We start from the raw sequence: 287,075 nt of genomic DNA, 5'->3' as shown, positions 1-287,075 counted from the left end.
AGACTCACAACTACTGCTTAAACAGCATGTGGAAACTGTGGCTGGGGGGATCTATGCCAAGGTTCAGATGGACCAGGGTGCTCTGTTGATCACAATTGGTATCTTAGTCACCACATGACTGGATTACTGTAACACACTGTACATGGGGCTGTCTTTGGAGACGACTTGTAAACTATAGCTGGTCCAGAACACAACAGTGAGAGTGCTGATGAGTTAATCCTACCAATGCAGAGTAATACCATTGCTAAAAATGCTTACCAGTAGATTTCCACATCCAAATCAAACTGATGGTTATTATTTATGGTGTAGCACTGGGCTATATCAGGCATCACCTTACCTGAGTTGAATCTACCCATGCAGTAATAAAATCTCAAGATGGTTGCTTCAAGCCCCCCTCCACATGAGGTTAGAGGGACATGGATGAAAAATCAGGCCTTTTCAGTAGTGGACCCATGTTGACTTTTCTGATACCCTCACCCGCCCTCCCCCCCCAGTAGATTCCCCTGTTACAATGGCAGCCTTTTTCAACCTGATGCTTTCCATATACCTAAAGGCTATAACTCTCTGCATTAGGGAAACATCCTCAAATACATTAAAGATTGCCCCATTTTTCCATTCTCTGTTTTATCCCATAGATTTCCTATGTAGATACAGTGAAATGACAGCTGTAAATATTTACAACAGGTCACTACAATTTTAAATAATTCAAATGGAATTGGGACTGTCATGAATAAAAAAGCGATGCTTTTATTAAAGTCAATTATTAATAGAAATTAAAGTCAACATTTAATATTAATTCCTTTATTACACATACTTTACTATTTATTTTTATTATGATTCTTTTGTTATTAAACAAAATGGAACAGTTTTTGTTTTCACATGAATTAAATAATGAGAATTCCACTAAGCTTCTCTGTGTAATTTACAGTATTAATTCTGTTTTCAGCTCTCAGGTGCATCTATTATTGTTAGTGTTTAAAATAGCTAGTAAATACACACACACACACACACACACACAACAACTTTTTTTTAGCTTTTATCATGGGTAAACATTTTTTTACAAAAATGCCCAATTGCACAGATGCTCTACTCTCCAATTTAGACATTTGGATGGTGCTTCGCCCGAGATCCTGCTTTAAGCTTTCTTTTGGCAGATTTTACAATAATTCTTGCCAGCCAGTAAGAGTTTTTGCCGTTGCAAGAATATGACAGGAAGAAGCAGCAGCATGATAGATCTGTCAACAGGAAATCAAACTTTATACCGTAGTTATTGGGAAAGAATTAAGTCACATGCTTGCGTGGGTTTTTAACGGTTTTATTTCCATCCTTATAAGGGAATGTCATATTCATACCCAAAGTTACTTTTTGGTATGGTATCATGTATCACCCATAGATTAGAGAGCTGACATTCTAAATTGAAATCTTCTTTTATATAATAGCAAATCATAGGATCACTGGTAGAATTTCCTGAAAGCTGTTATTGGAAGACAATGTAACATGTTATTGAAAAAAAAAAAAATTCCCATCTATAGCTCACATATTAAACCCTATGTTTTTTAATTCAGGGAAAGTAAAAATCTGAGATGATGAGTATTACATCAAAACATTTTAAAATATATGGTTAGACTGAATCACGGATTTCCAATCATTATTTTGATATAACCACACTAGAATTAACATTTCACTTGATAATCCATTCCTTGCTTCTAAACAGATGGATATCTCTCTGAAAAACTGTTAGCATCCATTCTGATATTAGGAGCAGGTTTAAGGTTCACAGCTTAGTGGACCATCGAGTGCTACATTTCACCTGAAGTAGCTGATATTTCCAAAAATGAATGGTGTAAATCCTAAGTGCAGATCCTTCTTAACCAAGCTGCCTCCAGCCACAGTAGCACTACTATCAATATCAATGCATATCATCAAAAATTATTCTACAGGGCTGCAGAAACATCCCAGAACTGTGAGAGCATCCCAGGGTTTCTGCTCATTCGATGCCGAGAAGAGGTAACACTAAAAAGTGGGTAAACGAAGGTACAGATTTGCATAAATTTACATGTGGTACTTTTATGTATACATATACATTTTGAGCAATTGTCCTCATTTCTGTTGACACACACAGATCTTTTGCATAATGGGAAAGACCATTTGCTAAAATTAAGGGGCAATGCTGAAGCCCTCGTTCATCCTGTCTTCTCATTGTTCTTTCATCTTTAAACTAGACTTTTGAACAGCCCTTCAGATAGACCATATTTCATGCTATAGAACAAGCATGATAGTTATATAAATGTATTCGAAATATATATATATACATATATATATATATATATATATATATATATATATACACTTGCGTCATGTTTGTCCTAGAAAATTATATATAGAATTGTAACTGTTTATTGTTGTAACGACATATTATATTGTTATACTGTGGTACTCTTTTCACTTATTTCTTTTTTAAATACCTGTTATGTATTTTTATTTGACAATGTATGTATTTTTGTGTTTTGTCCCCTTTTTTTCTTTTTGTGTTATTTTAGAAGCAATAAAAAACATAAATAAAAAAAATGACGTAGAACACATGGGCAGCCCAATTTGAAACCTTTTCCTTATCTATCAGTATTATGGCCTTTGGGCCTCCCTCCTGCTCAGCTGCCAGCCATCCTGCCAAGCCCTCAGGCAACCTTCGTTTCTGCTCTGAGCGCTTCTTGGGTGAGAAATGGCACCTTGTAAGCTGCAAATCTTGCACTCTTAAAGGAGACAAAGAGTTTAAGTAGTTTTTTCTCATCCAAACTCGTGATTGCTCCCATTGTTGGCCTAATTTCTAAGGCTGCTTTCATTATCATGTTTGTTACTTGGTTTTATTTTTTATTTGTTCCACTGTTTTTACACTTTAGGGTGTTTATTTTTATTATTTAATGCATTCTTGTTTAATTATATATTTAATTAATAATCGTGTCCAATTCTCAGAGATTCTATGGACCGGTTCTCTGTACATTTTCTGATCTTGTACAGTTTCTTTTAGTTGTTTTATGCTCTGGCTGGTGTCAGCTTTGATGGTGTCCAGCCACCGTGTTTTTTTGGAGGCCTCGCTTCCTTTTACTGCTAACCATTCCGAACATAACTGCCTTTTCCAGTGAGTTTGATCGCATGACATGGGTGAAATAAGTAAGGAGGAATTTTGTGATTTGCCCTCCAGCAATATGTCTGGTTTTATATGCTCCAGTACTTTCTTATTTGTCACCTTTACTGACCAAGGAATGTGCAGGAACCTTCCCCCACACCACAGCTCAAGCAAGCTGATTTTTTCTTGTCTATTTTTTTCATGGTCCAACTTTTGCAACCATAGATAGCTGTGGGAAACATGATTAATGATTATTAATTGAATATTAATTGGCTGAAATTACTTAATTATTAATTATTATGTAATATTTCATTATTTATTTTATTGTATTTCTTTTTATTGATGGAGAGGATATGCTCAAAGATAGAGCAGGTACATATACACATCTATACAGTTTGCAATGTTCCAGATTATTACAGACTCTCAGAGTTGATCCCACATCAGTTCATCATCCTTTTCTCTCTGCTGTCTATCTTTCTCTGGTATAGTGAAAGATGGTTCCCTGTAGAGCAGAAAAAAATAATTATTTTTCTTTCTCCATGCTTCTTGTTCATTCTAGTACCAAATTAGAGTGATTATACTTTCTATTGGGCACTTGGGAACAGCCTGGGAATTCTGCTGCATTGCTGGCAGAGGTTATTTCAGATTTGGGGCTGGGGACTCCTAGAATTTTAATTGGGATTGCTTGACTGGGCTGCTTAGGACTTTATGGTCACCATGGCAACTGATGGCCTGTCTTAATTTGTTACTGGCCATTGCACACCACACCCTGGATTTCTTTTGGTTTTGGTTTCTACTGCGCAAAAGGATGGTAGTCTGAGAGTGGAGATTTTATACCATTACTATAAAAAGCGATTTGTTCTCCTGTCACGGTCAGACCATTTCTATGGAGTATTGGACTTGCAACTATTCTCTGTGAGAGTGGGCGACCAATTTAAATAGTCTGCCCATGGAGTCTGATGGATTCCAATGGATTTTCCAACTAGCATAAGGGTCATTCCTGTCAATCATTTGCCTGTGCTGTGGAATAGAGGATGATCAGAGTAGTTGACATCCTCTTCTGAGGGTCACAGCCTGTTAATGCCCTTGGTGCACATCTCAGCTGAGGGCTACAGTGCAAGTTGAGAGACATGAAAATGGAGGAGGAACAAAACACATCTCAAATTGATCAAATACTAGCAGTACCTTATTAGTGAGTCTAATTTATGTTGGTCATGGAGGCAGAAAAGCAGTTTTCCTCCTCTACCATTGGGTCTTCTCAATATCATCTGACAGAACTTCAGTCAAACATGTCATGACTTAGACTCAATAGTTTCAGCAATTCAATTAATAGAAGTATCCAGAGCTTTGTCTAATCTGGTCAGCTTTCTTTTTATGAGTTTCAGGTTTTTAAGGCCTGATGATGCAGACAAGGTACATGGATGAGTTTGGCCAACCACATGCTTGTTTGATCCTTGCCCCATAGGTGTCTGCAGGAAGGGTGCCAGGGGAGCAAGTGATGAAATGTGAAACGTGATGTCATGACACAAAACCATGACTTACTGTGATAGTATGTGGGAATGACCTTGGGAGACAGGAAGAAGACCCGCAGCCTAGACAATGGTCAGATAAGAGGCAACTCAGTTCACAGGTGGGGGAAAAGCATGGGAAATGTTTCAAAAGAGACCCTCCCTCCTAGTTTTCCAGAGACTAAAAAGAGAGGAGGGGAGAAGTACTTTCAGTCTTGCAAGATTCTGTTTAACGTAACCCTACGATAAAGATAGTACTGATGCTCCTGGTTGTGCTTCATGTCTGGACTATCTCAAAGGGCTAATATTCACATACTTGTGTCAGATGTTGAGATGCAAGTACATAAGGACAAATTTTACATGAAGTCATCATCTAGTGTTCATTACTATTTTGATGTAATCTGTTTGCCCCAGAGCTCTATACCTTGCCCTTCATATCTTGTTATATCTAGTAGGAATGGAGTCCTCAGCTGGGTTCAACACATGTATAAATCCCTCCCTACACATTTATTTATTTGTACATGATTTTATAGATGGCTCACTTCTGGAGATTCAAAGCAGCTTAAAATTAGATAAAAGAAACAATAAAAACATAACATAATAATTCAACCTAACTAATCCTATGGAAAAGTTAGAGACAGCATGGGGGCAGGCCAGCTCTTGGCAGGAGAGACAGTCCTGTAGGCCCCTAGGTCCAAACCACACACTAGATATTTTATTGGCAACTGACCAAGCAGTAAAAACAGGGCTTTAATGTTTGAAGGAGCTTGCTTTTTGCCATTGTTAGCAAGGATAGGTATGTGGGAGATAGATGGAGGACCAAGATAAAAATCCTATTTCTTCCTTGTGCATATTTATGCTGGTCTCCAGCCACAAGAAGAACGATTTTATAACAACATCGATTGAAAGTTTGCAAATAATACTAGAGATAACATGCAAAATTAAACAATTCACCCTAGTGACTTCTCCAGCTCTCATTCCCATGCTTTTGAAAGATGAATGCCCATAGTTTGTGTTATGCTGCCACCTGGCAGCACCATAGGGGGGAAAAACCTGTTGTATCTACTGTCTAAAGAAATGGATGTGAAGGGGTTTATAATCAGATCCTTTGCTTAAAAACCATAAACAGCAATTCGATTTTCAACATGAGCAACAGTGGTAATGGAACCTTATTCCCTCAAGCCATTTTCCCAAAGCTGTTATTAGATCCACTAGAGAAAAGACACAGATATGATATTGTTGCTTGGATAGTATTTCCTAAAGCAGGTTTGGACTGAAAGCATGTAAGAAAGAATAACAATCCAGTGCTTCTACTCTGATCAAAATGCAGCTCATTTACATTTTTGAAATTTAAAACAAGTCACTCTTCACATTAGGGTGTTTACAATGTCCAGTTTGGGGATTTGAAAACAAAACACAGTTATATTTATCTAATAGGAGAGAATATGTGTAGCTCAGGGTTGAACTGTGGAGTCCTTATCCTTGAGTGATCAGGCACTTTTTGATAGTTGCACCAGTATCCATTTTGTTGGAAGATGTTGTATAGGCAGTCTGTTTCTTTTTTCTGGTGTTCTGGATTGCTTCAGTGTGTTTGTACTTGTCCGAATATTTGTACTCATCTGAATATCATCTCACTCATCCCACTACAGCAGAACCAACACAAGCTATCAAAAGAATAACACTGCCATACATCAAAAACATCTCAGAAACAACCAACAGACTATTACAACTACACAGCATCTCCGTAGCACACAAACCAACTAAAGCCCTCCAAAACATCTTAAGTAAATCAAAGACCCAGTAGCCCAAGAAGAAAAAGCAGGCGTCATATACAACACGCAGTGTAAGGACTGTAACAGCCACTATGTAGGACAGACAGGCAGAAGACTAGCAGAGTGCATCCATGAACACCAACTAGCAGTCAGAAGACATGATGAAAACTCCTTAATCTCACAACACATGGACAGGGTCAACCATTTTTCAAACGGGAAACTGAGCATCCTAGACCAAGCTAAATCCAAAAATGCTAGGGAATTCCTGAAAGCTTGGCATTCATACAAATCAGCCATCAATAGACACACAGAGATAAACCACATTTACATACCATTCAGAAGAGACGATAAAAAAGCTAAGAAGGAAACAAAAAGATCAGAACACATCCTCTCCACCAACCAACACCCAGATAAGCAGAGATTAATACCAGACAAACAATCAAGCAGAAAACAATTCCCTAATCACAGAACCTACCAAGGAGAAAACCACACTTCCACCAAACTGGCAGGGCAAGCTACTGTATATAAACAGGGAACAAACCCCACACTCACTCTCACTGATGATCTTACTGTGAGATTTGCCCCGTTCGACAGAGAAACTCTCGTGACACGTGTGGTTCACAAAGAAGGTTTACTCATGCGTAACGTAGTAGTCACAAGCAAAGCCAGGACTGGCTTGGTACAATTGCATCACTTGTTATATTCCCCCCTTCCCGCGCTTTTTCCCGCCTCGTGATCGCGTTGCGGCTGTGGGCAATTAGGCCCCCCAATGTCCCCCCTGATCGTTCATGATGGCAGGGTCGGTCAGAGTCCATTGTCCTTGATTGCCAGTCCCCCTCCGGCTGGGTTGGCCCCTCCCTGCTACGTGCAGACCCGCGGGTTCTGTGCTGCGTTGCGATCTTGTTTCGCTGCCCTGCGGCCCCGTTCCTTGCTTGCTCGCGCCGTTATCAGTTTCGTAATTAAATGCTTCCGCTGCGGTTTTCCTGTTTAGCTGGCCGCAGGTGGCTCGTTAATTAGCGGCGCTTTCGGTTCCTCTTTTCCCCGCTAGCTACCGCCGGTGGATTCCGCGTGGTCTGGTTGCGAGCTTCCCTGCAGCCCCGTGCTTCCCTGAAACCTCGTGCTGACCGAACCTGACATGCCGCCCCCCTGACGACAACTCCCCCCCTCGGTCCTATTTCGGCTTCCCGGGGTATTTACTGTAAAAGTCCCGCACTAGGTCCGGCGCCCTTATGTGGGCTTTACTCACCCATTCGCTGTGGGACTTGGGGAAATGTTTCCATTGCACTAGGAGCTGGGTCTGCCCCTTGTGCCTCCGGGCGTCCAGTATCCGGTTGATTTCGAAATGCTGCTCCCCCCCGACCATGATGGGTGGTGGTGCTCCCTCCGCCTTGTGCCAGGCGTTCCCCGGCTGGTGCAACTTTAGCAGGCTGCAATGGAACACCGGGTGGATCTTCCCGAGGCTTTTCGGGAGCGTCAGCCTGACGGTCACCGGATTGATGATCTCCGAAATGGGGAACGGCCCCACAAACCTCGGGCTGAGTTTTTTCGATGCCTGGTGCGTCTTTAGGTTTTTGGTTGACAGATACACCTGGTCCCCCACTTTCCACTTTTCCTCGGGGAGCCTCTTGCGGTCCGCGTGCTTCTTGTAGTCGGCTTTGGCTCTTTGCAATGCCGCGTGCGCCGCTCGCCGGGTCTCGTCGATTTGGGCGAACCAGGCGTCCAGGGAGTTGATCTGGGATTCCGGCTGAGGCAGCTCCGGCATGGGGACGAATTCTCTCCCGGTGGCTACTTTGAACGGAGAGAACCCGGTGCTCTTGTGGACGGCGTTGTTGTATGCCACCTCCGCGAATGGTAGTAGCTCCGCCCAATCGTCCTGTTGGTGCCCCACGTAGCAGCGCAGGTACTGTTCGAGCCCCCGTTCAGGCGTTCCGTGGCTCCGTCCGTCTGCGGGTGCGCCGCGGAGGATAGGGCTTGTTTCGTCCCCACCCGCTTCAGGAACTCCCGCCAGAACCGCGCGATGAAGTTGCCGCCCCGATCGCTGACGATACGTCGAGGTGCGCCGTGGAGTCGGTAGACATGTTGCACGAACAGTTTCGCCAGCCCCTCGGCCGTGGGGACTCGCCGGCACGCTACAAAGTGCGCTTGTTTGGAGAATAAGTCCGTGACCACCCAAATGGCGGTCTTCCCCTTACTCTCCGGGAGCTCCACTATGAAGTCCATGGCGACCTCTTGCCAAGGGCCGTCGGGTTCCGCTACCGGCTGGAGTAGGCCTCTAGGTTTGCCTTTGGCTCCTTTCGCCGTTGCGCACACCGGGCAACCCCCCGAGTACGCCTCCACGTCCTTCCGGAGCGTGGGCCACCAAAACTGCCGCCGGATTAAGTGGAGCGTCTTTACGAAGCCGTAATGCCCCGCGCTCCGGCTGTCGTGGGCTCTCTCCATGACCTCCCGTCGGCAACCCTCGGGCACGTACAGCTTTCCTTCGTGCCACCACAACCCCTCTCGGCCGGTTAGCGCCTCTCGGTTCTGCTTGAGCCAACCGTCCCGCTCCGCTGCCTCCGCGAACCCTTGCCTTACTTCAGACGCCGCGTCCCGTCGCTCCCCCTTGGTCTGGCTTCGGGTCACCGCCTTTGCAGCCAGCCTGCTGGCGGGGATGACGGAGTCCACGATCTCCTCCCGTAGGCTGGCGTGTTGGGGCATGCGAGACAGTCCATCCGCTAAGAAGTTGCGCTTCCCGGGGATGTGTTTCAGTGTGAACCTGAACCTCCCGAAGTATTGGGACCACCGTGCCTGTTTGGGGGATAGCTTACGCGGGGTCTTCAGGGCCTCGAGGTTCTTATGGTCCGTCCACACCTCGAACGGTTCAGTTGCCCTCCAGTAGATGCCTCCACGTGGCCAGCGCCCACTTGACCGCGTACGCCTCTTTCTCCCACACCATCCACCTCCTCTCCGTCTCGGTGAATTTGCGGGAGGCGTAGGCGCACGGGTGGATGGCCCTCCGGGCTGGGTTGGAGCAGGACTGCTCCCGTTGCCACGTCTGATGCATCCACTTGGATTATAAACCGCCGGTCTGGGTCGGGATGGCGCAGGATCGGCTCCGCGGTGAACCGCTGTTTTAGTTCCTCAAACGCCCCCTGGCATTCTGCAGTCCACGCGAGTGCCATGCTGGGCTTGGGGGTTTCCCAGTGCCCTTGGTTTTTAGCAGGTCGGTTAGGGGAAGGGCGATTTGGGCGAAGTTCGGGATGAACTGACGATAGAAGTTCGCAAACCCTAGGAAGCTTTGGAGTTGCCTCCGGGTTCGCGGCGCTTCCCAGCCCAGGACATCCCTTACTTTCGCCGGGTCCATCTCAATTCCCCGGCTGGATATTCGGTAGCCGAGGTAGTCTAGTTGCTCTCGATGGAACTCGCATTTTGAGAGCTTTGCGTACAGCTGTGCCTTCAGTAGTCTCTGGAGCACCGTGCGCACCAGGCTCACGTGCTCCGCCAGGGTCTCGGTGTAGATGAGGATGTCGTCCAGGTAGACCAGGACGCCCGGTAGAGTAGGTCGTGCAGCACCTCATTAATTAGCTGCATAAATACCCCCGGGGCCCCTTTTAATCCGAACGGCATCACGGAAAACTGGTAGCTTCCGAGCGGGGTGTTGAACGCCGTCTTCCACTCATCTTTTGCGCGGATCCTAACTCTGAAGTAGGCTTCGCGCAAGTCCAGTTTTGTGAACACCCTCCCCTTCGACAGATGCGACATCAAGTCCTTCATCAGGGAGGGGGTATTTGTACTCCGTGCTGATTGCGTTCAGCCCCGGTAGTCTACGCACATACGGAGCGAGCCGTCCTTCTTCTCCCGGAATAACACCGGGGCCGCTAATGGTGACTTCGCGGGTTGGATGAATCCCCGTGCTAGGTTCTTGTCTATGAACTCGCGCAGGGCTCCCATCTCCTCCTCGACAGGGAGTACATTTTTGGCTTAGGCAGGGTCGCTCCTGGCTCTAGCTCGATGGCGCAATCACTGGGCCGGTGTGGTGGGAGCTGGTCAGACTCCTTCTCCCCGAACGCTGCCGCCAGGTCTCGATACTGCCTCGGGATTCCGCCGCCCGTCGGGGGTTCCCCGGGCCCGGCCCCTCGCTTTGCGGTTGCCTCGCCAGTCGCCGCTGCCTCCCCTCGCCTCGGGATCGTGGCGGGTCTCCGGGGTCCCGGCGCTGCTGCTGCTGCTGCTGCTGCTGCTGTCGCCGCCCGGGTCTCGGGCCCCATCTGCTCTCGTCCCGTCTCCCGGTGTCCCGGACCCTCCGCTTGTCCGCCGGTGGTTGCGGCTGCCTCCGTCTCCACGGCTCGGTCCCCTCTGCTCTCGCCCTCTCCGGCCTGTCGACCCCGAACCGCACTGCCTCCGCCGTCCAGTCGACTCGTGGGTTCCGCCGCCGCAGCCACGCCAAGCCGAGTACCACCGCGTAGTCGGCCACCGGGACCACCACGAACCTCAGTTCTTCCCGGTGACTCCCGATCGTCATCTGGACCGTCTCGGTGTAATACTGAGCTGGCCCCCTGCCAGCGTGCCATCTAACTGGCTGAATGAAATGGGCTCCCGGAGGCGCCTCAGCTGTAGCCCGAGCCCCGAGACCACCGCTGGGTGCATCAAGCAGTGGGTGCAGCCCGAGTCCAGTAGCGCCCGTAGCTGCGCCTCCTCCGGATCTCACCCCCGGACGTGTATCCTCACCCGGAACGGTGGGCAGTCCTCGTCTCCTATTGGGTCCGCGCGCCTCGACTCCCCTGCTCGCACTGGGACGCCGTTCAGTGCGAGCGCGCCTCGTTTCCCGCCGGCTCCGAGTCCTCTCCGGAGGATGCTGTCTCCGGGGTCGACCACCCCCGCGTCCTTTCTCGGTCACCGCCGCCACTGCCCCCTTTCCGCGGTCGGTCACCGGTCCTTTTCCGTTCGCACGCGGGGGTTTGACTTCGGGCCGTGGTGGGGCGCCTTCCCGCTCCGTCGGGCACTGCGCCGCTCGGTGGCCTCGGCCTCCGCACCGGAAACACAGATTCGGGGCTCTGGTCGCCTCTCGCCTCCCGGTGGACTGCCGTCGACCGCTCCGTCTCTCCTCGGGGGTCCTCTCCCTCGGCCGGTCCCTCGTCTGGTCCCGTCGTCTTGTGCTCTGTTGGATCTGCCGCCACGCCGATTCCGCCGTTCCGGCCAGCCAGATCCAATCCTTCACTGTGGCCGGGTCGTCCCGCCCCAGTGCCCGTTCCAGGATCTCTGGGTTGAGTCCCCTCTTAAAATACTTCACCTTCAGGGACTCCGGCCAGTCCGCGAGCTTCTCGGCCAACCTCCGGAACTCCAGGGCATATTCCGATACCGATTTGCCCCGCTGCCTGAACTGTAGGATGTCGTCCTCCGCCCGCTTGGCGCTCAATGTGTCCTCGAATCTGTCCCGGAGCGCCTGCATGAAGTCCGGGAAACTCCGTAGCTCCGCCGCGTTGGCATCGTACAGCCCGATCACCCAGCTGGCGGCTTGGCCATCTAGCAGCTCGGCCACGTAGGATACCCTGTCCTCGTCTCTAGCGAATAGGTGACCACCCCTCTGCATGAACCCCCTGACGTGCGTCAGAAAGTGCGGCAGCTGTTCGGGGTCCCCTGAGAACTTCCCAGTGATACCTCGAAGTCTCAGGGCGTCTGCCGCCCGTTGGTCCTCCGACCGGGGCGCCGTGGGTGGTGCCGGCGGGGGTGTCGGACCGCCCCTGTCGCTCGCCTCCTCGTTTACCGCCGGTGGCCCCACCCTCTGCAGTAGGGTCTGGAGCATCGCCTCCACGGCGTCTAGGCGTCGCTCGACTCTCTCCTCCAGTCGGGCGAATTTCTCGCTCCACTCTCGGTTCCGGAACCCCGAACCCCGGTTCATCGTAACGCCCGAATCGTCTGGTCCTTGATTCACGCCCATCGACCACCGCTCGGATGGAGTGCGCCCGGCCCTGGCCGCTGCCCCGTCGCTCCCGGGCGGCTCCGACCGCCCTTCCGCGAGCCTGGATCCCTCGCGCTCCAGCTGACCCACGGATTCCTCGTCGCTGGTCATGCCTGTATTGAGAAAGAAAACGCTCCTCGGTGGTACCGGGTAGCGCTGACGGTGAGTCCTGGCTTTATGTGAGATTTGCCCCGTTCGACAGAGAAACTCTCGTGACACGTGTGGTTCACAAAGAAGGTTTACTCATGCGTAACGTAGTAGTCACAAGCAAAGCCAGGACTGGCTTGGTACAATTGCATCACTTGTTATATTCCCCCCTTCCCGCGCTTTTTCCCGCCTCGTGATCGCGTTGCGGCTGTGGGCAATTAGGCCACCCAATGTCCCCCCTGATCGTTCATGATGGCAGGGTCGGTCAGAGTCCATTGTCCTTGATTGCCAGTCCCCCTCCGGCTGGGTTGGCCCCTCCCTGCTACGTGCAGACCCGCGGGTTCTGTGCTGCGTTGCGATCTTGTTTCGCTGCCCTGCGGCCCCGTTCCTTGCTTGCTCGCGCCGTTATCAGTTTCGTAATTAAATGCTTCCGCTGCGGTTTTCCTGTTTAGCTGGCCGCAGGTGGCTCGTTAATTAGCGGCGCTTTCGGTTCCTCTTTTCCCCGCTAGCTACCGCCGGTGGATTCCGCGTGGTCTGGTTGCGAGCTTCCCTGCAGCCCCGTGCTTCCCTGAAACCTCGTGCTGACCGAACCTGACACTTACCTAGTTAGGTAATGAAACGTCTGCAAGCAAGTAACAAGCTCAGAGAGCATCAAGGACTCCACAGTTATATTTATCTTTTGACATGTATACCAGCCTTATTAAGGAAGGAAGAATCACATGCATTGTACAACATATGAAAAGAATTGAGACACTTTAGTCAAGAGCTATTTGTTAAACTTCACTGATTATGTATCAGAGGAAAATGTCTTTGTTATAAGGCTCAGTGCTGGATTATTCTGCAACAATAGCATCAACACAAATAATTAAATGCTAACCTCCTGCTCACATTGGGATTCATCTCCATTGCCAACAACGAAAGCTGTCACCAATTATTGTGTTTTCCACCATTCTTGATAAAATGAAACAGAAGAGGGATAGAATGATAGGGTGCATTTGGGACAGAGTTAGGCTATAAACAGCACCTTCAAGGTCATTTACAGTCCAAAGGTAATTCTGCCACCCAGCAGCTTGAGTTCAGTGCTGTGAGCAGTTTGCCAGAGAGCTGACAGATAATCTCTTAATGCTGAGATCAGCCACCAAAATCTCAGTATGTGAGGCACAGTCTCAATCTTCAGATGCAGCAATAATTAGAAAGTCTCATGTTCTGATTGCATCTCAGGCATGCCAGTAAAAATGAAATACTCAGTTGCTATATTGTTGTTTATTTTGTCAATTAAATGGCCAATATATATATTTTCAGAAAGGTACCTATGTTGGTGTGCATATGTGTATGTGTATATCTGTGTGTGTCTACACATAGATACATATATATTTTCTTTATTCATTCCCAGCTGTAGCCTTTCTACAGTCAGATCCAGTTTGGAAAAGAAAATCCCCCAACTTCTGAGCAACAGAGGGTGTAAGAAGATGTAATGGGACAGAGAAACACACACATGTCAGGAATTTGTCTCTTTGGATCCCAAAAAGAGCAACATTAACAACAACAACAACAACAACAACAACAACAACAACAACAACAACAACAAAAGTTTCTAGAACATTTGGCTAAAGAGGGGAAAAAAGTACCTAATTACTCTTCTCTAAACCTTGCTTCAATAACAATATTTGGAGAAAGGGCACTAATTAGTTGAAAATTTGGCTTCAAAATTGGATACCTTCTGTTTGAGCAAGCACTAATTGAAACTATTTAGCATCCAGCCTTCCTTTCTGATGTATTAATAACCCAAATTCCTAACTGACTTTCACCACCTAGGAAATTCAAGTGCTTCATTTGCAATGGGCACCTCATGTATTATCCATCACCTATTTTCTGTTTACTGATAGGGCCAATCCAACCAGGGAGGACAAAACTACTTCTGAACTTCATCAAGTTTAATTGCAACTTTCAAATCAGGTTGAGTCACATTACATGGCTGCACATTGGAAATAATTTGGCATACAATCATTTATAGCTTTAAATTCAGATAACTGTATTTGTAGTTGAAATAATTTATTGTATTTGTAGGGTTTATAGGCCACTTTAATCAGCTAACTCAGAGTGGAGTACTCCCCAATATGTAATTTGGGTTTAAAAACAAATGCAGATCAATTTAAAAGGGAAATCATGATAATGGATACAATTTAAATAGATGCAGCTCTAATAGCGGAAAGGCTATTAGAGGCATTGTATGTGCAAATTGAGCCATTTGACTATCGATAGGTTTCTTTTTTGACCCCTGCTCTTCCTTCTCTCCCTTTGGGGAGGGTGGTCAAAAAGGTCAAGCTGATAACCATCACCACTTGATTGGAACTCTGCTCTTTTTAACATTTGTTGTGTGTGTAAAGCACTTTTAAAAAGTGGCATCTTGACTTTTTTATCACCCATGGATACCTCTGCTTCTTTTCATCCTTATCTTTAAATTAGATTTGGATTACAAAAAGGGAGCCCTGAAATAGCCCCCTTTACCAAGGAGGACACAAGGATTTTCTAAAACTGACAATAGCTGTTTTCTATTCCATGTTAATCATGCAGCGCAACCATTTTTGAATTGCAAAAATCTAGACACCCACTAAAGAGCAACAGAAAACCCTAACTTTTTGCTTCTGCTATTGGTTATTTGGATTTGGCAGTCCAGATATGGCAACCATGAGTCATGGTTTGTTGAATAAGCCACAATGACTCATTTCACATATCTTAGTGAATCATAAACTATGGTTTACAGATTACTGTGGTTAAACAAACTTAACTTAATAGGACATAATACTGTTTAGTTTTAAGGATGTGTAACATGATGGAGCAGGACAGTTTTGGAAGTTAGTCATCAATGGCACTGATTCTTCAGCACCACATATCTTACTGAGCACAAGGCATAGTGGGGTATAGGTAGAGGGTTAAGGATTGACTCTGTGTTCTCTCTTTGCCCATCATTCCACCTGCTCTTTGCTTATGAGATTGCTAATTCCTTCTGCTTTTATTCCTAGGCACACATAATCTTTTGTCTTTCTGACTACTAGGATGTAGCTAGCAATTGTTCTATCCCTGTAATGTATTTCCTTCAAATATTTCCTTTCTATTACAGTTATAAAACATGCTAATCACTGCTCAGGTCAGACTCCCATTCTCAGGGATGCTCAGATACCCCAAATGCTTCCACCCAAAACAGGAAAGGGGCCTCTGTTCACCATTAGAAAATCTTTTTACCACTTAAGTATTAGTGGTTTGAAGCTTAAACTCTTACCTAAAGCAAGTCAAATCCACAACAATCTGTGCTGAGACACCTGGAATTTGGGGGGATTGTAATTCAGCCAATTTGCCAGCAGAGCATTGCACTGATCCATTTTTAGCAGAAATAAAAGCACACCTCATCATTTTAACCATTGACTGGGGCTGAAACAAAAGCCAAAGGAACAACACAGAGTAAGTGTCTGTCTTTCTGGCATTAAGCAGTGGCATAAATTAAGAATCCAGTAATTGGCAAAGACCATGACGGGATTATGAGAGTGAACATGGAATTACAATGGTTTTATCTGGAATCTGTTTCTATATAGCTTAAAGTATTGCTACATTAACTGTGAAACCACAGCAGAAAAAAAATTGACAATGAATTATTTGACAAACTTAGCTTGTTTTTCCTTGCTAAGTATCTACAACAAGAATGCCACCTTTTCAAATCTGCTGTTTAAATTATCAGTTTCCTAATGCCTGATACTCTACAGATCAGATATTATTTACTATTTGTATACAGGAAACTGTTGTTATTGCATGAGTTGTACATATGAGTCACTGAGGAGGTATCTGAATTAAAGACCAATTAAAATAATACTGCAATTGTTTAAACCAAACATGTCTTTCCTCATGACTGCATGGCAAATACCAGAGAAAGGTATAGTTACTTTAAATAGTTACAGGCAGGTGCTATGTTAATGCCCCTGTGTGCTCCAAAGCATGCATTTGAAACTGAAGATTGCACAGCACTAGTAAAGACATTTTATGTATGAACAATGAAATATAGTGAAGTATTAAGGTTTAATTAAAAAATTCGTTTTCTAAGGTATAAAAGTGTCCTTGTTTTTGCTCTGGTAGCATATTTTTTTAGATTTTTTTTTTATCATGCCTTTATTATTTTTATAAATAACTCAAGGTGGCGAACTTACCTAAAACTCCTTCCTCATCCTATTTTCCCCACAACAAGCTTGTGAGGTGAGTTGGACTGAGAGTGAGTGACTGGCCCAAAGTCACCCAGCCGGCTTTCATGCCTAACGCGAGACTAGAACTCACATTGCTACTGAGATCCTATGAACTGACCAATGTCAATGTAAGAGCCTATTGGACAGTGTTGGTGACATCGCTGATTGTAAGATAGGCTGGACTGTGTACATCCATCGTTTGTTTGATTATGTGCTAATAGCGGCCACATAGATAGATTTCCTTCCTGCCAAACTGTCCATAATCTGTTTTTGCAGGTCTTCCAATCCAGTGCACCCATCACCACTATAAAATGAGTCCATCCACCTTGCTGCTAGTCATCTTCTTCTCTTTCCTTCCACCTTTCTCAGCATTAGGGCCTTCTCTAGAAAGCTAGGTTTTCACATAATCATCCAAAGGAGGATAATTTGGGCCTGGTCATTTGGCCTAAAGTGAGAACTCTGGATTGGATGATCAGCCCTAATTTGATTTAGCTTTGGTTTATAATGCTAAAGAAACCCAGATACTGTGGATTGTAAATCATGATTTATGGCTTAGATGGTGTTTGAATATTGCCAGCATGAAGTATAAACTCAGTTTCAGTCTTTTTTGCTCCTTTGATAATATATGCCTACTTGTGAATTTTCAAGTTTTTCCCCCCTCTGCATGGAAAATTGTTTCCTTACATGGCCATCTGCAGGGGCAGTAAAAGGGGCAAATGATGACATGTGATCAATGAGATCATCATGCAAATGCTATAGTTGACATACTTACATCAGACATCATGATACAAGTAATTAATTGCAGTGTTTGCCCAATGATATCATCCTACATGCATTGCTACTTTGTGGCCATCACAGTTTATTACGGCTGCTGATAATCCCTTGCTTCTGAGTTTCAAAAGGACATGGGGTCACTGTCACTGTTCCTCAGAAATAATAATCCTAAAATATTTTGAGTGGCAATATGCACAATTATAAAAGATAAAATCACACAACATAAGGAAAGAGCAGAAGATATTTCAGGATTTGAAACTGTGGAAACAAAGCCATTCTAGATTCTACTGGAGAAAAAGGGAAATGTCTGACAATTTAAGGTGAGTGGCCTGTTGGGTGTGGATAGCTATATATAGTATCTATTTTATATAAAGTTCAAGAAATTTCTTTGGAAAAAGTGGATCAATATTTACATAAACAGAATTCACTGAAGATTACAGAGAATCAGAAACAAATTATGAATGGACCTATAAGAAGAAGGGAAATTTGTGAAGCTATTACAAAGACTGAAAAAAGGAAAGGCACCTGGTGCAGATGGCCTGCTGGCCTCTTATTATAAATGTTTTGAGGATGAACAACAAACAATGAATATTATTTTACAGAATTGAAAGATTCCTGATAAATGGAAAGAGGCCAATATAGCATTCATATCTAAAGAGGCCCAAGACCTGACTTTAACAAGAAATTATTGACCAATATCTTTATTGAATAATGACTACAGGTTGTTTACAATGATTTTGGCCGAAAGGTTGAAAATAATTTTACAGGACTTTATTCATAAAGATCAGTGTGGGTTTTCACTTAAAAGACAATTATGAGATAACCTAAGAAATGTTATTCTGGAGTATTTGGAGCAGCATAATGAAAAGTAAGCTGCACTGATCTTAGGTGCAGGGACCTGGACTTTCTTTTTTAGACTTCTAGAAGATATGAACTTTGGAGATAATTTATTAAATGAGTAAGATCAATTTATACCTCACAGAAAGCACAAATAATTGTTAATGGAAAATTAACAAAAACTCGTGAGATTCAAAAAGGGACAAGACAAGGGTGCCCACTGTTTCCACTTTTGTTCATTTTAGTTCTTAAGGTACTGAACAGACATAAGACAAGATGACAGAATCATGGGAGTAAAGATTAAAAAAGAAAGTTATAATTTGCTGATGACCTGGTGTTAGTTTTGGAAGATCCCTTAGAGGGAGTAGAAACATTAATGGGAAAATTGAAGGAGTTTGGTATGCTAGCAGGTTTTAAGATTAATAATCAGAAGACAAAGGAGTTAACAAAAAGTTGGAAAATAGAAGATCAATTGGAACTGATGGAGAAAACTGGTTTTAAGATTGAGGAAAAAGTAAAATACTTGGGTATTACTATGACAAATATGAATTATATGTTATTTCAAAATAGTGATGTTAAGACATGGAACGAAATTAAGAAGGACATATTAAGATGGAGGAAATTAAAATTGTCACTGTTGGGGAGAATTTCTGTGATAAAATGAATGTTTTACCTAGAATGATGTTTTTGTTTCAGACAATGCCTGCTTTGACAACTGATGTACCATTCAAACAATAGCAAAAAGATATATCTAAATTTGTATGGCAAGAGAAAAAAACATGAGTTAAAAACAAGTGTTACAAGATGCAAAGGAAAGAGAAGGATTGGGTTTACCGGATCTGAAATTGTATTTTGCAGCTTGTTGTTTGGATCGGATGAAATAATGGGTGTTGCTGAGAAACAAAAGACTTTTAGAGTTAGAAGATCAGGACCCGAGGTTTGGATGGCATGGATATTTATGGTACGATAAAGCTAATGTGAATTTTAAAAACCACTTTGATAGACGTGCCATACTGAGAATGTAGAATAGATATAAACCCAAGCTGTGCCCAAAAACACCTCTGTGGATCTCAGCACAAGAAGTACTTTATAGAAGAGAAACAAACATTCTTTACAAATGGTTAACTTACCAGGAATTATTGGAGAAACACCAAGGGGAAAATACAATTAAATCAAGAGAACAACTAATGGCAGAAAGATATAGTTATCAAAAATTTTCCCATTTACAACTGTCAGAAAGATTTAAAATGGATAAAAAAGACTAATGGTATGTAGCAAAGAAAGACAGGATTTGAAGTACAATTGTGTACAGGTGATGAACATGTAATTGCTAAAATGTATAAACTTTTGTTGAAATTTTAAATGGAAGAACAGGTTAAAGAATGTATGATAAAGTGGGCTAAGAATTTTGGTTATAATATACAGGTGGATCACTGGGAAACTATCTGGTCAAAAAGGTTGAAATTTACATTATGTTATGATCTTAAAGAGAATGATTATAAAATGATGTATCCTTGGCATGTGACACCAGAGAAATTATCTAGAATGTATAAAGGCATTCCAAATGCATGTTGGAAATGTGAACAACAAGAAGGGACATTCTATCATGCTTGGTAGACATGTAAAAAAACTTTAAAAAATGGATTCAGATATACACATTGATACAGAGGGTTTTGAAGATTAATATTCAGTTGAAGCCAGAACTTTCCTTTTAGGACTGATGGATACACAGTTAGAAAAGAGTCATGGAAGATTATTTCAATATATGATTATGTGGCGAGACTATTATATGCACAAAGATGAAAATATTTGGCACTACCCACCATGCAGGAATGGTTGGTGAAATTGTCAGAACTTGCTGAGATGGCCAAATCATCACTTTTTCATTAGAGAAAGGTCATTATTGACATTCATCAATGACTGGAAACCCCTTATGGACTTTTTGCATTAAAAAAAAATGATTCTGTGACTTATGGATTGGATGATTAGAAATAATAGGTTATAGAAAGAAGGGACATGTGATGTAATCTTAGAGAGAGAGATTTTATTATAATTGTGTGTATAGCTGCTGAGAGGAAGATTGGAAGCCATTTCTTTATATTTCTTTTCATGTTTTCTGTTCTTTTATTTTCTTTCTTTTTTCTCTCTTTTTTTTTTGGCTCTTTTTTCTTTTCTTTTTTTGTCTTTTACATTTACTTTTTTTTAAATGTAATTCTTATTATATATGTAAAATCTTTTAATAAAAAATATTTCTTTTAAAAAAAGTTGTAAATGAGGCTTTAAAAAGGGCCATGAGCAAAAAAGCTTGAGAACCCATGGTATAGATGGTATCCACACATATTGGAGTCATCAGTCACCTGAACAGTTCTAGCTCTTATTCAGTGAATTTGCTCCTGACTTCCTCGCTTCCTTTATTTCTTTATTATATTGATGTATATAGTCATCCATCTCATAACGTTTCATATGCAGAATGCATCCATAGATGTCCATCACAATTGACAATGATGTCAAAATATGACACACGCATCATGATATCACCGAAATGATTCCATTATGTATTTGCATTATAACATCTGATGTAAATATATAAGTTGCATCATTTGTGCAATGATGTCATGATACACATGACAACTAGTGCGAAATGCAGCGGCACAGGCAGTTATATGTGCCCCTAGGGTGGTACACATTACACCTCTGCTTCGCAAGCTACACTGGTTGCCAGTTTGCTTTCAGATCCAATTCAAGGTGCTGGTTTTGACCTTTAAAGCCCTTCATGGCATGGGTTACCGGGTTACCTGAGGGACCGCCTCTCCCCAATTACATCTCCCCATCCCATCTGATCTGGCAGAGAAGGCATACTGTGGATCCTATCTGCTAGAGAATTACATTTGGCAGATCCCAGGAGGTGGGCCTTCTCTGCTGTGGCACCCGCCTTGTGGAATCTTATCCCCCTGGAAGTGAGATTAGCTCATCCCTCTTAACATTCCATAAGTCCCTCAAGATCTGGTTATGTGATCAGGCCTGGGGCTCCCAGGGGACTGGGGAGATTTTACGATGCTCCCTTATTAATTTTATCTCCTCCTATTTTGTGTGTTTTTACAGTTTTTTATATGTAGTTGTTTTTATGTTTTTTTTTTAATTGTTGTACGCCACCCAGAGTCACCTTGTGTGAGATGTGCGGCTATATAAATATGATGAATGAATGAATGAATGAATGAATGAATGAATGAATGAATGAATGAATGAATGAATGCCCCTCTTTGGCCCTAGTGTGGGTGCCTGTGACTGGATCTTTAATGTTTTATGTCATCCTTCATACATATCTAATCTACCCAAGTTTTGGGTGCATGCATATGCAGGCTGTGTTTAAGCAGTCTTGAAAATAAGGAAATCAGGTCTAGCAGATGTGAAACCAAGCAGTCCTCTCCATGCATTCATTCCTACCCAAATAATCTGAGTGTTATTCAAGATTTTACTTAGATATGATAAAGCAAGCAGTGTTATGGGTTGCTAATAATAACCATTAAATCTTCTTACACATTGCTGAAAATAAATTTTCAGAACCTGAAAACTGTACTACTTAATCCAAAAAAGGGTGATTTTAAAGCAAGCCCTTTCCTTAATAAGTTCCACTGCTGACATTAAGAAAAGGGTCTTCTCCTAAACTATGCAGGAAATTCCTCTTCCTTGCTTTTATACGATTCATTGTATATATTATTGATTCCCTTTCTTCAACCATTTTGAGGACCTGAATCTAAAAATTATAATATAAAAGAACCAGTAAAGGGTACAAATTTTGAAATAAACATGCAGTTCACTTGAATCTACTTCTTTTATAGCTATTATTTCACTTCTTCTCATCTTTTAAATGCAATTCTTTTGTGATGGTGTATACACCTGCATTGCTGATCAGTTTCCACAGCGCTGCAAAATGATAACAGAATGGTGTGATGTGCTACATCCCCCCACACAAAAGGATTAGCTGCCATAACACTTTTGATTGAGCAATTAGATGTTCTCCATTAATGATAAATCTAAAGGAGGAATCTCACTGTTAATTTCTTCTCTATGATTCTATAGCTATTATAATTTTTTCACTGCAGAGAAAACATAAAATAAAATATATGGATTCTCAATTGCAATTCATCCTTCAAAATATTTGTCAGATGTGGGTATTAGAGGTAATGTTCATGACTGTATAAAATGATTGAGAAAATGTTCCTCCAATCAGTTGAATCAGATGGCTGTTGTGATGCAGCCACTAAGAACCTAATGGCAGATTGAACAAAATGACAGTGAGCTTTTGTAGCGCACACTAAAGTTGTTTATTTTGGCATAATATTTCAATTAAAGCAGTGTTGCCTCTAACAGAAAGGAAGACAGAATTCTTCTAAACAGGTTAATGTGTCCCTGTTGTAACAGTCAAGAAACTTAACAAGCTAACTGTTGAAAGGCTGGGTCATTTTATTTTTTACCAAGGCTGAGAGGTAAGTCTTGAAACTATGAAGGGCTTTAGAAAATCCACACACACAAAAAAAAGATTATTTATGCTTAATTGATTGCTGAACTGTCAGTGGTAATATTTATATATTGGACCATAAACACTAAATGAGATCTACATGCACAGAAATATGCAAGTGACCATATTAGCACAACTTCAGTTCACATCCTTCCCCCTCCTGGCCAGAAAATGTTTACAGAAAAATGGGCACCATGTCTTAAACTCAACGGTATTTTCAACTTTTTCAAAGGTCTTCAACAGCTTTAAAAGCTACTGAAAATTTAGGAGGCAAAACTTTTCCTATTACCTCACCCATAAATGCCATTTTTCCACAGCAAACACCTTTTAAAGTCACCAGGAGATCTAACAGAAATAGATTTTCCGCCTCATTAATGGAAGGCAATAACTGGCATAGGCATTCATGGGATGGAGGGCATGTGATAAAAACATGCATTGTGACAATGCTAACTCTGTCTCTTATATACTTCCATTTGACATTGTGTCAGCCCTTTGAGGTAAGTAGGCCAGGTCAGGAAAAGACACCACAAGAAATATTAAAATGTTGCTTTGTAGGCTATAATAACAGAATCATGAAAGCCTGACAGCATTTCTTCTTCTTTCCATCTTACATCAAACAGAGTGAGGGTGGGTAATCTTAAGTTTCTTTCTCATGCTTTCTTGTTTTTATGGACTGAACTCATGTTTTACTAATGGTCACCACTCACCTTCTCCAAGGTCATCTCTGTGGTCCTCCACAGAAAGTAATACAAGTACAAACTGGTAGAGCTTGCATCATGTCATCACAATGAACATTTTGCCATTTTGACATCATTGTGACTAACTGTGGACATCTCTGCTAATTGGAGTCAGTCTGACTGACCCTTATTTTCACAGATGCAGATACTGAAGCCTATTAAGTTTGGATTTATGCAGATGTGCTCCACGATGCATAAGTCCAAACTTAATAGGCTTCTGTATATAGATTAGGATGGAGGATGTAGTCTTTAAATCTCCACTCAATTCACTGAATGTATAAGGTCAATTTTAAAAGGACGGTGGGCAGCCACACTTGCTCATAACCCCATTTATAGCCTCCCAGAACCCTGAATGAAATTAGCTTTGGGGGGATATCTAAAATGTTTTAGCATATGGATATCTTTCATATGTGATACAATGCTTATATATCTAGGTTACAGATATACAGTAGAGTTTATGTAATATGTTGCTTCACTGCTTCAAGAAGTATGCACAGATGGCTCTGATTATTTGCAGGGGGTTCCATTCCAATATAAAACCACAGGTAACCAAACCAGAAATAAAGAGATCTTGAGTATATGGGAATTGGAGGGTTTGGTTCCAGAGCCCTGGTCATGTATTCTTCCCATGAGCATCTCTTTTCTCTTCCTTGCATAGGAACATGCCTGTACTTGCTCCTCCTTTTCCTCACTTGGTCGCTGGGTCAGCCCAGTTGTAAGGCTCCGCAGCTGGCCTTCTTTGGAGTGATGTGCTTGGCCAGTGAGACAGGGATTGTCTCATTCATGCCACATGGCTCAGGCTGGATACTCTGCTCTGCATGGCTCTTTTATGGTATCTCTGGAGGGACCTTTCTATCATACCACTGGATGCTAACACTGCCCATAGACTGTTCCCAGAAATTGGAGTGAGCTGGGAGAAATCAGAGCAGTTATGATCTGGGAGGTGACTGAGAGGTCCTGTTGCATGCTAGTCCTTCTCAAAGACTGTTCGCAGCCATCACTCAACTGCAATGATCAGAGCAAGCCACAAGTGATCTGTGGGCAGCATTGGCATCCAGTAGTAGGATTAAGAGGCCTTCCAAATAAGATTGTGAGAGAGCCAGGCAGAGAAGAAAAGCCAGTGTGAACCAGTAGAACAAGTCACAGCAAGCGAGTTAGTCACTGTGAGAAAGCCATGTAGAGCCACCATGCTGGGCCAGTGAGATCGCCCACAACCAAGTAAGGAGAAGGAGATGCAGCTACAGGGATATTATGCAGATGATCTCTTTAAAATCTTTATAGATATATGGAAGTCTGGTCCCTATTTATCAACCACAAATATACAAAGCCATAGATAACAAGACCATAAATAATGATGGACAGCGTCCTGCACAGAATTCCAATTTTGCAACTTTGAAAAAATAAAGGCCAATGTAGGCTTTGTTTAACATCCAAAAGAATCATTCAGTATGTAAGAGATTAGTGCTTTCAGATGATTAACGTTTTAAAATTTATATCTAAAATCAGTAAATCATTCCGGCGGCTTTTCATTACCCCCTTCCTTGTGAAATATAATAGCAGTGAACAAGCAACACATACATCATACTTTAATACTCCATCCTGTAGGGTCCCTGACTTGCAAAACTACAGCAGTGGTTTATTCTCAATGAGGTTCTGACTCTGTAAAGAACTAGGAGATTTATTTTCCAAAAACAAAAGTGATTTTGGATCAGTATATGTAAGACATACAAAATTACAATTGGAGATGGCAAAGACATATGCTCAATTTCTTCTTCCTATTCTTTTATCAGGCAGCTCAGAATAATTAGAGTAATGAGGTTTTTCTTACATTTTGTTCAAATAATGTATGATTCTGTTCAATTCTTCAGGCTAAAAACAACAATAAAATAATCTCAAACTCTTTCCTAATATGCTACGCCACTATTTTCTTTAAAAAATGTACACAGATTGGAAAACGAAAGCTGTTATTTTTAATATTCACCTGAGTCTATAACAAAACTAACAGCCCTATCTGTCATTAAAGGTATCAGAATCTTATCATAATACAATGTTCAGCTCAATGTTGTACTGTAAGATTATTCTGCTACTTTTAACTACACTTACTATTATAATATTATACATATCAAAACAACATTTGAATTTTATAAAATTTCTGAAAAAAGCTGAAACACCTCGTACATTTTGGAAGTCTAGGAACGAACCTTTCTATAGCCCAAGTATAGATGATTCTTATAACAACGTGTCTTTTATTTTTAGGAAATTGGCTGAAGGTGGTTTGAGTCACAGAGGTCCAAACTATCTGGTGATTATTCATCAGTGCATTTCAGAGGTGAAAAATAAATCTTTGCTTTGAGATTTGAAATTTGTTTTGAGGTTATAAGAACATAGCTACATTGGTTGAGAAGTGCAGAAACAACGTTTTTGTTGATACAAATCAGCTCATTAATAGAGTTGGCAGTGGTAACTCTATATTACAATAAACAAATGTGGTCAGTCCTCAAATCATGAAAACCTAAAACAAGAGGATCATATTAATTCCTTAGAGTAAGGTCATGGGATGGTACTACATGGACAATTCTTGAAAGAATCTTAAATTAGCTTAAGACTGTGTTTGTCTAGTATGATCTGCTATAAGGTTCACTTAGGGAGCATGTGCACAGCATTATCTTTCCTACCATATGTGGTTATTTCCGGCTTGCTGTGTAATTCAAACCCTAAATGGCTGCCATCTTGAATTGTCCTAATTCAGGTGCTGTTTTTGGATAAGACTGTTGCAGAACTGAAGACAACCACTAGATAGCAACAAAGAAATAACAGAAAACTCCAAACCTTTGTGGCTAGCTAGTAGTCATCCAGATTTCTGCAATACAAATATGGTAACCCTACCTTATGTTTGCTGGAAGTTGAAACTGAGGTAAGAATTCACATGATGACAGCCCTTTAGGATTCAAGCAACACAATTAATCTGAAGTCTCAAACTGAAGTGACATATGCAACAGAGGGGTAAAATAATGCTATGCAATAGTTGAGTTTTATGGTAAAGAATGTCGTGCAAGAATGGGTCTTCCCCTAAGAAAGTTACAGGCTAAAGTCTCCTCAGGTGGCCTAGTTGCCTTGATTAATTTCAGAAGTTAAGCAAGTTCTTGGATGGTGGGTCACCTGGGAATTTCAGGGTTGTCGGCTACACTAGGGAACCAAAAGAAAAACTTACTGGAAGAAGGCAATGGCAAATCACTAATTTAAGAGGACCCAAAAACCTGCACATATTACACTCACCAAGAGTTGAGCTCCACTCAAGTTTCTTGAAATTTTACATACCAAAAGGGGAAGGAGATGGAAGGAGAGATTCAAGATTAAATGGAAATCCCTGAATCCTCAAAAGTTTGCAAGCATAGAGTGGCATCACAAACTGATAAACATAGAGCAATTTGACACACAGAGAAACTTATTTCTTGCAATTATATTGTGCAAGGAATCATAAAATTATGCAAATTATACACATAATAATATATTGATTTGAACATCCACACTGACCAATACATACCATTATGCACACCATTGTATATTGATTTAAACACCCACCCACCCACACCCACCCACCCATACACACACACAGAGAATCAGCATTAATAATGCTCCACGTTGGATTGTTCTTGATCTCTCATCAGACATCAGGTTTTCACAATGGGACCCAATTACCCAAGTTTACTTGTTGTTAAGCTTGAGTAATGTGTCAACAAGTTCAAGCAATGACAATATATCAAGAGCTACTGTATGTGTAATAATTTTTTGGCCATTTTAGAGTCCCTTTCCTGCCAGGACATAATGTGAATAATTTTCTACAGGAATATAAGAATAGTATCTTTTGTCTGAGAGCCATGGATAAAGAAATTCAATTTCAAACAATGCTAAAGCTATGCAATTGCAACTGTGGACAAAATGCTTGGCACTTTGAAAACACATCAGTCTTGCCTGGGAGGCATGTATCTGCAATACAGTGAAAAAGTTAATATCTCACTGATAGAGAAGTCATGGTTTGGCAACTGTATATCAGTAGGTGCACTATATTATGTTTAGATACTGTTAAAAGTCCCCTGGAGCTTTGGGATAATATTGAGTGAAGTCCCCAATATGTGAATTGTAGTTTTCAATTCTGTATGCCATTTTATTGCTTCATTTGTTTTAATTTTGTACTAATTATTTTGTGTTTTTTTCCCTTTTGCGTGCCATCCAGAGTCACATAGTTTGAATTGGGCAGCCATATAAATGCATAAATAAATAGATAAATCTTAATGTCAACCAGCTATCACATCTGAATCTTCCAGGTAGTTATCCAACAGAATTACATAATATTATATCACTCACAGATGTGGTGTGCTGGCTAAGATATAAGGGAAAAATGTATATTAAAATATCATACAGGTCTTTGATAACAGAATAAAGTCAGTGCTGATAGCTGAAGTCAGTAATATTTATGCAGCACATACATTTAAGAACAAATAACAAAATCCTTATTTCTGGAATTTACATTTCTTAGTATTTAAGAATGAAGTAATACACAAATAGTCTTATATCTAAGATGAAGAAAAGACATAGCCTGAATTCTAACAGATGATTGACTTCTAAAAATATTATGAACTTGACATTAGTTAGTACAACTATGAGAAGGAACCATATAGTACAATAAAGAAATGCCTTTCTTTCCTACTGAAACTCATTCACTTAAAATCCCCATTTTGATCTAATTCAGAATTGCCTATAATTCTTATTAAATTACATTACAGAAGCCTGAATGACATTTATGTGAATGCATTACATGTGTTTAATATTTTTATAGAAGACCTGGAAAGTCATGAGAAGATTTTTTTGGTTCTGAATCAGGGCAGAAGGACTCTATATATCTGATCGTTGGCCATTAGGACTGTACAAAACAAGTGCTTTGCAAAACATGTTGGCACCTCTCCCTGAAATGGTTAGCAGTTGTGGAAAGGTTCATTCAGCAGCTCTGAAGGCTTTTCCTGGCTGGTTGTGCATTTTTGTACATGTTCAAGTACCACTTCTACTGGGACAGACAGCAAATTGAACTGGCTGTATATAGGCATCCACAGGGGAGCAAGGGAGGGAGAACCAACTACAGATTGCAACCCCCACAATTTGCATTCATGGATCACATATCAAGATGCAAATACATTAGGGTAAGTTTTGCACCACAACATCACTGCACATATGTTGTAATTCTGAGATAATCTTGTTTGATGGAGAAACTCATATGGCTGTGCATGCATTCATGCATATGTGCAGATCGGTGGAGAATGCAGCTGCACTAACCCTTCTGGAAGTCATAGTTTCCATACCAAACCACTTTGTGATGCGCCCATTTTAAATGCTTTGTACAGTCCTTTTGGTTGAATCCAAGAACATTTGAGCCTTCACCACTTCTGAAAATAGATCAACTACCTGGTGGAAGAAGGAAGCAGAAGAGCAGGTTTTCAGAACAAATAATTTCTCATTAGAGCAAATGCATTTTGAGCGAACAACTCTCTAAGACTTAAAAGGAGGTAGATCTTACTAAAGGCAGAGGGGCTTACATTTGATAAACATGCTTGGGATTGCACTGACAATCACTGACACTTAGAGATCAAACATTTTCTAAATAAAACCTTCAGAATAAATTACAAATGAGAAATTATATTGAAAACAGACTAATTCACATTCTTTCTCTTTTCTACCATATGACTTGTCATTACATTTCTCACAAAACTAAAAAGAGAACTGTGTGGATATTTATTTTATTCTCCTGGATATAACATAAAGCTGATTATCACTGCTCCAAACTTAATGTCATATGAAAGTAAGACCTATTTTTAGTAAGTAGCATTATCTGAAATGGCTTCTGTTTTAAATTGCATAAGTGTTCTATTTGCTACTGCTTTGAAGCTAATTCATATGATCATTTCTACTGGATGGCAATGGTGGGAAAATCACAAGATTCAACCAGAGTGGTGTCAAGTTTTTTTCACTGTTCTAGTCATCCAGAATATCTAGAGTTCCATTCTTCTGAACCAGTGAGACACACCAAGGTAAGAGCTGGCAAGCTAATATAACTCATACAACTATTTAGCATGTTGACATTTTAAACGAAACATGGTTTCATTTCACAGAGTCACCCTTTCCATTAAAATCTCAGTATTCCCAAAGACCTTGGACATAATTATATTAGGTTGTTAGGATTTATTTATTTCCATGGTGGTTGTTAGTTTTGGCGAAGGGGAAGATGCCCAGGTACTCTTTTTTATTTTCCTTATTATATTGTTGTAAATCTTAATATATTATATTATTTCAATACAATGATAATTTCACAGTATTAATTAAAATTGTTGACATTCTATTGTTCAGATAAGTTAGAGTATTAGAAATAAAGAAAGCAGAAATATTCTATCAGTATTAATTACAATTTAGGATATCGATATTACAAGCATAAAATGATTTGACTTTTTCATATGAAATTGAACATAACATAGCAAAAAAGAAACTGCTGCAGATTATATCAAAGAATTTGTACAATAAAGGTTTCAATTTGAGCTAGTTACTGGGTATTGAAGTCTCCATTGAATTACATATAGACATAGATGATATAGATAATGATATATAGATATAAATAATAAAAGAAAAAAGAAAAGTAAAACCAATTTAACAAGAATTAAAACACCAAAAAATAATTTAAAAAAGGAAAAAGAAAAAGAAATATTGGGTTTCTAACTTCCCTCTTTTTGTACATCTGCTAATTTACCATATTGTAGACACTGAAGCCCCCTTAGAAGCCAGATTATAAGTGATTATATTTGCCATGCTGCCTGCTATATTGTATGTATGGGAACCATTCTTGCTTGATGCACAGGTACTCCTGAAAGTGAATACCAAAAGGGCTTTTGGGCCCATCCTGAAGAGTTCTTATGTGTTAAGAAAATGCAGGTAGATGAGACAGACATTACTGACTGTGTACCTGTGGTGGGAGGGTTGTATACTGTATATTGGAACTGGTTAGCCACAGCTTTGGTTTTGTTATTCTGATGATATCATGAAGCCTAATCAAGAGCAGATCCACCAACCTCTACATAAAAAGTCAGAACAGGGACGCCAGCAAACAAAACAGTCACTGAATTCTTCTCTCTTACATCTGACAGTTCTATTCACTGCTTTTCCTGTGTATAGGAACTGCATTGCTCTGGTACCCAAGATAAAAGTCTTCCCATTACAAGTTAAAAGGAGGTATTTGGCAGGAATGAAGAATAGCAATATATCAGTTCTTTGTCATTGCATTCATTATGCAAAAAGAAAAATATTCATTACAGCTCCTTTACTCTTTCTACAAGTTTTTTCCCCAGTTTTTTAAAGGCTTAGAAGAAAAACCTGAAAGGAAAAACATTTCTTTCCTGAATTTTTCCATTTTTGTCCTGAAACTTTCCAGATTTTTTCTGTCCTTTCCATTTTGAACCAACCTTTCCAAGAGATGCTACATCAGAACAATAAAAGTTGCCGTATACTAAGTTGGCTTTTTTTTTTCACTCACTTCATTTTTATGTACTAACCTGTAAATCTTTCCCAATCAGATGGTATTTTCCTTATCTCTTATATGACAGTTTTGGGTTTGTTTGTTTGTTTGTTTTTTGTATCTGCTGATGGCTGCTTTTGAATTTTAAAGTAAGCGTCTCTGGATATTTCTATTGACAAGCCGTCCTGGGCAGAGCTGACGTTTGAATGGAATGCACGTGTATTTAGCTTCTTCCATGACTCCAAGGAATACCAAATTGGACAAATATAACATTCAAGCCCCCCTTTCTGATTTGCTCTAATCATTTTTCCAAAAACATTATTTCTCAAAAATCAATGCTCTGAACAACAGGAATTAGACTTATCTGAGTTAAAACCCAGCCCATATTTGTATCATAGTAATGATCATTGGAATGTGATTCATTTGCAAACCACAGATAAACCAAGCTGCTTCCACAAATTTGCAAAGTCACATATATTGTCAAATTCATGTTTTGCTAAGTGCACTTTCACAAAATATACTACAGAAGGAGGTACACATTAAAGATGGAATGAAAGCACAATTCATTATAATCAATATACGCAGATTGTATATTTGACTTTCCAAAGGTTTTCAAAAAGGCTCTTGAGCAATGTGCCAGTCCGGAATAAGGGAGATCTCATTATGGACTAAAAAAATGGGTTACTGATTAAAGGACAGAATAGAGCCCAAACTGGAGATCATTGTCCTTTTTGACTGAAGATCATTATCCTTTTCCAACCAAGTCAAAAGGGTAATTGAAAAAAGATTGCATAACTAAGGATCAGTTATAAGAGAATAAATTTAAGTAAACTCATTGCATTTTGTTTCTTTTGAGGCTGATCAAGGACCCTTTATTGTACAAGACAATTTTCAATAAATTCTGCTATAATGCCAGCTGATAAGAGAACATATAAAGTCTTATTTAAATTATCAGCATTCAAATACTGATAGAGTCTTGCGTGGTTTTGTACAATAACCAGCAGAACCTTTTTTTATTTTTCAAATATTGGTGATGAACTGAAACTCTGGAGGTGCAATTTTAATATATTTGGAGGAAGTAGGTTTAGTGACTGTTGCCATAAACTAATATGACTTAATTTAACAAGGCAGTGTTAAGAATTTTTCAGGGAATGTATTTCTTCTTTTGGATGTGCATATACTTGACGCACAACTTTCTTCAAGCTTCATAAAGCAAGCAGATAAAAACCACAGTAAATTTTTTTATTTAATTTAAGTCAGTTGATTTTAAATGGGATCTGTCTAGCCCTAGTAGTTTCAGGCAATTCTCTGAATACTCAGAATGCAGAATCTTAAACTTTCTGGCCTGTACATGGGGTATCTTTTCCCAGGACTTGACCTATTGCTCCAAAATACAATATAACTACTTTAGCAACACTGATGTCCTTCAGATCTTTGGGATTATAGCTTCCAGAATTCCTAGCCTGTGAGAATTCACAAGGAAAGAGGAAACTTCAGCCAGAAGTAGAATTGTACCATACTTTATTCTCTGACCTGTTTCTTCTATGCATCTCTGAAGTGCTGTTATAAATAGTAGCATGTACTATTGTTCACTGTTTTACTGTGAAACATGAGAATTCTGTCTAAATCTTATTTTACAAAATATGAACTTATGCTCTGATACTTCTTTTAGAAAAAATATGTATTTTTGGTTGCGTGGAACCATGGTTGTTTGGTTCCATGGTTGTATGGAACTTACCAAAATGGATCAATCTCATTCTGTTCATTGCAACTAGTTACTAATTTATTTTGAAGGAATTGAATCAAATTGCTGTTCACAGGACTTCTCTTCATGAATACTATTGTTGTCCCTATGAAATACATGTCATTTATCAATCACCATTGCATCAATTATCTTGTTTGAAGAACCTAAAAAAACTTAACCTCAGCTACAATTATTTCCCATCTTTCAGCAGAAGTCCTCATTAATTTCTTACTTCTAAAAAAAATATACCTGTTAGCAACACTGTTTCTTATATGTAAGATATAAATAAAGGTTTCACTTTATATGTGCCCTATAACTTTGTAAGCAAAATAGAGTAGTGTTGGAATACTTTACATGGTACTACTCATTCATATTCTGTGGCTGTTTAATTCATATAAATCTATCTTAAACAGGATAAATGAAGCAGAAGGATGGAAAGCTGATTATGTTGTTGAGTGCAGATATAGAGAAAACCTCTTAGGTTAGGATTTGCTTGCCATATGCCCTACATCGCTGATTGACATAATCATTTCATGAAAGTTACTTTAGAAAATAATAATAATAATAATAATAATTATTATTATTATTATTATTATTATTATTATTGCCATCAAGTCAGCTTTTGACTCCCGGTGATTGCCTGGACAAGTCCCTGCAGTTTTCTTGGCAAGATTTTTAGAAGTGATTTGCCATTGCCTCCTTCCTAGGGCTGAGAGAGAGTGATTGGCCCAAGGTCACCCAGCTGGTTTTGTGTCTATGGTGCAACTAGAACTCCTGGTCTCCAGCCTTAACCATTACACCAAAATGGCTCTTTGAACATTTCTTTGCACCAAGAAATTCTTCACACCAAGAAATACTTTTTAAAAAATTAAAGCATATAATAATAGCCTTCCAGAAGGTATTAAGTAATTCCACTTTCTTTCCATTCCTTAATATCATTTTCCCACCTTCCCAGACCAACAGCCTCCTTGACTCCTAGTTTACTTTATATATACTCCCCACTTCTTATATTATCGACTTCTGTTCTTGAAGCAAGGAGAAGGAATTTGGGGCTAAGTTACTCTCTGTCTTCGCTGTCTATTGTAAACAGGAAATAGCAGAGTGGTATTTAAAATAAGTATTTCAAGAATAAATAAGATTGTAAAGCACTGAGCATGTGAACATCATCATACCCATTTAAAAAAAAGAGTGTGCTATTATAACTGCCAAAAGTAGGGTATATAAAATCCAAAAGTTTTGAGAATGTTTGCTACAGTTGTTAAATATCTTGATGTACTAAGACTACCTTTAAAACCGTGCATCTTCTAATGTTCTAATTACATTTACATGGGAAGAAATCAACCGAATTTCTAAGTAAACACAGCCGCAGCTGCCTTGCACGGTACCTGAACTGTGTTCCTTGTTTTATGAAACATCTTTCCCATTCTTTATATGCTATTGAAACACTGAAATAAAATAAGCAATGAAAGCTATACATTTTAAACAGCCGCTCTTTGAAAGACGCCAGGTAACTCTTTTGACTGGTCGTAATACTAAAAAAAAAAAAAAAAGGATCAATCTTTAAAAAGAGGTGGTTTCTGCCTCTTTCGTTTTGAACTTCAACGCCTGGCACTTTACAGTACAAATGAAATGTATGGACTGCTTTGGCTTCAAGGGAAAGTGAAATCCGTCTCGCCCGGAGAAAAACGCTCAGGAGAGGAGCAGCGGCATACACAAAGCCTGTCAGCTTCCCGCGTTCACCTAACGCGCCCTCGACTGAAAGACCAGAAACAGATGCCCATTTCCCATCTGCGGTGTTAGCCCGCCCTCCTCCATTGGTTTAACAGGCGTCTCGTGCTGTTGTTCTATTGGTTTCCCCACCAAGCCGGCGGACTATTGAGGCTTCGGATTGGCCAGGCGTCCTGTCGCTTTCCTCTCTCTGAAGCTGCCGCACAGCGCCCGGTGAATGAGCTTAAGAAAGCGAGGGCGACTGGAAGCTCGGGGGGGGGGGGGGGCGGTTCGAAATGCGAGGAAGTGTCAGGGGAGCGGCGGCGGGGGATATGCGATAGGAGAAGGCAGCTGCAGGAATAGCCCCTAGAGCGGCACCTTTCTGAGCCTGGATCACCGCCAAGAGCAGAGCCCCGGAGGACGGTCACTTCTTGTAAGGTAAATAGCATGCGTTGAATTGTCTCTCGCCTGGTAAGTCTGTCAAGTTCTCTGCAGAATCTGCAGAAAGTAAGAATATTGGCTCTTCTTGGACTGTCATAAATACTATACTCAAATAAGAATATTCCTTAGAGGAAAATAAACTTCTGTCCTCTTCCCTGCTCTTTGGCATCATCGACCTTTTCTTTTTATCCGGCGCTTGCGAAAGAGATGAAATTTTGCTTCTTGCAAGCATCTTTTCCTCCCCCTCCCTCCACAACTTTGCAGCTTCAGGAGCTGCTTTTACTAATGCAAGGTGGGATTTAAGGTCTGGACTTCTAGTTAAAGTTAAAACAGGGGACTCTTCCTACTTGCAGGCTGGCATAACGTGAGCCCCTAAATGCAGAGGATATAAATTGCTGCGGATATTCCTCAGAACCGCTTTGAAAAACTGCCGCATCTCTTCCGGATCTTGGTGTGCTGTTGGCTGGAAAGCGAAGATCCTGTTTATAGGCAAGCTTTGCGTGTCCCTGAAATAAATTGAGTAATCCAAATGGAGTAACTTCTGTGTCTTCTATCTTTTATATGGTAATACCGCATTGGAATACTTTGCACCAAGAAAAAGCATAGAAATACTTTCAATAAATACAAATCTGGAATAGTCTTTTTTTTATGCATTCAGGAAAAATAATACATTGAAGTGTAATCCTATGGGATTGTTCTTGCTGCTGGCCTAACCAGCTTCAAAGGATCTGCTAAACTTGGTGCTATAAATTGATTTGGATTTTAATTCATATGAACCCCAGTTAGCATGGCCAGTAGCAAGAGATTAGGGCAGTGTTTCTCAACCTTGGCAACTTTAAGATGTGTGGACTTCGATTCCCAGGATTCCCCAGCCAGCCATGGCTGGCTGGGGAATCCTGGGAATTGAAGTCCACACATCTTAAAGTTGCTAAGGTTGAGAAACACTGAACTATGGGAACTACAGGCCAAATAATTGGAGGCAGCCGGGTTGCCTGTGTCTATTGGAAGCACATAATAAAGTTTAGTACAATCTGATGTTTTCCATGTGCATTTGGGTGCAAAATCCATCACTTCCACACGACAGAGTCCCTGCAGGCTAGGTCCTGCTGGAAATTCTAGGTCAAGCATTTGGTCTTGGGAAGAGCATCAGTTTAGGAATCAGAAATGTTTGTACAATGCTGATGGTGGTTATCTGAACAAGTTGGTAATAGGCAGCTCTCTTTGCTGCTTTCTGGCAGTAGTCTGGATTTTTGCAGCTCAAATATGGTAGGCTTAGGGAATGTTGATTACATTAACACCCATATTAGAAACAAATAGTTTTATTGTTATTATCAATATTATGGTTGGTTGTACAGTCAGCCAGATGTTTAGACTGGATTTGGCATTTTTATCCACCAATTGAGTCCTTCCCAAGGACCTAGGATAGGCAGATATTGTTGTTTGATGGTGTTAAAGGTGTAGTCGCAGGATGTAAGCTGTTCCAAGTAAAGCTGTCTTTTGCAATTGACTGATGGTGATTTTGTCAATGCCAATGGTCTTCAAGTGGTGTTCCAGATATTTTGGGATTGCACTCAAGGCACCTATTGCTACTGGTACTATCTTTGCTTTCTTTTGCCAAAGTCATTCTACTTCTGTTTGCAGGTCTTTGTATTTTGTAATTTTCTCCAGTTCTTTCTGTTCTATTCTGCTGTCTCCAGGTATTGCAGTTTCCACTATCCAGATTTGTTTGTCTTTCTTATCAATAGTTGTTAAGTCTGGGGTGTTGTGTGGCAGGTGCTTGTCTGCTTGACTTCTAAAGTCCCAGAGCACTTTAACTTCTTCAACTTTAGAAACTAAAGTTCTCTGAGACTTTAGAATTATTATTATTATTATTACTACTACTTAAAAAGCAGTTTTGAAATTGAAAATTAAAGGGAAAAGGGAGCAAGCTTAACTTTTTCTTAATCTGAAGCTTCTTTTCTGTTTCCCAAAGAACTTTAATGACAAGCAAAGGCACACTGAATAAAAGCAGTGAGGGAGGTGATTAAGTGGAGAAACGTTATTATGGACAAAAGTTAAACAGAAATCTCATTCATGCTTCTCTGTCCAGGGTTGCTTTTCTTAGTGTCCTTGAAAAACAATAACAGTTCTAATTAGGCTGCCCTATCTGGGCTGCTAGAATTTGGACAAGCGCTATTTTTTTCTTGTTCACTTCACTGCCATCAAGTGCTCATTCAGATTTTTACAGCCCAGACCTCATAGCCCAATCTTATTTGTCACCACATTCTGACTGGAATTTTAAGTTATTTGAACAACATGGTGTGTACTATTGTGACATGGTGTTTTCATTCCTGACATTTGCACATGCTGCCACCAACTTTATGATGGGCTATTGATTTTAGTTCAACACAACTCCAGTGAAACTACCTCATTTTTTATGTGATCCCTCTACAGCCTGATATCCACACATAACAATTGCATTTGTACAGAATGTTCTTGTATAATGAGTTCATAGTCCCATATGGCTGCTTTGCTGTACTCAAATTATGAAAATGTATGACTTGGAAACAAATTTGCATGATTTATTTTTCATGTCAACAAAAAAGGTTACTTAACTTAGCAATCATCTTTTTTTTCTTCTGGAAAATTCTTGATCATTTTGTAGCCTTATAATAAATATGCTTCCTTAGGGCTAATGATGCATTTTTCAGTAAGATTTATTTCTCAGAGAACATATAGAGGAGTGCAAACATAGCTTTCGAATAATCTTATTTCATACCCTTCAAATCTATACAATTAGTGCCAGATTTAAATCTATCTTTGTATGCAAGCAGGTATAGTTCTGCAGTGCAAAATGATACATGGGCATTCATGGCTAAAAGTTTTGGATAGTGCTGCTATCATTTGCATATTAGGTTGTTTGAATTTATATTTATTTATTCATTAAAATGTTATATACATTTTCTATATTATTCAGTTAAATATATGTTTCCTTAGGAAGTACATGAATTTCCAAACTTTGTTTGAATGAAATGTTTAAGTATCTGCCACTCCATTACCACCAGTTAGATACAGAAGCAGCAGACATTCATTTCTAAAAATGGGGTTTCAAACTTGCAACCTATGGGCTGCATGCGGTCCTCCAAGTATCTTCTGCAACACACAGTCTTTTGTAGGATCCTGTCCAAGAAGGGAAGCTTACTGAGCACCATGTAGATGCCCAGGCTGGGATACAGGAAGTGCTCCTGGAAGAGGAGTAGTGATGGCAGATTGGCAGTTCACTTTGATCCAATCTGGCAGGTCTCTTGGCAGTAGTGGGATCTACAATAGTTAGCTGGCTGGCAGTCCAAGACTTCTCACAATGAGAAGTGCCACCAATTGGGAACCCCTACCCATTCTCACATATCATGGTGGATGCCGCTATTGAGGCAATATTGGACTCAGGTAACAAAATCATTCTGCTGGACAAAGAAAAAGCTGTGCCAGGCCAGGAAAGAAAGTGCCAGCCCTTCGAGGAAGTCCAGACAAGAAGCACAAACCATTTTGTGCTTCTACCTTTATTGTACACTACCTTTATTGTAAGATTACAGTAACAGAATATTGCAAGTCTGAAAGCATTTTCCCTCCCCCGTCTTTACATTTCAGAGAACTAGGGAGAGTCTCTTCAGAGATATTTCCCACACCCATTTTCCTTCGGTAGTCTGAGATACCTTTTGAATGATGGTTGCCTAAGCTGTGGCTCTTCCTCCTGTCTCCCAAGTTTATTCTTACAGCCTGTTACAGAAAGAGAGACAACAGTGGACAAGAAAAAGGCTGGAGGAAAATATATGTCTCTGCTCAGCAAGAAGAAAAAGGAAAGGAAGATTTGGGCAGCTCTTAGTTGGATGCGGTCCAAGATTATTTCATCCAGATATAGTGTTGATATTACATTATCAGTTCAATAATAAAACCAAATATTGGTGTCCTGGTTAATGAAAAACACTAGCCAAAGTGAAATAGCTGTTTCATACATCTGTTTTGCAAATTTAATAAATTTACGTTTAAGGACATATATCCTTTAGTTTTTACTCACCAGGACTGTTATATTAATGTATGAAAAAGCTTCAGTGTTGCCACCCTGGGGCCAATCCCCAGTCCTCACGTACACTCTGGTCAAGTTGAGTTTGAGTCCCTGTTCTGAAAGTCCCTCTATGCCTCAGAAAAGAACCATCTTTCCTCCTTTCACTAAGCACCAAATTACACATGATATGGTAGAGTTCATAACTGGATTTCCCAGCTTTTACTTAAAAATAGCCAAGGTTCTGAAAAGTGATAGAAAAGGAAGATTAATCCTTCCCATAACCATTTCCCCAGTCTAAAACTCCACTGCTCAGGCCTGTTTATTTCAGATAAGACCCACTAAAGTCAGTGTAATTTCTATTTGAATAGACACAGGCACTGATGTCTACATGTGCTATAATCCTGCAACAAGAAAAAGGTACATACTGTACATTTTTTCCATTGTTAATAGCAGTCTGAAGGGGGCAGAATTTTGGCTAGAGGAAGACAGAAATAGAAATACAGAGAAATAGAAATATCTTAATATCACTGCTCTAGACGAAGGCTGAATCTTCCCTTGGCTGCTGAAAGAATTAAGCCAGAGAATGAGGTGGAACTGGATACTGGATTGAGAGAAAAGGCAGATACTGAGTATTAAAAATAACTGCAACACTCCATAGGTCTGAATTTTGCAGTGTATGCGTGTTTGTGCAGCCCGAAAGGAAGGGGCTAGGACTGTGCTTTAACTGGAACATCCAGAATCTTCTGGTGAGGATCATTAAATCCTTTCATGAACAATTAGGTTGCTTTGGGTGGCAAACTCTTCTCCGAACTAGTGCTACTTAAAATACTTGTGGGGAAATTTACATATATAGTGCATATAAACAATTGCTGTATTGGCCAGGGACCAGTCTACTTGTCTGAGGCCACTAGATCTTAGATGCTCTGAAGAATTAGCAGTATGGGAAATGAGCATTGCTGCTATTCCTATTCTGCCAGAATAATGCAAGAATGTAAGTTCTTATATATCAGTCTGCCCCAACTTGGTGCCTTTACATTCTGCTTCAGGGCTTTCCCATTTTCATAACTACTGTGGGAAAGAGGATGTTGCATGCTATGGGCCATTGATTCAATCCAACAGGATTCTGTTTGTGTTCTTAGGACAATACCAAGCACTGAACAAGGGATCTTTACTAAGCCACTAACTATAGTCTGTCCTCCTCATCTCTCGGCACAATGAATTTTTATATTATATCCCAAACTTTGTAATTGGCAGAAATTGCAGAGTTTATGATTTGATAAGAATTAAACAAGCAGTTGTAGAAACCTACCTGTATTGCTGTGTAAATCTTTTGAAGGAGGTACTTCAAAACACACAGGAGTTTGCATAAAGTAGTTATTCTGAATCACTAAAGCAGCCATGTCATTTTCCAGGAACATATGGCTGCTTTTATAGCTGCTTCTAGATGTCTCAGCATGAATGTGCATGGATAGCCATGTCACATTATTTTTTTCCTAGCAAAGCTAAGTGGTTATGTATGTGTACATACTGTACAGTGGGGCAAAACAGTATTTAATCAGCCACCAATTGTGCAAGTTCTCCCACTTAAAAAGATGAGAGAGGCCTGTAATTTTCATCATAGGTATACCTCAACTATGAGAGACAAAATGGGAAAAGAAATCCAGAAAATCACATTGTCTGATTTTTAAAGAATTTATTTGCAAATCATGGTGGAAAATAAGTATTTGGTCAATATCAAAAGTTCATCTCAATACTTTGTTATATATCCTTTGTTGGCAATGACAGAGGTCAAACGTTTTCTGTAAGTCTTCACAAGGTTTTCACACACTGTTGCTGGTATTTTGGCCCATTCCTCCATGCAGAACTCCTCTAGAGCAGTGATGTTTTGGGGCTGTTGCTGGGCAACACGGACTTTCAATCCCTCCAAAGGTTTTCCATGGGGTTGAGATCTGGAGACTGGCTAGGCCATTCCAGGACCTTGAAATGCTTCTTACGAAGCCACTCCTTCGTTGCCCGGGCGGTGTGTTTGGGATCATTGTCATGCTGAAAGACCCAGCCACGTTTCATCTTCAATGCCCTTGCTGATGGAAGGAGGTGTTCACTCAAAATCTCACGATACATGGCCCCATTCATTCTTTCCTTTACATGGATCAGTCGTCCTGGTCCCTTTGCAGAAAAACAGCCCCAAAGCATGATGTTTCCACCCCCATGCTTCACAGTAGGCATGGTGTTCTTTGGATGCAACTCAGCATTCTCTCTCCTCCAAACACGACGAGTTGAGTTTAGACCAAAACGTTCTACTTTGGTTTCATCTGACCATATGACATTCTCCCAATCCTCTTCTGGATCATCCAAATGCTCTCTAGCAAACTTCAGACGGGGCCAGACATGTACTGGCTTAAGCAGGCTGAAAGACTGGTAGAGTATGACTAGATATAAAATAGGTTTTATGTGGGTAATTACTTGGGTTAAAATACAATCAGTAATATAGCTAGTCTGTGCCAAACCTCTACACCCTCTAGCTATTTTCTTTCGTCTCTAATTACTTTTTATGTTGGCTTTTGATTTGAACTTAATCTTTTCCTTGCTTCTGGGCCAGTACAGTACTATGAAACAGGTAATTCTGAGCTTTTTGTTTGTTAGAACCATTTTTCACATTCTGCTTAAGTAGCGCAGATGCTATGCAATACACTAATAAAGGATGTATTTTATGGGGAGGAGAAAGTGCTTAAGCTACCTATTTTTATTTATTTATTATTAATTAATTTATTAATCCAATTATATTGTTGCTCATCTATCCAAAGAAACCATCTGAACTTCACTGCCCACTGAAATCACAGTTGGTGGAGGCTAGAGCTGTAAGTTCTGCAGACCTGTTTCACATATACGGAATCATCTTTGCTGGGAGAGGGGATTGTTTTCACCTTAGTGAGTTGTATGAATCCAACCTCTGTGATTCATTCTTTAGCATGCAAACCCAGCCCATTGTGGTTTATTCAACAAACTATGGTCAGAGTAAGAATGTTCTCAAGTCTAGCTCACCTCCTGTGACTGCATCCATACAGTTTCTTGGTAGCGTTATGGATCATCTTTTGTTTTTTGTTTTTAACTTCTCTGTCCAGTCAAGAGCTCTGAAATTTCATACTAAATACAGCCAACCCTGCTTAGCCTCCAAGATTAACCACATTCAGCTAAGATTCTGCTACCTGGTGAGGCATAGTTAATAATCTGTGATTACATTTAAAAATTATATTTCTTAGCTGTTAATGATACAAAATAGATTTCCCTACAGTGCCCATTTTCTTGCATTAAACTGACATTGCCATAGATGCTGTCAACCACTGAGAACAAGCCAGTAAGTTGTGCAGGAATTAGTAGTTTTTAATTTGCATGCATAAGGTCAGTTTTGATCTGTACTATACTAAGGGCTTTCTTTTTTCTTTAGACAGTTATTATTTACTAAATAAAGCTATGATTTGTTATAACTCCCTGCATTCTTTTGTCCATGGAGAGACAAAAGAGTAGATAAGAATAAGGCAAGTAACATTTAACAGAAGAGGAAGAATAGAAGTTTGAGCATAGTTTTTTTTCCCAATCCTTTTTAAAAAATTGCCCATCTACTCAATGGCTGGTTGAGGCAATTTACTATAAAATTATGAAAAGAACAAAATGTAACCATTTCAAGAAATCGAAAAAAGCCTGATAAATTCTGTTACAACAAAATGAAGCATCTTCTTAAATCAAAGAATAGGACTAATCACTGAATGAAAAAAAAAAAAAACTTTTCCAACCCTTGCAATCATTTAGTGTTCGTCCAGATTTTTGTAGCCCCGATCCAAACATCTGGACACCCTAATCATAGTTATGGACATAAATAAATTGGAAGAATGTTATGCTGCTCTAAAAGTGTTACTTAAAAGACAGGCATCAGGCCCCAAATGCCCTCTGGAAGAGTGCCATCTTCAAGTGTTTCTGGAACGCAACTAAAGTCAGGGCTAGTCTAACTTCCAGTGGGAGGCCATTCCAAAGAGCTGGCATTGCTACAGAAAAGCAACACCTCTGTGCCTCAGCTCCCCATACCTCCTAAAAGTGTGAAACTACCGGCTGCTTTACCTGGCAAGATTGAATAGGTTGGGGTGGGAAAACAGTCCTGAAGGTAGCTTGGTGCTAAGCCATAAAGTGCTTTATAGTTTAACAACAACATTTTAAATTACACCTAGAAGCCTGTAGGAAGCCTGTGGGTTTGTAGTAGTCTAGAAAGTTAACAAAAATCCCAGAAGAACAAATAGAAACCTCTTCTGAACTGTTGTCAGGAAAACCAAATGGTTGTATCTGTGCAGTCTCCGGAAGTCAGGGTTGATGGGATTTAACAGCCATCGCAAGACACCAAATATTGCCTTCTATTTCATCTGCAGTTAGGTTGTGGGGAGCTTGGTATATTTTTTTCCCCATGTATCTTGCTTGCTCAACTATAAATAGCTTTTTAGAAAAAAGAGATCCATGTAGCTCCCACCTGGATGATGTTTGGGAAGTCTCACCTCTCCTAGGCCTTGGAGTAGGGCGTTTGTGGAGCCCTATCTGTGGTATAGTTGTTGTTGTTGTTTTGGTGTATGGGATATGGTTGTCTGGACTCTTCAGATTCTCTCTTTATTATTTTTCTGTTTTTTAAATAGTAAGCTGCTCAGAGTCGTTCTGGAGTCAGGCAGGCTCTAAATCTAGATTATGATGATGATAATTGAAACTACAGTTCAACATACTGGACATTCATCAGTGCATCCTCTTGAAAGGCAGTGACAAATCTTATCTGATAGAGTTTGAATGTCAAAAGTGTGGAGTGTGTCTGTCTGAAAAAACCTGATACACAAGATGTAGTTCTAGAGGTACAGTCTCCTTCATTTTCATTTTAGTTTCTTCTACAAAAATAATTGCCTCTCAATTCTTCTGTGATGGAAATAGTCTGAACAGTTCACTGAACGACATATATAGTGTTCCCAAACTGAAGTTCTAACATCTAATACATATCTGTTGGAGAAATTAAATTAAAAGAAGGCATAATATGATTACTCCGTCTATTGCTTTTGCTTCTGCCATGCTATTAGCACACACCCTTACATCAGATCCTGTTATTTTAACTAGATAAGAAAACAAGCAGACAATAAAAGCTATGGTTGAACTTTTAGGCAGAAATGAGCTACTTCTTTATAAAATAAAATAAAAAATCAAAGCATTTTTACTCATGCCACTTCATATTTATTTTTTTAAAAAAATTGTTTGCTGTATTTTGTTTCTGGGATACAAGGACCAGAGTCTCCCCAGTAACACTTAAGATAGTCACCGTGGTGATTCTGAATGGAACTGTAGAGAGAAAGTTGTACAAATTGTTGAGTTCAGCATAATTTAACTAAGAGAAAAGTGGTTTGCTCTTCAGAAACTAGATTGCACACCTGTATTAGGCACAATAGCCACGATGCTTAGGGCCTACAACATTTTAAATTAAAAAAGAAAAGAAAAGTCACAGTAAAATCAACATTTGCATATCCTGTCCTAAAATTAAATATATTTAAGATATTATTTCTCTCTCTCTCTCTCTCTCTCTCTCTCTCTCTCTCTCTGTGTGTGTGTGTGTGTGTGTGTGTGTAGACTTATTTCCTGTGATGTATTGAATAATGTAGGTCCAGGGAAAACCTTATAACCCTCAGCATCCAGATTATCACTACAGCGGCAGCCTTCAAAGGTAATTGTGTCTAGGGCCTCCAAGAGTCTTAACGCACCCCTGGTAGATTGTTTATAGTAGATTTCTGTGAGATGAGATGTATCTAAATTGTTTAATGAAAAGTTAAATTTGGAATCCTTACAAATTATGTACAGCAAGCTGCCTAGAATGCTCATTAAGCCATAACAAAAACTACAGTAACATTTTTATTGCAAGTATGAATGTAGTGTGGAAAGGGAAATCACATTGCATTTCACGTGAATATATCTGAAAAAGAAGGTCTGCTAAATGTTTGTTCAACAATAATCCATGCTTTCATTAATGTTTAATTTAAAGTAAGGTTCGCACAGCCAAGTTACAGTAGGAATACAATAATAATTAAAATTCATTACAGATTTAAACATTGCAATTTATTAAAATGTTTGGGTTAAACAAATTGTTTTACTTGATTCTGAAAGAGAGTCAGTATAGTATCAGGTTATCACAAGGACATTTTGTAACCAGGTTACAACTGCTAAGGATATCATTTTCTCTGTTGCTGAATTATGGAGAAGGATCTTGGTAGAAGATCTTAAAGTACAAACAGATTAATATGAAATGAATTGTTCCTTCAAGTCTCTCACTTCCAGGATGTTTTGAGGGTTAAAGATATAAGTACCTTGAATTTGATCCAAAAGTGAACTGACAAAAATGAAGACTTTGATATAAACCCAGCATACCAAGTCAAAGTTTTGATGGTCAGTTTCTGTACCCACTAAGAATTTTGAGCAATTTTCAATGGCAGTCCAATGTCTAAGCATTATAGTACTTCAACTAGATTACAGTGGTACCTCGGGTTACGAACGCCTCTGCTTACGAACTTTTCGGGTTGCGACCAGCTCCAGCTGCAAAAATTTACCTCAGTTTGCGAACTCTGCCTCGGGGTATGAACCAGATCCGCGGCCATTTTCCGCCATGACACATGGTCCGCGGCCATTTTCCGCCCGTGCCACGTGGTCCGCGGCCATTTTTCCGCCTGTGCCACGTGGTCCGCGGCCATTTTCCGCCCGTGCCACATGGTCCGCGGCCATTTTTCCGCCCGTGCCACGTGGTCCGCGGCCATTTTTCCGCCCTGCCGCGTGGTCCGCGGCCGTTTTTCTGCCCTTGACGCGTGGTACGCAGACGCCGGAATGGATTAACAGTAATCACATTGGACCTTATGGGAAAATTTGCTTCGGGTTGCGAACAAATCAGGTTGCGACCAGAGTCACGGAACAGATTAAATTCGTAACCTGAGGTACCACTGTACTAATGTTGTTATATTTAATTTGGATGTTGCTAACTATTTTTAACAGCTAGGTGACCTTGAGAAATACAGTAGCATAAGTAAGAAATAAACAAATTAGGGTGCTCCTGTGATATAATATTCATGTCCTGATACATTATAGCATGCTGCAGAGATTAAAAAATATAGACAATAATGTAAAGTTCTTAGTTCAAAACTTAGTTCCGCTATGAACTCACTTTTATTTTTTTACAGTCTCCTTTCTTTTTTCTTTCTGCAGGAAACATCACCATGGAAGATTAGTCAGATGCCTCCTTTCTTTCTTTGCATCACATGGTGTGTCATGCAAAATTAGAAATGTTGACCTCATAACTTTAATGCATGAATAATTAGGTAAGCATAATGGAAGGCACTCATACGATCCTCCAGTTGCATAGACCCATTATGGAACTTTGCTATATCAGTTTCTACCTTCCAGAGGGAAAAGTCACAGGATTCACATACAAGGGCTGTGTAACTCTTGACAAATCCAGTAAATGTTTTCATAACTGCTGTCAAGTGAAAGAAGGCTTAGAAGTGGTTGGATCACAAGGGCAAAGCTGTGAAAATATTGGAGAAATCTTCTTTAAACAAACTACTACTAAGACTATTCTGACTGAGTTGTATAAATTAAATGCTGCAAAAGAAAGAATCTTGGCAACTCTGCTTAGTTCAAGCCACATACTAGGAGTTAAAATGGGAAACCAGGATGGAAAACTACAAGAAGTTTCAGAAATCTTGAGATATAAAGAGGACAGGCTGGATTTCAAGGATCAACCAGAGTCTCTTTCTGGATCCACAGAGAAGTCTTTTCTGAAAAACAAAAAAATGAGGAAATCTAGCAAACGGAGAGCGAGCATTGAAGGCTTCATAAACAAGAATATAAAAAGAAAGATATCTGCAACTTTGGAGCCTCCAGCATTACACTACAAGGAAGCTTTATCGGAAAATGGCAGATATCATGCTGATAACTCCTCCAGATTTTTCACATGTTCTAATCAGAGGAAGGTGGAATACAAAGATGAATTATCAGATGCGAATAAACCTCCAGAACCATCAAGAAGAAAGCAGTATTTACTTGAGGACAGTCAGATATTGGAATCTGATTCAGATCTCTCTGTTTCTTTCTCTGAATATGACAATATTGTTTTTGGACCCTGTTTTGCACATTCCAGCCATACACTGTTGGATGAGGTAGAGGATACCTTTAAAGTGGTTCAGCAGAGCAGCCTTTTGCTGAATTCTTTCCAAGAAAATTTAGCACCTGAAGTATCTGAAGTGGGGTGTGATTATAGCCATATCACAGAGACTTGCAAAGGTGCATCTGAAATTGGAGGGCTGTCAAAAAGACAAGACATGAAAGATTATCTGCCAAAAGGTGTAAGTCATTCTGCAGGATTTGGTCAGATGCCTTATGCTACTAGTAAGGAGAGCAAAGTATCAACTGGTTCAGTTGCTACCAGTGAGAAAGGTCACAATGGAGTTATTCAGCAATCTAAAGCAGAACAAGATCATTCTGTTGAGGAAACATATAGCCTAGTGAGAGCAGTCAACAAAACCTTGCAGAAAGTTATACAGATTGACAGATTAGATGAAACTGCAGAATGGAAGACGTTACAGTGTGCTACAAGCCCGTCCAGTTTCTTACATGAAAAAAGAGAAAAAAGAGCTGAAGTACCCCAGAAGAAGAAGAAGAATCACTTGACTTTACACTTGCAGACACAACCTAATATTTGTCAGCCAAGAAGCAACAATAAGCAGGAGAAAAAAACACCCTCTCCTTCTTTAGTAGCCATTAGCAACATTTTTAACCATTCATATCCTCCATCCAATACACATAAACAAAGGTCTCCTCTGCCTTCTCCATTATGCTCAAGTCCACCGAGCCTCAAGCTACAGCACCGAATACTTCCACTGACTGCCCTTGATCTTGAAAAAGAATCCATTGGCCATTGTACTTCAAGACGTTCTTCCTCAAATCTGCCACCGTGTGATGACTTGGAAACACAGATGCATCTCAAGTTTTCTGAATTTGGATATCCCAGCCTTTCTACAAGACAACAAGGACTATGTCAAGGTATCAGTAAGGACCACTCTGAAAGAAGCAGCCCTCAGGAAAAAATCAGCGTTCAGTCTCAGCATCAACTGCTTTCAGGTTAGTCCAATTTTATTATAGCTATAATGCCAAGATGAAGTTTCATTTTTAGCATATCCCCTAGATTATTTAGGAAAGCTTTATCAGAGACTGGCAATTAAAAAAAATGTTTCCTTGATGTTTAATTTTCTAACTATAGTGTAAGTGATATTCAACTTATTTAAACTGTTGCAGTTTCTGTTGTCCTTACTCTGTGAAATTTTCATTTGGATATTTCGGCTGCCGTTTTATTTATTTATTTATTTTGCATCCAGAACTTCTCTTCAGATATTGGGATGATGTTGTTGGGCATATATTTTCTCCTCTTTACCAAGCAAGGAAGAACTGAACTTTGAAAATGTTTTTAGGAGAAATGAATCCTACTCCCTAGCTAAAAGATTTCAAACCGCAAGGCAAGAATAATTCGCTCATCAGATGCTTACCTGAATAATGTCTGTCACTTTCATTATTTCAGCCAATTCTGAGCTCTGCTTAAAATCAGTGCTGCTGATCAAGTATTGGAATGATTGGGCAGAAGTAGATGACAGTAGTTGTGTAAATAAAAGTTTTGTTATCCAGCACTAGCAGTTTGGATTGTTTGTACATCATCCTTTTTCAAGTTGGCAAGATCCAGATATGTCGCTACTATATGTTGGTTGGGAGTTCTCAGACCTTTATTTCGTTAGCCATTCATTTCCTGTTTGTTGCACTAGAAATTGTAAGTAATTATCTGAGCCTTCTGATTTAAAATGAGTATGGGTATGTATGCATTTCAGGGTAAGTTCCATTCTACTCAGTGAGGCAGGGACATGCAAAAAGGAGAGAGTTTTGATCTTGCAGATATTGACACACACATACACAAACACACAGGGTGGACGCTACTGAATAAGAGGGTTTGGCAGAAGTGTGATTAGTTGGTTGGTATTGGGCTCTGTAGGCCACTGTCAAAATCAATCTCTTTATAAGAGATTGTCTTGGGTCTTTTCTTGAGTATCAGATGGCTGGCTTCCTCATTTTGCTCTTGAAGTATGCTCTCTTTTTTTCTTTTGTCACCTTGCTTTTATATAAACTATAATCAACATATCATACAAAACCATAAAATAATGTAAACAATTACTGTAATAGCTAAGATTGGTAGGGCCATATAGGTATTGCTGCCTGTCAGCCAGCTGCTGCTTCTTTTTGCTGCCCTGTTTGGTGTCTTGTACAACTGCCTGCTTGTTTCTGTTCCCATTTAACCACTACTCCTTGTTGGGTGGGCTTTATGGCTTTGCTTTGAGCCTCTTCTTCTATCCCCTGCCCTCATTGCTGTCATCTGAGTTTTGGGGGGGTTTAATGCCTGTACCTCAGTGCTGATAACTGTTACATGTGGCTTATGGTCACTCACTCATGCACTCACAGCCCATCGAGATATGTGGATCTTGCAGCCCCCCCCCACTTCCTTTCTATCTGGGTTTTCCAGATAGGTGTGGCTAGAACATACATGTTACTGGTCAACAGCCAGGAAATAATTAAGAATACACACAAATCACTTTCAACTGAATAGTGAGGCACATCAGGTTCTGATGCAATACACAGAGACCCAATGAATTCCAAGTGGCAGCAAAGCTTTACTGGTGACAATGTACATTTGCTCTCTCTCTCCCTCTGTCACACACAGTCATCCCCACCTACCCACCTCCTTCTCAACTAGGTTACCAGGCCCCAGCTAAAGGAACAGAAGCCATCAAGTCTGGATCCAGGACCACTCAAGGACAGGGTGGGCTGCAGGACTCCTTTTATCCCCAGAAGTCCTTGCTTTGTTGATTTACAAGTCTGGTAGCTGTTGATGGGATGGGGGGGGGGCGGGTTCTGTGTGCTCAGCCCAATCTCCTTTGTCTGCTTCAGATGACATTTCTCCTTTGGTTGCTTAAACAACTTGTTTCCTTCTTATCTACCTCCTCAAAGAGATCTTTTTGACAAAATTCTTGGCTTTTCTCCTGTCTGCTTTAGGTTAAATCTTTAGGTTATGTTAGCTTCAGCCTAGTCTCACATAACCATGTATAAAAGTTCAACGTCTGACCTCTAAAATATTCCCTACTTTTATAGTTTTATTAATTAAATGGATGTTGCCTATGTCCTACAGAAGAATCTTTCATAAAATACTGGAAATGACTTTTATGGGAAAAGGGGCTATTTGAATTAGTGTGGAGGGAATATTGCTCTGCTGCTGAAGCCGTGCTGCGTTGCCTGCCACTCTGTCTTGGTCCAGCTAACGTTTCACCCCCCTCGCTGTTGCTGGCAGGAGAAATTGGATCTTTGATCTCGAAAGAAACAAGCTTAATCAGATGAAATCAGTCAGAAAGTCTTGTGATAAGCTCTTACTCTTGGCATAATGAGTTTATAAAACAAAAACGACCTTTTACTGGCTTCATGGAAAGCAGACAGCTGATATGCTGTTGGTTGATGTGTTCTGATCAAATCCTGTGAGACAGTTTTAGTTTTCCAACAAGATATCCTTAAGCAACAGTTGGCATTTTTTTCCCTATATAAAAATGCCCTTCTGATAAAAGCCAATCGTTGAAGGATAACAAAGGGAATGAAACTGGAGTGAAACCCAAACCAACAATTTTTCACATAATCTTTCAGAATTCTGAGGTACTAAAGGAGTTTACAGATGTCCTTTTTCCAGTGCAACCTTTAAATATATGAAGAATTTGTAAGCTATGCTGGAGGATTAGATATATTAATCAAAAAAGAGAATGGTCATATAACTAATAAAATAGACAATTAAATTCAAAATTCACCTAAACTAATTCTAAATTAATGATGATACTATCTTAATTATAATAATAAAGTATCAAACTAATAGGCTACATTTCTGATACATTCTAAAACAAGATGAAAGGCGGTGAAAGGAGTTTTCGCTTATTAAAAAATAGTAATTAGTCCCCTTTCTAAACTTTAAGGAAGCTTAAACACATAAAACACATGGAAAAGACTAAAAAGAAGATCTTAAAAAACAACAACATTTAACAAATATTTTCTTGAATACCCCAAAAGTTAAAATAAGCCTTTGGTAGGCAGTGATGGTCTGATACAGTACAGTCCCCAATTTAAGAATGAGTTCCGTTCCCATGGTCTGTCCTTAACTCAAATTTGTATGTAAACTGGAACACTATTACTGTATAATACTATATAAGTAGTGTTGTGTAATGAACATGAACCATTGTGTATTTAACTCAAATCATTGTGTATTTAACTCAACTTTTGCTACAGTGGGCTCTGTTCTTAACTATGGGTCATCTGTAATCCAGGCGTTCTTAACCCGGAGTCTATCTGGTAGTTTAAGATCAGCAACATTTATGCTGGGTGTCTTAATTGTTCATCAGACTCAAGAGCCAAATGCCCTTTTCTCATATAAGGGGAAAGAATCCATGAGGCTTCAAATCAAGTGAAGGAGAAAAACTAGAAAAACATCATGGGAACTTGAACATTCTGCTTTTAGGCCAGTAGCCATAGAAGTTTCAGAAGACAGAAGTGGATTCCGATATAATCCACTGGTGTTCATGAGGCTCCCTGTTCCACCTGACTGTTTTTTTACCTTGCATTGCTACCCCAAACCATAATACAAGCAAACATGCTGCAAAACAAAGTACTAACTCCTAGCATATTATGAATTTACAAGAATGCCTTTTGGGCCCATGGTGGTGTTAGAGAGCTAGGAGATTATGTCACTTACTCCACGTTTTGTGGCTGGGTGTGTCTACTGTGACAACTGTAGTGTGAACAGGCTAATCTATGGCTATTCCACATGCTGTCAAAAGTTCTAAAAGGCCATTGGAAAATTGGTGTTTTTTGTCTTTCCCTCTGTTTCGTTTATTAGAAACCTATCAAGTGTCTTTCTTTGGCTCTTCAATATGTTTTGCTTTTTAGACAGGCCGCTAGCCTAGCAGCCAATGGTCATTAGAACATTTTCAGTTTGGGCAGAGTTTTTATTCTAATTCAGTGTTTCTCAACCTCGGCAACTTTAAGATGTGTGGACTTCAACTCCCAGAAGTCTGGCTGGGGAATTCTGGGAGTTGGTCTACACATCTTAAAGTTGCTGAGGTTGAGAAACACTGGTCTAATGTGAGAAGTGTTTTTTATTAGTTTGTGTAATTTTATGTTCATATTTCATTTCATTTAATATTCAGTATTTTAAAATAGCTGTTTTCTGTTGTTTGCTTGTTTGAGCAGGTTTTTGGTGGTGCTAGTCTGCTTCTTGCTTTTCATGGTGAATTACTTAAGTAGTGCCGATGATTTGTTTTGTCCAGGTGTCCACCCTTCAAAGAAGGGAAACTCCACAATTACCACTGGGATTCTCCTTCATTTTTGCAGGGTATAATAACAAAATATTGAAAGCCTGACAGAGTTTCTCTCTCCTCACTCTTATACCAAAAAGAATCAAGGCAGGTCAGTTTTGAATTTCCTTCTCACTCTGATGTTTATGTAACCATTCTTCCATTCCTTCTTCAAGGTAGAGACTACTTTTTTAATTTAATAATAATTGGTACTTGGTTTCCAGTGACAATATGTTCAGTTCCCTTATAGGATATATACACAGGAGCCATGGCTTTTGCAGGAGGGGCCAAAACAGACAAGATGGCAGACACAGCATCACCATTTAAGCCCCACCCTTTTTGTATGTGCTTTGACATTACAGGCACATACAAAAGGGATGGGGCTTAGATGGTGATGCTGTGTCTGCCATCTTGTCTGTTTTGACTCCTTTCCCTACCACTTCCAAGGAGCAAAATCAGAAACCACCCACCATTGTCACTGGTTTTAAAAACAGTTGCAAAAAAGGATGCCTATAAATTAAAATGTCACAATAAAACAGTGAGTGCATGGAAGAAGAGAAGCAGATGTCCAGTGCTGCAGAACAAAGGGAATATGTTGGGAATGGTTTCATACATCTGCATTTATTTAAAATTAAATTCAAACATTTGTTTAAATATTTTGACAACGTTTAGGAAGTCTTCTGTGCAAAATTTCAGAGTGAAGTAGATACTTCTGTGCATACTTCTCTGCTATTCATTAAAACACCTGACCCTTTTTTCAGCTTCCTTATTAAAGTTAAGGGGGCTCTTAAAGGATCTTTTTTTTCAGGCTCATGGACACTCCTGAAATAGGAGAGAGGTGTTGGGCGAGGTGCTCAAGCTAGGTCAGAAGCCTTTTTTTCAAGCTCTAATGTGAATCAGTTTTGCATTAGTGCATTAAAATTATGTATTATTGTGCAGTGTACATTTTTCATTTTCAAAGCCTTCCACTCTAGGAAAAGGAACAAGTTAGGCATTGTGTATTAATTACATAAGCATTATCAGGCTCCTCGATGATTCCTTAGACTCCATCTGTATTGAAGAACCTGAAATATACGTGTTTGCAAGTGTTGTCCAAAAACAGTTTGTGCCATCAGGATTCTTCAGTTTCACCAAAAGACATTTTCTGACCATGTCCATGCCCTGAAGTCAGTGGACCACGATGTGTGGATACCCTTGGGAGTAAAGTCTTTGAAAATAAAGAAAAGGGCTTCTAGCAGATGTGCATAACATCACATTTTTCAATGCTTAGATCAGTCTTTCTCAATCTCATACTGTATAGCCCTGTCCAGATATATTGGAATTATAGATGCACAATTAGCCAGCACAGACAGTTCAGATGATTTTCAAATTAAAATTAATTATCAAATTCTTTTTGTAGTGCTCTTCTTTGATGTCAGTTTAGTTTAGATTACTTTTCAGAATGTATTAATAAAATCAGGCATAAATAAACCTTGGTATTCTAGTGAGCTTCTGAGATTGTTAGAGTTCCATGCTTAGTATATGTACTGTGCTGACAGATGTAATATTGGTACATACAGTAGGATTAAATGGAATTCCGCTTATATCTTTGTATCATATCAGTGAAAGGTTTACCATGATGAATGTTTGGTTTTTTTAGTCCTTGAACTTCCAGAGGTGATTGCTATGCTTCTCTGAGTGTGATAATATAATTGATAGCACATGGGAATCTTGAACTAAATGACAAAACTATTTTAAGAAATCTGAACAGGCTGATTTGGTGGAAGGTTAATTTAAAATGTAGAAGGTGTTTTGCTGATGACTACAATTGTGGATAAATATGAAATGTTGTTGTTCTTCAAAGTTCTGGAGAAGCCAGTTGGACCAGCAAACCCTGACCCTTTCTCCATGGAGGCAGTGACCAATGGCAGTCCCTCTAAAGCTCCACAACAATGGAGCTAAGTGTGAAGGACCCTGTAAGGCACAGGGTTTCCCCATTCCAAAGCTTCCCTCTTTATCTCATCCCATCTGTTAGGATGAGGACAGTGACTGTTAGGATTTTCTCATGGGAAGGTTTATCTCGCTATCTGCAAAACAATGTTTGTTATGGCTAAGCAAAGCGTGTGGATTAGTTTAGTGTTTTAGTTTGCACGTATACTGCTATTTACTGCCACCTATTAGCGTGTGTATGCTAGTTACCCAGTGGGGGGGGGTACATACTGGCAATATAATGGGAGGATTATATGCCCAGCCTCTCAGTAGAGTTTTAGCCACCATGTAGTCAGTTTGTATGGGTTATGTAATTGTAACTAATAACCAAGTAGTGTACCTCTTCTCTGAGAGTTTTTGGCTAGAGACTTTGTTAAGCTTGTGTTGTTGATGTCTTGGATGCTAAAATACATGAGAAGACGTGTTTTTTCCTATATCTTGTATGAAACTTGTATTTTATGGAGTTTTGCATTTTTTATCAATAAACACCAGATAGTATATACAGTATTTTCTGGCTGGATTTCTTTGGAGAACAAGATATGGACATTGCATTTTGTAAATCTCTCATGCTGATGTGTATTTTTCCTGGGCAATTTTCATGGAAGTATTGCTGCACTCTGCACAACAGGAGTATTGTTGCACTCTGCTCAACAGCGACATCCAAGGAGGCAAGAGGCCCTCAGAGTGATGTAAGCAATTGTGCAGCATCCTGATGCAAGCTTGCCTCTTTTCTACATGCATGGTGGTGTTGCCTGCACCCAAAAAAGGGCAGAGCTTTGGGAGTGATGCTGCAACTCTGCTTTTATCATTCTTGGGTGCCACTGGATGAGAATACTTTGTGTGGACAATCCAGTCCTTTGGTGAGAATTTCATATATCCCTAATGTAAAACTTACAGTTCCCCCTCCCTAAGGGGGAGGGGAGGGGCTTTCTTAATCATTATTTCCAAGCTCTGAACTCTTTGTCAACTTACCTAGTTCCAATTTTGATGATTTTCTGATGACAGATCAAGACCATTTTATTTAAACAGGCCTTTCACCCACAAACATATTCATAAATACTCTGTAATTGCAGTAACCTCTTTATTTATATTGATTTTTTATTATATTGTTGTTAGCTGCTTTGAGCACTATTATGTGAAAGGATGATAAACATTCTTATTACTACTACTGTTGCTACTATGAATAACATAATGAATGAAACAATGTGTTCCATGTTCAGTGTGTTCATTAATAACAATGGGTTTTCTCCTCACCAAAATGCCAAAACGTGGTCTGAAACATATATGAGGGAAGGAAGGAATTCCATCAGCAAAATAACTTAACTGGATTCTACCTTCTATTGCTACCATGTAGTGGAAGATTCAAATACCACTTTCCTCGTGGCACGTGAACACATGAGCGTTCACAGTTCCTTCTTTTATGTTTTTGGTCTTGTGTTGTAATATAAACAGAAGTTTCATATGCGTGGTGGTTCTGCAGCATATCCTAACACAAGGAGAGTTTTGCTTTTCTTTCATTGTCTAGCTTCCACTTTAAAAATCTGAGGAGTAGCAGCATAGGTTTGGGGTTTTGTTTTTATTTTTTGGCGCCTTCAAATCACTGTTGACTCCTGTCAACTGCCCGGACTAGTCCCTGCACTTTTCTTGGCATGGTTTCAGAAGTGGTTTGCCCTTCTTGCCTGCTTCCTAGGGCTGAGAGAGAGTGACTGGCCCAGGGTCACCCAGCTGGCTTCATGCCTAAGGCAGGACTAGAACTCATGGTCTTCTGGTTTCTAGCAGTGCCTTAACCACTACACTAAACTGGCTATCATAGCATAAATACATTGTATTAAAACATGTTCATGTTTGGGTGTGTTTTATTTATTTACTAACTTATTTAGGATTGAATATGAAATCCTAGGGATGTAGGATAAGCTGAAAAAAGAATACCAGAAGAAGACAATAGCAAACTATTATGTATAGTTGCCAAGAAGACTACATTTATCTGTCCATTAAGTAAAAGGGATTTATTTTATTTTATTTTATATTTTATTTTATTTTATTATTTTACAGTGACCATACTTATTTAACACAGAGAGGGAAAACTTCTTACTGATATTAAAGACAACATATATTATGTGTAGTACAATGAAGAGAATGAAATAAAGGAGTCTATTGAAACTAGAATAATGTAAAGGAACATCAGAAGCTAGCATAAGGACTCAGATTATTGTTTTATCTACTCAGCACTGTTTGCAGTAAATTAGGCAACCTTTACTCGTCAGTCCTGTTTTGTTTTTTACGTAAAGGCCCATTGCTCCCTGGCTTCATGGCCAATGATACATTATGTAAGAGTACTCCAGTAATTTGCGTCTCATTCCATCTATAGCTAGCCTTGTACTGGCCTCGGATTCACAGAACCTTTTCTGAGTATGGCAATACAGAGAAGGGAAATGGCTCGGTTTACTCTGTGTGACTTAGTTTGGATCCTGCCACATCCTACACTCGAGGCATATTGAGATCTGATTCTTCTCTCAATTCATTTTTTTATGAATCTAAGCTTGTTGTTACTATTGCAGTTTTGAAAGCAGATGATGAAACAGAAAGAAATCTCCCCCCCACACACACACACATTTGGGCTTGGCAATATGGCCTCAGTAAGCGGATACCAAGAGCACCGAGGAGCATAGCAATTTATTTACTTAATAGACTTTTATCATGCCTTTGTTTTTGGTCAACTCAAGGCAGTGTACATGCCTAATGCTCCTACCTCTTATTTTCCCCACAACTACAAACCTGTATGATGGCTTGGGCTGAGAGTGACTGACCCAAAAGTCACCAAGCCGGCTTCCATGCCTGAAGGACTAGAACTCTCAGTGTCCTGATTTTTAGATTAGTACCTTAGCTACTACTCCAAACTTGCTGCTTGAGAGAGAGAGAGAGAGAGAGAGAAAGAGAGAGAGAGAGAGATGATGCTGATGACGATGACATCGACAATGGTGGTGGTGGTGATGATCACTTCAGTGATGCACAGCTTCTGCAAATCCAATTTTAGTCATGGATATCTTATGAAAACCCACTCGTAGTGATGCACAGCTTATAAAAACCCACTTTTACTCAGGCACAGCTTATGAAATATGGATATAAATATGGATATGAATTAATAATGTAAACTATGGGCTAAAAAAATAAAGAAACAAAAGTAAACAATTTTGCAAGATCTACTACTATTGATGATTAGAGGTGTGAAAGGAAAGAAAAAAATGTTCCCCCTCCACTTCCTCCCGGTGTTTTGCCTTATTGTCGTTTCCTTTCATTTTATTATATTAAATAAATAATCATAACTTTAGTTGCTTGGAGGCAGTTAGGATGAGTCAGATTGCAAAACAGGACACTCTGAAAGATATAATAGAATGTTCAGTATTCAGCCCCCTCCATTCTTCTTAAAAGCTCCAGGTTCAGGGTGTTTGGAATAAATTCTGAGATATTAATGAAATCAACATGAAAGAAATTAAAATTTGAGAAACTTGGATGCTTTCTCTCTCTGTGTATCTCTCTCTCACACATACGTACATACAGAAATACATAACATGTTTGCTTAGAAGATTGCTGTAAATCTTTTTTTAAACAAATATTCAAATGAGAGTACTTCTTGACTATCACTGTAATAACAAACTTGAACATTTGAATAAAAAATCTCTGTGAATATTTTGGATGATAACTATTGTTAATGTGTTATTTGGTCACATATTTGGCAGTTGTCTAATTCTGCATCTCCATTATTCACTTTGATCAAGGAAATGTAACCTGTATACACAGAAGGAAGCATACAACATGTGATTTAAAAAAAATCAAATTCTATAGCCATTGAATGCTTTGAACATATTCTTTGTAAAGATAAATTATTTATATAAATTTAAAGAACAGTACTGTATATGTAATTCCAAAATATATATCCAATTACAAAATTACAAAATTTATAGGATATTGCAGTACAATAAGAAGGTGTGAGAAACTGGATAATAGTAGGATAAAAAATAAAAATGATCAGACTATCAGATTTAAGGATTTTTTTTGTATATAATTTTTATTAAGAATTTTGATTATAATAGTAAAAACTAATACAAACTAAACTTAGACGAGAATAGAAAGAGTAAAAAATGCAAGGAAAAAGAGAAAAAGAGACAGAAGAGAAACATAAGAATATAATAAAGAGAAAAGAAATATATAAAGAATTTACTTCCAGCCATCACAAGTATAAACAAATTTACTGACTCTTTGCTCCCTCTAAAGTTACAAACAATTATCTTTTCATCCCATATCCCATCTCTTATCTATAAACAAATTCATAAAACATCATCTTTTCAGTCCTGGTGTCTGCAGAAATTCCATAAAGGGTTGCCAGAAGTAACAACGTATCTCGTTTTAACTTTGATCGAATAAACCAACTTTATATTCTTTCCTTTTACTTCTGACAGTCTTAATCTTTAGTTCATTCAAATATTGTCGCAGGATTTTATTTCTCTTCATATCTTCTTTGTCCCATCACACAGATTTCTGCAAGGCTTTAATAAGCCTCTTTTATAAATCCAATAGGAAAAAATTATCCAGGTCACTCTCTTGGTTTGTCATTTGTATTTTCCTTTTGAATTTTAAAACATCAGCCAGTTTCTTTTGTAGATCCAGTGAAATATCCTTTTCCAAGTCATTCTCTTGGCCTGTCAGTTGTAAATCCACTTTCGATACCATCTCTATCTTATCGGATAAATTTTGTTTTACATCTGCCATTTCTTCAATAACATCTTGTGGATATAGTCTATCTATAGAAGCAGACATCATTACTGATATTGTGGCTACTAACTTCTGAGTCCATTCTTCAAAAATCTCCTTCAATATTTTCATTGTTATAACGCTTGGCATCATTTTGTAGGGTTGGGTTTTTTTCCTCTACCAAGAATCTTTAGTCCCCTCTAGTGTCCAATTTTTAAAATTATGAAGTTACTTATCTCTGTTATGTCTTGCAAAAACCAGAACAGGATCTATTTCCCACAAGAAGCTGTTTGTTCTTTATAATTAATTCCAAATTTTTATTGTAAAAGTTCCAATATTCCAAGTTTATCTGGAACTCTTAGTCCATTTATAACTTTCTAAGATCAAAATCTTATTTAGCTTTTTGCTGTTTATCTCAGATTCTTTAAAATCTTAAGCTTATAATTAAAATTTTATTTCATTCAGGATTGAAGGCAAACTCACCCAGCATTTTCAAAATTGTCATTCCGAAGGTCTCTAATAGCTTAGAAGTAGTTAATGAACAATTTCTGAAAATGACGAGCAAGTGATGTTAGTGAACTAATGCGGTTGCAAGCAAAATAGCTGTTCTCATCTCCTAGTGCTCAAACCCATGGGAGACCACTGTCCTGCAGTCTCCTTGTGATGAGCAACCACCTGAAGCACATTTGGATGATCTCCCATCCTTTCCTTTCCTGGAAAGGTTCTGAAGAGCCGGTCTACCCACCAGCTCTTCATCCTTTGCCGCAGTCATTGCCTTTTTTTCTCACAGACACGTCTTCAATCCATCATTGAGGAATCTTTCAAAATCTATCTTAGCTGTTTACAAGGAATAGCTCATGATACATTATTTTTATGCTGCCTGTATCTTCTTTAAACAGTGCATGGATTTAACATGTCTATTTATAGACTATTTATAGACTACTGACTATATTTCTAGTAACAACCTTCTGTAGGATCTCTGTACTGTTGTCAATACCAGAAAAACATGTTTTCCTTTTCCTTTCAGTTTCTAGAAAGATATTCTGGTGAATATTTTCAGCAATAATCTAGCTATTTTATGTATGCAGAATCAAGTGAGCAGCAGAATCACAGATGTTCATCTTTCATTCTGAATATACAAGAAAACTTAGTTTGCTTCCTGTAGCATCATACATGCCTTAAACTGCCAATGGTAGGTTGTCAGGAAGATGCAACAAAACCTGCCCCTTTGGTTTCAAGAGGGATTGGAAACATATGTTGAATTGCAGCACTTATTTTTGCCAGAACTTCGGTTGCTTTTAATGCTTGTGTATGATGCATAACATTTAACAGTGTTAAGTTGTTTTGATCACATTTTTCTATTTAAGCAGAAATCTTTCACAAAATGCACTCTGCCTAATCCTCCTCCTCCTTTTGTCAAATTCACAGAATCCACACAACCCTTATCTTGATAGATTTTGCCATTGTAAACCATGACATTATGGTTTCTTTTTATGTTGCTGTTGCCTTTTATGAATGACATTGTTGCACCCTTCAAGCTCTAGAGGGCACCAGATCTTTTTTTAATTCTAAGGAGTGCAAGCTATCTCAGCTTCTTTTCTTTCATTTTAATGACTCTTATTTATAGAAGAGGAAAAAAAACAGCATTAGAAACTCTTAGACAAGTTATTCTAGCAGGGCTGAAGCATATTTCTTTGTAAGTGCAACCTTTGGTATATCTGGTAAAAGTCTCCCTTGCTTTCTAGCAAGAAGCTATTTTGTAGAGGATATGGAAATAGAATTAGGCAGGAGCACCTATGTCTGTCCTTCCTTAAATTGCAGCAAAATACATTTAAAGTTATTTAAAAACATGCAGAAGTCCTGCTGGATCAGACCAAAGGTCCATCTAGTTTAGCATCCTGCTTCCTATAATGGCCAACCAGATGCCCATGGGAAGTCTACAAGCAGGACCTTGGGACCTTATTACAGGCTGGTGGTTCATCCATGTGTTTAAATCAGTGCATGCTGCCCTTAAGACACATGTCATAGATGATGCTATGTACTGACTGAATTCAAGGGCTGATTCAAGTGAAATTTGTCCTTTGGTAGCCACATGATCTGCTCACCTGGGCAGATCATGTGATGCTTACCTATACTGAAGCATCACAATGGACCAGTGGAAAATGATGGATTCCATAAGCAAAAGGCCCGATTGAACAGGCTTTGGAAACAGCCTGGCAACTTACCGGAGCTGTGTTCTCATTAATGCTCAATTGGGATTTTTAACATGGTCTATTGAACAAGCCACCATATCTGGATTGGATATCATGCTAAGCCAAAAACCAACCAACCACACTGTGGCATAACATTATGTACATAATGATTATACTTGGTGTAGTATTAAATTATATGTTAATTATTCAAGAGTAACTTGTGTAACACTTGTAATAAACTATAGGCTAACCCTTACATTTACAATCATTGTTTTTTCTTAATTTTTGTACAAAAGGCCTTCACTGTGGTCACATTCTCTCTACTATATTATTTAAAATCTACCACATGAAGTATTGAAGCAGGATAAAGTTCTGAGGAATAGCACTTGTAAAGCTGTTGTATTTGTTATTGTATCAAAAATCTTTGAAACAGGAGCAAATTATATAATCAAATAAATAACTAACTTTTCTGGTTCTGTCAGATTCATTTGTTTATGCTGCATGTCAGTAACATCTTTGCAGTAACTCTCTGATTCTATTCTTACCACTGGTTGTTGACATTCTGAAGAACTGTCCTACACGCATGTGTGTTTCAAGATACTTGTGCCGATTGTTAGATGTGGTATACAAAATTCTTAACAACAAAACAAATTTTACACCAAAATTCTATACATCTTCACTGTAAAAACTCTAGATCAGTGTTGTCCAAACTTGGCCATTTTAAGATGAGTGGACTTCAACTCCCAGAATTCCCCAGCCAGCATGGCTGGCTGGGGAATTCTGGGAGTTGAAATCCATTCATCTTAAAGTGGCTAAGTTTGGACAACACTGCTCTAGATAGTAGATCTGTTAATTTTGACCAGTTGTACAGCAAAGATGGTGGTTCAGAAATTAAACACTGTATTGTATTTCTGTTGGCTAAATAAACACATAATCTATTTATGAAAGTAGCCTATATGGCATGAGAGGAAGGAGAATTTCATGTCCTCTGGATCTACCTTAACCTAAACATATTATCAGAACTTCTAACAGGTAAGCTAACTTATACACACAGATTCATTCAAAAGTCCTGTTGATTGTGAAGTAGCCAAAATACATTACCTGATGTTTGTAAATGCTGCATGTACTATTTAGATCAAAGGCAATCAACCTAATTCTTTCCTGATGTTTCAGGTCACAGCTGCCCAATCCCTTGCCAATCCCAAGATTGATCAGAGTTGGTCTGAAATGTCTGGTATCAGGTTGCTCACTTCATATTTAGATTATAATTTAACATATTTACTTAAATATTTTCATATTAACATAACTTATTTTAAAATTTCACAATACTCACTATGTTTTCTAAATAGAACAAATTTCAACCAAGTAATTTTAGCAGAATTCTGGTAAAGCAAATGAATTTTGTAAAAAATCATCAGGAAGGAATGACGTGATTAGTCAATATTATTTCAGTACTACATGCATAAAAATGCAAAGATCTTTCATTCCTTGCTAGATAATAGAGCAGAAATTTTGATTCGCCAGAGGCTTCTTCTCTTTTTCGTGCCTTTGAGTTATTGTTGACTCCTGGCAATTTCCTGGACTAGTCCCTACTCTTGGCATGATTTCAGAGGTGGCTTGCTCTTGCCGGCTTCCTAGAAGCATTGCCTGCTTCCGGCTGAGAGGGTATGACCGGCCCAAGGTCACCGGGTAGGCTTTGTGCCTAAGGCAGGACTAGAACTCACAGTCTCCTGGATTCTAGCCCAGTGCCTTAGCCACTATATTATTCGGTGGCGTACAAATGGAGTGAATGGATGAAACACACATGTCAAGGCTGACGTGCATAATAATGAAAATGCCTTTGAAATCAGAGGCCATGCTAAGGATATGATAGGAAGCTTCTGGGTCAAAGCTGCAAATCTTTATCAAGCTAATGTACCATTTCATCATCCTTACATCATTCTGTCATTAGGCTTCAGCTTATCAGTCAAAATGTCAAATAGAAAAAGTGAATTGTGTTAATTTTCAATATTACAGTAAACTAAAGGTGTAAAATTCAAAGTCATTTTTCCATTGAATTACATTAATAAAGTAGTGTGAAGGCCTGAATCGAAAGTTTGAATCTAGTCTTTGAAGTGTGTGTTGGTGATCATGCAAGCTGGGAATTGGGAGGTGAGGGATAATCATATACATTTAAAGGGCATGCAGTTGGCAAAGGCTGCCCATATGTCATAGTACCTATGAATAGTTAAGGAAAGTCCATTCCATGAAGTATTAAGATTTCCCAATAATGTGTATAAGTAAGTATAAAAACAACTTCTGGTTGTCATGTTGCCCTCTTTCACAATAAAAAACCTAGAGGGGTAGCATCAGTGAGCTCTTAATATACCAGTCCCTAGTTGTCTAAGCAAAAGAAGTATACACACAGACAACTTCAGAGGTGGAACCCAGAATAACCTGAGTTACAGCTCTCGGGGATAAGTGTCCATTGCTCATAGACATCAGTAGGCAGAACCAGGGAATGATGTTGGCTGGTAGCAGGGATACATTTGGAACTCTTTTCAGTGTAGGGTCCCTGTTATGGATGAAATGCTATTATATTGCCTCATTCTTGTGTGATGCAAAAAAGAAACTTAGAATGCAGATCAGGTCAGATCTGTTTCTCAACAGCATACAGATAAATGTGTGATCACTATCCCAAGGAATGAAAATTCTGCTTTGCATTCTGCACATGGAGAGAAACTTAAGTATGGTAGACCCTGCACTTCCTATACTTGGTGGCTTGGCTGCTTGAAGAGACAAAGTGGGTTTTGAGGCATTTCTTCAGAGACATCCCTCTGCTTGAAAGATCTCTGCTTCCTATCCATGTCTACAGTGTTTTTTAATTCTTTACTGTGTGTTCATGGAATGAAATCAAGTCATGGCTGAATCTACTCTGTGTGTTCAGGATGTCCACATTTGTAAATGGGGAAGATTTTTTTTCCCCTAAATGAAATAGCAGCGGTGCTTCTGAAGACTGTCGAGAAAAAGTAAATTCTAAAAATGTCTATGTTGACACAACAGCTATATCCTAATGCCCCAAAGTTTAACATTTTTACAGTTGGAGATAATTCTCTTTCTTCTTCGTATTTGTTAAAACCATGTAGGTTTTCCAGTAGAAACTGCTTGGAAGAAAAACTCAGAACAGGCAGTTAAGACACCTGTCGTGAATATTGATGACGATGACTGGGTTTTAGGTTGCAGGTTGAGGCAGTCTGATCCTTCTGTCTATTTCACTGAGCCAGAAAGAGTGGACAGAAATCTACTACATCTTGAACTAAATGTGAGTACCTTTATCGAATACTTTATTGCTGTTGTTTATTTAGACTGATGTCAGTCTGTTTACTAGATTGATTCTCCATACAAGTTTTTATAATCTCCCTGTAAGCAGTGTTGCGGCCTCAGAAATTCCTGGGCCGTTCATTTGATCCTAGGCAGTTAAGCATGTAAATACTCTAAAACTATGAAACTACCTTCTTACAATCATACATCAAATTTCATTTAATAATCATTAGATATGAAAAGCTGAACAACATAGAACTTCATTAAATAGCTCCCCTTCTGTTGCTGACAATTTGGAATAAATCAGATTTCTGCATACAAAAGTAAATTACCATTTTTACACCATTGATATACTTGATCAAAGTAATATTCAATCAAGTCTAATATCAGATCAAAATTCCATGAATATTTTGGGATTTTTCTTCCTGTTCCTCCCCTCCACCCCCTGCCTTAAAATTTGCTCCATGTGAAGTAGTTTTTTGAGGGTACAAGAGAAGTGCTACATGGAGATGCTCCTTCCTCCATTCCATAAAGGGAGAGTGTGTAAGGATACACTATATATTCTATATATGTTTTTCATCTTCCATTTGTAGATTTTTTTTAATGCTATTATGGGTTGATTGTGCTGAAAATCAGTAACTGCTGATTGAAAATATTTTTATTATTATTATTTCCCTTTCCTGCTATAGGAAAGGCAAATAATACTGCTATTAGCAGTAGCAGCTAAATCTATACCTCTAACTACATAAAATGCTGAACTGCCCAACTCTATAACCATGGAGCCTTGATAAGTTCTTATTAGTGGTGGAGAAGAATTTGGCAGAGTTATTTTTAGGGAGAAGGGAGCACATGCTCCTTTTCAGAACTTCCTTCCAATTTAGCTGAAAGAAACCCATAAAGTTAATATTATATAAAAGTAGTGAACAGCAGTTCTTCTCCCACTGGAATAACAACCAGGAGAAGGAGGCAAGAGACAACAGAGAGAAGGTGGTATGGGGAAAGGGCATACCTTTCTTTACCTATGTAATACATTGGATGTGATCTAAATATTGTTGATTACACTTTTAATAAATAAAAGCAAATATCCAGACAATATAGCAAACTGAAATAGCAGGATACCTCAGAAATACTTCAAACACATTTTTCAAATAACTGTTTTTACATGATTTCTGTATTTACTCACATCTCAACCGACTTCACTTTTTAAAATAAGAGTGCACTTACGTTGGCAAAACTTCAAAAAAGCAGGACTGGGGGGTTTCCTGTCTCTTCATTATAGCAGGGGAAACTTTCCTGTTTTAAGAATCTCCTGGGTATTTATTTATTTACTCTGTAATTTGATATCCTGTTTTTCTGTCAGTTGGGCATTCAGAGGGGCTACAAATATAAAATAAATATCAATTAACCACACATACCCCCCAACACTGATTGTTATTAATACTATTTCTTAAAAGCTCTGGCTGAAGAAGAAAGTTATTTCTTTTCTTGAAAGGAATAAGGAGCTTAAATATAGCTCCTTAGCTCATGCAGGAGACAGGGGTCATTACATCATAAAATTTGGTAAGAGCTCTGCTGCCAATCCTAATGCTTGAACAGGTCTATACCAAGATAGGCATGCTCTCAGATCCACATAAAAATTAGGGGCATTTATTTAGCTCAGTGTTTCTCAACCTCAGCAACTTTAATATGTGTGGACCTCAACTCCCAGAATTCCCCCAGCCAGCATGCTGGCTGGGCGAATTCTGGGAATTGAAGTCCACACATATTAAAGTTGCTGAGGTTGAGAAACACTGATTTAGCTGACCTTTAAAAGCTAAACAGGGTGAAATCTGATTAATACTTGAATGGAAGGCTGCCAGGCTTGAAAGCTAGGTTGGAAAGACAAAAACATCCTGTAAAAAAGCAATGGCAAACCACTTTTGTACTATTGCCAAGAAAATGACATGTCCCCATAGACACCAGGAATTTTACTCAAGGAGATTTTTTTTCTTACTCCTGGCTCATCAGTTGTCTTTCCCATTTACTGGGTAAGATGAACAGATAAGGCTGAAAGAAAAAGAACAAATGTTAGGATGTAAAAGGAGATTACAATTTTGTTAAAAGCCTTCTTGGACAATATGAGCTGCCAAGCCTGGAATGAGTTTTGAATAATAGCTAAATTCATGAGTCTATGCAGTTGTCAAAACCGTATGCCACAGCAGATTAGTTATTATTTATTTAATTATTATTTATTATTTAGGCCGTATTTTCATGAGAGGGACTGCATAAATTCATTTATCGGTTTACAGGGTGTGGTACTGCAAAGGTTGAGAACTACAGAGAGAGAGAGAGAGAGAGAGAGAGAAAGAAAGAAAGAAACTGGTGAAGTCCCTTCAGAATGCTTCCTAACTAGCCTAGCTTGCATTTATTTTTCTTCAAGGAAGGTGTTCACATTTTGAAGCAAACAACTGGGCTGCAACAACTGCCTTTATTTTCTAAGAACATTACTTCTTAGACATCAAGGTGATGTCTGTACTTTGCCTTATGGCATGTCAAGCTCCTGTTTAATACTTTATTTACGTTTATTTAACACATTCATTTATTTTCAATCTAAATCCTAAATTCAGTTTCAATAACTAAATCAAGGTGGATACCAAAGGAGGTGTTCACGAATATATACATTTGCATGTAAAAGTTCAGGCATCGCTGGTCAAATGGTAGGTTTGAATGAATCCATGAGTGAACTGAAGCTGAAACTCCCTCTACATGGTGCAGGGTTCAACACAAGATCTTTCTGCACATTTGAATGTATATTTACTATTTTATGAGCAGTTGTGTACAAGTTCAACAAACAATTTGACTTAACTTTTGCATGCAGCTATAAATGCCCAAGAGCTCCAGGTTGCTTGTTACTCTCATTTAAGGCCATCAATATGCTTTGCTTCCAAACAAGCTCTCAATAGTATGAGTTTGTTGTAAGAGGAAGGAGAGCTTTTAACTGATCATTAAGTTGTTTGAGTCCTTCTGAATACCGGAAGCATTTAACCATAACTGTATTACAGTAATGTCCTAGGCTTTGATGTGTGAAGCATGTTCAGAGATGATAACTGATAATGAGGTTGTTCCATTGGAATCATAATTCCTATAGGCAATACAGTGGCAATTACAGTATACTTTGTAAGATAATATTGTGTATGAAGGAAACAATTTGCCATTGATACCATCTTTTTCTTAAGTCTATGCCAATCCCCCTGCTGTTTTTCAAATTGAGTTTGTTGAAATCTATATTTTAGTTATACGATAGCATGAGGAAAGTGTGGCAGTGGCAGTTACATTTGAGGGAGACAAAACCTTAGAATATACTTTTACAGTGCTAGAATGCAATTGAGAATGATATATTTATTATTTTTACTCACCCTAATTTCTTTAATTTAGCCTTGTGATGGAACTTTGGACTTAAAAAAAATTCTTTCAGATGTCAGAGTCGAAATGTTTAAAGATTTATATGGCACTTCTAGTCTTTAAATTTTTTATTTATTTATCAATCAGTCAACAGTGGACATTGCTTGCATTTAACAAGTAAATATAAATGTAAAAGCTGAATATATGAAAAGAACTGTGACCTATTTAGCCAAAGCAAATAAAGTCTCATTACCCTGTTTGCAAATACTCCATTTAAGATATTACATCACTGATGTTAAATTTCAAAGCATAATAATTAACTATAATTATATATATTTTGAATAATATGATGTTCATCATGGTGAGTAGGCCATGACTCCACTCAAAAAAGGCAGTACAGAACTGCAAAGTACAGGGATTGCAGTTCAAAGAGCATAATGCCAGGAAAAAATGAGATCTGTATTAAAAAACAATTGGCATTTTGGAAGACAGATGCTTAAACTTTAGGGGCCACATCTTTTAGAACTTCTTTAAGATAGTTTCCTTGGCTGCAATGTAGCAACTATCTAGTAGTTAAACTATCTAATGATAAACATTACTGCAAGCCAATCTGGATACTCACTAATGTTCAGTTCATAAAGAAGCATTCATGTTCATGAGCCAGCACACCTGTACTCCAATGTTAATATTCCCATGATGCCATTGATTCCAAAAGGTTTCCCTGCCTTCCCAGAAACTGAGGAATTTCCACTATTCAGATTAATGGCACGCTGCAGGAGTGATACCACTGTCAATCAGACAGTTTAGTTCTCCAACAACTATATACGCTTGTGGAATTATGCACAAGTCTTCATCTATCAGTAGAAATAGTAATAGCATTTAAAAAAAAAAGAATTGTTTCAATTAAAACATAAACTGCTTTTGTTGTACCTCAGATGTGCATTCCCCAAACCAAAATGTAACACATGTACATCCAAGTCTTAAAATGTAACTGCTTTAGCTTCTTCATAATGCTGTAAGCCTATCAGGAATCCAGTGCCTAAATTATAGTCCCCTAACAGCTGCTGTTAGGAGACTGTGATTGAAGACAGCTTTGGTGAACCAAACTGAGCCTCTCTGTGTTACAACTATTTGGGGAGGTGAGGAGGGAATAGGGAATGGCCTTGAAGGACAGGAGGTAAAGCCATTACGAAGTCAGGCCAAGAAATTAATTTGAGAAAATGTCTCAGACATGCCCTTCCCTAGCTGACACAAAGATAAAGGGAAGGAGGGAAGCACATTCAGACTTGCAAGATCCTTTTACTATATAGCCATTATAATAAAAGTAGTCTTCACCTTTATGGCATTGGTTTCTTAGCCTGGTCTACCTTGTAGGGTTGATAAGGAGGCTTGCTGTCTATCTACAGAGTTGGCGGTTTCTCTTTTCATGTAAGGAAACTCTGCCCCCCTCCTCATCTAGTACCATTCTCAAGGGTACACTAGGCCCCATGAACAGATACCGAAGAGGGAAGGAGTGAAGAAAAGTTAGTATTCCAGCTAATGGAATAGGCAAGACAGAAAAAATGATATTTTAAAAACCTGTTGAATCCCCAGGGTTTTTGCAGCCATCAAAAGCTCTGCATGAAGTTCCTCAAGCCCTTCCCCAAGTAGCCATGTTACTAATTTCTAATGTGATAGATTGTATGGATTATTATATTAAAGAATCATATTAGCTGCATTTAATTACTCTAATTTTATTTCCATTTAAATTAAACTTTTCTTTTTGTTCTGACCCTGTCTGATTTTTGAAGTGTGGCCCATGCCATTCAACTCAACAGCCAAGTCTGCCTTCAGCCTGGAAATAATTGCACACCCCCAATGTAAATCAACTAATAAATTTATATTGTAGAAAAGAAATTTGTGATAACATTAAACAACTAACTAGAAAACTGCTCCTTGACCCACTTTACACTGTGATGCCTTCTTGATAACTAATATTTTTATACACAACAGCTCGGTTTAGGTTTGGTGTTACGCTGTTTGATCTTTGTGATTTTAGTTGCAACAGACCAACAACCATACCTGTATGGAATTTGTTGAAAGAAAGTATGGATACTTTCATAAAATGAGAAAATAAGATCAATCACAAGCCCTAAACTGTAAAGGTATTCAGAAATTAAGTGGTTGTGTGTGTACAGTATGTGTGCAGACCAGTATAAACATTTGTATAGTGAAAAGATAGACAGCGGAAATACGTATTTCCATATGTCCTGTTCTTGCAGAGTTAATGAGTATATTCTGGGTTGTGGCTGTTTACTTTGCCCTCCCATGTAGCTTCTAATCCATGGGTGTGGTGAAACTGCCTGATAAATACCTGTTTATGGTCCACAGAAATAGCAGTGCAGAGTTTGAAACACAGTAATATGACACCAGTCCTCTTGGATGGTGTTCACTCACTGCAAGCTACATTCCAGACCAAACCTGCACCAAAGCGGAAGAGTGTTTTCTTTTTCTTATTATTATTCAGCTTCAAGGGCAGAACAGTCAGTTAACTTGCACTCTTCAGCATTTGGAATTCTCCAGAAGAGAAGGCATGTTTTAGCAAAGAACTTGAAATAAATTCCCATCCATCAGGATTTTCCACATTTCTGACACATAACCTCTTTGAAGATTCTGCTAAAACAGCTTTTGACCACAGTGGGGATCTTTCAGAAGTTTTCTGCTGACAAATTTTTGTGACTCCTGAGCCGGCATAAGGAAATAGCAAACTGCAAGTACCAGCTGTTCAGTACTAACTTATTGTTGTTTTAATTCTATTTTCTAGTAAGTAAAAAGCTTTGGAATACACCGAACAGTAGGAATTAATGCAAGTGTTCATCTTGTTTTTCAGCTGATTAGTTGGCAGCAGGTTTGCCTTGACAAAAAAGGGCCTTTGTGTAAAAAAGTAAACCGTGTTGCTGCTGAGAAAATGTGGTATGCAACATGAGTGAAATCTTCCTATTTCTTCTGTACTAAAGTTCTAAACTTCGGCAGGAATTTGCATTTCATACTACTGTATTGTAGGAAAGAAAACAGTGTATAATTTGGAGAAACAGCTTCCCTCCATGATGATTTAATTTACTAGACTGAATGAAAAACATTTCTTGGAAGTAATTATATAGAAATAAATAGTTCTTGTTCCAGGAATATATGTGTGTTGTGATTTGCCCAACATGGAAAAAAATCAAGGTTCTGATTGCAGTGAGCTCTCTAATCCAGGGAGGGCAAAGGAGACTGAAGCAGGCAATAATTTCTTAACTAAATTTTCCATGAAAGCCCTCTTTGGATTTACAGATAAATTAGAACCAGGAACTTCAAAAGAGCAAGTAGTTTTAAAAGGGTTTCAAAAGGTCAACGGAGATATTGATAGCCATGTGGACAATGAGGATGAGAAGAGCAGGGTAAATGAAGATGGTGACCCAGATACAGTTCAACTGCTTCCAGAAATGGCACAAGGGGAAGGTAGTGCTCAGGCTATTCCAGAAGCTGATACAAGGGGCATATTTGTTTTTGAGGCAGTCTCAGAAATGGATGACTGGGCTCCAAATAACCCTGCAGAAGCCATTACTGGTGACTCAAGTGTGTGCAGAATTTATGCTGAAAACTTTGTTGACTCTGAAGACAATGGCAGCATACATAATAACTCTGTAGACAACACCCTTATCCCAAATGATCATCAGGCTGATGTTTATGGCACAGTAGACTTGGAAATACAGCAATTGGAGCAGAAGGGGCCATCCTTCTCCAATTCCTATTCTAGCCACTCTCCTTTGTCTGAATTCAGCAAACAAGATCATAAGGATCCCATTCTTGTTCAGGATACTTTGACTCACACAGCAAGTGACACAGACAATGAGGCTACAGATCTAAAAAGGCATGAAAATATAACAAACAACCCTGTGTTAAATTGCGCTGTATCATTGGAGGATAATGATGAAAATGAAGAAAAAGAAGACACGGAACTATATACAGAAATGCATGGTATGACAGCAGGGGATAACACAGAGCCAATTCTACCAAGTTGCAAATGGCCTTCTGATACAATACCCGAAATGTATTCAGATTCAGAGACTAGAACACTAAGCAAGGAGAATATTAGTTCACTTGCTACCGCAAAGGATGTTCAGGAACCTGGAGAAGAGCAGGGACCTCTCCCAGGTAACTGCAGCACTGATTCTCCTGCAAAACCAGCCTTTCAGCTCCCAGCTTTCTTTAGTGGATTACGTGTTCGAAAGAAAGGCTTGTCTGCAGATCTGGAGGAAACAGTCACCGAAATCAAGCAGAAAGACAGTGATCTGGCTATGCTTAAACTAAGACAGCCTGTTAAGAAGTCAAATCTTGCACCTGATCTGACAAGCAAGAAGAAAATGTCAGAGCCTAAAAGTTCTCCTACCTTTCTAGAACAACTGTCTCAGTTCTTAGGGCCTAAAGCTGAGGAGAAAGCTATGGATGAGGCAGTACCAGAATCTGGGGATGTCCAAGAAAGGAAATCTTCTGTGGGAATGGATCCATATGAAGAAATGAAACCAAGTCCTGCAGAATCTGCCCTGGATGCATTTAAAGCTTTATTTACACGTCCTCCTAAAAAAGAGACAACTGCTGACACTTCAGAGTTAGAAGCAATAAAACGCAAAATGAGACATGAAAAGGAATCATTGATGGCAATATTTGAGAGGTCTAAATCAAAATCTGGTGATGGAGCAACAGAAACAAAACCAGTAGGTTGATTGATTCTCTTGTATGCTACGTCTAGAATATAGTTACAAAGACCTGGAGTTTTTAATACTAATTAGGTTTCTTGAGTCGTATGAATTAAAATAATGATAGTAACTTCTGATGTAGAAAAAATATCCACAATGGTATCACCAAACTGACATTGCCCTCCCCCATTTTATTTTACAGTTCTCAGCACAATATTAGACTCTTTTGATGAAAGTTGTGCATAAAAACAGTGTTGTGTAAAATAGCAGTGAACATTACTACAAATATAGGTTATCATGATATGTTAGGCAAAATCTTATGTGCATAAATTGTCAGATTATATTCCGTTTAAAAAAAAGAGAGACAGAAATGGTAATTGAGAAATTTATTTACCTATAATTTATAGATTTATGGCTTACCCAGTATTTGGACTTTTTCTAAAATGCAAGTCAACAATTATTCATATTGGTGGGTAAATATTCAATGTAAAAACATTTAAGAATAATGTATTTATAGTTAACACATTAATATTCTGTTCTTGTCCAAGAGGGTCATGATGTATATTTACTTTTATCTTCAAAATAAACCTGTGGGGTAGTTTAAGTTGATAATTATTACCCTACTCAAATTCACACAGTGAGTATTAAAAACTGTTACTGGCCCTTCACTGTAGTTTGACACTGACAATTTAATTGAATGCCATTATGCATTAGTCTATCATTTTCTACAGTTGGTAGTCCCATGTTTGAAATAAGGAAATAAATACATACAGGGAAAACATGCTTTCAGGGACCATTGTTACTGTGATAGTTTCTATAAAAAGGAAAAAACAGAAAATCATTGTGATCCACTAAGGGAAAAAAATAACAATGGGATTAAATTCCACCAGAACCAACTAAAAAGTCCCAAAATATGTGCAAGCTTTCTTCTTGCAAGTTCCTCTTCTTCAAGATGAGAGTTATGCAAAATGAAAAGAGGGAAAGAAGAAAATATGTATCTACAATAGTTGATGAAGTTTTATATTGTATATTGTAATACAATTTTTGTCTTATTTTATTTTATCAGACTGATGTAATTCCTTCAGAACAGGATGACAAGACACCAGGAAGACTCCAGACTGTCTGGCCACCACCCAAAGCAAAGGATGAAGAAGAGAAAGTAGGCTTAAAATATACAGAAGCAGGTAATTGAAAGCAGTGATATATATACATAGGATTAGTACTGATACATTACTAATAATACATAAGTGTCTTACATGGACACTTACACAATATTTATTCTTGAAAACGAAAGTTATGTCATTTCTGGTGCTGTAATTAGTTTTCAGTGGCTGGCATAGGTAAATGGTTTTGAGGCAAGGTAGCTCTGTTCATTATTACAGTGCTTATCCCATGATAAATTATCCCATGATAAAAGGACGCGGTGGCGCAAGGGCTTAATGACGCCGGAGTTGCCGGACAGAAATGATTGGCTCTCCAGCGGTTCGAGCCCAGCTCTGCGGGACAGGGTGAGCTCCTGTCCCTTGTCCTAGCTCCTTGCTCACCCAGCAATTTGAAAGCTATTCCATCTGCGAGTAGATAAATGGGTACTCCCGTTTAGATGGGAGGAACCAGCGGTGCTGCACAGGGGAGCAAAATACCGGTGCTGGCCGAACTCCAAATGCAGCTGGCATGAGCGGCAAGCGGCAAGGAAGATCTACGGAGGAGGACAAGCCCGGATGACCCCCTAGCGACCCCTGCCGGTCACACAGCGTAATTAATTGTATAATTGTATGATATGTACTTTGTGAGCCGCCCAGAGTTCCCCATTGGGGGGAGATGGGTGGACAATAAATCGAATGTAATAATAATAATAATAATAATAATAATAATTATTATTATTATTATTATTATTATTATTATTTATTTGACTTGTCCCCGCCCATCTCCCCACAACGGGGGACTCTGGGCGGCTTACAACAAACTAAAATCGGCAATACATAATTAAAAGATTATAAAACCAAAGTACAAAGAGAAAGATAAAAAGACTAAAAAATCCAAGAGGCTGATAGAGGCCACACCAGGCTGCTAAGGGACCAGCCAACCCCATTTTTGATATCCTCCCTCCCCGCCCCAGGCCAGATGGCAGAGCCAGGTCTTCAAATCCCTCCAAAAGGCGTGGAGTGAGGGGGCCTGTCTCACCCCCGGGGGCAAGATGTTCCAAAGGGCAGGGGCTACAGCAGAGAAGGCCCGCCTTCTGGACCCCGCTAATCGAAGTTATTTTACTGCGGGGATCCGGAGCATGCCGTCTCTGTGAGATTGGGTGCCTCTTTCAAATAAGTTTATAATCAATAAATATAGTTACAGCTATATCAATTCATTGAGAAATTCTCTACAGTCTATTTTTAAAATATTAAAATAATGTTTTAAATACAGTTAGATTTTAGTTCAGGAAATATGTTTAAAAACTTCGGTTTTGCAAGATTGTGGATGAAGAAATGCAACTGAAAGAACTTCATAAAGTCCTTTACTATGCAGAAGAAGTCAGATAGGCAATCAAACTGCCCTGTTCTGTTTTCTTATTAGAGAATTATTTTTAAAAGTGCAAGAGTTGGTCATTTATGAAGTAATACAGCTCAAGAAATAGTACATCTGTAATATCTTTATTATGGTCATTGACCAGTGTTTTATACATTTTTTGTACGAATTACAAGGCTCAGATTAAAGTACTTTAATATTTGCTAGAAAATTAATAGAAGTAAACAAAATGGTTCAAACTGCTAAACACCATAAATACAAAAGGCAAATTCTAAGAAAAAATCTAAATAGTGAAAACTAATTGACTAAATTATAAAATTACTTTGTGAATAAAATACTAAAATGTTAACATACTAAGTTACTAGACTACTAGGTGAGTGTCTCTGTATTTGTATACGTATCTGTATGTGTGTGTTCTCTGTGTATATAAAACTTTATAATGGTCAGTGACAAGTGAGACATAATGGAAGAGATAAAAACATAAAACAAAATAGACAGCATTAAAATGCATATTTCTAAGGTCCTAAAATTAGGAGATAATAGCTTTGTGATATGTCACATATATATAAGAATTTGTGAGCAATAATTCTTAAATGCAATACATGTGAGGGTAAGAGGATGCTTTTCAAGCAAATATTTTTTCAAACAATAAACCAAACTTTAAGAAACCTGCTGGTACCCACTGAGAATCCCAGAAGGAATCCAAAGCGTCCTGGGAAACAGCTTTGATTTTTTTTTCTTCATAACTGTTGGATTGAGCTAGGGAAAAGAAACTCTCTCAACAGTGTAGCGCTCAATTGGTGAAAGGCATTAATTGTATAGAAAGTGCTCTAAATGGCACTCTTTGCTGCACACTTAACAAAGAGAAGAGAGTTTAGGGTGCATTGGGTTTCACAAGAAGATTCTCACCTAGTTTGAGAAATTCCAGGATTACAGTCACACTTAAATGAGAAACAAAGTAGTAATTTTATTTATGATGTCTTAATCCACTGATCTTAAGGGGAAGACCCAGTACCCTGATGTGGGCTGCTCTGGGTAAACACATCCACTGCAGACTACTTGGATAAGTCCCAGTGTCCCATATACTTGAGTTGACCTTTATTGGTTGATCTTACTACCCATGCTTCTTGACCCTAATCCATGCTTCTTGCTTACAATGACTATCTACAAGACATTATTACCTATCTAACACATACAGATTCTGTGATGGCCATTCATTGTTTTGAGCCTGAAATGTTCCTAACTTGCTTCCAGTTATCCTGGAATCAGCCATTCCCCCTCCCAATGATGGGATTTAGGATGACTTCCAGGTGAATTTTTAATCCTAAATGACACAATCAAATCATTAGCTGATTTTTGTGCTATAATAACTTCTGGAGAATTCTCCCAGACTGTAGCTGACACAGAAGATTCTACTTACATAACTGTATAAGCATTGAGCTGAATCCAGCTCCCTTTCTGAAAATAGGATCATTTCCTGAGTTGACATCTGCTCGGAATATTCTCACCAGTAAAAAAAGAGGCAACCATTAATACCTTCCTTCAATTGTATCCATAGCACCATCTCCCACTATTTCACATAGTCATGGAAATCTTTAGAGCAGATTATGGGAGGATGAGGAGGCATACAGGGGAAAGGAATATCAATGAAATTGTTGCCCCCTCCATTCTGCTATTGGACCTCATCCTTTGAATCCTGTGGACATCCACTCAGGCAGATTTTGAATCTAATCTGATCTTTGATTTATGGGAACAAATCCACAACTATGTGCTTTACTTTTTATATATTTGTATATTTGAGAAAAATACATTGAATTATTGGAATTTTTTAAAAGTCTATTTTCAGTTTTCAAATAAAACTTTTTTCATGTTTTATTATACTGACATTGTAAAAAGTGTATCAGCAGGCAGTGGCATCTCGGACACATTGGGTTCAGAAGCTAACAGGGCTGGTCCTGATTAGTACCTCCTTGGATGAAAGAAGCCACCAAAGAATTCTAAGGCTATAGGCCAGACTGAGAAGTTGAAAAACATCTCAGAAAAAGACAGTGCCAGTCCAATCTGTCCTGGGCCAAGAAAATTGCATAGACGTGTTCTTGTGTTTACCAAGAGTCAGGCTTGATTGAACTGCATCTTTGCCTTTTTACTGTAAAAAGCTATGTGATGATTCAGTGGAATTTTAGAAAACTGAAATTTAATCAGATTGTGGGCACAATTTTATTAGCTGACATTACCTGCTGTTGCTGTGCAATAATTATTATATCAAATATACTTTGCACAGACCTAAGCTTCAACAGTTGCATGATTATTCACCATGCAATTGAATGAAATGGAAATTTAACTCAAAAAAAGTAGGAGATAAATATTATATTCAGTAGCAGTTGGTAGAAGTTACTGCCATCTGTACAGGCTATGAATCTTATTTTTATGTCATATATATGACTTTTGAATCCTTTCCTAGTTTTTCTATAATTGCCTGTGAAGCCTACTTTTTTTCTTTCTTTTTTTGGGGATCATTTGTCTATTTGATATAATCACTCAAGATCTAACCACTAGTTCTGGTTTTTTTTAGTTTAATTATGTAATTAATTAATCAAATCTTTATTATGGTCATAGACCAGAATAAGGAGGGTGGGGTACAGTCATTAAAAAAGAATAGGAGTAAAAAATAAAAATCTAAAAAGATTATAAAAAGCCAGAAGATATGAAAGATATATGAAATAAAAACAGAAAGTATATATAAAAAACAAGAATCTAAAAAAATCTAAAAGAAGGGGTAGGAGTATTAGATGGGTGTAGGGAAGCATAAATGTTAGTATGTGGAAGACCATATTAACTTACAGAGTGCTCTAATATGGCAAACTAGGTACACATTAAATCTAGTTTATAGCACAGGTCATCATCATTTTAAGGGAAAAACACACATACCTTATCAAACGTGTCTTTCCTCACTATAAAATGTAAAAGGGCATAAGGGCTGAGCATTTATCAGATTAACTGCTCTAAATCAGTACTCTCTGTTCATACATTTGTATTCTCTAGGTGGAAGTATTTATGTACCACCTCAAATAGCTTTTTCTGCTTAAGGAAAGACAAAATTGTGGCCTTAAAATGTATATATAAAAATGGTACACAGCCCCCCAAAAATGGTAACATATAAGGGTTGTTCATTATGTTAGTTGTCAATATATAAATATTGCATTTCATATTATGACCAATGATTGTGGCTCTGACAATGAATTGTGCTGAAAACGATACTATAAATTTTATTTCTACTGAAATATTATTGTATCTAATTATTTATTAAAATAGTATTCTTCCCACTATGAGCAGTGGCAGTAATTTGAATTTTTTTTCTGATATAAGTAATAAAAAAAGAGAACTTTGACTAGCTGACAGTGTTGGAAATAATCACAATAAGACAGAATTTATTTCATGTTCTACATTTTAAATAGCATTTTCTAGTAAGTTTATATGTTTCATTTCCATTTCATTGCCTTTTAAAGTTATTTAATCCTGCAGCAAAGTCATGCTGTTTCTATGGCACCTCAATTTCCATGGCAACAGGCTTTGAAGCTATAAATACTATTTTTAATTTAGTGTGAGAAAGAGAAGGTTGTAAATGAAAACAAAACCAAAGTACCTTAAACGAATACTGAAAATAAAAGTATTTGTCACTGGAAAGTGGATTTCAGTTGTACTATAAACTGTGTTAGAGTATCTAACAATGTATTTTAATTAAAATAAGCTGTTTTGAGATCAAGTGATACATGATCTGGCATTTTGAATGCAGGATTTCAAGTCATAAAATCATGAATGCATCCCTTCTTTTCATGACAAATGAAAGATTTTGAAAAATCGCCCACTGCTTTGTTAATTTGCAGATTTTGGTACAGCCCAGAGTAAAATTGTACCCTCTTCATTCTTTTCTAATATTTGAGGAAATGATGTTTCAACTGGGAAAAACAAAACCCTTCTTAAAGAGAATTCAGTCAGATGCTGCTGTTAATTTAACCATTTTTTTTCTCCTCAATCTGGCACCCTTAGGGACTATTGGATAACAAATCGCAATCAAGCTAGCCAATGGATGCATTGGCTAGGGGATATGGAAGCTGTATTCCAACATGTTGGTGGGTGCCATTTTGGGAAACACCTAATTGCAAAATAGTAGCCAATTAACTGACTATTTGTTTTATAATGTTAAGTTAAATTTACACTGTTTACTTTGGAGAAAGTAGATTTCTCTCAAAAAAAGAATGTCATTAAATCTAATTTATTTAAAATGTATCTGAGCAATCATATCCATATATCTATATCTATCTATCAACACCTACATTGTAACAAATATTAAATTCATGGAATCTTAAAAGGCCTTTTTTTTACTGGAGAGGCCACTCAAGTGATAGACAAAAGCATATGAACCCCTTATGATACAGTTCTCTTGGCCCAGTTGTCCCCTTCTGAATAAGGTTTCACATTTTTTTTAAGACCATTATTTCATCATATTGTTTGTCCTATAGCATGCTTATGGCAGATTGATGTTCTAGAAAAATAGTTAAGGGATTTTACTATTTTTATGAGTAATCTAGGAGAGGTGATAGGATTTCGGTAATGACATTTTATTTGTATCCAGCTTAAACCTTTGTGAATATTCCATGAGAAAATCGAGAATTAATTTAGATGATGTCATGAACTGAAATAGCAATAGCAGTATATCAGAACTAGTAATCTACTGTTTGTACTTAACCTCCTATCTGAATGGCAAATCACTGCTGTGTGTTGCTTTCTAAATTGTATTTGTAGAACCCATATGGACAAGTATGTTCTACTTTGGGTGCAGTGGTCAGTAATGGTTTGGACTAAATATAAAATAACCAAGTGAATCTAATTAAAAGAATGAAAGAGACATGAGTGGCCATAGCACATTCCTATTATCCAAATGATGTTTGTATCTGAACTGACTTGTTAGCAGAGAACTATGTTGTATGACACAAAGTAAACATTCCATTACTATCATTCATGTGTTTGAAATGGGCAAATGGGAGTGTGAAATCTACCAAAGGCATGTCTATTTAACCTTCTTCAATGTTTGCCAGTTGGGTGGTAATTATTTGCTGGACATTTGGTCCTACAGCAGAATAATTATTAGTTTTATCAAGTGATCTGGCAGTTGATTAATTTTTCTATAAGTTGAGAGACAGCAAGTTATTTACCAAAATAGAAAGAGGGACTCTAGGCCTAGTATTGTTGTCTCCATGATGAATGTGTAGGCAGGAGACTGTGTGTGCATTTATGGGCAGGGGAGTAAATGCTTCATGCATATTAGATGAACTGTAGGTGTAGCTGTGGTTGAGCAGACATTTAAAGATGAATTAGGTAGAAATTCAGGGGAAAGTTTATTTTGACCGATTTGCATTTATGTAAAATTATCTTTCTGTATTTTTTGATGGGAAGCTCAGTATCTGTAGGAATAACATGTTCCCTGAATTGTTTTTGTAATCTTGTAAGTTTTTTCATGGCAGATATTAAATTCAAATAGCAAAGTGCCAAAACTTACCAAACGCTGAACAAATTTCCACAATCTCCAATACTAGAAATCATTGAATTATGCACAACTGCCAGCAATTGCATCTTAATTGTTCTCTGTATATGTTATGAATCTTGTTTTGCTTTTGTTGTACTGGCTTGTTGAGACATTGGTCTACAGGGATTTTGAATTTTAAAAAATTCCATCATCTGGCTATTTCTGTTCCTGACTGTTATTAATACTGTATACTAATAGTGTATGTAGAGCTGTCCATGAAAACAGATTAGAAACTTTAGAGCAGTGTTTCTCAACTTCAGCAACTTTAAGATGAATGGATTTCAACTCCCCAAATTCCCCAGCTGGCTAGGGAATTTGGGGAGTTGAAATCCATGCACCTTAAATTTGCCGAAGTTGAGAAACATTGCTTTAGACTGCTGAAAGTCAGAGTTCCATTGCTATCTGCAAGTAGTTGCTTGAAACCTATTAATTTGATTGAACCTATCCCAATTCAGTGGCTGTTGTTGGTTTTTAGAATGTTTATATGGAATTAATACAGAATACCTAGGGTTGTTTGGGCTTGGAAGGTAAGTAAGGTCAGCTCTGGTTAGTACTTGGATGGGAAACCATGAGCTGTAGTCTAGACTAGGAAGTTGTAAACTCATCCCAGAAAAAGGCAATAGAAAACACTTTCTGTGTTGTTGCCAAGACAACTGTATGGATGTCTTTGACTCAAAGGAGACCTTGTCTTAAGTAAAAGAGGCCAGATAACTGGACCTCATGGAAGGGTAAATTCCACTACCACCATGAAAGGATAGGGACTTATATCTTTCTATTGCCAAAGAAATATCTTCGCTGTAGATCTTAAGATACTTTCAGAGACCCACAGAGATTCTTGGAAATGTATTTCAGGACTACATTTCGAATCAACTTCCCATATACTGAGAAATATGTAATAATCATAGGACTCTACTATATGTTCATGAGTTATTTAATCCACATAAATTAATATTTTCTAGTCTACAGAAGCTGTGGCTTTCAAGATCCAGCCAGAATTTATTCTTCAGTCCTTCTATCTGAGAATCTCATACTGCAGATTAGAGGGATTGAACCTGGGACCTTTTTTGTATGCAAAGCTGGCATGTAACTGTGGAACAAACCTAGGATACAACTGTGGTCTGAATTTCATTAGTATATCACAACATTGAAATTATGAGTTCTACTTTTGCAAAAATCTGTTTCCGGTGCAGTTGGATGCATTTCCAATGGAAACCTATTCAACTGCTATCTTGTTGCCCTGGACCCACCATGATAATCAGAAGACTTATTTTTCAATCTCCTTTTCCTTGACTTGACTTCATGAAGCCCTAATGTGGCAGTGCTTTTACTGCCTTTTATTGACCTATTTGCTGCATTACAATTATTTGATACTGGGATGCATAGTTTTGGCAGAGTAAGATACAATCATTCTACCAACATTTCTTAAAATGTTCAAGTGTGTGCAAATAGTCTACCTGTCATTCATCCATATTCTGTGTATATATTGAGGCCTCTATTCTGGAAATGATACTGAATTTGCCATGAGAACTTTTTTTGCTCATACTCACTAGTTCTAAAAATGATCACGGATAGTACAGATCACAGATTAATCTAACATTAATGCTAGGAATGCTAATTCCAGTACAGTTGGAAGCATTTTTAATGTAAGGCTACCCATTGCCTGGATTAAATGATAAATCAAAATATTCTACTTATAGTATCTGTATGTTTTGTTGTTTGTAGTTGTTTCCAACTCTTTAAACATATGTTCACCTGAATTATTGGTCAGTAATTACTGCTTTGAGTTCTTGTAATATGATGCTTGTGTCATCAGTGATAGTATCTAGCCACCTTCTCTTCTGTCAGCCTTTTTTATTGTCTTCATACTTACAAATGATTTATTCAAATTTATTTAAAGTATTCCTAAATGTATCTTTTCTGTGCATGTATCCTGGCTTTCACTTACACCTTTTGCATTTGTTAGAAGGGAAAAAAACAACTTGTTTCAAAACACTGGACATTGTACCATGTACAGTTTACCTTTGTTGATGCACCTTTGTTGATTTGCAAAACAAAACTTTATCAAAGTTTTAATACAAATGATTTGCTTCAGTGTTTTTGACCATGCAGCTAGGTTGTAACAATTGAAGCATAAACTACTGACATCTAGTGGCTACATCAGAAACTTGCAGAATTATATTGAAGATGTATCTAACATTTTCAATATGTGAAAATAAAACTGAAATGGGAAGAGACTTTTAAACTTTGTCCTTGCCATCTCTTTTTCTGTTAAAAATTGTCTTTCCATTTGATCTTTCCACCACAAAGAGAAATATATAATGCCTGCTTGCTTTCTCTTAAGAAAAAGTAAGGAGAAATAAAGAACTGATAGTGATTTTGCATGGAGAAAGGGATAGCAGAGGAAAAAAAATATTATGACGATCTCCTCAAGCTTTATTACTCCCACTTTCAGTGTCTCATGGCACCTTTCCAGTTGAAGATTTTAAATTTAATTATGAAAAGTAGATACCAGCATTAAGTAAACACCCTGTCCACCAGTCCTCTGTGACGCCTTTTGAACCTTTACAATATGTAGAGATTGTAGGATTGCTTGGAGTGATTGAGGAAGTGAAATAATACCTTAATTTAATGGGGAAAGAGAAAGAAAGATTTGAATTGCTTAATGGGATGTCCTCAGTTGTAAGTTAGAACACAAACATTTCTACCCTGAATTTCTCTCCCTCCACTACTGTTCTCTCAAATCCTCTTTCTTCCGTTCCGGGTGCTTCTTTTTTGTGAACAGTTGATTGAGGCACTAAAGTTTATTGAATAACCCAAGATTGTAGCTGAAAGTTGTATAACTGTTACTGTTGGTAGAATAAGGTGCAGTTTCAGTCCATACCAGCATAATTCCAAGACTTGTTTTCAGTGGTAGAGCTCTTGTAAGATGAATGTACAAAGTTATGGGTTGGGGGGCAGACCCAAGATGGCGAAGTGAAAGCAGCTAACTATCGGAGTGCTCCGGCAAATTTTATTTTTATTTTATATTATCTAACTAAATTCTTTTTTAAGTACCTGACCTTGCACACAGCTGCATACGACCACCCTTCAAACATAACTGGGTGAGAATTGTCTATAACTTACTGCCAAGAGAAGATAATAGCATGGGGAAGAGGAAGAAACGACAAAGAATGAATTCCGGCATGCAGGCACTGACAAAACCATCCAAGCAACAAAAAATAGACTGTCTTATAGAACTTAAAAGGAAAGTGGCCGAAGATGAGAATGTAAGTAATGACAACACTAGTATTAGTGCTGCAGATAAGCCAAGCCTTGGGCATATTTCAAATAGATACGATGTGCTGAACTGGGATTCAAAAGATGAAAGTGATTTGGACTACCCCATTCATAATAGTGGAGAATTGAACTCTGTGGGAGTTTTAGACGTAACAGCCTCCTCCTCTAAAGCAGCTGTACGTTCAGTTGCAGCACACACTACAAATGCTACAAGAAAAAACTGGCAGGAAGAGGGTTCTAAAAATGAAAATGAGACCACAGAATTTGTGTCCAGGCAAAGCTCACTGAGAAATACGCGTACTGTATTTCTAATCTTTGACTCTCTAGCTGAAGTAAAAGTGAAAGTGGATTCTTTGAAGGAGTCATTTGATGTATTTATCCAGGCTTTTCATAACAAATTAACCCAGTTTACTGATGCAGAAAGTTTTGGGCCCAGAAAGGCTCAATCCTTTGTAGCCCAAAATAAAGACCCCATAGATGATCTGATTGAGGAAAGAGATCAAACCCTACAAAAATATGCCTCTCAACGGCTCAGTCATGGAAGAGCCGAAAGTCAAAATCATAACAAACGTATGCTGCAAACAAATCAGTTTTACCTGAAAATTACCCTTAATAGACTTAACAGCGGATGGTGGGGTACAAAGAAAGCCATATGTTACTCCTTAAGTCAACTATTATGATGCTATCATTATGCAATTGACTTACATTCAGTGGAGTGGCTTCCTAGTTAGATGGGCTTCAAGAGAATCCTGCTGACATTTAAGCAATCTGTAATACCAAGCATGCTTTTTAAGATGAAATTTATGCTGTCCTCCTTTCTAATATTCCCAAGACGTGTATTCGGTGAAACACAGATCTCCCCACTTATTGAGTTATCACATCAAGGTGCTGTTAGCACTTTAAATGAGAAACAAGGAATGGATGCTACTGCTGCCAGCTGTATAGTTAGCAAATCAGCCTTGGCCTTGGGAGAAGCTAACATAGATAAGCAACCACAGGCAGAAAGAGGGCAGGTTACAATGGATCCCTTAGAGGCAGAAATAATTGACATCTTTGGAGCCATGCCAGGAAGCGAACAGGAGGATTTACTGAAGAAATTAGAGGACTTTAAGCAAACTTTAACTACAGTGTATGAGACTGTGGCCCCTCTAACTGATCTGATCTCTGTGCCCCCTGCAGAAGGATGCAAAAGCAGTATAAATGAGAGCTTGCCTTCAACATGTCCTGGAGACAGCCAATTGTACAAACAGTCTGCGTCACAGAAGATTTGATCATACCACCAGGAGAGGCAAACCTAGCCCCGCAGACCACAGATTCTGCAGCTTACCACCCACAGGATTTTATCACAGCCATATCAATGGACACGCAAATATCTGATTGTTCTTGTGCAACACCTGACAGTGCAGAAGGGAGATGTACTCCACCCAGTGTGTCCCAGGTAGAACTCACAGCAACATCCCTGTCTGGTCAAGCCAAATGATATTCAAATAATACTACTCCCTTGTTTGTTATTTCCTGGAATATTGCAGGGTGGAAGTCCAGGAGGAGAGATCCTTCATTTCTTGCATATATTTCTAACTATGACATAGTTTTTTTCCAGGAAACATGGCATGCGGGTGATTTACTAGTAGATGGGTTTAAGACATCTGCACTGGAAGCTGTGCCTGGTGCAGGGCATGGGAGGCTTTGTGGGGGATTAGGCATTTTAACATCTACTTCATTGCAGGCTCAAGTAACTAGTTTACAACCATTAGATCAGTATGCAATGGCTGTTTTGCTTCAATTTAGTAGCAGCCAACTTCTTTTGGTTAACGTTTATATTCCACCCCTGCGTATACGATCAGAGATTAAATATGTTTGGGACAAAATAGATATTTATGTTGAAGATCTAAGGACTGTATTTCCTACAGCTCATTTGATATTGGCTGGTGATTTTAATGCTAGAATTGGAGCAAATGACAAATCACTTTTTGCTAAATTTCATTGCCAGCCTTTGCCTGCTGTAATAACTCCCCCCATCCTATGTCGCCAGTCTAAGGACGTCTTTAGTGTCTATAGAAGGCTCTGTCTCGTACAAACCTTTACGAAACTGAATTTGGTCATTTTAAATGGGTCTACTACGGATGATTACCCAGCTGAGTATACTGAGTACTGGGCAGGTACTTAGCAATCCCTGCTAGATTATGCAGAGATTTCACAGAGCTTGATTCCCTATATATCTAAGTTTGCAATTGTTAGCTGACCAGAAAGTGACCATTTTCCTGTCACATTGTGTTTAAAAATCTTTGATAGGTTGTTTTTACCTACTTGCCACATTACAGCAGTGGCTGATTATCTTTGCCCCATTTGTGCTAAATGGACTTCTCAACAAGCAGTAAAAATCACTAACTTTATCAGAGGGGAACCAGCAAATTCACTCTGCTCAGCAATAGTGGATGGCAAGATAGATAATACCTTACTGGCCAACTTTAACAGTCTAGCTAGATCATTCCTGTCTCTGCTAACTGCCCCACAACCAGTTGCAACAAGGCTTGACCTAAGGTCACGGCATGCTTGGTTTGACCATGAATGTCGTGAAGCCTGGGATTCTTTAAATCATCATTTCAAGCTATATAAAGAGATACCTGGCTCCTGTACAGTCTCTGAGCTAGTGAAACTGAAAAAACAGTACAAACAGTTAACCTGTCAAAAAAAAGGGGAAGCCATATGGACATCCTGGCAACGCTTGATAGAGGCTGCCAGTGCAAAAAATCCAGCCATCTTTTGGAGAATGGTAGCCCCATCCTTTTCTAATAATACTTATAGTTCCTTGCCACATATGCCAGCCAATATATGGGAACAATATTTTGTTACCCTATATAGTCAAGCAGAAAATTCCTCGGCAGATTTAGAGTTGGATGTGTCCTCTCTCCCCTATTGGCCCTCGGTCTCACACACGGAGATCAGAAATATAATCAAACAATTTAAACCAGGGAAAGCCCCAGGAGCAGATTTCATTACAATTGAAGTAATAAAAAATAACCTGGATTGGTGGATTCCTGTGTTAGCTTCACTTTTCACAGCAATAGATCGTCTGGCTGTGATACCAGAGGACTGGGGTCTGGCTGTTATAATACCAATATACAAGAAGGGTAAAAGGGATGATCCAGCCAACTATCGTCCAATCAGTTTGTTAAGCCAGATTAGTAAAATGTATGCCAAACACCTACAGGAGAAATTACTAGATTGGCTTGAATCTGAAAATATTATAAAGGATGAACAGGCTGGGTTTAGAACAGGATGATCAACATTAGATCATGCCTTGGTCCTGCAACATTTAGTTGAGAAGTACACTCATAAATCACGACAATTTCTTTACACAGCATTTATTGATTTTAGGTCAGCTTTTGATACTGTTTCTAGAACTAAACTGTGGCTTAAATTAAAAAATTCCACAATAGATAAATGCCTATTACTGCTGCTTATTTAAATCCATGAGAATACCAGATTGAAGATTAGGTGCAGCACTCAAGGCCATGGCACAAAAGAATTACCTGTAAAGAGGGGAGTTAGACAGGGATGTGTACTGGCCCCAGTTTTATTTAATTATTATATAAACTCATTAGTGTCTTATTTAAGTAATTCTACGTTTCACCCCCCTAAATTAGCCCAAAGACATATTCACTTATTATTGTATGCTGATGATGCAGTAATTCTATCATTAACCTCTATTGGCCTTAAGAGAGCTTTGAATTCACTTATAGATTACTGTATCGAGGAGGAATTAATAATAAGTTATACTAAGACTAAGATTCTTTTTCTAAACACCCCAAACAAAGAAGTTGGAATTTAGGCGGCCAGTCCATTGAGCAGGTTAAAATCTTTAAATATCTAGGGATAGTTTTTCAAGCCTCAGGAAATAGAAATGCCCATTTGGACTGTGTAACACCTAATGCATAGAGGTCTGCCTTAGCCATCCTAACCTATTACTTTTCCCGAGGAGCGCAGTTTATTCCTGCTGCAATTAAGTTGTTCGCAGCTAAAGCTTGAGCACAACTGTTATATGGGGCCCAATTCGGACCATACAACAACATGATTACCTTGGAAAGAGTTCAAACAAAATTTCTAAGAAATATCTTCCAGGTACCCAGCTGTGTCCCAAATACAGTACTCCGACGGAAGCAGGAGTCAGCACACTTGAAACCAATCTTTGGATTAACATCTTTACCTACTGGCTAAAATTACACCATAACCCCAGTGGACTGACCCATCTAATACTGCCAGATAACTTTGAGACGACCTGGAAAACAGCTATCCAAAAGAAACTGTCTCTATGGTTTTTCCAACGATGCCATTCTGACTTTAGAGTTTGATCAAGCCAGGTCACTATTAAGGCAAAGGATCTTAGATATAGAAGGCCAAGCAGAAACTGCTGTTTTTACCCATAATATAATTGCAAACAACCAAATTCTAGTGAACAAACCAGTTTCATACTTGTACCATATTACAGTTCCAAAATTCAGGAGAGCCTTATCCTTAGCCCGATTTAATGTTCTCCCTACAGCCATTCTAGAAGGAACATACAGGAAAATCCCTTATGATATTCGATACTGCCCCTGTGGCACAGGTGCCATTGAAAGCACAGTCCATGTTCTCTTGTATTGTCAGTTTTATAGGGACATCCACTTTCAGCTGATTACCCCTCTTTTATTTAAATTCCCCAGGCATTCCGATAATTTTTATTTGCACTATTTGCTAAATAATCAAGATAAATCTATTTCCTTAAAAGTTGCAAAATTTTGCTACATAATGTGTAAGCTTCGCCCGCAAATAGTTGCTAATACTTATTGATGAAAGGGGTAATACTGTTGTCTGTTTTATTGTATGTATTTTATTGGTCAATGACTGAAATAAATATGATGATGATGATGGAAGTTATGGGCCTGTTTTTCTCACTTGCAGATGACAGTCAAAGTGGTGGGAAAAATCAAGAGACCCCATTAAATCAAAAGTTTTCCTTACCATGTTTCTCATTAGATCTGTAAGAATGGCAATGTAACCGAGGCAGAATAGTGTTTGGTGACTTTCTGGTACCCAATATTTACTATATAGGAAATTTTCTCATTGCTTCAGAATGTTTTGTAGCAAAATCTCGTGGAAGATACAGATACTGGAAAATAGGCGGAATTGCGGGCATGGGAAAAGGAAAACATTTGTACCTTTGTGAGTAAGCATCATTACGAAAAAACTAAGCACAGTTACATTTGTGAAGGTGCTTCGGTTGTTGTTTGCCCATTGTCGATGAACACATCAATGCCATTAGTCACGTTAAAACTAAATGTGGTATGTCCAAAGATGACTGATTAGGCCAATTTAGGTCCGGAGTGTCCTGGCACATGTTGGGCAAACATGTGTAGACACTGCAGTTGTTGCACTGATGGCTCTAGACCTGCATAGCTCACACTTATGTTGTGCCTCTGCAGTGCACCTTACTTCATAAGCTTGACAGTCCTTATGGATGAGGCCATGCCAGGAAGATCAATTTTGTGCCAGCTTTTCCCAGGTGGTTGTGTCTGTCAAACAACTTCAGAGAGGCCTTTAATGTATCTTTGTAATGTCTTTTCTGCCCTCCATGCAAGCATTTTCCAGAGAGTTCCCTAAAAAGGAGCTGCTTGACTATGCACTCATCTGGCATATGGATGATGTGACCTGCCTACTGGGTCTGTGCTCTCGTCAGCAGTGTGTGGACTGATGGTAGATTTGCTCTAGAGAGAACTTCAGTGTCTGGTACTTTATCTAGCCATCTGATGCCTAATATTCTGCAAAAACAAGTCAAGTGGAAATGGTTGAGCTGTATTGCATGCCTTTGATACACAGTCCACATTTCACGGGTGTACAGAAGGGTAGTGAGTGCAACAGCTCTATAGACCTTCAGTTTTGTTGCTGGACTAATTCCTTGACATTCCCACACAGTGGAGCACAGTCTACCAAAAGCAGAACTTGTATCTGTTATTCTGCAGTTAATTTCTGTATCAGTGGTCACTACTCGGGAGAGGATGCTGCCAAGGTAGCTGAACTGGTCCACTGCCTGTAGTTTCTGCCTTTTGATTGTGATTTTGGGTTCTGTGTACAGTGCATGAGGAGCAGGCTGATGCATGGCCAGCATTCTGAATATTGGTAGTGAGTCCAAAGTTATCATGAACCGTAGAGAATTTGTACACACTGACTTGCATCTCTGGCTCTGAGCCAGCATTCAGGGTGCAGTCATTGGCAAATAGGAAGTGTCTAAGAACAGTTTCCTTCACTTTAGTAATAGCTCGAAGTCTTCTTAAGTTGAAGAGCTTCCCATCCACTCTGTACTTGAGGCTGATTCCAGTATCACTGTCCTGAAAGCCATCATTCAGCATGGCAGTAAACATCATGTTGAACAGTGTGGGTGCAAGCACACAGCCCTGTTTAACACCATTGGTGACTGGGAATGCCTTAGAGGATTCTCTGCCATCCAGCACTCTGGCCATCATGCCATCATGGAATTGGCATACCATCTAAATGAATTTGGCAGGGCAGCTGAACTTTGACATGATCTCCGCAGGCCTTGTCAGCTTTTGTGAGATCAACAAAGGTTGTATAGAGTTCACAATTCTGCTCCTGACTTCTTCTGAAGTTGGCACATGGCAAAAATCATGTTAATGTTGCTTGCATGGAGGGCAGAAGAAACATTACAAAGATACATTAAAGGCCTCTCTGAAGTTGCTTGACATAGACACAACCACCTGGGAAAAGCTGACACAAAATCGCTCTACCTGGCATGGCCTCATCCATAAGGACTGTCAAGCTTATGAAGTAAGGTACACTGCAGAGGCACAACATAAGTGTGAGCTATGCAAGTCTAGAGCCATCAGTGCAACAACTGCAGTGTCTACACATGTTTGCTCAACATGTGCCAGGACATTCTGTGCCCAAATTGGCGTAAACAGTCATCTTCGGACATCCCACATTTAGTTTTAATGTGACTAATGGTGTTGAGGTCTTCATTGACGACAGTGGACAAACAACAGAGGTACCTTCACAAATGTAACTGTGCTTAGATTTCTCTTAATGATGCTTATTCACAAAGGTACAAAAGTCCTCTTTCTCCCATGCTCACAATTCCACCTATTTTCCACCTCTAAATACACACTCATACCCTAGATGGGATGAAGGGGAAAAAAGTTGTGTATATGATTGTATTATTCATGATATTTGCACTATAATATTCTTGCAAGGAAGTAGCATTCATAATGACATTCCACCTTTCCTCAAGTCCTATGATGTAGATTAGGCAGAGCATGTAAATGGATCAAATTCACTAAGACAGGTCTGTGATTTAGTAAGAATTTGAATCCAGATCTCTTTAGACAGGTCAACAATGGAGTCACTAGGTCTGTACAATTTTAGAGCTTCCTGTTGTATTGCTATAAATATTTGCTATAAATGTTTGCCTCAGGTAGTTAGTGAGGTCCAGTTGGTTATTTTATTTTTAAGGTTTTACTGTTGGCTGCTGTTTCTTTTGTATTCTATTTTTTGTTTTAAATATTGTTGTGAATTTTACATTTTGTTCGCCACCCAGGGTCACTTTGGCGAGAGGTGCAGCTATATAAATAGAAATAAAATAGAGAGAGAGAGAGAGAGATATCTCTTCAGGTCTTTTTTCCTCCCCAGATACACTATTTTACTTAGAAACTGTGGTAAGACAGAATAACTGTGGTAAATGGAAACATTTTATAAAAGGGTAGCACTGTACCTTTGAAACAAAGACATATTGAGAAATGTTCTCAGTCTCTCTCTGTTCACCCCCTACTTACAAGTGTTGCATCGGCTGCCACTGATGTCAATGTTTAAAAGACTCTGCTTCTTCAAGGCCCAGCAGCTGCAGACTTCTTTCAATGCTAAACTCAGAGCATTGCGAGCTGTAGTTATTAGTACCTTGCTACAAGACACAATGACCTCTCAATGCTTTCTGCACTGATGACTTTATGGCTGCTGGGCTTTCTCCAAAATTAGCAGCTTCCAATGCTGGTAAGTGAGGAGGAAGCCAACAGGTGGGTGGAGGAGCAGGTTTTACCTCCTTAGTCTAGCAGCCTCAGCTGTACTGAGATCATGGGAGGGTGTGTGCTTGCATGTTCACAGGTAAATAGGTTGAAAATGCCTCTGTAGAGCCGCTGATGCATCTTTCCACACTAGTATGGTGTGTTGGCTAGGGTGCTGGACTAGTACTAAGGAGATCCAGGTTCAATTTCACCCTCAGTCATGAAGACTCACTGGGTGACTTATGGGCAGTCATTCTCTCTCAGTCCAACCTCTCTCACAAAGTTGTTATGGTAGGAAGGAGCACTATGTATCCTGCCTTGAGCTCCTGAAGGAAATATGAGATATAATTCTAAGAAGCAAACAAATACTGGCATGTCCCAAAAGATTGCTTTCCCATGTTCTAGAGAGTCATTTCCTTTGTTTTAACAGCTGTGTGGTATAGAGGGAGCTGCTCTGCTAGCCCTACCCTCTACCTTGTGAAGTTTGTAGGGAGGTGGAGGAAGAAGTCTGCTTTATATGCTTCCCATGAAGTGGAAGTCTTACTGTGTGGAGGTGGTCAAGATGATAGAAAGACTGACAATCAAATCCCATTTTCCCTCTTCATACAGCTATGAATCATGAAGCACAACAGTAACCATGCTGGCAAAATCCAAAATCCAGAGAATAAGATCTTAATTAAGTCAGTCAAGATTGAATGATAACTACAAACTTTTGAAGATCTATAAGATATACCACACTATAAAACTGTAGTTCTCATTTCCAGAACTGCTGCAGAACAACTTTTTCAGTACCGTAACCTTCACATCTCTTTCCAGAATCCTTGCAGCCAATTCTTGTCTTGTGTTCTGTTAATCTAATTTACAAGGTGTTCCCTGTTTTGAAGGATTTCTCTAGAATTCTTCAAGCCTGCTTTACATGTAATCATCCTGAGTAATATTCTTATCAAAGGCAAATATATTTTAAACCTGCAGTTTCTTGTTTATCATCTGAGCTTAGCTGTTATTTAATGTGCAACAAATACTGTGCTTCTGCTGTCCTTTCTAAAAACAAATACGTACTCTGCATCTTAAGTCATATGAAAAGGTAATTTTGTCCCATAACACTGTTTGACTTATAAAGCGTTCTCTTGGATATTTACATGTGTATGCACCTTTCAACAGAATTACCAGCAATAAAATCAGCTTCAATTGTAACTCACCTAGTTAAACTAACTCATGAGTGTGGCAGATGATTGGCATAATGGCATTTGGAGACCTATCATCACAAGTAGCTTCAGCTCTTTAATCCCTCCCCCATCCAAGCATCTTCTGGAGTAATCATTTGTACATCGGGGCCTTCCCCAGCAAGTTTCCTACTGGGCATGGGCAACAGCAGCTCAATCAGTGCTTTGCTATTTTAATTGCCCATAAAGCACTTAATGCAGCATTCTTCTAGGACATCTTCCCAGCCCAGTAAACATATAAGGGACCTAGAACTAATACAGTCAGCATGTTTTGTTATGATCAGATCTTCAGCAGTTGTCCAAGAATATCAAATACTGGTAGAGTCTTCAATCCAACACTCATAGTAGCAATTGGGGGTTCCTTGTGTTTCCTGCTTTTTATCTTATGCTTCAGCTTTCTGTGCTGGTCTGTTAGATTGAAGTAGAAGCACTTTGTATAAGAGAATGACTAATGGCTTCAATTTAATTATTATAAAAATATATTAAGGATATTTTTTTTCTTTTACTTTTGCTCTTAAGGAGACACAACTGGGTTGATAGAAGGTATAATCCATTAGTATTGTCTGGGTCAAGTTGATGTTTCTGTATTACATAAAGGCAGTGTCTGTCTGATGTGAGGGCCATGTCTATGTATTGCATAAAAGCCATATAGATCTAGGACAATAATAGGCCTGCTAGGTAAGAAAATTGTGCCCAAATTATTATTTTTAATTAAAATAAACTAACAAAATGCATGGGTGAGAGGGTGTACCTGTGATAACAATGAGATGTAACATTAAAATTAAGAGATGTCAAATCAAATAAAAAGAAAAAAATATTCCATATATTTATCTTAAACTAAAGACAAAATTGCTTTAAAATTTTCTTCCTTGCCCTTTTCTGAAAAAAGCAAAACAAAAACAAAACCTAAGTGAAATGAAATGAAATGAAAAGAAACTATGGATATCAGCAATCGACTGCTGCAACAGGTATAGAATGATCTTTCCACTCTTGGATATAATTATTTTGGCTGCTCACCCAATAGGCAGAGTAGTTTAACATGAGAACAATTCATAACGGAGAAAGAGAAGAAAAGAAATTCCAGGGTAATATTTAGCATATGATCAGATGGTGCCTTTTTGTTTTGTTTTGGGAGGGTTGTTTGTTTGCAGAGCTCAGGATGCCTTGGTTTTCATTTTTTTTTTCAGTGCCTCTTTCTGCAAATTGTGTTCATACTGTATACTGTGGAAGTACCACAACAATCTTATTCCTTGTATAAAATGAGTCAAGAAAAATGAAGCATGTTGTCTTTCCTTGGCATAGCGTATATCACGGATCTTGTTACGTGCATATATGTATATTTTAATATATACAATAGCTGTTCTTAGCATTTTCTTGCCTACTTCTTCATGTTCTCTCTTTGCTGTCTCACTTCCTTGTTGCCTTGCATCCTGTATTATCTCTTTAATAAGAATCAGTAAAATCAGGGAGTTTTAGCTACCCTTAAAAAGTTATTTCCCTTAATTGTGGCTGGTGTTCCTTATGGTGCTGGCCCTATAATCTCATAATCCTCTGTTTCGCAACAATGTCACTTGCTTCGGGTTCAGAGGCTGTAGATCAGAGATTGAAGCTGCAGAGTCAAAAGATGTTGTGGGAACTGGTTCTGCTTCAACCTACATTGTCTGACTGGAACTCTCAGTCAGACAGCTATTTTGGCTGCTTTTTCTCATCCCTTGACATCTTCCCTCCTCAGAGGAGGAGGAAGAGGAGGAAGAACCCAGGACAGACATTACAGGATCTGTGGTACATCCATGGACTAGCTAAAAGGGTTAGGCTGACTCTATTCTGCCACCCCTCTGATTCAAAGCTGGATGAATTCATAGTTGCCAATTATACCTTTTTTTTTTTTTTCAGCAGAAGCCTTAGGTAACTCTACAATAATGTTTAGGGAACTAAATTGACTTTCTCAGTAATTCACTGAAGGAAATGATGACAAGGGGAGGAGGAAATCAGTAAAAATCTGTCATTTCCACAGTCATATCTACTTCTGGATCACAGTTCTATTTATAAATGCAGATAGCCCTCCATTCATGAAAAAGCACCTCAAGATCCAGCCTCTTATATACAGTAATAAACATGATTTTCAAGAAAGGAAGATGTTTGATTTCACTTTTATATGACTAGGTCCTATTAATCTTGTAGTAATATATTCCTCATCTGGATGTAGGCCAGTTAGGGGGGAAAAAGTGGCTCTAGGTCAACATGGCACTGACTATCTTTATGACAATATGTACAAACTTTGTTTGGGAAGGAAGAACACACCTTTTTTAAATAAGGCTGAGGAGGAAATGACAATATTTATTAGTACTTGAGATCACAAAAAGCGTTTTGTTTAACATCTATATGTATCTTTTAAAGAATAAGTAAAACTTCTTAGTCTTTTTTTTAGAGAAAATGAGGTAATAGATTATTTTGTCTAATTCTGTGATCCCTTGTTTGATGTGGGAAGACTAGTGGTATACACAACTTTACCTTATTTAATGGAATTTGTTTATTTCCTAATGATTATTGCTGTGGCCAACATTTTCAGCAATCTGTCCACTATGACCCCAATATAATTTACTGGATAGCAACCAATTTAGTGAAGTTAGTAGCTACAATTTTTGACAGGCTATTTTTAGGGTGTTTCTGACTTACTGAAATGAGAAAGCGAGACTCTCCTATATACCTTTCAAGGTTATGACAGAATATCTCAGATGGTCACCAAGAGACAATTCCATGTGAAAAAGAATTCTTTCATAAGTATATTTAGATTATGATATGTATATATAGATTAACTGTCACTTCTTTTTTTCCTGTTTCTTCCACCACCCTCATATTATCTGAAGTTTTTCTTTTGATAACGAATTTGTCTGATTCCTCTACTGCACTTCCTTTATCTAAAATAGATTACAAATTATAGGGTGTGTGTATATCAATATGCGTTCCATTCCATATTCCCTTTTCCTATTTTAGAAACCATTGTTTTGTTTTATTTTGTTTGTACAATACCCAGCATAATAGGAGGCAGTTCACAAATATTAGTAATAATAGCAAATAGAATGCTGCTTACATTATAGATATTCAATAACGCCTTCTCTCTTACTGTGTTTCATCTCTAATACATTTTCTAGATTATTTTTTAAAATTTCCAGTTCAAGAAGTGGGTGAGCTCTAAAGAATCTGATGGCCACACACTGACCGCAACATTAATCTGCACATACACAACAGTCCACACTTTGTGCTGACTGGCACTAGGCTAACAGTGTTGTGGGAGGTCTGTGAACATCATAGATGGAGTCAGTCAGTGCCTGTCTGCTTTCTCAATGCATTGTATTTGGAGTACCTTTTCTAAGCATCTTTATAGGTGTCCCAGTTAGCCAACACATAGAGATATTACTCCGTTAAGTTCTCCTGATGATGAGTGCTATTCATTCAGTCACCAAGCTAATGGGAAATAGTTGTTAATTGTTAACCCTTGTATTCATTTTTTTCTTACTTTCTAGACATAGTAACTTATGGAGAAGATGAAAATGTTTATATTAGCCTAGAAGCCATTAATACAAAATGAAAAGCAAAATAATTTATTGTAGCAAACTGTAAACATTTATTAGTGGGTTGTGCTTCAAGATATTTGACAGTTTCCTCTTTATACTAAGTTTACTACACTGTAGCCAGGAAAAAGCCATATGATATCAGATAGGATAGTTCCTTTGATATTTGCACTGGCATATCAGTAACTTTTGTAAGATTGGTCTGACATATTTCATTTTTTTGTAGAATACCATGCTGCGATTTTGCAGTTAAAGAGGGAACATAAGGATGAAATTGAGAAACTGAAAGTAAGTATCTTTGGCCATTTAATTCTATAAAAATATATTCTCTCCCACTGGCAAAATGTTACATAAACTTGTTGAATGTTCTTATCATGCATCTTCTGTAGTCAAAATATTTTTTATTTTCAAATGCTGTCAGATTTTTAAACATTCTGAAATAACACTTCCTTAGAGACATAGTAGACCTCTGTGACTGCTAAGCTCTGTTAACTGTTAGAGATACCACAAAATAATATAAATCAATCTTGTCCTTTATTCATGCTCAACTAACTTCTCACTTCAATTATCTTAATGGAACAATCACTGTATGTAAGAACATGAATTTTAGGTTAATATGTTTGGGTTTCTTTGGTTCAATTGCAATTGCAATTGGCTTTTGAGGAACAAGGGATTAAAGATTATTATGTAAGAGTCATCTTTTTCTGTGGCGTGTGGTCTTATTCAATAGTTATATTTAGTTGAACTGATTTGTGTAGTGCTTCAGAAACCCATGCATGTTTAACCTGAAAAGACAAGGCAACAGAATAAATAATTGTGATCCCCACAGAAAGTAATACTTGTATTATCCTATTTTTCTGTATTAGTAAATGTTCCTAATGTGAGAGTAGGTTAAATGAAAAACAGAGGAATATGCTATCATGTGATGTGTTTATATCCAGGGCATCTGATGTGTACATATGCTTTTTTACAGTCTTTGTTCACAAAATCCATTTACTGACTGTAGTTAAATATTTTCACCGAACTATACTGGAAAAGTAGCATCTATTACAGCTATTTGACACCTGATTATAAGTCCAAAATCAACAGTATCAATTTTGCTGTAAGACCAAAACCACCTGGGTCTATGCTATTTCATCCCATTAATTGAAAGAAAGGACAATACATTTCTCATTTTCTGGATAATGCAAATTTGGGAAGGTCAAGTCTTTCATCCGCTGGGACATTTAAAGCAAAATGGTTAGGACCTGATGGTTCTCCAGATGGTGTTGGATAACTCCTCATCATTCCTAACCATTGACTGTGTTGGCTGCATCTGATGGAAGATTAGTCCAACAACATCTGGAGGACTATGGGGTTCCTTGTCTATTATATTTAAATTCCCCACTAGAGGTCAGTTAAGCATCTCTTTATTTTCCTGGTAGAGAAAAAAATTGTTATAAGGTTAGTTGCTTCCTGCTCTCTCCTACCTTAGAGATAAATGACATTTGGTAGAATATTTTTTACATGGAACTTAGCAGTGGTTGTCTTATCCTGTGTCGAGGCACATGGATATATATTTTGCACTAATGGGATGTAATGATGCATCCTATTGAAGCAAATGTAGGAGATGATATCAGTGTGGAAAATTCAGAACCTAAACACAAATACTCAAATGAATTTACTTTATTAAATATGAATAACTAATTGCAAAGCACAGCTCAGTGTTAATTATCACAGTGACTTCTGCAGAAGAAAGTTGAAAGGAAATAAACTTTCTATAGAATGAACAATTGGATAAAGAATTAGAGTGCACTTTCCATTACATTTATACTAATTTAATTATTTCCTTTGTTAATTAAACAAATGAAAAATTAGCAATTTCTGGAACATGTCAGGAAGTGAGATCTTCATAGGATTACCTATGGACTGTTTTTATAGTAGATGCCTTTTGATTTTAACATTAATGAGTTAATACTAATTAACCCTTAATTAAATTAATATAATAGATTAATAAATACTGATTTATTATAAGTGGTCTTCAAACTGAACAATAAGGTAAGTTAGGATCCTAAAATTCAAGGCAAGAACTCTGAATAGATTTTGTTAATAACAAGAGAATGCTGTTGTTAATATCCACAAACATTGAACAATTGGAAATAATAAACCTTGCTGCATAAAGTTAGGACGAAGTACTGAGTTTACAGTATCTGGCCAGGAAATTGTCCTTGGACTAATAACAAGAGGCACAGTGAAGTGGCAAACTATTAAAAAATTCCAAAGAATATTGTGGCACCTTAAAATCTCTACCAGATTTGTTATGAAATATACTTTCATGGATGTCCTTCTGAAAACCTGTACAACTGATTTGAAATTCAGTACTATAAAGCATACGTGTGTAGTTTTGCTTTCAAGTATACATGTGTAGGATTGGGTTGCAAAAATCTGAAGGATTAGTTTGTAGATTTCAAGCTTCTCTATACAAGAAGTTACAATATGACTTTTTTGGAATCTCTAATTTTTCAGCAGTTATTGTTCTTATAAATGTGGAATAAAAATTCAGGTATGGAATCGTTATTTTTCCATTTAAAAAAAATTATCAGCCCTTTATCGAAGAAATTTTTAAAAGGGGAAGATTAAAAGAAAAAAAGACTTGTAAACTTGTATTTAGTGTGCCGTAATGGGGAAAGTGACCATATGTAATGAATGGGGTTACTTAGGATATGGCAGTCTGATCCAAAAAACATTTATTGAAAATAACGTTCACTTGTGTACAGAGATGTTTCCTACTGAATGAAATAATTTACACTTCATAGAATATCTCTATTCAGATTTTTTAAAATGCTAATCACCTACCTTGTAAAGACTAAATCATTACTAAACAATGTGCATGAAATACCAGTAACTACTACTAAAACCAAGAGATTCATTCTTCTATATGAAAAAAAAAACATAAATTATCGAGACCTTTTTTCTTAGAATAAAACTTAAAATGTGCAAGGATTAAGACATTTTGAGTTCAGTGGAACTTATTTCTGAGTAAACATGTTTCAGATGCTAAATTTGTTTAGGCTTTTGCTGAAAGCCGTTAAAGCTTCTGATTTCCCCAGTAGGCATGCATAACATTTCAGGGTTAGTGTGTTTTATGGCTGTATGTTACCAGTTTCGTATTTGGTTTTGACATGAAGTGAGTAGATACAGAAGGAACTTTTCTCTTAGGACTGAATTGCACTAAATTTCAGGAATGTTCAAGAAGTATTACAGAAAACTGTAAAGCTGTTGCATGTTCTTTCTTGATTTTTTTTTTTAAAGTCAACTGGAAGCAAGTTGAAGCAAGCTGATACCAGACAGTTAAATAGAAATTCTGCTTTCTGGGTGAATAAAACTGTTTCCTGGTACTGACTATGTTTTATAACCTTCCTATATATAGTAACCCTTACAAAAGCTGCGCGGTGTACTAGTTTCACCGGGAGCACAATTATGACATTATTTTCACTGTCATTGTCCAGTTTTAGCGCAGAGTGCTTATTTAAATATATGTCCAGCTGGAATTAAATAAAACCTAAATCCAAATAAACTGCAAAATTTGTTTACTTTAAACTGTGAGGTTCCCAAGCAAACATTTGCATATCTTCACAATGGCAGGTGATTTTGAGTTTTTCTCATCCTTGACTTTTGTGTCTCCCAGATTTCTAACAGCTAGCTGAAGTTCATGTTTTGCTTGATTAGCATTGTTTTACTCTAGAGCAGTGTTGTCCAAACTTGGCCACTTTAAGATGAGTGGACTTCAACTCATGGCTGGCTGGGGAATTCTGGGAGTTGAAGTCCACTCATCTTAAAGTGGCCAGGTTTGGACAACACTGCTCTAGATGAACCAAATCTGGACTGTCAAAACTGAGGTGATTGTGAGATGGCAGCACACTTTTGCTGCTACCATTTTTACGGCTCAGATCTGGTCACCCGGCATACTCATTTGTTTATTTACTTAGCAAAACACAATCTTGTTAGGCACTGATAGGAGAGAGTTAGGATGAGGCACAAGCTACTTCTACCTGCTAAAGCAATGTATTGCTGGCACAGCAAGCTATCAGTAGAACAGTGATCTGCCATCGTTAGGGCTAAAAATGGGGAGAAGAAAAGCTACGTCAAAGAAAGAGTTGAGTCACACCATCTTCCAGACGGACTAGGGGCCTGTTAGGGTGATAGTACTGTACAAAGTTAGTTCAGGCTAAGAGTCCCTCGCTAATTTCTAACATCTTGAATTCATTGGGAGCTCTAAAAATACCATCTCCCTCTATCTGTGCTGATAGGATTTAGATTTAGCAAAGATACAGCCAGCATTATCTCAGTCAGATGGGCCATTTTGGTTAACTACTTCTGCATGTAGATGTCCCATATATGTTTTCTGGTCAACTCACAAAAGCATTATATATAAAATTATATAATATAACACACTATCCTGAACAATGTAGACTATAAAATATACATTACTGGCTTGGCACTGTAATGCCAGAAAATAATATTATGCAAACTTCTCTGGGGAAAATATTTCATTATCATGGTGCCACTATCTGCTTCAACAAATATGCCTTGGGGTCAGTGAAGAAGACCTTAAGTTTTTTCATTAATGGATTTAGTATATATGACCATGAAAATAAAATGCTAGTACTGTGCATATCTTCCAAACCAGTTCTGTGCAATCACATAGTCCCTTTTATTAGGCCAAGCAAAATGTTACAAAATAGCATGTAAGTTTACAAGTTCTCAGGTATGTTTCTTCAGTCCAGGTGATAAACATAGCAAATATGGAATAGCTAAGATACTGCACAGAACCCTCAAACTCCCAGGCCTCTGGTAGAGGACCTGAGATTGAGGAAGACACATACCACCCATAGGGGTGAGAGCGGATTTTTTTTTTTAAATGAATGAAAGTCATAGACAAGTTGCATGCAAAATGAAATGCATGAGAGATAACCTGAATTGAATAAAAGTTCAGACTTTCTCGCTTGGAAGGTAGGGTAATAATTTAACAAAAACATGACAGAATGGAATAAATGAACAAATGCAACTAATGGTGGGTCATGTCCATTGGGGCTGGTAGAGTAAAGAAAAGAGTAGCCAATTGTATCAGAAAGATTTTGTTTTCTTCCTATCTCTTTTTTGGCAATGATGTTAAAAGTACTTGGATACTGCAAGTATCACCTAATTGAACTTAAATATAATTTTCTACTGTGATTTAGTTTGATTTACCTTGGTTCAGTAGGCTCATGAATCTGATTCCCAGAATGGTGAGAAAAGCATAGTTTCCCTACCATTGCTCTCAGACACCACAATTATGTCACTGTTCCAAGATGAGACAAGCACAGGATTAGGGATTGACACTGATGGGAAAGAGTGTAGACATATATTTGAAAAAGTTGTAGAAGGTCAGATGTACTTTTAAAACATGACTTTACTGGACTACAGGTTATTGATTGAATGGCTTGTCATCATCATAGCAATCACGTTGGCACTGGCATTACAGCTTATGTGTTTTGAAAGAGGAAAGAGGAGGAGGGCAGGAGAGACAGAGAAAGGGCCACCATGGAAAGAAAAGAAGGAAAATGACTGAAATGAAAAGAGAACAACAATTTTATCCTATGCCGATTCAAGAAAACTTTAGTAGGAACTGTATTCTTCAGTTGTCAGTACACAGTCTACATTCTTATGTAAGAATTCATTTCTTTTTCCAGGAGAACTTCTATTCTTAATTGTGTTGAATTATATTAATGATACTAAAGTCACAAATAACAATGTGTTCATTTTCCTTGGAAATATATATATACATTTCAATATATTAAAAATATATATTCAAGGATATTAGATACACTATTGGTTGTGTGTCTAATTATTGAGAGAGGTTTGAAGAGAAAAATGTCTAGGAAAAAGATGACTGGAAATAGATGCCTAGATATTTAAATGCCTTTATATGGTAGTTGTCAGTTTTCCAACTATGGGGTGGCTGGCATGCAGCCTAGTAAATATAACAACTTTGGCTTTTGTGTGGTTGATTTCCAGCACTTTAGATCAACAGTAAGATGGTAGCACCTGGAGATTGTGTTCCAGTCCCACTTAGTATAGAGACAGAATAACAGCACCATTGCCATATAAGAGAATGAAACTGGTTTGCAAGGCAGAGGAGGGACTGACATTCCTATAAGCTGGGTTTTACTTTGGAGACAGCGACTATCACTTCTCACTCCACATTTATTTGGAATCAATATTTGCTGTTTATAACAGCAACTGTAGAAAATGCTTACTTTTCTGGCTTGTGTAAAAGGCAGGAGCATTCTCAGAACTTGTTCTGGGTTTTACTTGGCAGAGTATGAGGAAGTGTAGAAATGCCAAGCCAGAATCCTGTTAGACTGTGTGTTCTGGGCTTTGCTGTCTGCTTTGCTTGGCCAAGCTAGCTTCTTGCTCGTACAGCTGCTGGATGGTAGAGGCAGAGCAAGAACAATTTCTGACAGCAATTCAGCAAGCCATGAGACTTGCACATTCAAAGCTGGAGCCCTGTCAGAACTCTGGGCTTAATGAGGACATGTTCTGACAGCAATCCTGCTTTCTTTGCACCCCCATCCCAAAATAATTCAGTCATGCTTCCTATTTTCCCATAATACCCTGGTGAGTCATGATCCACAGTTTGAAAACCCCTGGCTTAAAGTATGATGTCCCATTAAGTTTTACATGGAAGGATATTGAATCCCACCTTGGCTATTTATCAGTTGTTTACCAGGAGGTAAAATGGTTTGATGCCGCAATATTAGTAGAATCCAAATTATTTCTAATAGCTCAACTTCATTGGTTGTTGGTGAGCTGCCCAGAGTCCTTGAGAGTCGGGCAGTGTATATGTTTAATAAGTAATAATAATAATTTGCAATCTGACCATTTTTACTATTCTATCAAATGGCTAGAGGAGACAAAGCATCACTTTTGCTTAATTGCTTCCCCAATGTACACATGCTGCTCCCAGGTTTCGTTTTTGGTCACTCACTCACACACTCACAGCCTGTTGAGGCACGTGGATCTTGTCAGCCCCCCTTGCTTTCTACCTGGGTTTTCCAGATAGGTGTGGCTTGAGCAGACAAGACACACAGCCCTGGTCAACAGCTGGGAAATAATCAGGAACACACACACAAATCACTTCCAACCGAACACTGAGGCACAAGAGGTTTTTTGTAATGCACGGAGACCCAGTGAATTTAAAGTAACAGCAAAACTTTACTGGTTGCAAGGTACGTTTGCTCTTTCTCACACACACACACATACACACATGCTCATCCACACTTACCCACATCCTTCCCAACTAGGCTGCCAGGCACTAGCTAGAGGGAGGGAAGCCACCAAGTCTGGATCCAAAGACGACTCAGACGACTCCCAGTGGGCAGGCTTTGGGACCCCTTTTATCTCCAAAAGTCCTTGCTTTGTTGATTCACAAGTCTGGCACCTGTGATGGGATTGGGGTAGGGGTTTCCAGGTGCTCAGGCCCAACTTCTTTTGTCTGGTTCAGGTCACGTTTTTCCTTTGTTTCCTTAACGACTTGCTTCCTTCTTATCTACCTTCCCGATGGACTCTCACAGGCAAGATCCCTAACTTTTTGTCCTCTCTGCTTACGTACCTGCTTCATCTTTAGGTTATGGCAGCTTCAGCCTAGTCTCACACCAACCAGAAGAAATTTTAAAGGTTTTCCCATCCCTGTCTTGATAATCCTTTCTGCATCAGGACCTTTATTTTTGCATCCCATTAATGTTTGACAGACCTACATGAATAACAATAATATCATACTTAATATTTGCTTAATTGTCTCTGGATTTAATAAGAACACAATGCATGTATACATAAAGGTGCCTTACCCTGAATCAGACCTTCCATATGCAATGATTTTCAGGTCCGTGAAAAGCTGTTTTGTGCAGAAGCCCAGAATAAATGATTTATTGTAATATATTCTGTGCATCTCTAAAATCTATAAGGAATGATGGGGAAAATCCTTTAGAAAATATTTAATTGTCAGCTGCAATTGTCATGTATTGACTATAGTGCTTTAATAATATTCCTCATTGGATGTAAACTGGTGTACTATGCATAATGTATTCAATTTCTTAGTATATTTGATATGCTTGAAATAAATTTCAGTACAATTTTCATCATTACCAAAGGAGGAAGCTGAGCTGCTTGGGTGACTGCAGATTTATGATACTTACTTGTCATAGAAAGCGTATATTCAACATCTTGATACTATTACGAACTTAGGCAGTTTGACTATTGGCTTTTCTTCCAGTTCATGTCTGACTAAGTGGAAGCAATGTTACATGCTCCAAGATGTAGAGGATGGTCTTTGGAAGGTTTACATGATTCTCTACTTTCTTTGATGTTCAGAGGAAATTATTTCTTATAACTTTTGAAATAGTCCCAGGATTCCCTCCTACCTTCTCACTGCAGGGAAGAATGTCTGATGTAGGACATACTGAGTTTATTTCAATGCCTCTTTTTTTCTTCTTATGAAGTAGTAAACAATTTTTGTTTTGGCATCAGGGAGAGAAAAAAACATGCAAATTAGAAAAGTCATTATTTTTTCCCTACAGTCAGAAGGCAGCACATGGGACTGTTTTGTACCAAGGTTATAATATGCAGACATTTTATCCCGGAATAACTAGAATATGAATAAACTCCCACATATTTAGAGCAAAAAGCTCAATAATTCACATGCAGCCTAGGTGCTTGTGAGGGAAAGCTGTGAAATTAATAGGAGGCCTTTTACGTTTTCCCTGGGAAAATGTTTTGCTGTAAACACAACTTTCTGCATAGTGTCAGGGCCAAGAATTTGGAGAGGCCATCATCATCACTATCAACACAGTCCTTGCTTCCTAAATGTTAATTCTGTTGTCTATCTTAACCACTGTTATTATTTGATATTTAAAAATGCTTCACGCTGCATAAAAAACAAACATTTGTAAAAAGAAAATAATGATACAGGGAAAAAAGCAGTATTAAAATATCTAATTTGATTAGTATAACAGTAACCATCATGTTTATAATAAAAAAAAATTCTGTCACTTAGTTGGCAATAATGCTAATTCTCCATTTCTCCTACTCTGCAAGACTCTGTGTTTTAGCGTTCAGTTAATTTTCTCCAATATTTTTATACGTATGATTTCAGATTACACAGAGAATTGGCAAGCGCTTCTCTTTCGACTTTTCTCTAGAAAGCTGTCTGACCCCTAATTACAAAACAAACAAAACATCACTTATTTTTTACAAAACAAACCAGTACAAACCAGCAGACCCTGAGACAGGATTAGAAACTCCATTCAGAACTGTCAGAAGAGTTAATTTTAAGGCTCGAAATATGGAGTTGACTAAAAAAGTTTGATTGATGGCACAGTTACAGATCTCAAACCTCTTACGCCTACGATAAGTATCTGAGAGGGTACTTTTGACTGAGTTTGCCCAGTTGTTTGAACGCTACCTGCAGTAGTAGGCAGGAAGCCTGTTCTTTTAAGAATAGAACCCAGGGTAGTAATAGGAAAATGAACAGATAGGTGGAGGGTGGAGAAAATACGATATGTTCAAGTTAGCATGCCTTCCTGATCCTCTTGGGCTTTGTCACTCCCTGTAGCTGATAATGCTGAGGTGCAAACCTTTATATATAAACTCATATGTAAAGGCTAGCATGGACATATTGTTTATAGGTAGTCCTTGTTTAGCAACCGCAATTGGGACCAGCAACTCAATTGTTAAGTGAAGTGGTCGCTAAGTGAAACCACAACTGTATTTACAATCTTACTTCAGCTTTTCTTTGCTTTACAGACCTGCAAAAGTGGTAAATACAAGAACTGGTCACAAAGTTATTTTTTCATCACCATCGTAACTGCAAACAGTTGCTAAATGAGTCGTTCACTAAATAAGCACTACCTGTTTTCAGTGCTTCCATTTTACCAGGAAGGAGAAACATGTAGTTGTTCAGATGTTCTTGAAATCAAGTACCTGTCAGTAGTGAAAGAGGATGGAAGTTGCAGCAACTGTAGTACCTATCTCTGCATGATCTGTGTTGATAAATCTGTACACAACTTCTTGGTGTTCAAGAAAAGAGTTAGGCAGTGACTCAAAAAGGCAAGACATAAGGAATCTTATGTGACTGTTGATAATAAAATACAAAATAGATGTGTCTTATTTAAATTGCATTTACTTAATATTGGCTTTATTTGAAACCAAACTGGACAACTTTCATTCAGAATTGACCTTCCCTTGCAATGGAATGGCTTGATATCCTTGTTCTCTGAGCTCATATATGTTTGGTCAACTAAACATTGACTTAAAATAAGATGATCAAAAACATTTTGCACTGCCACTTGCTGAAATACCATTTTTTCATATGACAGGTTAATCTGAGTCACAGAAAATCATAATGTAGTTTAATGTGCAAAAATATGGATGAAAATAGGTGGTGGACTCATGGTTGCCTTACAGATATGGCATCTCCACAAGTCTGGCATCAGCCACACTAATAAAATCCAATTCTGTTTTATAGCCTTGAATTTATGTGACTATAAAAGATCAAAGGATTTATGTCTCGCTGGACTAGGAGGTGTATAGTTCATGGCAAAAAAAAAAAAATCATCAAAAAGAACATTTAATTGTGAGGACTTTCATTTTAATCAGCTACAGCAATAAAGCAGTGGCTAGGTGTCCAAAAACATTCTCCAAGATCAGAGACAATCCATCCCATATACTCACTGTTCTTATTAGATCCATACAATGCCTCTTGCTTTACCATACTGTTGATCCTTCTCCTTCTGCAAATTGTTCGGTCATTAGTGTTTTCTCTCTTTGTTTTAAACACAAAATATGTCAGGACTTAGTAAGATTAATGATACAAAAAGCTTGCTCATTCAAGTGCTACAATTTTCTGAGAATACAAAGCTTTATGTAACTGTATCTCACTGAATAACAGAAGAAAAGCCGAGCATTCTAATTATCATTGTTCGTCTCCCCAGTGAAAAGCTTAACCTGTTAGGGAACTGTGTCTTGTGCATTGGAATGGCTTATATAAAATAGCCACAAAGAATGATTGAGTATCTGAAGAAAATCCCTGAAATTATCCTCTATTTCAGCATTGGTGGTATTTTTTATTTTTCTTTCTTTCTGCAATTTCTTACGTAGCAGGCAGGAGAATTAAAAGCATGGAAATAGCCAAGACTGTGGCCAATTATAGATCTAGACCTATGGCTAACAGAATTGGTAGAAAGGAATGAAGGCATATCCTATATAGGTTTCTTCTTAGAATTTAGATGTTACATTCTGCATATGAATCTCTCAGACCTTGGCAGACTCAGAAGAAATAGGTTTTCCAGCAACTATATTATTCCTCATAGGCTGAAGTCTCCTACCATTACTACAACTAATAATAACTTTGGGTGGCCAAAGTACAAGAAGGAGAGAGAGAGAGAGATTATTGATTGATTAGTCTTACGACCATATCAAATAAAATAAAATAAAGGTAAAATACAGTGTCTATTTCCAGGATAAATAGGTAAAAGAAAATACAGTAATAAAAGACATATATACTAAATAATCAACATTCAGATAAATATATTACATGGTACCCCAATCTGTTCAATATAACAGGTTCTTAACTGAACTGCCTTGTCTATAAATTATACAGTTAGCATTTCAAGGTTGAAGGGATGGGGCAGATGTTCGGATTATTCTAGCATTTTTTTCCCACTAGTAATAAAGATTTCCTAGACATCATCACACACACGCACACACACAAAGTCTTTCCAACGTGGACACATACATAAAAGGCTTGGACATTCTTCATCAATGGGCATCCGTCAACCCTCAAAAATAATTAAAAATAAATGTATAAATGCCAAGATGTCACGAGATTTTGGAACACATGCTCAATATTATATTGGGGAAGAATCTAAAACTTTGAAAGTTTTGAGTTGTATAATTGCTGAAATCTTGCATCATCTTGTAAGATTGGGGGCACTTTTCCTTCCTTCCTTCCTTCCTTCCTTCCTTCCTTCCTTCCTTCCTTCCTTCCTTCCTTCCTTCCTTCCTTCCTTCCTTCCTTCCTTCGGTATGCACTATATTATGTGAAGCATGAAAATGTTACTAACCACTGCTTTAATCCCCAAAATATTTCCAAAATGTTTGTTCTAGACCGTGTATGCTGGTCTCAGGCAGCCTGAGATAGTCAAAGGAGTTGACTATCAAAACTAGTTTGCCCACTTACTGCTTTCCCATACTCCCACCAAGCCAGCTTAAGTTTGGTGCTGCTTTTTAAATGGTGATGTCAGATTTAGAACATTACTATTACTGATGTTGTGAATGTACGCTAGATTTTTCAAAGACAGAACAGCTCCCAAGACAACTCTGCCTGTACAAAGGCATTATGACCAGGGATTCCTTCTGACCAGAACTTTTACATGGTTGCTGTAACCAGGATCTCTCAGTTTTGAACAACCTTGATGCAGGAGCTGTGTTAGTGGGTGGTTCCTTCCACCAATAAATGGACTAACAGAATGAAAGTACTAAGTAACATGAAAAGCTGGCACTCAGTTGTTCGCAAGAAAAAGGGCAGAACTGGAAGTGCACAATAATCTAACTAACATAGCATGGCATCTTATTTATCATAGACTCACAAGACAAAGAGTAATTAGTGCAGGTTAGCTTCCCCAAGCCTGCTGCCTTCCAGATACGTTGGACAAACTTTCTTATCCAGTATGTTCTTTGGCTATCAGGAGAATGTAAGCAGTTTAAGTCTGACACACCTGGAGAACAGTAGCTTGGGAAAGACCACTGTAAGCATCCTAAACTTTGTGCACAATAAATGAGGCAAAGGTTCACAATGGTTATACATTGACTTTTCAATATTCCTTCACAGTCTGAGTTTGAACTCAAAGTCTTTCATATTCGAGGAGAACATGCTTTATCAGTAACAAAGCTTGAGGAAGACATTCTGTATTTAAAAAATGAACTGGAAAATAAGTTATACAAGCAAAACGAAGAAGCAAAGGATGCCTGTGTATCCACTGAAGATGACAACCCACCAAAGTCATATAGAAATGTATGCATCCAGACAGATAGAGAAACCTTTATAAAGCCAAATGGAGATGAAACCCGGACACCCAAAAATAATCAAATAATTCCTAAGAAACTTTCTATACCTTATTTGAATAATAGTGTTTTGGCTTCAGCTGATCGGAAGGAAATATGCAGTTCTGGCCAGACTTCAGGGAATGTTTTTTCAAAGTTGGATCAAACATTGGCACCTCCTCCTCCACCACCTCCTCTTCCTCTCTCACTATCTGATTCAATCCCACCACCACCACCGTTGCTGCCAAGCTGGAGATCTGCCCATCCACCACCTCCACCACCACCACCACCACTTCCTGCAGCTTTTGGGGTTCATCAGCCATCTCTGCCTCCCCCACCAGGGCCACCTCCAACAGGAACGGGACCTCCTCCACCACCACCGCCACTGCCACTTGGCTCTAATATTTCTTCAATAAGTCAAGGTCCTCGAAAACCTGCAGTTGAACCCTCTTGTCCCATGAAGCCACTCTACTGGAACAGAATCCAAATAGCAGATAGCAGGTATAGTTATGTCTTCTTGTTTATACATAGAATATGGCATGGGGATATTGCATATCCATATACATGCGTAGGTGTATACGGGCGTGCAATTAACTAAACAAGTTACTTTAAGAGAAGTTTGAAATGCAAAGTAATTTGTTTAGGCTGCTTCATTATTATGAAATATTGTCCCCCATTAAGTCCTATGTTGTTTCATAGCATTCTTGTTCAGATCTGCACTTGGGGCTTATACAAAAATCTCATTTGACATGAAGTATTCCTAGTATGACTTGTGATATGTTTGCCTGTGAGGGCCCCAGACAAAAGGGGGAGGGTTGGGACATTGGTATTCTTGCAGCTTGCAGTAATATTGCTCAGAATTTTTTACTTCTTTGCTGCTCTGTTAAATGCATGTTAACTATTGAAAAGAGCAAAGCATTAATAGCAATGGAAAGATTATACACTGTAGCCAACTTTTCTGTGAAATCTGACACCTTTGGAATGGCAATTAACATCCCTAAAAGTAAATTGCTGAACCATGTCTTCCTTATCTGCCCTTGGTTCTCACTCCTACACTTTCTTTCTTCTTTCTTAAAATTTAAAAAAATACTTTGGATATGGTGGAATGATAAAACTCTTTCCCATTTCCCTGCTAATTAGTCTTAGTTGCAATATCACAGAGTTGCAATATCCATGCCATATAGCACCAGCCTGTGTATGACTGCTTGGAAGTAAATACTGTTGAGTGTGTAGAAACCTTCCCATTCTGTAGGTATATATATGATTGCAAGTTTAATTATTTGGCAACTCACTTTATTGTCATAGAAATATGTTTGTCAGTAATATCTCATCAGTCCATTTGCCACATTGGGTTTCCCTTTGCCTTTCCTTCTTTTTCTTTCTCTTCTTCTCATACTCTTTAATTCATACAATGAAAAAACTCTGGATTATGAATCCTCAGAGATCAGATAAGTAACAAGGTACAGATAAATGATTCTGAGGCAGTTCATTTGTTATTCGTGGATAGTTTTGTGCCAAGTAAAGAGACAGTTGTCTTTATGAATTTCAACTCTTGTCTATTAAAGAAAAACCCTTTTCCTAAGATACCCCTAACAAAATTAAAAGCTCGTATATTTAATGGATTCTTTCCTAGATTTTTCCATAGCTTCCATGCTCAAAATGAATTACCTTTTTTCTTTCTACCTTCCGTTAAGTCAGGCTTTCATTTTTAATATGAAACTTTTAAAAGTTTCTTACGTTGATGGTCAGTCATCAGTTTTCATCATATATCATCATATATCAGTTTTCATCTACCATATAGTGCTGGTAGATGTAGTTTGTATTTACAGTTTGAATTTACTCTTTACAAATACAGTTTGTATTTGCTCTTGAAAGCTTTCTTCAGTCTAAGAATTCTTACATCAGAAGAAAGGAATAATTTTTGATGTCTTTAAGACTTGCCTTTCTGATTATAGCTGAAGAGCTTTCTCTGTCATGTTTCTCTTTGCTGGAATGATAAACACTGTACCTCAGCAAATTTTAGCTCAGTTCTGTACATAAAATCTTGGTCTGATTAATCAGCATGTGTCCATGGGTTCCCTCCTAATTTCTTCTCTTCCCTCTTTCCTTTACATATCCTGCCCTCCTCGGACACTCCTAGGACCTTACTCCTAGGACACTTCTGCTAAACCACAGTTTCCCATTACATTCATATTGGAAATTGGTGTTTAATTGCCACTTACAAACCAAATTATGAAACCTAGATCAGTAATTATGTCTGAATCAGATTTTTTGTCCTTGAATAATGAGGGAGAGAGAAATAAAATGTATTTTTCCAACTAAGTTGTATCTGATTGTTAAGAAACTTAAAAATTCCATCCATGAGTCATCAGTGCAGCCCCAACAGATCAAAACATCAGTCTGTGTTGAACTGAATAACAATTTTAACCATAACATTTAGAATGTTTTCATCACCCACATTTTATTCTAAGGTTTGCTATATTGCAGAACAAACTCTGACATTCTCATATATTGTTTATTGTGGATTTCTTAATTTGATAGAATGTCTTTCAATAGCTTGACCATATCATGCGTGAAAGAAGACTGGAAACTATATTACATGAAAGGTACTGTATAAGTAGAATGTTGTATGAGTGACACCTGCTGGAGGAAAAATGTCAGTTGCTACCACCAAGGAAGAGACACTTTTTTCTTCAAAGAAAAGCAGTCTGCCTTTAATAAGTGCTGTGGTACACATTTATTCCTGAAAATATTAAATAAAGGCTGTTTTAAGTTATAGATTTCAGCAGTCAGCAATAGTTTTTGTGAATCAAATATTACAAAAGGAATGTGGACAATACTAGAGTATTCAGTGAAATAGTACTTGCCTTCTGCTGATAAGGCCTTCTTCATTTTGTCTGCATTCATAGACAGCAGTACTGAGCTATCTTGGGGATTTAGAGGATGCAAATATTGGATGGTTTCAAACATTGTAATAGGTTGCTAAATCATGCTTTGGTTTAATCACAATTGGTTGAACAAGACATAGTGGTCTGGTACAAATTATACTGCTTCAGTGCATGTATCACACCAAGCTTAGCATGATATGTGAACCCAGCTATAATAATAAAACATTTTGAAGAGTTGCATTTCTACTCAAAGATTTCCTAAAAGGAAAAGTAGCACACAGAGGAGACAGAGGAGTAGATGCAGGTAGGTGTAGGTGCCAAAAGAATAATAACCTTTATTTATAAGCATAGTGCATTTGAGTGGGCTATAGAATAAACATCAACTGGAGTCAACTGAGCAGAAAAAACAAAGCCTCGGTCTGTTTTTCATTACTCATACGTGTTTAACTGCAGCATTGTACACCATTTTCATACAAATGTGTCCCCAAAATCACCAATATTCCTTAAAGACTATCCTTTGCAAAAACAAGAAATGCTTATACTTCTCTATCCAAAATATTTGCAGGTTCAGTTGCAAGAAGAAGAAGAGGGATAATTATGTGCATTTCATCAAATTTTGCAAAGTAATAAAAAGTTAGAGGTGAACCTTTTAAATAGAACATGAAACAGTACTGTTGTCTTAAATTTGCCATCTTCTACTCAGCAAGGGTTCCTATGCCTGAATATTGCATATGGATGGATGGATGGATGGATGGACGGACGGACATACACATACATTATAGCCAATTGTTAATTTTCCAATATAAATTACTGAGAAGATATGCAAAGCCTTGGGTTTTTCTGAAATGAAGCTCTGTTTCACATTTTAGATATGGTTTCTGAATAAAATCTTGCTTTCACAGTCCACCAGCCAAAAAAGAAAATCTTGTTGCTGAGAAAATACTTTCAAAAGATATTTGTTATCTATACAAATGAGATAACTGCTGGGCATTATGCAGTTCTCAGTATGGAACATTTCTTTCAAAAGTGATCTAATCCAACTGCATAACATAAATCTGTAATTTTAAAGAGACAATTTATAAATGTTTCTTTTTTTTTCTTTTTCCTATTTTAGCCAAAAATCAATGCCAACTCTTTGGGAGTCATTAGAAGAACCCAACCTTTGTGATACAAATGAATTTGAATACTTATTCTCAAAAGAAACAGCTCAGGCAAAGAAAAAGGCACTAGCAGAGTCTTATGAAAAGAAAACAAAAGCCAAAAAGGTATTTTTACTTTCCAACTACTGTATTAACAAAAAAAACCCTCTATTTTTATTGAGCGTTTTAAAATTATTTTCATTTTAGAATACTACAACAGTACTTAAATCAAAAAAAGTCTATGGGCGAGGGTTATAAACATTGGACCAAAGTAATCTGTTTCTGATTTGCCAAGAATTTTTATGAAGGCCAGCACCTGGGATTAATTTTTTTCAAACTTGTTTCAGGCTGCTAATTAGCCCTTTAAAAATAGTACTAAGAGCACCTCCATCAAAAAAAAGAACATAACTGTTAGTACCACACCCTTTCATTTTACATAATTGTAACCTAAGATTAAATCTTCGTCAGTGCACATGCCATGCTATTTTGGCATTGCCCCCAACTAAAATATGACCCAGCTTTTACTTTTAATACAAATCAAGCAACAGGAATTTGGAGTAATTTTAAAAATCCACGGTCTTTCATATTTTAGTCTTTTGTGGATACCAAATGTGGAATTTTTCACTTTGAAAGGAAACAGCATTAGATAGAATGATTCTGTATTTTGCACAGAAATCTTATTATTGCAATATATTGGTATTATGCTACCTTTCCTACAGTAAAAACTGGGTTCACACATATGGTTTACTTAACTGTAAAATGGGATATATTCAGACAATTCACTAAGCCATAAACTACAGTGGGACCAGCCACATGTATGGTTTTTGATATTAATCTATAAGGCCCTAAACAACTTGTGATCAGAATACATGATTGAATGCCTTTTCACACATAGATCTGTGGATATTCCTTGGTTAAAGGTGGCCTTTCAGTTCTGAAGCCATTCTGTGAACTACCCTCCCTCTGAAACAAATCATGTACCTGTCTTATTTCAACTGAGGTGCATTCTGAAAACATTTTTATTTGCCTTATCATCTCAGAATGATCCTGTTTCCCTGCCCATGGCCACTTGTTTATGTATTTTTAATTTGTACTAAATTGTTTGATATGTGATGGTGATGGTGATGATGAAGATAACGTGAAGTCATGCAACTGAAAAGCATGTAGCTATAAATACATCATGTATTAGGGAGCTACAGACAGTCAAGATGTATTAGATTTTTTATTTTTTTATTATTTTATTTTATGTTTTGGTGCCTCTGAGTCAGTCTTGACCCCTGGCAACTGCCTGGACTAGTCCCTGCAGTTTTCTTGGCATGATTTCGGAACTGGTTTGCCATTGCCTCCTTCCTAGGGCTGAGAGAGAGTGACTGGCCCAAGGTCACCCAGCTGGCTTTGTGCCTAAGGCAGGACTAGAACTCATGGTCTCCTGGTTTCTAGCCTGATGCCTTAACCACTACACCAAACTCCCTCTCTAGATGTATTCTAGTGGTGTCTTAAGAAAGCATATCTGTTATTCACCTTCTGCTGTGAGTATACATGTGGTCAGTATGATTATTACCTGAAATGTGGAGTGAAAATTGTCAAAGACATAGTTTAGATAATATTATTTGAAATTTAAATAACTCAGTATTACTGAGGTTTATTATTCGCCATATGCCAGTTTCTAACATTACCAAACTGAGGCAATTATATTTTCCTTGTACAAAGAAAAGGGATAAATGTCAAGCAATTTGTGTTATCTGCATGATCTAAATAAGGCTCCATCCATCATTTTTGGCTTTTTAGCGCAACGATTATCACATCAACGACAGAAGATAATGGGTTTTCTGTCTCTAACTGGCTTCATATAATTAGTAACACATGTTCTCATTTACAATGAGTGTCAATGTTTTGAGTGAGGAACATTTTTATATTTAAAAAAAGTATATCTGTCATCAGATCTGTTGCTTAGTTCATAATTATGAAAGAATATAAACTACTATTCTGTGGTGTTTGTAAATATGGTTTAAGAATTCTGCTTCAGCGTTTTATAGCATCCTCTAGCCATCATTACCAGAACTTGACCAGTGTATCCCTTTTGTGAGTTTCAGTAGCTTTTAAAGTTTCGGATTATTGCCAGATGTCACAGAATTTTTAAAACAGTATTTATTTATTCAAGCATTTTCTAAACTCCCTGTTCCTTAATATATTCTTAAAAGGTATTATCTATGTGCAATTTGTTACAGGTCAATTCTTGCATTCTGTACACTTGCAACAAGTTTGTTTTCAGATGAGAAGGGATCTTGAGATATAGACTATGTGCCTTTAATACTCTTATATCCCTGCTAACTGCATTATGCAGTTGTAGCCCAGATAAATCATTCTTCTCCCTGCTAACAACCTCTGTTATGAAGTTCTTTTTAGTTGTTGATTTGTTTGCACATCAATACCCAACTGTGTTAGCATTGCAAGAATTCTTTATTTTGGTTCTAACAGGCTACTCGTTCTGAGCTTCTTTTGACAAATAGCCATAAAATAAAGATACCTGGATTGTTTTTCCCTTTGATTCCACTCTGTTTCAGATGGTATAAACTACTACAATAGATAGTTTATAATTCTGACCATATGCATTTCTTCCCTTAAAGGGCTATAAATACAACACATTTTGTTCTGAAATCAACCTCTATTATTTCAAAATTATGTTAACAGTAATGGTTATTTGCAGTTTAAAATAGGATATATGGGGAAAGGCTCTGTGAGCTCATTCTGATCACACCTTTGGAGCATACCTACAATTTGGAGAGGCATCACAGTGGAGGTACATTCGGGAAAGATATTACTTCAAAGTAGGCGTGCCTAATGAGGTTTATGACAGCCTATGAATTTTCCTTTAAAAAGGTCAGTCTAGAGGTCAGTAAGTGCTATACAAATTGCACTCTACTTTAGGCTATAATTACCTCAATTAGATGTTAATTTGTTGTCAAGTTCATTGAATAACATGTATAACTTCAGAAATGTGTATGACAGAACTTTCCATTTAAAAATATTTCCTCCATGGCAGCTTTTCTTAATAAGAAAACAGACAATCCATAAATTATTCTCAGTTATTCATTTATTCTCAGAGTACTGTATTTTTACTGCAAATGTTAAAAATAAAACTATGTTTCAGCCAAACTTAGGCAGATCCAAATTCTACTAATTTCAGTGAAATGACTGAGTACATGGTTTAATGGTCTACCAGTGGCAGTTAAAAGTCCTTTGATTTCTCTAGGTAACAAGCATAAATAGGTGGCATTATTAAAATATCTTGAAAATCATTCATGTTAGATTAGGATTGTATCTCTCCTAAATGGTGCAGAATTAATTTCACATAAAAATTTTTTTAAAATTATTGGCTATGTTATTCTTTAAAAAAAAATCTTGAAAAGAGGAATCAAAAGAAGTTGTGGTAATTGGCATTTAATTACCAATTAATATAGAAAGCTATGAATATAATGTTCATTTTTATATTACTCAGACATGATCATGTATTTTTATTTCCAGATTATCAAATTGTTGGATGGGAAGAGATCTCAGACTGTAGGAATTTTGATATCTAGTTTACATCTGGAGTTGAAGGACATAGAACAAGGTAAGTGTTGCTTTTATCTCAATGAGAATGGTATGCATGAACATTTTTTTTTGAGTTTATCTCCCTTTAATAATTTGATTCAGTATATGCATGTATAAATGTTGTATCACACATTACATCTCTGTTGAACTTTTATTTCATTTTTTCAGTTATTAATAGCTGTTCTATATGTACCTTCTCACTTCCATAAAAAGATCCCCGCTGGTCTACACCAAGAGCACATCTTGTCTAGCATCCTTTCTTCCAGTGACTAGCCAATACGCTTTGAAGAAACTGAGATCATAAGAATTATTATCTTCTGCCACTGTTTTTCCCATATAAATGCAACTGAGATTCAGAAATTCTTGGTTCTACTTGGAGATGTCTCCAGGGATTGAAACTAGATCTTTTCTGTACAGAGTTTGTGTTTTAACATGTATTCTGCTCTCAAAACGCTCTGGCTTAGTGATAAGAAAAATAAATAAATGTTTAGTACCTGAAGGTATTATGTGAAACTAACCTTTAGGGATAACTAAAGTTTGCTCTGGAAGCCTAACACATCTGCCAGGGTCCATGAAAAACCTAAAAGGAAAAGGAGTTCTTAAAGTTAGTGTATGTTTTCTGTTCTGAGATTTTCTATCCTAGCCATCTATAAGCCAGTAACTGACATATTCCACAATTTTTATATAGTGGAGCTATGGCAGTATATGTTGCTCCATACATCTGGCAGACAGATGTTTAAGTTTGTATTTGATTACCAGCCAACAAATTGAAGACTGCCACATTTGTGAAAAAAATCAACCACAGATGTTTCTTAGGAGAGAGTGGCATTTGCTGTTAATAGAAAAAGGTAGATCAGTGCTATCTGTCGTGTCTAATAGGAAATATTAAAAAAGGAAAGTATCCAGTAATTTTATAGTTTGATTTGACCTCTGCATCATAGAAAAATAAAAATAGTTCTAGGCCAAGTTAACATAGAGGTTATGTCTCATAAAGTGAAATAGGTAATTTAAGTTAACATATCATACCTCTGTAGCTGGTTCACTCCCAGAACACTGTCTTCTCAGCACCCCTGTTAACTAGAAACAAAGTGATTCTCCTTTACTATTATTTCCCTGTTGACAAGAAATCACCTTGTAATTCTTCTTGTTTCAAAGTAACTTACATTTATATGAAATTTTAGAAAGCTGTTTAACAATATTTGGACATTTTTAAGAAGTGTTCATTCCAAGAGATTTGCCAGAATCCTTTTATTGTTACTCCTGTTCTGGATCAGCAGAGATTAAGTTATGGGGATTTCCCCCCGCTCTTCCACAATATAAACTTTAACAGATTTGTTACTCATTTCTGAACAGTTGAGGTACATTGATGAAGAATCACTTGCTGGCTGGGGAATTCTGGGAGCCAAAGTCCACACCTTGAAGTTGCCAAGTTTCAAAAACACTGCTCTAGAGATATTAAATGAGCTGAGCCCAGGCTTTTATTGGGCAGTTACTCTGCCACTAGTGAGGCATTTTACAAAAGGATCTTCCACTAATATCTTCCCATCACTTATGCCAATGTTGTCCAAACTTGGCCACTTTAAGATGAGTGAACTTCAACTCCCAGAATTCCCTAGCCAGCCATGCTGGCTGGGGAATTCTGGGAGTTGAAGTCCACTCATCTTAAAGTGGCCAACACTGCTCTAAAGTAATCAGTGGAAAAGTTACACAGGTAGAAGTCTACTTATGTTGAATATAGTCTGGTCACCTTAAGAATTTGGTATATGATAATATAAATAATTCAAGAAGCTCTTTCATGGAGAGACACACAAGGTTGTATTTCTAATCTGCCTTCAGAATGATTGGCACAATTATCTCTGGGAATATAAAAAGCAGCCTTATATGGAGCCTCGTTAGTGGCAATTCATTTTAAAATTAGCAGCTCTTCCAGAAACTGCATGGTCTCAAGTGAAGAACTATCACAACCCTGCTCCCTGAAGTTCATTAACTGGAGATGTAGGCAGAGGAATCAATTAGGACTATCTCTCACACAATGTTGAACCAACTTAAGAGCTCTGCAAATAATAATAAATAGATTTTAACATTGAATTTAAACATGTATTCTTTAATTCCCTAGTAATCTACTTAGCAGTTTCTGGAACACTTTAAGAGATGCATGTTGATGCAAACAATTTTTTTGTTGTCAAATATAATTCATCCATCCATTTTCAGGTCAAAATATTAGAGTGCCAGTGGTGGAAATCATAGAGTGACTAAGCAGAGCTCAAAGAGCATTAAAAAGCACATTTGGCTTTAAGGGAGAAGGAGAGGTATCTTTTTCTACCTCTGTTATGTCTACTGAAAATTGCCCGAAGAAGCTGTTCCAGGTGGCGCAGCCTAAAAAGTCGTGAAAAGCCTTCTTGAGACTTCGGTGGCAAACTGTAAAGGTGTTATATATAAAGGAGGTTTTTTTTATCAAACAGTTGCTCATATCTGCTGTCTGATTGATGATTCCATTATTGGTGATAGGGAAGGTGCCAGTACACCTGCTTTTCAAGTTTTATTGGATCAATTTAGTTCTGTACACCTTGAGGATTTCAACAGAGTGCTTGAATAACAGCCCCTAAACAGCAATGCACCAAGGAAGTAATATTCACATAGAGTCTCATTGATCAGGTTTAATGCCACGGGGAAAAAAGTGGGGAGGGGATGAATTAAAATACAAAATCTTGGAAACTAAGTAACACTCCAGCCCTCACTTATTAGTTATAGATTAAGGTGGGTCTCTGTGAGCTGTTTGAACTTTTCTCCCATACTCTAACTGAAGGACTAAGGACTTTTTTAAGAGATAAAACACTGATATGTTTTAAACTACTCCCTTTCTCAGACTCTGGGAGTTCTCTTACAGGCTACTACTTATAAAACCCATTGGCTGCTACTGCTTGGAACGGATCTGTTGGTGGAAGTTTTATGTTTGATTATTAATGTCTCTCTCAGCTGGGGTGGCACCATCTGCCTTGAGGCAGGGATGTCCCCCTGTTGAAAAAAAAATCTGTAAGTTCTTTCCCTTCTTAACAATTATAAGCCCATTGAAATTTACTATTTCTAGCCAGAATGGTTGAGTGGTGGTGTCAGGTAGTTGTCCCTTAGCCTCTTTACAATAGTTTTCTTTCTAGAACTTGGAAATCTGGACCCAACTTAGATATGTTGAAAACCAAGCAACTACAGAAAGATGAAGAACCATTCCTGACTAGTGAGGAATCTGGTGATACTTATATGGGTTTCATAAGATTGAAATCCTAAACTTCGTCCTAACTGTCTTTTTGTAAAAAAAAAAAAAAAAAAAGTTTTTGTCAACTTTTCCCATGCTAACCTTGCACATGTCCCTTGTTTAGAAAATGATGTATTCCATTCCCAGGTTCCTTGTTTCTTGACTTTCCAACTCCAACTCTCATGGGTGGTGGCTGAACAACTCTAGGTCTAGGAGCTCTTTTGGTCCAGACTCAGACTGGGCACACCATGGAAATTGGTTGGTTGCCCTAACCAAACTGACCTGAATACTGAAAGACAATGTAAGATCAAAAAGCACCCACAAACTACATACTTGCTCCTTTAGGGAGAGTAAATAATCCTGTTTAGTGAAGATAAAGTCTCAAGCACCAGCTTCCTTGTTTTGTTCGGATTCCGTTTTTACTTCCTATACCTCATCCAGTTGCAATCTAGCCCAAGCAGGAGCTCATCAGGGAGCCTGACATTAGATAAAGGAGGAAAGGAGAAGGTGACGTGAGTGTCATCTGCATATAAATTGTACCCAGCTCTACACTCCTAGATGATCACCTCTGAGGGTTTCATATAAATGTTTAAAAGCTTGGGAGATAATACGAAGCTTTTAGCACCCTACAGTTCAAATGTTGCAGGTAGTGTGATAATCGACCAGGACTACCATCTAGAGAAGTGTTGTCCAACCTTGGCCACTTTAAGACAGGTGGACTTCAACTCCCAGAATTCTGGGAGTTGAAGTCCACTCATCTTAAAGTGGCCAAGGTTGGACAACACTGATCTAGACCCTGCACTTAAGCATCATGTTTCCAACCCACCACTCCCTAACATGGTCCATAAGGATACCATGGTCATTGTTACCAAAAGCTGCCAAAAATTGAAAGACGTTTCTTTTACGTGTTTTGCCCATTCAGAATTCACTATTTAACAGTAGAGTTTGTCCTATCAATCTTGTGAGAGTTTGGGCAGGATGTCTTAATTGGTGATATTGTTTCCTCTTTGACTGTCATTCTGTTATCTGGTGCTGGTTCCTGCTTATCTGGGTTTGATTAATAATAGCTTTGTTAAAATTACCAATTAGTTTACTGACTATATCAATTCTTGGAAGCTGCTGATATCCAAATGTTTTGGCAAAGATTTTTCTGACCTGATTCTGGCTCTGGCATGATGTAAACTGGGTACCAGTTTGCGGAACATGTTGTAGACAACCACATATTTTTAATGATATTTATTTATAGCTTTTAAAACTACAGAAGCCTAAACCTTATTTCCTTTTGAATGAATTCATAGTAAGCTTTAAATCTTGTCCAGTCATTTTTTCTTCATATTGTTTGTGTAGGGTTTGGAAGAAAATAGTGAAAGTTTGGAGTTAAAATGCCCTTCTATTAGTAGACTCAGAGGAAACACTGAGTAAAAGTGTATTCAATTCACTTTGCCTTCTTGTGTAATACAGCTGGCTAGTACTTTTATGTCTGCTTTTGAATCCATGATTCTGATCTGTTTTTTGTCCATGCTGACGGTTATTATGTCCTAATGGACTGCACTAATTATCCTTATGTATATAAATTCTTTGAGTTGTGAGCAGACACCATAGAGCCACATAAAAATGTTTGCCCCGATTTCTCTACAGACAAGAAGTTCAGAAACCAGACTGTGATGACTCTGTCTGAATAACAGAGTTTTAGAGGTAGAGGAACCCAATAAAATTACCGGCTTCTCACAGCATGTGTCTATTTCCTTTTGTGAGGTCTAGCTGACATATTCAAACCAAGCTGCCAATGTAAGAAGAGCAGCTCACCAAGATTAAATGCAAAATAAGATTTCAATAGTTATTTCAGGATTTAACTTCTAAACATGTCCAGTCAAACTGGAAAAAAAATCTGCTTTGGTAAATACTGGTATGAAGTTAATTAAAACTTAAGTTTACTTAACTAGGAAATCTTTCTGTCAATATAGTAATTTTATGTTTGCCAAGATAGTTTTACATCATTTTGTTATTAAAAGGAAGAGCAATTAAAAAATTGTTCCAATCCAAGCACAATTAAATTAGCCTTCAGCAAGAGATGCTATTGTATTGATTCTGCCTGAAGAAGTGACAACCACTGATGCTTCAAGCTGTTCTTGAAACTACCAGAATGAACTTCTGGTCAGTACAATAGTGCATGCAATCAGTCTGCAGGTAATATGGATAACTTAATTAATTTGTTCTACAGAAAAGAATATGGCTGAATAAGGATTAACCCATTACCTGATATAAATGCATGTAATTTCATAATGTTCATATATTAAATGTAAACATTATGATCTATTCCAATGCAGTTTACTTCTGGTGAAAGCAGACATAATCTGTACAGCTCTGGGGAGGAGCAAAATAGCTGGTTGACATATGGATGATATACAGCAGGGTTCCTCAACCTCAGCAACTTTAAGACGGGTGGACTTCAACTCCCAGAATTCTGGGAGTTGAAGTCCACCTGTCTTAAAGTTGCCAAGGTTGAGGAACCCTGATATACAGGAAGTACCAAAAGTCAGACCCCATAAACAATTTATTATATAAATTACATTAAATTACATTTGAGTTGGTTGCCATTTTCTTCTAAACACTGCCTTACTTATTTGATGCTGGATCTTTGAACATTCCTTAGTACAGTAATGTTTTCTCTGAAAAAATAATTAATAAACCTATTATGGGGCCAAATATTTGGTACACCCTGTTTTAAGCAGATAATGGTTGCATGCAATTCCTCCTTTGAAAGTCCCTGTGAAGAGATACTGTTGCTCAAACAATCATTGAAATAGCTAATCACTCTGTTACCCTTCATTTTATAAACCTTAGCAGTTTTTTAAAAAAAAAAAACAACTATCTACGTTATGCTCACAAAAATGTCTCTTTCTGGAACTGCACTTACTTTTTAATAACCTGTCAAAGATGTTAGCTTCTTTTAGGAAATCGTGGACTGGTTCAGGAGCTCATTCTCCTACCCTTCTCCCAAGCAGCCTATGTAGTTTGTCTCCCTGAAAAAGCTCAGTCAAGGTCAAAGTGATCTTCTTGACAGGTGGCCTAAGAAGTTGGGAATTGCAGGGGAAATCACTTGATGTTCTCAAAGGAAGGGTCTCTTGCTTCCCCCTCAACCCAATATCACATTTAGAACGGGGAGGGAGGATTGGGGAACCCCATGGACTGGCAAGTAGGAAAAGGATAAGAAAATTGTTATACTCATACCATTCCAGATGTATAAATTGGAATCCAGTTCAAATGTTAGACAAATACTATGTCCATTTGTGTGAAGTGTACTAGATAAACATGTCAACATGTTAGCACCAAATATTTAGATTTATTTAAAATAAGTATCTCTCATCTTTCCAATGATACAAAACCCAAGGAAGCCTATATTAAAAGTAAATTTACACACAAACTGATAAAGATATAAAATGTTCACATACTCATATTAGGTATATGTTTGTGCAAGAATTTCCCTTAAGCTGATCAGTATGAAGGTAGTTTCTTCTGTGAATAAAAATGTAGGATTAGATGCATTCTCTTGGTTGAAGGAAATGGGACATTTGATCAGATAGCATGATTTGTTTGCCTTGGAACTTCTATGCATTTGAAAGAATTATACTTTTTCATTTATACAAATTAACAGTTTATTAATAATTTTAAATACCTTTTTTTGCCACTCATATTTATTTCATCTCGATGATCTTTGCTTTGAAACTGAATCAGAAGCACAACTGATAGGCAAAATGTTAATGTATTCTAAAAGCCTTTGGATGTTTTAATAGAATTAATTAATTTGGTCCAGAGAAAATTTATTAGCCTGCTGGTTAATTAGTTTTGAAATGTAAAATTATGGGGTTAGAGGTGGGAAGGAAGAAAACTTATTACTTTTGAAAAATTTAAGATGTGTGTCTTGCTGTTTTCAAGCAGTACGGGCAAAAAAACTAAGCATGAGTTTTTAAATCTTAAACTGATATTTGTTATTTCTTCTTAATTAATAAGGAAATCTGCACAAATTAAACAATACCTTATACCAGCTATTAAACACAGCATTCATGTTATTAATATTATTATTACTATTTTATATAAATAATTTGTATTCAATATATAGGGTGAATTGAAACTATTTTTGAATCTTTGTAAAACATTTTATTATATGAATAAAATTGTCCTTCAGACTGACTTCTTTTGGTGTAAATTACTTTGTCAAAATAATACAGAGATATTAGGTAACTTCTGCTGTGAATGATACAATGTCAAACTGATATGAGAAGCTGATTTATATCCCACAGCGTTGGGGGAAAAAAACATTGAGCAAGCAAGGGATAAAACTTGCAAGCAAGGGATAAAACGAGGGACTATTTCTCATTCTTTTTTCTCTATACATCTCTGAGTTTCTAATGAAGAACATTTTACATAAGGACAATACTTAAATAAGATATCACTGGTCTTTACCTGGGCACTGCACATATAACTAAGGCTACAGTCTTAAGCATATTGATCATGGGATACATTTAAGTGGGATTTAATGTCTGAGTAAAAATACTTAGAATTGTATAGAACATAAATTCATATGCCATTGGTTCAGAGTGAATTCTTGCCTATAAAGACTCATAATAACTGAATAGAGTGTCATAATACTTTTCTCTCTCTTTGCATCGTTTATGCTATCTGCTGCATTGTGAATTCTCTAATCACCTAGCATGTGTCCTACTGATCCAAGCTCCAGAGCAGATGGTCAGTAAAATATGTATTTTTTTAAAAAAATAGAGGACTGTAGCCTTATTTTTTTACAGTGTGTTACTCAGGGAGAGTTATGACATTGGCAGCATACAAGAAGCATTCAGCTGAAAAAGAAAACATTCTCCAAGTGTTTTCAGTTCATGGCAACAGATAAGCAACAAAGTCAGTTAGCATATTAATGTGTTTTTTTATTGTTTCAACAGCTGTACTAAATATGGATGATTCAGTAGTTGACCTAGAAACATTGGAAGCACTGTATGAGAATGTAAGTATAACAGGCTGTCCACTTAGCAGGGACTGAGAGACCAAGGCATTTTTGATTAAGTACAGCTAGGCAACCATATCCATGTTTATTAAAAGAAATCCATTAAAAATATAGCCAAATAATTTGATGGTTTGTTTATTCTAGGGTTAGAAGTAAAACCAGATGAATCTCTCCCTTTGGCTCAAGCCTTTGGAGCATTATCTATCACCCAGAAGCCTACCGGGAGCCAGTTCAGCTCGTAAAAGAACAGTGTAATATGAGTGTAACAACAAACACCAGAAACTGCCCATATCACTGCATTCTGAACCAGCTGCAGCTTCCAAATATTCTTCTAGGGCAGCCCTATGTACAGCACGCTGTACTAATAAAAAAACAACAGCAACACCCACCCACCCCAGCCACAGTTGCCACCTGTTCGTCAAGCAGCAGCCCCAAATCATGCACCGACTCTAACTGGGGAAGTGCACCCTCCAACAGAGTTACAGATGGAAAATCTCTGGAGCCAGGAAGCCTTAAAACCCATAGCCACTCAGTTTTGCCAGGGTTAAACTGAAGCCTTTTTTCCCCCAGTCCAGACCTTCACAGCCTTCAGGCACTGGGAAAGGATCTTGTCAGCATCATTTGGTCAACCCAGGGTGGCCCTGTTCTATTTGTGTTGTGTTGTGACAGTTGCATGAGAAATGTGGAATGGAAACTGCAGAATGATCCTTCCTTCCTTCCTTCCTTCCTTCCTTCCTTCCTTCCTTCCTTCCTTCCTTCCTTCCTTCCTTCCTTCCTTCCTTCCTTCCTTCCTTCTTATTTATTAGATTTATATCCTGCCTTTATTTTGTACAATTCAAGGCAGTATACAAAATGCTCCCTTCTGTGTATTTTTTCCACAGCAACTCTGTAAGGTGGGTTGGGTTGAGAGAAAGTAACTCACCCAAAATCACCCAGATAGTTTCCATGGCTAAGGGAGGACTAAAACTCCCCCCAGTTTCTTATACTGAATCTCAGAATCTCACAGACTTCATGATACAGATTGTGCCCCTTCATGTATTTTGTAATAGTTTATTTTAAATTACTTAGAGTATCTTCATCATTTTAGAATATTTTAGAAATAAGTACTTCTATTTAGTCACAGTACTTCAATAGAACAACAGATATCAAAACTCCTATGCAACACAGCTTAATAATCCCAATTTCTTTAGTGAATGCTGAAGTTGTTTCTCTGTTCTGTTGCAAAATGACATTTTTTTTTAATACTAAAACATTGGAATTGGATGGATGGATGGATGGATGGATGGATGGATGGATGGATGGATGGATGGATGGATGGATATCCCTGATCAGATCTTGAGAAGAGTGAAAGAGAAAAATCAGTTCCCTTTTTTTTTACAGGAAGTGTAAGAAGTCTAATGTCTTGAATTGTTAGTATATAAGCCCTGCCTTTGTATAGCTTTACAAGCTCATCAGTGTACTGAGATTTCATGAGTAAAGTATACTAGGGTAGAGATCTATATTTCCACATTTATGGCAATGAATTAAAATATGTATAATAGAAAAACTTTCTAACTTTTTGTTATTCAGACATCTGTGTATACAAAGTTTATGTTGTCAGTAGTACGTAAAACAGAAGATTTTTAAAACAGTGTAACTGGCTCAATCTAGGAAGGGAAATATGGTCATGGAAGATTTTTTTCTTCTAGGTCAAAAACAGTATATAAGTAGGCGCTGCATATGTTTTCTTTTTGCTTTTAAATGGAGTCCAATGTGTTGCACCAAGCAAATGTTTGATGCTCTCAGTTTTGATTGTACCAACCATGCTTGCTGGAGCTAATTCAATCCAGAGCATTCCATCTTTCACACTTCCAAAACTGCAAATGTTCCTAGCTGCAAAATAAGAAAGACCATCTCACTGTTGTTTTTGTTACTGAATCTACAGAGAGCACAAAAGGATGAACTGGAAAAAATAAAGCACCATTATGACACTTCAAAAGAAGAAGAAGTTAAACTCCTGGACAAACCTGAACAGTAAGACCAGATGGGAAAAGTGTCCCACATATTTTCCAGTTATTCAAAAGAACTTTGAAAAGCAGAATGCCTGGTACAGCATTATGACTGATCAACATTTCTGAAGGAACTCCCAAATGCCCTATTGTTTGTTTTTCATTTCCTCTAGGTTGAGGATGACTCTTGGTGACTTCATAAACATGTTCATGTAGTTTTCTTGACTATAGTATAGTCGTGGTTTGCCATGGCTGTGCTCTGGATGTTTTAATCTTTCACAGTCTAGCTTATAGCCCTGAAATTTTCTGCTCGTTTTCCAGCCAAGTACTAACTAGATCTGACTCTCCTTAGCTTTTACAAGTAACCCAAGGTTAGCTAGAAGCTGCCACCTGATGTAGTTAACCCAATCTTAGGAGACATCTATTTCTGCTTTTGCTGAAAATCTCAAAATGCGGAGATTCTGGAAAAGTAGGCAGCTTCTTCCATTGCTAAACTTTCCTGGGAGGAGAACTTTCTTAATCAAAATATTTGTTATTGTAATTTCAAGCCATGACCTGTTTTTTTGAATGTCAGATATAGTGAATTAGAGTTCAAAGTTGCCCAACATTATTCCTTGAATATAGGAAATATAGATTTAAAAACTATAATCCTGTTAAGTTGGAATCAGGTTACACATTTGGTTAAAGACACTGCTAGCTGTTATCACTTTTTTTCCTTAGACAAAAATAGCATTGGAAATTCAAGCTGGACTGAAATTCTGTGCTCTTAGGAAGCTTTTAGGAGTCACCTCAACTGTAACCTTTTGGAGATGGTATGAAATGCCATAAAAGTGTTATATGTTAGTCGCTGTTGCTCCTGTTACTAAAATAACATGTTTGATGCCATGTAGCATCAAGAGAGGAGTTCAAGGCAACTTACCTTTCCCATGTCCCCAATCTATTGGTTTGCTGTCAAGTGGAAGCATTTCATCCATTTTTTTAGGAGGATGAAATGGGAGAGGAACTTTATGCTTCCAGTAAGCAAAGTAATAAAGTGGTATGGTATGACATCACAGTACAGATGTTTCTTATCCTGGCTCATCCTGGTATTGGGATTTGGCTATCAGTATCAGTACATATATGACAGCACTACAGCAGTAGGTAGGTAGGTAGGTAGGTAGGTAGGTAGGTAGATAGATAGATAGATAGATAGATAGATAGATAGATAGATAGATAGATAGATAGATAGATATTCTTAATGGTGCTAATGGAGGAGAGCCGCCTTAGCTACAGCAGGAAGTTGCCACTGATCAAAACCTGGTGCTCTTCAAATGTTTTTAAACTGCAAAGGCTATGCTGGGAAAGAATTCAGGGAATGGGGTCTCGCTGCATCTGGCAAAGCCTGCAATTTATTTTGCCCGGTGTCAGAAATGATATGGATACTGCCAGTTTCTATGGCAGCCTCCCAAGGTTGCTTTTTATTTAAGAAAATCCAGAAAAACGTTGCACAAATATGCATGTAAGATCTAGTTTGGCCTTCTAATCTATTCCTAGGGAGTGAGCAGCCCAACATGGAGAAACAGTTTTATTTTAGCCATGATATTGAATCCGCTGCAAGGCAGGACAGATATGAAGATTCTCAGCGGGATTAATCCTTATGTGGATACTGAGATCACAAGAAAAGGAGGGGCCATACTGAATTAGAGCCAGAATTCTAGTTCAGTTTAATTAATGCATAACTGATTAAAACATCAATATTCATTGTCTCAATAGAAATCTTCATGATTTATAGGGTTAGGTCTGGTTATTCTCTAGATCAGATTGTCCTTAATAGCAGTAAAATAATCTCAAGTAGCAACCAATCCCTAGCAAAATAAAATTAATGAACTGGTATGCTAATAATAATAAAAACTAAATTTCAGAAAAGGAGCTTAATAATGTAAAAGCCTGGCAGTCTCAATTATATGCTGGATTATAATTCCTGTTATCCCCAGATAATACAGTAATCCCCTTTAGTAGCTGGAGATAATTAATGTGATACATCACAGCTAAAGGGCACTATATTGGGTTAGGCTGCCTCAAAAACATCAACTTTTCACAGCAGTTTAAGGATACAATCTGTATCTACTTAATTACCCCATTGAAATAAGTAGGACTTACTTTTGAGTAGATCTACATTATTGAAAATATCAAATGAATTACGTCCCTGTTTCTTTTATTTTTATACAATGATTATGTTACATCTAATAGAACAGCATTAAAGTTGCTATTTTAAGGATTAATTATTCTTAGGAATGCATCTTGAAAATGATAGAATTGTCATTGGGCACTAATCAAATGTGGTCACATAACCACAATGGGTCTGGGAAAACCATTGTTTTTAGCTTTGTTTCTCTCCAGCAGAGGGCAGTATCTCTATCTTTCTATTCTTTCTGGCTCTGCATTTGTGCTGGACTGTGCTGGGAATCTTGACTTGATCTTTTTCAATGAAGATAAAAAGACTATTATGTTCATCTACAATTTAAATCGTAGCAAGTAACTCATTTTATGGATTGTCAATAGTTCTCTGATATGTTAGATTATATAACGTAAAATGCTATCACTTGGTTTAATTATATATGTTTGTTCCTATTTTCACAGATTTTTATATGAGTTATCCCAGATCTCCAACTTTGCTGAACGTGCCCAATGTATAATCTTTCAGTCTGTCTTCAATGAAGGAATAATTGCAGTGCATCATAAAGTTGACCTTATTCATCATGTTTGTAAGGTACTTGGGTCAAAATGCATAGCTGCCTAAGGCTTATTTCCCTTCAGAGTAAAAGTAAAGGAACATGGCTACTTCTGAGTAAAAATGACAGAAATTGGATTGTTAAAGTAGTTTAGAATGCTGTGCTTCCTAACAGATGTGTTTTTCAGATTTCATAATCTTTATGAAAACCAAGCATTTTCCCCATATCAATATGCCTTTGGTGCATGTTAAATCAGCATGACTTTGTATTAAAAATTAAATACCTTAAATATTTCAGTATAATGTTATACTGATGTTATAAATATACTGGCATAAATAATTTATGTAAAATCATAAATGAAAAAATATATCCCAAACTTTATTACAATAGGCAAAACCCAGTATTCTTGAGGCAACTTAAAGCCAATGTACTGTATTTAGTATGGTATAAGCTTGCATTTACATCTATGAATACTTATGTCATAATAAATTGGCTAGTCTTTAAAGTGCCAGTGGATCTTCCAAATGTTTATTTTCAAATGCAACAAAACAAAGTTCTGTAACAGTTTCAGCACTGGCAGGATCCAAAGACATCCCAGTGATATTTGAAAGCAGAACAGCTTTCATGAATCTAAAATAGTCATTTGATTCCCAAATAAAATTCTGAAACAGAGAACAACTTTCTTGTTTTATTTTCCCCATATTTCTGAATTTGGATTTTATTTTTGCAGATTTTTTTTTTTAATTTGGCAATGTAGGGATTCAATATTTGTGTTTTTATTTAGTTGGATCAATGGCACCATGGCTGTTACGTTGCTTCAGACATGCAACTTGAACTTCATTTACTTTTCTACTGCATAACTTCTGAAAAAGGACTGAGGCTAAAGTCACTATATAATGGATCCCAAAGTGAATTATTTATCTAATTCAACCCATATTCAGAAGTTGGGTTCAGAAGGTTTTGCACTCACTCTGCTTTCAAAACTGGTATAATCCTACATATCTACCAGGAGAAGGAAGAGAATTTCTCAATCCAGAAGTCTGGCAGTTCATGGCCACTAGAGAGGCGATAGGGACATTCTTCCCCTCCCTTTGTTTGCATCTCCTTTGGAGGTTGGTCCTCTCTTTGAATCCTGTGCCACCTTCAAGTGGACATAGGTAGGGAAACTGACCTGGGAATTGCCAACCGAGCAAAGAAAGCACCATTTCAAAACTTAACTCTTGCTACAAAAACTACTCTGTACTTCTGAAATGGCACTGGTGAGATACATAAGCACAAGCAACCTTCAACCTCTTCTAAGCTTTGTTAGCTTTCTGTTGAAGTCTGATATTGCTCTATTCGTTTATTGTGTAAAACGTTTATCCAGTGCTTCCTTTAGCAGCTAATAATGTTAAAACAACAAAAATATCAACATGATATATTATTATGTGTTGCATTTAAAGCCTACCTACTTTAAACAGTGTGTGTGGTATGTATTTTTATTTCTTCAAATACTGAAATAATTAAAGGTTTAATAATAGGCCCAGAGTCATCCAATGAACTTTCTAGCTGGACTGTTCCTAATTCAATATTCTACTGACTCTATGCTCTTAAAATAATTTTGTGGCACAGAATTGATTTTAAAATTTTCAGAATTACAGCACTTCTATTTTAGTATATTTCACTGTGTATGTATGTAAAGAAAAGCTAACGTTAAAATATTTAGTTCATGTAATGTTTCCTGGTATTACAAATTGCCTCCTACCTCTTTCAGGAGTTGATCACAATGAAAAGTGTGAAAAATATTTTAGCTTTGATTCTGGCTTTTGGAAATTATATGAATGGAGGGAATCGAACACGTGGTCAAGCAGATGGATTTGGCTTGGAAATACTTCCCAAACTAAAAGATGTTAAGAGCAGAGTAAGTACTGTGTGCAATTTAAACCAGTTTTTTTAAATTGAATTCAGCCTTTCAATTAGCAGGCAATGCTCCGTGGATAGACATCTGTTCCTAACCAAAATGATGTTAAAATGACAAAACCTGTGTTGTGACATCATAATGCAAGTTCCACCTTTTGTATTTGAGTGGTAATGTCATATACATGTATGTAAGGGGTAGAGTTTGTGTTAAAACATTGTGCTGGTTGCTTTGTCACCTGTTTCCTTCTCCTTACTTTCCCCTGCAAATACTCTGTGAAAGAAAAATGTTTTTCTTCTCCTTGCTGCTACTTGTTCTTCTTTACACATGAAACATATACTTCTCCATAATGTCAGCCCCAGGAGGTAGACCAAATCTGGCAATCAACTTTGCATGAAGGCTAAAACTACTTTTATTGAAATTGGCTATAATGACAGACTCTTGCATGTCTGATTGTGCTATCCCTTCCCTCCTGTTTTTTTTAAATAATTTTTTATTGCTGTTTAATTAATAAAAAGAAAAACAAAACACAAAATACAAAATACAAAAATAATCATACACTATCAAGAAGAAAAAAAACATTAAAAAGTGCTAATACAAAAAAGTGACAAAAATACAACAAAGGAAATAAAAATTTGGCATAGTATATCATAACAGTAAATAGTTACAAATTTAGATATATATTTATCTAATGCAGATATTGTTCAGATGCATATATATTTCCAATACATTTATGTGACTACCATATTTTTTAAACCTACTGTATTTTGTATAAATGAGTTCCATATTTCATTATACTTGTCCATACAAAGTCTATATCTATAGGCAATCCACTCATAAGTAGCAAGCACAATCAGGTCTTCAATCCATTGAATAAATGGGGCCATACATTTATCTTTCCAATGCTGCAGTATCAGTCTTTTGGTCACAGTAATGACACGGAGAACCCGTTTACGTTGCCCAGATGTCAAATTCTAAGTACTAGGTATATTGTTCAAAAGAATATTTTCCTCTGAAAATTTTAGCTTTTCTTGCACAATCATATTTATATAGTCCAGTACTATAGCTATAGGGCATTGTAAAAGCATATGCTTTAAAGTGGCATTGTCCTTATTACATCTCCAACAAAATGCTGGTTATGACAATCTTTTTCTATGCAAATGTAGTGGAAGCCAATAAATTCTAAATATTAATTTTTGTTGTATAAGTCATAGTTTAAGGTCCATTGACATTCTTGCTGTAGAAGTTAAGACACTCTCCCATTGTCTAGGCAATATAGAAACCTCTAATTCTTTATTCCACTCATCCCTTAACATCTGCATCTCAAGTTGATTTATTGATAACAAGTATCTATCAAAGCTAATTGTAGGTTTTTTAGTTGTAAAGGGTTTAACAAGTTGTTCTAGTATCTCAGATGTGTCGGAAGCTGAAAATGCTGCTGGTCCAAACAAGTTTTAACAAATGTTGTAGCTGTAGATATTGCCATTGGGATACATCTGATAGATGATACTTATCTCTTAACACAGCATATGTTAAAAATTCATCTTCATCATCTGTCAATTGGTCCAGAGTCAATATCCCTTCTTCCATCCAACTTTTCCATATCACCATATTTTTCCCAATTTTTAATGTTGGGTTTCCCCATACAGTCCATTTAGCATGGAAAAAAGGATTGATTTTTTTTTATCAGACATTCCATTCCATAGCTTTCTAACTCACATAATCATTTCCAAAGATATTAGAGCTCTGTTATATTTAAATCCTAATACCGTCTGTCCAATCCCTCCCCTCCTCATGTCCCAGTGAATTAGGGAGGCTTCTGCCTCATCACTGCTGAATGTTATCTTGTTCTGGACTAAAAAATGTTTCAGCCCTTTTTGCCTAGGTAATGGTTCCTGTATATCTCCATCAAGGTAAACTGCCTTACTCTATACATGTAGCAATTGAGGTGTATCTTTTATTCCTGTATTTCACTATTAAAAACCACTTCTATGTCTAAGGTCAAATGACTAATCTTAGTCTAAAGGGTTTTTAAAACAAGTAATAGAAGAATGTCAAGTATAATTTCTTTTTCTGAAATCTGGCGCACATCATGTATGTTGGGACTACACCTTCCAAAATTCTGGGGGAAAAAAGTTAGAGGGGAGATTCAGAAACAGAACTAATTTGCCCTTTTATGAATGGGTAATGTGATCATCAGATTACATGCACAGAACCAAAGATCCAATGGGCTGGATTCAAAGGTTGTCTTATGTCTGTGGGAACCGACTTAAGCTCTAACCCAATTATTTGCATAGGCTACTATAAGATCTATTTTGTTTATTCTTCTTCATGAACTCTACAAACCTAATTTGTCTCTTTTTTTTCCTTATTCATTCTTCCTGATTGGGATTTATCATTGTATACTTTATTCTTTAAAATCAGATTGTTAATGAATAATCCATGAATAATAGTTAATATCCTTGGATTGCTCCCGTTGATGGAAATAGCTCCTCGGCAAACCTTTCTTACTACTGCCTTTCAACCCTCTAAGAATATATTCCAGGTTGTTGGAAGACACTGCTGGAACAATTATTTAAGGGAGCTGTATTCAAGGGAGAAATTTTAGCCAATTTGATTTTTCTACTCTCTTCCTTGATCCTTGGGTATGAATAGATGGAAACCTTTTTATGTAGCTTAGGTAGCACCCAAGTGACCCAGTACAGATATGAATACTGAGAACAAGAACAGAGTGAAGAAGTGACAGTTTTTTAAAATTTGCTTTTAAATTACACTCCATCCAAATTCAATGGCTTGTTGGCAGGATAAAAAGAAAATCACTACTTAATTATTATAATCACATAAATATTTTACTCATGGGCATCTATGGGGAAAGGGAGCAAGTGCTGTCACATTCACTGTGATGTCATCCATGCAAATGATATGAATTACATACTGCATTGCACTTGAATCATGTGATTCTGATTCAAATTACATCTTTGCATTGATTGTTTGATGACATTGTGGTGTGTGTGATGGCATCAATGTTTCTACTGGACACCTGTTACTCTACCAGTATATATGACTGAACTTATATTAAACAGTTCTAAACAATAAACTGAAACTATGACATCTCTACATACCTTATGAAAAGTATGTATTTCAGTGGGATTAACATTTTAGTCTGAGACTGTTAACTTTATCCCTCTCTGATAGCCAGTCAGTTATAGGAAATGTAAGAACCTATTTAATACTGAGCCACCCACAAATCCATTTGTCCCAGTATTGTTAATGCTGGCTGGCAGCAATTCCCGAAAGCATCAGCAAGTGCTATGGTGATGGGTAACAAAATGGGATCAGTAGGTGCTCTCTAGTTGCTAGTGAGGCTGTGGCCTCTTTTATATTTATTACATATAGGGAGAAATGTAGGTAATACCTTTGGAGGTACACAATGATAATAACATTCAAACTGAAATCTCTGTATGGATTTTGACTCCTTTTGAAGTATACTGCATATCTAAATCCTGCTGGCTGATACCTCTGAATAGTCTGTTCAGAAACAAATACACACTTCAAACCATTTTGGACATATGTAGATATATTTTGTTTTATGCTACTTAATAGTAATGCAGATAGCCCACCTAGTCCATATTAAACAAGTTGTACAGATTTGCAAAACTGTTATTAATCCAAAACACTTGCTTTTTGGGGGGTGGGGGGTGGAGTGAGATTTCTATTGTTAAATTAAGCAATAGTGTGAAAAGCATAGTGACTATCCCTGACTCTGTTTCACTGTGAATGTCCTAAAATGTTCAATACAGTTTGCTTCTACATTGTGTAAAAAGACATGCCAGGTAGGGATTTGAAGCAAGGGGCTTCAAGAATTAATAAACAAGAAGCTTCTAGCCATTCAGACAGTGAGGTCAAAAAGTAAGGTTGCTGAAGGATGTATCCTTCAGAACCCTGGACAGGTCCTAGGGAAGCCGACTACTAATAAGGACTAGTTGCAACTGAATTCTCAGGAACAGAAATGAAGAATTCATAGGTACCCCTCATCCTGGCCCCAGCCTCCCTGTGCCCCCCCCCCATGATAATTAGGCTTTTAAAAGCCTCCAATAGTCCTTAGGAGACTTTATACACGATCCATTGCTCATAAGGTTACCTTGATGGTGCAGTGCAATTGGGAGGAGAAATGCAACCTTCTTTCCCTTATCTATAATCTTCTGGAAATGACTTCTCCTGCGTGGCAGTTCTGTTACAACAGGATTGTAGAATCATGCACTGTAAACATTGGAGATCACCTCTTCCAGCCCCTTGCCATGGCCACCCAGATTCTATTTCAGGACCTGCACTGTTGAATGGCTTTTACTGTTATAAAATGTTTCTTTATGCCCTGCTAAAATCTGCATCCTTGTAATTTAACCCCATTGTTTCCTGTCCTGTTTTGTGCCCCACCTTCTGCATGGCAGCCCTTCAGATATTCAAAGAGAGCTAACGTACCTCTTTGCAGCTTCCTCTTCCCTAGGCTAAACATGCCCAGCATTTCTTCCAGTCTCTTATCATCTTGGTTTCTTTTCTCTGGTAGCTTTTTTCCCCAAGCCTAATTTCTGCCTGCAGTGCTGGGAAGGGTCTCAGAGAAGGAGAAGAATTAAAATCTCCATCATGTATACTGTTATCTCCACTATATTTTAAATTAAGTTTGAAAGATACGTCCCGTTGGTACCTATATAATTTTCTTTTCAAGCCTAATGACTATGTGTGTGTGCACACAGAAGAGACATGGAGAGGAGGGCCTGGGGATCCCTCGTTTCTGGGCTTCTGACAAGTTTTAGAACCCAGATCTGGTGCTTCAGTGGGTGATGCTACAGACCCAGATGGTCCCATTTCATCTGAATCCATGTCCAAGTCATTAATTTATCATGACAAGCAGCACCCTTATGTGACAGAACTAACCACAATACAACATGTAAAGGATGAATCTTTATAAGCTTATTTCATTCTGTATTATGTCTATTAAGAGACAACAGTTTCTTGGGTGAGTTTCTTAAGGATCCTTCAGTTGTTGAAAAGAGAGTAACTGAAAATACAATAATAATATAAAATAGCAACTTACTATTAGTATAACTTAGTATTAGTATAACTTAGTTATACTTGGATGAATTACTTTTAACAGAGTTTGTGGTCATTTCTCGTTTATTAAAAGTTTAGGAAGTATAGATTACAGTAAAATATCCTTTTCAACCTGCAGTTTTCTTTTAAATGTTCATATTACACCTTTTCTGATATTTTGAAATCTTATTTTGAATTTCTCCCCCTCCCTCTTTTAGGATACTGGTATCAGCCTTGCAGATTATGTTGTAATGTATTACCTACGCCATTGTGATAAGGTATGTTTTTATCAACTACTGTACTGTATATATTATTTAAGGAGGTTCTGTGAAGAATATCCTATTCTGGTAGGAGAAAGGAAAGGAAGGGTACAGGGATAGCAATCTAGCACACAGTTGAGAAAAATTAAGCCCGTTGTTCATTATTTTGACTTTTTTGTGCATATCTTGGAATAACAGGTCATAAACTACATGTATGAACAAGGGTTCATTTCTCTTCCTATGTCTTCTAATCCCAACAGGACAGAGATCTTGTGGTTGTGTGATCCTCTTCAGAAAGCATAGTTATGTAATTTGGGGGTTCTTCTAGAGTCACCATTGTTATTGGAAGCAAAAGCCATGTCCTTGGTTTGGTATGCCTACTGCCAGGTTTGGCTAGTATACAGTTAAGCCTTTTTTTGGACTGAGACAGCATGGCTATGGTTGTTTACTCAGTTGTGCCTTCACGTTTTGATTACTGTGATATATTTTATGTTATATCACAGTATTGCAGCTGGTGAAAAAGCTGAATTTGGCACAGATTGTGATACTACTGTATTAGCCAGGTTGCTGAGGTGCTACCTTGATTGAAGCAACTGCATTAGTTGCCAATTAGGTATTGAGAAAGGTTCAAGGTTTTGATCATGACATGTAAGACCTTAAACAATTTGTAACCAGGATAATTCTCAGATCACCTTCACTGTTATAGATCTATAGTAATAGATATTCAGGGGAGGTCCTGCTATATATATCAAGAGATGCTGACTGTTCTCATAGGCAGACCTTCTCTATGGTGATACCTATGATCAGGAACGCTCTTCTCCTTAAAGTTCATTAAAGATATTATACTATCTTTTACATTTTTTTTTCTTCCTAGCATTTTCCCACAGGTGCAGGGTCCACTTTTTCAAACATACTGTCTTTATGCTATCTTTTACATGCCTGTTGAAAATTTCTCTGTCCAGCCCAGGCCTTCCTAGTTTGTATGTAGAAAGATGTTTTTCTTCCCATCTCCCACATTTTTAATGAATATGTTGTATTGAATAGTTTTATATTTTTGTTTTGCCCTGTTATAAGTATTATTTTATTACACAAGTTACTGCTGTTTTTATTGCAAGCCACTTCATGATTCTTCAGCACACAAAGCAAAATAATAATCATAAAACAGCCAAGATATTGCAATGGAGTTTGGACTGGACAAATGTGCCACCCTTACCATCAACAGGGGAAAAATAGTGAAAACTGAAGGAATAAAAGATGCCCTATGGAAATAACATCAAGAGTCTGGATGAAGAAGATCACTACAAATACCTGGTCATCCTTCAGGCTGACAGCATCAAGCACACTGAAGAAAGTTGGTAGTGAATACATCAGAAGAGTGAAGATCTTAAAGTCCAAACTCAGTGGTGGAAACACCATCAAGGTGGTTAATACCTGGGCAATCTCAGTCATTAGATATACAGCTGGAATAGTGGACTGGATTCAAGCTGAACTAAAGGCTCTGGATAGGAGGACCAGAAAAATAATGATGATGAACCCTTCATCCACATAGCGACATTGACAGACTCTACTTACCAAGGAGCATAGGTGGGTGTAGAATATTGCAAGTACACCAGACAGTTGGAGAAGAAAAATGGGTATTGGAAGAATACCTGAAGGACAGTGAAGATTACGCACTGAAGCTATTACACCATGAAGGCTTACTGAATACCAAAGAGACCAAACTGGCCTATAAGAAAGACCAAATGAAGAATAGAAAAGAGACATGGGAAGGCAAAGTATTACATGGCCAGTACGCAAAAAAACTAACAGGCAAAGCAGATAACAAGACCTGACAATGGCTAAGAGTAAGAAAGTGGAAGAGACAGAGAAGCTAAGTCTGGCTGCACAAGACCAAGACTGATGGTGATTTTGTCGGTGCTGACGGTCTTCAGGTGGTGCTCTGGATGTTTTGGGATTGCACCCAATAGTAATCGGCACCTTGAGTGCGGTCCCAGAATAGTGCCGCTTGGGGGCCATCAGCATTGGCAGGATCACCATCAGTCAATTGCAAAAGGCAGCTTTACTTGGAATAGCTTACATCCCACGACAATACCTTTAGCACCATCAAACAACAACATCTGCCTATCTCAGGTCCTTGGGAAGGACTAGATAGGTGGATAAAAATACCAAACCCAGTCTAAACATCTGGATGACTGAGCAACCAACAATAATACGCACTGTGCTACTTCAATAAATGTTGGTTGAAATTAACATAACAATAAAGAAGAGTTCCAATAGTCCTTGTGGTGTCTGTTTCCTGACTTGGCCTACCTCAAATGGCAGATAATTGGATTTTCTGATAATTTTAAGTAAAAAATTAACAAACTAAATGTAGTTGTTTCAATTTTAAAAATTTCATGCTAAACATACAACATATGAATATAATTGAATACATGTTCAGAATATTCAAATTAATAATACACAGTGCAAATAAATAGTTAAATAATCTTATCATGGCTAATTAATACATATATTTTAAACTCTACTGGTCTACATAGAAGATTACTGCTATCCTTAAGAAATGTATTAATAGCAATTCATTTATTTATTTATTATTTATTTATAATAAATGAATACAATAATAGATATTGAAATGTATGAAATTGAATGAAACTTAAATATTTTTCAAAATTCTACTTTTAAAAGATAGTATAACAACCATCCTTGCAATCTTTCATAGTTTTAATCATATTTATTAATATCTTACCTCATCTTTTATAATTTGTATTAGTTTTATCTGTACATTGTAATTGCTAATAAAATTATTATAAAAAATAATAAATAAAAAATCGACTTTTAGCGGGTAGTTTAATTTAACCATCCTTGCAATCTTTCATAGTTTTAATAATATTTATATTTTAAAGGAAGGGATTTGTAGATCTAGTGACATAACCTTTTGGATTTCTTAGAATTAAGAAACATTTAAAACCTTTATTTGAATACCTCATTAGATATACCGTACAAAGATCGTATTTAATAGTTATCTATGGGATCTAGATTTATACTCTATATTTATAGAGAACTATATTTTAACTTTCCAGTCCTAAGACACTGGAACTGTAAACTTCTACAGACCAAAATCTCTGTGATGAAGTGAAGGTTTCCATAAGTAGAAAATAAAAGGGGGATTGTTATTTCATCATTCTTCCTAAGCGCCCCTCAAATCTTGTGATAGTGGTGAATAATGGCACATAAAACTAAAGAAGAAAAGGGAATATTTAAAAAATCACTCCTTCTCCCTTTATGCTTACATAATCCTTCTCTGGATTAAAGAACTTCCTGTGAATGGCAAAACACAGTTACAAGCCATTAAACTACAATTAAAAATTAGGATTTGCTTATTCAAAGATAACTTTATATCTTCGTTTTCCTTGCATGTTAGGCAATGCTTTTCAATTAGGTGCCAAGGCTAAGATGAATGGATAAACAGAATACTTAAGTGATGACTAGAGGAGCTACTATTAATTAACCAGACACTTTTGACATTATCCTCATTTAGGGAACTGTGGAACTAAATAATGCTGCCAAACATAAATCAGCTGTCTGTGACATCATAAAAGCTTGATATTTCCATGAGATTTTATTCTCTCAAAGGTGGCACCTTATTTGTCAATTTATTTGCTGGATTTGTATTCTGCATTTCTAACTGTGATAGCCTGCTAAGTGCATCACAGTACAAATCATGCAATTAAGAGCCATTAAAAACATGGTTCAAACACAAAAAATCCTACATTGATAAAATAGTCTGCACTCAGTCAAATAAAATTTTACCTCAAGAGCCACAGAGTTTGCCCATCAGAGATCTGCCAGTAGACAGATAACCAAGAAGGAATTTAGAATCTTTGGCAAGAAATTCTACAACTTAGAAGTAAAGCCCAAGACAGAAGGACGTATGAAGAAGGGAAAAAGCTGTGTAATTGTAAAGGAAATAATGGTTGTACTAGGATGATGAACTGACTTTTACCAAGAAGATGCTAAAATATTACTACAAATGTAATTTGTGTTCCCCTGGAGATGACAGGTATTTCACTAGGGACATTCCAATGTGTCTTCAGGAGAAAAAGGGATCTGTGACCTTGCATCATTTATTTGTATTTATAATTCATGAAACGTACGTATTTGTTTCAGTAGGATGTATGGCATTGTTATGCTTATCGGTTTTAACTTTCTTATTTAGGAAGCAGGAACAGAAAAGAGTGTATTTCCACTGCCAGAGCCACAGGATTTCTTCCAGGCATCTCAAGTAAAATTTGAAGACCTGATAAAAGATTTAAGAAAACTAAAGAGAGATCTAGAAGGTAAATAAAAATCTAATTTCCATTTGAAAATTTGCTTTGGGGCTTCTGATCAATCCAGTCTTCTGAAATCTTTTTGGCAAATCCTGCCAGTAAATTGGCTTTGAATTGTAGCTTTGATTAGATTACTGCTGTGTGACTTGTACTATAGCAAACCCTATGTTATTAATTTATCACAGTTAAAAACAAAGCCAGCAATAAATATTTTTCATAATGTTAACTTTAGTTCTTCAATCTCAAAAGAACATTGCATTTAAGAACCTTAAAGAATATTTGCTTTAAGAATGTGAGTTCTAAGTAATTGTCTTCTAAGTTTTCAATGATGTTGAATTTAACCTTGTAGATGAGGGAGGCCAGTATATATATATTTGCTATAATTTTGTAGCAGTATTCAGTAACTCCTTATGACCTCTGGATAATAATAGAAAAGTTGAATAAAATAAGCAATTTTGTATCCAGTTGACATAATTTACATATCAGTAAAGACAGTGCTTGCAATGCAAAGCAAAATTCCATTCCAAAACGTTAAGCTCCTTTTAAACAGAATAGTGTCTTGGCTGCAGCAGGTAGAACTGCTGTCAAAATATATTCTCAGAAAAGCTTCTACTATTTATATGGTCTAATTGCTTATAGATCAAGCACATTGCATCAGGCCATTTTCCAACAAAGGAAACAAGAATTTCAAATCTAGACCTTCTGCTGTGAGTTAAATGAGATTAATAAAACAGTCATTTGCATTGATTTTTTAAAAAGTAGATTGGCAAAATTAAATTGGGAGCTGTCATAAATTACAACTATAGATACAAGACATTTGTAATGCATATAGGTTATTGGTCATTTCTGTCCTCTCTAAACAGAATTTTTCTTGATAACTTTAAAGTTGAATGGGATGATTCTCTCCATAGTAGTCAATAAAATTTGTCATTAAATAATTTATTCTTCTAGTTAGCTATGGCTGAATTAGCTCATGTTTGTCCTAAAGAAAATTTCAAAGGTCACCAGTGGTAAGGAAATATCAGTTATTGTTTATTTAACCTTGGCATCCACAAATGCTCTATCTCCTCTCATCTCTTGGTTCTGTTAAACCCGCTTGGCCTGCCCTCTCCTGTGCTTGTTCATGCTGAAATATGATCTGCGTTTGATCTTCCATTTTCCAAAAGTATTGTTCTCATGCCATACATTTGACATGCTCGAGCAGTGATTGTTATAGCAGGAAGTCAGTAAAATGCTGGTTTTATTGCAGTTTTTAATATCATTGCATATTACTAAAAATGAATACACAGAAGAATTTTTCAGCCTTTTTTTTTCTATCTCAGCTGTTGATTTCACAGCATATTGAAATAAACTTTATTCTCCTCTAGGATACAAGTCATTTATATTTCCATGTGTCTTTATTCGGTTCAACCTTACTACTCGTGCTATAGTAATTTAAAACAATTGATTAAAAAAAACTTACCTAATCTAAGAATCATAACCTGGTAAAAGAGAAGTAGAATTTTGCCATAAATTCTGATGGAAGCAAATTTGGGAATTTTGCTACAGTGGATTTGTGGCAGATTCATGATGAAACAAAACTGCCTGGAATCAATTTTGTCTAGTGTTCATCCTAAAAATTAAATTAAAAAAAATGTCCCCTGGATGTGAGGTTAATGTCTGAAGGTCATTTTAATTTAATCAAAATTATCTGGTAGACCATGGAAGAAGAAAGTGGAGAAGGAGCTTTCGGTCAGTTGTTACAAATAACTGGAGAAAGACTGATTAAAAATGGAAGCTGAATAATAAGAGATAAAGATTCCTTCTGCAGAAAACATACAGAATGCTCCACAAGAAAAGAGATTGCTAAATGAAATTCTGTTTTAAAAAGATATTCATTTTACTCTAAATTCCAATTCTTGAATTTATTATGTTATCATTTGAACTGTTCCAGTGATACATTTAGCATCAATTCTGCTCGGTCCCACATAGTCCAGGGCAGAGTGTATCGTCTCTTTGTGAACTCAAAATTCAATCTTATGTTCCACCAAAAGTAACAAGAACCTGGAGTTAAAAACTGTGTTTTGGTTACCATCAAGAACTGGAATTTACAGTAAATAAAAAGTGTCTTTTTCCTTCAAATAACTATTTTTGTACATAGTTAGACACAATACCATGTGAAATGTTTTAATTGAAAAGGATATTGTTTTAGTATGTGCACAAAATATCTGATGAATCTATGTAGTTTCTGGCAGCCATTAAAAAGCTGTGGCTGTTGGCAAAATACAAGTAAAAAACCTAAAACTGAAACAGATGTGCTTTGCAAAAATTGTGTTCATAGGCTACGTCCAGCTATCTAGACAAGCACAGAATTTCATATATATTTTAGGCGGACAGTATTAATATTAGCTATTTATATTATAGATGTATAGATACACATGCTGGAACTACTCATTTGATTAACCATATATTTAAATTACTTTTACTAATATTTAAGAGTTTTACCATTTTCACATTATTATTTAGATCATATTAATTTATTATATGTTATAGTTTCAAAGTTTTGATCATTCTGAAATACTGGAAACTATCCTTAGTTGTAATTGCTGATGTTCAAATAAATGTTAATGCATTTGCATCTATTAATACAAAGATAGTTTCCATCATCAGGAAAAACAAATATCTATGAACGACATAAAGAAAAACTTTAAAAGTTGGTGATTTTTTTTATTTCAGTAAAAACAGTTATTTCACTTAATGTCTTTTTCACATCAGATATGCATGCAGAGAATTTATGTCAGAAACCTTTGCTGAAGTCAAGCTTCAATTGTATTCAAAATAATGTTTTAACAAAATGTTAAAACTGTAACAGTTAAAAGCTAGAATTCAAATGAACTCTTCCCACCAATTCCTACATACCATAGAACCATAAGTTCACATATCAATGGGTTCACTGATAGAGATGTAGCAAAGTTTTTTTTTTAAGGATAATACTCCAATTAAAATATTTAAAAATATTTAGTCCAAGCATCTCATGTTCATGTCAGTGCAATCATATATTCCTAGTTGGTAGAGTGTAGGCAACACTCTGTGCTTTATAAATTAGTCTCTAGATTAGAGATAGCATGAGCTGCTTTCACTAAAACTGGGTTTTGGTTGTTTTGTGGCACATTGACACAAAGTTTGCCAAAAGTGACTGGTACTGTCCTTATCATTAGCACTAGCCTGCACTTTCCCTATCTTACCATAAAGTCAATTGACCAAAACCAGGATGAGTATTGGGAAGTCATTAACTGTAGTCCTATTTGAGGACTTGAAATTGAAGAAAATAAAATGTTAAGGAAGCATGAATTAACAATTTAAATGAAAGAAAAATGGGTAACGTAAAGGTCTGTGAAACTGGGAAGGAGGAAAGATATAATGAAGATGGTCTGATCCTAAGGGGTGGAGTTGAAGAATCCATACAAGGAAGTGAAGATGTAGATTCCATTATGAATGAAAGGGCTAAAATGTATGTTAGAAAGTGTGAATTTATGTCATCTAGGTTGTTGTGAATGTGTATGAAAGTAGAAATCCATGAATTGATGATCATTTCATATTATACTCCACTGAATCAGGTCTAACTCTAGAATGTTCCAAATGCATGAGATCCACATGAAAGATTTTTCTGTCAAGTGACATGAATAGATGTGAAAGAGATGAAGAGAGTACAGAAATTGTTTTTGGATCATGATCCAAGCATGAATGAGAATGGTGATTTTGTAGTAAGTATCTGCTTAGGAAAAGGCCCCTTTCAAATACATGGTTTAAGCATAAATCTCTTCACATGAATGTAAATGTAAAAGCATGATTGTTTTGATGTTTATGATAAAAAACTGAGCTGGTAAGGAGAGGTCCTGAATGTGAGACTGGTCATTTCTTGGCAGCGTCAAGAGTAGATCTTGGGGAGAAATGGACATAAAAGTAAGAACAACCAGAAGAAAAGTAGAATGACTGCAGGAAGAGAAAGTATAAGTTCCTGTATGAACAAATATTAGAAGATAGATTAATCACCCAACAGAATGAATGGAAAGTGGACATAAAGAAAGAGGATGTGAAAGCTGCTTGTGTTACATAGTGCCACAGAAATGTGTGGACTTACGCTGATGGGATGCGTGCGGATAAGAGAGCAATACTGTGTACTGGGTATAGGCAGAAAAAGATTGTTGCAAAGAATGAAATCAAAGAGAACAAAGAATGGCTAACATTAAAAGAGAACATGCAGAGCAATTCTGATGGAGATAAAGAATTGGAAAGTTGGTGAAGGGGGCTAAACAAGGAAATTCTACAAAAGCAAATGAAGAATAAAAACGGTAAAATGGTCTGTAATGAAGTGAAGTAAGGGTATGCTGGAAGGAACATTTTCAGACAAGAATGCATTATGATTATGATATTTTTGATAGTGAATGCTTAGGAAAGTAATATCTAGGATAGAAATGCTATAAATCTTAATGCCCAAGAAAAATGCTGAAAAGGAAGTCATAAACCCTGTGGGAATGTTAAAAAAAATGATAAGGTTGCATGTGTAGATAGTGTAACTGGATAAGTATTAAAATATGGATATAATGGCTTTATGGAATGACTTTAAAATTTGTTAATGTGTGAAGACTTATCTATTATTCTATGTCTTGAGTGACGGACAATGAATCTTGAATTATTTTGTGCAACCTTTCAGGGATTGGAAAAGTCCCATCATTACTCTCCATCAGTCTTCTCAAGGCAAAACATTTCCAAAATCTTCAACTTCTCTTTTCTTGGAATTTAGTTTTCAGCCCCTGGCCATCTTTGCTGCCCTTCTCTGCCTCTGTTCTAGATCATTTAAATACTTCTTCAGCCAAAATATAGAGAATTAAACATATAGTTGAGACACATAGTTAACACACAATAAATGAGGCAGCTACTTCCCATGTAGTATCTTTTCTGAAGATTTGTTGAAAATGAAAGTAAACTTAAACAAGAACAAAAGGGTCAACTTATCAGAAAACCAGTGTTCCACATAGTAACTATATTTAGATGCAATTCTGAGCATGTAAGTAACTGTCTAAAGGAGGAAACTGAAAGTATTTATTTTCATTTTCAACCATATACATTCTAAGTACAGTTCTTGGTCTGGTTATAACGCCAAACTGAAAATAGAAGGATAGATTTCCAGTTCCCTCTGTACAGGGAAAGAAGGAACCCACATAGGCAAATATCATGCCTATAACTATAACTAGTAAATGATGGTTTAATGTTACATAAGAAGTACAATAGCGGCTTTCTAGGAGGCCAAAAGGAAAGCTAGGCTTGGAGAAAGGCAATTCACAGAGAGGCTCAAGGAGACCCTCTCCTACTATTTCCTATTAGTGGAAAAATACAGATGGGAAAAGTAAAAGCGAGCTAAGGAGAAATGGAATCAGCCCAAGAGAATGATGAAAACCTCACCTCTGATAATACATACTGTTCCAAGGCTAGTAGATGAGTAAAGATTTTTTCCAGTTAATGGAAGGTCTAATATGAATTACTTAAGTGAAGAGCTCTTTACTGGTATTTCAGTTTAGAATGTTTACATTTTTCATTTCCCCCTTTTCAAATGCTTGGCCACAACATTTGCTAAATCCAAACAATGGTTTTAAAGCAAAAACACTGTCCAACACATAGATGTGTTGCTATGGTGTGAAAAATATTTAACTGTGCTAAAAGTTCTTACTTTGTTTGTTGTATTTATTTTTGCTTTGATTTATTTTCTGAAGCTTCACAGTATAATAGCGTAGGGTGGTTATTAAAAAGCTTAATGTCAAGAGTAGCCTATCCCTTCAAGAGAAAATGATTTTAAAAAAAGCTTCACCTTGAACATATAAAGAGTTCTACAGGATGAAAGCAAAGGATTTCCTTACTCAGATTTACATAAAATTTTCAAGATTTATCTTGCAAGTTAAGTGTGCAAGTTGGGTGGGGGGGAGATGAAGGGAGAGAGTATATAACCCTAGATTAGTTAAACTACGGCCCTTGGGCCCATGGTTGGCTGGGGAATTCTGGGAGTTGAAGTCCACACATCTTAAAGTTGTTAAGGTTGAGAAACACTGGAAGAGAGTACTGTATCAGGAAAAAAGAGACATCAAAAAGAGGAGGAAAAGACACTGACTATTATTTTGGCTCTGGTTCCATCCACCACTTGCTTCAGCCAATTTTTGGCTCTGGTCTTGTCTACCATATCTGCCTGCAAAAATTATCTGTAAGGAAATGGGCTGCGCCTCTGCTAAATCAGTACTCAGTAAAAGAAGTAAATGAAGTAGATTTCCAGTTCTTGATTATTCTTTTTTTTGGGGGGGGGTGCCTCACCTTTCTCAAAGCCAGAGTCAGCTAAGAGCTTCAGGACATGAGCCCATGTGCTCTAGTGGTGAGTCCTGCAGCCAGGTGTAATTTTTAGAGTTAGGTTACCTGCAAGGGGGGTAGGGGGAAGAGCTTGCCAGGAGCTCCAAATAGACATAGTGGCTAAAGATTCCATCCAGATCTGTAAATTCTATCCTTTTGATGCTCTTTGTTTATAAAGCCAAATCATGGATTGTATTAATGTTTTGTATTAATACCTGAACCCTGCATGAGGAGCCTCTGACTCTCTCCTCCTGTTACAGTCCCTTGTACCATATCCCAAGCCTTTCCTGAAGATCCTTCAGGGGAGGCTTTTGAGAAACAGGAAAAGGGGCTTTAGCAGGGAAGAAGTCAGAAAGCCTGATCATCTTTATTTCCACTTTTTTTCTTTAAGGGGATCTTAGAAAAGTTATCAAGCTGTCTTCAATTAGCACATCCAGTTAAAACAAAGCACTTTATCAGGTAAACTGGGAAGACCCAAATCCTGTTCAGTTGTCCAGCCTCCAATGTGTCATCAAAATGTTTCAGAAGACTGGAAAACCCCAGAATAATGTGGTCAGTGGCCAGGCTGCAAGGAGAAGGAGGGGAGGCGGAAGAGTATTCCTGCCTTTTCCTCCCAGAGTTTGATTAGAAAAAATGCAGTGGCTTTTTGTGATTCTTTATGCCCCAGCCCCCCCATAAAATATCTTCTATTTGGACCGGGCCAGTCTCAGCATTGGTGCAGAATCAGTTATGGGTATAAATGGAAGCTCCTCTCATATAATTAGACACCCAAGAATTCGGACAGGCTGTTCAGATTGGTCCATTCCATTAGTTGTCTTCTGGATCATTGCCCAAATTAAAATATAATTTCTAGCCAAGGGGTTATTATGCCTTGGGTAATATCATAAATACCTCTCTTGGAAGACAGCAAGGTGCCTCCTTGTTTAAAAGATACAGTAGGGAGAGAAAGGAATACATTGTTCCCCTTAAAAAATCTCTGCAGGAGTTTATTCAAGCAGTTATCACAATGTGTTTCCTTAAAAATATATTTTCCTTGTACTTTTACTTTAAAATGAGATTTTAAATTCTAAAGCTTCCTTTGAGATGGCATGTGCTTTTAAATGGGATATAAAAAAGCAGACCTTTAACAGCCCTGAGTGATGGCATACCTGTTGAGTTCTCAGCAGACATCAGGAGATACCCACAAACACAGACAGGCTGGTACATAACTCATGAAGGATTGTATCAGTGACAGGTTTCAGGGGTCTATGCTGTTACGTGGCTTCATTGTTGGGATGATTCCTGTAAGTGCTGCTGGTGGGTCCTAGTATTTGTTCAACAATTCACCCTTATCAACACTGAACTATTTCTAGTTTTACATTTAGGTTTAAAATGATGCCTAAAAATACCAGCTCCTCTCTGATTGACAGCATGGTGCTCCTTGCATGAAGGGTTGCTTACATATAATGGTGCTCTGGACAGATTTACAGGGGTCTGTGGAGCTTTAAAAGATTATTGTGCACAGACATTAAGGAAAGATACTCCACTTTGTAATTATTTTACTTTGGGGATTTTTTAAAAAAGAAGTTGGGCCCAATACTGCATTAAATCTTCAGGGAGTGGCAAAGTGTTAATCACCAGTTCAAGCTACATTTTCATATTTTACTAATGCATTACAGCCATTGCCATGGAAACCATAATACATATCTAGCAGGACATGCATTGTGGCATTTTAAATAATATTTCTTGCTACATTCCACTCTCATTTTGGACAGGAAGAATTTTTTGTGCTAGTTTTAGATCTGAGGTATTGGAAATACAGTATATATCCAGAAAAATTATTTTATAATGTGACAGTAAATGGTTAGGTAAAGCAGCTTGTCATGATACTAATGTTCATTTTTACATTTCATGGTAGCTCATAATATATATGTAATATTTACCCTTGATATAAAAGGCCTACTCTTATTTTAAAAGGGCTCCCAGAGCAGAGCCGTTTTCTTGATCTTGATTAAGCAGAAACTTGGTTAACAGGTTTCATTTAAAACAGATAATTCAGAGGCTCATTATTTTAAAAAAAATTAACAGGGAATATGAGATGCAGAAAGAAGATCAAAGTCAGTTACCATTTTTTGAAATGTGTATCATCTACTCCTTTTGATTTAGTTGAATGGAAATGTAAGATAGGCAGTTTAATGCAGTCACTGAATTCTGCAATCCACAAAAAGAGTAATCACTTGAATTTCCAGCAAATTGCCCTCCTCAAGATCTGAACTGATTTAGTCATTGATTTTATATCTTTCATTTCCTCTGAGAAAGGAGGATCTCCCTCACTTCGTCACACAGCAACAACCTTGTGAGAAAGGTTAAGCTAAAGAAAAATAACTGGACCAAGGTCACCCAGTAAATCTATGCCAAGTGGGGACTTAAACCTGGGTGTCCCCAGTCCCATGCCAACACAGAAATCAATATATTATCCTGGCTATTTTATGTTAGGCCATGCACTATGGAATGAGTTATAAGGAAGATTAAAACTGGCAGACCGTATCACTTTCTGCACTGTGTACTAATATTTTTATGTTGGGTAAACAATAGCAACCAGCCAACCTCATGATACCAACCATTTCAACTTTCTATTTGTATTTTTGCCTCCATCTTCAGCTCTGTAGCATTGTTTGCTGCTTTCCTTTGGCTCTAGTCATCACAGATGGCTTGTTCCAGGGTTTTCCTGTTAAAGTAATTTGAATCTTTCCAGAGACATGTTGCATTTCAAGTTGGATTGTTAATCCTTACTTCTGTCCTTAGCTATCATTCCAGTGTGGTCACAGAATGAGATATGACTGTTTACAACAGTATATTTTATTATCCAGGAGAAGACTGAAAGAAGCATGAAGAGTCATTAATGGAAACTGTTTTTTCCAGAGCTCTCTAAGAGTCAGTTGAGGAAGTAATCTTGTGTCTGACTTAAGATTTTTTGAAGAATCCCGTCTCCTTTAGAATAATCCTTATCTGCTGTTTAAACAAAATAGCCACCCCTCCATAAAACTGACTTGAACAAACATGAGCATGCTTCTTTACACTGAGCATGTGTGTAATCTTGCACTTACTAAATTTTTGTCTTCTGTCTCACAACAAAATATTGAGCTAGACAGGAGCCTTGGGTGGTATAGAAAGGACGAAATAAATAACAGAATAAATACCATAATTCTTGTTTGTTTTTTTCTTTATGGGATTTATATCCTGCCTTTCCATGAATTTGCTGATTCAATTGGGAGTTGCGTGCTGTGTTTAGGGTTACCAGACCCCCAGCAATAGGAGGACATGTCCTCCTTTTTGTCTTCATGCCCTCTGTCCAGCAGGCGTAGCCTTAAAATCAAATACAGTGGTACCTCTAGCTACGAACTTAATCCGTTCCGTGACTATGGTTGCAACTCGAGTTGGTCTCAAGTCGAGGTAAAGTTTCCCATAAAGTTCAATGTAAATCCGGTTAATCCGTTCCGCCCTCCGAATTTGGTCGCATCACGAGGCAAATTTCCCCATAAGGTTCAATGTAAATATGGCTAATCCGCCCTCCGAATTTGGTCGCACCCCGAGGTAAATTTCCCCCATAAGGTTCAATGTAAATACGGCTAAACAGTTCTGAAACATATGCATTTTATTTTTAAACCTCAAAAACCTTCCAAACGCCACAAAAACCTTCCAAACGCCACAAAACACACCACAAGCCTCACCGAACGTCTCCTTGCTACCGCAATCTCTCCCACAGGAAGCCGCGACCGCGTGGCAGCAGGGAAAATGGCCGCGGATCCGGTTCGTAAGTAGAGGCGAGTTCGTAAGTAGAGGTAAATTTTTGGGGCCGGAGCTGGTCGTATCTCGAAAAATTCATAAGTAGGGGCGTTCGTAAGTAGAGGTACCACTGTATTGTCTGCCTTTTTGAGTGTCTGTTGTTGTTGTTGTTTAGACTGTCTTAACAACAGTAGTCGTTGAAATGTTTGTGTATTGTGACCTTGTAAATTGTCTGCTTTCTTTCTGTCGTCTGTTGACAGACTCAACAGCCTAGATTTACATTATTTACTTCCTAATTCCAGCAACTGGCTTCAATCCAGCCCCTTCAAATCTATGATCACTGTAATCTGTAGATCACATGACTCATCATACATTTCTATGGTGAAATTTGAAAAGCTCGTCATTGTCAATGCTATATTACTGCTAACATATGTTCTTGAAAATAAAGATTTGTTGGAAAATTATTGAGATTGAAAAACACGTCTGATGCTGGAAAAAGTAATTTCATATATCTGTAGGCCTAAGTACTGTTTTTTGGTTTTTTGCAGTTTTTCACTGTAATTTTTGTCACAGATGCCAAGAAAGTTTAACAACAGAAAGTCCTCCTTTCCCCCCATTTGTCCTCCTTTCCAACTGTCCATGTCCTTGTTTGCCTGTTCAGATACCTGGTAACCCTAGCTGGGCCAGAGGTCAGAGGCAATCGTTTTTTGTTTTCCAGCAATATCAGTACCAGAAAAACAAAAATAAAACTTTGGTTCATTGGGGAAGCACAGAAAATCAAAATTACATTTGTGGAGAGCAAGGAGGATTTTGAAAAATAACAGTTATATTTCACATTCACGCTTCCATCCTAAATTTAAGCATATTTTTCTCTAGGCAAGTTCTAATTATAGGTTTAACTTTCCAGTGTACAATTCAGTTATAATATGTATATGAAATAATGCTTTTCCTTCACATAATAACAGAGGATCAGAAATAGAGGAACAATTGCATGGGTGAGCTACTTTTTTGGCAGATGGTGTTTTCCTCCAAATGCTAGTTATGATCTCCAGACCTATTTTATTCCTTTTCAAAAAGACTCTGGAACTTTTCTCTAGGAACATCAATGAATTATGCTGCCAAATGGCCTAAAGGGAAGACTTGAGACAGCGGAGTTGTGGTTTTGACCCAGAATGTAATTCTTGAGCTCTTGCTGTCCTGTTGTGCTGCATTTGGCATAAATACAATCTGTTAATAGTACATGTGGCATAAATGTTCAATAGCCAACATTTAAACATACATATTGTTGTTGTGATTTTTCTAAATTGTATCATAGATGTCTTAGCTGATGTTATTGTATTTTTTAAACCTTGTAACCCAACAAGAGTTGCTCAGATGTGACTGTCTATATATTTAATAAACAACTAGTACATGAAAAATGCCAGATTCTTCACCTTAGATACATCGAAATCAGTGTTATCTGCTTCTGGGTTAATATGAATAGGATTAGGCTGTGTGTGACATTTAAGTAAACCTTAGAAATTAAGGAAATTCATCAGGAATATAAAAATCAAAATTTTGTTTAGCTATAAGCCACTGTACATTTATTTATACCTTCTGGAGTAAGATGGATGAAAACATTTCTCTCTGAATTCAGAGAGCATTTCCCATTTTCTCACAAATCAGATTATCAATTAAGAAAGTGAGTCTATCATTTTTTCTCATTCTTCACTGTTCTGCACAACTTGTGTACATGCAGTGGATATATTATAAAGTTGTCTGAAATTTCATTTTCAATAAGACAATTATTATCCTTTTTATTTTCTAAAATTGTCTCTCTGTCAAAATCTCCAGACTCTCACTGCTGCCATAACTGAAGTTTCCAGTAGCTTTATATTCTTGATCACCTAGTTCATAATACCAATGAGGAGTTTAGCATGTATCAAGAATATGTAGAAGCACCCTTGGAAGGGTGGAACGCTAGCGGTTTCCTGAATCACTGAATCCTAGCCTGGAAAATGCCACACGGTTTTCCAACTCTTTGTAGTAGTGGCACTGCAGTGTGTCAGAAATTGGCCAATTGCTTCCCCTAACTGTAAGTGATGGCACAGACACTAAAACTGACACAGGGAATGAGCCTTTATGCCCCAACACCTGCTCTCAGTTTGAGAGCAGTGATGGGTCAGTTAACCCACCAAAATAAAATTTTAAAACTGTTCAGTACTATCTCAGCCTTTCTTTCAGAACATGCATCTAGTGCTTTCTCTGCAACTTGTAATTTGTTGGAGAAGTAAAACTCCTAGTTCCATGAGGCCCATATAGCAACCAGAAGGATTAATGGCAGTCTGTTACAAATTCTTAGCAATTCTTACCTTCTTATCTAATTCTTTCCACATTATGTAATCATTGCTTATAGCCGCTAGACAGAGAACATAGACTTACGCTTTTAAATTGTACCATGAAAACATGGACTGAACATCTCCTGGGAAGGCATCAGCTATCTTAATCCACAAAACTGCATATCCTGTCCTTTTTCAAAACATCTTGGAGCTGTACTATTCCCTTACATAATTATAGGTGTTAATGTACATGGAGAGTTGTTCACTGAAAATAATACCTACAAATCAAAAATATATTAAGTTACTCAAATGTAAAGCTGTTAATCAAGCTGTTATTGCTCTGTGTTTTTTCTCACGTTACTACCTATAAAACCAACAGTAAGTGTCTATCAGATATTAATCTTTAGATACATTTCACATGCTTCCGAGATAATTAAAATACATATTAATTGGATGATCATATTGTTTAAAAAACAATCCAAGTCTATGCTTGCCTTTATTTAATGTATTTATTTGCTATGCATAATGAGAATGTTTACATTTTTATATGTAAATAAGAATAATGTCATTTGTTTTTCTGTTTCTTATTCAACTATACTTCTTAATAATTTTCTTTAAATCCACATATCTACAGCCATTCCTTAAATGGTATTTTATTCTAATAATAATGTATAATTTTTACAAAATCAGCCAAAGGTGTGTCTGTCAGTCAGATCTTCCTAATCTATAATCCAAAGAAAATGTAATTACCTAAAATATTTCGATTACTTGGATATGAACTATTAGTTGTTTGAGAATATTTGGATATTAGTCTTTATTAGAGGTCTTGTATTTTGTCGTTTTAATTTAACATTTAGCTTATTCTTGTAGGTTGTGAAAAACAGATGAAAGTTGTTTTCAGAGAATCATCCGAAGAACACCTTCAGCCCTTTAAGGATAAATTTGAAGATTTTTTCTGTAAAGGTATACACTTTCCAATCTGTTTCTTTATACACATTCCCATCCTTTATATAATTTAGTGTCGGTCTGGTCTTAATTATTGGTTCAGATTTATGCAGACTGTGGTTCCCATTCCTTTATACAGGTGGAAAAAACAAACCTTTTCAGCTGGTATCACCAGTTACATCAGTCTACCTTATGCATAACTTCACACACTTCTGTGGCATTCCAAACATAATTCTTTCATTTCAGTCTGTTTGAAGTAGTTTCCATATCCTCCTTCCTTGCCTCCATTCTTTATTTTCAAATCATTCTGATATAGAACTTATACTTTCTCTTCTTGAAATCATTCTACTGTCACTTTTGTTTCTTTCACTTTTTGCTTTTGAGTGAGTCTATTGTCACTGTTTCATGGCATTAGATAATTATTGATCTTATATGCTAGTGACAATATGCTAGCATTAATATATTGAAACATGGTATTCTTTATATTCTTATATAGTCCTAAGGTTATTTATAAAATAGGTTTCACTGCCTTCACTAAGGCTTACTTCTATGTTAATATATGTAAAATTGTAACCCAGTATTATACCGACATAAACTTTATCTCTTTACTAATGGTATGTTTCTAAAAAAAAGTCTAATAATGTATTAAGCTTCCCCATAAACTCAGCAGGGTTCCAGCAAGAAAAGGTTTCTAACTGCAAAGTGGATCTATTGAGCAACCTAGGGAAAAACTAGAAGCCAATCGTGTTGACAGAAATCTTCTGCAGAATCTCCCATCTGGACTCGGGACAGTCTAGCTCATACACTGTGTAAATGTTCCTGTTCACAATGCCAGATACTTGGTTGTGCTGTTCAGTGTATGCTGTTCCTGCCTGCATCTTACACCCTGCCACTGTGTGTTGGACTGTCTCTGAGGCCTCTCTGCACAGTCTGTACCTTGGGTCCTATCTTGTGTGTAGACCCCTGCTTCTATGGATATGGTGCTTAGCGCTTGTTCTTGTGCTCTGTGTGTGTGTGATGTCTATGTCATGTCTATGTCACATGGAATACATATATATACATACATACATACACATACATATCCCCCTTGAAAAGAAAGAGGAGTATTTCACTTCTTAAACATTTTTGGTGGGTTAGATTGCAGGGCTTCAGGACTGGGTGCAAATTAAACCAGAAGTATGATATTTAGTGTGGAAATTATCTGGTACATGTAAATACAATGTAAAATGGTCAGTTAAAATTGAGTGGTTGACCAACTGTATTTACCAACAGTGATTTATGTGTGGTTAATCTCTATAGACTGTACTTTTCTGCAATGCCATCATTCTTTCAGCAGATTCCCTGGTAATTGTAGAAAATGTTTTACAGTACAATCCTGGGATTAGCTCCTTTGAAAAGCAGTGCAATTTCCTTCTAAAAATGCATGCTTAGGGTTATACCATTATATAATTATGGTATGCATAATTACATGCTTTTGCATGCTTAGCTTGCCAGTATACATACTCTTGGTAATTTTCTTCATTCAATTTAGAATTCTGTTTTGTAAATAGCACCATTCTGCTTTTAATATTTCTCGATTAGCCATGACAGTATTGTTGCGGATATTATTGGATACCAAATTGAAGAATGGAAAAATAGACAAACTTTTCTAGTTTTAATGTCTTTCCATTGAATAGGATTCAAGCCACTAATCCTTCACCTCTTCCTACTCCCAATTTTACAGTTTCTTTATTTGAAATTAATCAACATATACAAGCAAAACTGCTCTTCAGTAAAATAATAATAATTTCAGAGGAGAAAGTGAAAACAGCACATTTTAGCCAGTCCTTCCCTCTGCCATGAGAATATTATAAATTATGCTGTAACTTTATTAGGGCAACTTACAGGTCATCAAGCTGAATGCAAACTTTTGAGACTATAGAACTGTTCATCAGCAAAATAGTAATGTCTCTAGATAATCTGGTTATTGAGCAGAGTAAAAATATAATAAACAATAAACAAAGCAAAAGAGTGGTACAGAATGATTGAATGAAATTTGAGGGGAAATTACAGATCTTCACATTTAGCAGTACCACATATTTTGATGGTAAAGATCACATTTTTTAAAAAAAAGTATAAAACCAAAATTGTACTTTTTATCAAGTTTCTAGGTTAGTAAATGCTGGAAAAGGCACCGCTTTTCCTCTTAAGCACAGCATTGTCTTATAAGTAGTTTGTATTTAAATATTATTTACTGAAGACCTATTTTTCAGGCGCTTGGTTCACTGAGGTCTCTTTTGTGCATAATATTCAATATCACCTCCATGTTAAAAAAAAAAAAACCTTTAATTTGTTACAGAAAAGGCAGAAGATGCTAGCATATCAAAGGCAGCTGTTTGTATTTGTAAAGGAATGGTCTGGGAAGAAACTCCTGGATGACTGTCAAGCAATGCATGATATGGTACATTACTGTTGCAGCTAATGAATATTTTTCATTAGTGCTAAAAACACAGTGAAGTACTCATTTGGACTCATCAGGAAGATGCTTCACAGTGCACTAAATTTTTTCATCTATGGCCTATGTCTTTAGTGAGACAAAGAGTGGTTTAAAAATTATAATTTCCATGTTTTTAAAATTCCAGTGGTAACCAAACGTTTATTGTGATTGTGATTTTCATTGCTTCATACATAGGCATTTTTCTCTTTCTTTCCATATCCATGAATTACAACAGCTGCAGGCAACTGGAAAAATATTAGAAGTGCCAGAGATAGAACAATTATCCTACAATAATACAATTATTAGGATGTGATGATACAGATGTTTCCTTTTTTCCAAGAATGTTTGTATGCCCATACAGTTGTTATTGGAGGGGAAAGTTCACTAAATATCAATATAAATAATAGATGTAAACGCAATCTATATAAAATATATATGTAAGTAACAGAAATGCAGTGAGTAATATGAAATGGATGTTCCATTTGAAAACAGCAGACTGTACCAAGTTATGCTCAGTTATTGATGTTTCTATAAACCAAAAACTGTTCTGATCATTCTTCCCAATTTTAGAACTCATTCTGTTTGCTTTGAAATGAACAAGCAATTTTCTTCAAGTAAATTTAGAATTGCTTTTAGGAATACAAATGATCCCAAGCCATGTCGGAATTATTTGTGATAATGTATTGAATTCTACCCAAAATGAATTTACTTTATTGACTTTTCCTAAAGTCAAGATAATTTTTAACATAATATTTTCATGTAGATCCATCTCCATGGTTCTCCTTAAGTGTTGGAAAGTGTATAGAAAACCAACACTTATAATACTCTTTTGCTGGGATGGGATGCATTGATTTATTCTAATAATAATAATATCCACAGAAAGACCACTTAATATGATCTTTGCATTTATGATGAGCCTCCTTATTGGGAAATACTTACATTTGGACCTAAATTTTCTGGTTCATCAATGAAAATTGATTGCTGACCAGTTGGGATCTCATATTCAAGCTCTTTAGATTTATAGAAAATTTCATCTATCGTTTTTAGTATTAGGGTATATTAGGGAATATAGTTAACATGTAAATGTATTCACGACAATTTAGGTCCATGTATATGAGCAAGCATTTCAGCCAAGATTTAAAACTATGTTTACAGATCTACAATGGTAAAAGAGTTGATGAATGGTCTTAACGGTTGAGAAGCAGGAAAGCATAAAATGAATTCTTACATAGGAAGCATATTCTCTAGAGTAATTCAGGCACTGTTTGCAGAGAATCAGAAGCAGGCAACAAAGACATTTTCCTTGGCAGTAAAAAGTACATTATTTTACCTATATTTCTTAATTAATTAATTATTGGGTTTAGAAGGCCACACATCTCTGGACAACATACAACATTAAAAAAAAAAAAAAAGTAAAAGCAGTAAAAAGCATGAACTATATGTGTCTGGAAAAGACAATTCCTCAAACAGATGTAATCCTTTAAGAGGGTGAAAACCCATCCTAACCCAAGACCTGGGGGAAAAGAGGTTTTTCAGAGATTTCTTGCAGATACATATGAATAAATAGATTAATTACGTACATGAAAAATATAAAGACAGGATCAAAAAAGTATTAAAAGAGCAAAGTTAAACCAACCTTTCCCAAACTGACTCCCTTCAGATATGTTGAGTCAATAACTAGAATTCTCCATCAGCTTGGAGAAGGCTGAACTATAATTAAACTTAATTAATTATTTTATTTTAATTTATTTGATTTAGACACTGCCCAACTCAAACCGACTCTGGGTGGTGACTCCAAGAGACTCCCAGTAGTCTCCAGCTCAACTTCAGATTATTGAGTCTTCATGACCACTAGGTTTGAGAGTTTCACTCTTTTGAGAATGGGATTTATACAGAAGGGAAGGAATGCCATATTGGGATGAAGTTCCTGTCTTTTCAGTGAAAATGTATTATTTACCCATCCTTGTTTATGAAAACATTTATTGTTTTGATATTTTTATATAGAACTAACCAGCAGGAGAAACATTTGTCCATGGCCTAGTTTTGTATACAAACTAGAATTTACAGCTTGACAATTTTATTGGACCTAAATATTTTTCTAACACTGGACTGTACATAGATGCTGTTCCTTCTCTCATTTTAATGTTTAAATGTTAAAATCAGAAGCTGTCAAAGACATTTATTCTTTTACGGTATGCTTAATTTTTTAAATTCTAAAAAATTATTGTTATCATATTATTATATTTTTTATTCCTCTTATTTTTTTAATATTTATGTGCAAAGAAACAGATGCACGTACACTTTTTTTTTATAACTTCCTTGCTCTAAACTCTGTCGCAAACTCTCCAGTTCCAATTCTGATTCTGATCTAAAAGACTATAGGCCAGAACAAAGTCATGACCAGCAATAGAAAGATAACAAAGAATGCTGAAATGGTATGAAGCAATTCACAGTGTGAAAAAGTCTACACAAATCCATAGAAAATTAATTTCAGTTTTGCCATTTCCTGCTGTGCATTTAAAATGAACCTTTGCTCCCAACCACCAGAAATGTTTATTTGTAAAAGGAGAATGCCCTAATGAAGGAAGAGAAGTTTATGAAAATGGAAGCGGAATTCTTTAATCCATTCTCCACTCCAGCACTCTACAAAACTATCCCTTTAAGTGTGAGAGGCTGCTGCACATATTATGTTCCTAAATTTTTACCTGATTGTGTAAAACTGATCTTTGCTAAGCTCAATGTATAGAGCTTAGCTTGATAAAATTATGAGCTCAGCTTCATAAATTGTTCTTTGCATCCCACAGGAGGAAGTAATGCTATGGGGTTTTTTTAATTTTCTAAAATAACTCAAATCACCACATCCATAAGCTTTTTTAAAATTGGGTTCATGTACAATTACCCATTTTTGCAACTCTGTATTACCCAGTATACTTATTAGCTAGGTATTTGTGACAATCTCCTGTTTTAGAAAAGACCTGTTTCCTATTCTTATTAACCATAATTCATCATACTTCTAAACATACTAAGCTACCTCCCCCCCACTTTCCAGCCCCGCAAAAAAACTCTCATTTCTATAGGAAAGAGTGTACTCTGTCTGGTTTATTTTTTCAAAAGCAGAACAGATTGGTTTCATACATATTCTGTTTAAAAGGGATTAAAACCAATTTTCCAGTTTCTTAAATTGTTTGCCTGTGTTTAGCAATCTCAGAAAGATTACTCCTTCTGTTTCCTTTGGAATACATGCAAACGAAAAATATTCTTTTTTGTTATGTTAAGTAATATTGTGTTTTAAAAGTTAGTATCTTTAACCACAGTTGGGGAGCAGTGATTGATTAATAACACTGAATGTATGAGAATTGTATTGAAAAATTAGTTTTTGGAGTTGTTTCCCAGAAAAATACTGAATTTTGAGACATGTAGTATCATTGGTCTCAGTTTATTTTGGTGTTATGTTACAAAAGAGGATATTAACTGAAAATAAAATTCCATTATGTTCCATTTTTTTAGTATAAAAAAAATAAGCAACTTTTGAAAAGTTTTTTTTTCTGTTGAAATACAAAGATATCCAAGAAAAATGAATATATAATATCTGGTTTAGCTGGCTTCATTGCTATAATTGTCTAGTAAACCAACCTTCAACACAATTTTGACAAATTTATAGGCAACATTATCCATTTTTAAACAGAGCATAATTTCTTGGTTTCCTTGTATTACCTCTGATAATAAACAGTTGAATTTGTTCTGTGGGTGGAATGTATAAATATAATCAGTGCTTTTGGGTTACTGTTAAGTGTATTTTAACTTTCATGTATCATGTACTTGAAAAATGTCAAGAGATTTTCCAAAATATCTCAAGTGTAAGGACAAGTAACACTTTGCAAGCCCATGTACAAAAATATGTATAATAACTCAAAACAGTTTACTTCCCTAAGTTTATTAAATAGACCAAACTACTCTGAGTTGAAAACAGATTATGTGGCAGTATTGTACAAAGAAATGATAGCATTATTAAGATTTATAACAGACCTAATATTTGTAAAATATTTTGCTTGTTTTCCCCAGCACCTAAATTTGCTTGGCTGAGGGAAGAATGGAAACTTGAGAGATCTGTGCTTCTGTTTTTGTGCCTCATGCACAACATTTTAACCAGGATTTTCATCTTGCCCTGTAATCAAAGTCATGTACAGCTTGTGTATCTTCCTCCACTTTATGGAATTTGTTATCAGTATAGACTTAAACTTCTAGATTTAGCCCATAGTAACCTTGGAAACATGGGGAAGGTCATCATACATAAAGTTTACATGCCCTTTATTTTGTGAAATTCAGCTGTGTATCACTTCCACTATCACCCCAGCCACCTGATAGAAAATGTTTCATTAAAATTCCAAGAGAAATTTCCCAGGATATGTCTATATGTTGGGGGCCAGAATGGATAAGAGACCACAATTTCTGAGTAAAAGATGTCTGGACAGATGTGTAAGTAATCTTTCTTGTCAGTAACTGAAATACCTTTATATGATAACTTTGGTTCTGGACATCTAAATATTTTTCCATTGGAGCTCTTGGTGCTCTCTGAGCTTGGTTGTTTGTAAACAACCAAGCTCAGAAAGCACCAAGAACTCCAGAGTTCAACCCTGAGCTACAGCTATTCTCTTCTGTTGGATATTTTCCTCCCTAGCATAAAAAAGCCATCATCTGGAAAACCTACAGCATGTATTAGCTGCAAGGAGACCAAAATCATTCTCAGTTGTGCATACCCTCACTGTAAATAAAGTGTGTTTGCAACACAATAAGAATAAGGGTTTTCTTATTGGTCTGTACAGCATCCTCCTCACAAATAATACCATCGTCATCATAAGAACAGCATATACTTTTTGTTGAGTTCTAAAATGTTTTAGCCAATTACACTGGCCTCTGCGTTCCTGGCATATCTTTAGAGCACTAGTCAGTGCCTTCCTTACAGTGTCTACACGGATGACATAATTTCTCAGTATATAATTCGTATTGAATACTCCAAATATTCTTTTTTTCTATGAGAAATGTGGATTATAGAACATTTGATTCAGATTTCTAAGATTATTTTAAAATGTTGTTTGCAGCTGCAGAAGAACATAAGACAGAGGAAAGTCACCTGGACAATGCACGAAAGTGGTAAGCTTTCCAGTTTCCTTAACTCTATGCATTATGTATTCAGAAATATCTTTAAGTAGGGTTAGGATTGGGATTCTTTCTTCAAATGCATATTACTATTTCCAGTATTTTCATACAGTTAGCTTAGATCTTGTGTGGGGAGATTAAATGATAGATGAAAATATATACACAGAGAAGTCCAGCACGTCTGAGTGAAAGTTAAATGTGTAACTGTTCTCTGTGACATCTTTCTTTTTGTAGGAAAGGAAGGTTGTTTTGTCAAAAACATGGGGAATATTCAGTCACTTCCTTGAAGAATACAGCAGTCAAGGAACAATGCTATATAATAAGCTTATTGTTTGTCCAAAAGATCGTTTAAGAACATTTTATAGTCTTCTTTCAGGTTAAAAATCAAAAAGCTTTTCAAGTGTCCACTGAAGCTATACATATGCAGTTTCACCAGCATCATCCTTCTACAGTATAAGACAAATAATTCTAGACCTCAGTGCCCCCTGATTATTGCTGAAATTATAATTTATTATGATGCTAAGATAAAAAATCAAGTGTCAGTTTCCTGTTTAGGGTGGAGATGTCCTTAACCAATAGACCCTTGGTAAGTTCACCTCATCTTTATCCCTGCCCCAACTTGCTTGGAAAACGCAGGTGAAGAGGCAGTGGCAACATAGAGAGGTGAAAAGAGCCCTAGGGATATTCCCCACAAGATTGTGACTCCAGTGGTGCTATCTTCTGGTGCTGGGCCTGGATCGAAAGATGAATTTTCAGGATATTAATACCTGCATATCTTTAGTTAGGGAGATGTTGCCATGACTTTGAATTAATAGCCTATAATTTAGAGATTAATTAGGGGAACGTACAATTGTACATTTCAGTACCATTTTACTGAACAACTGTTTTTGAAAGGAGATTCTTTCTCAAACGTTGCCTACCAGTTTACTTTCTCTGTTCCTATTGCTTATGTAGCAATAGGACAAAGTGAATTCAACTTCACTTTGGTAGCTGAGGCAATAAAAACACCAATATAAATTGCATTGCATCTGGTCTCTATTAATGGTACAGTTTCTAGTTACACCTGATTTATTTTATTTTTAACTTGGAATATCTAGTCAGAGATCTGTGCTAGCAAAATTTCCATTGAATTTCCCCAGTGAGTTTATGTGTTGCCCTTCTTTTCCCCCTCTACATCCTCCAGCTTTGAAGAAATGGTGGGGTACTATGGGATAAAGCCAAAATCTGGTGAAAAGGAGACCACGCTGAATTACGTTTTCATGGTCTGGTATGAGTTCTGCAGTGACTTTAAGACTATTTGGAAGCGAGAGAGCAAAAACATTTCTAAAGAAAGGTAAGGTTCTAATAAAGCCATTAATACCATTTTTAGAAGTCTGGGAAACTGTTCTTTTTCAAACTCAACAAATTATACTCCTGTATTTCACAGGCGTCATTGTTTTCTTTCAGATCAAATGGACATCAAGGAAGGATTATTCCCTCAGGGTGCCTAGGAAAATTCACCAAAGGGATGCTGTCCCCACAAAAAGATAAACACATATAATCTGATAAATTACACTTTCTTAACCCTTCCAATTACTAGCTAGTAAAATGAAAGAGGAGCTGTGCTAATTTGGAACAGATTGCTTCTCTTTGCATTTTCATGTTGGACGACTTTAAATGAGGAAATATTGGTGTTGCAGACAGCACTGACAAATAAAAGTGAATGCTTTTTCCAGTTAATATGCCCACACTTGCATCAAAGGGAAGCCTATGAGATTCAGACCACACTTAGCACAGTGTCAAAGTCCCATACTGAATTTACAGCACTGCTTCTTGGTATCCTGCTGTGGAGATCAAACTCCATGCCGCGGCGTGTCTCATCGTCTCCTGATTTTATTAGATTTTAGTTAAAACCCTTTTGTGTTAAGGTTTCAAGGCTGAGCTTAGCTTTTAAAAAGGAAAGAAAGAAAAGTTAGGATGATTATTTAATAATTTCATTACTGTACACTACTGCTTTATTTTTGCATGTGGTTACAAATTTATGTTAAAAACATAACACATTTTAAATTATGTATTATAAGCGTTTCCCAGTCCAACGATCTTGCTACATTTCATTTTACTTTCTCTTCCTATTAAATCACAATTATCTGATTGTCACTCTTTATACGGCCAAATGAACACCATGCACATTCACCAGAAAATTTAAAAATGTGCAGAAATGGAACACTCTCTCTTCCTGAACCCAGCCTAATGACTGAACATGTTTGGTAATCATGGAATGTTTCTGGGGAGAGGAAGTGGAATAAATATTCTAGAAGAAGATATGGCTAGAAACCTGCACTCCAGGACCACTCCATGTTATATGATTTTGGAGTAGGTCCCATTTGTCCAGAATGCAACTTTCTGGTACATATAGGCTCGCTCCTTCCTTCCTTCCTTCCTTCCTTCCTTCCTTCCTTCCTTCCTTCCTTCCTTCCTTCCTTCCTTCCTTCCTTCCTTCCTTCCTTCCTTTTTTCAAATTATGTTCTGTGGAACCCTAGGGTTTTGCAAGTATTTGTTGGGGTTCTTTGAGAGACCGTAAGGCCAAACAAAAAAAGTTCACTTAAACACAGCCAATTTTCTATCATTTGAGCTTTGACTCTTGGTCAGGGGTTCCAGGATTTTTTTTTAAAAAAAGGTGGTGTTGCCTGAAAAAATCTGAAGACTTCTGTTGTATATTATCAGTCACACTCATGCTTCCCGACAGATAATAAATGTTGTTTGTAATCAACTTTTGAAGCACACAGGTAACAACATATCGGAACAAATACAGTCATGAGTGAAATAATTCCAATTAGTAATAAAATAAACACTAATTTTAAAAAGGAAGCTATGGAATGATAATGTTGAGATCAGTCCTAAGATTCTTAAATCTTTATTTATTTATTTAGATGCATATGATGCCAAATCCAACAGATTCTATTTTAAATAGACACCAGCTTCTATTTTAAAACAAAAAATGGAAAGCAAAATATCATGGGATCATGTGACACCAATCTACAAAGTAGGGGATATATTAGCTTGCTGGGAATGAACACAGATTCTGCAGGCCGGGAATGAACCTTGCCCCTTCATAAAGTAACACTCAGTGAAAAGCTGAATGAAGGCTAACAATTATTCTGAACATCTAAAATTTAAGACATATGTATATGTGTGTGTAGTGTTCCTTGTATTAAACAAGCAAAGGCTACATTACTATTCTTGAGCCTAAATGAATAACTTGACACATAGTAGTTGGCCTTCAACACACAATAACAATGTTAATTGTCCAACACTAGAAGCAAAAATATGCTTAAGCAAGCTATTTTAAATTAGATACAGATGTGGATAATTCAGTAAATTGCTATGCTTTTTATACAAGGAGATTTGCAAACATGGTGGGCTTCAGGTGGTCACTCGGTGTCTTTCATCACATGCAACAATCTTAAGCAGCAGTCAGTTTTTATGCTAAGAAAGAAAATGGCAGGGAAGGGGAAGTCCTCCTAGACTTGAAATTAGCCATAATAGAAGCTGCTTGCAATTTGCCCTTGAAATGGCATACAAAGATTCTTATTCTTGAAGAGAAGCTGGTTTGAGCTGTGGTAGATGAAACTGATTTGGTTATTTCAAGTAACAAGTTTGCTGGGAGACAGGATTCTTTCCTGTGTTTTTATTGCAATGGTAGCTGCTCGTGCTATCTGCAAGCAGATTATGCAAACATCACTGGAAGAATTTGTGCATCATCTAACAGAATGGGTCTACAGCATTTTGCGTGTTTCTACTTTACACAAGCATTTCAAGCAAAAAAATGTCTTTGGATTTAGTTTCTTCTTTCCTCACATAACATCCAAAGAAAAATATGAAACATTTGGCTGGGGAATTCTGGGAATTGGAGTCTTAAAGTTGCTGAGGTTGAGAAACACTGACCTATATGAATAGGCAATGCATGGCAACTCAGTGCCAGAAATACTGCAGGTGCACATAGTTACAGTGACAGGAGTTGGAACTGATAGAACACAGAATGGACTACAGCACCGTTTTTGGGATAGTTGATGTAAACTGGACAACATCTATATAGACAACTCTTCTGTTCATGTGGGTATGGTGTATCCATTCCCCTAGATATAGCCATCACTTCCCTCTTTTTACCCTATGAATGCCATTCATAGTTATTTTCTCGAGGAAAACTCTAAGACACCATGCTCAAACAAGTGATTTTTCCCCCCTGACGTGTAAACATCCATCTCTCCATATATCACCAGTAACAGTTTATTCCAGTGTTTCTCAAACTTGGAACTTTAAAGATGTGTGGTTTTCAGAACTCCCAGAATTCCCAAGCCAGCCTGACTGGGGAATTCTGAGAGTTGAAGTCCACACATCTTAAAGTTGCTGAGGTTGAGAAACACTACCCTCTTCTAATGTTGGCAGGAGAAAGAGAAGGTAAGAGATAGCTTGCTCTTGTCTGATTGGTCACTAACAGAGAGATTTTGAAATCAGGATGAAATGAGGCTGAGTCCCAGGGGCCATAGTTTAACTAATCTAGGATTATATATTCTCTCTCTTTCCATCCATCTATCTGACTTATGGACACATAAAGCTAGATAAATCTTGAAAAATTTGTGTAACAGTCTGAGTTAGGTAATCCTTTGCTTTCATCCTGTAGAACTCTATATGTTCAAGGTGAATCATTTTCTCTTAAAGGGATAGGCTACTCTTGATATTAAGCTTTTTAATAACCACCCTATGCTATTAGACTGTGAAGCTTCAGAAAATAAATCAAAGCAAAAATAAATACAACAAACAAAGTAAGAACTGGCTGGGGAATTTGGGAGTTGAAGTGCACACACCTTAACATTGCCAAGTTTGAAAAACACTGGTTTAAATGAATTTTCTAAAACCCTAATCGCTCTGCTTTGAAAGAGGTTTGAAGGAATTAGTTCAAAAACCTTGTTCTTTGGGAGCAGCAGACCCTTAAAAAGAGATCCCAGGAAACACACAGCCGTGTATATGAAGCTTCTTTTTGAGTTCTTGAAATAGCTGCTTTCTCCAGGTTTGTGTGTTTGCTTTGGATGTTGCTTCTGGCTGTTTCTGCATGTACATACATAGATATAGTTGGGGGAAAAATTGATGTGGCTCGTGCTTTGATGGCTAGTTGAATAGCTGCCTTTTTTATGGCTGGTATTCACACTTTATTTTTAAAAAGTGTAGACTTTTTGGAGGGGAAAGGCAGGATATAAGTTCTTGAATAAATAAAATTAATAAGGTATCAGCACAGTTAAGAATATGATTCAGGGCATAGATTGTGATTGATAGATAGATATGAACCTACTGTTATTTCATACAGTAACAATCCACAAGTCTGCCATTACTTGATTATACCTTGGATTTGTGTATCCTGTGTTAATTACACTTCTCTTAATTAATTGGTTTTCTTTGTGGGGAGAATCTAGGTATTCTGCAACTATGGTTTGGAGGGAAAGACTAAAATAGAGTTGGTGGGGTAAAATATGCAGTTAGTTACAAAATTAACTTATTTCTGTTATACTTACTTTATTCCCAATAGTTTATTTCCATGGTACCAAATCATGGTTTGATGTTATGTGTGAACTCAGCCTAAAACTATGTTTATACGTGTGTATTTCCAAATGTAATTACACACTTACCCACATACTGAAAACTATTCAAAGCAAGCATTAAGTTTGCAATCATAAATAGCTATGAAATGAAACTTAACTATTTCTGTATCTACTGAACAACATAATCTGAACAAACGGATAATACTTTTTAAAAAACCTATTAACAAAGAATATTATAGTTGGTACCTTTTTATAAATATCCCAAATTCTGTTAATCATGAGGATACTTAATATGTTGGTGAGAGTATATTAGGGCAGCAGCTGGTTATTGATTTAAGGTCCGTTCTGCTGTGGCTAAAATCAGTCTTTTGGTATCAAATCACTTCATGCCTTAATTTCTATCCTTTCCTCCCTCGATCCTTTGAATGAAAAGGAGGCCATGGGTTAAGTAAGCAGCATTTTTTCATCCTCAGCCTTGACACAACACTGTGTGTTCTTGAGAAGGGGAAGATTATTCTTTTACTTTAAATAGCAAAGATACATTTTTAAAGATGGTTAATATTGTTAACATGTGAACAATTTTATTTAATGTGTGTTATTATGAAATATATCCTTTTATCTAAATAGTGATCTTGCATTGGCTAATGAGTGTGGGTGCCTATGTGTGTGTTTGATATTTGACTTACTATAAAGACACCTAGATTTAAAAATATGCTTCTCCCCAAAATAGCTTAGATAGGAATATTAACACTTTGGGCTGAAAACTGTAGCTCTTAATTTTTTATAGAAAATGGTTTGCTTGTTTTAACATATAAAATTCCACTCTTAATTATTTCCAGTTTTTTTCTACTTTGAGTGGCTGTAGTATCCTTTGTTAATATTATTACTGCTACCACCACCCTTTTTCTCAATTCTTTAGTGTAGGTTCACCTCTTTGCAAGCATGATGAGTGGCCCTAATTCTTCATTTGGACAGACTTCTCTCATGTGTGGCCAGATTTCACCCTAAACAAAGTGCATTCCTTATAATTCTTTTCTGGATCTGGACCAAATCTGGACCAGCTATACTTTTGTCATGAAAGTATAGTTCAGTTTAAGCTATATAAAATCACACTATATTCAAACTGTTCACACTATATGAAATTATGCCATAGTCAAACAATTTACACTATATGAAATTACCCTATAGGCAACAATTGACATAAATTTTGAAAATAATTCTTAATTTAGTATTTTACTTCATTGGTCTTTTTACTAAGCTGGGTTATAAATTATATCTAAGGTCTTAATGATTCTGCAAGAAAATAGATGGCAACTGACGCAGGACCAGTGAATTGGGAAAATTTAGTTTTTGCTTTAGACTGGATGCTTTTCCTTATTTGATTGTTTTTCTATCATCCATGATATGCAAGATGTAACTAGAATCCTGATAATATAATATAATATAATATAATATAATATAATATAATATAATATAATATAATATAATATAATTTATTTATATGTCACATTTATATAGCTCCCCATCTCACACAAAGCAACTCTGGGCAGCGTACAACAATTAAATAGAATAACAAGTGAATAAAAACAAATATTATAAAAAGATAAAATGTATATCTAATATTATATATAATATAATAATTACAACAAAGACAGGAAATACCAATATAATACATATGAAATATCTGGTAATTGAATAGTTAGTTATCATGGTGGGAGAGTATTCTGCAATTTGAATTCCGTAATAGAAATTGTTTCCTCTCATATTGTAAAAGGTACCAGTGATCTTAATGCATGAACAGATTAATGTAGGAAAAAAAACTCGTGCGGATATTTATGTTCTAAGCTTCTTAGGATACAGGAACCATTAAGGAGACAGTTCTGCTCTTTTCTGAATTAGCGTCTAACTGGCATTACACTTCTTGCTTCCATATTCCACAGTAACTGAAATGCTGAAGTAATTTGCTGGGCCAGCCCCACCGACAGCATTTTGTAACAGTCCAGTCAGAGTTTGTGGAGTATGAATTATAAACCAGAACTGCAGCAGGACTAAAAATCATTTTAAATCTCACTTGGAAATGCACATCTGACATAATTTAGCTAGTCAAGATTTTTGCAGCATCTGCACCACTAACCAGTGAGAACACAGTAATCCAGCTAAATGTAATTAATGCATATTACATTCCTAGCTGATTCAACCAAAATAGTTATTAAAGAAGCTTAGGTTTTGTTTCTGAATTCCAGGGATGAAATTTTCTTTTTACTCAAATAACTCTGTTCAACAAGACTTTCCAGTGTTGGGCAAATATTACAGTTTGGTCTCTCAGCGAGCCAGCATTATCTTAAATTGGCATTCTAACAGTAAGATTCTGCGAAGTGTGACTTGTATTCTTAAGCAAAAGTGCACACTTTATGATCATAAAGATTCATCATTACAGAACCATTATTTCCAGGTGTATACCCTTGTTTTTTAAATCTAAAAAGTGTTTATGGGTTTAATGAACAAATTAAAGAGATCAGGAAAAATAGAATTCAACCCACTCATTGCCGTATGCTAAAATAAGAAATCTTATCCTAAGATTATTATAAAAACATTTGAAAGTGTTCACTTTATGTTTGATCTTATGTATCCCTATAGAAAAATGCCTTGACCAATATGTATTCTACATATTTCAAGTTAATCTATAGTTCCACTTGCTTTCACAACCGCTTTGTTAGAACTCTGCAATATAATGCATGGAATATTTAACAAATCCACAAGCTCAAACAAATTCTGCTGCAATGTAAACCCTTTATGAGTATAGGTAGGACTAAGTTGTCCAGGAAAGAAATTCAACCAATATTAAAAATTAAGATTTTAATGCTAAAATAAGCTTTATGGGAAGTTTTATCTTTGTTACGTGGGAGATTCTGAGTTAATGTGATGCATCAAGAGACAAATCTGACTGACAATAGAGTCAAACCACAGGGTGTTCTGAGATATCATCACTGAATGCTTAATTCATGATAGTGTATTTCTGTATCACTTATCATCACATTTTGCTTCAGAATGGCTTGAAATAAAACCTGTAAAAGCATTTTGACTCTTAAGAATAATGATGTTACAGACACTAAGCAGCGGCTGAAAAACAGCAACAGTACATGTACTGTTTGGACAAGTAATTAGTTTCTTAAAGCATGTCTAAACATCAAAGTGTAATCATCTTCTTCATTACTGTAGGCACCTGGGATAGGGATATGGCCAGCCATTGGGAGAGAAGAATATTGGATTGTATAAGCCTTTATCCTGATCCTGCATGGCTTTTTCTGAATGTTACTGTGTTATTTTATTTCTTATTATAGGAATGGATGAGAATAAAATATTAAAAGACAATAAAATGACTTTAGGATATAGGTATCTCTGTATGGATAATATAAATGATATAGATGATGTAATCTCACAATATTTTATTATGTATCTTCATAAAAAGCTCTACAAATAGATCATTGGTGGCAGTCTGGACCTCTCTTTCAAACCACAGAATACTATCTATGTAAATTAAATATCATAATTTGGTAGGACAGAAAGAACTAGGCTTTATTTGGAGAGGTTATATTTATTCAATTCTCTGTGACAATGTGGTTTTCATAACAGGAAGGGCTATTCCAATGTGGAGCTTCAACACTTGACCAGCTTTCACTTATTCAGTATCCTCACAGGTAGTATGAGTGCCTAGGAATTTTTTGTCTGTAGTGTGGGCTATTTGGTACTGGAACACCATCAGGATGGTCATTAGAGATCAAGAACAATCCATGAGTTAAGAGCAAGAGAACCAGTGTGTAATAGTGTAGTGTACGTATTCAGTACAAACTAAGATATCAAGATGCAATCCCTGGCATTTCATACTTCTGCCTTGACTGTAGATGCAAGTATGTAAGCCATAGGAATTGCATCTTGATGCCATTATAGATTGGAGTTAGAACTGCATCATAGAGACCCTGATGAAGGTCATACCCCTTCCACAGGGAAGAACTGTGGTTCAGTAATAGAGCACATGCTTTGCAATTAAAAATCTCAAGTTCAATTCATGGTATCTCCAAGTTGGGCTGGAGACGCTCTGGAGAACTGCTCCCAATCAGTGTTGACATGATTAAGGAGATGGATCAATGGTATAACTTAATAAAAGACTTTTTTTTTTTTAGGAAAGCTCTCACTGGCCCTGAATGGAGGTTATCTCCTATTCCAGCTCTAAAAATTGTAGATAATAATTTCTCCAAATCTGTCAGAGAAGAGAATTGGTGTAGATTCTGGGTGTTTGCTTGCTTTATAAGGTAGAGTTGTTTAGGAAAACAACTTTCATGTGGTGAATATATGCCATTTTTTAAAGCTCTAATAAGATTTGCTTATATTTTGTTTTAGACTTCGAATGGCTGAGCAATCAGTGAGCAAGTTAACTGCAGAAAAGAAAGTGGAAACTAGGAAAATCAATCCAACTGCCAGTCTGGTATGCTATGTTCTTATTGTGATTCTGGTTTCTGGTTCTCTTTTAAATATAGCTGGAAGTTTATTCAATTCTCATATAGTTAACCTATTGAAAAGCAAGTATATATTTTCAGTTCTGCACATGAAAAATTAATCTGAATGATAATTGATTCACTTTTGTCATTGCTTTCATTGGTATCCTTTTCTGCTGCATTCTGTATGCTAAATAGTCCCAGGCATTGTTTTTACCTCTCGATTCCTTCCATTTCTGAAATATGAAATATGACACTGTAGATAGAAAAGATAGTTAATAGCACATTCCTGTAAGGCTTTCTCTAGATTTGTCACTTTAATTATTTATGAACAAGTTCTGGGTTGCTGGATTTTGTCCAGTATTGGCTGCTGTCTTTTATGTAGACAGATGGAAAATTCTTCTGCCGTATTTGGATGCTAAATACAAGTACTAGCTAGCTAAATGAAAGTGGGTCCAATTTAGTAACAATACATCTAAAAGCTTTGTTAAACATAAAGATATGGCTATTTATGCTGGGTACAGTCTGATGTCAAGCATGTGTGTGAAATCAAAGGAGAGTTTGCTATTAATTAATTTGATGCAAATTATTGGAAAAAGGTGTATGATAATGTATGGCTATCTGGGCTACAGTTACATTATCATGCATTTCTCCACATGAGCATGGTGAAATACTCATTTTTGAAGGAAAGGGAATGGAAAATCCCTACAGGTAGCTGGCTTCAGATCATTCCACTACTTTTTTTTTCCCCCTTTACTTGTACAGCTTCTAAAATTCTGTGTTTCTTTTCATATGTGTAATTTTTACAGAAATACACCATTGGCTCATCTTAATGTATAGGCTTTTCAACATATGCTTGCCTGAAAACGTACCCTTCCTGTCTTAGTTTGGCACTTCAGGAATTAATTTTCTGGAGAAAATGGAGAGAGAAAAAAAAAGCTTATGTCTACTCTGGTTTCAAATTGCTCCATTCTTCAGGCCTAAACCACATATACTCTGCAGTTTGAAAACAGATGGAAAATTAAAGCAAAGAATGATAATAAACTCCTTTTCTGTTAAACAACAGAAAGAAAGACTACGTCAGAAAGAAGCTGGTGTGACTCCCAACTGAAAGAAGACCCCCAGAAACAATGACAATATGATTGAATATCTTAATGATGCAACACTTTGCCCCTTCCCTTTGGGAGCACCTTATTTTACATGAAGTTTTGCTTTGCTCTTTTCCTCGGACAATCCACCAAAGACTTCTCAATCCCTTGGTTTATACAAGCAAGGGAACGCTAAGAAGTTTGTTTACATGGGAATTAGGAAGGGTTCCTGAGAAACTGTTCCTTATGTGGTTGAAATTGAATGATTTTCTTAAAAGTGAAGAACTACTCTATGCAAAGTATGCTAGTATGGAAGAGAGCATATCTGTATTTTAGGCAGGGCAGTAAATAGCTTTATATCATCTGCAACAGATGTTTGGGATGGCTAATATAAGTCTATTGAAGATTTGCTGAATTGGTGTCCGCTTAAAATTATTTTGATGGCATTCATAGGATTAAGTTTACCTTCTATATTTTATTATGATTATTTTTATAAGAACCTCAATCTATGCGTAGGAATAGAAATACTGTTTTTGCACATATGGAGAGAGAACTAATATCAAAATATATGCTGCACTTGTTGCATCAAATAATGTTTTGAGATTTGTTGCTATTTTTGCTTTAATAGTAAAATGAAGGCTTGCATGTCTAGATGAGGTCCAGATAGCAGTCTTCAACATTACATTATTTACAATCATCTAATTGGATGACCATATCCAAACTGTCTCCATTATTTATAATTAATCTAAGACAAAGCCTATATTCTTTAACAGTTAACATTTTGATAGAACTAATGTTTAGAATATTTCTACATAATTCTGTGTGTATGTACTTATGTGTCCGGAACACAGTATGCACACTTATATACAAACACATTTTCTACTTACATTACTCATATACATTTTACTGCCTAGACTGAGAAGAAAGACAGCATTCATCTCCCATTTTTCATGTTGTAACAACTTGTATGAAATAATATGAAATGAAGGGCCATTTAGAATTAAAATTAAATGTTAAATGAATAAATAATAAAATTAAAGTGAATCTTTGCAATGAAATAATAATACACCCTCTCCTCATTTAGTGACTGAAATTCATTCCTTATATCAGAAGCTAAATGGTCACTAAGTGAATCACATGACAGAGAGAGAGAGGTGCTGTGAAGATCTCTGTGCAGCAATGCCAGCGTTACTCTCACTCCGGTGTGCATTGTTATCAGGTGCAGAAATTTGAGCGTAAGTGCATGTATTGGTCAGAAAATGATGTTTTTAATTTATTATTACTGTCTTATTTGCAAACAGTTGCTAAACAAGGTAGCCGCTAAACAAGGAGTAGCTGTAATAATAATCAGGTAAAAATTGCTGAATACTAAAAAGTAATTAAGCATAGGCCAAAGTTGTTTGACTCAACAATTGAAAATGTGGACCCAAAAGATGATAATCAGAGTTCTGTGTTCTAGAGGTTGCATCAAATATATTTCCCCTTCTTGCCTGAAAGAAAGAAGTGCCACTGAATCTGAGATGGCATGCTTTTCCAGCCCTTTTACTATAGGTAGCTCTGGAAAGGCTGTTGGTATGTCATCCTCATAGCATCTGCCTGTTCTCCTTTTTCAGGGATACTGTGCATGATCAGAAGCATAAAGAAACATTGTTTGATCCTCAGAATGTCCCATCTTTTAGAGTTAGCAGGAAAATGCATTAGTCTTGAACTGTGTTCAGGAACATTGATCAATTTAATGAAACCTCAGAGGGTATGATGAATAAAAAAGAAATATCATGACAAATAAAGACCTGGCAAGTAAATGCATGGTTATTCAATATATCTTGTTAAAAGTAATTAACTTACTGTAAGGAAAAAAATATTTCAAATATGTAATAAGTAACTTCCTGTTTATCTTTGCACAATTAAAGGAAAGGGCTCTAAAGTATATATATTATGATTGCCATTGAAACATGAAATTTGTAGAATAGATAGTTAAGCAGTTCTTATTGTAGACATTAGTAGTGATCAGTGGAATTTTATTTTCCTCTTAGAACAGAAACATGACTTTTTTTCTGTCATGAAGACAAATACAATAAATTGAGTAAATTAAGGTGGATTGCATAAAATGTAGTTAAGATTTTTAGTTTTGTGAAAGTTTACTAAGCTATCAAGTAGTTATGTGCATAATATAATAAATTTCCCACTTTGTAAATTGTTTTATTTGCCATGTACAATGCCAGATCTTTTGCTTGTAAGTTTGGACAATGTGCATAAGTTAACAAAATGCTTCTGAGTGTCAGTTGCAAATTTTCGACACACAATCCTAAAATTCCAAAATTAGAAGTGGATGATGAGGTTACCTCTTTGCTTTGTTATAGGAGCTTTAAAAATTCAAGTAAGAAAAAGCAAAAAACATGCTAATTTATGCTAAGAAAGAGAGAGAGAGACTTAGTGGTTAATTCAGTTTTATTCAGTTAACTCAGTGCTGTTACTCTTTGCTGTGCAAATATATGGCAGCTGGCCATTTTCAGTTAAAATTAACATACAGTAACAACAAGAACACCAAATTATATGTGTATATATTTTCAAATAAATGACATCCCACATAATGTTATTTTGCAATATTTTAGAATGAATCCATTTATTTTGCAAACTGGAAGGCGTGTTATCATCTGCATTATATAAATGTCTATACAGAAGAGCAAACGAAAGATGGTCATTCATGCAAAAGAGATGATGTCATGCACATCACTTTCCCATGTTTAGCTCAGACTGTTGGAATAGGAATAATAGGAATAGAGACCTATTTTGTAGAGAAGGAATGCCCTCCTCCAGAAGAATCTGTGTCTTCTACCCAGTCAAGAGGATATTTGGATCATACCGCCAGTGGAATCCAATATATATGCATGCTATTTGGGTCTTTATTATTCTACTAATGTATAGGTGAACTCTGTTGTCCTGGTTGGCTTGGCCTACCACAAATACTTTAGAAAACCTCAATTTATAGTTGGATGGATGATATTGCAGTACTGGATATTTACAGACTTTGAAAATGGTATATCTGAAGCTGTCTGAAGTACAAATCAGTGGCTCAGCAAATATAGAAGTATAAATATACTGGAAATTGGGGATGACAGAAAAAACAAAAACCAATAATAAAATATAGCTTTGATTTGTTTATTTTAAACCTTACTGAGTAAATATTTTGAAATTCAAAATACTAAAAACAGTTGAAAGGCATTGTGGAAATAATGTGTTTAGGAATGTATTTATTCTTTTCTTTTTTTTTCATAATGGTTTGGATTCTGGATTTAATTTTCTTCCTGCCAAGGCTGTCCCCACTGGAAATTAGATTGTCGTTCCCATTCTACCTGACACCCTACTGTTCCAAATAATCCCTGCCCATTACTGACAACTTTTATCTCTTCAAATTGTTTTATTATGTTTTATTTTGTTAAATTTATAAACCACCCAACTTCACTACAACTCTGGGTGGCATACCCCAGAGAAAAACAAAGAAAAACAACACCCATTTCATGAATCAGACAACCCAGAAGGGGCCTGCCACCCACTCTAGCCCAAGGCCTAGGGAGAGAGCCAGATTTTAAGGGTTCATCCAAATAAAGTCAGGGTGAGGGCTGTATGAATCTCTGGAGGGATGTCATTCCAGACAGTATGCACTATAACAGAGAAGCTCCAGTTCCTGGGCCTGTCAGGTGGCATTGTTTAATCAATGGGAACCAGAGAATGACAACTTTGCTGATTCATATAGAACTGGCAGCAAGTACCTCGAGCCTATGCCATGAAGGGCTTTATAGGCAATAACCAGTAGTTTGAATACCATTTCCATTGGTAACCTGTGCACTCCTGGAGCAGAGGTGTTACATGGATATAGCAAGACATGCCCATAACTGCCAGTCCCACTGTGTTCTGGACAAACTGCAACTTCCAAGTACCTACAAAGGCATAGCCATGTAGAATGTGTTGCAGTAGACCACAAGCAAGGTGACTAGAGCATGAGTGGCTATCTTAAGGGCCTCCTAGTCCAGATATGGATACAATTGGTATACTTGAATCTATACTGAATCTTAGCGTACTAGTATACCAAATCTTGCAGCTGCCACCTATCCTTTGACCCCCAAACTGCACATCAGTCCTGAAGGAGGCAGTACAATCCCTTTTAGGACTCAAGGTGGAGCATCTCCAGATCCTGGTGGTAGAAATGCCTTCAGCCACTTAGTCTTGTCAGGGTTGGGCCTGAGTGTTCCTCCCCATCCAGACTCCCACGCCTCCAGGCATTTACTAGACGTAGATTCAATTAAGCCTTAGGCAATTTGTATTCCAATTAATGGGCACAATCAATTAATACATAGGCTTGCACCTAGGGCCAGAAACTCAAGGGTGATTGAGTTCTGACCTCTCCAAAGCCGCATGCCACAAAAATAAAAGTGCATATACACATCTCCATAAGGCCGTGGTGCAATCCCAGGAACTCCCCACCCAAACACACACATACCTTTGCCACCAATGATGGGGATATAATTTCTCACTAAATTGTGATGGCAAATTGCTTGAATGCACTTTATTGACTAAACTTTTCAAAGTTTAGCCATTCCAAATGAAAGGTCTCCATATCTGCAGGAGAGGCATGTTACAGATCCCGTCTACCAAAGAGTGTCATTTGGCAGGACCCAGAAAGAGTGTCCTTCATGCCATGTCACATACCCTGTGGAACATCATCCCTCTGGCCCCGACCCTCTTGGCCTTTAGGAAGGCCCTGAAAACATGGTTCTGCTGCTGTGCCTGGACGTCTGGCAATGGTGGGGAACTCTTACAGTGGCTGTGTTGAGCTGATGTAAGATGAATTCTGCTGATCATGGTTTTTTGTTTTAAAGTGATTATGGATGGTCTTTATATCATTGTAATTTGTTTTTATTGGATTGTGTTTACCTGTTGTGAGCCACCCAGAGTTGCTTAGATGAGATGCGTGGCCATGCAAATCAAATAATAAATTAAAATAGAAATATTTCCTTTGAAACTGCCACATTTGACACAGTGTGAGGGTGTTGGAAACATTGTTAGAATTCTCCAGTTCCTATCTGGTCTATACAACTTTATAAGATTCAGTTTCTCTGGTATACTTCTCTTGTGAAAATGTGGCATTATTTCTTTCCTGGTGCTCATGAACCATTGTGTTTGTTTGCTTACTTGTTTGTTGTCTTTTAAATATTTAAGACATATTTTGACTTAAATCACTCTTAGCAATGAAGCATAATCTGCAGATCACTTTAAGATTGATAGGGCTGATATAAAGAGGCGCAATCCTTTACTTGTTTCCTGAGCTATTGGCTCTTTGTATCTTCTTAATGAAGAAAGTTCTCTTTCTTTTTTGCTACCAACTATGACTGGTGCAGAGGCTGGAAGAGACTGCCTCTTTCTGCCCCCACCAAATTAATGCAAATCTATTTCCATAGCATATCCATGCTGTACAAAAGGTTATAAAAAAGTACCTACTGGCAGCCCCAAAATTCCTCAAGGTCATACCATTGAAAATTGGATTTTCTACTAGTTTTCAATAAAAAATTAAATAGCCTAGGCTTATTAAGATCCAATACACCAAAATAAGCAAAAACAAACAAAAAAAAACCACATAAGGAGTAAACTGCCAAAATGCCAAGTCCTTCTGGTGATATGATTATATCTCAGTCCCACCTTTGCAGCTCTTGAATGACATGGGTCTCCTCAATTTTGTAGATTTTCTCTTCAAGAGTTAAGGTATTCTTTTTTCTCTTCCCCAGACTCAAAAACTGGGCCAAAGTTTATAGTCCTGTCTGATCTAGTGATTTCCCCAGCCACATGAATTATGGCCTCAAAGCCTATTTTATTACCCCACCCTCCTCCAAAAAAGCAGATCCAGCTACAAAATTGATGCTCAGTCCTGGTCTGGTCCTCTTGCACATGTATTAGGAGACAGCACATTTTCTTCCAAATGTTGATGCTTTTTTATATATATATATATATATATATATATATAAACCTTTTTTTTAATCTTCTCCATGTGGAGTGACCAACTGGGAATTCCAAATACATTGCTTTCCATTTTCAGAAGCCCTTTGCAATGTGCTGTGGATCTGGGGAAGACAATACTTGTGACTCCTAATTTTATTGAAACTGAGTCTCAGAGCATTCTATAGCATGTCAGTTCAGCAGTAGTCCCAGTAATTCTAAAGTACCTTGCACTCAGGTAAAATATATATATCGTATTATAGCCAATTATAGTCTTTTTGCAATGCAAATCTGAATGAATGTGGGAGCTATCAATGGGAAATTGTACATTTCTGGGTCAAAGTTGCATGGAACATATATTGGTTTGCTGTTTACAGAACCCCTTTTGCAGTATTATTATAATAGCAACCTCTTGCTTGGCTAATCCTGATAGCTCTGTTGTGTCTTAGCTTAGCTTAGATCCTGATAGCTCTGTTGTGCCTTTTGTCCTAAGCCTATTTACAGTTCAGGTCCTTAGAGCCCATTTCTGGGTTGTTTATTTAAAGTTTCCTGACTTAAGCACTGGAAATATGAATGGGATATGTAAATAGTTGGTAGTTCCTTGACCTAGCCTGCACATCTATATTCTAATATTTAAGTATCTTGCTCAGGACAGGAGAAATTCCTTATATTCTATTTCTTGATGCAACATTGATAAGAATGATTATAAATGCCATCAAATCTTGGACTTAAAGGCATTCCAATAACACGTTAATGTAGGATATGTGGTTCTGTTCTGAAAAATGTAAGTTGTGGAGCTATCAAGCACTGATTTTATATATGGCAGTATGTAAATACTGTAGTTTCACATATCCACAGTTGATAGAGACCAGACCTTGGTATATATGTGAAGGTTTTGTTTGTATACACCGTTTTGATTTTGTTATTTTATCCATGTGCAAAATGCCAGATGGTCTTTATCCATTAATGGAGTATTTTTAATACTCTAGGTCATCCCTACAATGTACTTGTATTTGCTCATCCTTTGCACTCAGTCATGATCTTGCTCCACTGACAGCTCCATGTGTAGCTAAGACCAGCCCATAGCAGAATAAAAATACTCTTCCACCAAGACTATGAAATGACCATGTAATGTAAGACCGCAAGCAGTTGGTGGGTGGCAATGATGTCCAGTGGTGCCTGCCACCAAGATTATGAAAGAGCTACACAAAGTGGAGTTTAATTGTTAGATAAAAATAGCAGATTATAATCGTTTAAGTCATTGAGTTTCCATTCTTGATTTGCCAGATTTATTAATAATATGTACTATTTCTGTTGGATGCAGTTTGCATTTTCCTTCACAGATTTAATATGCATTTTTATTTAAGCTTTTCTATATCATCGTTCTCCAGGACTACAATTCTTTATTCCAAAACAGTTTGTACAGCAAAAGAAACTAATTCTGTGTTATTTTTTTCCAAGTAACTAGTGCACCTCTAGATTGTTTGCATGAGTTCATTCTAGCAGCTCTTTTTTCCATTTATTTCTTCAATTATCTATATTTCACCCTTTCACTAAAAAAAGTAGTCAAGATGATCAAAATAATATTTGATAAAAAAGTTTAAAACATAATTAAGACATCATTAAATTACATTAATGAAAGAGAGAACAGCCACCTAACCAGTTTATATGCCAAAGGTTATCTTAGTTCAGGGAAAATAATAGACTTGAGATACGTTCTATTTTTTTACTGACTGTGAAGACTCACCAAAGACACACAGTATTAAACTGTATTCCAATATTTTTTGTCATTATGCTTGAAAATTATGGCTATAACATGGTTTCTCCATAGTGTTCCATTTCATTTTTTGGCAAATTAAAAAAAAAATCCTAGCCATCCATGTTGATCCATAAAAACAACCCCCAAACCATCTAACTCTTCAGTAGGCAAAGTATTTCAAAAAGCACTACTATACAAACACAACATCTGAGAAGCTTGGTTTATGTGATACTCTCTATCTATTTTCAACATTATTTTATTTGAGCCACCTCAGTCCCAAAACAATGTGCTTGATCCAGGGAAATTGTGAGTGCAACAGAAGGTTGCACATTTTCCTTTCAACTATGCTTGTGGACTGGAAACAAATCATGCATGTGTTTATCTTGGATTAACTGGTGGATCTGTTAATGTATACCCCCATTTTGGTACCCTTGTAAAAACTGTTGTGTTGGATAACAATCGTCCATATTCCCTTTATGCATCTAAGCCTTTGTGCATTTGTAATACTTATTCATACTTCAGCTCTCCAAAGGTCTCCTGCTCCATCAAATGATTTTGTCCTTTCCAGTGCCTGGAACTGCCTCTTAGAATGCCATTGTTATATTATTTCTTCTGTTTCCTTCAAAACAATTGTCAGAAACAAGATTTTTATATTAAGCTTTGGTATTAACCTCTAATCTTTCTATGCTACTATAATTATAAATATTACTACAAGCAACTAAAATAGTTTTCTGTTTATCTGTTTCTCACTTGATCTCTGCTCTCTCTTGTGTTACTCTTGATTTTAAGCCCTGTAGACCAGAGATCTCATAATTTTAAAAAGGTTGCTCCATAAAAGGCAGCAAATATTTACATAAATAATATTTTGAAATTTCACAGAATCGTTTCCCATTCCCTACAGTTTTGATAAGAATGATGTATTTATGTGTGGAGTCTGGTCTAAAGTCATGTAAACATTTGGCTTTTGGAAACACAGGTATGACGAGTAAAGAAATAAATCTTCCTGTTTTGTTCTTGTGAAGGGATCTGCTCAAGCATTTGGTAATTTTTTCATCCTTCTGAATAGGCAAGGTTCTCATGACATATTTAGCCCTTTTTTTAAGCCTCATAAAGCAGGGTTTAATCTATTTCCAGAGCCAGTTTGGCATAGTGGTTAAGGCATCAGGCTAGAAACCCAGAGACTCTGAATTTGAGTCCCACCTTAGTCACAAAGCCAACTGGGTGACCTTGGGCCAGTCACTCTGTCTCAGCCCTAGGAAGGAAGCAATGGCAAATTACTTCCAAAAACCTTGGCAAGAAAATTCCAAGGACTTGTCCAGGCAGTCATCAGGAATCAGCACTGACTTGAGTGCTACATACATACACACATACATACATACATACTTACTTCAAACTGCTATACCTCAGATTCCTTCTAAATATAGTTAGGTTAACTCACAAGCTTTCAGCATATTCAACTGAAGCAGAAAATCCAGGTGTGTTAACAGTAGCCCTATTTCATTCAGTGGTGCAACTCATGTGTTACTGAAGGAGTTAGGGTTAAAATATCATAAGCAGCTCTTCCCAATCTGCATCTTATATGGAAACCACAGAAACCGTAAGAAGGTCAGGAAAATATTGATAGTTCCCCTGTGGGGAATAACAGTGACCAATAAACAATTGTTATTTAAAACATCTCTTAGGACATGAGTGAATAGGAGAGTTTAGAATGGAAATGCATTTTGGTTTGCATTCTAACCTAGTGCTACAAGTCAAAGAATTGCATGAGAATCCCAGGAGTGCTACAAGGTCATAAGTCATGGATGTCGTCCCAGCCCCAAAGTTTTACCATAGCCCTGCCCCCAGCACAGAAATAACCTCCTCTTTCAACAAACCCTGCTCTTGACTCACCCTAGCTGTGCCCCTGAACAAAGTTATGCACCATGGGAAAGGGTCCTCAGTCTTCTGCATTTTCCTATAGGCAGATTCTTTTCCCATTCTGATGTCCTCCAGGTTACAACTGTCAGTTTCTGACATCATGATCAAAGGACACCAAGTTGGAGAAGGTGCTACGGGTGGTTCAGGAGTCAAAAGTATCTGTTTGGATCCTACAAGAGTAAGAGCAGGGTCAAAATCTCAATCCCACATTGGCCATGGTGGGCCCATAATTCAGATGAGTATAAGATGGCTTTTTAATTTTGGTTTGAACATAACAGAGCTAGATTATATAATGACAGCTTATTTTTAGAAATGATCAGTTACAAATAGATTTTGAGTGGGAAAATGGCTAGGCAGGAAATGGTCCAGTAGCTTTTTTTTTTTTTTTTCCACCACCTTGGACAACCAATGAATGGAGAGAACTGGGGGGAAAGATTGTTATTGTGTTTGATGTCTAATGAGGACCTGAATTGGTTATTCAAAAGCACATTTTAGATACTTGATGTTGAAGTGCCATTCTTTCAAGCTCGGTTTCATGAGAATTGCTTTCTGGAGGCCAGTTTTTAAAGTTTCTTGAGGTTGTCAGTGCTTGGATAATGTTGAAATCCAGAAAGCAGGCATTTATGTGATATTGAAAGAAATAGCTGAAATTATAGCAATAATGCATGAGACAGGAAGTCAGTAGCTTATATCAGAACTTAGCCATAAATTGAAGTAAATAAAAATAATTATGTGCTTTGGGCACTTAGAAAAAAAAATCTCTATAATGATATTAAGAATATTTATTGTTACAGCAATAGGGCATACAAATATTTTGTTAAAACCAGTAGCATATCTGTATTAGCTGATGAACAACAGGACTGTAGGGAGGTTTCATGTTGCATATATTCATTCATTCATTCAGCTGGTAGTTATAAGCTTTACCACAAATTTGAATGTGAAAGCACAGAAGAAATGAAGAGTTTTTGTAGGACCTATCAATTTGATGGTGCCTGGCCCACAAATATGTATGTCTGCTACCTATCACTGGTTGTGATTGTGGGGTCACTATAATGCAGTAAGTACTTGATTCATTGATGCAAGTACGAAGGATTGGCATACTTGAAAAAGTAGAATAAGTATTCTCCCCATCTTATTGAAAGATGTCACTTCTCTAAGCACCACTACCACCCCCATGTTAAAAAGAAGTGAACTAGATTGTGCAGTGTTTGTCTTTAATAACGTACCAGATTTCCTTTTAAGTATAGGTAGTCCCCAGTTTAAGAATGAGTTCCGTTCCCAAGATCTGTCCTTAAGTTGAATTTGTACATAAACTGGAACAGTATTATTGTATAATATTGTATAAGTAGTATTGTGTAATGAACTCGAACCATTGTGTATTTGACTCAAACCACTATGTATTTAACTCGCATTTTGCTACAGTAGGCTCCATTCTTAACTATGGGTTGTCAATAAACCAGGCATTCTTAACCTGAGGACTACCTGTATTAGGAAATCTAACTTTACTGAAAATGTCAATATGAGATGAAATTTGTTATAAAAAAAAAAAAAAAGTTTTATTTTTCAAAGAAACAGCTGTGGGACTACTACATGTAAAAATAAGATATATTTTCCTTAATATTATTGTTATGTATTTTTATATGCAATATGCTTTTATCAAATAGATTACTGTACTTGGATGTTTTATTAATCCTGTTGCAGTGAAAACTCTATTTAAAATAAATGTATTTTGACCTTAAGAATAGCTTACAAGATATTTGCAGATATTTTAATATAACTTCTGGGTTCTTCAATGCTGATCCACATTTCCTTTTCCTAGATTGAGATCCTATGCATTGTTAACACACATTTTGAGCTTGCTAACTGTGATTTGGGAGCTAGGCATGTTACTTTTTAAGACATGTAACTTTAATTTCTCTTCTAACTTTCATAAATTAAATAAAAATCAGAAAATTTAAATTGCTGCTGGTCCTATTTGTCACCTAAGAACATTTAATCATTTTCTCTGTGCAGTTAGCTTCTACTTGCTGACATGCAGTTAGTCTACATAAGATCCTTTTAAAGATATGTATGTACTTTATGTATACTGAACATCTCTCTTTATTCATAATTTTACTGTGTGCTTAGAACTGTGCACTGATACTGATACTAAAATACTGCAATTGTATACTTTGAGTAACACCCACCACTGAAAATAGGAAGCCACAGTAGGTTACGGTATTGGACTTGAACTACAGGGACTCTGGTTCAATTCATTCAGTCTTGGACTGTGATCTGTTGGGTAACAGTGGACCAGTTTCTTTCTCTCAACCCAGCCTACCTAGCAGGATTGTTCTGCTGTGGATAAAATTAGTGGAATGCATCATATAAGTTGCCTTGAGTTTGCAGAGAGAAGGCAGGAAATAAATGCTAGTGATGAAATGAAATTATGTAATTTGTTCTGTAATGTATCAAGTTGTGCAAGACTCACTCCTCCAACCAGAGTCAACCTGCCTGAGGAAGTCCTCCCAGGAGAAGCTGCTGATGGTGCCCCAGTTCTGTGAGGTGAGGGGGGCTCAGGCCAGGAAGTGCTGCTTTTCAAACATAGCGCCAGCACTCTGGAATAACTAAACTGCCCGCTTTCTGGAAGTTAATTAATACCAAATTCTTCTGGAAGTATGGTGGTTCATGTTGATATTTTATGTCTTATGTATTGTGCACTTGTTATTTTGGATCTAATTTGTTATAAGTGTTACATTGTGTTCTGTTGTTGAGTTTTATTAAATTTTTGTTTATTTTCCTGTAAGTGGACATGTTATTGTAATTTTATGTTGTAAACCCCTTTGATAGCATATGTAATGAAACCATCATCATCATCATCTAGCTTTTCTCAACAGCTGCTAAAATTATCTACTTTCAGTGTAGTCAATGTTTTCAACTGATATTTTTCACTGTAACAGTAATCCTTTCCCCTGTTTGGAGGGATTCTTTGACTAAAATTAGGTTATGATGGAAAATATGATTCTTTCCAAAAGGGACTTAAAATCTCTGGACCATATTTTGAAAAGTCACCTATCAGAGCAGCTTTCCTGGTGTTTCATGTCTATGGAGATTCCTGCAAGAAGAGGGTTTTTCTAAAAGTTCTAACCCAGATCTACTTTCTCTGCTTCCAGGCAGGCAATTCCAATCAAAATACACCCTTCAGTATTCTGTTTTTCCTTTAACCATTTTCTCTGATCAGAAAAAAACACAGGGTCTGAATGGAGGGCAACCATCCACCATGAGCAATAAAAGTCTGTGAACAATGAAGAACCATTTTGTACTAAATCCTCATCTGGAAGCATCCCTTCTCTCTGTAACAGAATGTAATTCTACACTCGCTTATTTAGAAGAGTGACTTTGCTCACGCCCAGTAGATTTTGTCATTTGGTTACAGCTACGGTTATGGTGAAAAAGACTGTCTAGCTGAAAATAGATCTGCTTAAAAAACAAAGATTTCTAGTGCTCCTTCTATTTTTTCAGGGTATAGATGTTATGGTATAAGTTAATATAGTGTTTCCCAGTTCCCATGTGCATTGTTCTGCTAGTGTGTGTCTGGGAAAGAAAAGTGTATGTGTGGTTCACGCCATAACCTTGTCAAGTTTTGACCCACAGCAGCTCAGGTTGACACCATACAAATGCTAAAAGGAAAGGCCACAGCCAAAATTAATAATAAACATTAACCATAAAATATTACTGTTGACCTCACCAAGTGGCAGACCTCTAGGAATAACATCCTGCTTCTTAAGAAAATAACACTGCTCTCCAACTGAGAAGAGCAGACAGTGTCGCCTATGCATGACGGACATGCTGACCTCTTGCCTCAAGGAGCAACATCCAGATCTAACTGAAAGGGTATAAGAGTGGGTTTCAGGTGACTGATATTTCCCCAAAACATGTCCTTATTTAAACTTCAGCTTCACTTCCTTCCAGGGTCAACCCTACTCTTGCCACAGTGGACTAAAGCTTGATGTGAGCCCCAACTAACAAGGTATTCCATGGGGATATTGAAGGAATCCATTTAGTTAAAACAAATATTCATACTGTATTTCTGATGATAGTTTCAGGGAACTTCATACATTTAGGCTGTAAAACCTTGAACTATTATTTTCATTGTGTACTATCTTCTAATTACAGGACAACTTTTTTTTCGGTTTCAGTAATGCATTCAATATTTCAGTATTTTGGACCTAACCTTCAGAGTAACTTGCTGATATAATTTCAGTAAAATTTATACCATATCCATTCAGAAGTATTAAAATCAGTGAAATAAGTCAACATAAAAACTCCTTGCAAAACAACTCAAGAAGATATCACATTTGGGCCCAGGCCAGGCCCTCACTTTTCATATTGAAGTGCTATCTTGAAGATGATCTTTCCCATAATTGGTGCAATCACCATTCCTAACTCCAAAGATAGAGGATACTCAAAGAAAGTTGTTTTAGTTTTTGAGAATCACGTTCAGGGATGATTCTACCCTTAAGAGTGTTGTGGCCATTTCAGTCAGTTAATGTTGGAAAACAGAGTTTGGGGTACTACACATCTGCCACGTATACTCTAAATTAACCTCCTCCACTCAGATGCATTGAAAGATGCTGTCTCATTGTCAGTGCAGGAATGACAATCAGCTCCACTCTCAGACAGACAGCTGAACTTTGTTCTTCCACTTAGCCATGCAGCTAGAGTTTGAAACCACTAGCAGTGAGGACTAGAATACTAAAAGATCAAAACACATTTTTCATAACAGAGCATGAAAGCCAACATTAGAAACCATAATATTAACAGATATCATCATTAAAATGAGGTAATGAGTATGTCATGCACCTTGTTGAATGAGCCATGTCATAGTGCTAGGATAAAACGCTTGTGTAGATTGGCCTATACTATGAAACTCATAGATTTGTGATCTTATTTCTGGTTTTTCTGATCCAGTAGTCCTATATTCTGCAATGAACTTCTAAAGCATTGAGATTATTGAGGTTTTATAGAACTTACATCACTTTCATCTTTCTCATCATTGCATTCATTTGCTATAAGTTCAGTAGAAATTATGTGCCACAGATCAGTTGTAAGAATAACACACCAGAAATAACTATTTGTTTTAATAAAAACTGCAGCAGCTGATAGATCCAAACGAACAGAATCAATTAACACATCTTTCTATTCCTGCTTTTTATGATTAATAAGCTATTATAGCTTCCAATAGCTTTAAGGCAACATGAAAGGCTTACAAGAAGCTGTGCTACAGATGCTTGAAATATTATGATAAGCAACACAATGAGACTTCATTATATGAAGAAAATTTATGATTGCTGAAATTCATGTTGCATGGAAACATGAATGGGGTTCTAATTAAGACCTTTTTACAAAGGAGCTTAATAACTTTTGAAGCCACCTCAGTTGTCAATATTTAGAAATCTCTCCTGAAAGACTCTTAAAAGCATTAAAATGTAGAAATCAAAGAGACAATAAATTTTAAACCAATCTTACTGTCTGCAACCTAAAGTGTGATTAAGATCAAAGAGGAAGAAACATCTGGCATTTGCTCCACTGCAGAAAATTAGTTGTAATCATCTACTGTTGCCATCTTGCAATCCAGTTGCCAAGTTTTCTCCAACATAGAGACAGATAGATCTTTCCTTCTTTAACAGCTTTAATTTTGTAACCTTTTCTTACATCTAAACTGAAAATGAATCATTAAAACCCGTAGACATTTTATATTTTGTCTGGCTTTTCAAGGGCCCTCTGAAATCTTTTCAGTCTCAATAGGTATTTAGATTGCTATATCTTACTAGTCAACAAAATGGAAGATATTTCTATGTTTGTGCATGTGGAGAAGTGCCTTTTGTAAATAGTTACGGTTATAGTCTGATTCATAGTTAATTGGGAGTAAAGCTCATTGAACACCACAGGGTGTTACTTCCAAATAATTATACACTGGATTGCATTATAAATATCAGAATCCAGACTCAGAGCACATTAGCCTATTACATCTTTTTATTGATGTTGTGTTAAAAACCTCTTTTTACATCTTTGAATCTTCTTGTTCCCTATCCCATGGACCTGATAGGCCTCTGACTGAGTTACATGTCTGAAAAACCATACATCGATTTAGAATGCAGCTTTATGGAGAGAGCTTGAATGAACATATTGCCCTCAGTCAGTCATTATGCGGGAACCTCTAAACCTGGTCAAGTGGCCTATTTTGCATATGAGGTCCTTCAAGAAGAACTGCTGAAGAAACAAAGTACTGTGAAAAAGGGAGCCTCTCCCTTCAACACAACTGCCAAGACCTGGCTTCAAAGAACTGACCTATCAGATAGTGATGAGGCAAGCCACACTGAATACTGCCTATCCTGGGCCATAAAGCTGAGCCAGGAATCTCCCGGAGAAAGTAGATGAGGATTCTCTGTTCCGATTGGTCCAGCTGCTATGTTTGTGTTGGCTACAGCTGATGAGGAAACCTGACTGGGTGATGCATATTGTGGGAGCAGGTTAATAAACTAAGTTCCAGGATCTGTAAATCCTGTTTATGACACCAGCTCCCATTGTTGCTTAGGATCTAAGTATCCCTGAATATTATAACAAATGGCAAAATCTAGATCCAGGCAATTTATTTATTAGTACCTACCAAAATAACACCATATCTGGTAGTTAAGGGGGTGTCTCTTCAAAGAGAAATGTCTTATCTCCAGGATGATTTAAAAAAAAATCATCTCCCACTTTCAGAAGCCAGATTCAATTAGCTGAAGTTGGTATTTTGCAAAGAATGCAAAGGTAGGACCAGGTTTGTGACTGTAGAGAAGGACAGAGCGAGCCTTGAAGAAGATATGCAACAGCTGTTAGAAAAACATGAACTTTCCCCTGAAAAACAGGAAAGTGCAAGGAAGAAACTCAAGATAGCCCTGCTTTGACTGTCTTTAGTATAAGCAGGAGGGAAGGAGAAATGCTGTTATTATAGCCTATATCAATAAAAGTTATTTTTATCCAATATTTCTCATGGTGTCTGTTTTCTAATCTGGGCTACCTCCAAGGGCTGACGATGATAAACCTTGTGACTATATTCAGATGACATGTTAAACTTGGTTGGTTTTAACCTCATTGCATGAATCCAGCCACTTCATTTGTTTATGTCTCATTGTATTGTGCAAAGCTAGAAAACAAGTTTCCAAGTTAAACATATCTGTGATCAACATATAACCAAAAAGAGGAAGTTTCATAAGAACAATATCAGAATTGTTTTCTTTAACTAAAACTAACCAAAATTCTTCCTGATCATTATGGTGCTAATACCATTTGTTGCTCTCTTAGTTTCCTTTGTTTGTGATGGGAGTCAGCAACATACTTTAAACATACCTGTTTAAAAATATTTAAAAAGACTGAAATCTGAGACAGCCAAAACTCACAATACCTTTTCTTCTCATAAGAGACCTTGGCCTTTTAAAAATTTTAACTTTTTAACTTAAAACATTTTACTTTATTTATTAGTAAATGCATTAAAATCATTTTAACTTTTTTCACCTACTTGAAAGAGTTGCTGACCTCTGGTTCATAAGAAAAGCTAGAGGGAACGTGTATGCCTATACCTTTAAGAAGTACAGAATTTGTAGCCGCATTATGGATGGCAAAAAGAATCAAACTCTTCTAAGCCTTTTCACTCATGGGTGAGTGGTTGTGTTTGCAAAATACACTGAAACACAGTCTAGACTATCACTCTGTGGTCTTGCATGTTGTACAAATCCATAATCATGGGTGCAACCAGGGCAACTGCCCCTCCACCCTTCATGTGTGTGCGTGATGCAAGCTAAAAAGGGGTGGGGCTTCAATCCAGTGGTCATGCTTGCTATTTTGATGCTGTCAACAGCCTTGCAGACACCCCTGACTGAACCATATTGAATTGCAAGCTGTTTCACACCAGATCAGGCTGTTTGTTTAGAGTAGAGCACTACTATCTAGCCTGGCTAACCATGGCTCACCAGGTTTCCCCCCGCAATTATTACTTAATCCTTATAGTTTGAGAGGTCAGTTACAGTGCCTGAGATCTGCTTGCAAAACATGCGCTTGACCTTGAGCTGGAGCCGTTTCCTCTCTTGAAGACTTCACTGCTCCACCATATTGTATTTTGTGTGCAACCAAAATGCTCCCTGTATACTAATACATCCTTTAAAATAAGCAATGTGTGTGAACCATCCTTCATGCATAACAGGAAAAGGGTTTAGCTATCATTTATGCAATGAAACAAAGGTGATGAGGGTTAGTTATATGGGCTAGGCCTGCACCCCACCACCACCACTGCATACTGTGGCCATGTCTTTTCGCCGTTAAAATGTTGGACTGCTGTGTCAAAGATCTCTGTGCATTACTTATGGATTTATTTATTTAACAGCTGGCAGTTAGCATGTCAGCAGTGAGACAGAGCTCTGAACACATTGCAGGAGAAAGCATCTGAATCCTCTTGTTATTTTCATCTAGCATAAGAATTTTCTGACAGTATTGTAAAGCAGTAGCCAGCAAACCTACCGACTGCATCTGTTTGCCATTTTGTTCCTTGGCCCTGCATTGTTAATATTTATTTGACTTATAACTTAAAAAACAAATGAAAGTGTTCTGGTTAGAGTCTCCTACATATGTTCTGCTCCATCTGATTCATCCCCAAATGATGAGACTTACATCTGTATCACACAAAAGATAAAAGAGCCAAAGCATATTGCCTCTTAGACAAGTTTCTCTTTGACTTAATCACTCTCCTTTTATGTCAATGTATTTGTCTTTCACATCTTCTTATGATTATGTAAGAAAAGGCATGGTATAAAAAATGGGTTCCAACATCATGGGAAAAACAACAAAAGCAACATCAAGAAACAGTTGCCACTGTACAGACCCCAGTATCAAAACTCAGCTAAGCATTCCACTTACGCTAATGTGGAGCCTTATAAAAGTCACCAGATCTTAGTCACCAGATCAAGCTAACCAGATTTCAAATATTATGAATCTCCATAGTTGCTGGATTTGGGTACAGATGGGGTGAGGAAAAGTAATTTCTCACCGAGTTGAAAATTAAGATAGCGTCTGTATGGCTGAGCCAACTGTTTGCCCATAAAGATAAATAATTATGGACTCTTATGAGGATAAACTGACTTGCCCACCTACTAGTTTGCCGTCTATGGTTTTAAGTAGACAGTCAGTTCACTTGGGTACCAAATGCATGAAACTAAACTGCAGTCTTCTTAGATATCAATGTATCCGAGTGCTGTGCCTGCTGGAGAACCCATATCTGTCAGAAAGAGCCTATATAAGTATATATATGGTTCTCTTGGGATGGACACTTTGACCAGCATGCCCACATCTGTGGAGAAATCCCGTGCCTATAAATGTAGCCTCTTTCAAATTGATATCATGTGTCAGACGGAGAGGGAGCAGAGTCAACACATGCACTATCCTCCAGAGCATAGGGTTAGGTTACACATGTTAGAAATCCCACGAGTGCTTAAATAGGAGTGTGCTTCTCCATACTGCTTATCAGGACATGAACTGAAATACTTGGCAAGAAACTTAAATGTAACTTTTGTTCAAACATGCCCTTTTAAAACTGCATTGGCTGTGTTCATATAACATGTTGACCTAGATCAGGCCTAGTACAAAATTTAGTGTTAACCTTGCTTAGGCTTTTTGTAGTTTAATATATTGTGTTGAACCCAATTTGTTTGGTTGTCTCTATGCACTGTGCAAACCCAGAAAATGAGTTAATTCAAGAATAAGGTTAATGCAGTCAGTCTTTCAAATCTGCAAGAGAAGATACTGATTAAAACATCCTCCATAATACCCCAAGAGCAGGAAAGATTTTACCGGATAAACTGGGTACCTCTGCGAAAACTGGACTCTGGCTCACAATCTCAGTGATAGGTACAGGCTGAATCTATGTTCATGCTTGCTACATGAAAGCATGTCAGGGGCTCTAACCTTTAAGATAAGGAATAGACAGCACTAAGCAGAATGTCACCTCACTCTTTGAGAAATCCAAGACTTACATCTGGTATCTGGTATAACTGTAGAAAGAGAATTTGCAGAACTAAAGAGTCACAGGTAAGGGTAACTATTTCCTACTGTGTATATCCTACATTTCAAGGCAGCATTAATGGATCACTTTTCATTTTTATCCTAACATAATTAGGGTTAAGATGTTGGGCTTAAAAATAGTGACTAGTCCAAAGTCACCCAGTGAAATCCATCGTCAACTGAGAATATGAACCTGGAGGCCGCTCAAGTCCCAGACCTATACTCTATCTACTAAACCTTACTGACTTTTTGGAGCAAATTTCACTCCTGATAGTCAGCCACACTTATCCCTGGTGTAAGGAATTTGACTCTACTTTCAGAAAAATAGGCTTGTTCAGGATTGGAAATGAAATGAAATTTCAGCCTTGGAAATGGAGTTCCAAGTCATCTATATTTAAAGTGAACCCAAACTTGGAAGGGAAGAAAATAAGCAATACAAAAACCAGTCATTTGAAATCAGTATCTCCTCAATATATGAGAGAGGCTGGACAGAGATTGTTCTACACGTTATAAAGTGGTCAGTAAGCCCACATTTTCCAGATCTTAATACAAACCCTAGAGCTGGAAAAAAGTGACTTGAGGTAAGCAGCTTTAAGGTCCTCATTGCAGTATGAATGCTAGATATGCTAAAAAGCAGTCCTTTGGATCCACATTTTTCCTTAAAATTCAAGAAAAGTTTCCTTAACATTCAAGAAAACAACAATATGAATTTCCTTTCAGAATGCACATTCACCTACAATCCAGGGGGCACAAAAAACAGAAGTAGTCTGAAACAATAATGTATTTTTTGGTGAAGATAAGTTATATCCAGGTACTCAATTAGTTTATAACAAAGTTTATTTTTAAAACCAACATTTGCATTGTGAAATTCTACAGGAAGGAATATCAACTTTGGTTCTTTACTTTTAAAAAGAATCACATTTAAATATCTAAGGGTTTATTTCAAATTCTGTGTACAACAAATCAGTTCTTGCACTGTTGTTTTACTTAAGAAAAAGCATTCTTAAAAGAAGGTCTTCATAGAATCTACATTTGCTTGAAAATGTGCTGATGTTTATAAAGAGAGCCAGGACCTTTGTATTAGTACCTCATATTCTTGGCAAGTCTTATTTCAAAATAGCCCTATTCAGAAAGTTGAATTGCTTTGTGTCCTATGTAACAAAAGCAGAAAGAAAAGCAAAAATTAGCACAAGCTTCCAACAGTTCAAAAAGGAAAGGGAAGTTGTTCCCCTAAATACATGCTCAGAATTAGGCAACACTCATATCCTACAGACATGGCAATGCCATTAAATATCTTTCTACTTAACTGTTCAAATTCCACACAGTGGAAAATATCTGTTGTAGCATATTTTAACAATCACCTACAAAAAAATGAAGCCTGAGGATATGATGCAATGGGTGTCCTAGTATGAACTGGCATATTAGACTATCTCAGATATATGAAGTCAGAAAGCATTCAAGTGGATACTAGTTCCCCAATCCAGAGATAAGATACACAGAAAAGGGTGCTTTAGCATCGCAGATAATGCGGACACATAGCTAGATATAGGCCTCAGCTAATGGCTGGATGAAGTGCTTAACGTAGATGGTCTGTGCCCTCAGCTGTACTGTAAATTATTACTGCATTAAAAAAAATAACTGATCACTGTGGCTTCTAAACACAAGTCATGTTAATATATCTGTGCTTAATGAGGTGGCATTTGGTGGCTTCCTCATCCAGTCTACATTTCCAGAATACAGATAAATACATGGTTATGCTATAACATTGTAATAAGCATCATTCATTGTAAAGCTGAGGGAAAAGTAAACAATGGACTGTACCATAAAGACCGGTTACTGCTTGAAAGTTTCATCTTAAATGCATTGGTAGGCAGTAGGCCACAGCTTCAACAGTTTAATGAGGCAGAAATGTCACCAGATGTCTTCTAGGCAGCCACACAATTGTCACTGATTTTAACAAAGATCAGAGTTTCTTTCAAAGTCTTGGAGCACATTCTTGGCACTCTTTCCCACATACAAAAAAGCAACTAGAGATAAAGAACGTGTTGGATCTAGAAGCCATTTGGTTCCCACATAAATTCCAAATTAATTGGGAGGAAATTTATCTGGTTCTGTTCTAATATCACTTGTTCCTCAACATGTATTTCAGTTCTGAGGACCATATCAGACACCAGACTGCAGCTACACACCCACCCACATACAGAGCAACACTGCTTAAGTTTGCTACTTTCTTGTCAGTAAGGAAGCAGTAATATTCCATAGCAGCTGACAGCATTAGGTGCTCCATTACAATACTGTAGCTACTATATTTATAGCACTATAGCAATTAAAAGATATAGCATTAACATCACTTCAGCAGATCACCAGTCAGCTTTGGAGCTACACTGCAGGGAAGAGTTTGTCTTGAAGGCAGACTCTCTTCCCCAGTGCAGCTTCCTGGATGTCATGAGTTCCAGCTGCCAGCTATGCACGGAAGGAAGCTGGCTACCTGAATGCCACACAGAAGCTCACTGAGAGCTACATCCTGCATGTATTCATCCATGATTTAAGGGTCTACACCAGTGTTTTTTCAAACTTGGCAACTTTAAGTTGCATGGACTTCATTCCCAGAATTCGCCAGCCAGCATGCTGGTTGGGGAAGTCCATGTTGCCAAGCTTGAAAAACATTGCTCTACACAAATACCTTCACAAATTGGAAAAAAAAAAATCATAAAAGTATAGCTGGCATATTCTGTCATCCCTTCTGTCTCAAGTGACCAAGAGCTACATGGAATGGCAGGAATCTGATTGTCTGCAGATGGGGTCCTCTAGTATTATAATGCATCTGTCATAATCACAGCATGGAAGAAGCTCTTCTTTAGCCATATTCACCTTCAAAAATATTCATTATCTTAACTCCTGCAAATTCCACTCATGACAGGTTGAGGAAAAGTGAGAAGCATTAGCAAGGTTGAATCTTTAGGGTCTGCCCCCCTTGAAACTGTAAATCTGCTGTACTTGTAAATGATTATTGCAATGTTTTGCTTGCTGTGTAAACTGAACCACATAGGCCAGTGTGTGGCTGTGGAAAGGATGCATATATGCACATATAATAGTTGTCAACATACATGTAAGACAAGTTGCCTTAAAAAAGAGTAACTGTGCAATCAAGAGTTATGGGTTCTAAAAACAGATTATCATATATACTCACGGATAAGCTGAGAATTTTAGGTGCCAATTCACCCCAAAAACTGGGTTTGTCTTATCCATGGATGGGCTTACTGCAAGTATATATGGTAGGTTTTCCCCTCAGTGCTTTTAAAGTACCTGTATATCCCATATAGGCCCATCTGCAAATATGAAGACCCTCGAAATTTTAACCAAAATACCATGAAAAATGTGCTACCATGGCTAAGCCAATTGTGAAAATTAAAACATACAAAAATTTCAAGGGTCAGCTTATCCATGGGTGGGACATTTTTCATGGTATCTTGGTTAAAAATTCGAGGGTTGGATTATCAGCAGATGGACTTATACACAAGTATATATGGTATATAAAAGATGCTGTGTACTTGAGAAATGCCATCAGAAATAACATTCAATGTATCTAAAGGGTTATGTACACCGCTTTTCTTTTCCCCATTCATTTTCTGCCTTCCCTATGTGTCTTCCCTTATTAGCTCTAGGAAGTGGCTGTTTACCATCCAAATGAAGGTGATCATATTCAAGCTGCCTTCTCCATCATAACTGCATTATTTATTAAGTACAGTGGTACCTTGGGATACGAACGCCTCTACTAACGAACTTTTCGGGTTACGACCAGCTCCGGCCACAAAAATTTACCTCAATGTGCGAACTCCGCCTCGGGGTACGGTCGTTTTTCCGCCCTGACACGTGGTCCGCGGCCATTTTTCCGCCCTGACACGGGGTCCACGGCCATTTTTCCGCCCCTGACACGTGGTCCGCAGCTGTTTTCCCGCCGCGCCGCGCCCGGCCATTCTCCCACCCCGCCGCACCCGGCCATTCTTGCGCCGCGCCGCACCCGGCCGTTCTCCCACTGCGCCACGCCGCACCCGGCCGTTCTCCCGCCACGCCGCGCCCAGCCACTCTCCCGCCGTGCCACGCCGCATCCGGCCGCTCTCCCGCCACGCCGTGCCTGGCCTTTTTCCTATTGCGCCGCGCGGCGCCCCGCCATTCTCCCGCCCCTGATGCGTGGTCCGCTGACACCAGAACAGATTAACGGTAATTACATTGAACCTTATGGGGAAATTTGCTTCGGGGTGCGACCAAATTCGGAGGGCGGAACGGATTAACTGGATTTACATTGAACCCTATGGGGAAATTTGCGTCGGGTTACGACCAACTCGGGATACGCCCAGAGTCATAGAACGCATTAAGTTCGTATCCCGAGGTACCACTGTATTCTCTGCAATTAATGCATTCCTTTCCACATTTTCCTCAGAACATAACTAAATCTGAAAGGAATCAATGGCTCTAATCTAACAACAAATACTGTTACTGATTATCATGAGACAGTCAATGGCACAGATTCTGGCAAAAGAGGAGAACTGCAAGTGCAGAATTCCAGCACATGGGAGAATTAGTGAATTACTGAGCCTAAGACACACTCCAAATGACTTATTTTCAAAGCTGAAGTTCACACTTACACAAGAATAACACATACTGTTTGCTGTGATTCTCTCTGATTCATGTCCCATTTGGACATACCTAAAGAGGTTTAGACCCCTGGATTGAAGGAGGAAATGCACTGGTGGGCAGAATATCCTCCATGACACTTCCTAGTCCAAGTCTATAGATATACAGCGGCATTCTTTAACTCGTGTGATCCTCTTTTTCTTGGTTGGAGGTTGCAGATCTGGGCAGGTCAGTGTAACCAACATGGTGGTGAATTTCTTTGGTTTGCAGAATGAGCATGACTGGAAGGAACCTTCCTCTCTGTGGAAATGCCTCGGGATGTAGAATGAGTTGCACTGGCCATAACAGAATCTGTTAATGATGGTTTGGCTTTTGCAGCCTTCCTCATGGATAGTTTGCTTGAGTGGCTGTGTTTTGCACCAATCCCTTTTCAGGTACTTTCGTTCCGTGACATGCAACGCCTCTTGGCTTGATTCCAGCACCTCTTCAGTAGAGGGAGGTTTGCCTTTCTCCTTACCGCGGGGTCTGGAGCCTGGTGGTAGCTGCTGGGTCTGTTCGGAGTCATTGGGCTGGTCTTTGTCAGGAGAAGGGATGGTTCCTTGTGATCCACGGTTCCTCCTGCTGCCCTCTCCAGAGGGCAGCAGAAGACCAAACAAAAGGAGGACACCAACAGCAGAAACTGTGCAAGCCATTCTAGGAATACAATACGGAATATTATGACCTTGCTTTGCATCAACCCAAAAATATACACAAAGCTACAAAGAGATTTTCTGTGCTAGAGAAATTCAGCAGCTGGACTGAAACTTAATCTACTTATACCACTATTACTAACAATAATAATAGCACCAAGTTCATATACTGGACTTTATTATCCAAATCAAATCAGAGGTGCAAATTCTGAATGCTTACATGAATAAAAACTGCAACATTAAGTTGCATTAAAAAATACAACATTAAGTGTTCCAGCCAAAGTTACTCTATTCAGCCGGGTGCTATGGTTGCAGTTGTTTTTAAAAAATGTAAACAAAAACCGGGTAACACCAAGCAAACCAAAAAGAGAGAAAGGAGTTCAAGTATTCCATGAAAATATTTTAAATGAAGCCCAATGCTTTCACGCTAAAACCTTCTTCAAGAGCTTTTAAAGGAAACCTCTATCTCAGCTTTTTCACTATTCATCCAGATTCAGACTCCATAAATTGGGAGACACTAAGTTTGGAGTAGCACAATTATCACTCAACACATTTAATTGCCAGCCTCAATGATATGTTCACAATAAGGGATGTGTGGCTGAATTGAATGGATTTCAAGAAAACATGGAAACTCAATTTCCAGGAAAATCTAGTTTAAGAAAAACAAAATTAATACCAGCTATCTATTATATAACAGGACCCTGGAGAAATTTAGAGCCAGACTACATGGAGCATTAATATAACTTCTACTTGATTACAATAGTTTTTCTTTTCCAAATTGACAGTTTGGAGTTGTGGAGAAAAGAAATGAGCAAACGGGGTTAGGATGATGGCATGAGAGCTTCAAATATTTGCTCCCACTGAAATTCCAATATGGGCTGTGGCTCCTCTATCTACTGGTGCTTGCCCAGATTACGATTTCAGCAGGAGCAAAACAATTAAACTTTTCCTCATAGACACTGCTTAGATCTGTTGGGAATTTAGAAAAAGAAAAAAATACTTATTTCAAGGAAGAAAGCATAATATATTATATTTAGTTTGGATCCTAGGTCCCATGGCTCCAACAGGAACCAATGACCAGTGTAGCATTGATGACTAATGAAAGACTGCCACTTTATGCCACTATGATGAATAGATTTTCTTAAATATTGGAACATCTTCACTTAGGAAAGTGCAGAAAGAAAACAAAAATGTGCTTGCCAAGCCTATTGGCTTGAAGACGAGTTTCCTGTGAGCAAAACTGACTTTAAACAATTAAGTTCAGGTCATCAATTTTGGGAAAAATATTGCTACAGTAAAGTAGAGTTTAATTCCATAATTAAATGCAATAGTTTTTGAGCCCAAAATATTGAAGAATCTAAACAAAAGGGCAAAATTAATGTTTATTCTAGTACCATCATTGTTTTGCACTTCTTGGCCTCCAGTCAGGCTAGTCCATAACTTTCCTATTATTTTACATGCTTCTTTTAGGATGTAATTACTTAATTTTGTTTGAGAAATTTCAAAACTTTTGTTTTCTCAGATTGACATAGGTCAAAATAATCCACATATGGCCTTTGGCAAATACTCATAAATTATAGTTGGCAAGTAATGCTAGATTCTCAGCATATGAAACTCATGCTTATGATACACTGTAGTAAATCCCTGATATTGGGGGAAAAAGTTCAGTTGGTAGATTTTTACCCTCCTGACTTGGTTTACATGACATCAAACTCCAAGTCAGGAGTTTCTTTAGTAAGAAGCAGATTGCATTTATTTATAGCATGACCATGTTAACCAAAGAGGCACAAACTCTGATATATTCTAAAAGAACAGAGTGAGAAATGACCATAATCAATAAATATCGCACAAAGATTCTCTGTAGAAAGAGAAAGATCTAGGAAAGAAAATCCAGGACACATATATAGTCCTAAAATGACTTGGCATGAATTGAGATATTGAAGTACTTGATTAAACCCCAAAATACCTGACAAGCCCAAAAGATCCCCAATGGCTTTAAACCACATCCTCAGTGATCCAGAATTTGGCCAGTTCTTAAGATGCAGAGTAAGCATTAGAATTCAGACAAAGTAGTCACTGGAATTTCAATTCCATTTTATTAATTTCTCCAGCAAGTTATAAGAGTTTTAGATACAGCCCAGATTTTTTACAGCAATATTAGTCACTTTATGTGAAATGGCTATATAAATATGATAAAAAATATAACATGTAGCAGAGATAAACAAAGCTACACAAGCTGGCTCGCTCCCCCTCCTCCTCCATCCCTGTCCCCCCAAAATGGATAAAATACATGAGTGTGCACTTTGATACCCATTAGATCCCTGGCCCACCTGCCTTTTACAAACTCCTGAATCAGTGACATACCTAGCATATTTTAATACCCACCCACCCTACTTCGGACACATTATGTGAAGACCTAGCTCTCTGGAGAAGATTCTAATGCTAGGAAAGGTATAATCAATCAATCAACATTAATTGCTGAGAGTTAGTTTGGGGTAGTGGTTAAGGCATCAGATTAAAGACCAGGAGGCTAAGTTCTAGTCCTGCCTTAGCCACAAAACCAGCTGGGTGATCTTAGCCTAGTCACTTCTTCTTGGGCTTAGGAAGAAGAAACTGGCAAGCCACTTTGGAAAAATGCTGCCAAGAAAACTGCAGGGGGAGTCACCAAGGATCAAAACTAACTTGAAGGCACACTTCCCCCCCCCCCCTTCTGACAGCCATACAACTGATTGGCACAGGGGCAACAACAACTTGCCTCCTTGTATCTTCAGCAGCAACCTCCTTATTGCCTGCACCCAGGGTAGACCACCTCCCTACCTACCCCCACCTCGGTATTTTACTGTCCTGAAATAAGAAACTTCTTCTAGATTTAAGCTAATGTTCTCATCAGTTGTCGTTCTTGTTAAGACTCCCTGAACTGGATAGTGGTACTTGAGTCACTCCCTAAAATGAACCTAATGTACACTCAGTCTTGTAGACTGATAGACTTACACTGAGAATAGGAAAGGGAGGAGGAGATTGTAATTTGGATGAGAGTTTCTTTACTGGGCCAGAAAAGGAATCCTTCGTTCAGCTTTGCTTCTGTCCTAGCTAGATGACCTGGATTGTTCACAGATAGGATACAATTGAGTTATTTTCATCAGTTTGGTTACAAATTTGCCAAGGAATACAGTATATTAGAGTGATATGATTATCCTCTATTTTGCTTGAGTTTGTTTGTGACATCAAAGTCAGAAGGCACAATGTCAAGGACAATTAGTGTGTGTGTGTGTATGTGTGTGTGTGTTTTTCTCAACTTTGGCAACTTTAAGATGTGTGGACTTCAACTCCCAGAATTCCCCAGCCAGCATGCTTTATTTATTTATTTATTTATTTATTTCTCTCTCTCTCTCTCTCTCCCTCCCTCCCTCCCTCCCCTCTCACCCCTATGGGTGGATGTGTCTTCCTCAATCTCAGGTCCTCTACCAGAGGCCTGGGAGTTTGAGGGTTCTGCGCAACATCTTAGCTGTTCCTAGCACTGCACTCTTCTGACAGAGAGCTCTGAAGTTGTTCCCGAGGTCCATTGGAGCTACTCTCCCAGCTTAGGAGTCACAGCCCCAAGTGCTCCTACCACCACTGGGACCACTTTGGCCTTTACTTTCCACATCCTCTCTAGTTCCTCCTTCAGGCCCTGGTACTTCTCCAGCTTCTCATACTCCTTCTTCCTAATGTTGCTGTTACTTGGCACTGCTGCCTTCTGGTCCTTTTCCCTAAAATGCCTTATTTATTTATATATATACATACACACACACACATTTTAGAGAAAAAATTTTTTATCTTTTTTGTTCTTCCCTATGTATAAAAGAGTAGGATACAATTAAATAAACAAGGATTTATAACTGTCAGATAATTTTTCAGTAGACTATTCATTATGAATAACTGAATATTGAAAAGCCTAAAAATAATAAATTATTCAGCACAGTAAAAATTAAAACACATTAAAGTTCTCCAGAACAATTGATAAACTAGCAACAGCATGCTGAGATACAAAGCAGAGTCAAACACAATAAGGGCATGGTCACAATTGCATGTTTTTGGGTTCCATAGTACTATCCTTGTAAGCCTGCAGTCTTGTTCCTTCTTTCAACTTTTCCTTTTTAATTAAAGAGTCATAACTTCTCATAGAGAAGAATCCTAAAGGGTGGTTGTTAATGCCTACATCCTCTTGCAGACAGACTCAACATGAACTGATTTACAAATCTCAGTCACAGATCTGTCCTGTGGACATGGAGTGGGGAGACTACAGTGTCATAAAAGAAGAGTTTATATTTCTTAGCAGAAAGACTGGCTGAAGCTTTAAAAAAATCTACTGAAACTCTAACATTCTACCAAGAGAGCAAAGAATTTAAGGTCTTGATTCCACATTAAATTATAAGCATGCATAAAGATTCCCCTTCTGCTGTGGGACAATACCTAATAAAGGGGCGGGGGGGTGTTTTTTGTTTTATTTTGTTTTGGTACCTTCAAGTCAATGTTGTCTCCTGACAACTGCCTGGGCAAGTGCCTATAGTTTTCTTGGCAAGGGTTTTCCTTGCCTCCATCCTAGGGCTGAGAGAGAGTGACTGGCCTAAGGTCACCCAGCTGGCTTTGTGCCCAAGGTGGGACTAGAACTCACAGTCTCCCCGATTCTAGCCTGGTGCCTTAACCACTATACCAAACTGGCTCTCCACAATAAATATTATAGAATGCTATATAGGCATTTTAATGTAGCCTATGGAAACTCATTCAATTGGTATACTCTTTGGACTCTAATTCATTTATCAAGGAAATTATTTAAATCTCATCTTTCCTCTGAGAGGTCAAGTCAGCTTAGAGTTCTCCCCCAATTTTATTCCAGTAGCAATTGTATGAGATAGGTTAGGATGAAAGAGAGAATAACTAATCCAAGATCACCAGTGAACACTGTGATATGACAGAAACTTGATTCTGGGTCCCCTCAATCCAAGTTCAACACTTATATTATATTGGCTTTAAAAGACGGAAATAGACATAAAAGAATGTAAATGCTCAAAGATATCTTTCAGATCATCTAGTCCTAGTACAAGAGTCCACTATTACAGCATCCTCAAAAGATGGCCATCCAGCCTCTGTCTGATCATTTCCAGTGAAGGAGAGTCCACCACCTCCCAATCTCCGATGGTTGAACCACTCTTACTCTCAAATGTTTTTTCTGATGTTCAACCAAAATTTACTAACCTGCAATTTGAACCCACAGTTTACTGTTTTGGCATCTACCTCATCTTCTGGAGGGCAGCTATCAGATACTTTAAGATACCTATCATATTTCCCTATAGTCTTTTTTCCACGCTAAACATATCCAACACCTCCAAACATTCCTCATGAGTTTTTCTTTCCAAGCTCCTTATCGTCTTGGTTACTCTTCTTTGGACACACCCATTTCTCAATGTCTCCTCTAAATTGCAGTGATCAGAACTAATGCAATATTCCAAGAGCAGTCTACCAGTGCAGAACAGGAAGTAATGATGACTTCTCTTGACCTCTGCACTACACTATAGTGACGAAAAGATTACATGTGCTTTTTTATTCAGCTGGATCATGCTATTGGTTCATGTTTAGATCCACCAAGATGTTCAGATCCTTTTTGCCTGTACTGTTGCCTAGTATGGTTCCCCCTACATACTAATTTTTCCCCAGCCAAAAGTAGGGCTTCACATTTGTCTCTGTTGAAATTCCTCTTGCTTAGTTTTGTTCAATGTTCTAATGCATCAACATCCTCTTGAATCTTGATTTTGAGCTCCATGGAGTCTATCATTCCTGTCAAACTCTGTATTATTTATGGGGCATTAAATTTGCAAACTCACCCAACCCCTTACCCTAGAATCTGCAAGAGTTTTCCAGAGAAGCCTTGGATCCAAACCTGGGCCTAGGAGAGTCTCTCCATATAGAAGGTTGCTAGTGCTTCTTTTCTAACTAAAGGGCGCTATACATCTATCTTTTTTCAAGAAGTCTTAATCCAAACACACCAATCATTCTGCTCCACTTGGGATTCTATCGCCTGTGCTATATTGGAGTGGATGAGGCAACACAGAATCCTCCAAGCCTTTCCACAGTACAGTAGTACTGTACCCAGCAACCCTTGTTACAGTGATTTTTTTTAAAAAGGTGCTGACAATGAGTTATCTAGGGTTATCCAAACTGGGGTGCAAAATCCAGATGACCAGGTGATGGCAACATGGAGTTAATTTTTGCAATTATTTCTTCACTACTAATTATTTCTTGCTGGCTGAGGAATTCTTGGAGTTTAAGTCCACCCATCTTAAAGTTGCCAAGGCTGAGAAACACTGATCTAGGACAAGCCCTGCAAAATCGAAGGCCAGCCTGCGGGAATAGCTACTCCCTTGGGTCGGCAAAAGGGATACTCCTGTCTAAATGGTCTTCCCTCCGACCTTTCTAGGGAGCGCTGCTGTATCGGCAAATGAAATCTATCAAATTCCCACATCTGCAACATCGACAGCTTATCGCTGGCTAACCGGCGTCGAAAGCAGATGCGCGGAGACTCCTGTGCGAAGCTTCTCATTCCCCCGGCGTCTACCTAGCGAACCAGGGATTGTCACGGCTGTAAACAGCCTACAGCAGGAAAGTTTTACGCAACTACCCATGACGACTACTCCCTGAACGTAATTATTGGAAATCAAGTTTTTAGCTTGCAATGCTCCGTAAAGGGCCTATTTCGAGATATTTTACTCAGATCTCCCACTTTGGCTACACTAGCCACCCACCGCCTTCCTCCCGGCAACTTACTCCCATCACGACTCTACCGCAAGCGCTAGTCTAGTGTAAACAACGTTAGGCGATTTACATAATCAAGCTGCCGGTTTATTAATTCAATTGCCAGCGTGCAGAGTAACACTTTTTGAGACGCGGAAGACGCCAGATTTAAAACAAATCGCTGGATTTGTTCAGGGCAGAGTTTACGGGGCGTTGCGTCTTCCTCGTAAATGGGCAAGCTGCAGGGAAGGCGCAGGGTGAAGCGCGCGGGCTCGGAAGCCTGCCGGAGCTAGCACCGCGTTGAGAACAGCCCAGCGAAGCTCGATGGGGCGGGGGCGGCGGCTGCCGACCGACCATCCCCAAACTGCAGAGCGCGGGAACTGTGTCGGCCAGAGACGGAAAAATTTCCTGCCACGCAGCGCGCGTTTACTTTAGCTGGAATAGCCCTTGCTCTCGAGTCAACAATCACCGAAGAGCATTTCCTAAAACCCCGTCAGGCTCCCCAGTGGCGCTACCCTGGGATAAAACCAGCAAGGTTCTTCTCCCGAGGGGTTCGCGTGCATGAGCCTCAGTTTGAAAACTTCCACCTAGTACTCAAGAAAAGAAGAGCCTATTTTACACCAGGTATAAATCTATTACTTTCAAAGGCCTGATTCCCAATTACAGTAAGTCTTTCCCGTCCGAGCCATAGGCGAAAATCCTATAGCTACCTCTAGAAACAAACCCCGTTAAGCTACGTGGGTCTTACACAGAGGTTGGTTTACAACTGCCAAGAATGCGCTTCAATTCTCTCCGCGTTCCTCCACTCTCCTTCCGAGAACAAATCCCGGGATCACGTCGCAAGTAACGCGGTTGCCCTCCTCTAAAAACCAGCGTAAGGCTCGTCCCTCCTACTCTGCGATGCGGTGCCTTGCCCCCCTCTTGCAAAGCCCAAGCCGGGACCCTTCCCACTATCCCCTCACCTATGGGGGCGACGGCCACCGAAGCTTCGCCGCTCCTCTTCCCGCGTAAGGCGCTCGGCTCCTGCCTCTGACTTGGGAACTCAGCGCGCTAGCTGCCATTTAAATGCCTGCCAGCTGAGAGCGGCCCTCCGTATCATTGGCTGAGGCCTCCCAACCCACCCCCTAACCGCTTCCAGCCGCCACCGCCGCCAGGACTCGCGCTCCCCCACCGCCCCCAAAACCTCACGCCTGACTATTCCCTAAAACTCTTGCGCACACCCTTGCGCAGGGCGAGAACTGGGCTCAGAACCTTTTGCCACATACAGAGACACAACACACGCAGACCCCACGCACAGGGGTGGAAGAGGAACGAACATGAAAACCCCATTTCACTTCCCTCCTAGCCCTGATTTTGTGTTCTGGCCCCGAAGTGTGAGGATTGCTCGTTAGCTGGCTCTGTACTTAAGTTCGAGCCTCTTACAAAATCGTGCTTAAGTTCGAGCCTCTTACAAAATCATTGATGGATATGCGGCCAGGGGTAGTCCACTTTTTATTTTTTAGTACCACTGCAGCCTTCTTTCCAGTGCTTAATTATTATTGTGTAATGTTATGGAAAGAATTCATCCAGATCTTCACGACTATATAGGAGCAGTGCAATAGGGCATGGTGAATTGCAGAAAGCAAGATTTCTAACCTCAGATTTCCTCCTATAAACTCTTATCTTGGAATAATTTTTAGAACGGGATCCTTGTGAGCATGTCATCTTGTAAAATTCCTCTCCTGGAAGCCTTAGTAGTCTTTAAAACTGCATCATGGAGGGGGGGTTTTTTGTTTTTTTTTAGTGCCTTTGAGTCTGTGTGACTGCCTGGACAAGTCCCTGCAGTTTACTAGGCAAGATTTCAGAAGTGGTTTGCCATTGCCTTCTTCCTGGGGCTGAGAGAGAGTGACTGGCCCAAGGTCACCCAACTGGCTTCGTGCCTAAAGCAGGACTAGAATTCCCAGTCTCTTGGTTTCTAGCCTGGTGCCTTAACCACTAACCAAGCTGGCTCTCATGGAACAAATCTACTTAGAAATTAAACCACAGCTCTAGATGCCCCAACAGTTCTAGGGTGAATCAATTTATAGCTCTAGTATCATGCAGCCTAGATTTGGGGTAGGCACATGGTAGATCAGGATCTATTGATAGCTTGCTGGGTGATCTAAGGATTTGACTGCAGCTGTTTAAGCTGTCCCATTTTACTTCTGAAAGGAAGATGGAAAAAGAGAGGGGGAGAAAATCTGAACTAGCCTGGTGTATGCAAGAGCTGTTTGTGGACCACTTTTAGTGCCCGCACCCTCAGAGGACACCACCTTAACCTAGTGGGCATGGACCAGAGAGTTGTGGGTGCAGGAGCTTCTGGTAAAGACATTCTAGAGTAGTGTTTCTCAACATTGGCACCTTTAATATGTGTGGACTTCAACTCCCAGAATTCCCTAGCCAGCAAGGCTAGCTGAGGAATTCTGGGAGTTGAAGTCCACACATTTTAAAATGGCCAAGGTTGAGAAATACAGTTCTAGTGGTAAGGACAACTTAGAAGAGCTCATTATGAAAACAAAAATTAAAAGTGAAAAATTTGGATTGCTGCTAAATAGTATGAAGACAAAAGTAATGTCCCCCTTCATGGATCACTGCCTTGTCGTGGCGAAGGGGCTTGCGTAACTCAGTGAAGCCATGAGCTATACCGTGCAGGGCCACCCAAGACGGACAGGTCATGACAGAGAGTTCTGACAAAATGTGGTCCACTGGAGAAGGAAATGGCAACCCACTCCAGTATCCTTGCCAAGAAAACCCCATGGACAATGTTAAAAGGCTAAAAGATATGATGCCGGAAGATGAGCCCCTCAGGTCGGAAGGTGTCCAATATGCTACTGGGGAAGAGCGGAGGGCATTTCCAAGTAGCTCCAGAAAGAGTGAAGCGGCTGGGCCAAAGCCGAAAGGACGTTCAGCTGTGGATGTATCTGGAAGCGAAAAGAAGGTCCGATGCTGTAAAGAACAATATTGTATAGGTACCTGGAATGTAAGATCTATGAACCAAGGCAAGCTGGATGTGGTCAAACATGAGATGACAAGATTGAACGTCGACATCTTGGGAATCAGCGAACTGAAATGGACGGGAATGGGTGAATTTAATTCGGGTGACCATTATATCTACTACTGTGGCCAAGAAACCCTTAGAAGAAATGGAGTTGCACTCATAGTGAATAAGAGAGTGGGAAAGGCAGTAATGGGGTACAACCTCAAAAACGACAGAATGATCTCAGTGCGTATCCAAGGCAAACCATTCAATATCACAGTCATCCAAGTCTATGCCCCAACCACTGATGCTGAAGAAGCTGAAGTTGACCGCTTCTATGAAGACCTACAACACCTTCTAGAACTAGCACCAAAAAGATGTCCTTTTCATCATAGGGGATTGGAATGCTAAAGTAGGAAGTCAAGGAGTAATCGGAATAACAGGCAAATTTGGCCTTGGAGTACAAAATGAAGCAGGGCAAAGGCTAATAGAGTTCTGTCAAGAGAACAAGCTAGTCATAGCAAACACTCTTTTCCAACAACACAAGAGACGACTCTACACATGGACATCACCAGATGGTCAATACCGAAACCAGATTGATTATATACTTTGCAGCCAAAGATGGAGAAGCTCTATACAGACAGCAAAAACAAGACCAGGAGCTGACTGTGGCTCAGATCATGAGCTTCTTACTGCAAAATTTAGGCTTAAATTGAAGAATGTAGGGAAAACCACTAGACCACTCAGGTATGACTTAGATCATATTCCTTGTGAGTACACAGTGAAGGTGATGAATAGATTTAGAGGATTAGATTTGGTAGACAGAGTGCCTGAAGAACTATGGACGGAGGTCCGTAACATTGTACAGGAGGCAGCAACTAAAACCATCCCAAAGAAAAAGAAATGCAAGAAAGCAAAATGGCTGTCTGATGAGGCTTTACAAATAGCTGTGGAAAGAAGGAATGCGAAAAGCAAGGGTGAAAGGGAAAGATATAAGCAACTGAATGCAGATTTCCAGAGAATAGCAAGGAGAGATAAGAAGGCCTTCTTAAATGAACAATGCAAAGAAATTGAGGAAAACAATAGAATGGGGAAGACTAGAGATCTCTTCAAGAAAATTGGAGATATGAAAGGAACGTTTAGTGCAAAGATGGGCATGATAAAGGACAAAAAAGGCAGGGACCTAACAGAAGCAGAAGAGATTAAGAAGAGGTGGCAAGAATACACAGAAGAACTATACAAGAAAGATCTTAATGTCCCTGATGTCCACGCTGGTGTGATCACTGACCTTGAGCCAGACATCCTAGAGAGTGAAGTCAAGTGGGCCTTAGGAAGCATTGCTAACAACAAAGCTAGTGGAGATGACAGGATTCCAGCTGAGTTATTTAAAATACTAAAAGATGATGGTGTTAAAGTGCTGCACTCAATATGCCAGCAAGTTTGGAAAACGCAACAGTGGCCACGGGATTGGAAAAGGTCAGTTTACGTTCCAATTCCAAAGAAGGGCAACGCCAAAGAATGCTCAAACTATCGCACAATTGCACTCATTTCACATGCTAGCAAGGTTATGCTCAAAATCCTACAAGCTAGGCTTCAGCAATATATGAACCGAGAACTACCGGATGTACAAGCTGGGTTTCGAAGAGGCAGAGGAACTAGAGATCAAATCGCCAACATTCGCTGGATCATGGAGAAAGCACGAGAGTTCCAGAAAAATATCTACTTCTGCTTCATTGACTATGCAAAAGCCTTTGATTGTGTGGATCACAACAAACTGTGGCAAATTCTTAAAGAGATGGGAATACCAGACCACCTTACCTGTCTCCTGAGAAATCTGTATGCGGGCCAAGAAGCAACAGTTAGAACCGGTCATGGAACAACCGATTGGTTCAAAATAGGGAAAGGTGTACGACAAGGCTGTATACTGTCACCCTGCTTATTTAACCTATATGCAGATTACATCATGAGAAATGCCAGGCTGGAAGAATCACAAGCCGGAATTAAGATTGCAGGGAGAATCATCAACAACCTCAGATATGCAGACGATACCACCCTAATGGCAGAAAGTGAAGAAGAACTAAAGAGCCTCTTGATGAGGGTGAAAGAGGAGAGTGCAAAAGCTGGCTTGAAACTCAACATTAAAAAAACTAAGATCATGGCATCTGGACCCATCAATTCCTGGCAGATAGAAGGGGTAGAAATGGAAGCAGTAACAGACTTCATTTATTTGGGCTCCAAGATCACTGCAGACGGAGACTGCAGCCATGAAATTAAAAGACGCTTGCTCCTTGGGAGGAAAGCTATGGCAAGCCTAGATAGCATATTAAAAAGCAGAGACGTCACCTTGCCGACAAAGATCCGCATAGTCAAAGCTATGGTTTTTCCAGTAGTAATGTATGGCTGTGAGAGCTGGACCATAAAAAAGGCCGAGCGCCGAAGAATTGATGCCTTTGAACTGTGGTGCTGGAGAAGACTCTTAAGAGTTCCCTGGACTGCTAGGAGGTCAAACCAGTCAATCTTAAAGGAAATCAACCCTGATTGCTCATTGGAAGGATCGATAATGAAGCTCAAGCTCAGATATTTTGGCCACCTAATGCGAAGAGAGATCTCTTTGGAGAAGACCCTGATGCTGGGAAAGATTGAAGGCAAAAGGAGAAGAGGACGGCAGAGGATGAGATGGTTAGATAGCATCACTGAAGCAATGAGCATGAAACTGAGCAAACTCAGGGAGGCAGTGAAGGACAGGAAGGCCTGGCGCAATATGGTTCATGGGGTCACGAAGAGTCGGACACGACTTAACGACTAAACAACAACAACAAAAAGTAATGTCAACCAACATGATTAGAGAATTTACAGTTGATTGTAAAGCAGTATATAAGGTGGTTTTACTGGGCTCAAGATGGGCCGTGTGCTGGTGAAGTAAAGGGATTCATCCTAGGGAGGAAGGCATTGCCAGATTTCAACCTTTTCTCTATTGCTGAATTAAAATGCTTAGCTCCCCATTATCTCAATTGTCTCTGTGTTAACACACAGATGTGTTGATATCCTGGTTTTGCATACTGCAGTGTGTTTGGTAGGCTATATCATGAGTATTTGAATGGTATGGAATAGGTGTTTGTGTGACAGACCAAGTGATAGGTTGAGTCTCCTGTCACCAGCGATGAGAAAAACATCTCCCAGTCATGGTGGGAGCTGTAACAAGAGTGAGGTGGGTCTGCAGGACTCTCTCCATAATCTTAGTCTCATTCCTATGCCTCTCCTCCTCCTGTGCTCCATTCAATCATAACCTAAATTAACTTAATAAAGTTTTTGAAAAAGGAAATCAGAGTCCCAAACAAAGCTGGGTCACAAGCAGCAGTCTTATTTAGCATTTCTCACCCCTTTATTTATACTGGCGACAAATGCCACCCTGCAGATTCTTCCATGCTGCTTGGAAGACAGTGGGGGAGTGGCCCCATTGCTTCATTGTTTCAGCCTTGCACAAATTAAGAAAGGGCTTTAGAGTTAAAGCATTTATTATACTGCTGGATGCAGTTCTGATAAATCGCTGGCATGCTACTGCTGTATCCAGCTCTTCAGGGCAGCAGCATCTGGATGATGGCAGATGATGCCAATCAGGACTGGAAGAGCGTGAATTGGTCAATGTGCTGGTCAGATCTCATTAGCTACTGGCTCCCTGACATTTCCTCCAACATAATGGGTAGATGTTACACTCTTGTTGGATGCTACTAGCGTAAGATGGAAAACCCTATTTTAACACTAATATAACTAAGGATGACTTGTCTTTTTCACTCATGGCCCAGGAATGAGATGAAGGCAGTCTTATGAGGACACAGCAGAAGAAAGAGGTGACCAGGGCAAGTTTGTTCTATGGTTAGGGCCAAGGAAGTCCACAGGGTGGGTCAAAAAAGTCAAGATGGCAGCTTAAACAATACAATTGAGCTCTGCCTGTTTTTTAAGAATGCCACATGATGCACTTGAAAACAGGCAGCGCTTGAATTGTACCATTGAGACTGCCATCTTGCCTTGTTTGACCCCACCTTCAAACACCCCTAATTAAGCGCAAGTGGGAAAAGATCCTCAGACAAGTTCATGAAGGATAAGGTTATGTCTATGCCAACAAAGATCAGAAAAATTAAAGCAGTAATAATATTCAGCTGGAAGCTGGCACCTGAGAAAAAGTGTCAGAAGACAGACATTTTGAAATATGGACTGGAGAATGGTTTCAATAATCTAAGAGTATCAGGAACTGCAAGAAGAAGCCATCAGTTGTTCATGGATAAAATAAAAACAGTTTGCTCCTTTGAGGCAATGATCGAAAAGCAGAGACTTCCTAGGCATGTGATATGAGTGGATGATGGACAAGAAGAACAAATATGCTTGGTAAGGTGGACGAAAATAAAAGATTAGGAAGATAACAGAAAAGGGGGATGAATGCCATCAATGGAGAATGGACCAGTGGAGTATCCTTGAAAGAGTAGCAGATTATTACAAGGGCAGGTTAAGATGACAGACATGTATTCTAAATATATGTTTTTGTACCTGGTTCAGATGGATGGATTTCAGCTACTAGTGAAAAATGTAAGCCTGAACTCAGCTGACTTTTGAAGTAGAGTTCTCTATACTTTTGGTATACTTTCTTTGCCAGAGATTTTAGAGGGCCAGGCAATGGTAGTTTAAAAATGGTAGCAAAATTGCATTTCACTTGAGTTTTGTTGCATTGTCAACTAACATATTCTGGGAATTTTCCATTTCTGTGGAACAGTCAGGCATCAACAAGGCAAATTCCATTAATTACTAGTTTATTCTTCTTTGCAACAATGTTTGCTATAATCCTGTTTGTCCAAGCAATCCCAATTTTATAGTATGAATACAACATTGCATAGTCTTCTAGTTCCAGCTGGTCTTCCCTCATAGTAGTCCTACTGATTGTCAAACATTGCCACACATTCTGTAGAGTATCTAAGCCAATACACTGCTAATGCTAAATAACTATGGTAGCAATCAAATGGCTAATGTGACACTATGCATTGTGGTATTAGATTAATTTTGAAGAGTAGCAAAATCGGGGTACATTGAGAATATTCACTGCTGACAACAAAACATCCTTGCATAAAGAATGGTTGACAGTCTCCTGGATCCACAGTTACATTACCTGTGGCCCCCACAGAGAAGCCAGGACAGGCATGGATCAAACCAACAAGTATGAACTGGGAAAGAATGCATCTAAGCAGGCTTTCAACATAAGAAGATCCCCCCATCACATTCCCCTGAGGAATGTGTATCTGATGTGTCCCTACAAGGCATGTGTTTCTACAAGGCATTCCCCCAGATTCCACTTACTATTGTACTAGGTCAGGCAAAAATTCTGTAGGACCATAAGCAATCCACAATCTAGCCATACATTTCTGAATGCATTGCGTGAACTAGCATGGTAAATGTAAAAACATAATTAAAGAGGCTCATACTTGATGGCTCATACCTGATCACTAACTTCTGACATCTAAAGCCTTTCTCACTATTTCCATTGAGGATGAAAGGTAACAAAGCAGCATCACTAAGTAGCTTTGTATTGATACTTTCCACATACATCATCTATGTTTATGACAGTGCCTTACCTTCCTTAGAGTGTTGGAAATATGAAGAAGTGAGGCATTCCGTCTTACAACTCTCCGTTACAGAATTGGGCTATGCTTCTTTCTTGGATATTGCCTACTTGCATAGTGGGGTGAGTACAAATGCAAACCTCCCCTATTTTTCCAAACAAAATTCAAGTGATTATGGTGGTTGGAAATTGCACAGAAAAGCACATATGATTTAGGTGTGCTTGATTTTGGAAAACCATCTAATTCTGTTTACTTTTTCGAAGTGACGGAAACCTAGATCATTATTCTATCCAATTCTGAATATGAGAACTCATATCACAAATATATTTTCTGTTTGTTAAGCAATAATTAACATCACTTAATATGTCCTCCCAAACCATAAGTTACCTTATGTTGTTTATCAGGTAACTTCCACAGTAGTTTATTGAAAAATTGTGAACATAATTTAATCTTGATTTTGACCAAGTATTTAATAAACTACCCCATGACATTTAGATTAGCAAGCTAATTAAGGATTGGTTGTATGGCATGATGATTAGATGGATTCCCAGCTGGGTTTAAACAGTTTACCTAGTCTATCCAGTTAAGTAGATTTACTGTATATCCTTCCTTTCCCCCAGGAACCAAGGTAGTATACATAGCACACTCACCTCAGTTTTTCCCATAACAACCTTGCAGGGTCAGTTGGATTGAAAACGATTGGCTCAGAGTCAGCCAGTGAGTTTTCATGGTTACTCATCAATGTGGAGTGAGGAATCAAAGTGGACAGTACATTTTATTAAGAGATGGAAGTTTATCAGATCTGAAAATGACACAGAATTAGGTGGAATAACTAATACTCCAGATGACAGGGAAAAAATAAAATTTAACTTAATATTTATTAAATATCTTATTTGTTAAATTGTTTTACCTAATGCCAAGTTCAGGCTATATTTATAACTTGCTTTTGGGCCTTTTGGCCGTAAATAAAATTGCTTGATTGAATAAAACAATATTGATAGATTAGTAAGTGGATTTCAAATAATTGTATGACATTTAATAGACACGATTGTGAAGTTTTTGTTGTTGTTTTTACAAAAAAGGAAATCAAATGCACAGGCATAGGATGAGAGGTATCTGGCTTAGTAACAGTATGTGTGAAAGTGATCTTGGAATTTCAATTGATGCCAAGCTGAATATGTGTTGTGGCTGTAAAACTGGGAATCACAATTATACTTTGCATTAACAGAAACATAAATTTCCAGATCACAGGAAGTAATAATCCCACTTTATTCTGCTTTGGTCGTAGTGCACTTCAAGTACTTTATCTAGTTCTAGAAAGGTAAGAAGACGACAAACTGAAAAAAGTTCAGAAAAAGCAGCTAGGGAGAAAATAAAGTTTTAGGAGGAGAAATTGAGGGACCTGGTTATATTTTTCAAAAAAATTGAAGTGGTGGAGATACAGTAGAAGACTGTGACCTGTTCTCTGTGGTTCCAGAATATAGGACAATCTTCAATTATAGGAAGGCAGATTCTTGTTCTTAGGAAGACATGTAGCTCAAATAACCATTTGGCAAGGAACCAATTACCAGAGGAGCTAATGGGCCTCCCTTTGATGGATATCTTGATGAAGAAACTGAATAAACATACATTGAGGATGTTTTAATCTGGATTTCTGCATTGAATAAATGGTTCCAGTTCATACTGCAGGATTTGGATTTGGGATCAGCTTAGCTCAGTTCTTCTTCCCACATCCTATTTCATGAAGAATATATTCCATAATGGACAATGAATTACTTTATCATGATGTTTAATCTAGTACAGAAATTAGAACAGCAGGGTAGACATGGCTGGGTTGTAGAAAATCTTAGCGTTAATTCAAGGTGGTTTTAAAATGTGTAAACCAGTTTTTAATACATGGAACTGTTTAATGTGGCTGAATGACAAGAAAGCCAAGACCAGGTTATTCATTGGCTTTGGCACTGCTGAAAAATGTAATTAGGATATTACTACAATATATAGTATTAACAATAAGGCATTGGCATGTAGTTTAGCAGTTTTATAAAGATCATATATGATTGTTATTTGCTGAACTGGAATGGATGAATCAATATTCTTCGTTACTTCCTGCTCTGATATTGGGACTTGGAGAAATTCTGAGAGTTACAGCAATACTCAATAAATTAGTTTTAAAATATTACCAAGAAGACGATTCTGATCCTTGCTGATCAAATACAAGGGTTTTTTTTTTCTTCCTAGTGTTTTTCCCACAGGTGCAGGGTCCACTTTTTTTGGATCAGCCTTATGTTGATCCATTGGTTGCAACAGGAATTGACCAACCGGCTTGTCCCTCAAGCCTGACGTTGTGGGCTGAGAGAGAGTGACTGGCCCAAAGTCACCCAGACGGCTTTCATGCCTGAGGTGGGACTAGAACTCCTGCTTTCTAGCCTGGTGCTTTAATCACTAGGTCAAACTGGCTCTGTTACTGATTCAAAAACCAGTAAATGATGTAAAACATATATTTCATGTGCCCTTACTATTTTTTTGTGAAAAGCCAGCCTAACTTTGTAGATGTTTGTTGCTGATATAATCATTTATGATAAGAATTTGATCTGCAAGTGCTTATAAAGTTAATAGACAAACATGAATTACAATAATAAACAGAAATGTTACCTTTCAGCATTATTCATTAACAAATATATCTTTGTCTTTAAGAAACTGCCAAGAATTTTCATCTTTCTGGGAAATGGTGCCACAAGTCCACAGCCAGTTTTGTTTTCTTTTCATGTTTTTCTGTTTAAAAAAATCCTGTCCTGTTCTGCTTCACTTTAGCTAAAGGCAATTGTAAGACTCTTTTAATTCTCAGTCCCTGCTATATTTTAAAATTCAATTAGTTCTTGTATTTTCTTCTTCAACCACATCCACATCAAGAGTGAATCCTCCCCTTTTTGCAGGATTGAGCTGCTTAGAGCCATTTTTTTAAATTCTCCACAAACAACTGAACTGTTGGTTAGCTTAATTTTTTTTCAACAAGTTGATGTAATTGCAACATCAATAGGATAATATGAACATATCATTTTACCTACTTGACTTCAGTTGATTTTAATACAGTATTATACTACAAATAACTAAAACTTTATTTTAAAAGTTGTCTAATTTCTCTCTACTTTTGTTTAAAAAAATCTATATATTTTATATATAGCTTGGAGATATGTTTGTGTAATAGCTGTGTGTGTGTATGAGATTGTTTTCATAGAATCATAAGGTTGGAAGAAACCTTGGAGATCTTCTAGTCCAACATCTGTCCGGTACAGGAATTATCAGACTATTCTGGACAAATCGCTGTCTAATTTTTCTTAAAAACATCCAGTGATGGAGTCCCCATGACTCCAGGGAACAGGCTGTTCCACTGCTTAATAGCTCTGAGTCAGGAAATTCTTCCAAATTTCAGGTTTGTATCTCTCTCTGTAAAGCTTCTCCCCATTGGTTCTTGTCTTACCTTCAGGCACTATAAAGAACAAATCCGCACCTTTTTTCCTGTGATGGCCCTTCAAGAATTTAAAGATGGCTATCATGTTTCTCCTTAGACTTCTCTTCTTCAGACTAAACATACCCAGTTCTTTTAACTATTTTTCATAGGATTTACGTTAATAATTTCTTGCCTGATGGAGAGAACTAAAGATCTTGAAAGCTTGCACATTTCTGTGAACTCTGGGTTAGCTTATTATGCTAATATAAATTTTGGAATTTGTCTTCTGACCAGCATAGTTATCTTTGTTTTTATTATATATCTATTTTCTGGGAATTCAGAGCAAGGTAGACATCTATAAACGATTTAGCAATCTGTGTAGGAATGTTGAATATAGCATGCTCCTAACCCTTTGCATTTTGGGATAATCACGTGCCATCTAGTTGGTGCCGATTGTTAGCAACCACAAAGACAGATTTCCACTATGGTGATCTGTCCCCCACTTGGTCCTTCAGGTCTTCCAACAGCGTGCCCATCACCGCTATAATTGAGTCCATCCATGTTGCTGCTGGTTGTTCTCTTCTCATTCCTTCCACCTTTCCCAGCATTATAGGTTTTTCCAGAGAGTTCAGTCTTTACATAATGTGTCCAAAGTAGGATAATTTGAACCTTATTGTTTTTACCTTAAGTAAGAACTCTTGCTGATTGGTTCAATAATCCATTTGTTTGTTTGCTTGGCTATCCATGGAGTTTTCAGGAGTCTTCTCCAACACCAAAGTTCAAAAGCAATTTTGGGATATACCTTTGAAAAAAGATACAGAATAAATCATGTCGCAACAAAACTTCTCACGCTTAGAACATCTCTAAGGAAGAAGTCAGGAAAAGGCACTTGTCAGCCTCCTGTATTCGCACCAGGTTGCATGCTCCTCTTAGGTCCAGATTGGTGAATATATAGGCACTCCAGAGGCACTCAAGGAACTTAGGAATCAGTGGCATCCTCTGAATTGGAGACTATGACAATGTGCTAGGTTAGATTTATTACAGATAGACCTGGTTCAAAAGCATCAACCTGAGACTGTTGGGCCCAGCAAACTGGATCCCTAGTTTGCCTCCTACACTTGCCATACATCCCCCTGTCTGTCACTACCATTCAACACTATCTGTCTCAGAGAATCAGATTTTGGGGCTATATTCCAAAATATTAACAAAATAGAGAGATCGCCATGAAGCAGGACTTCTTTACAATATCTGAAGCAAACTGAATTTCTCCTGAAGCTTTAAGACAATTTTGGACAAATACAGTCAATCCACAAGCAGTTAGTTAAAAGCCGTAAAGTAATAAAAGTAGAACACCAAGCATAGGGAGAAGAAAGGAAGAGGATGGCTCTATTGCTAAATAATTAAGATGTCAGCTTCCAAAAAGAAATTGCTTCAAAACAGAAACTTCTAACCACCAAGGCTCTCCCATTTACCTCTACCAATTTTGGAAGGGGTGAATACTAAACTGAAGAGAATATGATCTAATGTTTTTACTACATTCTGTGACTTCAGAGATGACAAGAGTGTTCATAGTTTCCAGGCTTGGCTTGTGGCATAGCACTGCATGGGCATTGTTTATACCACCAACTCCTTAACCAGGAGTTCCCCCAAGCTCCACTACTTGAGTGTCATTTTCTTCATTTGGTTAATATTTATTTCTTTATTTGTCAATTTTGTATGCTGCTATAATTGCATTGTAGTTATTTATAGCATAATAGGAGTGGTCTTGCAGCTCCAGTTTTATTTACTGTTCCCATATCAGCCTTGTCTCATCCCAGACCATGATTTACTCAGCTGTATCCTGCTGTTTTTGATACCAAAAGCATCAGCCAGTCACAAAATCAGCAAGCACGAAGAGAAGCAGGATAACTCGTCATTATGTCAGCCACTCTATTGCCACTCAAAGTGCTGGATTTGATCAAGGTTCACTCTTGTGACAAGGATGCTCTTACAGTTTTTCTGTGCCTACTAAAGTCTGTATCTGTTTGGCATCTGTGAAATCCTAGCATAGTAGATGACTGCCCCTTCTGCCTTCTCTCCCCCTACTCAGAACTTAAAGCCTAGTAATGAATTGGCTTTGTTCATTTGAAATATAGAATGAAAAGAATGTGCCATCTCTCTCTGAGAGGAAATAAGGGAAGGATATCTCCTGAGCAGCAGTGATTCAAGAGCTACTTTGTGGAAACATTATTATGGAGTGGATATTTTGCTGTGCTTTAAATACTTAATAATGCTAGTATATTCACTTTATGAAGGAAGCTGAATAAGCAAACCTGGCAACCATTTTCTTCTGATCTAGAGATTATGGTATCTTTTTTTTCCAATACCCATGATAGCTACATCCTTTAACTGGATATTTGTCTATGCACATATTAAACAGGGATTTACAAAAAGGGAGAAATAGGTACAGTATACAGTTGCAGACATGGTCCTCATGAAAAGGCATAATGGTGAACAGGATTTCTCTTTATTTCTCTGAAATGAACAAGAGTAGGAGGAATCTAAAATGTCTACTATATACTTTTGAGAGAGAAAAAAATCCACAAAATCAGTAACCAGATCATGTATATCATAATGATCAGGTATATCATTCTGGCTGACCGCTTAGATGTCCTTAAATCTATCTCATGACAAAGGTATTCCTTCTCATGGTTTATTGAAGGGAAAGATTCTATTTGAATAAGATGGAAAGGTAATATTAAAAGGAAGGCTTATTTAACATTGCAGTTTGCCACTGTGACAGGTTACTACAGTGGCTTGCCATATGTGAGCTGCAGAAATCCAGGCAAGCAATAGATGGCAGCAATTAGTGTTTTATATATCACTTTATACACATCTAGTGGTAATGCAGAATTTTCCAATCCAGATATGGTAGGTGCACAGGTTATAATTCATCATTCAAAAACAGATAGTTACAATAGTATGCGTGATTAATTAGGTCTGTGCACTTAGCTGAGACAGCATTTCCTTGTAGCTGAGTGTATAATTATCTTACCTTCTGGCTAAAATGTTTAATCACATAGACCTCTTTAGAAATAACATTTATAATTTGCCTATAATTTGATCAAATCATTTGATTGATAATTTTCTGAAACATAATGTATTTCCATGAAAATATTGCTTTCACTAACAGCAAGTATCTAGATATTTATTGTGTTTTATGTTATTATTTACAAACAGAAAGAGGTGAAATAATTGTTTCCAAACAGCAAGCTTAATATCATGTGAAAGCATACAAGAACTGGAAAATCTTTAAACTTTGCCAACGCTTTAAAGACTTATTTCTTAACACCAATTTATCTCACAATGATCAAAATTTATTAATGATTAAAATCAGATCCAAAGCAAAACAAGAAGATTCTATTATTATAACTTAACAAGAAGCAGAACTGAATAGTCAGGTAGCTAGGACAGCCACCCAAATCTGAAGGCCGCCAGATATATTGGATTATAACTCCCACCGGCATGCTTGATGATTCTGGGAGTCATTGCCCAACATATCTGGAAAATACCAATTTGCTGAAGATGTAGAAGAAATATAAATCCAGCTGCTTTCCAGCAACATTTATATAGGTAATAAACATGCAGCTACTATGAATATTTGAATCACTTTTTATATAATTAGTACTCAAGCCATCCATGAATCTTCATTCAGTTTCTGCAGTGTCTTTTTCTTCATCTGAAAAATGTGGAACAGACTTCTTTGCCACAACGTTGTCCAATCTTTGTCCCTGAAGATATGGATTTACATTCTGAAAGATGAAATAAGTATTTTAAAACGCTTAGGAATGGGAAATAATCCAGGTACACATCCTACAGTCTTCCTCTGTATTTAATGGGGCTTACTGTTAAGTAAGTGTGTTTAAAATTGTAGCTTAATGTTTTCTTCCTCAACTTTAAACTCCCCAAATGGGGCAGGACTTCTGTTCAGTGAATAGAGTGGGTCCCATCTGCTTACTTTACTGAAGCAGAAGTGAGAGAAGTAAGTAAGTAGAAGCATGGGTTATAAAAGTGAGTAGTCTTAGTGTTCTGCATTGTAAGCCAATGTTCGTATGATAATCTAAACTGCATGTACAACTGAATGTTTACATTCCTAGCTGGGGGGGGGGGGTATTTTATTTTTCAACCATGCCAAGGATCATCTTAGTCCAGCATTTTGTTTTTGACATGGCCAACCACATGTGTCGGGGTGTTCACAAAAAGAAGATGGAACCATGTAACTCGGGGTAATATTGTCTCCTCAAGAGCAACAAGCTTTGATAGACCTGTCTTCCATGAATTTATCCAATCCCCTTTTAAAGCTATCCAAGTAAGTAGCAAACTTAGGTTCTATGTATGTAGTCTAGGGATAAACTTGGGAAAATACAAGGGATGCAGCTAATTTTCATTTTAAAATCATACACATTGGCTTGGCTAAGAGAATATTGAGAAATGCTACTTTAGCATAAAGAAACTTCATGCTTATCGCAGATTTTCCCGGAAGTAAGGACTAAGTCCAAGTTTTATATGTTATTCATAACTATCTCAACAATCTGATTTTACTTTGCATTCTTGCCTGATCCTACACTAAGGCAGTAAAATGAAAACAAGTTGTTTTCTGAAAATTACCCTTTTTTTTCTTTTCGGTTCACCCTTCATTTTCTCAAAGAGTAAATTCTTATTCTGAAAAAAAAAAAAGAATACAAAGTGTGGATCAAATTTTGTAACCTCTTTTCAAGCAAGACTTTGTGCCATCTAAATATTAGCATATGAATATTTTGGAAAGCATTTTGGTGGAGAATGCCATGTTGTTGGAAAGATAAACCACAAGAAAACAGTTGAATTACTGCAGCTATTAATAAAATATTTTGCTATTCTTCTGGGATCCTCAGTGTCATCAGCTATTATAAGAATAGGAATATATGATGATTCTAAGTTACATGATGGTTTTAATTTTAACTGTCTCAATGAAGCAGGAATCAGAATGGAAAAATAACAAGAGTGGTAGAACACATGCTTTGCATGTATGAGGTCCTTTTTAGTAAAAGGGATCTGAGGTATAGATCTGGCCAAGATATTTGCTGCCTGGGACAAGGGGCAAGATGGAGACTTTTCCCCAATTCACATCTAGAGACTAATGGACATACATCATTAGTGACATGCATCATACGTAAGCCACGATAGATCACACAATATGCAAAACTGTGTATCCTGCATCACACCTGTGGCCCACAGCAAACTGTGAGTTGTATGCAATTCTGTCTTCAATGGAAGAGGCCAGCTAGAGAGCCTAAAAGAAAAAGTCAGAAAGCCACCACAGTTGCTCATGATCCATCTTTTACCACCTGAGGCAACTGCCTCACTCTGTCTGACAGGAAGTCTGGCCATATATCCAAGACCTTGGAGAGCAGTTTTCAGTCACAGAAAGCAACAATGTGATGAACAGATTATTAACATTGACTTAATCAATGTTATTGGATTGTATCTAACTGTGTCTATCCGTACGCAGAAAGACTATCACAGCTGGAACAGATTCTCCCTTTTCATGTTCCCCTGTGCAGTATTTGGAAGGGGAGGAAGGAGGAAAGAAAAGAAAAGTTCTTTTGTAAGCATATGGATGTTTCCCCTAACTTGTGATTTAAATATGTTTCTTATTATTATTTTAATTGCTTCCTCTGCCACCTTCTATGTTTAATTGAAGTTACTGTTATAAATGCTTTCTTTTTTTAAAAAAGATACTAATCTTCCATTTAAAAAATAAAGTGGTATACAATTCTTTTAATACAATGAAGCCAAATTTGATGTGGGGAAAAAGAAGAGCTTCACGAAAACAGATGAAGATGGCTATGACTTTCAGCTCCAATCTTTACAACTAGTCCCACACATTGCTGTATTTCATAAATATGCAAAATAGAGGAGCAAATATGGACTGGAATGTCAGACACATGCTCCACAGATTTGGTTTCCATTGGAATTATAATGTGATACCCAAAAAAGCAAAAGCAAAAAAGATTAGAAGCAAAATGCTACATAATGAACTGTAGCAGGAGAGTAACAAAGCAGTAATTCCTGAATGAAATAATGATTTCTGAGAAACAAATGCGTTATTGAGCTAACATGATTTCTGCCAAACATTATCTACTTGGTGCTTCTCATATTAATTTAAGTCGAAGTTCACAAGACATAGCTTTTGTTTGACCTCAACTATTTCATCACTGCTGTGCCAAAGAGACAAGGAAATGGGGATGAAGCTGCCAAAGAGACATTCTTGGCTGCAATAATTTGTGCAAACTCACTTGGGGAAAAATCAATTTAGCATGCAAAATACAATAGGAGACATGTACTTTATTTCCTTTTAGAAGCAGGGTTTTATTAATAGTTTCTCTTAACGTACTCTTTTACCTGAATCTCCTTTACAAAGATAAGTTTATAGACATTTTTAAAGGTACACTGCAATTCTAAAAGCAGACTAAGAGGGGGAAAAATGCTTTATTCAATTGTTTCAGTTAAAGAAATATTTTATTTTGTTTTGTTTTGTCTGGGTATATGTTAAGACCATAACTAATGTAAATATAAGAGCAGGCAGCAGCAGAGTTCAGATAAGTTAATGCAATCTGAAATAAGATCTTACTCCTGCAATAAAGGTAAATCCAGAAAAATCACATTGTCTGATTTTTAAAGAATTTATTTGCAAATCATGGTGGAAAATAAGTATTTGGTCACCTACAAACAAGCAAGATGTCTGGCTCTCACAGACCTGTAACTACTTCTTTAAGAGGCTCCTCTGTCCTCCACTCGTTACCTGTAGTAATGGCACCTGTTTGACCTTGTTATCAGTATAAAAGACACCTGTCCACAACCTCAAACAGTCACACTCCAAACTCCACTATGGCCAAGATTAAAGAGCTGTTGAAGGACACCAGAAACAAAATTGTAGACCTGCACCAGGCTGGGAAGACTGAATCTGCAATAGGCAAGCAGCTTGGTGTGAAGAAATCAACTGTGGGAGCAATAATTAGAAAATGGAAGACATACAAGACTACTGATAATCTCCCTCGATCTGGGCTCCATGCAAGATCTCACCCTGTGGGGTCAAAATGATCACAAGAATGGTGAGCAAAAATCCCAGAACCATACGGGGGGACCTAGTGAATGACCTGCAGAGAGCTGGGACCAAAGTAACAAAGGCTACCATCAGTAACACACTACGCCGCCAGGGACTCAAATCCTGCAGTGCCAGATGTGTCCCCCTGCTTAAGCCAGTACATGTCTGGGCCTGTCTGAAGTTTGCTAGAGAGCATTTGGATGATCCAGAAGAGGATTGGGAGAATGTCATATGGTCAGATGAAACCAAAGTAGAACGTTTTGGTCTAAACTCAACTCGTCGTGTTTGGAGGAGAGAGAATGCTGAGTTGCATCCAAAGAACACCATACCTACTGTGAAGCATGGGGGTGGAAACATCATGCTTTGGGGCTGTTTTTCTGCAAAGGGACCAGGATGACTGATCTGTGTAAAGGAAAGAATGAATGGGGCCATGTATTGTGAGATTTTGAGTGAACACCTCCTTCCATCAGCAAGGGCATTGAAGATGAAACATGGCTGGGTCTTTCAGCATGACAATGATCCCAAACACACCGCCCGGGCAACAAAGGAATGGCTTCGTAAGAAGCATTTCAAGGTCCTGGAGTGGCCTAGCCAGTCTCCAGATCTCAACCCCATGGAAAACCTTTGAGAAGGAGGTGAAAGTCTGTGTTGCCCAGCAACAGCCCCAAAACATCACTGCTCTAGAGAAGATCTGCACGGAGGAATGGGCCAAAATACCAGCAACAGTGTGTGAAAACCTTGTGAAGACTTACAGAAAACGTTTGACCTCTGTCATTGCCAACAAAGGATATATAACAAGGTATTGAGATGAACTTTTGATATTGACCAAATACTTATTTTCCACCATGATTTGCAAATAAATTCTTTAAAAATCAGACAATGTGATTTTTCTGGATTTTTTCCCCCATTTTGTCTTTCATAGTTGAGGTATACTATGATGAAAATTACAGGCCTCTCTCATCTTTTTAAGTGGGAGAACTTGCACAATTGGTGGCTGACTAAATACTTTTTTGCCCCACTGTATGAAATGTAATAATAGACGTAAAAGAAAACATAATACTGTCTGAGTTCAATCTGCTTTCAAAGTAAAGTGGCAATGTGTTTGATGGATGAATTATAATTGTTAAAAGGTCAGTATAACAAATGAAAATTAATTATTTGAAATAATTTTAAATTATTATATCCTGAAAGTGTGGAATGAAGTATATCGTAAAGTTTTCACCTACTTTTAAAAAACAATTCCAATGCCAAATTTTTCTAAAATCTCACACATGTAAATTTATGATTCACTTGCAAGCCTCCACATACAAACAATGTTGTTGAATACATCCCATGGTATCAGCATCAATGTTTTTATGTTAAAATTAGAGTAACTGCTCTGAAATAACTTTTTGCATTAGGCAGAGTATATATACTGCAACTATAACTAACTCTGTTAACTCTTAATTTAGTATTCTGGAACTGGACCCTTATATACTGATACTTAAACAAACTTGATTTTCATTTTTTGTTTTTGTTAGAAAAACAAAATACTATTATTTGCTTTCAAAAGGACTTGGGTGATCCCATCTAGAATTAACACGCTTTGTAAGATCATCCAAGATTTAGTCTGCCTGTAGCTGATGGAAAACCAGTTTGGATGCAATAACAAAATAGATAAGAATGAACAAAATGAGTTTTGTTCACGTAAGATAGAAGTAATGGCTGGTAGTTTATAAATGGCATTCCACCTGTTCTCACCAGAAGACCAAGTTGCAGCTTGGGAGAGTTGATTCATCCACTGTTGTCATTAGAGGCTCAAATGGCCTCTATGGCTTAAAATACCTTGTATTAACATTAACTCTGACCTTACTATACTGTGGTAACCTCCCATTTAGATTATTGCAATGTAGTTGCTCCTTTAAAACAGTTCAGAAGCTGCAGATTATTCAAAACATGGCTGCAACACTATGAACTGAAGCCAAACATTGTGTTTTGTCAGCTGCATTTAAAGGCCCAATTTAAAGTGCTGCTTCGATTTTTGAAGTCTTACATGGCCTAAAAGACTCACATGTAATACATACACAGTCCTTCAAAGCTTAAAATTTTCTTCAAAGGCTCCTTTTCAATTGATCTCACTAAATGGATCCCTCAAAAGAGTAACATTTCTGTATTAATTAAAAAAGGTGGCCTCTAGAGGTTTACCTGGTGCTGTTCTTGAAGTATTTTTAATACCTTATAAAGAGTTTTCATTCATCAAGGCCTTTTTAACAGTTCACTACTACAGTATGGAAATCCTCAGGCTAAATGAACAAGTAAATTTGCTCTTCAATTCTGAACTTACTTTGAGTTTTGTTTTGTTACTATATTTATGCTTCTGTTGAGCATAAATCATATGTTTATCATCTTATTTTTTATTTTGTTTTTACATTATTCTTATATTTCTTTACCAGAAGTTGCCCTAAGTACTTTAGATTATAAAACAGTTTATAAATGCCATAGGTAATGAGTAATGCAATCTTCCAATCAAGATTAAGTATCTTCAGCTCACTGATTTCAATGACAAAGTTAAGTACATGTTTAGCAATTATCCCAGTGAAATTCAGGGGACTTTGGCAGGAAATGCTTTAATTCCCAGCGATATATCTGTGGTCACCAGCAAGTGCTTTATAGTTCTCAAAGTAGTAGTACAAGAACAAATTATTTGAGTTGGCATAAATGAATCATTTGAGTTAAACATCTGGTATATTTACCAAAGATTGCAACATTAATCAAACATAATACAAAAAAGAGGGGAGATTTTTCTTGACTGCCTAAAATGCTTAAGAATCATGTAAAAATCTGGTGATGTAAATATAAAGTAGAATCAGCTGTATTTGTTGCATCATTCTCTTGGACTTTAAGGAGAAGAAACATTACCAACCACTGTATCTGCCAGTAACAGAGGTGGACAATCCTTGTAATGTATTGTCGAAGGCTTTCACAGCCGGCATACGATGGCTGGTGTGGGTCTTCCGGGCTGTGTGGCCGTGGTCTTGAAGTCTTGTTTCCTAACGTTTCGCCAGCACCTGTGACCGGCATCTTCAGAGTGCAGGAGCACAGACAGGAGGAGGAGTGCAGGAGACTGCTCCTGTCTGTGCTCCTGCATTCTGAAGATGCCGGTCACAGGTGCTGGCGAAACGTTAGGAAACAAGACTTCAAGACCACGGCCACACAGCCCGGAAGACCCACACCAGCAATCCTTGTAATGCTGCCTTCTTTATTTTTCAGTCCCAAGTTGCTTTTGTAACACTGTTGCTTTTGTAATACACATACACATGCACATTCACACACATTTATATATTATGGTATAGTTTTTTTGTTTTTCATAAATAAGATCCTTCAGAGAAAGTTTATTAAAATATATGGACATAGAAATATTTTGTTAATAGTTATATAATAGAACATTTAATTGATTCAGCAATTACTTGTAGATTTATAAAAATAAACAAGATTTACATACCCATTTACTTATGCTCGGGTAGTCATGTTCCGGATCAAAAAGATGCTGATGAAGTTGGTAGTCTTTGCTGAACTCTGCTGTGTCTGGTGTGTTTTCAAGACATCCATCATCAACTACAAAACATTTTGGAAAACCTGATCAGTTTTACATGTTCAGAACTTAATTTTAAAAAATATACCAGGAACATGTGCACTGAATTTTATTATAAAAGTATGGGAGATGAGAAAATAATTTTTTCTTCAAAACAGGACTCTCGGGGTAAGTTAAATAATTTCCACAGTTCTTTGGAGCAGATACAAAGTAAAATTAATTTTTTTCCATAGGGTCATAGGAGGGTTAAAAAGCACAATAAATAGATGCTTGTATATTAACCCAGTAATGTATATTTATATTTGTCCTTATGTTTATAAACATTTCTATGCTACATAATATCTGTAATGTTTTGTTGTATAGTTGATTGCAGCCTAAATTGTGAATTTAGAGATTCTCCATCTCTACCCAGAATATTTATGCCCACATTGGATATAACAGTCATAATCATATGGGATAATGCAAGTATTTAAGTCTTAAGGAATGACGTAGGTGATTGATTCCTTCAGTTCAGAAAATCAGACTTTGTCCATTAACTAAACATGTGCTCAAGATTGAAAGGTATGTATATACTTGTAGCACAAGCTAACTGGGAAAGATTCATTTATAGTGATGTCATTGCTTACCTTACTTTGTCAGCTCCATTAGGTAGACCAGACCATAAAATCAATTTCACAGAAAGAGTAGAGCTAGACACGATTGAGATAGGCTATAACAACAGAATATTGCAAGTCTGATTGTACTTTACCTCCCCTCCTACTTATACCCCAGTGAATCAGGAAGGCTTTTGTCTGACTTGCTTGCAAATATTATCTTGCTTCCCTGGACTTAAAATAATGTTTTAGCCCTCTTTGCCTAGGTAATGGTTCTTGCATATTTCTGTCAAGGTCATCTTCTTTACCACATCGGTAAAGGATCACATATTCACTAAATCATATCTGTACCAGCTATGAGAATAATCCTGCTAAATACCCTTAACTCCACTCTATACTGGAAAATTCCACAAATGGCTAATGGATTCAGAAGTGACCAACAACTGGCCTCATTTCATTACATTTTTCTGACAGCTAGGACAATCCCAACTATTCTGTACCTAAAAACATTATTCCAGCATAATCAGACATCCATTCTTTTCTCAACTGCAGGGTAGCTTTTAAAGAAATCAGTGTGAGCTCTCTACTGAAAAATAAATAAATCTATATTTTGGGGAGCTATTAACTAGAGGTTTTTAAATCAGGCAACATTACAGAGACTACAGTGACATTCCTGGACTTAGTGTTCTCCAGGTATATGAAATTACATCCACTTGAATCTTTAGTCAGAATTCCAATGCTGGTTGGGCATCTCTGGAATTTTTGTCTAACACATCTGAAGGGCACCATGACAAGAACATGTTGCAGAACAGTTTTGCCAACCATTCAAATTATCTTTTCAGGTAAGGAATAAGACAACAGCAGTGTTCTGGTGCATTGGGCAATGATTTAGGTTTTAAAATGCTTGAATATAGCCAATATTTATTTCAAGTAAAGCTCATCCTAGCCCTTAAAATTTCACAGTACACTTGTAGATAGTTTAACATTTTTACAGATTCTTCTTGGGTACAGAATGAAGTTTATTTTTAAAACCCTAGAAGCTGCTCGATCTAGATTTTACAATAATATATGATTCTCCACTCAGAATGTAACCAGGAAAAAGGGCAGCTTTCTACAGATAGCAGCAGTTTCCCAGGAACCTTGTTAGTGTTCATATCTGAATACATCACGTTAATGGAACAGGGGTGGTTTTAAATTTAAATCAAGGTAACAATGGAAACACTCTTTTAAGAGAATCAATCATCTGGATATGTAATTTCATTCCTGATGTTTTAATAACTAATGGGGTCTATTCACATATATAAAATGAGAGAAATAGTACATCTGAAGAAAGGTGAAGTAAAAATTGTATTAAGAATGGTAAAATTTATGGAATAAAGAGAAAATTGAGGTACCATTTCTAAGAAAAGAAATTATACAATCAGTTGTTGTGGTTGTTCAGCATATTGCAAAAGACTTGTGCATATTCTTCCATACCATGTGTACAAAAGTCATTTAGAAATGTTCACTAAAGCATCAATAACATTTATTTTCTGTTTCTGAGCATAATCTAGTCAAAGCATTTGCAAGACTGAAGTGTCAATGTGTTGATGAAGATTCTCAGTCATCCAGGTGGAATTATCCGGAGGTTGAGTCAGGGCAACTGGACTTCTTGTCTTTGGGTTTGATACGTTTCTCTGCTTGTCCAAGCAGCTTCTTGGACAAGCAGTGAAACGTATCAAACCCAAAGAAAAGAAGTCCAGTTGACATGACTCAACCTCTGGTTAAGTGTCAATGGTTTTCTTATGTACAATTATCAAACTAAACTAAATCTATAATGCATATATTTTTTCTAGGTAAATATATGTAGGATCAGGATGGATCATTGTAATGCACAAGTTACACCTTCATTCTGAAGAATATTAAATGGTCAAAATCTCATGCAGTAGCCAAATCTCACAAAATCTCTGGGCATTTGCATAACATTGTATGAAAATGCAAAATGACGTCCACCACCAGGAAAAACTTGCTAATTCTTGATTTAGGACTATAAAAGTATATGAAAAATGTCCAAAGGAGAACATCAGGAAAAGAAGCACAAATGGTATGCCTGGAAATATCCTTTGCAACAATTTTCATAACATTTTCCGGAAGCAAATTTGATTTAAAAGGCATGTTACTTTTGGTAAGTTCTTGTGATTCAAACATCTTAAAAACTGGCTTTGGCTGCCTGCTATTTAGTTTGGATGAAAGAGTGGATGTTGTTAAGAAATAGTAGGTTATTGGATTTAGAAGGCCACAATCTGAGATTTGGATGGCATGGATAGCTACGGTACGATAAAGCTAAGGTGAATGTAGATTTTAAAAATCATTATGTCAGATCGGCTACTCTTAGAGTATGGAATAAATATAAATTTAGGTTTTGCCCAAAAGCACCTTTGTGGCTTTCAGCACAAGAAGCATTTTATAGACAAGAAATGATAAGTAAACATAAATGGTTAACTTACTGTGATGTACTAGAATTTTCTCAAGATTATTATAAAATGAAATCAAGAGAATATTTGAAAACAAAAGGATATTATTGTCAATGGTTTTCATATGTACAGTTATCAAAAAGGTTTAAAGTGAATAAAAGAGTTTATGGTTTTGAACAAAGTAAGACTGAGTTTGAAATAGAATTGTATACTAATGATGACCATGTTATTGCTAAAATGTATAAACTTTTGCTGAAATAGAACAACAAGCAAAAGAATGTATGATAAAATGGGCTAACATTTTGGCTATAATATACAAATGGATCAATGGGAAAATATGTGGTTGAAAGAACTGAAATTTACATTATGTTCTAGCCTTAAAGAGAGTTTTATCATTGGTATTTGTCACCAGAGAAATTGTATAGAATGTATAAAGGTACTTCGAATCTTTACTGGAAATGTGAACACGAAGGGACATTTTACCATTTTTGGTGGACATGTAAAAAAGCCAAAAAAATTTGGATACAAATACATACATTAATTCAGAAGATTTTAAAGGTTAAAGTACAACTCAAACCAGAGACTTTTCTTTTGTGATTAATGGACAGGCAATTAGAAAAAAGTAATGGAACTTTGTCTTTATATATGACAACTACAGTGAGACAATTATGTGCTCAAAAGTGAAAAGGTTCGACATTACCCACAATGGTGCTGCTGAAGATGATGGAACTTGCAGAGATGGCTAAATTAACTTCTTTGATTAGAGAAAAAACAATATCTACATTTATGGCTGACTGGAAACCCCTTATAGACATTTTGCATGAAATGGAAAAAAACACACTTATGATTTCTGGTTTTGATGATTAGAAAAAAACTGGATAAGAGGAAAAAAGTGAGTTTTTTTGTAATAATAGAGTAAGAGTTAATTTTGTAATTGTACTTATATTTGCTGGAAAAGAAATCGGGAGCTTCTTTTTTCTTTTTATTCTCTGCACTTTTTCTTCTTCTTTTCTTTCTTTGCTCCTTTTACTATTTATTAGTTTGTGTTAGTTTTTATGTTCTTTGTAAAACTTTTAATAAAATGTATAAGAAAAAAAAATTGGCTTCGGAAACCACACCATGGTTAATTTTATCCTACCTTGCTTAGAAAGATCTATGTTGGCATCTTTGCAGTCTTAAATGATAACATCATTCTAAACATGAATGTAGCTTTACCTTGTGCTTGGTATTTTCCTATTTCCAAACTGAACAGCCTATAGCTGAAATAATCAGTATGCTTTACTCGGGTTTCTCTGTTGTCTCTTTTTAGATTGAAAGCCTATTATCTGCAAAAATGTATAATAAAATATTATGTGTGCTAGAATATTGGCATAATTAAGTTTTCAAATACTTATATTACACTTAAAAATCAAGAAGAAATCTAATTCAGCCACTATTACTTCCTGTTGTTTAAATCAAATAGGTTCCCTGAACTAATTTTCTTATTTTATTTGGTGATAAGTGCAGCCATTTTGTCTGCATAATTTCTTAGCCCTTGTTTGTCCCTATTCCCAATGACCCCCATTCATTATATCTTCCCCAGCTTCCATTTTTCATTTGCTATAAAAAAGCTAGTATTTGAACAAATGCATCTTAGAAGTAAAATGCCAGTTTGGATTCTTTAATTTGTGTAACTGTGCACGTAATTTTTCTGGTGAAAAAACCTACAACTTTTATCGTATAATTTAGATTTAGTTGCTCAGTGCAAAGCTACATCAAATCCTTCCCATCTTCTATCCAAAATAATTCATATACTACACAATACAAATGGCAGAATACTGGACCAAATCCTGTAGGGAGTCCATGCAACCTACCTGTTTTTCCAATTGGGCAAGGATTTGGAGGATCCGGATATCCCTGATCTTCACTGAAATCCTTTGGTATATTATCACCTGTCAACTCAGCTACAATATTTGGAATATTTCCATAAGGACCCAAATGCTGCAGACCTTCATGGGCACCACCTAATAAACACAGAATTATATACATACACAGAATTACAATCTTTTTCATGAGTTTGACTAAACATCTAAGTCAAAGCTTATGTTCATTTTCTAACATCAACAGAGATCAATTAAGCACAGCACAAAACTTCAGTCTGCTTCTTCTTAATATCATTCCATACTCATTTCTCTTAAGACAATGTATTATGTCTAGTTAGTTACCACAGTTAAACTATGAACTTGAAATTAAAATTAGACCGTGGTCAGCAAAGGCAGAAAGCAACAACATAATTATTAAAATGAGGGAATCTAAAGTAGTCTAAAGAACAAAGGCATGGTATGAAGTGATGGATGGAAGTGATGGAAACAAGGATAGTTCACCAGGATAGAAAGGTATGATTGATCTTGGTGTAAACTAGCTATGCTTTTCTCAGCTCCTGCTTTTACTATTATTTATTCCTTTTTGCACTCTGTATAACATTGCTTATGCCAAAAGGAGATAGTGTGATGATTATGTATGTATGTATATAAGTATGTATATCTAAAGTTGTCACTATTGGTGTAAAGAAGTTTTCAGCTACTGAATTAGTCATTTGGGTTAGGCTACATTTTTCTATCTATTTTAAGATCACAACTTAATGCCCAAAGGACAAACTTGTGATGAACTAATGAACAGGTGCTTACAGACAGGCTTCAGTGAGTCATTAAAATCGCACCCTCATTGTGTGCCAATATGCCAAAAGCAAATTTGGTGCAGAGAGCCAGTTTAGTGTAGTGGTGTAGGCATCAGGCTAGAAACCGGGAGACTGTGAGTTCTACTCCTGTCTTAGGCACAAAACCAACTGTGTGACTTTGGGCCAGTCACTCTCTCTCAGCCCTAGGAAGGAGGCAATGGCAAAACATTTCCAGAAATCTTGCCAAGAAAACTGCAGGGACTAGTCCAGGCAATCGCCAGGAGTCAACGCTAACTTGAAGGTACAACATAAAATAAAATGCCAAGAAAAGTGCTGAGGTACCCACATAGGTCAATCCTGTGTGAGACCTAGTATACAAGCTTACAATATTCTACCACACAGGGAGTCGGCAGGATGGAAACAACTTTTTCATGGAATTTTTAAAGTGTGCACTGGCCACTATAAAGCAGCCAGGTATACAGTACAAACCCAAATACATAGTATCTGGTAGAAACTGGGACTCAGTATAGCAGAGCAGACTTGTTCTCACCTCTTATTGTGAAAATCATTTACACTCCATTGTATCTATGTGTGACTACAAGTATGAGGCTGTCACTGTTTTGGCAGGAGTATTTGGCCACTTTATTTATTAACCATGTAAAAAACAGGGCAATAAATATAGATTTATGTCCCAGGTTTAAATATTTGTTTTCTTAGTCAATATAAGAATGAAGATTTTTAATTGGAATATAGTTTATATTCCTTTTATACAATACATCTGAATGACATGATTTACTCTGCAAAATTGTAATTATGTGTTGTGAGATATGAGCATAATGAAAGGAGACAAAGTTAAATGTATCATTTTAAAATACTTGATTTCTGCTTTGCAGAAATTATATATTTGCTTTAGAGATTGCATAAAAACAACCATAAGAAAAGATTCCAGATGTTTTTTAAGTCCACTGCTAACTTTACATAAAACATTTTTGTGTATCTGTGTTTTTCATATGCCACAAATAAATGGCAGGTGTATATAAGTATGGCAAAAATGATATATGGCAGTTGTGAAGCAATATCTTTAAAATTATAAATTCTGCATTCTATATTTCCCTTTGCACAGATAGTTTAGACAGATAGTATCCAGACTCTGAGGCACTGAGAATAAATATCTTCATGGCATGCTTGATTATTTTGCTATATGTTACTTGTTCTCCATGAATAAGAGGTGGTTTACATAGAAATCTCCCTTCATTTTTTCCCACAACAAACCTGTGGGGGGAGGTTGGGTTGAGGGAAGTGCCTGAGCTAGTCACCCTGTCAGTTTCCCTGGGTGAGTCTTGTTTATGATGGATAAGTACTGGAAAAATGCTAAAATGAATAGGCCTTGGTTCGATCCTGCAACATCATCTTTCTGTTTTATTAAGTCACTCAGGTATCTTAACTGACATTTTCTCCCAAATAATTACCTGTACATGGTGGGGAATTGTCTTCATTTCTTGGTAAGAAAACTACTGAAATCAAGGGAATATGCAGAAGTTCAGATATCTACAAACTTCTTATGAAATTTCTGAAGATTAGCCTTTGCTTGGAGAAGGGCTGTTTGCTTGGTGAAGTGAACCCTTTTTGTAATGCCTAAACAGGACTTCATCACTTTCCTTTCTTTCCCTATCCAGTTTGCCCTTCTCCTCACATCACCTCCAAGTTTTTTTTTGCATTTTTCTTTTCCTTTCCCTTCCCAGTGCAGCTACCCCTGCACCTCCATTCTGTTTTCTCTTCCCTTTTTTGCTTTTCTGTTGAAATGACTGTAGTCTATGTATGTGTACTTGTGTATCAGATTATTTTACAAATGGGGCACCTTATTTTACAGGCAATTCATTTTATTCTATTATTCAAGTTTTTCCCCAATTGGCCCTGTCCTTTTTTGGACTGTGATTGCATCCCATCCCGTGTGTGTGTGTGTGTGTATTCAACTATAAAGAGCAAATCAAACTAAATGTCTGAGGTTTCAGTAAGGCAGGTTCCTCCCAGTTCCTCTCTAAAGATGTTCTAATCATTTACACCTGATTTGGTGCACCTGATTCTAATTTTAGGTATTTGAGGTAGTGATAAATGTAAGGGTGGACTTTTTCCATATGAAACATTTGCATTTATGTTTATTTAAATTATACAATGGACTACAAAAAGTAAATGGTTTGTGATAATATATCCCCTGTATCAATATTGTTGAAATGAAGATCAAATATCTGTATGTTGAAATATGCTAAAAAAGTCAAATTTCAATGAGTGTGCTTACTTTTACATGACTGTACACACACACACAATTAAACAAGTATGAGTCTGCAATGCAGGCCTGTCTCTAGGTTGATTCCAAAATGGAAGAAAGGATTATAAAAAATGCTTCCCTGTGTTATATTAGTCATGGCACCAACAAATAAGAGTTTTCTGCCCCCACAACATCTCTCTAACAAGCACAAACACAGGCTTTTCAAAGGAATATAAAATCCATTATTTATTGTGTGTATATAGTTAAAGTTTTAAATGCTTGCCAACATTTCCCTGGATAACACACAAAGTCATTTTTTTCTACCAGTATACATTATTGCTTCCTTCAGTTCAAGATCCCACAGTCTTCACATCAGTGTCTCTGTTTTTCCCAGAAGACAGTAAAAAAAAAACCCTGATGTTAATGTCTCATTTCTGTATTCTTGAATGCTTTCATGGATTGTGCAAATCATGTTCCTTACAAAACATCATGAACTGTTTATCTTGTGAAGGAGAAGAATGGCAGAAGCAAGCTCTGATTGCTTTCTTACAGACAGTAATTCAAACACCCCATTCCTTCTTGTACTGCATTTTTGACGTTAGGCTTATTGGACCTTGCAAGTCCATAATCAAAATAATGCAAGATGGAATGTGACACTTTCTATCACAACACGTGAACAATTGCCTTCTTGATAAATCAGGAAATAGTAGCTGGGAAAGAATAGCATAAGAGAGTAACAATCTAATGCACCAAGAGTTGGTTCTGCAAGGAATGTTCATTCTAGCCTTAGTCACCCACAGATTCTCCAGTCATATCAACTCAGCACATGCTGCCAAACTGTGTACAGGAGCAATTGCTAAAACTTGCTGGAAATGATTAGTTTTAAAGTTGTCGCAATTTCTCTCTCATACCCCACCCCCACCCCTGCAATCTATGTTGACTTGGTAATTGGAATCACCATGCACTTCATCCCTTTTTCTGTCTTAGTCCTGGAAAATTTATTTTCCCCAAGGTTTCTCTAAAATATGTACAATTGATGGAAACGATGCTCCAAAGATTTGTGAAGCTAATGATGCATAGATATCCATGACAGTCTGCTATTTTGTTATACATCTTAAGTCAAGGATTCAGAAAATGTGGGTCATGACCACCCAGGATTGCCAATTTTTTAGGCTCAGGGCTATGCAGGCAAAGCAGAAAGCAAAGTCCACAGGGAGTCACTTCCAAAACCTGATTCGCTTTGCCTGGGAAGCCTACTGTGGACAGCTGTGGCATCACAAAGTTTGAAAACGTCTGTAATGCAGAGATTAAAATTGAATTATTAAAAATAAATGGTATATTTCTTCCTTGCCCAACCATAAACCCAGTGAAGTACTGTAATTGCTTTTAATCATGGAGTGAGAGAGTTGCAGGACTGCAAAGGTCCAGAAGGCAGGTCCTCCCTTATATGACGAAAGGAACTGAGATACTGTATATCAAATACCTGCTGTTATTCCTTAAACAATTTATTTTAGAAAAAGGAATATCCTTGCTAGCAAGCTTTCCAGATTGGCAAGCTCTATAAATGGTGAAAGTGTCACCTAAGTGTCACTGTCAGCTAATCATCATCAAACCGATATATTGTCAGAATTATAATACTGAACTAGATACAATGGTCTTTACAATATTATGTCCTTAAAATATAAGTTGCTTCTGAATTTTCTGGCTCCTTAGCAGCCTCTGGGACAGTACTGCTGCCATTTCCAGAGCAGAACATAAGATCAGGCTTGGGATTTCCACTGGCACCATGCAATCGACATAAATGAGGATTTTGCATGAAAAATGTTTGAGGGTGATTTTGTCTCCTTTATCTTGTACATAGGACATTCTATTAAATATTACAATCCAATATAGCCTTATAGGGAGCAAATCTCACTGAGGTTTAATATAGCTTATTGCTAAGTAGGCTCGCATAGGAATTCATTTTCAACATTTATACTTTATTTTAACAAACCCCCAGTTTCATTTCATACCAATAGTTATACATCTCTAAATGACCCTGAGTGAGATTACACAGCAATATGAATATGAAATAAGGCCACTGACATCACTAATACACTTATTTTGTTCTTTAAAGGAATGAAAGGAAACCTTCCAAAGAAACTGAGTTAAGTAGCAGATAAATTGCTGTTAACATAGAAGTTTGATTTGGAATGCAAACAAGTTAGACGTTATTCCATTACACTCTTATAAAATCATTTGGCTTCCACCTAATTCTTAACAGGCAGTGCACCATCTGCTGACTAAAATGTATAAATACAGTTTTAAGCAGATTTCTAAAATGTACATCCAGTAGTCAATCAGCCACCTAATGTCAAAGCAAAGAACAACAGAGCGTTTACCCAGAAAGCCTGTTGGAATGTATTTTTAAAAGCTTCTATTTAACCATGCCTGAATTTCATGAACATATTTAGATGTATTTCAGAAACTCAAGATTCACTCAAAAATTAGTCTAGTACAGTAATCAGGGAGTGTGACCTTGACCATGGATAATTCAAGCACTCATTCAGCTGTAAAAACATAGGAGAATAAAAATTGGAGTGATCCATGCATCACCTTAATGTTCTCATGAAATGTCCTGTAAGACATGTTTCATAGTACTGGACAAGAAGAGAGAGTATCTTCTCTATATTGTAATGCTTTGCTTGTGAAGAAACTTGCTCACAACTGGTGCCAACATATTATATTACCTTGAATTACATTACATTACATTTTGGCTCATCAAAATCTATTAGATTGCCCAGGTATTTTAAATAACTTTGTTGGAGGCTGGCTGCTTTGAACTTTTTATTTTATATATTTCTTGCCTTTTAGTGCTGTAGATATTGCAGTATTGTTTTTATTTTATAATTCCCAGCCAGCAGGTTTGTTGGCTATGCTCTCTTGGAATAATGAACATTTAAGTCCAATGAATCTGAAGGTCATCAGACTGAGGAAGGCATTTTATATAATTCCCCACTATTTAAATAAGGGGCGTTATAAAAGTATTTTTAATTTAATTCAGCTGTAAAGATGTTCCTATGCTGGCTGGGAATTCTGGAAGTAGTAGTCCAGAGGGCATAAGGTTGGGGAAAATCAGGATAGAATGTCAATATATTCTTAAAATAATAATTTCATTAATAATTCAAAGAAATAAATGTTTACCTTCAATATTCTGTGGGCCTATGAGATTCATTGCTTGATGTGCTGGATATTCAACTCTGGGTCTTGCAATGCCCAACTGTTCCATCACGCCATGCAGAAGTCTTTGGATGTCAGCTTCAGAAACTCTATCTGGGCTCCTAGCACTGTGACTGAAAGTCAAAGCTAGCCTGCAGGCCAGCAGAAGTAACAGGCTGCAGAGCAAGGTTGAAGTCATGGCGATATCAATCTATATTTTGTAACCTATGCCAAGGCAACAAGGAACTCAATGAATGATGATATGAAATGCTACATTCTTCCTTCTCCCCAAAAACTGAATTATTTTCTGGTCCAGTGGAGGGCAATTAGGGAAGGCTGCTATAGTAAATATAACGTGACAAAGGGATTTTAAGCCAAACACTACAACAAATCTCAAAAGTCAAGTTGATTATGATCCATTCCCACATGGATCGCAAGCTAAGTAATAGCTTGGTAAAATAAATTTGAAAACTGAAATACAGCTTCTCAGAGGCTTTATGAGGAAGCCTGCATTCTATTCATTGAATTGTGTCCATTGTCTCTTTATTTGTGAACTGTGTGGTTCTGAGAGGCTTTGATAAATACAAAGAGGAGGCTGGGACCATAGGCAGTCCTTAGAATTTGGGCTGCACACTCCCAATTTAACTGGATTTTAAATTTTGATCCTAGTCTGTTTCCAAGTGTCAATCGCTTCCCAGTTAGATGGTATGGTCCTCTGCCACTTTGCCTAGCTGTGCGTTTGATTTGGGAAGGCTAGGAAGCAGCTTCTCGAATACGTCAAGAGGCTGGCAGCCTATCACATTCAACACATCAATTAAATATTCCCACCTCTTTGCCTTTCTCCCCCCACCGGGCCCTGCTTCCTGGAGGCCAAAGACTCTGTTTGGCTCCATCAAATGAGATTCCCCAAATAGCAGCAATGATTAATCAGAGAAAATCTAACAAACGACATCACTGCAAAATCCTCTGTGTTTTTTATATTCATTTCAGTGAGACTTGCAGCCAAATGCTATCTCTGCCTAGATTAATGAAGCTGATGTCAGCCTTGTCCTAAGCATTCACAATCAAACCTTCAACTCGGCTTCTTCATAGTGCATGCTGGGAAAAGTCATGTCCTATTAAGCCCAGCATATGCACCATTGTTATTATAAAGCAGAGAGAGCGAGCACATGGAAAAACATTCACAAGTATTCGTTTTACCATGTTACAAACAGGATTTGTGGTTATTTTACTATTTCCAACTTAACTGGTTTCCACATACATTTCTTCTGTTTCCCCGAATATACAGTTAATTTCACCGCGGAAACGGTAAGAAATGTTTAAGAATAAAGGTCGTTGTGACCCCTCCCCTTGCCTTTCTATTTAACTCCTCCCAGAACTATATTATTTCTCTTGTGCCAGAAATTAAAAAGGCCATCTTGTCATAAATGAGAGGCGAAGCGCTACCTAAGGATAACGAGAACAATACTAAAAATAAATAAGAATAAAGAATAGCCAACCATGGCGCCCTCTTCCCACCACAAAGCTTCCACAATATAAACACCTTAGGTCACCCCCCCCCCCGCCCCATCCGGAGTCCTCTCTCTGAACCGCCCGGGCATCCCAAGAACGGCGCGTGCTGCACTCACCGCTCCGATCCGGCGAGCGCAATGGCTGCGCTCTTCCCGCCTGAGTCCCGAGTGCCGCTTGCTTGCCCAGCGCCAGAAGGGAGGCAGCACCTGAACTCCTGTGTTGGGGGAGCTCCGCGGTCACAGCCTTTCCTCCACCCCAGTCCTAGCTGTGCTTCTCCTTCCGTCCGTGGCGTGTGCGTGAATGGTTGCCAGGATTCCCGGAGGTAGATCGCAACCCCTGACAGCTGGGCTTTTCACCTCCCATTGCGCAGGCTGCGGGGAAGGCCCTCAAAGCAAGGATGCCCAAGCCGGCTCTGTCTGCTTTTTGCCAATCTCTTTGCAGCTGATCCTTCCATATACATACATACATACATACATGCATACATACGAATTCATTTATATAAATGAAATTCAAGTAAGTCAAGCATTAGTATATTCCAGCCTTCCCCTGCTGGTACTGCATAAATTTGTTGGACTACAGTTCCACCATAAATTGAGGACAGCTGATCAAATCTCATTTCCTTTCCAGTCTCACCTACTTTTTTATTCATAGGGTTATTCTTCCCTCTTAAGGAACTCTTGCTCCCTTTTCCTGTGAAGCTAGGATATTAGGCTGAAGTATAGTGGTTTGTCTAAGATCACTCAATGAGCTAACCCAATGAGGATCTGAACATGGATCCCTCCAATCCCACTATAATTATTTCATCTTTGCTTTACTGTATTGTAGCTGCAGTCTGGCACTCTAGGATTCCACAAACTGGGTGCCTCTCAGAAGTGTGGTTTTCAATTTCCAGAATTTTTAGCATTAGCCATGGTGGCTGGCCATTGTAACTGATGGGTTGAACTTCCACATAGGATTCAAAAGTGTGTGTTTAAAACATGTGGGCTCTTTGAGGCTATCAAGGTTAGACTCCTAGTTATCAAACTGTATGCTGTAGTGAGATGTTTTTGTTCTGCCTTGAATGCCGTGGGGTAAAATATAAATCCACTTGATCTTCAGTTACAATGGAAAAAACGTTATTTGCATATCTGATTCAGCTCCAATATGCTGTATTTCAGCTCAAAGTAAAAATGATGGTTCAAAATCCATTCTCTGCAATGATTTCATACCTTCCAGCCAATGTTTGCTCTATATAACTAATGTGTTTGCCCAAGCTAAGCGCAGTGCTTTGAGAGAGTCAACTGTATTGTCTGAATAAGGTTAAGGCTTTTAAATCCCTACAGCCTGATTTGTTCATCACACTAAGGCAAAATGTGGCTTGTTTTTGGCTTAGTATGTTGCATGAATTCAATAATTCAATAAAGTTTATTCAGCAACTGAGATAAAGAGATTGTGGAGTCGAATGATGCACGAAACACACTATTCTCTATTTTGTTAATGATCACTTTTTACTAGTGACAGTGCATTTTCATTTCTCTCTAACCTCCATTCACACTAGGTGTGTATGTGCACTCCAGTCTTCGAGGTAACATCTCATACATCCCATAAAATGTATCCTCCAGGTATGGTATAACCAATTTGGTAGTCTTTAAGTTGCTCAAGGGGAAATCTGTTTTTCAGTGACAAGATTAGCACTGCGACCAGTGTGAAAAATCATGATGCTGCTGTTGGAAACTATGTGAAAGGAATAGACCTTATTGCACTGGTGGGAAAACCTGTGACTTTTTTCTAAGATTCAGAGTGGGTACAGAGATACATGCTACTTCCTACCAATATGTCATCCACACTTATCTTCCTGATTCGAAAAGAGATTTGAATAAATAAGGGGAAGGATTTTCTGTAGCAGCATGGATTTAAACCAGCAAGGAAAGCCTTCCATTAACACCTGTATACATTTCTTGAACAATAAAATACCTTGATTCACCACAATCTCGTTCTTACAGGAACATTTTGTTCAATTTCTAATTTTTAACATAGCATTATTTTTGAAATATATTTTTATTTATTACAACAATTTATGTATCACTATATTTTCAGAAACACTTGGTGGCTTGCAGTATTAATTTCAGAAAATAAAAAACAAAAAGCAGTTAATATAATTATAACCAAGCAATCAAATGTATTACCATTTGTGCTAGCATGATTATTTATTTATTTAGTGCCTTTGAGTCAGCATTGACTCCTGGCAACTGCCTGAGGGGTCCCTGCATTTTTCTTGGCAATGTTTTCAGAACTGGTTTGCCATTGCCTTTTTCCTAGGGCTGAGAGGGAGTGAATGGCCAAAAGTCATCCAACTGGCTTCATGCCTTAGTTTCTCAACTGGTGTCTTAAACCATCATAGAAAACTGGCTGTCAGCATGATCTTACTCATCTCCAAATGATTGACTGAAGAGGCATGTTTTTATGGCTTTGTGAAAATGTAATAAATGGGAAGGAGGCTCCAGATATCCAGAAGTAAGGACTGGGGCCATCACTGAGAAAGCTGAAACCAATGGTCCCTGAAGATGGTATTCTCTGGGTGGTGGGATCCTCAGTAAGCCCCCTCTCAGACCATACTGGATAGGCAGTTTGAATTTGGATTTTATATTTATATAATATGACACCAAGAGATGGCAGAAATACTCTGTTAAAGCTGTGATTATTTAAAAAATTAAGACTGAAATCTTATGCACTTATCTGGGAAGACAATATCAGGATAGACATTCTTAGGAGATTTAATCAGGATAGACATTCTTAGGAGATGCGCTTTAACTGGAATATACAGGATTACTGTTATTTTTGAGCCAGTTATGGCTACCATGGTGAATGTGGCCAGTGAGAAAACACTGCTGTCCCTTTCTTGGTGATTCCAATGGTAGTTTATGGTAAATTTAACTACCATTCTCAATCACTGAAGATAGAGGCAGTAGGAAAGGGTTATATTGCAGTAGTGTTCCAAGAGAGGATCAGTACAGTACGGGTTAAAATACATTCTAAAAAGCACTGGGGTCTACTATTTTGATGCAGCAGCCCACCAGCTGAATGTGCTGTGATACGAGAGGGGAGTTGGTTTTTACTAAATAAGTATACCAGAGCAATACATTTCCTGACCATCTACTGATGGTGGGTTATGTGACTTGGTTTTCTGTTTTGCAGGAGAGCAGCTCTCAGCAAAAGTAGCATGATACTATATCAGGCTATAACTAAAACAAAGGACAAACAGAAACTATCCCTCAAAAGATAATTGTTTCTAGCACATTTCAGAAAGTGGGTAGGAGAAAAAGATGCAAGAAATTTGATTATTATAAATAGAACTTGCAGTCCAGCAGTTGCTGGAATTCTTTCATAATGGGCTTCTTAGCTTGTGTACAATAAAAGTAATTTACAAGAAGTTTCTGGATTCTTGCATAATTGTTTCAAATCCAGCCTGCAGGAGTAAGTTAGGTATCTTGATTTCCTAGCTATCTACTTTATATTGGTCATAACATTGTCCATTTGCATGAATAAATGCCTGTTACTCACTAGTATGTAAGTTCCTTCAGACACAGATATACTCCCCTTGACTCAGGTTAGTTGACAGGCAGTTTCAGCTCATGAATTACAATCTGTTCAACATTTTGGATGTAGGCTCCTTACCCCTTTAAGTTCCTTATAACATGTTGGCTGGGATGTTTTCCTGCCTCTTTTTACATTCTACACCCAGGACATGTATGTGCCACCATACAGATACCACCTAGTATTTTCTTCCTTTTCGCCTATGTGCTCTTAAAATCCCATGAGTAAGTTTTCAACATGCCTTGTGCTTCTTTCCTTGACTTGCTTGTAGAATATGAGGAATTCTCCTCCTCCTCACTTAGCATGTTGAAGGTAGACGTTCCCAAGTGTGAGGTGCTCTGTCAGCCCCTCTTTTGGTGCTAACACTGCTGTGGTAGGCTTTCATCTTTTTGCATCTTTTCTCTTCATGCCTCTTTGGATGTTTTATTATTGTTTGCAAGAATGTGAGGATTCCAAGTAGGTGGAGGATAGAAGAACATACAATTTGCTTAATGAAGTTCTGGGAGAAAGGGTGATGGTTTCTGCTTGCTCCAAAATAGCCTATTCCCCAGAGGCAGCTTCATATCTCACACAACTCAGTTCTAGAGTTGCCTCATTTGGGGGGCTGGGGGAAGAGTTGTGGAATTCCCACTTTCTTTGTGGGTGGACAAACCATCAGTCCTTTATTTTTGCAGCCATTCTAGTGATGGAGGGATCTAGTTCATGTGTCTTTAGCATAGCTTGGATGACTTCATTGTTCCTGGCCTCTGCAACAACCTTGATTATACACACAGTTGATCCTGTTGGCACTGTCTGGTGATGCTCCAGCTGAGGGCTGCTGTTATTGATGCTAGAGAGACACCTAATGTCTAGTTTGTAGGGAAGCTGCCTGTGAATGGCAAAGTCACTTTTAATTAGTAGTGTTTGACTGCTTATGCTACTTTATGCTTTTTCTCCTATTTCTTATTTCTTCCCTTTGGTTCTTGGCTCTGAATAACAAGCTGAGAGAAAAGCCACTGCTTTTCCCTAGAAGGTAGAATTAAAGACTGGGCAGAGTTTCTTTCACAGAACAGGAAAATGGTTTGAACTATTTCTAGCAGATGGAGCTAACCCTTTCCTATTGGCCCCATTCTTGGTAAAGAAATAGTAAGCAAAATAAAACAAAGATACATTTTTTAAAAAAGGAAATCTAGTTGAAACTCCTAGTTGGTGGGGTGTAGGCAACAGTCTATTGGCTTGCAAGGTAATCTTTAGAAGTCCCCCTAACATACATAGAATAGTATGAGCAAGTTTGGGGTAAACTGGGCTTTTTTTTGTGCTTCTGGCATATTGGCCAAAATGTCCCCAAAATGACCACTACTATTTTTAATACTAGCAGGGAATATTGCATGTGGTGTGGCTATGACCAAGGTTGATAACATATTATAGTAAGCTAGTGAAGGAACAGACTAGATTATATTCATATGATTGTAGTAATCCAATAGCCTGTTGTAATGAAAATATCTATGTATTCATGAAAATCTAAAATGTTTATTTGGCAGGGCTTTCTTATTTATGTCTCTTAGCAGAAAGTTTCACTTTATCACAAGATTGTGCAACAAAAGCTAAAATTTTCAGAAGACAATATTCTTTTGAACTATATACCTAGTACATGGAATTTCACATCCTAACAATGTAAATGGATTCTCCATGCTCTTAGTTTGGCCAAAAGACATATTGCAACGTTGGAAAGATAAATGTATGGGCCCATTCACTCAATGGACTGAAGACCTGATTGCGCTTGCCACTTATGAGTGAATTGCCTACATAGACTTTGTATGGACAAGTATAATGAAATATGGGGCTCATTTATACAAAATACAGGTTTTAAAAAATGAGTTATATAAATGTACTGGAAATATATATGCTTTTGAATAATATTTGCATTAACTATATATAGATGTGTAACTATTTACTGTATAATGGCATACTAGTTTTTTTAATTTGTTCTTGTATTTGTCACTTTTTTGTAATACCTTTTAATGTATTCTTTCTTCTTGTCTCTATTCCTTTTTGTTATTAATTAAAAAGCAATAAAGCATTTATTAAAAAAAGTTTCATTATATCACAGCTGGCTGCATCCTTTGTAGTTGTCAAGATGAAATCCCATTTAACAATGGTTCCTTGGAATTTTACCTTACTGGAAAACAGCTTAACATAAACCAAACTCCTTGTTTGGACAAGGTGTGTGAAAGAAGATGAAACAAGAAAATGTTTGGAATGGGTTTGGGAGTGAGAGGGACCTAAATCTAAAAACTGCTGGATTTATTGTAGGTAAGTCTTATTAGCAGGTCTCAAATTGCACATACTTCCTTATATTCTAGCTTATTGTTATAAAAACTTCACATTCAAAAATAGGTATTTTTCCCACTTTTTCCAAATACCTGATTCCTTCTTTGCTCCATAATGATCAGTTACTGGAGCTTTGGGTAATGGCTTTTTGAATATTAGCACCCTATTTTCTGGGTATGCTGATTTAGCACTTTGAAGGAAACAGTACTTTAAAAAATGCATCAATGTAATTACTAAAGCAGTATTGCAGATCTTTTCAACATTAACTGAATATAAACAGCTTTTCATGAAGGCAGTATATATACACAATGTATAAAAATTTTTAATACAGAATAAGCAATATAGAAAAAAAATTAAGCTTTTTATTTCAGAGATAAGAGTTTTTAGCATTCTTCTCACCAAACTACACTAAAATTCTAAAAATTTCAAATTTAAATAATTTACATACTAGACAACAATTATGAATCGTTTCAATAGAGCAGATTGATCAAAATGCTGTGCATCTGAACAGTATGGCTTTATACAATGTATTTCAATAACATAATAGCACGTTTCATGAATTATACAATATCTTGTATTACAGTAATGAGAAAATGAACACTAACAAATTCTTTCACTACCCTCTACTCCCCCAGTATAGAACATAGAAAATAACATCCATCCAGCAGCTCTGGAACATTCTTCCATTTGCTGTGCTGGGATTCTCAGTACACCTCCATCCCAATTATAGAAAATCTGATAATTTGATAAATGTACCTAACATTTCAATGGTCATTTGTTTAAGTCAACAAAAAAGTGCACATGTCCAAGTATGAACAAAGTACAATTGCTATTGCCACAGAGGACCTCAATTACCAGTTCCAAAAATAAATCTTACAGAGATACAAACCTTATAGATAACTGAATATTGCAGAAAAGTGTGGCACACTGCAAATGTTAGCCTGTAAACTAAGTATTTTGCAAATATAGTTTGTACTTCATTACAAATGTAGCATTAAGCTTTTTGTTTTCTAGAAACTGATCCTTTTTTTGATTTCTGAATGAAATAATAGTTAGCAGCCCTTCCCAATTTTCATCCCTAAAATTTGGTAAAATATAAAAACAAATACCAATTAGGATCCGCAAAATAAATGCTACTCAACAGAACCTATTCAAGTTTCATTCCCAAATAAATTCGAGAGAGAGACATACTTAAGACAATTTAAAGAAAGATAGATGCTGGACTGAACTTTTCTGCCAGCAGGAATATTCTAAGCAGAGTTCCACTCAGAATGTTCTTTGTCAATTTCTTCTTCCCTCTGCACAACACAGCAGCATTTGCTTTACTGTTTACTGAGAATTCCTCAGCCCTGTGCAAATTTTGGGAAGCATAAGTGACTTCAGGGGAAGGGAAAATGAGACCAACAGCTTCCACCAGTGGGAGCTCTCTGTGAATTAGACCTTTTTCCATGGGGAGCAGATTCTGGATCCGACTCTTAAGTTGCAGTTCTACATATGCAAGCTTAGATGCAAGAGCACAGAAATATGGCTGGGATTAAACTACTAAATTTATAAGTCAAGAGGCTTGACAGCTGGAAGAAGTTTTGCTGTGGGGATTGGGTTTTTTGGTGACCCTCTATACCGAGACTTTTTTCCTGCCATTTTCCTGAGAACATATTTATCAGGTGTACCCACCGAAGCATTTAAGCTTGTGCTCATTTTTACAAGAGTTTTTGGTGCTTCATGGTTAGTTAAGTCCTCAAGGACAGATTTGGAATTATTATTAGTAAGTGTTTCTTTGATGGTTTGCACTGATGGATATATCAACTGAGGATAGGGTTTGGAAGATAGAGCCAACTGCTCATGCTTTTCTTTGCATGTCAGTTTAGAAGGCAGTGAAGTTGTCGATGTATTGTCCATAGTTACTGCATAGGAGGACAATGCAGTTTCATAGCTCACTGATTTAGCAAGAGAAGTGCAGCCATCACCAGGTTTTTTACAAGCAACTGACTGTTTATGAGCTTCCGAGAGGGAATTTATTCTCCTTACAGACTGACGGACTGGGGTACGTTGAAACTTAAGCACTGGCTTAGGTTTGGTTGCAGAACATGGCTCATTTAATGAAAGTTTGTTGAACCGATGTATATGATCAGCCACTTTTCCTGAAGGTGAAGATTTAGATTTCTCATTGGTTTCCATGTGGAGAAACAGTTGGTCATTTTTATCTCCACCTTCCAAGAAAGAGGTCTCTTTCTTTGAATTGAAGCATTTAGATTCCATTTTTTCAGGGATAAATTGCTTATTTGATTCCCCTATCTCCTTCTGCACATTATTTATGCTATTTAATTGAGTAACAGGAGATCTAGTCAACTGGTCCTCTTGTTCTAATCCATCACCTTGGTTTAAAACACAGTTTGGATTATCAGTATTATTATTTTGGAAGAGGAGTCCATTAGCAGCTTTGATTTGATCAATGGTATTTGATTTAGTGACCGAATTTGCAAACCGAGGTTCCTGCTTAACATCTACTTTCTGAACTGCTGCTTTAGAGAGTTCTTTCTTTAATTTTAGTTCCAGGTTCTTGAATTCTAGTAAATTTGATGCTGAAGTCTCCGTTTCATATAAATCATGAAAGTTACTTCCAGATTCAGAAAATGCTTTCCTAATTCTCAGTAGCATGTGTTCAGTTAAATTATTTTCATCCTCACAAAAAGATGTTTTTTGGTTACTGCTACCATATTCATGACTTGTGAATACAGGCTCAGTAGGAATAACTAATGGCTTTCTAGCAGTTTCAGAAGAAGAGTTTTCTGTTTCAGGACATCCCATTAATGAAATTCTGGTCTCCTGAGAGTCTGTGGTTGCGGGACCAATCCAGGACATTCGATAATTTGCTTCAGTACGATGGCCTGGAATTTGTAAATTTTCTTCTGACTTGCTGATGTTTTTCAAACCTTAAAAAATAGATACTTTAAAAAAAATCAGCAAAATCAAAACTGTACACAGTAAATGAACATTAATACTACGTAACGTATATCAAGACTCTACTTTTATACCATAGTACCATCTAACGACTCTGTTATTATGCACTGGCCTGATATGGTTACTAAAAACAGCCATTAGTGGACTAGCTTTAAAAGAACATATAAATGTAGTAGTAACACCATTCTGGTGTCTTCTTCTTAAACTTGGGGATACATCATGCCTCTCTGATGTTAATTCTGGTGTCATGTATGGATTATGTAGGAAGGAATAAACATCTTAATGTTTGAAAAATGAAGCAATATTCACAGAACCATTCTGTGATTCTGGGGTATATTCAAAATTAAAGAGTCATATAGGAACATACTAGGAAAATCTTCTGTGATTACTTTATATCTCAATACATGACCAAGAAATAATCACTTGTGTTCTGAAGTGCAAATTTGTACATGTGTCTGTGGACTGATCCACCCAATCCCAAATGCATTAGCCTCATTTGGAAGAGACAGTACACCAATAACATGCTATTGTGGCCAATATGGAAACACAGCAGAACTACCATATTTTTCCAACAATAAGACACTCCCATGTACAAAACGACCCCCACTTTTCCAGCCCAAAATTAAAAAATCAATATTTTAAAGATAGCGCAGAACACATTTTTATTTAGTAATTAGTTAACATTTATCTGATACACTCGGTGGGAGGAGGTCCAAACTGTCTCTCTGCAGCTCTATTTCCAGGTATATAATACCTGATTACATTCAAGCACGAGCGAAACTGCTTGTCTCTGCAAACAGCCTTCCTCTAATTGGTTTGTTCAGCATCAGCTGACGTCAGTTACATCAGGCTCGTGATTGGAGGAAGTCTGTTTGGGAGACAAGCTATTTCACTCGTGATTGGAGGCTAGCAATAGGAAGAAGCCTCTCTGCAGAAACAAAGTATGGGCAGTTTGGAACCGCGATTCTCGGCTGACTTCCTTGAATAAGACGCCCTTCAGTTTTTAGGGTAAGGATTTTAGAAAAAAGTATCGTCTTATAGTCGGAAAAATACGGTATATGGCTACATATGTTTGACAACACAGATGCATCTAGACTGGCTTAGCCCTTCCGGATAGACTACTGAGAAAGGCCTCAGTCCTAACAGTGACTGTCTTTCTGAAACTCAAAGAGTCCTACTAGATAGCCAAACACTGCAGAAAACTGGCAGCAAAAAGAAAAAAGAGGTATGGTCATCACAGTGTAGAAATGTATGTTAATGCTATAAGACAATACCCACTCAATAATTGTTAGAAGGTTGACATGTATCAGGTGTACATGATAAATCTTATTATATGGATTTTTTATCCCATATAAATATCCCATTCTTCAGCTAAGTAGGGGTTACAAAACAGTACAGTTTAGGTCAAGAATTGACAGTATACAGGTAATCCCCGTGTTAAAAATGCCCGGTTTAAGGACGACCTATGGTTAAGAACAGAACCTACTGTTGCAAAATTCAGAGTTAAATACACAATGATTTGAGTTAAATACACAATGGTTCAAAGTTAATTACGCAATATTACTTATACAGCATTATATAATAATACTGATCCGGCTTACGTATGAATTCAACTTAAGCCAGACTTTGGGAACGGAACTCATTCTTAAACTGGGGACTATCCGTAGTGGGCTATAACCATGAAAACTCCCTGCATCAGTTAAGTTGCTGGGGTCTAAGAATCTGGAAAGTACTTGGTTGCAATAGAAATAGAACTGTCTGGAATATAAAATGCAATAATACTTTTAAAGTTCATATTTTACCCTAGACCCTCAGTCTATAACGTAGTGCAACACAATACTATTGCTACTGAAAATCTCAAAGTAATTTAAAAATTGGCAGTACAGGTGTTCTCTTTTTCTTTCATATGAACTTAATAAATAAGTCAGATATGGGGTTTCAGAAATATAACTTAGTAGTGTTTTAACATTCTGTGATACTGCTTATCAACTTTTATACCATTTCTAAGTGGTTAAATACCTCAACTGCACTGTGAAGATGCTACTTGTGATCCACAGATAGCAAACAACCTCTGACATTTTCATCAATAAGCCATTATAGTGAAATCTCATTTTAATGGACCAATTAGAAGAAGGGAGTATCCACTATTCCCATTTATCCATCCTCCACAGCAATGTCATTATGCAAATTAGGTAAATGTCATTTTACATTTTACAAATTTTGACTGTTGTACTAAGGTCTGCTATAACAAATTTTCACCATATTTACCTTTTTTTAATTATAGACTTACCAACATATGGGCTGAACAGTGCTGCAGTCTTCACACTTTCCACTCCATTTTCTTTATCTTGTTCACCAGCAAGTCGGCGACCAATGTTTTCACCTCTGTTGTTATCTCCATGCTCCACTGCAGTATTCTTAAAATAAAGGATTGATTCAATTTTGAGCTTGTAGGAATATAATCAAATACTTCTCCTATTCGTCTACATTCTCACAATGGTAGACAGAGAGCACTTAAAAATTCTAACAGGAAGCCACACTATAAGAGAGAATGGACTAGCAGACAGTGGCCATTAACAAGAGGATGATGACAAGGGAAGATGAATGAAAGCAGGATTCAAGTACTGTAAACTGATAAATACTAACAATTAAGAGCAAGTAAGTTTAAATCAGAGAAATAGTATCAGCAAACATCTTCCTGCGGATAATGTATGTCAGCAAGCAATTCTTAAGATTTTTGGAATGTTTACCATACATCCTCTATCACATAATAGATTGAATTACCTGTCAGTCTCTATTACAAATAATAAACCAACAAGAATAGTCTGCAAAAGATTGTTGCTAGTCTAAAATTATGAAAGTGGATTTCTAGATGACAATCAAATCAAACTCTGCTATTTTCCTCTTCAATTTCCAATAATAACCAGCTGTTATGTAATGTAATGTGGCTGTGTGTATGTATATATATTACATGGGGTTTATAGAATTGCAACTATTAAAATTAACAAATTAGAAAATTCATCGAGATTGAACAGTTACTTTTTCCATTAAGGAGTATAAACACGGTAATATATAATACCTCTCTGTTGCTTCTTCCAAGAATGAACTTTAATCGTAATGACCTGCGTACCACTTCTTTCCGGCTGATTTTAGGAGAAAAGCAACCTGTTTTTCCAGATTCAACCCTGAAAGGAAAGAGATAAATTGACAAAATATTGTTCTAAACTACTGATATTCTAAAGTCAGCTAATTTACAAGGAGAGTAACTCCTTAAAGATAAACTGATTATAAAATAAAAAACAATAAGAAAAATGGAAAAAAGAACAGCCTACTGAAAGTTGGTTATGGAAGATCCATTCCTGAGTAGATAATAGAAGATTATTGTCAACTATTGAACCGAGACTACTATTTTTCATATGATAACCAGTGAACTTTCAATTGACTCCTGGATATTTCAGTGTAACCTTCCAAGACATTTAATTTACAAGCATCAGTAGCTTCTTGAGGCAAATACTAAAACTGAGAACATAGCCAAAGGATTCTAAATAGATTGTTTATTTTATCATGGATCGTACACTCATTCATAAATATAATAAAGAATAAAGAACATGCATATGCAGAGGGAAAATGAACATATGAAGTACTATAATAAAATAACATGGGAACCAAGCGATCAAGTAGCTTTCAAAGAACCAAAGGCCATAGAATTTGACTCACTCATTGTACTTAGTACTGTTCAGGATAAAATCTATTAACATCTTTAAATATCACAAAAAATATGACATATTATTACTCCTTCTGTGCCAGAAGTGCCTGTTTTGACAAACTTACCTTTGTACTTTTTTGTTGGCAATCCTTTTGCTTCTTCGACTTCTTACATTAGACAGATATTTTTCACAAGTGGCTGAGGTAGATAATGAAGTTTGAGATGCCTCCGGTGACACAGAAGGGCTATCTGCTAATGGAGCTGAAGGATTAACAAAAACAGTCGCTTATCTTAAAATTGTCCTAGTTAAGAATACTACAATTTTCCTGTATAAAAAAATGTCTCTTGGGTCCCTGCTTCTTGGTGACAAGTTATTAAAATAACCCACAAATTTATGACATTTTAAAAATGTTTTAAAAATAGCTATTTTTAAAATCAAAGTCTACTTTCATATGCCTATATTCATCTCCCTCGTCATAACATAAAGAGAATTCTGCTTAGTCAAACCAAAAGCTTATCTAGTCCAAAAATCTATTCAAACAACAGCCACAGTTGGCTATGAGAAGCCTACAAGCAAGATGCAAATGCAATAGCATTTTTCAGATTATAACCACAATTGGTATTGAGTTGTACCACCTCCGATCATAGAGATAATATATTCTTTTTACAATATTCTAAAGGTAACCATCCCACAGATTGTATTAATAATATTAATAGCAGTTTTAGTTTTTATTATTTCCAACTCAGCTGAATGTAAGAAAGAATGTCTACCTCCATCAGGAGGATAAACTTCTGAAAAATAAACAGAACTGAACCAAATTTGGTGTTGGAGGAAAAGTTGACAAAAGAAAGATCATGTTAAAAATGGGCTGGATCTGGCTGGGGATTGCAGAGGAAAAAAATCCCAAAAAATTTCTCCAGTACATTCCTATGGGAAAGACAGTTGGGCAGTGGCTCAGAATGCCTGAAACTGTTCTGTTTAAGCCCCTTCCCTTGGGTAATACCAACAAGGTGGTGATGTATCAGTCTAAATCCTGCCAATACAGTCCTGAAAGGCTGCAATTTATATTATGGAATATAATGGATTATCCTCATGGTCAGTTCAATTCTTGATCACTTTTTGAAACAGATTTAGGAATTTGTGCCACAAAGAACAGCATGTTAAGAATCCAAATTATTCTTCAAAGGTTCAAGATTTTCAAGAGTACTTGAAAATTTATAATCTTGTTCTTTTCTAATAATGGAAACTGCCTTTTCCACAGAGCCTTCATATTAGTAGATGTAGATAGTTCAGTGAAATGTCTCCTCAGTGATGTAACACCCAACTGTCATTCAGCTGTAAATTAGAATACGAACTGCTATGAACGTTATGTAAATGCTATTAGGCAATGCAAGGAATAAAGAAAGAATATGTCATAGTAGTGCTGTTCACACAGAACATTTATGCATTGTTGTATGTAAAAAAGAAGTATGCAAAGAGATAGGAATTTGAACTGTTGTAGTTAAACGAGAACATTGTTGAATATTTTTCACTCTACCTGATCCAGGTGTTGAGCTAATGCTAAAAAGGCTATTTGGTAGCATTTCAAGACCCATGCTATGCCCAACAGATCGCCTTTTCTTGCTAGAGAAGCCTTGACAGGAATCAGCAGTATATTTACGCTTAAAATTTGGTGTAATCATTACTGGAGTCACTGACGGAAAGACTGTAAAGAAAGATAAATATATCTGGCAGTCAAATATTTTACTATGTGAAAACATACAAAATAAAAATTATTAATGGTTAGTATATGTAGTACAGTTGTAAATAGAAGTTATTTGCGTCATCCTGCAATTAGTGATGTGAACAGCAATGAAAAAAAGAGATTGAAAAACTGGAGGGGAGAGGAGACAAAACTTCCTCCTCACTCTAGAAACTGAAAAAACAGGAAATTGTGGAAAACCTGAAACAGTCTACAACATCTATTTTTTCACATTAAATATATAAAAAATTGACAACAGTACTCCTTTCAGTATTAGCTAAAATTGGGGTTGCAACTAATTATACTTTTTAAATTTAATTATGTCCAGTTAAACAGACAAATGGAAGAGCTTTTATTCACTGGATGTGTTCAAGCCAAGTCTAGACAGACATTTGTCTTGGATGTTTTCATTTGAATTCCTACACTGAACAAGGGGTTAGATTTAGTGGTGTAAATGGCCCCTTTCAATCCAAAATTCTCTACCAGTGCATATTGCTTTACCATATTTTGTAAAGCTTGTTTAATTACATGTTTATATGCTGCCTTTCCTCCAAGCACTCAAGTTGGCCTACATGAGCATCTCCATTTATTTGCACAACAGCAGCCCTGTGAGAAATTTTGGGCTGAGATTGACTGTGTCAAGTCATTGAGTGAGTTTCCATGGCTAAAGGTAGATTTGAACCAAGGTCTCCCCAGTCCTAGTCCAACACATTAACTACTACATTACATATATAGGATACAGCACTGCATAAATAATCAAATAAAATATTTCTATTTTCTATTTCTTTCCATACTGTTTGCTATTATTTAAAAAAATTGCCACAATTGCCATGTTTATATTTTTCTACAGATATTAGAACTTAAAGCCATGCATTGTAAGACAAAGGAAAGACTTCTCATTAGCAATATAATAAGAAGTAAAATGCTTTTGAAGCATAAATCCAACCTGAAATAACAGTTGAAATACCCTTTTAGCTGTTATCATGGCAAACTACAATATGGCACTCAAGCTTTAGTATGCAGCAAAAATAAGCAGGCCATGTCTTAAGTGTAAATCTCAGCTCAGTGGAATAGCACATGTAAGGATAAAAGCAAGGATCACTGACTTGCTTACATTATAATCTGCCATATACTATTCCAGTAATCTTGTTAAAATGTTCAAGCCTTGAGGACATGAAGTGCTTCATGCAAATGCACTATACCTACCACATTGGTCTCTCTGAGGTGTAGTGGAGGGTGTTCTGTTAGTTTTAAGTTTATTCAGAGCTCCACTAACAATATCTGAAATTGAAGATACATCAAGCAATAAAATGTTTAATGTTTAGGTTTTTTTTATTTAGCCCTTGATAAACATTTGCATTTTTCTAAACTTAGATTTAAAAAAAATGAATAATGAACAATTGCAGAAAGCAATTTACTTATTACCTCCTATGCTCTGCCGTCTCCTTCTTGAGTGTTCAGAGGGAGTTTCAATTTCGCTTTCTTGATCATCACGGAGCACAGGTGTAGAGACAGAATCAATGCCAAGCATGGATGGTATCTTTTCCAGAATAAGCTTTGGTATATGTCCTGAAAAAGGTATAGTTAATTATGACGTTGCTGAAAAAACAACAACTAAACAACATCATAATATCACCTTACCTCACATCACATCACCTTACCTATGTCTTCTGCATGGTCGATCAAGGTCTGCAGAACTCCAGCCTGCAAACGAAGTTTCTTCTCTGTGTGTACAGACATTTTTTCAACTTCACTTGACTGCAAGAGGTTTGGAGCAAAAATTACTGCTAGATTACAACTATCCATCTTGTTCTCAGCAGATCTGTGCAATGAAAAAAATTGAATAGCATTAGATTTCTTACTTGTTTAGATATAACTGATATCTATATAATAATCATTGTTGCATTGAAGCTGAAGAGCTCTTATTCACAAACTAGTTACTGCAACTAAGCTCTAGTATTTCTACAATAAACTTGGTGCAAATTTGCTTTCCCAAGCTTGCTGCCATCTTGTGCAAAGAAGACCCCCTCCCTTTCCCCCCCAAAAACAAACACCAAGAAAGTCAATCGAAAGGCCTGGATAGGATCTGCAACTCTTGGGGGAGTTACTTACAGCTTGGTGCAAATCTCAAAGTTTAAATTATTTCAGAGAGATAAGTCTCAGAATGAAATATTATTATAATAATCACAGCATGATTTACTTACTCATTTATGCTTTCCTTCTAACTATAGTTCATGGTCCAAAAGAAAAAGGGTATAGATTGGAAAATGCTTTGCTTTTAAATTGGATTATTTCCACAAGACAAGGCCAATGTTTTCTATATATTTTACAATATAATCTATGTGAGATTAGAGACATACTTGAGAGGAAACTTGAACTGGATTTAGGAAAGACTTTCCTGCAATAGGCTTCTTTGATATGGGAACAGGTGGAATAATAGGAATGTTGGCTATTTTTCTTACTTTTTAAGTGTTGGTAATCTTCTCTGAGCTTCTTGGAGAAAACAGTATAAAGCCTAGGAGTATTCTAACAGGTTATATAAGAACATATATTCTCCATTATCACTGCTATATTTTTCAACTAAATATTTTATGCTTCTAAAATGAAGTGTTTTATTAATATTCCTTTGTTATATAACATATAGTATGTCATTTTTCTCAGACAATGCCTTCAGTTATATACTCATATTATTTTAATATGTTTTCAAGCATGCTAGTAACAGTATTACATTTCTAGATAAAAGGCTTAACATTTAAAAATTAAGCACACTTTATTATTTTTCCTTTTTAATAATAATTTCATTAAAGTTCACAAAGATAAAAGAATACAAAGTAAAAAAAAATATAAAAAGTGAGGAAAAGAAAAAGAAAATTGCAGAGAGAAAAGAGAAGGAAAAACATGAAGAAAAGAAGAAATATAAAAGTAACTCCCCCCTCCCTCCAGACAAGTATAAACCACTCTCGTAACTTAACACCTTCTCTAATATTTCAATAATAAAAAAGATCTCTTCTTCCCATAACTCATTTCTTATCAATAAGCAAATTATAAAAACTCATGGTTCAATTCTACTCAGTGAAAGTCCATTAAGAGCTACCAGAAATAATTATATATTTTAACCTTAATGAAATAAATCCATTTTGTGCTCCAACTTATCACTTTCTCTAAGAAATCAAGCAAAAGAACTTCCAGTTGTAAACAAATCTTTAAAGTATTGACTTTATTTTTTCCTAATGAATTTTCTTCAATCACCTAGAAATAGTTAAACTGAGATATCTTAACAATTAATATGATGTATTTTGAAAAATGTTTGCTTGCTAAAAAATAAGTCTCAAAATCAAACTCTGATTAGCTCAGGGCATCAGAAAACTTTCCAATTCAAAAGCAGAAAATACTCTAAACCTCCACATGGTTCTCACAACTGCTATAGTACCATTGTAGGCACATAACAGAGGGCAGATCAAAAGCAAAATCTTCATGAAATCTGCAGCTTACCTTAAAGACACTTTTTTGAGAAACTGGAAGAAATATCTGAGGGTTTCAATTATTCTGTCATTCATAAGACACGAGATGAGCAGTGTGGCAGAATTCCGCTCCTCCCTGTCTAACTTCTGGGCCTTAATAAGAGCTTCTTGCAGGTCATACGGGAGGATGGGCTCAGGCAATTCTCTGAAGAACTGCTTCAGAAGTCCTGCGACATCACATGGTAATGCACTGGATAGGCAATTTTCACCTTTGTCCAGTTTATTCTAAGAATGGTGAGAAAATAAACATTGTCAATAGAGAAAACAACATACTTTGAGAAATGGCAATGAAGAGCCTGGAAAAAAGCTCAAGTCTACTGTGTGACTCAAGGTATCTATACATAGACAATGTATTTTGGTTTTGGCATAAATCTGCAGAAAGAGCGCACAGCAACATTAAGCACTTCAATGTCAACACATCAAAGGTGTTAAAAATAAAGCAGAATGGGAATCTTGTACCTTTAAGGTTTTTAAGCGAACAACTGATCCAGATTTTCTGAAGAGCCCCTCTGTTTGAATGTGTTCTTCCAAGTATTGACAAGCCTCAGCTAAAAAGCTGAAGGGGGGAAAAAAAAGAGCACTTGCATTCAGCCTTTGCAATCCTGGCCGTAATTTTCTTATGTTTGGATTGGTAAATATTACAGTTAATAGGATGATAGATATAAAATATACACTGTTCAATTCTGGACAAAGTCCTGACCTACAGCTTCCCTTACTTTGTCACTAGCAGCTTTGCAGAAACAAAAATATATACAGGTAGTCCCCGGGTTAAGAATGCCCGGTTTAAGGATGACCCATAGTTAAGAATGAAGCCTATTGTAGCAAAATTTGAGTTAAATACACAATACTATTTATACAGTATTATACAATAATACTGTTCTGGCTTACATACAAATTCGACTTAAGGACAAACTTTGGGAACGGAACTCGTTCTTAAACTGGGGACTACCTGTAGTTGCCCTGAATATTTACTGTTTTTTCTCATCTACTCCACTATTACACTGCGATACTAGAAAGAAACAACTTGTCACTGCATCAGGACAAGAAGTCATTACGTCTCCTGCTTAGACCAGAAGCCAGTGTTGCAATTTCCTTTTCCTTAGCCAACATGAACAAGAATCTCTCTTTCCCTCCCCAGTATAGCATGCTTGTTTTATAGAAAAGCTGATTATTCACTGTTATATTCTTGCCAAAACCAAAACCTAACTTAAGTATTATTTAACTTAAATTTGCCATATTTATGAAGACTCTAGTTAAACTCAAATTGTAACTTACCAAGGTATATTTCCATATTCAGACACAACTTGAGGTAATTCATGAAGAGCTATTCCAAATACTTTCCCCTGAAAATCAAACATAACTTTTAAATAAACCAATGGAGAAAAATATATTTGACTAACAAAATAAGGAACTAAAATCTAAAAGGAGATTTGTGGCTTAAATCCATTTATCTCCTTTTAAATGTAGATATATTTAGCAAACAAGCAAAATTAAGTTGTAGTTTGCAAGTTGCTTATTCTAGATTAGTTGCAAGACAATCTGTATCTATTATTCTAGATTAGTTGCAAGACAGTCATTCCAAAGCTAGCAGTTTAATGCCCATTTCTTTCACACATACTCACTTTATTAATATATATATAAAATACTTAAAACTGAAAAAGGCAACCTTCCTATAAATTTCCTATGTAAGTCTTCTATATCATTTGTGTTGTACAGCAGTAGCTTCTTGAATACTATCTTATGTGATAAAGGTTTTGGGATAACAGCTTGCTTCATCAGTTGAAGTTACCCAATGGAATGTTGACCTGAAGAATAAACTGTAGATAGCATTTATCTAATCACATTATGCTCTCCTTAAGCACATACTTGCTTACTCATGCAAGAATAAGTAACCACACTCATTTATCTTTCCCTTATATTTCTAAGATACAATATATGTATTGTATCTTTATGATAAGGAGATGTAACAATGAAGTTTTTTCTCTTCTACTGTACTGAAAGCACAAGAAGTTAATGTATCTAATATAGTTTCCATCTTTTAAGTTTTCCCCATTTTAGGATCAGTTTGTTGTTTAGAATTTAAAACACAATTACAGAGCAGAGAAGGGAGAGGGCTAATTCAATCATACTTAGTTGAACAGGAAAATTTTCTTTAAAAAACACATTTCTAATTAAATGAAGATGTTTTCTTTGGAGTTTCAATAACATATACAGTACTGTAGATAAATATCTTAGCAAGACTAAGAATAAAGGCATTACTTTACTTGGTTTTTATGCACATTAAATCCTAAACCATCGCAACCTACAAATGCACACTATATCCCCTTCACAGGTAACCTTAATAAAACTCTTTGATAGAATCACGCATTTTGCTAGGGGAAAACATTCCTCAAGCAAGGAAAACTGCAAGAAGTTTTCTCCTCACATCGGAAGTAAATAGATCTTCAAATGCACAAAAATGGGTACCAAATATGACGCTTGAAGGTAACTGTTGTTAATAAATACTGAGATACAGACCAACAGATGTCTCCATATTCCTGTTTTCAAAATGAAAGTGGCACTTATTAATCGCGTTATCTTATTTATTAATCCAACGTGTATCCCGCCGCAGTCGCAGGCCTTGTTTTTCAGTTCTGCGTTCAACGCAAATACACGAGAGCAAATGACTATTGTTGGCAGATAACTACCGTATTCCCACCCAAAGTGGGAAAAGTATTACACAACCCCAGCTCGGAGCGAGCGTCTTCTCGACGCCGAGTTTCTGTCTGGCTCCTCGAGAGCAACTCAGGAGCATCTCCGAGCGAAAGGAAACCCCCAAACCTGTTGAGGAAAGGCAGCTGCTCCCTTCCAGCAGGCGCGGACGCCTCTGGCCACGGCAACCCCCAACGCTTCGCCGGCGCCTTTACGAGCCTTCTAGGGCGCCTGATGGCGGAGTCGCCCCACAGCGCCTCCCGACTCACCCCTCCCGCGGCAGTCGACCTGGGCGCCTTCCCCTTCCCGGTACGGTTCTTCAGCTTGATCCCGTAGGCAGCTCGGAGCTGCTGCTGCACGGCCAGCTGGGCCACCCTCCTTCCGGGACCCTCCATAGCCGCCCTTCCGAACCCACTGCTGCCTCCCTCACGGCTCGTCCGCCATCTCCGAGGTCGCCTGGCCTCTGTCGCAGGCCGCCAATTACCCACTCAAACGGAGCGCCTGGCAAGCCCTGCTCTCTGATTGGGCCGCTTCTCTCTTCGAACTCTCAGGACCCCTCGGCGCCTTCAACGGCTAACCGCCGTAAAAGGGCACGTCGCGTCAAAATCCCGACACCTCATGAGAAAGATTGGGAAGATGGTGATAAGGATATATCAGGTGTGGAGCCTTCGCTTTTCTTTCCGAGTCCTTGTGATTAGGCGATTTAGGAATAGAATAAGATAAATAATAAATACTAACGCAATCAGGCGCTAGCCGTAGGCACCTAAAGGGTCCTCGCATTTAAAAATAAAACATAGAGACAATAAACTCAAGAATGCTTATTCAAGTTTTCGAAAGTTTTGCCTTTTGAATCGAGTCTTTCTGATGGCTTTATGCACAGATACTTGCCATCGCGACTCCTTTAGCAGTAATAATCAGTTTTAATACCACGTTCAAAACTTTGAACAGGAACTAGCTGACCTTAGTTGATCTACAAACGCGAAGGGTGGACCCTAAATGGGAGATTACCTACAGTAAATGCAAAATGTTGGAGCTTCCGGTATCTTCGCAATCATAAAGCGGTCCCCAAATTTTCCGTGGCTTTATTCTGCTGGAAAAAAAAGTGTTGGGAAATTTTAATTTATTTTAAAAATGGCCCACCATTGAGTCACACTCCAGGAAGCATGATATGAACTATCCAATATTGTTTTCTTCACACTGTAAAGGAGGAAGTGCATTTAAGAGATTGTTGCAGGTGTAAATCATGGGGAGGAGACAGTGAAGAAAGTGAGATGAGGCTAGAAGTGATTTAGACCAACCTGGCACTAGGTAACTGTTATATAAATTTTTAGGCTTTGTTATTAGTATTTAAGAAAGGTGATATTAGCATTTTAGCATAGCATCCATGCCTCCTTTTGAAGTTTAGGAAACCATGTTTTCTTTGAGCCAAAGCCATTTCCTTTGATGTGCAAAAACTAGCCCTTTCAGAGACCTTCAATCAAAGAATTGTATTCTGAAGCCCTTGATTAAAGTTGCAAGTGTTAAAGATACAAACGGCGGTGGGAAAGGAGGAGATGCAACATATTTTAAGGGTGTCTGTCTTTTCTCACATCTGACAAAACAAAGCCTTTATTGCACATCATGTTTTTTTTTTTATTTTTTGTTGCTTTCTGATGCATCACATATCTTGAATGTATGTATAATTTGTTTCTGTACCCTCTATAAAGACTTGACCACCCCCTTAATAAAGGCCTTTTATTTTGCCTGAAGTACTTGTGGTTCATATGGGGGCGCATGGCAAAGCCACTTTGCAAAGGTATTGGGTGTTTCTCTCTCAAATTCAGGGACTAGGTTCTTTCCAGCTCCACACCAACTTGGGTGCTTGAATTTTATGGGCAACATAACAAAAATGTTAAGATCTGGTGCTATTTCATCTAATGAAACTGAACAATGAGAGGCCATGGTTTGTTAGCTAAGCCACAGTTGACTGGGTCACACAATGCAGCAAGCCAAGAAGCTTGGTTTATAAATCAGAGAGGCTGGATGTGCATAATATGCTAAACCAGTCATACAATATCTTTTGGGGGAGAGGACTTATGGTGGGCTGACATGAAGGAAAAACAAATTACTTCCTTTATTCCTGGTCATAAGGACAGAACAAGGAGTATTTTAGCGTTGAGCAGCAAAATGTTGATTATCTTGCTGATCATTTTGCAGTTCCGCTAATTCAGTGGGATTCACATTCAAAGACCAAGAGGTTCAACATTAAGATTTTATTTCATGTCAATAGTGTGAAATAATAAAGTAATTATTAAGATTATTAATTTGGCATTATCTGTTGTCCTTAAAGAATAAATAAATAAAATTAGAATCAATGCAAAGATTTTGGGAAACCAACTCTGTGAAGAAGGAAGGAAAGAAGATTGATTTCAGAATTTCTTCAGTAATCTAAAATTGCTGCATCCCCAGCAGCATATAATCAGCTATTTGGTCACTTCTGTTTACAGTATTGTAAAATGGCATATATAACAGAAGGGGGAGCTCTTGTCTGATAGTCTGAAAGCTTCTATCACCAACAATACAGTATACAGAATGTTGGTAATTATTATTTTAAATCATATTTTACAATATAAATTGCAGTGTTTTATTTTTATATACTTTAATATATGTAGATTGTAAGTTTCTTGGAGGAAGATTTAATTCTACAAAATCATACATGTTGAAATAATCAAATCATTGCTAAAGGTTCTATGCCTTATTTTAATTTGATTGTTGTGGTATCAGTTCTGAATTAGGTTGTCAGCTGGTGATCTCAGCCTATTTTGAAATCCCAGTTAATCTCTATTCAAATAATAATTTTAATTTAAGTTCCTCTGCATCAAAGAGCTGGGTAGTTTGAATTTTTTCCTTTCAGCTGATATGGAGAGTGGAGCGAGCTGAGTATTATGATAAGAACAAAGGCATGTTCAAATTATGCAGTTAAGAAATTATGCTACAAAATTGCTGTACTTCAGTTGTCAATGACAAGTATTAAAATTTCAACATATTTTTCTGATGAAGATTTTCACATTTTTTATACAAAACAAGAAAGACTTTAAATAATATATTCATAAGTTAATTCCTACAGAAAGTCTGGTGAAGAGTCCATTAGACCTTATACCTTTAAAGTTTATATAAAGACTGTTCATATAGGTGTCTATTTTCTAAGAAATCAAATGATAAGAAAATCAAGAAACAAGAAAAAAAGGATACTGAAAGGTACCACCACTGAGAAGGTCATACTACATGGTCCCTGTAGATGCAACTTCTTTGGGGATAGGACCCTTGGCAAGATCTTTCTCCCAGATCTTACAATATGGGCAGATTCACTTTGGAGCAAGATGATGATGATGGTTGCACGGTCAGCCAGATGTTTAAACTGAATTTGGCATTTTATCCACCTATCAAGTCCTTCCCAAGGACCTGGGATAGGCAGATGTTGTTCGATGATGTTAAAGGTATCATTGCAAGATATAAGCTGTTCCAAGTAAAACTGCCTTTTGCAATTGACTGATGGTGATTTTGTCAATGCCGATGGTCTTCAGGTGGTGCTCCAGATGTTTGGGGATTGCACCTAAGGCACCTATTACTATTGGTACTATTTTTGCTTTCTTTTCCCACAGTCATTCTACTTCTATTTGCAGGTCTTTATATTTTGTGATTTTCTCCAATTCTTTCTCTTCTATTCTGGTGTCTCCAGGTATTGCAGTGTCCACTATCCAGATTTTTTTGTCTGTCTTATCAACAGTTGTTAAGTCTGGGGTGTTGTATGGCAGGTGCTTGTCTGTTTGAAATCTAAAGTCCTGGAGCATTTTAGCTTCTTCATTTTCTATTACTTTGTCTGTTTTGTGGTCTCACCAGTTCTTGCTTGCAGGCAAATGGTATTTCTTGCAGATATTCCAATGCACCATTGTTGCTACTTTGTCATGCCATTGTTTGCACAGTCAGTCTGTGCAATCTTCTTGCAGCAGTTAACAAGGTGGCCCACTGTTTCTTCAGCTTCTTTGCAGAGGCAGCATTTGCTGTCTGTTGCTGTCTTCTCATTTCTGGTTTTATATGCATTTGTTCTTAAAGCTAGGTCTTGTGCAGCCAGAATTAGCCCCTCTGTCTCTTTCTTCAACTTTCCTGTTCTTAGCCATTGCCAGGTCTTATTATCTGTTTTGCCTGCTAGCTTTTTGTTTACTGGCCATGTAATACTTTGCCTTGCCATGTCTCTTTTCTATTTTTCATTTGGTCTTTTTTATAGGCCAGTTTGGTCTCTTTGGTATTCATTAAGCTTTCATGGTATGCTAGTTTCAGTGCATTTTCTTCACTGTCCTTCAGATATTCTTCCAATGCCCTTTTTTCTTCTTCAGCTGTCTGGTGTACTTGCAACATTCCACGCCCACCTATGCTCCTTGGTAAACTAAGTCTGTCATCATCGCTACATGGATGAAGGCCATGATTCATTGTCATTATTTTTCTGGTCTTCCTATCCAGGACTTTTAGTTTAGCTTGAATCCAGTCCACTATTCCAGCTGTATATCTAATGAATGGAATTGCCCAGGTGTTAATCGCCTTGATGGTATTTCCTTCACTGAGTTTGGACTAAGATCTTCTTCATTCTTCTGATATATTCACTACTAACCTTCTTTTTGACTTCAATGTGCTTGATGTTGTCAGCTTGAAGGATGCCCAGGTATTTGTAGTGATCTTCTTCATCCAGACTCTTGATGTTATTTCCATATGGCATCTTGATTCCTTCAGTTTTCACTATTTTCCCCGTTGATGGTAAGGGTGGCACATTTGTACAGTCCAAACTCCTGTTGTTGTTGTTGTATGCCGCCCAACTCTCAACAATTGGGCATGGGCAGCATACAATTTGTCTTTGGAGCACCCATCACTTCCTGGGCCACTGAATATTGTACAGATTAAGTTATTAAGAATTGTAATAGTCCAATTGTGAGGTTATAAAGGCATGAATGATTGTGGTCAAAACCTCTTGATCCAGGAAGGATTGCAATTTACACACCAGGTGTAATTGTGCAAAGGTTCTCATGGCCACATTCTCTACCAGCTACTCAAGGAGGACTAGTAAATGCAGGAGAAGATTCAAGTTGCTTGCTATCCTGGCCAATATTCCAGCCACTTTGGGGTGGATGGTCTGCCTTTACTTTCTGTGTGTGTGTGTGTGTGTGTTTAAATAGGTAGAAATTTTTAGAAAGTTTGATGTAATGGTACAGTTTGATGTAATGGTTAAGGCATCAGGTTAGAAACCAGGAGTTTTAGTCCCACCTTAGGCACAGAGCCAGCTGGGTGACCTTGTACCAGTCACTCTCAGCCCTAAGAAGCAGACAAGGGCACACCACTTCTGAAAATCTTGCTAAGAAAACTGCAGGGACTTGTCCAGACAGTCGCCAGGAGTCTCCACTGATTTGAAGGTGTGCGTGCACATGCATGCACACACACACATTTTTAAAAGCAACACCAGCAACAACTTGGCCAGGTCCACAGCTTACTGGTGGGAAATTTCCCTACCTACTTGGCTTCCCTGTTATCCTCACACCAAAGGTGAAAATAAGTTGGGAGCAGTGTTGCAGAAACCCAACAGATCCAGTTATTTTATAATTTAGAGTGTTTGCAGATACAGGTAATTGGGTTAATTTGATAAACTAGCTAACCACGAATAAGTATGCTATATGAACCCACTCTTAGTATATTGTATAAATGAAGCTGCCATATATTTTAAAATAAACTATGTTTTAGCACAGTGAGTGTCCCAACCATAGAGTAGGAAAGGACCCCAACAAGGTTAATATATAATATTGGAATACTGGGATACTAACCCACCTTAGAAATTTGTAATTACACAACCTCCTTCTCCTTTCAGTGCACTGTTCCTGTAGTGCAGTGTTTTTCAAACTTGGCAACTTTAAGATGTGTGAACTTCAACTCTCAGAATTCCCCAGCCAGCATTAGTGGGATAATGCAGTAGCGGGATACAATAGTATGTCTTTTTATTATCATCTCAGAGTAAAAGACACAGAACAATGTGGTAGAAAATTTTCTAACAATAAGAGCAGTTCACTAGTTGAACCATTTAGCCAAAGCCATGATAGTGTCCCCTTTGCTGTACTGTATATGTTCATATGGAGGCTGGACTGCTATCTGCTGTGGATTATTTAATTTGAATTCCTGCACTGAACAGAGATTCTCAATAGCCTCTCTGACTGTTACATTAAGACTATGAGTTCAAAGAATTACTGGTAGATGTACTGGCTGGAATCACTGCTATCAGAGCAAGTATTTCTGTTATGTCTCTACACCAGAGGTAACTAAATTAATTGCTCTCAAAATACGTCATTTGCTTTGTGTGTTCCTGCCCTGTTCCCCTCAGCCCTCATAAAAGTAAAATTCAGAACATGCAATTCATACATTAGCCTCTAAGGATGGTTAATTCTGCCAAGTTTCAGAATAAACTTTGTGAACTCTCTCATTGTAGAAAGCAAGTATTTAAAAGCCGAAGAATGTGCAAAATGTACAGTGTAGACCTGTATATCATTTTTCCACAGAGGAAATGTCCCTCTGTACTGAACATGACTTCAGGAAAATGAGAACTGATCTTCAATCTTCACAAGCCTCATTTTATTTTCTATGGTTACATATACATATATATAACTCTCCACATTAATCTTTCTAAGCCGATCATGACAAGTATTAAGAATCCCAGAATCAGTCATTGAGCTATTTTGAAAACCCCAGAGTCCTCAGTTTGATTACAGTTCCTTAAAACATCCAGTGGAGAAAGACTCCTACTTCTTTGCCGATCATAATTTTAATCAAACTACTACTATGTTTTGTTTTGCTTTATGTTTTTTTCTCTTTCAGTTGTGTTTTCTGCAAGAGCTCAGCTAAACAGGGCTTTGAAGATGCACAAAGAGCCATGTAGTGGTTGCAGTTGCATGTCCTCTTCAGGGATGGTGGTTTTGCTGCTACTTAACATAGTGAAAGCAGGTTTCTGTATTAGTATGGCAAACTGAAGAAACCACCACATCTAAAATTTGCTTCCTGTTCAGAAACCATGAACTACTGCAAGGCAAATGCTACAGGTCTTTAGAAGAGGCTCTGCTGGTGCAACGACTGTGGTCCCAACACATTTCAGGTAGACTGGGCAAGATTCAGGCCTTCTAATTGGGGACAATACTGCCAGCTCTTTGCCTAATTCTTATTTTTGATCACAAAACAACAGACTCCAAAGAAAAAGCAATATTTCTGCCAATTCTGTTTTTTTTTTTAAAGGCTCTATCTATAGGTTCAATCTCATTTTTAAAATTAAAAAGAAATATGCATGTTTTGTTTTACAATGAGAACTGGAACTAGCGGCATGCCAGAAGCTGGTAAACTGTAACTCATACCCACCGCTTGCAACAAACATATATCCAACAAAATGAAAAGATACAGAATCAGGGAAAAGAAAAACTTCATCTGAAAATTGGATGATGTGGAAATAATAATAGTCCAGGCACATGTAACAAATCACTGAATTGAATTCAGACTACCTTCACACAGGATTTTCTCTGAGTCACTTTTGTTTTTTGCACAATGTTATAATAAACCTGAAAGGTTGTCATCAACTCCCTCAGACACTGAGCAATTAATCATTAATATATGTAATTGGCATGAGAATTGAATAACTTTGCTTAATTAAAGTTACCTTCTCTTGAACAATAGAAGTGATGTCTACTTTTCAATTATTGTGGCATTTCTCTCATCCAGTTTGGGTAGCTTTATAACTGTTCAAGCATAAAGGTGCAAGAGGCATCAGGTGTTGCTCTAAAGAGTACAATTATAATATCACTTTTCAGAAAGCCCACCATTATATTTCAGCCTGAAAATACATGGTATGTCTTTATTATCTAGGTTTGCAGCCTTAACTGATTTTTTTCTTATATTTTAAAAATCATTCACAAAGCCAGCTTTCCTTGTTTAAAGGGGTTTCCCAGAAATATTGCAGGTATGTATCTGTACTATAAATTTGATCATGTACCTTTCAGTACCTATTTAGGGTACTTTTTGAAAGCTTCAGTATTTATTTGATCTTACAGTATGTAGGAGGATATGTATCAATAACAATTTGCCTGATATCCATTGTTGAGATTTGTAGCTTGGACTTGAGACTTCACTCCTATGGGTAAGGTGATCCCCTAAGCCTCAGCTAAATACTGTTTTGAGGATCATCCAAATGGCAGAAAGTTTGGAGACTACTTCTTGATTTTTTTCCTTCTGCAGCCCCTTCTATATTTATTAATAATCTTCTCTGAAGTGATAGGAGATCCTCAAGAACAGTAAGAAGCAGATAAAAGGAGATTCATCCATTGTTGATACCAGAATCCCATAGCTAGATCAAAACTGTTATGGATAGAAAGAGCTTTTCCATCTACACCAGTCTGTCAGGGGTACTATAACTTGGATTCCTTCATTGAGCAGAGGGTTGGCCCTGATGCCTAAATTACTACTTCTGTCTCTGTGACCTAGTGTGGAATGTCTACCTAACTGCACATCTTCAAAAAAATAAATCCTATTCAGTTTAACGCAGCTTACTGCTGAAGAAACCTACACAGGGATATGCTGGTCTTTCTATATCAAGCAGACCAAAGTACAGAAGATGCTATAACATGTCATACAGTCCAGGTATCTGGCATCTGAAAGGCAGAGCTTCTTTCTACAGGGCTTTTCATTATGCATCTGCTCTTTATTCCCTTGTTTCCCAGCTTGCAATGCTTCTTGCAGTCAGGATACACATTAAACACATGAAACTCCTAGCTGGAGTAAGTTCTTTTCTGCTTGACTAGTGAATATATTATTAACCCAATCCAAAGGAATGAAAGGGCTCTGTCCATAAATGGAATGTGATCCAGTGGAAGCTCATACTGGGGCAAGCTCCCCCTCCCCCCTGCACCACCCCATACTACCTGCTTCAAGGAAAGACAGGAAAGATTTTCCTACTGGGAAGGAGGAATTGTGGAGTCCTTGGTGCTCTCTGTGCTTGGTTGTTTGATTGCAGACACATACCTCCTCCTGCCTTCCTCCAGTGGGAACATTCTGTAGGTAGAGTTCTGCTCATAGTAACTCAGGATACAGCAATTCTTTCAGGCTCACAGTAAGAGAAATGCTGAGCATGGTAGATAATAATTATGGGATGAATTTAGTACACCTGTCTCTCTGGGTAAGGATATGAAACACTTCCTATATTAACAGCACTATGGTTTCAGAGGAATCTCACCTTTGAATGCCAATTGGAGGAAATAATAGTGGGAGGTGGCTGCCTTGCTGTGAGCTTTTCATAGTCATGGTCTGATCCAGCACAGCTCTTTTTGTACCATATCACTCTCAGAGTATATAGGTCTATAGCACTATAACTACCTATTATGTTTATTCACAAGGAATTCCACTGAATTCAGTGAGGCTTACTCCCAGATACGTATCCTTAACTGTGCAACCAAAATAATTGTATGGAAAAGGAGAAATGTTTAGCTCTAATTCAGAAGCAAATCTAAATCACATATGTCTAAAGCTTACTTAGATTTTTTTCCCTATTGAATTAAATTCTACAAAAGGTACAGTGGTACCTCGGGATACGAACTTAATCCGTTCCGTGACTCTGGTTGCAACTCAAGTTGGTCTCAAGTCGAGGTAAAGTTTCCCATAGGGTTCAATGTAAATCTGGTTAATCCGTTCCGCCCTCCGAATTTGGTCGCAACCCGAGGCAAATTTCCCCATAGGGTTCAATGTAAATCCGGTTAATCCGTTCCACCCTCCGCCCGAATTTGGTCGCAACCCGAGGCAATTTCCTCTTCAGAGCCTGACTCCCGCCAAGCCTGCTCTGCATTTTCTTTGGAGCCATGCTAACATGCACACCAAAAACCTTCACAAAACACCGCAAAACACACCACGAGCCTCACCGAACATCTCCTTGCTACCGCGACCTCGGCCACAGGAAGCCGCGACTGCGTGACAGCAGGGAAAATGGCCGCGGATCCGGTTCGTAAGTAGAGGCAAGTTCATAACCCGAGGTAAAATTCTCCTGCCGAAGCTGGTCGTAACCCGAAATGTTCGTTAGTAGAGGCGTTCGTATCCCGAGGTACCACTGTATATGTAACATAACTGTCCCAAGAAAAGAGTTTGCACATAATTGGTTGTGTTTCCAAAAGAAATTTAGTTTACTATAAATAATGTTCTCTGCTATGACTCATTATAATTAATTGAGCAATATTTTGTTTCCAGTGTGAATTCATTGTTTCCTATTTACTAAAAGAGTCTCAAATTAACAGACCTGAAAGATATCTATATTGATGCATATTGTCTCCCCAGAACAATCTGACAATGGTTGTACAGGTAGTCCTTGCTATCTGTCCACAATAGGGACCAGAATTTAGGTTGCTAAGCAATTTGGTCATTAAGTGAATCAGAACGGAATCGGAGATGATTTTATGAACTTTTTTAGAATGGTCATTAAGTGAATCACTACAGTTGTTAAGTGAATCACTTGGTCATTAAGTGAATCCAGCTTCCCCAATGGACTTTTTTGCCAGAATTCACTTAACGACCACATGTTTCACTTAACAACTGTGGTGATTCGCTTAACGACCATTGTAAAAAGGTCTCAAATCGCAACCACGTGACCACAGGGATTGTAAAGCACATTTCCCAAGGCCGTTGTAATTCCAGACCATTGTTAAACAAATGGTCGTTAAGCAAGGACTACCTGTATGTTCTATGCATGAATGGTTAATTTTTAGACAGCATTAATTTTTAATCTTTTTAAACGTACTGGTTTATACAAATTATATTTTGTAACATTGTATTAAGAGAGGATTACACTACCAATAGCAATGATAACCATACTATAAGCACTCATAGAAATAAGAGATTTTTAAAAACTCAATAAGCCACCTACTATTTCACCAATTAAATAAAATTTGCCTATGTAAAACAACTGTTACTATTATCTTTTCAAGATTTCTTTAGCATTGCATCTGATGGATTCTTGCCTATACAAATGCATATTATAAAAGACTAACAAAATCATGGAACTGAGTGAATTTGGGGACTAGTTAGTCAATCCCCTATTTAATGCTGGATTTTCAGAGGCATGCAACAGTATCTCTGATAGAAATAGCTCTGTTTATATATTGACAACAATGAACACTTCATCAAAAGCTCTACAATGAATTTGTTAATACATATTGATAAGCCATAAACCATAACTTATAAACCATAATGGCTTGATTCACACATTTTGCAAAGCCCAAACAACAAACTATATTGTGGTTTAGCAAAATGAGTGAATCCAGCTAGCCCATTCTGCTGTCAACAGCAGATTCTGTTTTCTTGCAATTTCTGTTTTTTCTAGTCCTGCCTTCTGAAAGAAAAGAGAAGAAGCTGAGTCCATCTCTGATAATCATGCAGATAATTGAAACCCACTATCATGTTTCTCCTAATCTTCGCTCTTCTAGGTTACCTGACTTAGCTTTTAAAGTAACCCAGCTCCACTTACCTGAGAAAACCCTAAGATATTTCTCCAATACTCCATCTAGGACAATGACCTGAGGCAAATGCCATCTAAAATCAAGCACAGTCTTCCCCCCACTCCCCTTCTTACCTAATGAAGAGTTCATGGAGACTTGAAAGACTGCAACTGGTTTGTAAACTTTCATTTGTTGGCCTAATATTGTTCCAGTATGGATTTCTGATTTTTTCCCCTCACACTTAACATGGTTGTTTTTCTTTTTGTAAGGCCATAAACTCTTCAAAACAAGATAATTTTATATATCAATGAAATGTCATCAAAGAGTAGCATGAATGTTTCTAGATAAGCCATCCAAAAACTATGGGTACTAATATGAAGGCCTTTGTCCTGTATGCTCATTCACCCATCTTCTGATGGTGCTGGGATACAGAGAACATCCTGTGAGAACTGGAAGGTAGAAACAGCTCTGTCAATGTGAAAATTCTAACTCTTTTAGCTCTTTCAAGGTTACAATTTGCATATTGGATTCAGTTCACCAAGCTGCTTTAAAATGTTAGACACAGTCCAGCCAGGATGAAGCACTTCATTCCACTGAGTTCAGTAACAGCCATATAGACCTATTTGATTCTCCCCTATGGAAAGTAGCTTAATTTGGGTTTTCTCTCAACCATCTATTAAGGTAGCCACATTTTGCAAGCAAGAAATAGCCTTTTATGCCCTATGTTCAAATTAAAATTAAAAACAACAACAACCACCTCAGGTTTAAGAAAACCAGGAAAGAAATTTCCATATCACACATGAGAAATGCTGGAGGATCACTGTCAAAAATAGAAAGTGTACATAAGTTATCAGATGGAGTTTGCACAATCTAAAGACTGATTTTTCTTGAAGATTTTTAAAATGTCAAGCTACTTTGCATAATTAAACACTAAGAGAAGGTATTTATGAAGGTACAGTAAATGTGAAGCTTTGTTCCTTTCATTTGAAAACGTAAAATTCTTTTTAACAGGAACTTTACATGTCACCCTGATTACATGTACCCTAGCAACCAGAAAATTGTTAAAACATTAAGTGCATGAGTCACTGCAAAAGAAAAACGGTGAGATGTGAATTTTAATCTCTGTGGTGGTACGTTATTCCTACAAGGATTTCTCTTGTAGAAAGTGAACCCCACCCCCTTTGCACTTTCATAAATATTCCTTTAGTCAGATGGTTGTTTAGAAATTAAGAATTCATAATTTAGAAATTATGAAGAATATTGTGTTGCACATAATTCTTTCCTCATTCTGAGAGTGCAAGGTATAAATCTAGAAAATAGATACATACATATGCACACATACATGTTGGGGTTTTTTTCTGTTTCATCTTCAACTGCCATGCGCATGTGATTGGTTCATGCACTGAGCAAGAATTTTTCCATTTCTTTAGTCACCAAGAAAGAAATTTTGTCTCATTTTTTTATGCTTTCATCTCAAGATAATGACTTCCAAAGTTGTTTTTTTTTTTTAATCTAATGGACTGCTTTTTAGGAAGTTTGGTGAAATGAAATGGAATCTCCTTTTCAAAGAAACAAGACAACAAACATTCTACTTAGTATCTTTAGCTATTAAGCATACCTAAAAAGTCTATATGTTTTTAGACTGTATCTTGAAGAATCTTTAAGATCTTTTCATTTTTATAACAAATTTTTATTACCTTTTATGTTAGTATCATGACAAGCTTACAAATGTTTTTGTGTTCATTTGTTAAAAACTCCAGATTTTCTAGTCCTACTCCAGCTCTTTTAGAAATTTAGAAGCTGGCAGGAGCTCTGCTGAATGTGAGAAACCTGACAGATATAAAGTGAGAGTCATACTCATCCTGATGTATGTTTTTGACTGAAATAAGAAAATAGAATATACACATATAGCATTACACAGTTAACCTGAAATATGATCTGATTGTACTTACTCAAGGAAAGATATAATTCAGATCTATTCAGCTGTGTTTACCAAGTGGATGAGTGATTATAGCAAAGAGGAAGCTCAGTTAGAATTAGTATGTTTTGTGGATTTCTTGGGAGAAAGTCCAGATATATCTATCATCTTATTCAAATATTCGATACATATAAACTTGGAACTTTAAACCTCAAATAGTTAAAATGTAGAGACCCTCACAGTATCTAATACTGGCAAATTATGCATAAGCATTGAGATCGGTGCTCAGGTTAAGGTTTGTTGTGCAATTATCCTCACTTTCACAGAGGAGATCCTCCACATTTCTATCCTTCTTTTCTTTTGAGAAAAAGCTCTTTTGTTCAGAGTTATACCAGGGTGAAAGATAAATTCTTCCTTCAGTAAAACTTCCCTCCTGTTGACTTTATGGAACATCCCTATAGTTTTCTGGGCCACAATATGGAAGCAGTTTACCATTGTCTTCTGAGACATTTTAGGACTTCCAATCTGCTGGCAGCAGGAGACCAAGACAAGATAAAAAGCTGGAAGTTGAAATCAGCCTAGAGCAGTGTTTCTCAACCTTGGCAACTTTTAAGACGTGTGGACTTCAACTCCCAGAATTCCCTAGCCAGCATGCTGGCTGGAGAATTCTGGGAGTTGAAGTCCACATGTCTTAAAGGTGCGAAGGTTGAGAAACACTGGCCTAGAATCTTGATAACTTCCTGGAAGTTCCACACATACTAACCAAGTTTAGCTTATTGAGATAAACCAAGACTGGCTATGTTGCCCCATATCTGGGCTATTCTAGGGATAGGTTGGAGCAAGAGATTATTTATTATTCGCCTAGGCCTGCAGCTGCCCTGGCTTTTTGTCATCTATGCTCAAGTCAGGTTTTTTTTTCCTTTCTAATGTTTTTCCCGCTAGATGAGGGTCCGCTTTTTCGGATTAACTGAATGTTAATCTGTTGGTTGCGACAGGAATTTACTTACCAGCTTGTCATCCAAGCCTGACATCGTGGACTGAGAGACAGTGACTCGCCCAAAATCACCCAGCTGGCTTTCATGCCTAAAGTGGTACTAGAACTCACAGTCTCCTGGTTTCTAGCCTGGTGCCTTAACACTAGACCAAACTGGCTCTCAATGCTCAAGTCAGGCTAATGTTGTTATATCTGCCCTGCTGGGCTTCTTTCAACTTCCAATTTTTCATCTTGCCTCAGTCTCTTGCTGCCAGCAAATTGGAAGTATCTGGGCTAGATTGGTTCCATTGTGATTTGTGATCTACTACAGACTGTGCCTGTGTGGGAATCAGGGAGTGGAAGGGGAAAGGGACTGCTTGGGAATTGGGTAGTAAATGGGTGTGGATGGGTGAGGCAGATGAGGTGACCCATGGCAAAGGTTTAACCACCCCTCCCAAGCTACTGAATTTCTGTGTGCAAGTGCAGTTGGGGAAATTATTGTAGTTGTCATGGGTGTGAGGGTGACTGGATGTGCTCTATAGTCTCAGAGAGAGGTAGTGAAGGTTTGGTGGGGGAAGTGAGGGCATTTCCATCAAGATCATGACAGGCAGAGGGAAATATAGCAAGAAGTTGACAGCAGGCTGTTTGTGGGCATGGCAGGGATGGTGAAGGAGACCTGTAACACCCTCCAGCCCTCACTATTCACCCTAAAGTTGAGGATCCTTGATAGCCCTGGGCAGCACTTGCTGTTATTGAATGTCAGGTGGGTATGCAACAAGACTGTCCTCATTCATGGTTTGATTGTGAATGAGGCAGTCAACCTGGGGTGTATATGTGAGACCTGGGTGGGACCAGAGGGGAGAGTTTCCCTCTTGGACATATATCTACCTGTGTTTCAGGCTGGCACCCGCTGTCAGCTCAAGGCAGAGAAGTGTGGGGGCAGCTGTCATCCATGATATCATAATGGCTTTTAGAGGCTGTGCTCCACAGATAACCAGATGTGAGATCCTCTGCCTGAACTTGGGTTCCAGGGACCAGTTGGGTTTGGTGCTGCTGTACTGGCTTCCCTGCTGCACAGCAAAATCCCTGCCTGAGCTGCTAGACTTCATTGATGACGTGGCAGTGAAATCTCCAAGACTTATAGTTTCTGGGGACTTCAACCTGCCCCCAGACCACAGGGATAGCCCAAGATTTCATGGGAATCCTGGACCTGACTCAAGTCATTGAGAGCCTAACACATAACAGTTGTCACACATTAGACCTGGTTTTTTTTCCTTGGGACAGCTCCAACTTTTCTCTTTCTTTCTTTCTTTCTTTCTTTCTTTCTTTCTTTCTTTCTTTCTTTCTTTCTTTCTTTCTTTCTTTCTTTCTTTCTTTCTTTCTATTTGAAATTTGGTCATTGCCCATCTCACTAGGAAGGAACATGATCTGGGAGGGGAGGATATTACCATCAGTCCTTTGCTGTGTTACATCATTCTCTGATAACTTTTTGGCTCACTGGTGCTGCCTCCTCGGGAGGTTGGACCTATTAGATTGGTTTACTCCAGAAGACTGATGAACCTGATAGGATTCTAGAGGGAGCTTGTATTTTTTTTTTTCTCCTGAGAATATGATGAGATGAAACTTCAGAACAGACACCTAGACTGCTATCAGAGGAAGATGATGAGTGAATCCAACCAAGCATGAGAAAGAGCCCAGATTATGGATTACATCATGGCAATAAGGGTAGTAAAATGCAGTTATTTTCCACTCATGTTGCATCTGTAGATACCTATATGGTGGCCCGTTTTACAGTGACTCAACTCCTTGCTGGGGAGGTTCATACCACAGGATCATCTGGATGGACACTGTGAGGAATATTCTAGGCATCTGGCAGATAAAGCTGCTTGGATTCACTTGGAGTTGGACTCCAATTGGACAAGTCCTGTTAAGGGGGCCAAAGCCTTGTGGTTACTTGGGGTGAGTTTGAGCCTGTAACTCCAAAGGAAATAGAGAGGATCCTTAGGTTGATTAACCTATTCACCTGTATACTAGATCTATGCCTTTTTTGGCCCACCCAGGGAATGATATGTACTGTAGTTGGATCCATGTGGTAGTATGTGCTTCATTGAAAGAGGGGGTAGTATTGTTGGCCTTGAAGGAGGCAGTCATACATCCCCTCCTCAAGAAGTCTTCACTGAATCTGCTAGCACTGGACAATTTTAATCCAGTTTCCAATCTTCCCTTTTTGAGGAATGTTGTTGAGAAAGTGTTTGGGTAGACCTTCAGAGGGCCCTGATGGATACAGTTTATTTAGACCATTTACAGTCAGGTTTCAAACCAGGACATAGTACTGAGATGGCATTACTCATGTTTGCTGATGACTTCTCGTAGAGTTGGGACAGGAGTAGTGCAACTCTGGAACAGCATTCCCTCAGAGATCCATTTGGCCCCCACTCTGATTTTATCTAAACGAGTCTTTAAAGCATATTTCGTCCCCCACCTTCGGCTAAAATTGAAGGCAAAACCCTTGTGGGATTATTGATTTGTCAGATTCTGTTGTGTTTTTTTCCCCCAGACTTAATTTTTTAAACTTTTTGGATTTTTCTACTTTACTGTTTTTGTATGTGGTGTACTGCCCAGAGTTGTGATAGAGTTGGGTGGTTTATAAATAAATAACCATAAAATATGGATTATTCCTTGTACATTGGAATGGTTGAAATGTATAGATTAGCCCTTCCCAGTCTGGTACACTTGAGGTATGTTAGATTACAAAGTCTAAAATTCTCACTCACCATATTACAATGGAAGATTGATACAGAATGTTACAGCAAAAATAATTTTACTATTAAAGTCAGGTAAAATATTTTATTACCTAATGTAAGACTAATGGGAAACAGTAGTCAACCCCTCCTCACCCATAACTGATCCCTCTTTCCTACTAAAAAAATGAACTGATTATTTTTGTTTCCTGATTTCATTGTTCTAGTTTGTTTTGTTCAGCAAGGAAACAGAAGTCGACTTTTAAACATGTTATTCACTTTACAGAAATATGCAAACAGATACTCAAAATTTTTAAAGAGATTAAGGAAACGAAGAAAGTTTCTGGAAAAATACACAATTGTTCACAGACAGATGCACACATATACAGAGTGATAAATACTTGATTATTTATCAATGATACTATTGGATTCTTAACTTTACATGGGGTCTAAATGTTTTTGTTGAAGGAGGAAAAAGAATACCCACAGTTGCCTACATCTGTGGAATAAAAATCAAGAAGCCTTTAGGAGTCTCTTATAATTACCCTGCCTTATTCATTGAGTTTTACAGGCTCCAGGTTATCTTGCCTTTTATTTGTAATTCTTCTTTGTTTTTACATTGTTTTCCCATTATTTTACATTTCCACCCAAATGTGCATACACATCCATTATGGAAGAAAAGATGGAATTGCCACACAGTCAGAATGACTGGAAATGTACATAAAACAGCCAATATCAATCTTCCATGTCAGGGGGTGCATTTCTAACAGAGTTTAGTAGCTATTAGCTAGCCCTAGCTTTTCTAGTATAGGAATGCAAGTGCCCAAGGACACTTCGCTCTGTGCCTGCCAGACTCCCTGACCCTCCTGAGTTCTTACATTTAAACCTTCCTTTAATTAGAAAGGGAGGAGACTGGCATCCTTTAAAGAAAAGTGCCAGGCTCCACTATCATTCTAAGAATGCCTCTGAGTCCCCAAAGATCTAAGTAAAATAAAATAAAAATAAAAGGCAATTGTAGTCCATTCCTTTCCAGTTGGAAGTTGCTCAGCTGCCCAGAAAAAGGCAAATATAAGCACTGGTTGTAACGATGGTTGTGATCAGGGGTCATATAATAAATGTAAAACAGTGGTTTTGGTTATATTGCAATTAGCAGTGTGATAATCTTCTGTTTAGCAGGTTTTGTGTTGTGTTATATGGTAGAGGGGGTGACACCATGATACATTTTCTTATTGCTGTGTGTAAACCGTTTCCTTCCAGTAATGGCTGACATGAAACCATCATATGTATTATACTATTTTACATATATAGTATTAAGATGTATATTTGGCACCAACCTGTGTACATTTAGGAATGCAAGATGTGGCTGTGAAAGGGAAATTGAATGTAAATTCTGTCGGTGTAGATTTTAGATCCAAATCACCCTAAACAGAATCCAACTTAAACCTTATAAATATAAAAGACCCGGATATATTTCAATTATTGCAAGGTAAATAAATAATTTCCTTACTAGGATATTATAGTTTTATTTGTGTGCTCTGTTTATATAACCAGAGTAGGATGATTCTGAAAAGCTTATTGAGGTCAGACCAAGTTAGTACTTGGAAAGGACACCACAGGAAATGCTGCCTATAAACTAAATTGGGAAGTGAAGTTAAAAAAAAAAAAAAAACCTGGAAGAAGGCATTGTTAAACCACTTCTGTACGGTTGCTAGAAAAACTACTTGGATGAGTCCTACATAGACATTGATAAGTTCTTAAAAAAAACCAACAAACTTGTAAGGTGTTTGAACTCCATATTTAAAAGGGAAGCAAGAGTCTAAAGGTTACAGTGCTATTGCATGTTGTAGATGCTGTTTCAAGCCCACAAAGAATGACTTGTCTTGAAAGACTGAATAAAACAAAATTTAGTCTGTTTATTTTTTTAAAAAAAAGGGCTTGTACTTTTATCAAGCTATTTTTATCTCAAAGACTTCCTGACCAGGATCTCACAGCAGTAGGCTTTGAAAGCATCCCAAAAAAGTTAAAACAGCATACTGTTTCTCGTTCTCATGAATTGTGCCAAAAGATATCTAAGTACTGCAGCTAGTTCTGTCTCTTGAACTGATAATTATCCAGGCAGAGATAGTTATAGTGATCTCTGCATCCAAACTCATCTGTAATTTTTGTTAAAACAAATGGCATTTTAAAGTTTTTTCTAAATTAATATAAGGAGATTACCAACAAAGGAACCCTTCCATAACTAGCTAATAAAACAACAGTACGATCTGGCTAATGTTGTTCTGGATATTACTGTTATCTGATAATGTTGCATTACTGTATTTCTAGACTTCTTCATACTTTGAAATTAGAAAAATTATTAACAAATGTGCATTCTAAATTTTTATTTCTAATTCTCATATAGTTTGCTTTATACATATTATAGGAGTATGAGAGATCAGATACAGTTAAAGTATTTTACACTTTTGCATTTAAGTTGAATTGCAATTTCAGGCTTCAAAGTTTTTTCTTACAATTAAAATCGTTAATGAAAATCAGCTTACCATATCTGAGCTGCAAAAATCTATCATATGGCAGTAGAGGGGTACAGAAAACAGCAAATATCAGTAAGCATTAGTTTAAATATTTTGAAGAATGATATATTCATGTTTAGTATAACATTGGAAAAGTGAAGTAAGTTAAAACACCTGGTGTGAGTTTTTCATCATGAGTCAAGACAGGGACTTTTAGCATAGATGCTAAAGTAGACAGGGAGTGGAGAAGTTTAGTTTGATGGGACTAAATATATCTCTTGTGGTTTTAAAATGCTGGTTGACAAAACTAGCTTTGCAGTTTCATTACACCATCCTTAGTTTTTCTTAATAACAATAAATGTTACTGGCTAAAAACCTTAAAAGATTAGTGGAAGTTCCACTAAATGAAGTGCAACATGATCTGAGAATAAATTCCATTATCTCCTTTGTAAATATCTGAGGGGACAATTAGGGCTACCATATCTGGACTGTAAATATCTGGATTACTAGTAACCCTAATTGTATTACTAGCCCTACTAGTAGCTGCAGCTCTCAAAGCTTTACTTTTTAAATATATTTGCTTTTTCTGTGTTAGATGGAAAAAGCAAATATATTTATTGTTCATTCCATATTGTGAACAGTATAGTCACACTTCAGTTTCTATGCTCATAGCTTAAAGAACACTCACAGTCCAGAATCCAGTTCAGTCTTTCAAATGAAACAGTCCCTTCATCACTTGACTGTCATCAAAGGTCTTTAGAAAAACTATTTTGTCTTGGTGAAAATGGGAAGAAAGACACAAAACAAGCTTAAGTTTGGTGAACTGTGTCCATCCCATTCCTTGTATTCTGGCTAAAGTTGCTTCAACTGAAATTTTTTTAAAAAAATCATGATTTACGAATGCATTTCTGTATAGTTTTTAGTGAAGCGAATTGTTTTAATCATTTTATTTATGCCATGTTATAAATTCCACCTATTGGTTCATGTTGAAGGGCTATCTTTTTTTTTTTTTAACAAGAAAAGGTATATTAAGTCTCTTGGAAGCTTATAACACCAATTTGGCATTTATTTATTCAATTTTTATCCTGTGTTTTGGGGGGAGGGGGATCAACTCAACGCAGTGTACACACCTAATACTCCTACCTATTTTTCCCACAACAACAATCCTGTGAGGTGGGTTGGGCTGAGAGAGAGCGACTGGTCCAAGTCACACAGGTGACTTTCATGCTTAAGAGAACTCAGAGTCTCCTGGTTTGTAGCCCAGATCTTAGCCATTATACCAAACTAGCTCTGTGAGCTATATAATGTTGATATGATATGTAGTCTTAAGAGGTATGGGGGCCATAATAGAACTGCATTTGGTTACTGATTGTGCTTTCACACTTATTTTATATACATATATAAATTGTAGTGTGTGTGTGTGTGTGCGTATTACTTTCTTATAGAGTGAACAGTTACAGCTCTGATTTCAAGTTATAAGCTTTACATGATCACACTTCTGATTCCCAATTTCAACAGTGCTTTTTGGCCTTGCATAGGACTATATTCAAACTACTTTGCAAAATTATGGTACTGGGCCTCTCAATATCTATTATATACAGTACTTGAGTTGAACATTACGGCAACCTATTTATATTGTATAAATATTGTTTGGCTTTGGCTTAATGTCTTGCATGAACCCCTTCCTCATTTTTTAATACTGGCTTCTTTAGAAAATCATTTTTAAATCCTGGCTATGTGCTATGTGAATACATCCAGAGAATGATCAGTAAGGGAGTATTTTTGTCAGTCCTTTCCCAAGCATGTACGTAAATGTTGTATACCTACATGTACATATCTCCTGACTGATGACATGGAGGATTACTGAAATACTGTTTATTTGGTCAATGATCAAGAAAAATTAAAAACAACAATGCCAAAGTAAAATCAAATACATGAGATAAAATACTAACGAAGAGAAAATAACACATACAAATGTGACATACATTGCTATAATGGTGCACTAATTACCTGTGCAAGTATAAATCTAAAATATTACAATCTATGAAGTAAAATATGTATCACCTAAAAACAAGGTAGCTAGTATGTATTAAACCTAAAGTGATAAATAGAAATGACTATTTCTGTAACCAGTTAAGCCTTATTTTCCTTGTGGCAATACAGAATTTGGCTACTGCAGTAATGATAAAGGGTAGAAATTGTCTGGCCTTCCTGGAAATGTAGATATTAGGGGCAGAATATAAGCAGACCTGATATTTATGTAGAATTTACAGTGTAATAATATACGCGGAATGGTTTCAGTCTCCTTGTCATCACGTGAGCAGGTACGCTCAGTTAATGGGGTTTGAAGCATCTGCCTTGTAGCACTGCAGATAAGTTGTTATGCTTGGCTTTGAAAAATGCTATCCTCAGCTTGAGGAAACTTAGATTTTGTAGATACCTTGCTGATTCCCAAGTGCCCTTATTTATCCAAAATCTGCCATGTTGGGGCAGCCTATTAATTTTGGTCTGAAACTCCATATACCTTATTCTTTGGGTGAGCAGTTGTTGGGCTTGGTCATATCCTAAATTAGGAATGGTACAGAAAGCCCATATAAGGCCAACTTCTGCTCTACAGCCTGATTCCAGGGAAAAGGAAAATTGTCTATTAAAACCAAAGAGCCAGTCTGACTAGGAAGAATTGGATTTTCAGCCAGTAGTTTATCATCATCCTCCAGGCCCCTTACCTGGATTGTAGGCATTCCTGTCTTAAGCCTTAACCGGGCATTTGCTGTTGCACTGGGTGCAGCAAGGACTGATCTCAAAAATTTTGTTTGTACTGTTTCCAGTGCATCTTTCTTCACATAAATTCCTACTTGTGCACCATAAAGGATTTGAGCCATTGGTTTGGCCTGAAAAAGCTTTAATGCTGCAGGGATTAACTGTCCTCCGCGTGCATAAAAGAAGCACTTAATCTCACTTGTAGACCTAAGAGCTAGCTGCACTATGTGATTCTGGTGCGCGTTCCAGGTACCTTTAGAGTGGGAAACCACCCCAAGGTATTTAAATGCAGTAATCTGCTCTAATTTGTGCTCTTCTACTCTCCAGGATTGTTGGGTGGTTTTCTTAGCAAAGACCAGAATTTTAGATTTTTCAAAATTAAGAACCAGGTGATTTTTTTCTACAGCACCAAACTATTGCTATCGTTCTTTTCAACCCTATAGGGGTTTGTGAAATTATGGCGGCATTGTCAGCGTAGAGGAGCATAAAGATTTTGCGCCCTGCTAGTTTAGGTGCAAAGGAAATCTGGATTATGAAGAAGGTCCACCACTGAATTGACATACAAGTTGAAAAGAGAGGGGGCAAGAATACATCCCTGTCTCACTCCTTTCTGAACACTTACGGTGTCAGAAAGGGACCCTTGGGTATTGCACCTCACTCATAAGGTGGTGTTAGAGTATAATTTCTGTATCAGAAAGAGGAGGTGTCTGTCAAAAGTTGTGTTTTTAATTTTTCCCAAAGGACATTCCTGGAAACTGAGTCAAAGGCATGTTTAAAAATCTAGAAAACCCACAGAGAGGATTTCTTTTTATGAGTGTATTTTTGTGCTAGATGGTGGAGTACCAGAATACTCCTCCCAGGCTTATATAGGTACTTGATGGGGGAGGGGGGGGGGCTAGCGGTTTTCTTAGTCCTCCGATAGTTTGCCAGAAGAGGGAAGAGTCCCTCTTCCTGACTGATTGAATTAGTTTCTGCCAGAACTCCTTTGTGGCCAGTCTTTTTTTTTTTTTTCTCCTTTAGGAGGGCCTTGTACTGAGCCTTTAAATTCCATACAGAAAGTAGTTGGTCGTCAGAAGGAAAATGTTTACTTTCTATATGCTGTATGATGTGGCCTTTTCAGCTGTGCAGAATCCTGATCAAACCATTTTTTATGATTTACACCCCAGTTACAGGAGTGTTGCTTTGTTTCTTTGACAGAAGCAGATTTCAGATTAAAAATTAACAGATCACACAAATCATACAAGTATGATTTTTGAGACTTGTTGTCTAGCAGGTGTGCATGAATTTCTAAGGTTTCTGGGGCTGCCAGCCATTTAGCGATTGCTTTTGCACTACTTTCATTCCATCTAATTCGTACCTCTGTGTTGTTATTTTCCAGCATTGGGGTATAGGCTGTTTCTGTTCTTACTGATTCCCAGAGGGGTGTCATAGTTAGTATCGGGGGTGGTGATTGCTTTCTGATTGTGAATCTATGAATCCATCCACTGTAGGGCATTTAGGTGATTACACAATGCGATCCAGTAATCAACTGCTGGTCTTTTCCCTGCCCCCCAGTGTTCTGCTGGATGATCCCCATCTAGGGAGCCACTGAGTAGGCACAGTTCCAAACGTATGGTTATCTGCCTACACATAATCCTGCCCAATTAGATTTTAGATCCTTAAATTTTCTAGTGTATAGGGGTCCCTCTGGTGCATCCTCATGAAAGGTCTTGAACTGATGGAATAGGGAGTGATTATTTGGCTCCATCCTGGCATTTAAATCCCCAATTATTACTGATGCTACAGAGTGTGTATCTAAGTAAGTGAGGATAAAAATTTTTATATGCTGCCAGGTCCTGCTAGTCTGGGCATGTGTTTTAGAAGGGGGGATGTAGAAGTTAAGGCATATGATTTCAACTTGTTTTAGGGACAGCAGGGAGGCTGATACCCATGGGCTTAAAGAAGGCAGAGGAACATATTTCAGTTGTAAAACTAGGGCTGCAATCCTCCCTTGGGTCTCTCTCCTATCTTACTTGGGGTAGCCAAGATTGAATTGACCCAGTAACTAAGTCCACCTCTGATGTGGCCCAGGTTTCCTGTAAAAAAAGAATATTAAATTGTGATAGGTATTCAAGGAAAGGTTGGTCTTCTGATGGTCCTGACCAGCCTGCAATATTCCAAGTTAATAGGGAGATTACATGAGCATCCTGAAGTCATATGAGCTGGTTCTGGTAAGCCAATGTTGTGAGATCGTGGTGTTGGAATGGTGAACCAGAGGAAGGCAGCAGGACCTCTGCCAAGGGCTGGCTTGCCTCAAGCAGATCCTGTGGCTGCTCATGGGAATCCAACTCTCTGGTGACAAAATTGGCTCCATCCAATGATA

At 37.5% G+C, this 287,075-nt stretch overlaps 4 protein-coding genes across 6 annotated transcripts; 1 reads left to right on the top strand and 3 right to left on the bottom strand.

Annotated features, from left to right (window-relative positions):
- The first annotated feature begins 46,444 nt into the window (after window positions 1-46,444).
- On the top strand, window positions 46,445-180,528 carry FMN1 (formin 1). 2 transcript variants are annotated; one of them, XM_088145431.1, is made up of 17 exons: window positions 70,527-72,863; window positions 73,912-74,029; window positions 97,292-97,353; window positions 109,973-110,685; window positions 114,187-114,337; window positions 117,737-117,824; window positions 126,011-126,072; window positions 127,997-128,085; window positions 130,680-130,809; window positions 132,525-132,671; window positions 137,975-138,034; window positions 142,233-142,353; window positions 155,670-155,762; window positions 163,320-163,371; window positions 164,561-164,710; window positions 173,349-173,433; window positions 174,510-180,525. In XM_088145431.1, exons 1-17 carry the CDS (start codon window positions 71,319-71,321, stop codon window positions 174,552-174,554), a joined length of 3,711 nt encoding a protein of 1,236 aa, XP_088001557.1. In that variant the 5' UTR covers window positions 70,527-71,318; the 3' UTR covers window positions 174,555-180,525. The 2 variants fall into 2 exon arrangements, with proteins under 2 accessions (XP_088001556.1, XP_088001557.1); XM_088145430.1 differs by lacking the exons at window positions 70,527-72,863; window positions 73,912-74,029 and adding an exon at window positions 46,445-48,236 and having other exon boundaries at window positions 174,510-180,528.
- A 14,558-nt stretch (window positions 180,529-195,086) lies between these two features.
- On the bottom strand, window positions 195,087-207,393 carry GREM1 (gremlin 1, DAN family BMP antagonist). The gene is made up of 2 exons (XM_007437613.4): window positions 207,324-207,393; window positions 195,087-199,597 (listed from the first exon to the last, which is right to left on the bottom strand). The coding sequence occupies exon 2, from the start codon at window positions 199,594-199,596 to the stop codon at window positions 199,048-199,050; it is 549 nt and encodes a 182-aa protein (XP_007437675.1). The 5' UTR covers window position 199,597; window positions 207,324-207,393; the 3' UTR covers window positions 195,087-199,047.
- A 13,511-nt stretch (window positions 207,394-220,904) lies between these two features.
- SCG5 (secretogranin V) lies at window positions 220,905-242,130 on the bottom strand. Its single transcript, XM_007427254.3, has 6 exons — window positions 241,899-242,130; window positions 240,256-240,495; window positions 234,004-234,153; window positions 229,015-229,127; window positions 223,058-223,111; window positions 220,905-222,201 (listed from the first exon to the last, which is right to left on the bottom strand). The coding sequence occupies exons 2-6, from the start codon at window positions 240,467-240,469 to the stop codon at window positions 222,097-222,099; spliced, it is 636 nt and encodes a 211-aa protein (XP_007427316.1). The 5' UTR covers window positions 240,470-240,495; window positions 241,899-242,130; the 3' UTR covers window positions 220,905-222,096.
- A 5,867-nt stretch (window positions 242,131-247,997) lies between these two features.
- Window positions 247,998-262,784, bottom strand: ARHGAP11A (Rho GTPase activating protein 11A). 2 transcript variants are annotated; one of them, XM_007427255.4, is made up of 12 exons: window positions 262,556-262,784; window positions 260,871-260,938; window positions 260,055-260,151; window positions 259,567-259,820; window positions 257,736-257,896; window positions 257,500-257,643; window positions 257,281-257,355; window positions 255,871-256,038; window positions 254,458-254,593; window positions 253,706-253,811; window positions 252,917-253,043; window positions 247,998-250,598 (listed from the first exon to the last, which is right to left on the bottom strand). In XM_007427255.4, the coding sequence occupies exons 1-12, from the start codon at window positions 262,679-262,681 to the stop codon at window positions 249,214-249,216; spliced, it is 2,847 nt and encodes a 948-aa protein (XP_007427317.2). In that variant the 5' UTR covers window positions 262,682-262,784; the 3' UTR covers window positions 247,998-249,213. The 2 variants fall into 2 exon arrangements, with proteins under 2 accessions (XP_007427317.2, XP_025021857.2); XM_025166089.2 differs by lacking the exon at window positions 257,281-257,355.
- Window positions 262,785-287,075: the final 24,291 nt, after the last annotated feature.

Source organism: Python bivittatus, unplaced genomic scaffold (genome assembly GCF_059951505.1).
Source record: "Python bivittatus isolate LINGU-HERP-01145 unplaced genomic scaffold, Pbiv_v1 ctg000480_np1212, whole genome shotgun sequence".
In the NCBI taxonomy this organism is placed as follows: Eukaryota; Metazoa; Chordata; class Lepidosauria; order Squamata; family Pythonidae; genus Python; species Python bivittatus.
This window is presented reverse-complemented; position numbering and strand designations above follow the sequence as displayed.

What these genes read in the sequence shown, in the direction of transcription:
- FMN1 (XM_088145430.1), top strand. Translation starts at nt 46,445, where the DNA reads ATGGAAGGCACTCATACGATCCTCCAGTTGCATAGACCCATTATGGAA. An exon ending in ATGAAATTGAGAAACTGAAA is followed by an intron (nt 97,354 to 109,972) that starts GTAAGTATCTTT and finishes ATTCCTTCACAG; the next exon opens with TCTGAGTTTGAACTCAAAGT. An exon ending in CTGGACAATGCACGAAAGTG is followed by an intron (nt 163,372 to 164,560) that starts GTAAGCTTTCCA and finishes TACATCCTCCAG; the next exon opens with CTTTGAAGAAATGGTGGGGT.
- SCG5 (XM_007427254.3), bottom strand. Translation starts at nt 240,469, where the DNA reads ATGACTTCAACCTTGCTCTGCAGCCTGTTACTTCTGCTGGCCTGCAGG. An exon ending in ACCCGAGCATAAGTAAATGG is followed by an intron (nt 223,112 to 229,014) that starts GTATGTAAATCT and finishes TTTTTTTTTCAG; the next exon opens with AATAAGAATTTACTCTTTGA. An exon ending in AACCGAAAAGAAAAAAAAGG is followed by an intron (nt 222,202 to 223,057) that starts GTAATTTTCAGA and finishes TTCATCTTTCAG; the next exon opens with AATGTAAATCCATATCTTCA.
- ARHGAP11A (XM_007427255.4), bottom strand. Translation starts at nt 262,681, where the DNA reads ATGGAGGGTCCCGGAAGGAGGGTGGCCCAGCTGGCCGTGCAGCAGCAG. An exon ending in TTCGCTTAAAAACCTTAAAG is followed by an intron (nt 259,821 to 260,054) that starts GTACAAGATTCC and finishes CACCATTCTTAG; the next exon opens with AATAAACTGGACAAAGGTGA. An exon ending in GCCAACAAAAAAGTACAAAG is followed by an intron (nt 253,812 to 254,457) that starts GTAAGTTTGTCA and finishes CTTTCCTTTCAG; the next exon opens with GGTTGAATCTGGAAAAACAG.
- GREM1 (XM_007437613.4), bottom strand. Translation starts at nt 199,596, where the DNA reads ATGGCTTGCACAGTTTCTGCTGTTGGTGTCCTCCTTTTGTTTGGTCTT.